Consider the following 288358-nt stretch of genomic DNA (forward strand, 5'->3'; position numbering starts at 1 on the left):
CGGCATCTTTGACTGGTATATAGAGAATCCAGATTAAAAAACTTACCAGACATTCTAGGGATCTGACTTTATACTTTTGATTGATTCGATAAAATGTAACAAAAAGAAACAGAATCGTATCAAGGTGCTTTTCTAACTAGTACGTTGGACAATTTATGGCAATGATAATAAGGCGTAGCAGGACGTCTGGTTTATAGATTTTAGGTAATCCATAAATTCTTGGTGGTACAGGTCTTGTACAAACAAACTACTCTGTTGATCTTGATTAGGTTCTTCTTGATGTTCTTGTAAGTGGTGGGAACCAAAAGGCGGGTCATCTTGTTGTTGTATTCTTTTTTCTTCATAACTACAGTAGTATTTCTTTTCTCTGGTCGTAGTGTTCTTCTATCATTAATAGTCAGATTTGATTTCGGTGACTTCGTTGATTTAAGCACTCTCGCAATATCTTGTCAGTTTTCTTCCACTTTGATCGCAAACGTTCTGCAAATAGCTGCTTCTACTTTGCAGTTAATTTCCTCTTTTGGGGATCCTCTTCAGAGCGACTGCGTAATTCAATTCTTTGCCAAGCACTGTGTTAATGGACCTCTTAATCGGTTGATGATGACCGTTTCGATTGGTAAATCATATTCGCTGTTCAAAACATAATATTTCAAGAACCAAAAGATATTTTTAAAAACGGCATATTGCATTAAAAAGCCAATTCATTTCTTTATAATACTTAAAAAAATCAAACGGATTGTTTAAAAATTCGATTTTTGGCGATTTTTTAAAAAGTAACCAAAAAATTCTTATCAAGTTTTTTGTATAAATTTCAAAACAAAATATCTCAAGAACTAAAAGATATTTTTCAAAACGGAGTTTTGCATTAAATAGCACATAGTTTCTTTTATAATTTGTAAATAAATTTAGAAGGATTCTTTAAAAAATCGATTTTTTGAAAACCAGCGAAAGAAAATATTTATCAATTCTCTTTTATAAAGTTCAAAACGTAATATCTCAAGAACTAAATGATATTTTTAAAAACGGTCTTTTTCACTAAAAAGTCGATACATTCTGTTATAATATGTAAAAAAAATTAAAAAGATGTTTTTAAAAATCGATTTTTGGCGTTTTTTTGAATTTTTAGAGTTTCAATTCTTCATCACCATATTATTAATCTCTGCTACAAATTTACCTAATGAGTTAATAATTGCTATATTTATTTTTTAAGATAGTAGACAAATCTGATTGATGTACAAGGTTTGAAAGGTGGTACAGGTGTATTTTAAAAACATTTTGGTTAACACTAACCCTTGTCCAAGCCTTTTCCCTTTCGCTCAAAAGGGTAGATCCGTAGATATTATCGGCCACCTTTCTCTCTTCATTAGTCCGATTTTGTCGGCTCCCTCTACCTGAGACGTACGGACAAAAAAGCGAAAGTGTGGAATTTTTATTGAATTGGTCAGACCGTGTTGTCTTTTGATTCGTTTGACGTCCGGGTTTTCGAGTGACGACTAATTAGTTTCCTGATCGAATTTGAATAATACCTAAATAAAATTGATAAATATTTATGTAGGTTATAAAAGTCTTATAAATGTCTTTAGGGTAGATTAAAAAACCATACTAAAGATCGATTATGATAAACGTGTGAAAGAAAACGAATGTTTCTTCCCTAATAAAAAAAACTGAAAATTGAATAATTGAGAAATAGGTTTTATCGTCCCGTATATCTATATATTCACCATTTACTGCCCGTACAATGTTTACTGTTCGACATAACTTGAAATGCACGTGTCCACGAGGTAACCACCAAGAATATGTGGGAAACGCGAACTGATGAAGCAAATAAGTTCTTTTCGAACGGAAGTTCCCACAAGTTAAGGTGGCGTCTCCATTTGAACTAATGAATATTGTATAGGGAATTAAGAAAGCACTTTAATTATTTTTGTATCGCGGGATATTTATTGCACCGGCTTCTGACGTGTTCAGAATGTGCACACTTGCTCTTTCAAACCGTTGAATAAAGGACAGGTGTTTAACTACCTCTGTTTAAATGGTAGGCGTGGATCAATTAAACCACATACGAAAATTACTCAACATTCAGATAAATTCAATTCGTTTAATTCATTCAAATTTTTTTTGAATATAAAATTCTTTTAATTTATATAATTAACTAATAGTGAAAGAGATCTGGACGAAAGAAAATTATTAATAATCAAAGAGATTGTTTTTTCGAGTGGGTTTTTTTCAGCTGTTTTCGGCGAAACGATTTGATTTAAACGATCCCGTTTAAGAAATAAGGTAATGTGTCAATTAGATTACGGAGCCCACCAGGTCGTAGACCGCCCTCCGGTGTTCGTCTTGTCAAGAAACTCGCGTGTTTTGCGAAATTATCGAAATTGCCTTAAATAGGTTAAGCGAGGCGGGGGAGCGACGCGCAAACTTCCCGACTTCCCCGCAATTTAACCAACTAAAACAGATCTCTTATCTTGGCGCAAGCCGCATACGGACAAAGAAAAATCGTACCCGGGCGTCGGCTGTCAATAATAATTACAAAAATAGAGGAGATTGGCTTCGCGATAATTGTTACGTGTCTTTTCGAAAACAATTCCCTTCAGCCATATTTATATTTATATCCTTTGGCGAAATGACCGTTCCCGTGACTTTCGCATTTTTACAGAAATGAACCAGTTTCTTCACCAGTTAAAGATACATAAATTATTCTCCTTGTTAATACGGTGAAACCTTCTTTTCCTTACTTCCAAGCAACTGCCAAATCTGTTGCAATTAACGGAAACAACCGGCCAAACTTAAAATCATCCACTTAGCGATACAACAACATGCACTCAAAAGTATAAAAAAGTTTTCATTGTCTGAAATAAGATAATTTCGGAACGAAAAACAATTTCTAGATGTTTTGGAATAAATTTTTAAGAACGTATACAGGGAGTTTCGCAACCTATACGCATAAACTTGGGGATTTATTCCTCGAGACAAATAATGGGTAATAGGTGAAAAAAGTTGTAGTAAAAGATTTTTAGTTTTATAGTTATATCCGGCGATATCTAGATGAGGTAGTTCCCGGAAGATGGACAAGTCGAGGTAACTCATAGGACTGGTCATCTCGATCGCCCGGCATCAATCTCAGTCTCTCGAAGTTAATACTGAGCAAGGATTGCAAAATCAGATACAAATTGCTGCCGACAACCCACCATATCATCGCTATCATATCATCTTCAAAGCATACAGTCTTTGCTTCCAGAAATCATCTGACACAGCAGCACCAAACGATCTCATATGTTTAGAACTGGTAGGTACTACCATACTTATTTCATCTTCTGCAAAAAAATGTTCACATATATTTGAGTGTATCGTTTGCTCACGTCACGAAAAAATTGGAAACAACTTGGAACACTTACTTTCATGTCATTTTAAAATCTTATATGTATTCTTGATTTGAAAGTAAATTTCATGGATATCTAGGAAACTAAAAAACTTTTGCTACAATTTTTTTCACCTATTACTCATTATTTATCATGAGGGATAATTCCCCAAGTTTATGCGTATACGTTGAGAATCACCCTGTATGGATTTACAAAGTTTTTCCAAGATTTCCAATTATTTCCATAAATTTGTAACTTTGACTCTCTCATTCTCCTACGAACAAATAGCAATTATAATGTACAACGATGATGACCCATGCCCGTGTGTTCTGTGGTCCGTGCCCACATGGGTTCGTTATTATTTTTTTCTGTTGTTGTTTCACCCTCGTTCGGTCACGATGCGTCGAGTCTCGCTTATGGCCAGGTGGGGTCATTGATTTGCGCACATGGCGCGATTAATTACGCGGTCTGAGACGAACTCGGGGGCCGTTTCGGCCGGGGCCGCCAATTTGATTCACCGATGGCCCTCTCTTTGTCGCTAAAACGACCCCCATTTGTATTCACACACGCGACGATGGCACCGACAACGTCATTATCCGAAAAGGATTGATTATTTTTTCTATTTTTTTAAAAAACCTTTTTTGGCTTTACACGCACCCCCGCAATCCCACGTTTCATTTTATTATTTTTTTTAAGCAGATGTTCTTTTTTTTAAACCTTTTAACCCCACGGTTTAGATTCGGTTTAAATCGGGGTTTAGATTTCCAATAGAAAGTTTATTGGTGCTGAAAGCTTTCGTTGTGTTATATATTCCCCTAATTGATAGCGATGATTTAGCATAAAAAATGTAATTGCTGAATTGAAATTATTATAATTACGATTTACCGTTGATGATGGTGAAGTTAAAGTAAAACTTTGCACCTTTTCTTGCAGCGATATTTACGATTAAAGATCTGATACGATACGGATCAGCTTAAGTAAACCTTCTGTACCGGAGTAAGAATAACGTATTGTCGATATTGTTCGTTGGGTTTAATGCATGTTAATGCAACAATAAAGAGTCGTGACAAGACCGCAGGTGCAAAATAATGTACTGCAGTCGTGCCGCGATCGGAACGGATATCCTAAAGATGTCGGATTCTATTGGTATACGTTCGCTTCAGCAGGCCCCGCATCTATTAAAACCACGGTCTAGCTCCTAGAGGTTTTATACGCGATGGAATATAAAATGGGCGAAACGGATATCGCAAGATGATATTGCAATTACTGACCGTAACATTAAAATTGCCAATGAGGTAATCGTAAAGGTTGGGATAAAATATAAATAAGTACTAAAATCAATGAAGGAAGCAGATGCGTTGTAAAGTAAGAGTGCACACACGGTTCTGTAATATGACCTTAATAAATGCTTTTTGAAATGGAATCGCAAAGAATCAAATAAACCATGTTCTTATTGAGATACTTTCTAGTTCTAGGTCTAGTGTTAGTTCTAGTTTTAATTCAATATAAATATGTAACATAAGGATCTTATGTTAACTAGCCCTACCTACCACCACACTTTAATCCACACTTTGCCGCAATGTTGTACGAAAAATCCAGGAGTACGTGGAAGAATATAAAACTGGAGTGCACCAACCAAAAGTTTTAGAAATAAGAGCCTTAAGAAACAACGAAGCTCGAGGAATTGATGACGTTCCTGCTGAAATTTTTAAACACGGAGGCGAAGAGATATAGAAAAAAGAAAGAATTCCCAGAGAGTGGGCGAATAGGGTAGGGCATCTAATAAGGATTGGTGAAGACTGTCTATCAAGAAGAGCAGTAAATATTAGGATGCAAGGAAAATGTCTAAAAAGAAAGGCAAGGAAAAGGACGCCAAGCAGCTAATGCAAATGAAAAGCTGGAAAAGAATGACAACGGAGAAGAACGAATTGAGAAATTAAGAGAGAGCAAGATCCAACAAAGGTTGTAGTGAAACACAAACGAGAAAAACAGTACTTCTTATAATATTATTATAAAATTGTATTTAGAACATTTTCAAAAAATTTTATACTATATTTAATTATCAAGGTGTTAAACTAACCCACCCCGCATGAATGTTTAGATGAGATAAAGATGTCGACGACGACAAAAAAAATGTTAAGGACAACTGGACGGTCTCGAGTTTATAATTAAGTCGTCATAAAACCGAAATGCAGACCGGTGCATTTTGGGTACCTGAGCTTAATATTTAATTAACGCCACCCTATTAAAAGACGAAAAGAAATAACTTTAATGAACGCCGGTTTTACTTCTATAAAACTTTAATAATTTCGGGTGTAAGTATTTATTATGAACGCCTCAAACGAAATGCCATCAAATAAAATTCTCTCACAAATATTACAACCCTTGTTATAAATACGTAATAAATATTCCCTCATCAGAAGCTTTATTAACAATTATCCTTCCGCGGTTAAATAATTAATTGATTGATGTTTTATTGAATTGGTTACTTAATTTTATGACTGTAGTTTATTAGGTACCCTTCGTGTTACCACCACTATTTTTTTTTAGATATTTTATTACGTGATGTTCAAAAATAAACCCCTATGATGATGCGAGTGATGTCAGGGGTTAATTTTATTTTATTGGGGTTGGGCGTCATCTGCTTTCAACGGTCTTCCATTATCGTGTTACAATCAAAAGCCGATTCGCCAAAAATTTTTTTAAAATGGAAATTCTCGTTTATTGACCCTTAAAAATCCTATTAAGACGGTATTAATTTAGTCAAAATCTTAATTTTCGAAAATTGGGAGCTGATAAATTTTGGGTTCCGTTTAATGTAAAATCGAGATTTTTAGTGTTATTTTGCAGGGACTTTACGTGGATAATTATAAGGATTAAGAGCTTTAAAGATGCTTCCGAGGACCGCTACTCGCCTCTTAATTACCAAAAGACCGATAATAAAAGGGTGTTTGGTGAATTTTCACCTTGTAAATTGGTACGTTGAACCGGATAAAATCGCCAAAATTACCCTCATTTCGAAAGGGAACAAAAATCTTTCGATATTAAATACATTAAATCTCGCGAATGTAAAACCTATCGAGCGTGTTATTACCGATTTTTTACAGGCTTAATTGCTAAATAAAGTTTGTTTGGTGACATAACTTTTGCAGCTTGGACATTTTATAGCCTACAATCATCTTTAATAAGTTGGAGTAATAAAGTTTTTTGTATAATAAAAGGATTACATTGAGCCGACTTTCTCCTCTTTTGTTAGAGGCTTTCGTTCCGCTGTCTTGCATTGCTGTTCTTCTTGCGTTGCTGTGTGTATGCCGAAAGCGTTATCAGATGGCGCTCGCATGTCCGGACGGGCGACAGATGGCGCGTGCTGCGGCTGCCTCCACGGAAGCTTGATTTACATTTCCGATTCGCCCTCCGATCATCGCGAGAGAACACCAACAGATATCCTCATTGATAAACATCAATATTTGCATAATCTCATTACTACGTTATCGACAATTTCTATTTATATTTCATTAAAATTTCTTTAACATTTTAAGAAAGGGTTTAAATTGACGTGCAATTATTAAATGTTAAGCTCACATATACATCGGTGCGGAAGTGAGCAACAAGAAAGAAAAAGAGACCATAGAAGCGGCGAAATTGGCCGCCTCCGGGTCGGGGACACGGATGAAGAATCACCGAGGTAAGAGAACGGCCGTTGAGAGAGGGCGAGACACCGCCACCGCCGCCACAGCACGTGCCGTTTACCAGATGACGCCGCCGGTGCACGACTCCCCACGTGAAGCCACTAAACTGGCACGGCTCGTTGATCTCGAAAAACGTGAGGCACGATCTGGGCGCGATCCCCTATTTTTACACATTTACGCCTTTCAAACTTTTCACATCTCTTTTCCCAAACAGGGATCAATTTTAAAAATCTTTTCTCCGAAAACCCCAAACACTAATAACTGGTATCATAACATAAGCTATATAACTAGGTAGTTCTTATTTTATTTTTTTGATTCTAAGATATTCGCTTCTAAGCATACAAATGATGATATTGTGTGGTCTTCATGGTGAGTTTGCTTCATTGGGCCGACATCATATCATCGGCATCTTTGAGTTTGTGGCGGGTCCTCGAAACCTGAAGACACACAACACAACGGGAACAACAACAACAACAACGGTCTTCTTTACGCCGACACGGACGTCGTAGAAGAAGACGACGACGACGACGACGCCCGTGCATACACACGCAGGAGGGCGGGGCACCTGCTCTACAGGTGCTTCGAATGGGGCACCTGCACTCTCTATATGTAGAGTTACACTTTCTTAACACTTACTCCCGGGGTCGCTTTTCGTGTGTGCGCTGTTTGTTTGATTATTTACAGGGAGACCGAACCAAGGCGCGCGTTGGTAATTAAACATAGACCGTTAAACGATCTACTAAAGAGCTGAACCGCTCCACGAAAAGTTTCGACACTCTTAAAAAACCGGATGGAATACCGGGTGTTTTGAAATTATTATTATTGTCCAGTTGATGGGGTTTGGGTACCAATTAAACTGTGAGTTTTCTTTGGTTCTACACTTCCGGCTTAAAGGGAGAGCTTTGTATAAGTAAGCTAAATGAACCGTTATTTGGCCCTTTAATGAAGTGAATAATTTCCAGAAAATAAAAAAAAAGCAGAAAAAAATAATTTTGTAAGTAAGTTTCTGTGAGGTTGAGTATACAAAACAGAAAAATTCAATAATGTGGAAACTATTGGACTTATTGCATCCTGCCATGTCTCAATATATAAAAAATGACTTGATTAACACGATGAATACACATGACTTAAAGTTGGCAATGGATCAAAAAAGCTAGGCTGAAAAAGTTGGTTAATCTGCATGGTGGCTAAGCACTCTGTGTGCTGTACTGGTTACAAAAAAGCCTGTATGATATGAAGACGTAGTGGTAGTAGAATGATTAACAAATTGAAATTAAGGTATAATAAGGCTGTGAAAAGATTAAGGTTAGCAAAGGTTGCGTTGAGGAGTGCCATCTATTCTAAACTACGATGCAAGGTCACTTCGATATAGAAAATGTAAACTCAGCCGTTTTTTTGTAAGTTCAAAAATGGTCTACAACTCTCTTTTTAAAGATAAACATCTCCAACTGATCACTTCATGAAGATGAGAGTAATGATTATGATGAGATACGATTTGTCGAAAATCATAAAGAGACTACGAAGCCGTATTTATTCATTTCTATTTGCCGATTAACTTCTTCCTAGAACCAAAAGTTTAAAGTCACGATTACGAGGTTGAGGTTTGGCATTGATCTCGACTACCGCTCTATTACTTGGATATCATCCTTGATTCAAAGTCAGTACATAGATTGACTTTCACTTCCAGGTCACACTGCGTAACCTTGACTTTCAGATTCCAAGAGGAGGTTCGTCAATCGTTAAATACCTACTACTAACGTTTTGGAGTCGACCCTATCTGATACAAACGCAAAGGGTTTAAGCTACAGGAGTCAGTTAAGTTCCATGGAGAAGGAGCTGCAGACGACGAAGGCGCACATAAATCAAATAGCGGATCTGCAGACTTTTTTGCCTCTATCCAAATCTTTTCCAAACGTCATAACATCACTACAATGTCAATGCTTAGATTTCTCATCTCAATCTCAAAATCTCATCTGAACTCCTTTCAAAAGTCAACTCTGGAGATATCGGGAGTTCCAGCTATGACAATGATTTACCGATTGACAAACCTCCCCCTTGAGGATCTCAAGGTTAATGTTACGAAATGATCTTTTATTTCACTTACAATTAAGTTCCTTTTGTGCATCAACTTGTCTTAGTATATTTTACGTTTGATTTCCTAAATGTGTTGTTAAATATAAAACAGATATCATGTAAATAAATCTTTTGGTTATTTGTTTTGGTTACATACATGATACATAATAAGATTTATGTTGAATAATTATATTTAAATCTTATTAGTGAATACAAAAGAATGAATAAACATTAAATTACGAAAAGAAAATAAAAAAGCAATAAGATAACTTTAATCGTAAGTAATAAATTGAAATTCAGCGATTTATTTTGACGTATTCTTCCAATATAAGGAAGCCGAAAAGAGCACTTTGGCGGTTTGTACGCACACCGTGCGAGGCTTTTAAGAAATATTGATGGACGCGAATTAAGCCCTCGCATCGCCGAAATTAGGGTTATCGGGTTTAGTTCGTATGGAGCAATCTGTTTGAATTAACGGGACGGGGCGAAGATCTGAAGAATAATCGCCGACGTCAATTTATCGGTGGCGTTATTAACGAGAGAGCGGATGATCCGGGACCGCCGTTACCCGAATCCATGAGCGTTATTTATGGGGCCTGAGGCTCTCGAAAAATGGGGCTCTTCGCTTCTGGGGGAGCGCTTCTCTTCGACGACGACGCCGCCACCGTCCTCACCGTCGCCGACACTACTCCGAGTTAATTAAAAAGCACGCGCCGCAATACCGTTTTACGAGCGCCTAACGTTCGCACCTCAATTAATCAGATGTAATGACGTCGACCGTAAAGTCTTTTTAAGAAGCCGCTTTTAAAAAAGAACTGTTGGAGTATTTGCAACAGGTGAAATCATTTTTTTTCCCCCACAAAAAAAGGAGTACACATTTATTAAATTAAATGTTGAATAAAGTGATATAATTTAATTAGCACAAATATATATTATATTAACGATATTTTGTTACCAAGCAGATGTATTCCTGATTTTTTACATCCAATTATGTATTAACGAACAACAGAGTGAATATACAATATGTTTAATTAAATTTCTTGTTACAAACTCATCCAAATTCATTTTAAAATTTTTTTTCGCTTAACCTCATCTTTATGAATATTAAAGATGGTATGAAGAGTATTGATTATATTTTAATAAATGAATTTTGATTTGGAACATCCTCTACATGTGTGTAATAGATGGCGTATACATATGTGATAAATGTACGGTTTAACTTATGTTAAATTTGTGAAAAGGTGGTCTAGAAGCTTAAGATTTACGTAGGTATAACCCGTCCGTAAGAAAATTACGATATGATTAATGACGTTAACGCAACCGAACGCTAGAATATTCTCGCTGGCATGGCGGCGAGACGGAGTCAATGACGGTTTTTTAAAATTAATTTAATCGGTGCACCTTCCCCGTCTAAACGGAAGCAGTAATCGTTACAGGTCGTCGCGTCCGTTTTTATGCGCCTTAATTAAACCAGATTGATGCTCAATTTGCATCGCTCGCACCTTGGTTGCAATTGAAACGGTTCATCAGAGATTTTCGTAATCTTTAAATTTAATAATTTAATGAAAACAAATTGAGTGTGTAAAATTTTTTCTTATAGAATATTATGTGAATATTTAAGGTCATTGAGTTTTGCGAATGTTGAGCAGCTGGATGAAATGGAGAGCGAAGACCGAGACGGGTCCATTGTCTTTTTCTTTGGGGGCTCGTGCGCCCCCGCCAAGTCTACACCGACACGATGGTGCGTTTGCCGTCTTGCGTATCCGGGGGGTTATAACAGAAAGGAAATTGAGACATTATAAAAATCGATCATCATGTGCCGAGCGCCGCACCGTCAACGATACGATCTAAATTGGAGTTGGGTGGGGAGGTGATTAGCGTTTTTGCTTTAATTTTTCGCCCACCGACCGTCTCTTCTTCTGCTTCTTCTACGTTCTTGAAACTGGCAATAAATAACGTCGATCTTAATTCGGAATTTTAATGGATACTTTTCTGTTCGCCGCATCAGGATTTATAGCGGGGTGTACCTCGGACATCAATCGGGCATAAATAATATCCCATTACCGGTATTGAACTCATAAATACCACCAAATTGGGAGGTTAAGGTACACAGATTACTTTTTTCATCAACCTGTTCTCTTGATATGAATACAAAAATTTTAAAAATTTCATACAATAATATTTCCTCTATGATTTCAGAATTATATTCTCGTTCTACTTTCTCGATTAACAGTGTCCGTTGCAAATATGGCACACAAGTCGTTCCGCCTTATTTACAATTACTTTCCCATTATCCAGAAAAAGGCATGAAGCCGTCAATGTAAACAAACGGAAGCGCCATCGTATAGGTAATAAAAGGTAAATTCACATTACGCGGCTTCATTGTACGCTTGCATCCAATAAAAATGATCGACGTGACAATTATTTTTAACCGTACATGGATTATTCGGGCGTAACTTTGAAGATACGATGTTTTTCCTCCACAGAAAATTAATTAAATTACTTAATCAGGAGGGAAATGGGTAACCGAACGGGCGAAACAGGTAAGAGGTCACCATGCGGAACACCCCGAAACAACAGTTTATATACAAAAGGGATAGCACACGTCAACCAGCTGATGCCACGAGTCGCCAATTTTACGCGCTTTGGGCACAACGAAGTCCTACGGTGACGTACAATGTGTCTGGGACAATTAAATTTTACAGTTTGCTAAATTGCCGTCGACGTTGATAGAATACCTATCTGTCTATATTCGGAAGAATCCACAAAAAGATGGAAGTGGGTTACCGGAACTATTAGGAACAACAGATGTGCGTCATATTTTTCGTTTTATATAAGGTTCATTACTCATCACCTTTATTTAATTCTGATACACAAATCTTCTTTATCATTGTTAATTCATTATAATTTATTCATTATCAATGCAAGATAACACATCAGCAACCACTTCCAGCCTCTACTGTCTTGAAACCTTTTAAATATTAATGTGTGACTCCAAATCACGGATAGACTTGCTGCTAATTACAACGGAGAGTCAGGAATGTCGTGCTTAGAAGACAGAAGTAAAAAAATGAAAAGAAACTTGCAAGTAAAGAAAAAAAGCCGTACAACGTTTGAAAATGGGTATTAGAAAAAACAAGAGGGATACTAAAAAAGACTGGAGAGGTAGGAAAAGGATTAAACAGGGAAATTAAAGACTGGAAGCAACCTGGTAATAGCGGAAGAAACTGAACAGAGACTAGAAAGATTGCAAATAGACTCCGCCAAAGGAAGAAATACTGGGAAAATCTGGTAGGTGACTTTATGACACTGAAAACACATTTATGACAAAAAAAAGTACCAGACGAAGAAAATGAAGATTGAAGGGAAAATGATAATCTAAGAAAGAGTTTGACATAGACTGGAAAGACAAAAAGGAGATCCGGTGATTAGAAAGTGAAGGAGACATTTAGAAAGAAAAGAGGGACAACGTTAGAGAGACTTGTAATTGAAGAAAACGTTGCGTCAAGATTGTGCAGAGAGGTAAGGCACTAAATGGCAAGTAGCAAACTAGATAAAGAAGAGAATCTAGTGAAGAATAATAATAAAGGCGTTTATTTTGCATATAACAATAATACAATTCAATTAACATGATTTGCTATATAGGCGAGGTTCAGTCCGAAGACTGCTCTACCACCTAACCTATAATACATTCCGAAAACCTGACAAAATTAATAATAATATTACTAGCACGCGGCGAAAGAATTACGAAATAAAGTGACCTAGCATTTATACACATACTGGCAATACTGGCAATGGTCATCCTCTCACAGAGATACGCAAAGAAAACATGAAATAAAATAAAAATATACACGGTAAATGAGACCGAAAATGGATGGGAAAGAAGGCAAGAAAATGACTGCGCAAAGATGAGGAGTACGAGTGGAAATGGACTGGTAATATGATAAAGTCACTGTGGGGAGATTACAAAGATAAGAAGATGATTGTCCAGAAAGGACAGAATCTTGGATGAAACTTTAAAAGCAAGAAAAGGACTAGACTAGAACTAGAAAGACTAGGATGAGACACTACAGGCAAAAACGGATCTAGGCAAAGCCGAGGACGACATCAACGAGGTAGGTAATAGATGAAAAATGTCAATCAGAGACTGGGAAGACAAGAAAAATAGATTGGACAGAAAAGTCATTCTTTGCCAGAAGGAATTTGACTGTTCATATTGGCCACAAAGAACTCCAATTAAAAAAATTAACATGTTCATTGAAAAGAAATTGACCAATTTCATGCAGAACATAAATTAGTAAGAAATTTATTTTTAATTTTATTTATATTTTACACAGACCTTAAATAAAAAAAATCATTTCTTGATTAAGATATAGATTATAATCTCGTTTGATGATCATTAAAATTTCTTAGTAAAACAGGTGTGTGCAATTTAAATTTTAACTCTAATCACTTACACAAACTGTTCACACCATTAACAAAGGTAATGATGCTTGTAGACATCATTATAACGATTATGTTAAAATGTAGATATTTTAATAAATATGATTGAAATGAAAAAAATGATAATCAGGATGATTCTTAAATAATACTGTGAAGATTAATTAAGTTATCGGATGTAATATTTTATTGGTGCGCTTTAACGGTCCACACCAAAAAGACATTTTCGAAACGTCGAAACTTTGTATCAGTAGTGCTGATCTAGTTGTTAACGAACCGTATTTATGGCCGGATGTGGGGGATCATGGGAATCCATCTATCCGGGGACAAATGCACAACTTCTCCACAACGTCCGTCGTCGGTTCGCGTGTGCGTTAACTTAAGGATCAGATCCACAAAACGAGCATTTACACCTGCTAAAGTGCCCTCGCTGGTTTATGATGATTGCGTTTACAGACGGAAACTACTTCTTTCTAAGTTTATGTATTTCTTTCTCCCCCAACTATTAAACTTTATTAATACAATAATTAATTAAATATCAGTTTCAAAAAATAAAATTAATGTTATACTACATTGAAGTGTATTGGAAGTGGATCATTCAAAGGCTTAAGAAGTTTGTTTGCACTATACCTCTTCTACCTGGAGTACCTTTCGGTCGTTTAATGAAGTGTGAATTTTGCCACCATGAACTGTGGTTTTTACAGTTGATGGGCGTGGTCCATTCATGAAAAATCTTGACCGCGTTAACAGCTTCGATAAATGGGCAACCATCGAGATGTAAATAGATTTTTATCCTTTGCAAACACTCCACGAGGGTTGTTTATTGACTCGAACGATGGCGCCGAAAGGTTATTTACTGGAAAACTCGATGGCGGTATTTTTACACTTGATAAATTTTTTTAATTGTTCCTCAGCTTTAAAAGAATTTTATTTTTTATTTATTTGGTTAAACCATCTGCTCCATCATCCGACTACCGCGATTGTGTACCATACACAATTCACGAGTAACAGGTGAAACCGCGTTCCATTATGACTTATTATGTCACGTGAATAGTCAGGATCTTTAATTTAAACGGTACGGGTGGGCGGAATCCAACCCATAGTGATTCAGAATAAAAAAGAATTAAAAAAAAAATATATGTATGTAATAAAATCGTTGATTTAAGATCTGATTAAAATCTTGTAATAGTTTCTAATCTAACACACTATCTAACGAACGTTTCTTAAAGTACACCTTGTCCCGTTCTTTTCTTATTCGTTAACACACCCTCATCTACGTAAGTATGTATAGGATGTTGTACTTCTTGGGGCAGATGCACCGCCACCGTAATTCCACGGACATTGCGCGTCGATCAAGTAGGCAACGGGATTCCTTTCTGTATCTCAGAACTCATTAAAGAAGAAGAGACTCAATGATATCCACCACACAGTGTGTGAGAGCCACCTGTACATGTCGCGGCGGTTTTATTGTCAATTAAAAAGAACACGTGCCGGGCAGTACGCGCATCCGTAAATAACAGGAATGAATCGACGTGGGTCGTAATTATTTTTGAAACGTTTACGATAGTTTGATAGTATCGTTAATAAACCTTTTTTTATTAGTTTTTATTAATATTTTTAGGTAGATAATATTTATCCAGTTAAAGTGGGGCGAAGGTGGGGGGCTCGAATAAGTTATGATATTATATCGTGATAAGTATTCCCACTACAGCTTGGTTAATTTTATGGGTATAGTAAAATGTGTCAAGACTTATAAATGGTTATATATTTAAGAGGTTGACTCTTTTTAATAAAATTTGTAATTGACTTGTTTTAATATTAATTTTTAAACGGTTATTTGAGATTCAAATTTTATGGGACTATAATGTATCTTGATGAGATGTATTATTTTTTTATACCATTGAATATGTCTTAAAAAGTCGTTCAATATCTTTTCTAATTAGGCTGCGACTGATACATTATTAACAAAACTGTAGTCAATTTTGTATGATGTCTGGGAATTTGATAACACTTGATTATAAATAGTATTGTAGAAGAGTGTATAAAACTCATTTATTTGCAGAAACTTCAACCTTATTTTCTAATTAGATTTGTTTTGATACAAATCTGGTTATTTTGAACGATGTTTGGCAATTTGATAACATTTGATTGTAACCAGTTCTGTAGAAGAGTGTATGAGAATAAAAGAGAGATGTAGAAGAGAGAATGTGTTTATTTGCGGAAAATTTTTCGAGAAAATTTCGCAATTGATACAAATCTGGTCAATTTATTTTATTGGCGAACATGTTGAACTTTCCGCAAATGAACGCATTCTATATATTCTTCAACAGAACATTTATAATCACTAATTTAAAAATTTAAAAAAACTGAAGATTCAAAACTTAATGTCTGTGTTTCCAACATTCCAGAATTCAGCTTGGTATTCTTGAGAAAACCCAAAATTGTTTAAGTATCCAGACTTTCACTGCCTTTGATCATCTATGATCTCATCTATGGATCCACTATCTATAGAATGCAATGCTCACATATAATGATGGAATGGATAGTGATTTTGCGAAAAGCCGGATACCGGATATTCGGTATCCCCTTCGGCCGGATATCCGGTTATCCGGCATATCTATCCGGCTATTATGGTTATAATTTCTGGTGCATTTCAGAAGTGATACCCCTACATTGCCACATTATTGCGATAATTGAATAAATATTAAATTAATAAGAAAGCTGATAAGATATGTCAACTTATTTAGATCCAAGATACAAAATGAAATTTTGTATAGTTAATAATTGGTGATATTTCCACAATGATTCTTCGAGAAATGAATTTTATAGCGAATTTTGAAAGTTATCGATGAAAATTGTAACATTGAAAATTTTATCAAAACTTCACATATTGTTTTCTCAAAAACTAAAAGTTATTTTTCAAAACGGGTTAGTTCATTGGAAAGAGGACACTTTTATTAACACTTTGGGAAATTTTCATACTCATATTCCAAGAACTGGATTTTATACGAATTTTTAAACCTTAATCGGCGAAAATTTTAAAATTCAAAAATTGTCGATTATTTCAACAATTTATTTCTCAAGAACTAAAAGTGATTTTTCAAAACGGCTTTTTGCATTAAAAAGAGGATACTATAATTAATAATTGGTGATATTTCCACAAAGATCCTTCAAGAAATAAATTTTATAGCGATTTTTGAAAGTTATCGATGAAAATTGCAACATCGAAAATTTTATCAAAACTTGAAATATTGTTTTCTCAAAAACTAAAAGTTATTTTTCAAAACGGGTTGCTTCATTGGAAAGAGGACACTCTTATTAACACTTTGGGAAACATTTTTCATACTCATATTCCAAGAATTGGATTTTATACGAATTTTTAAAACTTAATCGGCGAAAATTGCAACATTCGAAAAAATTATCGATCATTTCAAAAATGTATTTCTCAAGAACTGAAAGTGATTTTTCAAAACGGCTTTTTGCATTAAAAAGAGGATACTTTAATTAATAATCGTAAGTGATAAAAACGACAGTTCTGTTAGTAATGAACGTGATGATGATTTACAAACGAAGAGAAGAAAACTAGACGAAACTGCAACAAGAGATTTTATATATCGTATTGGGACTGTTACAATGAGGTTGCTACTGACAAACCTGATATAAATAAAGTTGTATTCAATGAAAAAAGTCCTATTGGGGTTGAACTTGATTATTATCTGCAGTGTCCAAACCTAAAAGAGATACTAATTCCTGTGAATGTTAGAGTACTAAGTAATAGATTTTTATTCGGTATTCGGCAGGATTTTAAAAAATTGCCGGATAGCCCGGATACCGGATTGTTTGCTGGATATCCGTTCCATCACTATTCACATAGAAAGTGTCCGAACCTTAGAAAAGCTTCTAAAAAGAAAATGGTTTTCTGCTTCGTTACACTTGATTAGATCAATATTTTTGTGCCAAAGAAGCTACATGTGTATCACGTCCTATGAACTGGTTAGATTTTGAGGTTTCAGAAAGTCACCTAACCACCACACCCTCCATAAAAAGATCCCACAGTAAAAAGATCGTCGCGTTTCCATAACAGTCTATTATAGAGTTGATTTCATCTGGAACGCTTTTAATTACAGCTAATAGCTAAGAGTTTTGAGCATGATTTTACGATAAAGATATTAACTTATATCAAGAGAGTGTCACATGAGATAGATCAATAGGGATTATTGACAAAGCGTTTTTTGTACTCACAAATCTCAGAAATTATCATCATGTTTTGCAATTGCTTGATCTCAGTTAGTGTCAAATTTCTGTGACCTAAGGCAATAAGGGAAAGGTGCCATATAACTAATTCAATAGTCTTCAAATCAACAATACCATTAAAGTGAGAGTCAATATACTCTTAAGAGTCTTTGTGTTGAGTTGAAATACTTTACAAGTCCGTCACAATAGGTCATTTTCGTCCCCCTCCAAGAGAATCTATTGCCAGAAACGTTACAGTTTAGCTCATTCAGTTTCATATTTATTATCTTATTAAATTTTGATCGAATTTTTTTGAATTTCGTTTACTTCTCCCAACTGTCGTTAAAAAAACACAAAATACTCCTTCTTGTTGATAACAATCAAAGAGAGAAAATTATAAATAATATAAAATTTTTTTATAATTGCCTTCAATGTTTCTGTTTGTGCCACATACAAAACGCCGAAAATCAATTAAGTTTTTTTCCGGGCAAAAGTCTCACGAAGGCAGGGCGTAATTAATTGCCAAGTTTAAGATTCACCTGCAGACTCGGTCGCGCCACGCCACGGAAAAAGTAGGCGTACGTCGTTGCGGCTTCCGTGAAATTAAGCGGGCATAAAATAAGCAACGGTCACGGGCGAAATTACTTCTGCAATTACAATTACTGTCTTCAATTTATCAAAATGCAAAAGTGTAACGCCGCTCGTGTCTGTCGCAATAATTCGCCATCGCACCCGAACACCTTGTCCCCCCAAACCCGATGGTGATCACCGTGTGCTGTGTCGCCGTTTCCTTGTCATTCTTAATGATTTAATCGTCAGATGGTCGCGCGTGCTTAAACTTATCAGTGAGGACAAAATAATTAACGAGAATTTCAAGATGTTTCATTAAAACAAATATATAAATATTTAATTTTTTTCAATACCTACTTTCACTTCTTAAAACAGAATATAACTTCTTTTAAATTATTTATTTATTTAATAAAAATCACTGTTTGAATTGATCGCGTAATTAATCGTACTCATTAAGTTGTCATTTGGCGTCGATTACCTCGTATAGTCCCGTTCGGCTTCGATCGCAAAAAGAGGCGGGCTTAATTTAATTTCAAGCAGGGAAATTGCTCAATAAAATAGATTTATCGAGGTGTTCCGTCGGCTTGGGCCGGGGGCGTCAACGCGGCCCCTTTTTCGATTTATTGAAATCAGCGTCACCGAGTCTATCTCTCACAATATTGCATAAATATCATCGCTTAACGAGCGGCCGCGAATTTAATAATCATGTTTTCCGGAACGGTTTAAGACCGTTGGCCATAAAATGACAAGTGTGCGCCCGTATGTATGGGTAGCAGTAGTCGGACGTTGAGTTATGAGTGCCATACAGGTTACTTCAAGAAAACTCGGGAGGGGATTGAACGATGTTGTTGGAAAGTTAATGAATTGCCCGCAAGTGAATTATCGTTAATCTACTTGAACAATGCATCTCTTGCCAAAAAAAAATTACACTCATCAAAATTAATTTGCTTAAATTAAAAAATGTTTTCTTTCAATTTATTTTTTTTAATATAAACAGTCATTTCGTATAACTACTGAATATATGTATATCAGAATCATTCAATTTTGATTGCAAATGAGAGTCTATACTAATAGCAGATTTGAACTTAGCAACATTACAAGACTTTCTAGAATTAAAATTAATTCTATTAAAATAATTTGAAAGTTTCGGCTTTAGTCGTGCGTCTTCAGACCCATTTGCATTATAAGCTGAGATATTTGCAGAAGAACTAAAACTAGAACTAACACTAACACTAGAACTAACACTAGATCTAGAACTAGAAACATTCGGGTTTAGCCGCGAGTCTCTTAAGACGGCTAAACCCGAATGATTCTAGTTCTAGGTCTAGTGTTAGTTCAATAAAAAATATACAACAACCTAGCGCTGAATAACAATTAAAACTAGAACTAACACTAGACCTAGAATTAGAAAGTGTTGGGTTTTACTGTGTGTCTTTGAAGAAGCTAGTCAACAAGAGATGGCGCTAATACGAAATTAGAAATTTAAATTAATAGTCCAAGCGCGTGTATTGAAAGTTTAAGAAAACTATGAATATTGTGGTGATAAACAGACGTTTAATTGTTTCTAAATTGAATAAGATTCGCAGACAAAAGTCGGATTAATTTAATTATCTTTCTTGAATAGTATAATTAAGAAAAGACGGAAATAATAAATCGATTCCCACCGTTGTATATTGCTAAAAGTGTTCGACAGAATTACGATGTTGAAAGTACCGTCTGTTGCGATAAATATTCTTTAAGATACGTGATTGGTAATTGTTAATTTGCGCGTGAAGAGTCAGTTAATGAACGTGATTTGCAAAATTCTTACTTTTACCTTTTCACTTTGATTATTTTATTATTTGTATGTTTCATTCTATTTATTATAATCTTTACATCGATGTAACAATGTAGAAAAGTTCATGCAAAATCAATATTATTTTAATTATATGTAAGGGAAGCACAGGTGCATAAAATTCCAGTTAATCTGAACTTTAAATGATTATCAGAGTGTATATTGATGCATTCGAAAAGATCTTGAAGGGTAATTAGGGCAGAAATAAATGAGAGCTTACGATGATTAACCGTAATTTGTCGGGTAGTTTGTATTGACAAAGGTTATGAGTTTGCAAAGTTGCGTGCGTGTTGCCTTCCAGCGGCGAATCAACATGTTTGGACGTGCCCGGAACCACAGACCAATTAGCAGCTTTTGAACCAATTGCAGTGCATTATGACTTGTTATTATATAGGTCACAGCTTCGGATAAATTTACCTTAAAATAACGAATATAAATTAAAAATAATTTAAATTTTTTTGAAAAATCTCCAGGTAAATTATGTTTCCGCCTATTTCCATTGAACACTAAACGTGAAAGCGACTAATTTCGTGCCTCCGACGTATTGAAAACTCGCCCCATTTTACAAAGCGGAAAAAATTACATACTTTACATGAAATTAACGCACGCCCGCGCTATTATGTTGCCGTCGGCTGTTGCTTTACCAATAATCTCGCGTTTCGTGAGAATATAGCGGGGTTGTGGGAACTCCGATTTCGACTTTCCCTAAAATTACACAGCCTACGGTACCGATGTCGTCGTCAATCGAACGCCGAATTCGTGAAAAGAATGGGCGTACCAAACACACTCCAAACCATATACACCGGACCATATACATTCGCATCGTGGTGATTTTTGCTCGAAGAAACGAATCGTTTACGCTATTGATTTCTCCGTTATTTCGAAAATTCGTCGAACTCGCGTTATTTTACGGTTATTTTAAAAGGTACACAAAGGGTATACAATTTTGCGAAAGAAACGCCATTGTTTGTTTGTCGGCGTGCAGGCGATTTAGGATTTTATCGAAAAACGTTTGTGTGTTACGTACGTTTTTGGTACGTTGAGGAATGGGCTTCGGCCGGCGGGTAGTTCCCGTCGTGGATGGATGCCCATAACTGGGGCATCCATCCACTTGGGGCACGTGCACATGTGACTCTTTAGGGTACGACATGTGGACTCCGCACGTGACTAAGTGCACAGTCCGTTGAGCACCAACGTCTTCTTGGCAATATTAGTATTTAACGACTTTTATACAGTTGACTTTTCGTTCACTTTTCACACTTCGTCTGGCACACATGTCCAAAAACTACATAGCACATGGTATTATCAAACCAACCGAGGATGAACATTATAATGTAACATCAAATTCACCCCTATTTTACATATATCAGAATCTCAAAATCATTCTGTAACTGGAAATGCCATTAACAAAACCATACCATGTCTGGTAGTAAAGAGTAATGTGAGAATAACTCAAGACAGCCATAGAATATATATTATGTAAAAAATCAATCTATTGAAAGGATAAAAGAATACAAACATCTAGGCACAACCCAAATGTTGCTAGTTCTAGGTTTAGTCTACATTTTTATTAAAATATGCAACATAGTGATATCTCGTGCTAACTAGAACTACCTAACGCAGTCACTCTCAGCTTATGATACAAATGGGTAATATTATATGGATTTAGTACAAAAAAATTAATAATAAATTTTAAATTTAATAACTTTTAACTGGCGCCATCTTTTGCCCGACGATCGTTTCTATTTAAGAAATTAATAAAACAGACTTCTGTAAAATAGATGTATGTGTCATTAACACATTGGTAATAAGTTGTAATAACACAGTGATGTCGCTTGTTATTTTAAAATTTAATAATAAGTTTCTAAATTAGTGAAAGAATAACCGTGGTATGTGGTATTTATAATATTTACACCCTAAAATTGTTACAAATCAGTTGTAACCACGCAAATCAATAATGTGAACAAATGTGAACATAGTTAACCTATTTCTGTAATTGTCAAACAGTATCTTAGTAAAGGAATACTTAAGTAATAAAGCAAGTAAAAAATAATTAAAATTTAAGCCCTTTACATCAATTCTCTATGTATAATTTTAAATAAGTCGTGTTTTAGCATCAAAAGTTGCCAAATTTTTTTAGTAACTTTTAGGGTTTTTCGTTTTATAAAGTTCTGCTAACAACTTCTAATGAGTTATAAATTGTTATTTTTACATGTTACAGCAAAAAAAGCAAAATACCGTGTAACCCTTTACTTACATCAACCACTTTGGGTCTATTTTCTACATCTGTACATGGTCGTTCTTCAGAGCTCAAAAAAAGGTAAGTCAACCAACTTTCTTACAATTTCTTCCAAAATTTAAAGTCTCAAGCGCCTCAAAACCTTCTCAATTTACTCGCTTAATTTGGAAATAATTTTTATTTTATTATATTTACTGAGATTAAAAAAAAAAATCGTTTTAAAGTGCGCCATCTATGAACCGATTACAAAAGTTTAAAATAATCTTTTATGTGTGTATCAATTTAGTGTGTTTAGGCAACATCCCTTACACATTACTATAACTCAAATATGAGGGCGCAAGTTTTGCAAAAATTTGCAATAATTTATAATGAAAAATATATTTTATGTATTTCATTGTTAAAAAAGACAACGTATTTAAAGCTGGACCTATTTATTTTACATTGGCAGTGTTTTAATATAAATGTTAATGATTTGTTGTAAAACGAATATAAGGCTAAATAAAGAAATGAAAGTTGACTGTAGAGAAAGAAAATTCTGACTAGAAATAAATTTTGAAAAGAATTGATTTACGGAAAAAGAAACATTTAAGTTTATACACGCCAAAATTGTTTGACCAAACCACTTAAGTATCAAATAAAAATTAAATTACGAATATTATAGCACCATTTATTACAAAAATTACTTTCCTTATTTATTATTCGAATAAACCACTTATAAACAAACAAATGTAACCGCATAAAAATTAAAATAATAATAATAATAAAGTGCCCTATTAAAGAAATTACTGGTAGCTACTAACAGCACTTTTTTTTAAGAAGTCGGTTATAGTAGCTACTAATAAATTTATTAATATGGCAAAAGTGTTTTTTTTGAAATTGTAAAAGGGGATAAAGTGAATAGTAAGTAGTACGACTTATCACTATATTTTACATTTTTTACATGCTTTTATTTGTAACAGTAAATAGACATGGCACGGCAGTATTAGTTATATAAAAAGCTAATTTTATACAATATTTCTTTAAAAAATACATTGTCGGTGATGCCTAGCAACCCTTCTGAACAATCTTTATCACATCGGATACTAAGCACCAACAAACGTGAAGGAACACTCAATATTTGAACACAGCAAGATGAAATAGCTTTATCACTGTACACCACCTATAGTTAATGAAGTGATACTGTGTGTATTATTATTACTAAAAACAGATATTAGATGCTCCTGAATTATGAATTTCTCATACAAACTTGACATCTGCCTACTCTGTCTCTTACGTTGCCCGCTTTTAGCGTTTGCCTTTGTGGTGTTTGGAATTGTTGATCCTCTTCGATTGTGGCCAACCAGAAACTCAATTTGTTTGCAAAGTAATGACATGTTCCTTGTGCGCCATTACATTCGATAAACGGTGATGTTCTGAAATCTTCTAAACAAGATCCCGGACTGGATAACGATTGTCCGCCACCCTCTGCACCGGCAGCTGTATGCTGTAATAAATAAATATAAATAAGCTTACATACGATTCAATTAAACGTTAAAATAATTACCATAATAAAACTGTAACCAATCCAAAGACTACTCCACCCAACCGGACAATCGGGCAGCCCTATACTTTGACTATGTACGGCAATGACGTTGGCAGGTGCCTCACAGACAACACATCTTGAAATGTGTGACTTAATTTGTTCTCCGTCTTGGGGCATCATTGGAATAGGCGTATTAGTTGATAACCAATACGATCGATCATTTCGACTGGCGTAATAACAAACATTAGAGAAATCGCAAAATAGGAATGGCATAGTTGAGAATTTTTTGACACAAGATCCCGCGTGACCTAGATCTTGGGAATGAGCTTTTTCGTTGCCTTCAACAAATAAGAGTGAATATCCTTCCCAAAGTTTCACATGACCGTCCTCGCATCGTGGAATTTTATCTGATTGACTGTGTTTGACCACTAATGTACCCGTAAGATAATCCGGTACATGTTCACATGGTTTACCAGGGAAACCAGGTTGTCCAGGAGGACCAACTTTTCCTTGTTGTCCCGGGTAACCGTCCAAACCTCTGTCGCCTTTCGATCCAGGATTTCCTGCACTACCCGGGTATCCATCAATACCATGTGGTCCTTGATCACCCTTTAATCCATGAGGACCAATTTCACCTTCCAACCCCGGCTCTCCAGGGCGACCAGGTGGGCCTTGTGGACCTGTATCTCCTTTACGACCTTCGAGTCCCGGTAATCCATCCAAACCTCGTTCTCCTTGTTCTCCTTTGTCTCCTTTCAACCCAATTAATCCTTGTAGTCCAGGAGGTCCAGGATAACCCTTCTCGCCTCGTGGTCCTACAGGTCCTTCAAGTCCAGGTGGGCCAGTAAAACCTCGGTCGCCCTTTTCTCCTCGAATACCAACAGCACCAATTAATCCGGTGTCACCTCGATCTCCTTTCTGTCCAGGGGCGCCAAGCAGTCCTGGTGGTCCACGATCTCCTTTATCTCCCGGAATTCCAGGAGCTCCTATGTGTCCTGTTAGTCCTGGTTGCCCATCTCTACCTGGAAGACCTGGTGTTCCTTGGAAACCTCTATCTCCTTTCTCTCCAGACGGTCCAATAGGACCAGGAAAACCTCTTTCTCCTGGTATACCAATTAAACCAACAAGACCTTTCTCTCCTTTTTCTCCTTGCAGTCCTGGAATTCCATTTCTACCATGTTTTCCGGGTAGTCCAGGAAGACCTTTTTCACCTTTGATTGTTAATCCAGGAGATCCAGGTGCTCCAGTGTGACCTCTGTCACCTGTACATTTAATATTAGACGTATGTTAATTACTTTTTAAATATTATCGATTTCAAATTAGAAATCTTTTTATAATAACAACGAAAACCCACATTCTCATTCAGTGATAATCTTAAAAAAGGATTTTGTGTTATTATTGTGAAGAGTTCCATTCTGAAATCGATAAATCCATATTGAACAGTACCTTTTTCACCGCTTGAGCCAATAGCTCCTATAGCTCCTCGATCACCTTCCATTCCTCTGTCACCTTTTTCTCCTGACGCTCCATTTATGCCTTCTAGACCCCGATCTCCTTTATTTCCTTTCAGTCCGGGTAAACCGTTCATTCCAGGTTCACCTTTCTCTCCTTTTACTGCTATTGCTGGACCTGGAGGACCTCGTTCACCCATATCACCTTTCTCTCCTATTAAACCTATGGGTCCTATATCACCAGGGAATCCCCTCTCTCCCTTCAGTCCTTGTAATCCGTAAGCACCTGGATGCCCAGCATCACCCTTCTCCCCAGTTAGTCCTTGAATACCGTATGGACCTGGCTCTCCTTTTTCACCAGGTAAACCATCTCTACCATCCATTCCAGGTAATCCCATTTGTCCCGGATTTCCTCGTTCACCTTTATGTCCTGGTAAACCAAAAGGTCCCATTTCTCCTTTAAATCCTTTAGTCCCCGGTAATCCATCAAGTCCTGGTAAGCCTGGTTCTCCTTTCGGACCTCTTGGACCGGGTGTACCGATTCCTGGAAATCCTTTGTCACCCTTTGGACCTTGTAAGCCATGTCCTCCAGGTTTTCCTTCAGGACCTCGAATACCTGGTAATCCAGGTTCACCTTTTTGACCTTTCTCCGATACATCTCCTGGTTCTCCTTTTAGACCTTCTATACCAACCAGTCCTCTTTCTCCTTTCACACCTGCTGGACCCATTAGACCTGGTACTCCAGGGACACCCACTGGACCTGTATCTCCCTTAGAACCCGGTAAACCAACCACACCTTGCGGTCCTGGTTGACCTGGAACTCCAAATGGCCCAGGAAGACCTCTTTCGCCTTTTTCCCCGGTAAGTCCCGGTTTTCCATCCATCCCTGGTTGACCTGGTGTCCCTGGTTGTCCTCGCATACCCGGAAAGCCTTTAGGCCCTTCATTTCCTTTAATTCCAGCAGCTCCTTTCATACCTGGGAACCCTGGCATTCCTACTCGACCGGTTTCTCCCTTCAATCCTGGTTCACCTTTAGGTCCGTCAAGACCAGGTTGTCCTGGTGGACCTGGTATACCCATTGGACCTTTAGGACCGGGTTCTCCTTTTTCGCCTAAACTGCCTGGAAGTCCAGATAACCCAGCTACTCCGATATCACCTTTTTCGCCTTCCAGGCCTGGAAGACCAGGCGATCCAGGTTGCCCTGGTTTACCAGGAGGGCCACGTAATCCTTTTTCTCCGGAAATTCCTGGCGGTCCTTGAGGTCCTTGGGGGCCTATACCTGGAATACCAGCTTCACCTTTATCTCCCTTTCGTCCGGAATCACCGGGCCATCCTCTTTCACCGGATATTCCCTTATCTCCTGGGAATCCTAATTGACCAGGTTCTCCTTTATATCCGCGAGGACCAGGCAAACCGCGTGGTCCAACAGAACCAGGTAGTCCATGCGGTCCCTGTTCTCCTGGCAAACCTGTTAATCCACGGTCTCCTTTTTCTCCTGGTGCACCATTTATTCCTTGTAAGCCAGTGTCACCCTTATCGCCGGTTGGTCCACGTTCACCTTTCTTTGATAGTATGATGTTTTCAGCCATGTTACAATTATCGCCTCTTATTCCTTGAGGGCCAGTGTCACCTTTTGTGCCGTTCCTACCCGGATAACCTCTTGGACCAGGTTCTCCTTTTAAACTTTCTCCCTTTTGTCCTTTTTCTCCATTAAATCCAGGTGTCCCATCTTGCCCGTCAATACCAGGAAAACCTCTATATCCCGGTTCTCCTTTTTCACCAGGTAATCCCTGCAATCCTGGTATACCTGGCATTCCGGTTGGACCAATATCTCCTTTAGGACCATCCCTTCCAGTATCACCTCGTGCACCTTTATCGCCCTTTTCTCCTTTAATTAAGCTAAGAGGAATTAACGCATCTTGTCCTGGAGGACCTTGAGGTCCTGGTGCTCCGCTAATACCATCTAACCCCTGAAAATATGTACATTAATAATAAAATAGAAATGTTATTTAACTGAGGATTTCGTACACGATCACCCGGTACTCCAACTGGACCCAAAATTCCATCTTCTCCAACTTCTCCTTTGATTCCCGGGGTTCCTGGAACACCTCTTTCACCTGGTTGTCCGGGAATTCCGTCTCTTCCTCTGTCTCCTTTGCTTCCATTTCTGCCTGGGAAACAAGCTTGACATCTTCCACCGATATCGCCCTTTTCACCTTGCAATCCATATGCACCAGGAACTCCAGGTCGACCAGCTTCTCCTTTATCTCCTTTATTTCCAGGTGGCCCTGTAGGACCCGGAATACCAGCGGTGTTATCTCCAGGAGCACCTCGTGAACCTGCGAATCCCCGTTCACCTTTTTGACCCTTCTCTCCATCTAGGCCTGGCATACCGTCAAATCCTTTTGCGCCCTAAGTTAAAATTATTATATTTTTACATAATAAATATATTATATTAATTGTATTACTTTAATTGAAAGGCCAGCTGGGCCTGGTTCACCCTTTTCTCCCATAGATCCTTTAAGTCCCGGAAGACCTGGTTGACCAATCATTCCAGGAAATCCGACTGTTCCCGATTCTCCTTTATCTCCTTTTTCACCAGGTGGTCCTTCATGTCCTGGTCTTCCTGGTATACCTTGTCCACCTGGGGGACCACTTGGACCTTTTTCTCCCATTGGACCATCAATACCATCTTCACCTTTTGGTCCTGGTAAACCAGGGTATCCCATAGGTCCTATAGCTCCCGGTAGACCTGGAGTACCTTTTCCGCATCCTGGTCCAGGTGGACCAACCAAACCAGACTCGCCTTTGTCGCCATCTCTACCTGGTTCTCCTTTTGCACCTGGCCTTCCAGATAATCCAGGGATACCATCTGAACCTCTATCTCCTTTTTGCCCTGCGGGACCTGGAGGGCCTGGATAACCATCGCGACCCTATAAAATATGATGTGTATAAAGTGAATTTCTTTTAAGTTAACAAAACGAACTCGAGGGCCAGGTGATCCTGGTAAACCTTTTTCGCCTTTTCCACCAAAGCTTCCTTTTTGTCCTTGGTCGCCTGGGTAACCTGTATCACCTTTCGGTCCATCACGACCTCGTACTCCTTGTGGACCTCTTTCTCCCTTTTCACCAGGCGATCCTTTTATAATTTGAGTGGTATTATATGACTGATTTTCATAGGAGATTCCTCTTGGTCCAGGTTCACCTTTTTCACCTTTTTGACCTGGATCACCACTATAACCTAATCCAGGAATACCAGTGCTTCCTTTAGCGCCAGCATTACCAGGGTATCCCTTTAATAAAGCAATTAAATAAAATGGTATTGTTTATATTGTTTATATGTACTCTTTCGCCTTTGTCCCCCATAGGCCCTTGCCTTCCATCAGGACCCGTTGGCCCAGGCGGTCCAGTTAACCCATGCACTCCATCACGACCAGGTTCACCTTTTTGTCCCTTGAGTGATATTTCACAATGAGCCGCTTCTCCTTTGTCTCCCTTTGAGCCAGGGAATCCAGGCATTCCTCTAGGACCAGGAACACCGGAGTCTCCTTTTTCACCAGGATATCCCTATAAAATTTATAATTAAGTAATTAATTTTTTATAATTGAGTTGTACTTACATCCGTGCCATTACAACCATCTAATCCAGGAATACCTGGTTCCCCAGGGGGACCCATTACTCCAGGTATTCCATGTACACCCGGGTATCCCGGAACACCACTTTTTCCTCGTTCACCTTGAGGTCCTCTTGGCCCAATCAATCCAGGTTCACCTTTGCTTCCTTTCGGTCCCATAATACCTTCACCTCCTTGGTAACCTCGTAACCCTTTTTCTCCTGGCCGACCTTGAGTACCTGGAGGACCCTACAATATTTGCAATATAATAAAGTGGTTACAACCTAATTCTAAATAAAAACTGTGGTTTTTATGTTATTTACCCGACTGCCCTTTTCCGCAAAACATTTCGGGATACATCGTTCCGTGTCGTTTTTCGGACCCAATGCGCTTCCCGGTGCTTCGAAAATATCGAAATTGGTATTGGGTGGCCTACTTCTTCTATACGGACTAGCAGCGTATGGAGAAATATTTGGCATGTAATTTCTTTGCGATCCTGATGAATATGTGTTCAACGCGGTGGGTTGGGGAGAATGAGGTGGCCTGTAGTTAGCGTTATACCCCAGAGTATCACTTCGTCCATAGAGACCAGTTCGATCATTTGAAAAGTATTGCTGAAAATACCAAATATCAGAAAATTTTAACTTGATCTGATGTATCACACTCTATATCTGTCATAAAATTAATTTTTAGACGCATAGATGGTGCTGTTTGTTAATATTTTGTTCGGCCATCTTAAAATTATGATTCATTTGTTTACGGCCATCTTGGATTTTATAAAAATAGTAATACAAAATATCTCAGGAAGTATATTGACTAAATAGGTCGTGTTTGGATTCTTTTTAAAGGATTTTTCATAAAGATGAAGAAAATTTGAAAATTATAGTCAAAATTTTTAACCGGAAGTTGAACCATCTTTGGAATGAGATGTTAACTTATTTATCACGGTGATTTATAACTGCACGGTGAGATGGGATGGAAATTCTCTTTTTATATATTTTTTTGTAAATGTGAGAAAGCAATTAAATTTTAAGAAAATTCGTGTGGATCTTTTTGTTTGTAATGGTTATATTGCAGTTGGTTCGAAGAGTTGAACGAACTGCGAAGTTATATCGCCAATTAAAACGAAATCGTACAGCGGGCCACCAGACAGGTAAATTGAGTTGTGTTCTTTCGGCCAATATTAAGAGGAGTACCGCTAAGTCCTCTCGGAGGAGAGTTTTTATTAAGTGACCCACGAATTATTATTATCGAAAAAGAAAGCGCAACAACGTATCCATCGAAGATCGCCTTCGTTCTTTCGTTACTCATACAAAGGCTATAACAATGAGCTTTGTTTCGAATACATTTATCGATAACGGATCCCATTACAACACTATAACTCTTAATATTTAAACTCTTAATAAAAAATTATTAATAGGTATTCAATGTTGCAAAATCTTTCTTACAATATTTGTTGATTATACAATTCATAGTATTCTATGAATGAATTGTGATAATATTATGTAACCTTCACGAACGAAGGCGTCGTTAAACCCACTTCGAACTAACCTATCTTTAACATTTGCACACTTTAAACTCAAATTCGTACTTAAACAAGATATAACTCATGCATCAAACGTTCTCTTGGGCATGTAAACTTGACTTGTTATTAGATAAATCATTAATGGTATTAGGTTAAGTTGATTCACTTTATAACAAACCAACACGAAATCCATTCAAGACGTGTTATTCAAATTCCATTACCGTTTTCTCTTCAACGTCGAATGAAATTCCATCTGGAAAGATTTACGATCGTTGATGCCCTCAAAGCCTATTCACCACACTAACCTGCTACACCACATATAAAAATAATAAAAAACCATAACGTCTTTACGAGATGAATGAATTCGCTTTCGTTAATATTATTTGAGGCGAAGATTAATTGTTGACATCACTATTTAGTCCTAAATAAAAACGCAGTAATACGCTTGAAATAGAATCGGCACATATAAGTAAGTTTCGTATTGTTTTCTCTATGACTTTTTACGGCTCTAAAATAAATTTTAATTGTCGCGTATAAGAAAAGAAATCGTTTTAAAATTAGAAATTATGTTTCCTTCTGATAAAAAAACGTGATTTTAATGTAGGTTGTTACTACCACGCATAAAACACAATTAGTAAAGTGTATTAACGACAAACGTACTAGTACATAATGGGGCAGATAAATGGTTACGAAAATAAAAATTAGTTGACCTCCCATGTATCGTTTTGCGTAGGCAAACGGTTATAAATGTACGAGTTGCATTGAAATGTTAATGTTTATACCGTTCATTATAAATCTAAAATTGTGTACAATACGTTTAACTAATTTAGGTCATTTTAAATTTGTCTAAATTTGTAAATAGTAGGTTAAACACCCTGCTGTTAAGGGTCGCTTCCCTTTTGGGGGTCAAAACAGGTGGTTAAAGTTACAAAGAAATGAAACTTACCGCCGATGTATAAGACGTCAACGCAATGATGGACGCCACGAACCTAGAAAAAGAAAAGAAAACGTTAAAATTTGTCGTGTTTGTGTGTACGATTTCCAAGAAGTGATGCTTTTCAATGGTGCTAGTTCAAAAAGAACGGACTAAATGTCATTCGGTTGAAACAATCACTTCTTATCAATACTCGCGTCCGGTCTTTGTATGAGTTAACTTGATGCTCATTTATTATAATAATAGAAATTATTTCAAGTTTGATGATTTAAATCGTTAATGAAATCATATTGATTTTATTTCTAGTGATTAAGTATTAATTTATCTATGAAATTAAATATGAACTGGTCTTTAATTGTTTTTCTGTCTTTTTTTGTCCTAGCGGCTAAATCCCCCATCCTTCATAATACCTTCTACCTACTTCCTATTTCTATACAATATAAATTTCCCATTTAAATTCCTCCTTCTTCATTAATTTTTAATCATATATAAATATATATTTTAATATATTTGTCATAAACTAATACATATTTTTACAAAAGTTTACCAGTAGTATGTTTATCTAATTAATTATTCAAATTTAACTAAATTTAATTGTTAATTAATTTTGTTCATTTAATGATGTTAATCTGCAAATGGCCATGATTTTTGCTTCTGTGCATAACAATTTCTGTTGCACTTGCTCATGATATTGTTTGTCTCTATAATATTGTGCATGTAAGCACGATATTTTATTTCTGACGAAAATTATTCTTCTGCACATAATGTTTTGCATCTTAGCATGACATCTTATTTCTGAACAAGATTTTGCTTCTGCACCTGTCCATGATATTGTTTCTACTCATCATATATTGAATATATAATACAGTTGAGCTGTCGGGCTGATTGCGAAGATCTTGTGGAAGATTAAAACGATTCTTCTTATAGATAGATAGATTCACAACGGAAAAAAACCCGAATAACTTAATTTTTTGTGGAAAACCGATAATCTTCGAATATTAATTTCAAAGTGATCGGGGTTTTGAATCTAAAAGCTAACGTGATGATATTCAACCTTTATGAAACCTGTAATAGCAACATTATCTCACGATTAACGTAAAATTAATCGTCGATTAGAAGTTGTTTTTGGGTAAAAACATTTTCATCATAGGACTAGAACTGGCATTAGACCTGGAACTAGAAATATTTGGGTTTAGCCGTGCGTCTCTTGAGACGGCTTCTAGTTCTAGGTCTAGTGTTAGTTCTAGTTTTAGTTCAATAAAAATATACAACAATCTAGCGCTGAATCACAATTAAAACTAGAACTAATACTATACCTAGAACTAGAATCATCTAGTTTTAATCATCTAGTTATTTCTAGTTTTACACTAGCACTGTTACTAGAACTAACACTAGACCTAGAATTAGAATCATTCGGGTTTAGCTGTCTTGAGAGACGTGCGGCTAATCCTGAATGATTCTAGTTCTAGGTCTAGTGTTAGTTCTAGTTTTAGTTCAATAAAAATATACAACAATCTAGCGCTAATAACAATTAAAACTAGAACTAACACTGTACCTAGAACTAGAATCATCTAGTTATTTCTAGTTTTACACTAGCACTGTTACTAGAACTAACACTAGACCTAGAATTAGAATCATTCGGGTTTAGCTATCTTGAGAGACGTGCGGCTAATCCTGAATGATTCTAGTTCTAGGTCTAGTGTTAGTTCTAGTTTTAGTTCAATAAAAATATACAACAGTATAGCGCTGAATAACAATTAAAACTAGAACTAACACTAGACCTAGTACTAGAAAGTTCTAGAAAGAAATTTTTCTAGTTCTAGGTCTAGTGTTAGTTCTAGTTTTAGTTAATTTTTATCTTATATTTAAAAAAATTAACGATCGATTAATGATTGATTAAAGTTAACATTGTTAATTGACGTTTATAAAAACTTTCCTAACTTAACAGGACGCTATTCGATGATTAGCGATATTAACGTTCGATGATCATTTTATGAAATAAACTTTTAAACTTGACGTCAAATTAAGCTTATTAACGTCGAGCTTCATAAAAATTAATTCTAATTAAGGTGAATAATTAATTAATGATAATGACACAAAATCGATTTTAAAAAAATGAGAAATAAACTTTTAAAGTTAATTGGGAATCCTATTTAAACTGGAAAAATCTGCATGATTTAGGTTAATTGGTTTATATTTATAATATTTAATTACGAATTTTAAGCGCTCTAATAATTTTATCTTCCAAAAATATCATAGTAAATATCCCAAAATCATTAAAAAAATACGCTATCTCATTTGACATGTCCTAAATTGATTGTATTATCGTAGGTCACACTCCAACGTTTGACACTAAATTCCAAATTATATAGCGATAAAATAATTTGCGTAATTTTTTTAAATAAAATTACATAACAATATAAAAAAGTCTTAATTATCTCGTTTTCCGTTATTATAACATTTGTGATCTTTGATCGAAAGAGTTCAATAAAACATTTTTTTTTGGTAAATAATATGGTCAAAAAAAGATTTATAATCACTAATTATACGAAGGGAAATAAACGCCTGGCTATTAAAGTACATAAATTAATTTAATCGTATCTTATAACACTCCTTCTTTCGGAAAATTATAACTAATTAATTTTTATGCGTCTCCTTATCGAAATCCGGAATTTTATAACGACCACCCGTGATGATTCGACCGAAAATAAGCATCTTTTATCGTAGATCTCCCGAAAATGTTTTAACCTTATCCTTAATAGCTCCTACTGTACACCGTTTACAAGCTCAAAACTAGTCACTCTTCCTCTTTTTCTTTTGTAGCGCTGATTGAATAAATTCCGATTATATCTTGTTTCAGTCAAGATAAACCACGTACGGTCGGCATCTTTCAGCGTTTATTCCGAAGCAAAATAATGTTTAGATTAGGAGAATAAGGAGAACAGATGCCCCTGTTATCTGTTGTAATCACTTCAGGAAGTTGGTAATTTTTAAGATTTTTTTACTAACTTATATTAAAATTTTTTTTATTGTTGTTATTAAATTAATTAAAAAAAAAAATACTTACGTAAATCCGTGGACGTTCATCGTAATGTCTGTATCCTTCCCCAAGTCGGGGAATATACAAAGTCACTGCACAATTCGTATGTGATGAAGTACACGCGTTGTTGCGCACCACTGAGAGCGCTTAAGCTAAAGTTGGCTCGCAGAAGTCTGGTCTTCATTCCGGACCCTACTTCCAAGATGCGCGACTTCGCGTACTTCTCACAAAATCTTCATTTTCTCCCAAACCATCAAAGTTATTTCAAAGAAATTTTCACAACCCCTCCACAACACCCTTCGCTACACCTCCCCTAAATTTCAACGAAATATCTTAAACGAAACCACTAAAAATACCCGTTTTTTAAGGTTGCGCTTGAAGCTTAACACTTTTATGGAGAGGGGCTCCTTACGAGAATTTCTGGCTCCTGAGGACAACATGGGGCAGTAAGCTATGCCGCTGCAACCGGGATGTTGCCCGGCAAGGCTCTTAGCCGTGGCACTGTTTGTTTCGTTTGTGGTTAGCGCAGCCGAAGCATCGGTAAGTTCATTTTATTTTTATTTCGTCTCGGTCGTGGTTCGTCTTCTTACCGCTCAGGTATCTTACCTGGAAACCGCGAACGTTCTTAATTTCTATCCCCCGTCGTATAAACCGGACGAATTGACTTTGCAAAAACGTCTTAATTCCGCAACATTTCTGCGCATGTTCAACCCCCTTTATTTATATTTAAACATTATACAACCAACAAACTATTTTTATTCGAAAGCGTTTTACGCTTCATTATAAAGATTTTATAAAACGATAAATACATCATTTTCTTTATCTAGATTGAATCTGGTAATTAGATCTTGATAAAAACTAAAAAACGCTTAAATACACGTGGCGTTAAGCTACCGCGCATCATTTATCATATCTGAGTTTCAATTTACAAATTGAATTCGTTGTTTTATAGGTTTTACAAATTACTTTAATCTTTTAAAAAATATCTTTTAATTGGTTTTATTAAGAAGCTTTTAAATCAAATTTTAAATTATCTATTAATTACATTATTAGGCATGATTATTTATTTATAAATACTGATTGATTTTCTTATTGGATTTTAAGTTATTTAGAAAATTCTTTAGAATGTTGTGTATGGGATTAAAATTTTTGCTCACCCTACCATCTTTTACCACTCCCCCCTCAACATTTCTTTTAATATCTGTTCATCATTTCTTATGTATCTCAACATCATCCTCATCTTCGAACATCTCCTACAACATCTATCGGTAATATGACGTTTATGGCATTAAAATTGTTTTTGGCATATCTCATCATAATCCCTAAACATAATCTCCTAACATTCCCAAAACTTCACCCTCAATATTGTTGTTCCTTCCTCAACAGTTTCTCCATTACCCTGGATCAACATCCTTCTAATATCCTTGGATATCGTGTCTGATACTTAACATAGTCCCTAATATTTCCAACTCTATCCTTGCCTCCCTCAATATCTTCAGCATCATCTATCAATATCGTCCTTGATATTGCTAAACAGTCCCTGATATTATTCTACAAATTCTTTACTATTACTCGTGCTGCCCGTAGTTTGGCATAGAACTCATTGCAAGTTGCACTTCTTCGGGAAATGTCCAAGATGTCTGGTTCCATGCAGTATTATACCGACATAGTCTTTCCATTCTCTTCATCTGCCGCGTGCCCATCTGACTATGTCCTGCATCCCATTGTCCCTGATGTCTTCGCTTCTTATGCGGTCTAGCAAAGAGTAACCAGCAATTGCTCGAAGGGTTGTCATCTCTGTGATTCTGGGGAGCCTTTTGATTGTGATGTTTTTCACCCCTGTTTCAATGGCATATGTCATCTCCAGTCTTATAGTTATCTTATCCTCACCTTCATCTGATCCTCACCTTACGTTTTGTTTCTATGTATTTGTTCCTCCATATTGCATCCTGGAGCACCCTGGGATTAATTTTTTGGCTATAGTTAGAGACTGCGTTTTCTTCGTGGCTATCTTCTAAAGTACTATTTTAGTTTTCTTTTACATCTTCTAATATCATCAACCAAGAGCGTACCTGACTTCGTCTGATCGTCTTTAACATCAAAATAATTTCTGACATATTTCAACATAATAGCATTGCGCAACATTATCTATGTTTGTTTCTGATATAGTCCAATATCGTCGTATCTGAATTTCCGAATATCCTTGATATCTCTTAACACTATTCTGGCATGTCTCAACGTCATGCCATCAACAGCATCCGTGGCAAGGGACGATGTTTTATCCACATCGTCCCTTGTTTTTGGTTCTGGTCCATTCATCCTCAACATCGTCTATGGCCTTTTCTTTATGATCTTCCTCAACAACTTCAAATTCGTTGAAATAGACAAAACATTTTTGGTATTGCTAAACATTTTTGCTGATATCTCTTAATTAAATCCATAATTCTAAACTAAGATGGTATAATATTCGTAGGAATCAGAAAAAGGAACAAATACATTTCCTAGTCATCCGGAACAACGATCCTAAAAATTAATTGAAAAGCTTTTATCTGGAAAAAATTTTTTGGGTCAAATAGAATTCTTTAGTGTCATAAAGAAAACCAAAAATCTTTTAATTTGATACCCAACAACATATATTTTCGGCAAAATAACAAGATAACCTCAAAAAATGACAGTTAATAGTCGCCATTTTCGATTTCATTTGTTTTTATTTATAGAGTTTTACATCTTCGAGAGCTTTTAAGATAAATTCGTGGTGTTTGGACTTAAATAATTTAATTTTTCATTTTAAATCTTACCTTAAATATATTAATCGATTTCATGAACTAAACTAACCTTTAAAGTATCATGCATATTAAGATTTAATGTAACATTAGAAGTGTTTTCTTTTTGCATTTAACTTTGTTAAATTTCGCGTAAACAACCTTCGAATAACGGGGGCATTAAAATCCAACAAATTTTCGAAATGATTTGGTCCGCATCTATTAATAGGAATTACAGGCGAACCATTTCCTGCCGTCAAACTTCAAGGAATAATGAAATGTTCGTTCAACACTTAACATTAGATTCGAATTTAGAACGTAGTAAATATTTGGTACTATATAAATTTAGCACATCTTTAATTATAAAAAATTGTTGACACCGAAATCTAAATGATAAGGTTGTTCTAATTTTCGTCATTCTTTCTAGAAGGTTTTCATTTTGACAGTTAGTTCCTATTTGGTAATTTATTTAGTACGGGGTCAGTGTCTTCATATCTGTGACACTGATATCAGCTTCCCGCCTCATTGTACCAAGAACTTTCCGCACTATGCTTCATTTTTTTCCGGTATCATTCGTGAACCGTCAAAGATTAACAAGTCAAGTAAATAATTTTTTTCTAGGACTAATGTTATTCTTAGCACGCAATCTTCTTTTTTTGACCTCTCAAAAAGAAATAACAATTTTTGTTAATAAAATTAAAAACGTTTCTCAAAAATAATCCGTAAGATGATATATGAAGATAATGTACCACCCACCCGTTAACCAATAATTACCACTTTAAGAGTCGATTCGAATACAAAAAGAGGTATCCCATCCAAAAGAAAGAGTTAACCCAACGTTGAGACCACGTGAAATCGGTAATAATTATGTCGTTACGGAACTTTTTTAATCCCATTCTCCAATAAAAGATAATTGTTCCAAGTATTAACCCGAGTTATTTCATTGTATGAAATCGATGCGCCTTCCCCGGCAATCAATTAATCAAAAATACGTAATGATGCCGCCAAAGAAAAACTTCTCAACATTATTCCTTCGACTTAAATCTCAAAGAATGACCGGCATTTCTTTTTTAGTTATGCTGATTGTTAATTATGTGGAAATCTTGTTTTTTTGTAACATAAGTTTCTGTGACAGTATTAAATTTCTGCTTTGTCGGATGAAATGATTTCGTTCACTTAATTAAAAAAAATTGCATAATAACCCGTTTGGTACAGTGTAGGAGTTTTAACTATTCTAATGCTTCCTATTATATCACACCGGATGTGATAAGCCGGACATCTATCGCATCTTCCTCCCGTTATCGAAATGGCAATGAGTTTTTTTTTCTAACGCTTAAAACTTTTGTAATACTCTCCGTAAGATAGAAAATGTATTCGTAATAAAACGCTATCGACACGAGGGTCACTTTAGATAAACTCGTAACGAATTTTATAAAGCTTTAAAGCTACATCAAACTGATTGAGATGTAATCTAAATAACCGCCAATGATTCACACTTCTTTGAAAGGAAATGCTGATTATAAAAAAAATATGGGTACTGACAGAATTTTTTTAAAAATGGATTCATCGTCAAAAATAAATAATGCCGTAAAAATCGGTTTTGTTTATTTACACTATTTAACGAGTTTTATGCACCACAAACCGCATGACGCAATACGATTAAATTGTTAATGATAAAAAAATTTAAAGAATCACAAAGATTACCACAGAAAACTATAAAGTCGCAGATTGTTATAAATTTTCCAGTGCGTAGAACGATATTCGTTTCGTGATACTACATACATATAATTTAATGGCGGTTATTATTTTAACCCAGGAAGTATGAACACAGAACTTCATGCTGTATCATCGTAAACCTAAGATATATTTAGACGTAGGTGTAAACATTCTTTAAAAGCCACTTTGGTGTTTATAACTTGTTATGATTCGCTCACAAAATAATCTTTATTTTTTTGTTCAACCCAACTTGCGTGTGAACTAAAACTAGTACTAATCTAGATCTCTAACATTGTCACTAGAACTAACACTAGATCTAGAACTATCACTAGAACTAGCGAGTTTAGCCGCACATCTCTCAAGACGGCTAAACCCGAATGATTCTAGTTCTAGGTATATTGTTAGTTCTAGTAACAGTGCTAGTGTAAAACTAGAAATAACACTAGATCTAGAACTACAAAGTTTCTAGTTTAGCAAGTTTCAAGCTTAACAACAACTTGTTTAATTTAATTTGGGCTACATCGTATTCCTTACCATCTATAGCAGCAGTTACGACAATTAAATTATTACTGTCATTTTGTACTTTTCTGGAAAATAGGTTTTTTTAGATTTATGGAAAATTTAAGGTTGATCAGAATTTCTGATTTACTTAGTTTCAACTGCATTTTATTCCCCATCATCTCTAAAGCAGAATATATAGAATAAAATACTTTTAACATTTCCCCTTTCTTAGGAAAACAAATTTTCCATGAATTCTTGGAACTTTCAAGTTCAACAGCATTTTTGGTCAAATTAATTTGAATTGCATTTATTGCAGCAAATGTGGAAATGAATTGTTTTTGATTAAATAGTTTTGTTTTTGGAATTTTATCAATTTTAGATTCAGCAGAATTTTTGGTCAATTTAAATCAAAAATATGTAATCAATATCCACATTATTTCTTGCGTACATACAGACAAATGTTATACTTCCGCGTTTATTAGTTTCATTCATTGACGTTCCAGTCACGGTTGATAATCTTTAACCTCTATTAATCACATTTAGTTGAAGTTTTTAGCACGCGTCTCAATTGCACAATAGAGTTTGTTTATAACCGTTAATAACATTGTAGCCGTTTTAAAGTGTTTTTGAACTTCTCCCAAAAAAAAATCTTAAAATCTTCTCCTCCCCTTAATTACACTTCATCGTTGTTTCTTCCGTGAATTTCCACATCAACATCTCTACGGCGTAATCTCAAACCAAAAGCAAAAAGAAAGAAAACAATCTCGGAGAGGAAGAAAGCGGCCGACAGCTTTTGACGACTTCTCTCCCTCTTGACTTTAGGATTTTCCAAGTATTGCGAAAAGCAACAAGACGGAGACGAACAGTGACCGATCTTGGTCTTGGACGAGAAGTCCAGACGAGGACAGGTAGATAATTTATGAACCCGTCCAGACTGCTGGTCACATTCCACGCGTCTTGAGCTCTCGACCCTCGTCGTGAGTCACAGCTGCAATACACACACTAAGGAAAGACTCTCCTCGGTTATATAATCCGTCGACGAGCGCGGAGGAGAAGACGTGCCGCGTTCTCGGTCAATTCGTCTGTAAAGAAAGAGACTTGTGCGAAATGTTTTGCAGCCCGGGTCTCTTCTTTGGTCGTTATTTGAACCGACTGCGTTCCAAAACGAATTGGTCAGCGGGCGTTTCAAATTAGTGTTATATGGTGATGACCAAAAGAATGATATAAAAAAAGAATTGATAATAAATAAATATTATAAAAATTAATGAGAATAATTTAAGTGAAACTCCATCGTCAAATTTGGTGGTGTGCTAAAAGTAAATTAGTCTTTTGGTATATTCGAGATCGTGCTGGTTTATCTGTTGGAGTTAATTACCCGGGCGCAATGAAAGGTCTTTTTCGTTCTCTGTCTCTCTTGAAACGAACCACCTTGTTAATACCAAGATCGCATTAATCCCGGGTTGTAAATCATCGATTTTACTTACCGGGTCCTCTCCTTAACAAGGACCGGGCGCAAGGGAATTTCGTTTCGAAAGGCAAAACGTAAATCAGCACCGCGCGTTTTTGCGTTCGCCAGATATCAGATGACCGGGTCCGATTGCACGCAAAAGCGAAATCCATTAAACCAGTCCCTGGGTAACGGGAGGACGACATGAGAAATCGCTCTCGAAAACCGAACCGTTAAGGAGATTTATTCGCCCTTAATTGTTACACGACTTGTAAATAACGTTTCTGATCCCAATCAGCAAACTTCAACTTCTCCACCCAACCCAACAACTAAGTAACCACATTTCCGCGACAAAGCACGACAACGTTGCCAAGAAAAAATCAACTAGCCAGCTGAGACATTTGCATCGAACCGAAGAGCCACACAAAGTCGTTCTCGTTGGACCGTTTCCAAGTTCAATGTTGCTCGGACGTCACGGTTAGATACCTTAAATCCTCCAAGTTCTTCCGCGACATCATTCGATTTACCGTTTACGTAGAGAAAGTTACATCACAGTTCTTGTCCGAGAGTACAGCACGTCCTCTGACGGTGGACAAATTGTATTGCGCTCACGCTGTCAATGCACTTTCAGACGGGCGAACGTGTAACCTTAAAGAAAACCGAGCTTCGGTCATAAAACCTCACTTAAAACCAACCGACATTTCTTTATATTTTTTTACCGTTCACAATGATTTTATTTTACCTCAAAAACCATCATCTAATTTAATAGAAAGTAATTAATTTTTATTTAATATCTTATTTTTAACTTGATTTAAAAAGATTCATCCATTAAAGATGTTTATCGGTTAAACGTGGCATGTTCCGTCGTTTCCGCTATGGAATTACTACAGGTTGCCTCTCTCGTGTAATTACCCCGTTCATTTCGTTTCAAAAACCATTTCGACTCACGTGAAGAGGAGGTCGACCCTACACTTCGTAAGAGGCACTTTGTGCTTTGCCCCGATTTAATTTCGTAAGATTCCGGTAACGCAACATTCCGGCGGTTCACGGAGTTTAAGCTTAAAAATACCCTCCGGCGTTTATAAATAGTTTTACGCGTGCACGCATCACATATAGGGGGTTTTTACTCGAGAGCTGACGAACGCCTCTGGAAGTTCTGGTTTCAGTGTTGTGGATGAAACGGCCGACAAAAGCCGTACTGTTCAGTGTTTATAAACAGAGATCTATAGATAGACGTTCAGAATAGAGACTCACTAGAGGACGAAGAGGCGAAAGACGACCAAGACGGTTATGTCATTCATTGTTAAAAGAAAAATGAGTTATTGTGATTTGAGGATTAGAAATTGTAGATGTAATAAAAATTATTGATGGTTGATTAAATCTCTTCTTTTATATTCTATTAAAGGATAAACCATTTTTGGTTCGGAGAGAACTATTTTTTTCATGGATTATTAAATACTTAATAATACCTTAAGAAACTTATAGTTTAGTTGAAACTTTTTATTTTGCTAAGTTTTCTTAAATTTTAATGATTAGTTAGGATGGTTGCACATATTTTAATCTTATGCAAAAAATGGTAAGTGTAGTAGGATGAATTTATGGGGTTCTTTCTAAGAACTTTTTTAGAACACTATGTTATGATTATTCTGTGAATGGAAGTAATTCCTCTTGATAGTCTGAAATCTGGTCTCTCTATCGTCTATCGCAATCGAAGATAATTACCGTGCTACTTTTTATGTTCATTCTTGCTACATGGCGAATCCATCTCAACCTTTGCACTTTGATAAATTCTTCATTCTCTTCCATGTTTCTGACATATTCTGGTCGTGTTAAGATCTTGTATAGAACTAATTTGATTTTTTTTGTAGCTTATAGCCCATGGAAACGTTTGTTGTCTTCATCAGGAATTCCTTCTTCTACCGCCAGCCTTTGCTACCATATACTTGATCTTTGTAAAATTTATTTTCTCCAACTCCCTTATCAACCTTGTAAAGGTCACCTTCACCTAGTTTTCTGTTCTCCCTGTAATATCTATGTCATCGGCGAATGCCAAGACCTTTTCCAGGGTAATATTAAAAAGTAGAGATGACGACCTATTTCCCTGTTGTAGACTTTCGTGGTTCTCAAATGTGACTTTACAGGAAACCTTTCTGAAGACTATCCAATGCCTGTATTATTAAGCTATGTTGCATTTTATGTGGTACAGGTTCAAGTGCATAGTAGTTTATATTGCCAGTTATATGATATTTTCAGTATAAATATAGGATTAAAAATTAATAATAACTTCCCTTTTTTTTCTTACCCCCTTAGAAACTTTTTTTTTAACTAAAACAAACATCGTCGTTTTCTTAGTGAAAACATTCGCTTCCTTACCACACTTAAGAAATACCGATATAGAAAAATATACAAACGAACATCCGGTGTGCAAATTTTCGTTGAGGACTTAGATGAGAAACAGGAAGTCAAGTCGTTGGCCGGAGTAATACGGGTGGGCATCGACGATGAACGACCAAAACCTCAATTTATTTACATTGTCGGATCGAGCGGTTCGGTCTTAAAGGCCGTGAATGGGGCATTTGCCATACGATACCCCGTGGCGTGATGCTAATGGTATTCTCATACATCGTTCGGGGTGATAATTAGTTACACATTCCCACAATATGTTTTCTTATGACGTATACTAAGGAAAAAATATATGGGGAAAAGATAACATGATGAGATGTAGTTTTTGAAAGTAAATAAAGTGAAACGTTAAAAAAAAAGTTAAAAAGGATAAGCTGGATTAATCGAGATGGGTTCCAGTTTTTTTATAAGGTCCACTTTCACTCAACCTTCTAAGTTGAGTAAAAAAACCTTATATTTTCATGATTCATTTTAGATTTTTAACTCAAAATCTAGGATAACGACCTAAATAGAAACAAACGAAGTAGACATAAACGAAATGGGGATAAACACGAGTTTCTTAAGAAAAGCTTCAAAAATAACTTTTCTATCGAGGTCAGAAGTTCGTTTTTTTCGTTCATCTGGATTGAAAATATTAGGCAATATCTAAATCTATCTAGCATCTCGGTGTAAAGGTGAACGAACCGTTTCTGTTGGAGAACTCATACACGTATACACAAATACATACACATGGGGGGATGGTCAGCGAATTTATGTCAGATCGGACGTCATAAAGAGAGCTTGCCTCGACTATATAAATCACCAGTGCAGAGAATAAACGTCCGCGATTTCTTTTTTTCTGTTAAGAGAGAAGGCCCCGTATGAGATATCGTCTTGAAAGTTCGTGGTGCACGCAGAGGCAACTTGATTGTGTTCAGTGTCCAGGCGAGCGATTCTCGACTTGATGCTTATTGATGTTCGATTAATACGGGCCGACGAAGGGCCCCACAAGCGAAAGAGAGAACAAGGAGATGAAGGGAAAACAAGAATTAAAAGAGAAAGGAGAAAAGGTGGAGAGCGCGCCGAGAGGGTTGTTTACGAGCGGCCAGGTTAATAACAATAAAACCGATTTCAATTTGCGGACTCACCCACGAGATGCCCTTAGCTGTGGTCGTTTTGGCCTCGTGGGTGACTGAATCTTCTCTTTCTCTTTGAATCACATTTATAAAGAATAATGCTAAGAAATAGCCGCGAGACATAGGAGTGTTACTCTTTTTTCTTTAGTTTATTCAAATCATTTGAATCTCTTGATTTAAGTTAATTATATATGCCTTAAACAAACAATCAGCACTTCCAGTTTCTAAATTAACCTCCTCTTAACAGTTTCTCTCCAGCTCCTTTGTACTAAGCTCCAACAAAAACAAATTGTTTCGGAGAATTACTTAATAGTTCTATAAACAGCGATGTACATAACTCGGTTTTCAATTTTTCTAAACCAACAAATAGTCGTCGTTCTTGGTTAGCCTTTCAGTCGTATTGCTATCAAACCAAGCGCGTGACCGTTCGTTTTGTGGATCGCGCCATCTGGAATCCTTGCAAACAACAATTTATGGAATCTTAATTTCTCAATACATCATGTGTCGAGTTTTTCCCTCGATGCAGATAATTATGACATGTCGAGAATTTCATAAATGTTAGTAAATAAAAAAGGAAAATCGTTCGAGAATTTATTTTCCCGGAAATCCTTTGGTATTAAATTTCAGGATATAACTTAATTGAAAACGTTTACATTCCGTTTAGAAACTATTTGGAATATCTGAAATTTATCGGTTTTAGCTAATAACTGTAATAAAGTTCCAGTATTAGATTTCTTCTGTAAAACTAGTTGAATCGAGTTAATAAGTAACTTTGGTTTCAATCGGTTTAATAAATTTCACGGCCTACCAGTCTTTAACGATTAACCATATAAGTACAAAGTACTTTACACGTACTGAATTATGACTCACTAACCGGCTATTTAGAACTGTTGTGTTACAAAAACCAATTAATCTTATTGAAACGGTACTTAAAAAAGAAGCAACCCGATTCAAATATATGGGTTAATACGTTTGTTTACAAAATTATTTTAAAAATTATCTTGGTTAATAAATCAGTCACAATTGAAATGATTATGTTGATTTGCTTATGCAAATAAAGAAAAGTCAATATAGAGCGTTTCATGATGTCATTCTTATTCATAATCACTAATATAAAACGAGAAACATCTGTAGCGTTTTAATAAATGCAACTCAATGAGGTTTGATATGTATCAATCATGTTGATATTATTCAATACATGAAGTGGAAATAAAATTACTTAATGTATATTTTATTCAGTTCAAATTGCTACAATTAATTACTTTGTATAATTTAGGTCAATTTTTTAAATTTATGTTGATTCCTTTTTGTATGAGAAGACATCTTCAATGTTAAACATCGCATATAGTAGCGCCTCGGCCGCAAACAACCTCTGTTTACCTAACAATAAAGAATGTATTACATCGTCGGATGAAGCTCATTAAATCAATCCAGTTAAAATCATGAAATTTTTACTAATTATACTAAAATAAATATAAATTTCAATAAAATACGTCAAATTATTATATCAATAGTGATAACGAAGTTAATACAACCTAAATATATCTTTTTGAACCTAAGCTCGTGTCTACATCCATCATTAGTATCTCCATTTCATTGAAACAAAAACATCTTTTTAAGTCATCATCAAAAAGTAGGTTGTTTATTATTGTTATATTTTTACTATGCAATGCACTTTTTTAATACGTTTGTAAACAGTCCAAGTATTACCTTTCCGCCTATTGCAGCAAACCTTTAAGGTCTTCTCACGACGCTTCGAGTTTCAGTCTGCTGGTCTTTATCGGAATGTCTTATCTTAAAGTGTTTGACCTCTTCGAGGTTATATCGCAATACTAAAACCTGATGCGAAATTAATTTAGTTTCCACCAAAACGAAAGAGAAATTCTAAAAAAAAAAAATACATCATAACATGTATTATTCAAGACGATTGCTGCGAGTGCATGGTTTATTTATATCGCTTAGCTGGGTAACATTTATTAGATTACCTTATTAACGCCCGGCAACACCTACTGGTTACAAATGTTATTTACAAGTTTTTAGTATGAGTAAGAAAAGGCGTTAAATTGTAAACATAGAACTTAAATTATAGGAAGTTATTTATTGATCAAGAATTTTGATCTTAACCATTTTAAAAAATTGCGTAGGTTAAAAATTGCATTAAAAAAATAAACTGCCTACATAACATTGTAGGATGTAAATTTTGTAGATGACGTGATCTTCCGCGGATACTTTGTGCCATTTTCGTGATTTATATTTTTTTTATCAAGACGTACCGGATGCGTAGCCGCAATCCTGCGTGATATAAAAAGTAATTATAGCAACTTTTTGACAACCGTTTCCTCCCAAAAAGGATTGATATTTTCAATTTATCTCGTCCACCCGAAAAACCTCACCGAGTTGCAAAACAAGTTGCCGAGTGAAATGCGTGGGATATATTGATATATTTGCATAAAACTCGATTATTACAACATGTATAAGACATCTGTTTGCATTGGTATGACCCATTTTTAGGCGTTGTTAAAACATACAAAGCGAAACAGTTAAGAATCAATATTACAAGAGATTATTTGAAGATTGAAAGTGACAGTTACAAGAGATGTTATCAAGACAATACGAATCATTTTTCTAAGAAATTTCTAACACCACACCATCGAAGATCTAATGATGGTCAATGTACGTTCATCACACCGATGTCAACGACACCAATACTATTTACACACAGAGCGAGTTGTTCGTAAGCGGTCGTAGGTGCCAAATGAGAAAAGACATCGTGACATAAAGTTATATTTCGTTTCGCAAGTTGGTCGGCGGAAGGAAGGACAAACATTTGCCAACAGGGCAAGTTCATGGCCTGTTTTCTTCGCTCAATTATTTTTAGTCGGTGACACGATTTAAAGAAGCCAGCATCTTGCATAATCATCCGCTTGTTCTAAATTGCGTTTGGTTTTAATGTCCGAAGAAAGAACATCTGTTCGCGGCAATGGTTATTTTCGAACTATTACATAACGCAAAACACATAAACGGACTCAAGCGACAAACATCTGTAATCGTATAGTATGCCTATGAGCGAATTATAACGGCACCCAGTTGTGTATCATCAGTTATTTTTAAGTAGCCATTGTTTTCGTTGTATTAATATACAGTGTACGCCAAAAAGTCAACAATACTCTCTTTATTTTGGTTTTATTGAATCTAAGTTTCTGAAATTTTGTTTGTATGAAATCTTGATTTTTCGATCTAAAATATTTTTAAAATGGTTACCACTTGTCCACCAAAAACTTCGTTTCAATGTTAAACAGCGCATATAGTAGCGCTTCGGCCGCAAACGACCTCGACTTATCTAACAATAAAGAACGTATTACGGATCATTACTGGATTTAAAATATACTGTATTAATTCATTCTAAACATTATCTCTTTGCTTCCAGTACTTATTAAATTTATAGGTTCAATAATTAATTAATTTATTATGTTGATCTGAATAGAGAAAAGAAACAATCTTAATTGTCTAAATAAACGTTTTCTCTTCGAACTTACACCTATAATTACAATTATCGTGGTGAGTGTAAATCGTGCAGTGCGAAGAGAGAGTAAAGCAAAAAGCGGTCTCGGTAATAGAGATCTATCGTCGAGTTAGACCCCCTAATGACGCCCTAATTAACAGCACCATTGAACGCGGTGGCGTGCGTTCATGCGAGAGATCAGGAAATCGCTCTTAAAGCGCAACGAAAACAGTTATTACGGAGTAATCGGGCTATTTAGTCCTGAATCTTTAATTCAGCACGATCTTTGATGGTTTGCGCAACTGGGCACATGTCTCCGCCGGCAATAAAAAGCTCGATGGATCGTAAACGCGATTTTTTCCGCTCGTGCTATATCCGGAGGTGATGTCACAAGCGATTCTTCGAATCACAAAGAGAACCGACATGAAAAATCTTTTAGGACAAGTTAAAGGTTAATGTGTTAATCTGTTGGCTGGAATAGATAACGACAATTGACCGAAGAAGCACTTTTAAATTAGCCGCTAATAAAAGCCATAGAAAACCATTTCGAAGTTTGTGTATATAAGAAACCCGTCCAAGGGCATAATAAAGATAAGCCATGACGATGACCCGCAGACATTTGGACATTGAGAGGTTGTGACATCGCGCGAAATTAACGCACTGTTTTTAAGACACAATGTTATGCGTGAACTTTGACAAAAATAAAATTATAATACCACACAACGCGCGTGTAATATAGATAACAAAACTGTAAATAGAATAATTACGTATTAATTAGGAAGTTATAAATAGTTTTGAAAGATATAAAATACAATGTTGAGTGTACAAAAAGTTGTGAAAGAATTGTAATAAAAAGAAGAGGAATAAAAAGTTACGTTTTGTACCGTTATAAAAAACGTGACACGCGTACGAGACATATTATTAAGTCAAGTACTCAAATGATGCTCAACGCGAAAGCAAGCAGAGATTTTACGGTACTGGTGCATTGTCGAGCTGACCCAAATGCACAAACAACCTCTTGTATATACACATACGTACGAAGTGAATCATTATATTGCTTTATTTTATGTAGTTACAGCTGTGGGGGAGAAGACAAGATTTCAACAATAAATTTATAATTAGGTTGTTACGATATTTAACAAACTTATAAATACGAAAAGTTTTATATTACATAGATACATTGTTGTTGAACTAAAACTAACACTAACACTTTTACTAGAACTAACTCTAGACCTAGAACTAGAATCATTCGGGTTTATCTGTCTTAAGAGACTTGCGGCTAATCCTGAATGTTTCTACTTCTTGTTTCTTCTCAATTCTAGTTTTAGTTCAATTTAACAAATTTTTCTTTGAAACTATTAAAAATATTTGCATTGCACGCAAGGTTAAGACCACTTTGTTACATTGTTGTATGTTGGCGTGAAAATAACCTATAATAATTGTTTAGGTAATAATCATAATATTGAAGTGTCCGTGACATTTTCTTAATAAAATATTTCTAAATATAACCCTTTTGAGAACGTTGCGATTAAATATAAATTTTAGTTCAGTAATTATTTCAAAACGGTTTATCTTGGTGAACTTAGATAAACAACCAGTTATAATATTTGTTTATCATGTGGATGTAGGAACGTTCGCTTTCGCTGAAATTCAAACGAAAATAAATAAGAACAAGGACCTTGTGGTTGAGTAACGACGATAACCAAACAATTGGGTCATCCAACTCGGAAATATTGCCGACACATTCAAAATCTTCAGTTAATTTTTTTTCAAAAATTAACCACACAAATTTATAGATCTTTGCAAAAGAAAACATCAAAACCTAACAGATGTTGTAACTTGTAATGTAACAGATGTTGGCTGGTATAGCGATTAAACATAAAAGAAGTGTCATAAACTTTTTGTATTTAACATTCAAAAGTGAATACACCATCACACGATGAGTAATTCATGCGTAATCTTCTCTTTGTATCGTCGAACTCTCGCCTGCAGATTGTTGTAATCGGAATACACAGGCAAACCGTATCAGAAACGAGCAGTTCCTAGCTCGTGGCCGATAAATACACCATTCAATGTTGTGTATCGAGCAGGATTGGCTTAAGCAATCTTTTATTTATTGTTATAATACCCAACAGATTGGCTAAAAGAAAAAATGCTTATCTTAAAAATTATCTACGGATATAAAAGTTAATCGCTTTTCTGTAAAGTAGATCGATACAACTATCGTTCACGGTCAGCTCCTCTTTGCTAGTACCAATCTTTACTGTGGTTTTAAACGTCATGTAGAAAACCACAGAATCTATTGAGTTGGAAATATTTAAGAGGAAGTTATTTTTCATTTATGGGTTGGTTTACAGTAAACTAAAAAGGAATGGAACTTTAATGTTTCTTTTTATAACATTTTTTTCTTATTAGGCAGCTTTTTTTGTATTACTTAATTTCTTTACACCATTTCTAGATTTAGGGTTAACTCCAAGCTCTTATTTAATCTTTCATCAGGGATTCATTAAACTTGCTTAGAATTGACTGTAAGTTTTGTTCAAAATTTGTGGTTAGAGAAGTGCCTAAGTAAATGCTAAATCCTGACCTGTCTATAGATCGAACGTCCTATTCTGTTATGCATTTATTCCGGTTCATTCAATGCTAAAACCCCGTGTCGGTAGCCGGTGGTTATATAAGATTCTTTTTCAAGTTTTATCCTCGTATGGAATTTTACCATTACGAGGGCGTCGATCGGCGGCGGGTAACGGGAACGGGAATCGGTGTCGTGGCAAATAGTGCGTGTTCCCATCTAATGGATCAGATAAAAGAACAATTGGATATAGGCCGAGATTTCGAAACTATCGCCAAGTCAAGGGCGTTTCGTAAAATCGAATAATCACTAATTGACGATGATAATTTAATGCGTACAGAAGCGTTTAAAGAAATTTTGCTGTTAGTGTAAACAGTCACTAACATTCCAGCCTTACAAGGAAACAGCATCGAGTCTAAAGGAACGTGTTTGAAATATTCTGCGAAATAACGAAACATCCAAATAACACTCTAGTAAACACAAAATGCATAATTTATTTTCCATATATTTTCGTGTATGTGGGCGATTCAAAAGCACCTCAAGCGTGTTGGATGCTGTTTACTTCTAAAAAATAAAAATTAACCAACAGACAATATTCAGAGTGGGTGTATCCAATTGATTTATTACGGTTCCCTCCTACATGCTAAGCCATTTTACGCCAAGGTAAACATTGAGATATGTTACACCCCAAACGCTTCTGATCCTTCCGAATACTTCAACCAAAAGGAATCCGTTTGGTAATAATATGAAATTGAGGACAGTTTACACAAACAAATCATATCGCAAAGCAACATCATCGTTGCGTTTATTTTAACGACATTTATAACTTCCTGGCGTCGCCGTGCAGTTAATCGTGTTTAAGAACGTTTAGAAAACAAGATGCATACATACCTCGGTAATGAGATTAACATCTAACTTCCTTCGAGCTTTATAATTTTGAAGTAAAAACAAACAGCCGCCTAACATAATGGAATATTACACTTAGAGCCTTTCGCTCGTCTCGCAACCCTAAAATTACCCTATCGTAAAATTTCTTAACGCCTATCGCGTACGTACTCATCATGAACGTTCTTTCCTTTAACGGGTTATATCTTGCGCCATCAAATTAGGGGATTCTTCCGACCGAAGTCTATAATTTAAGAGCGTCAATGCATATTTTCCGTTACACTTCAAAGAAACAATCACTTAAGTCATTACACGCATTAGCTTCCACGTTTTGCACACAACACCGTAATTCTGTGTAGTTTTAATATAACCCGGGGGTAATCGGAATGCTTATGTCATAAAAAAACATTAACGAGTATGATGAAAAAAACAAATTGAAAAGAATCTTATCCTATATTTGCTTTAATCAAAGTTAATATTTGAGGTTACATCATCTCCAAACTTTTTTAATATGGTGTAACTAATTCCATATACAGTGTCTGCCAAAAAGTTAACAATGTTCTTTTAGTTCCATTAAAACTACATTCCTGAAATATTGATTATATGGGATGTAATAAAGAATCTAATGTTAGCTGATAAAAAATTACTTATTCTAGAATATTATTAGACTAGATATCAACTTTTAATTATATCCAAACTGTATTTACCATTTTTTGGAAATATCTCCAAATAAATCGTGTTATAAAAAAGTGGATTTTATAACAGTTGGCCCGGATATATTGAATCATTGTTTTAAAAATAGGAGCTGTGACCAACAATTTTAACGAGACATCGTAAAGTGGGCTTTCTTGCATCGGCAATAATTGCGTGGTCTAACAAATCTGGCCCAGGCGTAAATTTCTTTGCACTCGATTCCCAAACGTTTCGCAGTAAAGCACCAACTTATTTTCGGACATTCAATATGTGTCGAGTCCCGTACAAGCGATACATTACCGATTTGTTGTGGCTATAAATACATGACGATTGTTTCGTAATGTATGTACAATCTAAAATATCAAAAAAATTTATACCATGTTTTAAAAATGTATATAAAAAGAGTTGCATGTATCATAAAGTTTCACAAAGGTGGGCGTCATGTAAAAACTGTGTACAAGATCATAAAAAAGTGAGAGACGATCCAATTAAGAAAAATATCCGAACTTTCTAAAGCGTGCGCTGTCACTTGATGGTACCTACCCAACGGTGGTTGGGTTGTTATGGTTGACAGTTACTTTTGGGTGGATTGATTGAGTTATTGTCCGGCGATGAAATTCGTTCGTGAATGGACCGAAGTAATTGTGGTATTAATTGCGAACGCATCCAACAGCATGTTTCGAAGGCGTGCTTTCACTTCGGGTCGGAATGAAATTTTTTGGGGTCCATCTGCCCATCATTTGCAAGAACGGTTTATGGTAAAGGTTGCGAACCTTATTCGGTAATTGGGTCAGTTTTGCATCGGACAATTTACTTGAAAGGTCTGCTGGAAATGGAGCGCGTCATGGAACGCCCCAATTTCGTATGCACCGATATAAACAAACGGTCAGTTATGAAACTATCGCATAAATTCGAAATTGACCGTTGAAATTGATTAATACATTTAGATCAAGGTATTAAATCTTGAACTATTTTTGTACTGAGAATTATAAGAAATATTTCGTCATTATTTGATAATCATCTACAGTAGTCAATCAAAAGAGGAACCGTGTAACTATTTCACCTGCCATATCCATATTTGTATTTCAAGATGATTAACCATGTCCATATTTAAACTTTACAACGAATTTACATAGAATCGAATGATGCCTTCGTAACGTTGTTCATTGTAGCTTTGTCGGCAGCAAAATCCTCAAAGGGCCAGTAATTTGGTGTAAACGCAACGCTATAAATGGTCAGGAAGAAGAACTATGTTCACTCTTCCATTTGTATTATGTCACACGACTTAATTGAGATTTACTGAAGCACTCGGCGAGAGGAACATTCGGTTAAATTTCACTGTATCCCAAATTCGTGCCTCCATTACATTTTTTCTTCTTTCATTTTGGTTTTATGTAGTACCGTTAATAAAGCCGCTCTCGTGTACCGGGCCCATTTTAATTTAATTTTGTAAGGCCATTTTTTACGCCCAGTAGAGTTCATGCTTCTTCCAGGAAAGGCTAATTGAAAAAAATTATTGTGTTCATGTTAACTTAAAATATTCTTTTTGGGCAAAATGAGTTTTATTTCATTTTAGATACTCAATGAATCGTTGAAATAGCTTCGCTTTTTACATCCCAAAATGATTAACAAATATGAAAAAAAAATAATAAATATTTCTTTTAAACCGGAAAGATTAAAAAAATCAAACCAGACATAATAATGTAAACGAAAGTATCGAATCGGCGCAGAATTTCGTAAACGAAACCATATGCCCCAACAAGACTCTTGCGTAACATCCCAAGATTTCGTACTTTTCATGATGCAACTGGACCACCAGACCAGAATAAAAATATACAAACGAGTTGGCCTTCCACTGCGGAGACGATAAAAAATGGAACGATCCCATTTACAAGGGAACCGTGTATAATAAATTTATACTCTCCCCCATTGATAGGATAGCAGAGTCCATATTTCGAGTTATGCCGAGAGTATGGTGATGTGATAAGTAGCCGCTTAAGCGCTTAAAATGACTTGACTTCGTATCTGGGACGAGCAAGATCTTGAATCACGGTCTGGAAGCTACGTTTCTTCTTTTTATAGAAAGCTGTTCGAGCAGTTGGTGTATTCATGTAATTTTTTTTGCCAATATCTCTTAAGAAGCATAAATCCATTAAAAGCTTTTTTAAGAAATAAAAATAAACAATGGATTATGTTGACTTAGTGAAAAGCAGAGAGAATTAAGATTATCGAAAAGTTGATTAAATATTGAAAGTGTTTTTAGTAAAATCCATTAAGCTTAAGTTATGATATAAAGATACAGGATATTGGTTTTACAGATGTTTGTCTTGTAAGATTTTTTTGCTTCTTTAAAGTTCATTACCATCTTAAGCTCAAATATTTGCGAAACGACTAAAACTAGAACTAGCCGTAAGACTGCAAAACCCAAATGTTTTTAACATTCTTTTTAACTTTCTAGTTCTAGGTCTAGTGTTAGTTCTAGTTTTACACTAGAGCTGTTACTAGAACTAACACCTCACTAGAACTAACACCCAGAATCATTCGGGTTTAGCCGTCTTGAGAGGACGTACGGCTAAACCCGAATGATTCTGGGTGTTAGTTCTAGTTTTACAGTAGAGCTGTTACTAGAACTAATAGTATACCTAGAACTAGAATCATTCGGGTTTAGCCGTCTTGAAAGACGTGCGGCTAAACCCGAAACTTACTAGGTCTAGTGTTAGTTCTAGTTTTAGTTCAATACAAATTTACAATAACATGGTGTTGATTAACAACAAGAACTAACACTAACACTGTCACTAGAACTAGATTAGACCAAGAACTAGAAACATTCGGGTTTAACCGTCTTAAGCGACACACGGCTAACCCCAAATGTTTCTAGTTCTATATCTAGTGTTAAGTTACATGGATTTAATAGAAAAAAGTAAATAATAAAATTTGTTAATTATTATTTACATCCATTTGTTTTTGACTTAAAAAAATGACACATTTTGTCAAATCATATAATAATTGGGAATACCCAAAAAATACATTTCCCAGTAAGATAGTAATTCGAAGATTACCACCAAATTTTACACTCGATTCTTTTATTAAATATGTATCGCCGTTACCTAAACATAATTATCTGCGGTTTGTTGAAAGTAATGGAAATGGAGTAAATTCTTTTTCGAGAGTTTATATAAATTTTACGAATTGGAACGAATTACTTTTGTTTAAACAAAAATATGATAATTATATATTTCTGGATGATGGTGGGATAGAACATCCGGCTGTGGTGGAATTTGCTCCATTCCAAGGAATTCCGAAAAATTCGAGAAAGAAAGATAATAAAAGCGGTACCATACAGTTTGATGAATATTATAAAGACTTCCTAAGAAAGAGGAACATAAAAACGTCAAGCACGGAGAAATTTGAATTCGAGATTCAAAAACGTGAAAACACCGCTGCGATAACGCCACTTTTAAAATTTATAAACGAAAAAAAGGGGGAAAAGAAACAACATTGCGATGATAAAAATTACATTCGAACTAAAACCGTAGATAATTGTATGGTGTTTGTAAATAGCAGGGTGAGACGAAACCAAAAATTTAAGTACAGGAGACCGAAGTATCTCGGCTCTTTGTATACAAACTCCTAAATTGGAACCAGATGTTCTTTTTTATAAAGTTTTCGGATGTTATTTTTTTAGCAACGTATAAATTTCAAAGGAAACTACCGAAAATCCAGATGCACAAATAAACTTTTAGATACATAAAATTTCCGATATCATTAGTGGGAAATATTCGTGACGATCTTAACAGAAACGTCACGTTTAGCCCCACAAAATCCCGTTGTTGCCCTTAGGGTATAATAGCGATGTAATGGATGATCTACACGCAATCGAAGAGAAGATTTATCCCCTATTAAATTCGTGATATGTGGGTGTCATTATGCAACTACAAATAACAAGTAAAGTAGTACGAAACTATAAAGATCAATGAAATTTTATATTATATTTTATTAATTTTTAATAAAAATGTTTTGTATCACATGTTTAGCGTCTCTCAAGACATTTGAAACAGCTACCCAATAAAAAACTAAAAGGTTAATTTTAATTCTTCCTTTCAGTCTTGCAAAGGATGTGCTTACGCACACAAATGCAATTGTACTGGCATTCAAGGCAAAAAAGGTGATGATGGTATACCAGGAAATATCGGTATTCCTGGTGAATATGGTGATATAGGAGAAGACGGCCCTCCAGGTCCAAAGGGAGAAAAAGGAGCCGAAGGAGAACGGGGTAACGTCGGTGACAAAGGATTTAGAGTCAGTATTTAATTACAAATTAATTCTCTTTTAACGTGATTACACTTTCAAGGGCGGTGATGGCGAGAAAGGAATGCCCGGTATGCCAGGTTTATCTGTAAGTATTTTATATTCTTATTTAACTCAATTTGTTTACATAAATTTTTTTAGGGTGTCACTGGTGCAAGAGGTTACAGAGGCCCAGTGGGTTTGGATGGTTGCAACGGTACAGATGGTAATCCGGGTGTTAAAGGTATACCTGGTGATCACGGTGCTAGAGGTGATGCTGGAGGTGAAGGTGCCACGGGTGCGAGAGGTGATCCAGGAGAAGGTGGTGGTAATTCGATCGGTATCAAAGGTGTCGCCGGTATAAGTGGAATTGATGGAATTTCTGGAAACCCAGGACCACCAGGACAAGCGGGATCTTTTGGCCCTCAAGGACCACCCGGACAACAAGTACACAAAAAGAAATTCTGTTAAAACATGATTCTAATTAAATTCGTTTTAGGGTGAACCCGGTTATGATGGACATCGAGGTCCAACTGGAGACCCAGGATTACCAAGTACTGGTCACAGAGGTGCTAAAGGACAACCTGGAGATGTAGGCGAAACTGGACCACCTGGACGAGTGCCCTGGAACTTTACCGAAAATCAAACGAACATCGAAAGCGAAAGAGGAGAGACGGGCGAACCTGGAAGTCTTGGATTCGAAGGTGAAATAGGAAGAAAAGGTGAAATGGGAGATCGTGGACCGATAGGGTTGAGGGGATTCGAAGGTGATAGAGGTTATAAAGGTGACCCTGGAGCGGACGGATCGCGAGGTAAACAAGGAAGACTTGGACCTGAAGGTCCTCCTGGTGAAAAAGGAGATAAAGGAGCCCCAGGTTATGCTGGGGAATATGGTGAAGATGGTTTTACTGGTCTTCCTGGTGAAGCAGGACGAAAAGGATCACCTGGCGCTCAAGGTCCGCCCGGCATAAAGGGAGTATGGGATCCTACACAGAATTTAGGAACTAAAGGTAGTAGAGGACGACAAGGACCTGATGGTTTTAGGGGTCTTAAGGGTTAGTAGATCAACTTAATAAATTAACGTAATATTAATAATTTTATTTTTCTATTTTTTAGGTTCAGCTGGTTTACCTGGTAAAAGAGGAATGCCTGGTCCTGTTGGATCCCCAGGTCAACCAGGTCTTCCCGGGCTTCCTGGATTACAAGGTAAAAAAGGTCTCCAAATAAAAGGAGAACGTGGTGATGACGGTTTCCCTGGTCATGATGGAAGACGAGGTGAACACGGTCTGCCGGGATTATGGGGCAACAAGGGAAAACCTGGTGAACCCGGCTACGATGTAACTGGCCCTAGAGGAGATAGTGGTATCCCTGGATTAAATGGATTTGCTGGTCCACCTGGAGACATGGGAGATGAGGGTGAGAGAGGGCCAAAAGGTTATCCTGGTACCGGAGTTCCTAAAGTGGGACCAATGGGAGATCAAGGACGTCCAGGATATCCCGGGGACGCAGGTGATCCAGGACGACCAGGTTATGATGGATTAAAAGGTTTAAAAGGACGACGCGGTGATGATTGTGGATACTGTATGCCGGGATTAGATGGCTTAAAAGGAGAAAGGGGTGATGATGGATGGGATGGCGAAATGGGGGGAATAGGTTTCCCTGGACTTACTGGAGCTAGAGGAGCAAAAGGAAACAAAGGGCGACCCGGTGTTGCGGGACCTAAAGGACAACCAGGCACGCCTGGCGGTCCTGGTATACAAGGAGCTCAAGGGCCTAAGGGTGTAACCGGAAAAATAATTATTCCTCAGAGTCAGGTGGAGGTCGGAGATAAAGGTTACAAAGGATTTGCAGGAAGAGTTGGCCCGGAAGGTGATCGTGGATTCCCTGGAGCAATAGGTTTCACAGGTTTAAAAGGTTTTAAAGGAGAAGTTGGTGTATACGGTGAAATCGGATATCCTGGAAAAGATGGTATAGATGGACTACCCGGTAGGATTGGTCAAAAAGGAGAACCAACACTAATAGCTAAAGAATATGTTCGTGGAGATAGAGGCTTTCCTGGAGAAGAGTATGTTTTTTAATATTGTATAGTTTGTTCCTTATTCTTAGTTACAAATTATTTTTGTAGTGCTCAAAAAGGAGAACGTGGTGATGCTGGACCAAAAGGTGAACCTGGATACATATCAACCTTAATTTCAGCTTTAAGAGGTAGTAAGGGGTATAAAGGACCACCTGGAGATGAAGGTTATTATTACATTTTTAAGCAGATTTTTAAATGTTATTTAATAAAATAAATATTATTTTCAGGCTTACCTGGTTTAAGAGGTATTAAAGGTATTAAAGGAGATATGGGATACACTGGTCTTCCAGGTGCACCTGGCAAAACCGGAGAAGTTATTCAAGGTCCCGAAGGTATTAAAGGTTTCCCAGGCTTAACTGGAGATCAAGGGTTACCTGGCCGCCCTGGAGAACCAGGTACTCCAGGACCAAAAGGCGAGTCTGGTAGATTTGGAGAGAAAGGTAACAGAGGAGATCATGGACTCAACATACTTAACGGGAAGATTGGAATCATGGGACCTGAAGGTGCCAAAGGCTTACCAGGTGATTTTGGATTGGATGGCTTTAAAGGACGATCCGGTATAGATGGTGTCAAAGGTTACAAGGGTGCTAAAGGTGCACCAGGTCAAATTGGACTACCCGGGCAACGTGGTAGGAAAGGTCACAGGGGAATAATGATTCCCGGATCGCAAGGGCCACAAGGCAGGCCAGGATATAGGGGTTATCCCGGAATGTATGGAGAACTTGGTGAACGTGGTGACGAAGGTGCCGTTGGTCCCGATGGTGTAAACGGTCTTAAGGGAGAACCAGGACCTTTCGGCGATAGAGGTCCAAGTGGAGATATAGGATTACCTGGATTTAATGGAAGACCTGGACCAGCTGGTATTGATGGTTGGGACGGCCCCTTAGGTGAAAAAGGAGACATGGGATATCCAGGTTACCCGGGAGAACCAGGCCCTGCGGGACTTACCGGATTGAATGGACCAAAAGGAATTATGGGAGACATAGGATTTCCAGGCAACGATGGGTTACCTGGTTTACCGGGCATTCCTGGCCTACGTGGAGATGAAGGCTGGCCTGGAAGACGGGGACCAAAAGGAGAACCTTCATTTAGTGGACCCAAAGGAGAACAAGGTGATCATGGACCCACTGGTGCACCTGGAGCTGATGGTTATGATGGATGGGATGGTGCTAAAGGAGAACCGGGAATTCCCGGTGATAGTATCTTTGGTGAACGTGGTTTAGCCGGTGAAGAAGGAAACGATGGAACAATGGGGAAACTGGGTTTTCCTGGAATGGTAGGAGATCGTGGTGATATTGGTTTTCCCGGACCAATTGGACAACGTGGTGAACCAGGTTTTGATGGAGCTGTAGGAATCTTAGGAAAAAATGGCATTCCTGGTCAAAAAGGAGAGCAAGGAGATTATGGATTTGCAGGAATAAAGGGTATTAAAGGTGAAAGAGGAATGGATGGTGATCCGGGATCTATGGGACTTCCCGGATTAATGGGTGACAAAGGTTACTCTGGTTTTTCTGGCCGACCTGGTGAGAAGGGTGCAAAAGGCAACGTTGGATATCCAGGATTTTCCAGCCACGGAACCGGGGAAAGAGGTGATTTCGGCGAACATGGAATGTTCGGATTGGGAGGGGTAAAAGGTGACGTGGGCGATGAAGGCTATCCAGGTTTACCAGGACTTAAAGGAATTAGAGGAGATAAAGGTTTTGAGGGATTACCGGGACCGGCAGGACTCCAGGGAGCGAAAGGAATGATAGGAGATATTGGTTTTACTGGTGCACCAGGTTTCCCAGGACAACATCCAGAACGAGGTGATATGGGAAAGGAAGGTTTACCGGGAAGAGAGGGCTTTCCGGGAGTAAATGGGCAGAAAGGAGCTCCTGGTGAATACGGCGAAGAAGGTTTAAAAGGCGAACGGGGTCCAACTGGCGAAATTCGAATTGGAATGAGAGGTGAACCTGGTGATACTGGACTACCAGGTACTCCTGGATTTCCTGGAAGAGCGGGAGAACTCGGGGCTATTGGAATTCAAGGAGCACCAGGACGGAAAGGTTTAATGGGAGATCCTGGATATGGAGGAAACAGTTCTAAAGGTGCAAAGGGTGATGTCGGTTTCCCTGGTAAGTAAAAATCTATATGGATAAACAGTATTGTTTAAACATTTAATTTTTAATTTAGGTTTAATTGGTGCCGCTGGCGATAAAGGTTTTATTGGTGACATTGGCCTTTCTGGTAGCATTGGAATAATTGGACAGAAAGGTTTTCAAGGCGAACCAGGAGATCAAGGTATTCCAGGTTTTCAAGGAAGAACAGGATATATCGGCGATAAGGGAATGATGGGAGAATACGGAAGAGATGGTAATCCTGGATTACCAGGACTGAGTGGTGACGCTGGATATGCTGGATTACCCGGATTATATGGATCCAAAGGAAAACGTGGTCCTCCCGGCTTCAAAGGCATTCGAGGTGATGGTGGATTACCAGGCCGAAACGGAATAGCAGGTCTTGAAGGTCCACGCGGCATGCGCGGTGACGACGGTTTCCCAGGACAAGAAGGTCGTGTCGGGTTACCTGGAGCAACTGGTTTACCAGGAACTCCAGCACCTTCTCCCCCAGGACCAAAAAGTCGAGGTTTTTATTTTGCTAGACATTCTCAATCAGAAAGAATACCGGTTTGTCCAAGAGATACTGTGAAGTTATGGGACGGATACTCATTATTGTACATACTTGCTAACGGTAAAAGCCACGGACAAGATTTGGGGTCACCCGGAAGTTGTTTGAGGCGATTTAACACTATGCCTTATTTATTCTGTAACTTGCAAAACGTTTGCGATTATGCACAAGCAAACGATTACAGTTATTGGTTATCTACAACTGAGCCAATGCCGGCAATGATGACACCTATACCAGCTGTTGAAATGAATAGATACATATCAAGGTTGGTGAATTTTTAATAATTATTCCAAATTGTTTTTAATATATTTGATTTTTTGTAGATGTTCAGTTTGCGAAGCTCCAACTAAAGTTTTAGCACTCCACAGTCAAAGTTTAAATGTCCCTACTTGTCCTAATGGATGGGATGAAATCTGGCGAGGGTGGAGTTTCTTCATGGTACTCAAATTAACTCGTTACATAAACTTATCAATTAATTTAATAATTTTTGTAGCATGTAGATGCTGGTGCTGAAGGATCAGGACAATCATTAATGTCGCCTGGTTCGTGTTTAGAAGAGTTTAGGCCAAAACCATTTATAGAATGTCAAGGTCACGGGCGTTGCAACTACTACACGACAGTTGTCTCTTATTGGTTGAGCATTATCGACGATTATGACATGTTCAAAAAACCAAAACCACAAACTATTAAAGAAGGAATGGATTTAACATCGCATATTAGTAGATGTGCGGTGTGCATAAGAAGAGTTCCGCCACCGGTACCAACCCGACATGAAGACGATGGTGTTCCCAGCACGTACAGAAAACCACAACACAGAGCTGGACAACCAAACGTATTCCAACCAAACAGAAATTTGCCGCACCGAAGACGACAAAGACCAAGAATGAGACACAGCGGTAGACCATACAATCGTGATGATCGAGTGCCATAATAAAATCAAGTTTTTTTTGTAATTTCTTTGTAGCTGTGCTAATAATAATGTATGATTAAATAGGGTGATTCATTATTTTCTTGTCAATATTGTATAATAATGTATTTTGTATAAAATAATTAGTTAAGTGCTGACGTAACAACATAAATGATTCCTATATATTAAGTTTAATTTTGATTATTATTAATTACAAATTGCTGGTGCTGCCCAAATTTATATAAAAACTGTTTGAATTAATAGCTTTGTTATTAAACCCACTGCCATACTTAATAAAACATTTTAATTAATAATAAACCGTTTTATTCTTTAAAAATTGATCAATTGCAGTTTAAAAACCACATTTTTTTTCTTTAAGCTTGTCCACCAATATAAAATATCTGACTGTAAGTGTAGATTGGAATAGGTTACTTTTGTTTATTTAGGTTAATGGCCCAAGGTAGATGTATTGGGCAAATAATTAATATAAATAATTATAGATCACAGTAGATATCATTTATTCATAAAAAATATAACAACTACAAATCTGTCCAAAAACTAAGGAATGAATTTTTTTTATTACAGTACGTATGAAATGAGATGACGTGATAAGACCAAACGTTAAACTCTTCATTATTCCAAAATTCTCTTGTATTATTACTTTTATTCAATATATCTCATATTTTGTCTTTTTGACTAACCCTCTACAAATATTTCTTTATTTTCACGATTTTACTTAGCAAAACCGCTATTTAAATCCGCCGTAAACTGCATTTGACTGTCGATAATTTGAAACAATTCCGCGGGCTGTGGAATTCTTCCTGTTTCCAATTTCGACCACACCGGAACATCGTTTAACGATATTTCAAAAGCGCCTGATTGAATCAATTGGGACTCAATTATATTTGACAAAAAGAACAACATGAGAACTGAGTACATTTTATTTTGAATGCACCATTCCCACCATGAAGGTTGAACCTGATTGATGTAATTAAAAATGTTTACACCACCAAGAATACAAACGATTACCATTAACTTTAAGACACCCTACAAAAAAATTGCAATGAATAAAGTAAGGTTATTAAAGTTAGGTTATTAAGTTACCAATAATCTTGCTAAAAACATGTTTAATCCAGGTGGATCATAGTTTCTTCCATCGATTATTATATCCGGGTATTTTTGTTGGATTATTGAGGCATATTCATCAAAAGCTTTGCGATATCCACAAGAATAACTTAAAAAAAAACCAGAAATGTCATCAAATTGCGTAATATGCAACACCTTTAATGATCCTTAACTAATTCAATTAGGCGATTGCAAGAGAACATAGGAAATACATTTGCAAAGTCATTCTGATTACATTAACATTTTAAACAAACAATTTTGTTGGTTACTAAGCAAAATACTAATTCAAAACACATTAATAAATAGAAAAATAATAATAATTAAAGCGGAAAAAGACAATTTAAGGTTGATCTTAACAAAATATCGATAAACTGTTGATAACCTTACCAATATAACACCTTCAACGTGGCGACATTCTGTGAAAACTTCGGTACCGGCACTTGATCATTTGATTCGCTATACGCTAACGCTACGCATAATACTAATACTATTGCTAAACGTATAGCCGCTATTTTGTGGTGCATTTTAAAAAAATATAGTGTTGTACTGTCAGTTCTAAATCACACCGAAAAGTGACGTTTATTTGACATGCGCTTTTCCAATAGCATGAAGTTTGATACGAATTAATTTCAATAAATTTATCAATTTAAAGTAATTTAATTAAATCAATTTTAAGATTTAAATATAAATTAAGTTATTATGTTTGATTATTAAGTTAAGAAATGAAATTAAAATTGGGTTAAAAGCGCTTTGGTGATTTTCTAAATTTTACTAAAATAAAGATTGGTAACAATGATTGTTTCCATCAAACCAGAAGCTAATTTCATGTATGTGTAGAAAATGGCCCCTCGAAAACGGTGTAGATCTGTCAAAGCGATTAATAAAGATTATAACAAATTAAGTTTAAATGACGTGTTATGCCCGATATGTAGAAACATTTTGTTGGAACCGGTATCACTTCCGTGTAACCACGGCTTTTGCTTGCCTTGTTTTGAAGGTACAGTAGCGAATTCAAACCTTACCTGTCCACTATGTAGGATAAGATTCGCCTCTTGGCATCGAATAGCCACTAAAGAGAACAAAATTGTCGACGAGAGTCTTTGGCTGGCCATCAAGAAACTCTTTCCCCATTTGATACAAAATCGAATCAATGGAGTTGACAATAACATACCACAAGGTAAGTAGCCCATTTTTCGTTAATTTCAGTACTTAAAAACGTAATTATTTTAGAAAACTTGATTAAATTAGCTGCCCCGGGAGATATTAGAAAGGAATATGAAGAAGAGAAACGAAAAGATTTATTAGAAATAGAGAAACAAAGAATCGCTGAAGTGAAAGCTAGCGAGGAACTTATAAACAAAATTTGTAAAGAGGAAGCTTTTGCAAACAATTTAAAACAAGAAACGTTACGTAAAGACGAAAAAATAGCCAGGCAGCTAAGCGAACAGTTGAATTCAAAACTTTCTCAATTAAATGTATCGAAAAAAATTAAACCAATAGAGAAATTTTTGGTTAAATCACCCACGAAAAAAGACATCATCAATTCAAGTAGTAATAAAAAGCACGTTACTAAAGTTTTATGCCAAGATAAGACTCATCCTAAATACGTAATAAGCACCAAACATAGTCACGAAGATAAACATAATAAAAACGGTTTAATTAACGTTCAAAAAGATATCGTTTTACCTTCTAATTATTATTTTCAACCAATTGAAATCATTAAAACATCTTCACATATTTCACCTATTAGAATACCAGTTAAACAACAAAGAACAAATGTGATCAAAATAGTGTAAGTTAAAATAAAAGAAATAATTTTTAAAAATAAATAAAATAATAATTTAAGTGTAAAAGATTTTACAGCCGGTATTAATCAAGTAAATTAACACTAGAACTAACATTATCTAGGTCTAATGTAGTACTAAAAACTGTAAGTGTAAAATTAGAATTACACTAGACCTAGAATTAGGAAGTTTTGGGTTTAGCTGTGTGTCTATTACAGCGCTAGTGTAAAACTAACACTAGAAGTAGAAAGCTGAAAATGAGAAATCTTTCAATTCTACAATTTCGGGTTTGCACAGTTGTCTGGAGCAAAGATGGGTTATAAACCTTGATGATAAATTATATTTAAGTTAATTTTGAATGTTTTTTGTATGAAACATTTTCTCCCATCACATTTAGTTTTTGAGATATACATTTATTTTAATGCTGAAAATGAGTAATCTTGCAATTCTAAGATTTCAGGATTGCTTATTTGTATGTATCAAAGATGGGTTATAATCGGTTATAACAAATTATGTTTTAGTTCATTTAGAATGTTTTTTATATGAAACATTTTCTCCCATCATGTTTAGTTTTTGAGATATGGCCGAAAATGAGAAATCTTTTAATACTACTATTTCGGGTTTGCGCAATTGTCTGGGACAATGATGGGTTATAAACCTTGATGATAAATTATGTTTAAGTTAATTTTCAATGTTTTTTGCATGAAACATTTTCTCCCATCACATTTACTTTTTGAGATAAAAATTAATTTTAATACTGAAAATGAGAAATCTTTCAATTCTACAATTTCGGGTTTTTGCAGTTGTTTGGATCAAAGATGGGTTATAATCGTTAATGATAAATTATATTTAAGTTAATGTTGAATGTTTTTTGTATGAAACATTTTCTCCCATCACATTTACTTTTTAAGATATACATTTATTTTAATGCAGAAAATGAGTAATTTTGCAATTCTAAGATTTTAGGTTGGGCGTCTGAGGACGCTCGGCTAATCCCGAAACTTTCTAGTTCTAGGTCTAGTGTTAATTCTAGTTTTAATTCTTATTCAAAGTTAGATTGTTGTAATTTTTGTTGAGCAAGCACTACAACTAACACTAGACCTAGAACTAGAAACATTCAGGTTTAGCTGTGCGTCTCTAAAGACGGCTAAACCCGAATGTTTCTAGTTTTAGGTCTAATGTTAGTTCTTTTGACAATACTAGTATTAGTTCTAGTTGTTAATCAAGGCTAGGTTATTGCAAAATTTTATTGAATTGAATTATTGTTTTAGAGCTCCTAAATTATCAACATCATTTACATCAAATGTAATCTCAGCTTTTGCAAAAGTTTGTGATTCACCATCAACAATAATAGAATGTCAAAGTTTGAGTAAAGAAAAAGAAGAGCAAATCAAAAAACCTTCAGGGAAAAAACGAAAATTACGTAGTGAAAGTTCATTAGAACAAGATCAAAATGTTGTACAAAAAAATGATTTGTCACCATCGAAAATAACCTGTCAAAGAAAAAGTATAAGATTGTTGGGTATGCAACCGGAATTGGAAATTCTTCCGTTTCGGGGTTTTGAAAGTACAATGAAAAATTCCAGCGAAACGAATTTGGCCAAAAATAACGCTGCCAGGATGGAACAAGAACGTAAAGATTTAGAATTTGCGAAACAATTACAAGAGGAATTGGATCAAATGAGATGGTATAGTACAAGGAGTACTATTCCGAGGAATAGCGCTTATTGTAAGAAACAAAGGCAAATTAAATTGGATGAAATTATAAAATGTAGAAGTAAGGTTAAGTAAAAAAAATAAGTTGGTGTTTCTCTATTTTTGCAATTTATTTTTTTTATTTCATTAAATTAGAACTTTCTGTATAGAATTTTTGAATAACCATATGAATATTATTAATTAATTATTAATCGTAAGATCCAAAAAAAAAAAGGTAAGGCAACTCAAAAGGAATTTTGAAAGAATTAAAGGTTACTTTTTTATTAATATTTTTTGTTGATAAAAAATAAGTAAAATAAAAATAACGGGTTGCTAATTAAATGGCACAAAAAGTGTAGGGCTGCAAATTTATTAATTTTTAACCAGCGAAAGCTTATTGTACTGATAGCTGTAATTTTTTCATTAATAATTTTAAATCAAATTGTCTCGAAAATTTTCATTTATTAGTTATTTACAGCTTTTAATACAATAATTGGCCCCATATTTGTTGGTATGTGATAAATGTACAATTGTGATGCAGAGTTTTTATTACATTTATTTAAAGAAAAAAGAAATGAAAAGGACGAAACAATGCCATAACCACTATTCACGATATAAATAATAAAAATTAAAAAAGCGGACATTTCAAATAACCCATTGCAGTTAATATTTTTGTACAGTGCTTCATAATTAATTTTAGTTTATGTATCTTTTTTTTTGTTACGTTTCAAATAAATTATAAAAGAATCCAACCTTGAAAAAAAAAAAAGATAAAACGAGTTCCTTAGCTTTTAAAAAGAAAATCTGATTGATTTAATCCTATAATCTCTCAATCAACTTTTTTCTTCTTCGTTCGTATTTTTTCTAATTCATTATTCCTTCCAAATAATTATTATACATGCAGGTGATTTTTAGAATGATTATTAAACTAAAATTTTAATAAAAGGAGTGTTTCAATCAATTTTAGTTTGGTAATCAGTCTGATTTGAATCACCTTGTATTTGTACCTATATAATAATGTATATTGTACAGAATAGTCGCTAACTACTATCTTTTTTATAATAACTAAGTGGAACAGTATTTTTTTGTAATTCATATTAAGTCTGGATGATTGTGATCTTAAGAATTGTTTGCATATAATAAAAATTTATATTAAAATCAATTAATTCATTTAACATATTTAATCCTCTTCTATTTTTGTATTTATTCAATTATTTGTAGCTGAATCCGGTTTGTTGCAAAGGAAAAGTAACAGTGACAAATACAGAAACTAATGTAATTAAATAATTCTTTTTGTCTCATTAACTTAGTCAAGGTTGCTTACAACCGAGGCGCTACAATTGATTCCACATTAATATAAAATTGTATACCAGATCCAAAATAAAGACTGTCTCGCTAGAACTAACACTAAAACTAGAAACATTCGGGTTTAGACGTCTTTAAAGACGTTCGGCTAAACTTGAACCATTCTAGGTCTAGTTTTAGTTCTAGTGATAGTGTTAGATCACTAGAATCGTTCGAGTTTAGCCGTCTTAAAAGACGTTCGGCTAAACCCATACGATTCTAGGTCTAGTATTAGTTCTGGTAATAGTGTTAGTTTTAGTGATGGTGCTAGTGTTAGCTCCAGTCTTGGTGCTAGTGTTAGATCACTAGAACTAGAATCGTTCGCGTTTAGTCGTCTTAAAAGACGTTTGGCTAAACCCGAACGATTCTAGTTCTAAAGTTTCTAATTATGTATATCAATACCAATGCTGTGATGTTGGTTGCATACTTGCAATGATGACGTCGGGTACGATAATTAATTAACACACTATAGAAAGCAAGAGTGGCAATCAACAGACTTGTGCGAGTAAAAATGACAGCAAAAAAAAGATAAAATAACAGCATACAGATGAGAGTAAATCCAATGAAGGAAGAATGTTTAGCCTATTTTAGAAAAAGGATTTTTTTTTCATTAAACATTTATATATTTATAATAATTAAATAAAAACAAATCAATTTGTTTACATTAAGAATACCAATTCAATCATCAAAAAAAATCATTCACTAAAATCAAAATACTACAATTTTTAAGCAACTATTTATTCCCGTTTAATTATTAGTCCATTTAGTAAATTATCCTGCAGTCTTTGCTTCCGTTTGTTTTACCTAAAATTAGAAATAAAAATTTATTAACTTTTTACCATCAATTAATCAACAATTACACACACAATCAAGCAAGATACAACAATAAAAGGAATATTGAGTTAGGAAGAAAGGAATTACATAAATTTAGGTTATTATTCATCACAATTAGGATCTTCATCCATGGGATTTAAACAGGTTCCAATGGGACAGTGACAATCATCATGGATAGCGCGCTCATGTAATTCATTCACAACTTCTTCACTATCGATTATTTCAGGAACTTTTTCATCAGTGTCTAAATCAAGGCTAAGAGGTTCTAAATCATCACCACATACCGAACTTTCTTTCTTGTCTCCTATAACTGAAGAATCAGAATTTTTATTAGAACTACTGGAAAATAAGTTCATAAATTCTGAAAAATTTTTTGGAATACTTGGTAAAGATGGCAATGATGGTAATTCTAATGGTGGATCATCTTTTTTAACTACAAATATATTTAAATTTAATTTTTTTTATAACTAAATAAATATTTTTTTAAGTTTACACATCTTACATACCTCCATGATAAAAGTTATATGCAATTCTAAAATATTGAATTGCCTCCTCTTTGATTTGTTCTGAGTATTCAGCAGCTTCAGTTGGATAACAAACCGCTGCCATTCCTAAAGCTCCAATTGTTGTAAAAAGGAGCTTTCTAAATTTTCCACCACGTAAACCAAGAATAAAACCGGCTAAACCACCCACAGCTATAGCACCATATCGAGGTGTTGTGTTATCTTCTTGTTGAAGGTACTCAATCACTCCTAAAAATAATAATTAATAAAATATTTAATTTGTTATGAATATAAATCGTATTTACCTTCACATTCACACCAAGCTTCTTCAACTGCATCAACAGCGTAATCTTGAATTGCTGTTAATTGACTTGACAATGAAACAATTTGTCTTCGAACATTTCCAATTTCTTGTTCTACTTTAGTTGGTGGGTCTCTCATAATTCTTTTGGGTTCTGGGGGTGGTTCACTTGTATAAATGGGTAATTCGCTGGGTTTGCAACATTTCATTTCTTTTCCTTTTTCGGAGACTAAGACAGCTGCAGGTATCAATATTTTACCGACGATCTATTAAAAATATGATTATTAACTTAAAATTGCTAATTTTTATTGTATTTTATTTAGAACTTACCTTTCTAGAAAACATTTTTAACAGATATTAAGGAATCCTAACCTTAAAATTATGTAAACTTGACAGCTGTCAGGTGAGAATAAACTGCACTCGGTTGGTAACCTTTTTACTATTAAGCCGCGAAAATTTCTGATTTTGAATACACGATAAGTTTCTTCGCCTTATTTTTTATTTTTGTTATCGATTTTTCGCTGTAAAAGACATTTTTTTGCACAGAAAATTGAATGAGTGAATGATGTTCACTTTTTGATGAAAAAAAAAACAAAATACTAAATAAATTAGACATTGATTATTTATTTATTTATATTCATTTTCACGATTGTTTCACCGACATAGACATTTTTATTTTATAATCCCAATTTATGGAAGAAAAAACTTAATGATTTTCACAAACAAAAAAACGTAACAAAACTTGTATAATTGATACCCAAAAACTATAAATAAAATTATTATGCCTTAATTTTTTTGTCTTTTTTTACTCTTATTGGGAGTCACCTCAACTACAATAACCTGAACATCGTTTTTTAGGATTTAAGCGGCAATCTCTATCTGATGGAGAAGGTTCTTCTTTCTTACAACCATCTTCGGCTTCTGGTTTTGGTGGACAAGCTGATGCTTGGGCTGCTGCTCTTCTTTTACATCGCCTTTCCCGACATGAAGGCCTTTTCTTCTTCTCGCATTTAGGTTTGTCTACTGTCCCATAACAACCTTTTTTGACGGTTTCAATTCGCGCGTAACACGGAATTAGTAATTTCTTGAAGAACTGTAACGATACAGAAACAACAATGTTAATTAATAACAATTTTAGTTATTATTAATTTTGGCGTACTGAAACGTAAGCTATTCCTCCATCAACTAAGATACTTGGTTGAAAATTCGGTGGATCCCCTACTTCCGGTACGCACTTATTTTCACCGAACGCTTTTCCTATAAATTCAAAACCACACCAACACCAGAGACTCATCAGAATTTACTATAAATTTTGCAACCCGATTTACAATAATTTTATCTTTTACATCTTTTAAAAAATTTTCATTTTGACTTTTCAATTTTGTTAGTTTTAATTTTTTTTAGCAGACGCCTCCTATTCCTTTATTTTCATTATATTATAAATTGTGCAAAGGTGGATTTAAAAAATCGTATCACAAGGATTTACAGGAGCGAGGAAATTATTTTTGGTGTGCTAAAAATAGATTAAATTTGCTACAAAATAGTTTTTGAATCATCGTGATATCTCAATTCGTTCTTGAGATACGACTTTTTAAATTCTACTTTTATCAACTTTACCTCAATAATGACAAGGTTGTATTAAAAAGTCGTATCAACGAGATTTATAGCTACGAAGAAATCATTTTTGGTGTGCTAAAACTAGATTAAATTTACTACAAAATGGTTGTTAAATCATCTTAATATCTCAATTATTTTTTGAGATATGATTTTTTCAAATTTAATGTTCATACATCCTGTCATACATCCGGAGGTGAATTTAAAAAAATCATAACGTCAATATTTATAGTAATGGAGAAATGATCTTTTATACACTAAATATCAATTAAATTTGCTTTAATTTGTTTTTTATATCATAATGATATCTCAATTTGTTCTTGAGATATGAGTTTTTAAATTATACTTTTGTCAACTTAACCTCAATAACGACAAAGTTGAATTAAAAAAATCGTATCACCGAGATTTATTAAATCGAAGAAATAATTTTTGGTGTGCTAAAACTATATGAAATTTGCTACAAAATGGTATTTAAATTATCTTAACATCTCAATTAGTTTTTAAGATAAGATTTTTTTAAATTACTTATTTATCGAATCATTTGTAGAAAATAAAGGCTTTAATTAAATAATTTTTTTTTATTAAAAATTAGAAAACATGACAATAAACATTATCTTATTCTTGAGTTGAGTGGATTAACAATTTTTCCAGCCATTAAAGCGACATGAATTTCGGCGTCCATGACGAAATACAAAAACGGATGGTCAGCTTGAAACAGTACCGGCCGAACGCTTTGCAAATTTCCTGTAAAAAAACATAAATAATAGAAAAACGCCCTCATTACATCATTACATCTAGTAAACATAAATATAGGACACGGACGTCGTTTACTCGACAACAACGACGTCGCGTTGTCTTTAACACACAATTTCTTAACGACTATTTTGTAACAAAGTAGAAGAAGTTTTTTTTTACAATTGCAGAGGAGTTACAATTATCAGGAGACAATTAGAAGAGGTACAAAGCGGGACATTAAGGTATCGTTACGAAAAAAAAGAAAGAAAAAACAGCAATGGGCTTTTGAATTGTCGTTCTTTTCATTCAAGGTTCATTAAACGAGCAAATTCAAATTAAGGAACCAGTCCCAGTATTGTTTAAACAACAAAAAAAATTGTAAATGTAAAAGGAAGAATGAGATTTTTTTATGGTAATGTAAAATGAAAAAAATGTTCAAGATTGTTATAGATAGGTAATTTCCATTTTAATTAGATCAAGTTTTTTATGCGGGGAATTAATAACAACACTTGTAAGGAATTTTAATTGGTTATATGGAATCATTACTTACGATAATTCGGTAAATTATCGGCGTTGACATAATTCCTAATTGTAACAGTAACAGCTTGTTCAATATTTGTGACATAAACATCTTTTTCGTTGGTCATTAAACTAAAATCGGTTCTTCTTGGTTCAAAAATCCTTTGAATCCCCAACTAAAACATCAATTTTATTTTACAACTCATCAAAAATGAAATCATAAAAATTTACCTTTTGTAAAGAAGGAGTTAAAACAACATATCCCTTTAACATAAAACTTGGGATTATAGCTTTAACATGAGAGTATCTCAACGACATGATGATATCTCTTAAATTCATCGTGTGAGCTAAGTTATGGATTAATTTATCGATTCCGGTTTCATCGACGGGTAAAATTAATAAGAGATAGTATTCTTTACTATCTAAAGGAAAGCTTAAAGCTATCGAATTTAATAATGGCAGAAAAGCTACTGGTAAAACTGCGTCATATTTCATAAAGTTTATATTCGGCTCTCTTATTGTGCCGTAAATTAAAAACGTTGGGTTTTCATCCGGAACGTAAAGATTATTGTTGTTAAAATGGCTAGGTTTGTATTTATTATCATAATGTCTTGCTATTATGTAATCAACAATCGATCTTGAGTTACGTTTTTTAATTTCACTCTCAGAAGCTATTTCAGTTGTAACGTTTTCATCTTCGTTTATATCATTATCTTCAGTTACATTATTATCTTCATTTAAATCATTATCCTCATTATCTTCATTTGAATCATTATCTTCATTTTCATCTAAATCAACAGATTTTTCTGTAGTTGTTACCACATTTAAAGCTTCCGTTGAAATTTGAACGGTTGTAGTTTCAATTTTTGAGGTTATTTCTGATTCAGTTATTGAATTAATTGAAGTACTAATTAATTCTGTACTTGTAATTAATTCGGTAGAACTTGGATTTGATGTAGTAAAAGTTACTTCATCATTAATAATTGAAGGAGAAGTTAAAAGTTTTGATTCATCCACATTTTCATCGATTTTAAATTCAGTTGTTGTAGGAAATAAAGTAGATGTTAATAATTCTGTTGTTAAAGCAGGGATGGTTGAAGTTTTTGGATTTGATGTAGTTTGTTCAACCAAATTAATCATTTCAGTACTTTTTAAATCCGCCGTTGTTTGAGGAATCAAAGTTGTAGTTATCATTTCCGTCGATTTCAACACAGAATCGGTACTTCTCGTTTGAATTCGAGTCGTTTTTTCAGTTGGAACTGAAGAGGTTGTTTCGGTTACAATTTCCGTTACCGAATTAACTTTTTCAGTTACCAAAGAAGTTTCGGTAGTTTCAGGTACACTCTCCGTGGATGGTTCAATAACTTGCGTTGTCCCACTTTTCTCTGTCGTGGTTGAAATAGGAGGATCACTATTCATTGTGCTTGTACTAGTTTCGGTAACGTTCATCCTCATTTCAGTGGTCGTTTCAAAAACGTCGGGGTACAAAGGAATGTTGAATGAATCCAAATCGAAACCGTAAAATCTAAGGATCTCTTTATATTCGTCATTTAATTGGACCTTTTCGTTGTTTAATGTTAATCCAGCGAGAAAACCTTCTTTTGGAATGAAATAACTCTGAAATTGAACAAATATATTTTAAATTAATTGGAAAAGACTATTTTTAGAGAAGGTCTATCAAAAAGTCAAGATATCTATAATTCCGCTTCTTCAGCATAAGACCTCAACCTAAACTTTGTCTAAAATTTCTTCCAAAATTTTTAAAGCACACCAACACTTCAGAATAAAAGCCAACACAAATTAAACTTTGTCTAAACACTTTTGTTAGCAAATTTCCATGATTTTGTGTAGAAGACTTACAACTAAATCTAATAGGTTGTGATGGTAAGCTAATAGATTCTAAATTCCAAGAAGAAGCCTGAAATTACACTGGCCAAATTGTAAATTGCAGGAAATGATGATAAAATAATACCAGTTAACTGGAAAAGGAGACGAAATGATTGTCAAAGAATACCAGTTGATCATCAAGGAAAAACAAGTGATTGCTAACGGTTATCAGTTGACTAGTAAAGAATACCAGATGATTAGCAGAGAATCCCAGGTGATAAACAAATAGTGCCAGATCAATACCAGAGAATAATTGATGATTTACGAAAGAATACCAAATGAATGCCTAAGAAGATGAGATGATTAGTAGAGAATCCCAGATGATAATATTATTCGTAATCAGTCTTCATGTACATCGCTATCAAATTGCAAAAATTAACGTAATTATTAACGGATTTCGTTTAATTATCAGCTTATACAGATTGAAGCATGAGATAGCATCACTAAAATTATCCCGATAGTATATAAAAAGTGAACGTATTGCATTTTAAAGCTGTTAATTCAAGGTCTTCAAACAATAAAGTAATTTGCAATTGTTAAAAAAAAAGCGGTAACATCCTCATCGTCCCAATTTATTCGACAAATTTTGGGCTATCGAAAGTAATAGATAATTAAGCAGGTACCGTTACCGAGTGTGAATTCTATCTATTATGCTGGTAGTAATGATATTACGTAAATAACGACAAAAAAAAATAGATCGAATTAGAAAGTTTTTTTTATTTTAAACATTTTTATGTAAATTTTTCAGCAATATATTTCAATAATTTCTTTAAATTTTTTTATTTACCTTTAAATGCCGGTGGATGTCACGCAATCCTACACGAATAACCGATACATCTTGAGGAATGCGGGCTGCTTCTTGAATTTCTTGTACAGCATATCCTCGAAGACCTTCACCAAGGGCAATAAGAACACTTGTGGCTCCATAAGGAGACAAAGCGATGTTGTTGTTATTATTTTCGTTGTGTGCCTTTAAAAAAGTTATTAAAAATTAATAACTCGAAAAATTTGTTGAAATAAAGAAGCAAAACAAGTTTCTTGGGGCGATACGTTTGGACAAAGGAAATTATTTAAATGAGTTGATGATGATATCACATCCTTCTCTTAAGACAAACCAAGCATGCGAAGATGGATTTGGATAATTGGATTAATTTCTCATGTGAAAAATGAAAGAAAAAAAGTGATGCTATTGTGCTGGTTAATTTATTCGAATCAGAATGGAAAATTATCCTTGAATTAGGGAAAAACGGATTCAAAAAAAACGATTTACTCTGATTCAATCTAATTGCAGATCACGTCAATTTTTCGTTGTTAATGAGGGATTTATGTTTTGTACGCAATAAACAAGGTCGAAATTATTGCAAAACTACATTTTTTTAATACATACTCATTTACATCTTCCTCCCATCAAAACAATATTATGCTCAAAATGATTTAATAAATACATTTTATTTCTACTTACTTCTAAGAGGGCTACTCCAAAATTATTAATAACATCAACCATTACGTCTTGTGGTAGAGCTTTTTCATAATAATATCCATTTGAATAATCATCGTAATGGCACGAAACTTTGCTCAAAACCATTAATAATAACGCAATTAAATAAAAACCGCACATGTTTAACGATTCATTGAGATAGGTTGCGGAGAGAGGACGTAAATAATCGCATCCTCTCTTCAAAAAAGAGTGCGAACCGCCGTTGGTTCTTCAGCAAATTTATACGTAAAGATATTCCCGCTGAATTACATTAAATCATATAGGCAACCCAATATACCAAAATTATTTTATTATTTTAATCTAAAAGAAAATACGTGATATAATTAAAAATTATAAAAATTAAATTTATTAAAAAAAATTATCGATTATAAATTGTAATAACGAAATCGTTAATTAAAAATTAAATTCATTTTTTTAATTTTTAAGATGACGCAACCCAAATGACACTTAATAGATGTGTTATTTTATTGATTTTAAACATAAGTAAACGCTTAATGAGAAAGTAAAAATACGATAATTTGATTTGAACTCATAAAATTGATTATTTAGAAGGCTGTTGTTGATTGGTGCGAATTTTTTTGCATAAATAAAAAATGTTTAAAAACGTGGTGCGCAAATATGGCGATCGGTTTTGATATGCGCGCGCACGTAAAATGGCGATAGGTTTGTTAATAAATCGCTGTCAGTTTTAAATCTTACGATATCAACCTGTATAAATGGCGTAAATAGTAAATCGTGTATTAATTGTAAATTGTAAATAGTCTACTGTATAGTTAGTGGTAATATTTTGTGTTTTCGCGAATGTTACGGTCGGTGGTGGAAAATTATAAATATAAGTGATCCGAGAGTATCTTGTGTTTGTATTGTGTGCGAGAGGGGAATCGTTTAGCGGAGCCGACGCCGAACGTACGGTAGACGCGGATTTCGGCGTTAATACGTTCCGTTGATGAAAAAGGATCAACGAAAATAAGTACAGGTAAGCGTAGTTATCTAAGGGACAACGCCCCGATTGATTTTCAATCGAATTTTCGTTAGTTTTCTTTGTGTACTCGTGAACTGTCAAAAACCCCCCTATAGCAGCCATTTGTTTTCGTACCGGGATTTCAAATGTCATTCAATAAACAGTTTTTGATGTTTTCGGCTTAAATCACGTTCTCAAAAGACTTAATTCGTTCTCTATTAATATCTTCACATAAACCCCTATCGATCGTACTTAATGTAATCGCGCCCGCCTTAAAAACAATCGTGGTCATTTGCATTTATTCTACTATGCTAATATCTAACCTAGAAGGTTTGGGCATATTCGATATCGATTTTGTTAATTCTTATTACCGCTTGTAATGACGTTAAAAATACGTGAGTTTATTGTTTACATTTTGGGATTTTTCATAAATCTTATGTTATCGTTTTGATTAAATAATTTTTTTTTTTTTAATTTTTAGAGACACAAATGAAGTGGTTGGGTGGCGGTGATGGCAGCGTGGTGAGCGTTGACATGGATAGGGAGCCGCAGCGCACCCAGGATGATGCCGCAGTAGGATATGAATTTCAACGACCCCCAGATCCCGAGTTTCCAGCATTTGGACAAAAACAAGCTCGATGGGCTCTTGGAGATGACAGTATTATTGAGGTTAGAAATAATCTTATTTAAGAAGTTGTATATTGTTGATTTTAAATTTTTAGTATAACATTATCTACTGGTTCCTTAGATCATTCAATAAAAAATCTGGAAATTATGAGCAATAGGAAGTTTAAATTTTTTTAATAACACTTTATCAAAGGAACAAAAATGGTTTTCTGGGTAAAGGTTAAGGTGTTGTAAACATGTTTATCTATGTGAACTATTAATCATGAAATAATCTAAGGAACCAGCTGGAAATTTTTGTACCTACTTTTTACTCTCGGTATAACCACGATATGGAAATAATTAAATTAAATTTATTTTTGTTATCTTGAATGTTTTACAAATTGATAAATGTTAACTAAGAAATGTATACTTGCATACGATATCTCAATACCTATTAGAATCTTGAACTTTTTTTTGGGTTTCCAATTTCACATAAGAATCCAAATCAGGTTTTACATCATCTTGGTATCGTAGAACAGCAATTAAGTACTCAAATAAGACACCAGATATGCTGGAATACTATCAGAAAAGCGCCAGTTATGTATGGAAATTTAGTTTCCTCTTCCACACCTTCCTCACAATGTCTAAGATTGGTGTTATCTTCATATAATTCAGTTGATCAATATCAGACAAGATACATAAACAAGGAATACTTGAACAAAACATTTTGCAACTTTTATATCACTGATATTTATTTTTATTATCTTGAATGTTTTAGAAATTGATAGATGTTAACTAAAAAAATGTAATCTTGCATACAATATCCCAATACCTATTAAAGTCGAGTTTTTTTTTGGGTTTGCAATTTCACATAACGATCCAAATCAGGTTTTACATAATCTTGGATACATTTAGTATCCTAGAACAGCAATTAAGTACTCAAATAAGACAACAGAGACTGGAATACCGTCAGACAAACGCCAGTTATGTATGGAAAGTTATCATCCAATTCCATCCATCATAATGCCTAAGATTGGTGTTATCTTCATATGATACAGTTGACCAATATCAGGCAAGAAACATAAGGAACAAGATGGTTATCTATATTAGAACAAAACGTTTTGCAACTTTGATGTCACCAATACTTAGTGTATCGTTTTTGAATGTCCTTTCTAAAGGTTCAATCTGTATAGACACATTTAAAATAATTGTTTATTCTTATAATGAAGACTAATCCATAAAGACACAACTTAATATAACTTATAGTAATGAGTCCACTATTTAAATAATTGTTTCCTCTCTAACTATCTACAATACATAATAAATTTAGCGACAATGGGCATATTAGAAAGTTTTTAACAAGTTATTTTATGATAAAAAATTATTTAGTTACTCTTAGAAAGTGAAAAAGGATGAAAACCTAATATTAATCTGTTTCAACAACAACTAAAGTTATGGTTTCAGCAAAAAATTGTTTAAAAATATCTCTACCATTCTAAGAATCGTAATTTGCACAGCTGCTACTAATTACGTTGGACATTTTTATCTGTTGCGATAAGACTAATAAAAAACTTGCATATTGTTTATATTTGTATTTACAAAAAAGAGGTTAATAGGTGAGGTTAATTAAGTAATGTTGTTTTGTTAATAAAATATTAATTTTTCCATGACTCTTAATAAATTGGATGTTTGTTTACATTTTTGATATTTTCTTTTAAACATGGTGATTATAAAAGAAATACTTCAACTTCCTTTTTCTTAGATTAACATGACTCAGTGACAAGCAGTTAAAAAAATCGAATCAAGTAATTACATTATCCCAGGACATAAAAATAGGTTTTCCGAATGGGAATAAACCGTTACACGATTAATGTTACCCAAAATTCTAAAATAAAAACCGTTTCTGTGTAAATAACATTTATTATTCATTTAAATGTATTTCCTCAAGGCTAAACAAAGAATGGTTTCATTTAAAAAATATTGCGTCGGCGTTACTTAAAAGTAAAGAATCTCTTAAGTGATTGTATATTTTCTTTTCTTGCAGAGTTACGATAAGTGGAAGTACCCTGTTAATAGCAAAATGGCAACGCCCCCGACCATGTCATATTTAGCTCCTAATCCCAATATGGGACCATATGATATGAGCCAGAGTAAAAATCTCGGCCCCGATCAACAACAAGTCATGTATTTATCGAATCACTTAGCTGGTCATATGGCCGGAAATCTTCCTATGCATCCCCAGTATATGACGCAGAATATGCAAACTCAAATTGTTCGACAAGGATCTCAGGTAAGTGTCTATAAAAAGTTTTTAATTTTTTGAATTTTTTTTTTGTAATGGTATATTTTGGCAGTTAAATTGTTTGATATAAGTACGAAGGTTTTCATGGCTGGTGTTAATTGAACTAAAAGTAAAACAGAAACTACAGCCAACACTACATTAGAGTACTATCATTAGAACTAACACTAGACATAGAACTAGAAACGTTCGGGTTTGGCCGTCTTGAGAGACGTGCGACTAAACCCGAATGATTCTACTTCTAAGTATAGTGTTAGTTCTAGTAACAGTGCTAGTGTAAAACTAGAATTAACACTAGATCTAGAAATAGAAATATTTAGGTGTAGCTGTGCGACTTCAAGACGCACGGCACTAAACCCGAAACTTTCTAGTTCTAGGTCTAGTTTTAGTTCAATAAAACTATACAACAATCTGGGGCTGAATAACAATTAGAACCAACACTAGAACTGTCATTAGAACCAACATTAGACCTAAAACTAAAAATATTCGGGTTTAGCCAAACGTCTCTCAAGACGGCTAAACCGAAATATTTCTAGTGGTAGTTCTAGTATTAATTCTAGTTTTGGTTCAATTTGATAATTTCGCTTTGGGTTGCTAATGTGTTTTGAATTGCATTTTAGGTGTGATTTCTTTATTAACACCCACTAAAAAAACTGATGACATAATTCTTGAAATAATTTATAAATAACGTTTAAACATTAAAAGCACGCAGAGAGTGAGAGAAAGCGATTTTCTGATCTTTCGTAAGTATCGGCCCATTTTTGGCTAACTAAAGAGGTTACCGAGCCAAGGTGCAAGGCCGGTGCTTCGAGTTCTACTCGACGACTTCGTTTCGCGATCGCGAGAAATCTGTTTTTACTGCTATTTATCGAATAAGTTACCAATTTAACCGTTAACCTTGGTTTTGTCATTTTGAAAACCGTGTTTGCGGGAGAAGTTTTGGGGAAGGATCGATTTCATTCCTTGAATATTTATTTCAAATTTGACCGTGAAGTAGTGTTGTATAATTCAATCGAAAATGTTAAATTTTTCGTAGTGAAATGAAATGAAACATTGGGGATCGTTAACCTCCGTGACAAGTTTTTTTTTCTGTTTAGACGAAAATATTTCCTTATTACCGAAGGTTATTATTATAAATTAACCTTGGACTTTTATGATTTCTACATACAAGTTGATTGTGTAAATGAACCGTATGGTAACAGGAATATTGATTGAAATATCGAGACCTTAATTTAACCCGATATCTAAATGGCTACTTAATAATTAATGTTATTGATGATTTGTTAACTTGGAGTTTTTTTACTTAATTAATCCTCCTAAACGAGCTCTTAAAATGTTGGTTAACATTTTGAAAAGCCACAAGAACACTGCGGTGTAATTACCTATCCAATTTTTGATCGTTTAGATTTATTACTATACCGTAATTTCTAACTCGATATATTTCCCAACATGTAATAACACTTATCGTGTTTAATTGGTCTACGATGCTTGGTTGACTTACACAAATGTTTCGGATAAGAGAATAAGAGTTATACCAGAGGGAATTCTCGTAAACCTGGCGCAGTAATTTTCTTGAGCTTCATCGACGTGATCATTACGACTTATGCAGCTTAATTCGCTAATTTATTCATGTTTGAAGTTGTTAACTTATTCATGTGAAGGCTGGTGGAAACTGGTGGTGTCACGCTGGAGAAACTTTTTGATGTCGAGGCCGATTACAAAGGAAATTATTTTAATAAAAATAAGTTTTATTAAAAAAAAGAACTATTAAAATTTACTTTCTCTGATTATCTTCGTTTACACCTAAAATTTCAAATTCAACTCAGGCTTTTATTCCCTAACAACTTTAACGTTTGTTTATTCTCAGTTTACGTTAGTACCAGGTTTCTTCTTAATGAGGTGAGTGCGAAAACTGTGTTGAAAAGACGTTTAAATACGTTTCCGCCTTAAAATATATTGAGGCATACTAAAAGGGCACATATTTTATCTTATGGCCTATATTTCCATTAAAAAGCTGTGACCCACCCTTTTCCGTAATTAGATTGAAGTTCCGTAAACGGCAGATGTGCGTTGCTGGTAAGAACATCGCTCAACTAATTTGAAAGTAATTGACACTTGGTTGCACAGAGAAAGTCTTTTGTGCTGTGAGTTAATTGAGTTTTTTCGTTTTATTCTCTCTTTTAAAGTTGGAATGAAATCACATCCAATTTTATAACGTTGCGAAATAAACTTTGATAAAATATGGATGTCGACAACCGACCCTCAACATTCTAAAAATTAACAAATCTTTAAAATTGGATCTCACCTTGACTACTTCCGATGACGGCGCCGTTTAAAATTTAAATCTCACTCCTATGACCCTGAGAATCTCTTTCAGTAAAATGTTTCATTAAGTTATAAAGTGTACCATGACGGTTACCATAACGAGTTTTATATCCCATATCGTATAAGTGGCGAAACGAAGATTGAAAACTTTCTTTTTTCTCCAATCTTCTATTGACTCTAAACACCTGCTATCAAAATGTAATCTAATCGATAATGTATATTGGTGGTTATATAACAGCTTGTAATTATCACGTCTGTAAAGTTGGTACTAAATTTTTTTTTAGTTTTTATTGTATTCTTTGATGCTGAATATTTTGGTATGGTATGTTCCATAAAGGTTTTTCAAGGTATTGATCTTCAGTTTTCAGGTTAGTTCATCCAAAACAAATTTCAAGACTTTTTACCAGGAATAAACTCGTTCACTACCTTACCAAGGTTGCGTGGATAAAATGAGGAAAGATTGGTACCAACTTGTTGACTAGTTCAGGAGCCCTAGTATCAGCAAGCCACAGTAATATTAGGCGCTGCATCCTAAATTGAGCCTTGGTTTCCTTCTTGGCTTCGCAACTATGTACTTTAACAGAGAGCAACAGATAGTTAATCTATTGCCCGATCCTCAACCTGAAGAACCAGTTTTAAAGTGCTGGAAACTTGCTTTCAGCCTCCTCCGTTGGTTGAATTACTATCATTCTGGTGTGAGCACTACATAGCCTGGGGTACACGAACGAGGATGTGGAGGCAGGATTTGTGGATGCGTCTTGAGTAGAGAAGGAGATGAGCTTCGTTTCTGAACATTGACTTTTAGCCCTGCTGCTTTTGATGCATGTTGCAGTTTTCTCAACTTTATCTCTATATCACAAAACTTTGTGAAAGTAAGCAAATGTCGTTTGCAAACTCAAGATTGTCAAGTCTATCTTGCATAAAATGTTCTTCTTCCTTCTGTAACGTTTCTCATCGCTCAATCCAATACCAGGAGGAACAGTATGTGTGACATAATACACCTTTGTCTCATCCCAGAATTTACGTAGACAAACACATTGATATATTAGATTAAAATTTCAAGTATTAAGAACAGCAATTGATGAAATGTTTTTCATTCCATTAGTTGCTGCAGTGTATGCATTTGAATGCAAAACTCACGTTTGTGTTTCTTAGAATCTCGGAATTAATGAATCAGTTGTATCCGCTTTGGTTTGCAAATATTGGCAATCTCTTCGTGGCATAAAAAATACGTGAAAGTTTGAGTGTAGGCCTCTTCAATTAATTTCTTTATGTTCTTCTATGTAGATTTTAATTAATTTGATTTCGGTATGTTGAGATTTTTTTGTTATATTTTTATTGGTTAACACAAACATCAAGTTGTTTTAATATTTACTTCAATTGAAAGTTTAATTTATCGAACCAGTTTGATTGAAACGGTTCTCGTTTTCTTCTTCGATAACAACCCACCCAATTCTAACACAACCGTTGGAAAAAAATCGTCGTCTGGGTGCCTCGACGTGGGGCTCTCCGCGTCCGCCGCCCGCCCGTTCCGTCCGTCCGTTCGGGGCCCCGTCTGCGGCGCGGCGCGTGCGCACGTTGCTCCCGGTCCTTTGTTTGGTCCCTCTTTCAGTTCGACGCCGAATGCCGCACCTACTGACATGCAAGTAGTCGTCTCGTTCGCGGTTTCTTCGCCGGCCGGCTTCTATCGTCGTAGTTGAACTCTGTAGTTGTTTTGTGGTGTGCGCCGCGTAAGCGAGTTCTTTTTGTCATCCCTGTCGTCGGTGTCCTCGCCGTCCTGGTGTCCCGTTGGTATGGTCCCGACTCCGCCCGGGATATGAGAGACATGGGACCCGACATGGTAAATATTTAGATATTCTCTCCACCATTTCTGTTATCCCCCTAAAACGTAGTGTGAATGCGCGTGTCGAGTTAACTTTGTTTGGTACGCCTCCTTACCGGCGTTTTTGTACAACCCCTAATCTATCTTATGGGGGGTGTGTTCAAGTCATTTTCAAAAAAAAATTCGTCTAGGTGACTCTATAATCTTGTTAATAATACTTGTGGTATATGTACTGAATTGTTATTGTAAAGCTCTGATAAAACAAAAAAATATATTAAGCAACAGGTTTTTTGTATCAGTCTTAATTTTGAATCTACGGAAGAAAGATGGATTGAAGAAGTATAAAAATAAAAGAAAATAGTTGTTGATCAGTGGCTTTGTTTGAATCCCAGGTAGCTGGGTTGGGAATAGTGCAGAGTAGAGAGCAACAGCAGCCATGTTCGGCGGTTCTCAGTTCCTCTCAAGGTAGGCCAGGGTGCATGGCCTGTCTTGTTTACGTATGCAGCGTAGAGAGCCGGTCGGCGGTTTGTTGTGTGGTGTATAGGCGGGTGGTCAACCGTACTTGCATCCAGCTTCACGAGCTGGTCTGCTTCGAACCGCTTCGTTGGTGCGGTGGTGCGCGCTAGAGCTTGCCGCTGACGCAACGTTGCCACGTTTCTCCGAGCTAGTCGTCGGCGCCGTTTGCCATTGTTTATGTCCGGTTGCTAGGAGGGTTGGTACTCTGGGTGTCTCTCTATTTCCCTCATCCAGGGTATATTCTCGGTGATAAAAATGTCCGTATCAAGTCTGAGATTACTTGCTTTAACGGTTAACGTTAAGATACGTGGTTGTTTTTGTTTTGATTACTGATTCTGGGAGATTTAAAAAACATTATACTCTAGTTACCTTGAATTTGACTTTAACTATAATTAAAGTTATTTAATAAAAATCTTTACTATGATTTGCACAATGGACTAAACATTTCATATTCCCCTCAGCCACGTCTAGATGGCCGCCAATACTTGAAATATAAAACGCACCATGAATTTAAAGCGACCTAAACAAGAAGAAAACAACATGACCCATTCTTTATTTTCGCTAATTTGATTTTAATCTCTTCGCGCCAACTCTATTTAATTAACAGATTTAATTGCATTGAAAAATTGGAGAAAAATGCAACAATTAAAAAAATCGTTTAAATTTGCCGCCCACTGTTGTGTTAAACGTGGATAGGTTATCGGTGACCGGTATGCAGTGTAGCGGTTTTATTGATTCAAGCTAACGTAGATGGATGAGATTTTGACACGAAACCTAAACGCCGCCACGCGAATCCAAGTATAAATAGCATATAGGCGAGCGTGCAAGCACCAATAGGTGTCCGCTTTAAATTGGCGTCGCTTTATTCCCTAATTCGTCGAAACGTTGTGTTGGGGTAATTGGTTAAGCTGAAAACCGCTTGTTTCGCTTTTTTCGGGTTGCTGATCAGACGTTTATCCCATACCTGGAATTGGTCATTTGTCAACTTGTATTGGTTTTCGGTTGTGATTTTTAACTAAAACTAACGCAATACTTAGAACTAGAATCATTCGGGTTTAGCCGTCTTGGGAAACGTGCGGCTAAATCCGAATGTTTCTAGTTTTAGGTCTAGTGACAGTTCTAATGATAGTACTGGTGTTAATTCTAGTTTTAATTTAGGAATTTACTTCTTTTGCGTTGTTTGGTTAATATTTCTGTGGGATTTCTTTCTTATACTTTCGTATTGTGTCGTACAGTTAACTATACGTCGTGTGTAAAATCGCTAAAATTAATTCCTTGTTTACTAATTTAAATGTGAAAAGTAATGTGAGTGTGTTAATTTAAAAGGATAGCTTATGTATTTATGTTACATAAATATTAGATTGTTATCTCTTCGAAATTGTTGGGTCATATAACAGTGAGCCTTTTAGCAACACACACATTTATTGTGATGATATTAAAACGACACTAGCTGCACGTTTAAGATATCTTGATAGATATGTGTTGCGCACAAGTTAACATAAATGGTTAGTCAAGTACCACGGCAAGCCTGTTTAAAACTAACTGTACAGCAGCCATTTCTCCGCTCCGATCCAAGCCTACGACTACTTTCTAATCTGAACAAGACGCCAGAGGACTCCCACGCGGAGTTATCGACGTTTCTCGTCAATTCAAAATGCAATATTTATTTAAAAAAAAACAAACAGAAACAGCTTAAAAACAGTCGACGTTGTCCGCCTTCGAAGCGATAAAAAATTGAATAAAGGTTAAAACCGATTTCGGCTTTTGGTTTTCATGGTCAAACCGAATATCGCCAATTTTATGTTACAACACAGTCCTGAGTCTCATTACTCCTGCAAACTACGCAAGTCTCAAAACATAAACGATTTACGAAACGCCAGGGCACAAGTCGAGATAAGAACTAATGGGCGATTACGTCGACTACGTTTTTGTATGACACAAATTGTGCGCGAAGTACCTTGAACACCGGCTGCTCAAATAAACATAATGAATGGAATTGTATATTGCATGTACAGTTTGGGTCAAAAGTTACCTTAAAAGAAACTAAAGCCAAATTCATAATATTAATAATTAAATCGTTTATTTTGAAGTTGAGTTCAACTTTCGAATTGAATGAAAGAGTATAATAACTTTATTTGAATTGACACGAAGAGTCTTGTGGGAGTTGAATTCGCATTTCTTCAAAAAGCAACGTTTTCCCTCTATCAATGTATTTGGCTTCGTTGTCGTATAGCCAATGGCGAATTGTTTACTCAATGGTGCAATAACAATAAACGGCTTACGCAAGAACGACGTGAAAAAAAATCCCCAACTTGGGACATCTCGACTCGGAGGTACTCGGTATTTTAAAATCAATCATATTCATGCAAACCCGTGGAGAGCTTTGGCTGGGACGTGAAAGTGGTGTTCGGGCACGTACCGGCGTGTAAAAGGAAACTTTGTCGATCGCGACGCGGGAGCAACAAATGGCGGTGCTTTTTTTCGACGGCCTCGGTTTCTTTTTCGCCCAGACGGACGGATTACATGATGCGAAGAAACGCTTCATGGGCGTAAGAACGCGATCCGACCTCATTGTTCGTCTGTGCACGCTTTAAACTGTTTTAATGGACCGCGGGTGCGGCCTCAGACTCAAAAAGTACCCGGCTATTGTGCCAGCCATGCCTCCGTTAAAACGCCCTTTTACCACGCTGATGAACCGACTCTGCGCCGAATTAATGGTCCCTTATTTCCCGTCTAAAATAAAAACGAATTTTGTAAAGCGGAAAAACGATTTATTCTGAATCATAATTGTTTTTATCGTTTCTTTCAACTCTCTATCGTTTCTTATCTCAAGGAAGGAATTTTTTTTACCTATAAGGGTGTGTTTGATTTGCTTTTCATATGAAGGAGATACAACCACCAACACATTTTGTATGGCATATATTTTGCGATTTTACTTTCTCTTGCTCGATGGGTGTGAAGAGAAAATATGGCAATGCTCCAAAAATCTCGTGTTGTCATTTTGATATATTTTAACAAATTAGGTTAGTTCGTGTAGCGTAGAAAGAGAAATGTTGTGTTGATAAATAAATTACTATAATAACATAAAAGATTTATTAAATTTATTATTTTATTTTTTAATATTTGAAACAAACAATAAATCAATATAATAATTAATTAAAATTTACATTATATTGGGAATTCCTTTCAAACTACATATTCATATTTGAATAACATACTTTTATTACCATTATAAGTACTTTTACAAGCTTCAAATTAGTAGTGAAATCATAATAAGTATCATTGTTTGTCGTTGTTATTTGAACGTTTTAAAACGAAATAGAAATATCAAACATTTTAAATTGTTTACCTTTAACAATAACTTTCGTAACATAATTAAATCTAGTAGAGCACACTTACTTCACCGAGTTTACATTATCTCATTTATGGAAAGGAATGAAAAACGAGTTAAAGCGAGTTCTTGAGACATCAGTGGTTGCTTTCTGGAAATTTCTTGCTGCACATTCGATTTTAATTCTAATCCAGTGAAGCCGTTCAACCGCGAATCTATCTGTCCCGTCGGAATAATCCGAAGCCGTACCTTAAAGGTGATTGCTCCTCGTTCAACGGTCAACCCAAACTGATATAATATCGTCGCGCGCGTGTGTTAAAAAGTCTTAACGGCTGTGGCTATAGGATACGATCATAATCTGTTTTATGCTTGTTCTTTGCCGAGATCGCCAGTCAGTCAGTCGTTTCTCGTAGTGGTCGATTTTCTAAGGCGAGAACTGGATCTGGCCGTGTAGTAAGCAGTTTTTCTTTTCTTACCGCAACAACCGGTCAAGGGCATTCGTTCGTTGTAGACGGTCAGGTTCTTTCTGCGAGACGAAGAAAGCTCTTCTTGTTCTGGTTCTACCAATCGTTTGGAATCGAGGGTGATTTCTAAGGCTTTGTTTAATATTACTTCATTGCATTAATCATCCTATATTTCTATTTTAGAAATTTAACTCCAAGATTACTTTAAAATAAGAACTGGTTCTTTCCGACATTGAATCGTTGTTAACAAAGATTTAACCAAATATTTGTTGTGGATTTATTACATCCCTGATTGTTCACTTTAGATTGAAGTCAGGTTAGAGTCAGATTAATTCAATTAAGGTCCAATTAGACTTAATATGATACACCGGATTATTACAGTTGATTACCGATCGGTTACCGTCTTAAAGACGTTTTTAAACGATTAATTTTGGATTAAAGTTAACGTAACGCTATTTGTTGTTAAACCACGCTTAACGCATAATTAACTTCATGGAGAATTAAGTTCAATTTTTGATAATATGAAATAGTATTAATATTTTTCGATTATAAAATTAATCATATCATGTTTTGAAAGATGCATTAAAAAAATTATGGATCGAAAATTATTGTGTTAATAATTACGCAAGTTTATTATTTATCGTTGCTTATTTGGGCCAAGCACTCCTGCGACATTTGTCTTGTATAACAGGTATATAATAATGGTAGAGTTATTACGTTGGAGTTGAAGAAACTTTATGGTTTCCGCCGAAGGTTGCAAAATGACATCAAAATTTCATAGCTTTAATATCAGTAGTACAAACGCCATCTCTCTCGCTAATAATAAGTTTCGTCTTAATGATAGACATTGAATTTAAAGTAACAAAATTATATTGCATCCGGTAATGTAAGACTCATAATACACAAACGATATCATAAAGTTATCAGGAACGAAATAGACTCGCATAACACACAACGTATTTTAATTTCACTTTTATCGTGTGGTTATTTTTCTCGCTGTTGTTATTTTAAATAAAATCTACGTCGTCGGCGTGCATACAAAAGTTTATTGATAACGAAGTTGCGCTCGTTCGCCTGAAAATTTGGAATGGCCGGCGTGGGAAATTTATCCCGTAAACTCTCCGAACGATTAGTTTTGATTAAATAAATGGGAGCGTCACCACCAAGAATTTATCTTGAAACGCCACTCGACCTTTGAGCAAATAAGAGCGCGTCGTTAAAAATTGAAACAAAGTTGCAGAGATTCTAGTGACACAGATCTAAATTTACTGGAAAATGCGAAGAAATTGCAAAGCACCAGAAAGGGAAAATTAAGCGATTATGGTTAATATGATATATGATAATAAAAAGAAAAATTATTAAAAAAAGTTGAGTTGTGGTTAGTGTAGTGTGTCAGTGCTAAATTAAATACGATATCGTAATGGATATTTATTTTCATTTATGTTTACTTTTTATGTGTAAAATTTCATATATAAGTATCAAAAACTCCTTACTAGTTTGAAGCATTCAAGATTAACTCTATATGGGAATGATCTAATTTGTTTTGTATGTCTGGGTCGCAGATATAGATTAAACAATATAACCGGTCATGGCCCCACTAGTAAAACGAGCCGGAATCGTTATAACATTGACGACTCGTTCTGATATTAAATTTATTGTCTAGGTCGTGAGATAGCTTACTAACAGTTTAATATTTCATTGGTTCGTCCCTTATCTTTTAACTTTGCCTATCAAATTCGAGATTATCTCATTTTTAAACAGATTTTCTCTGTATATATTTTTAAAACGCTGCAATTGGTCATTGTATTTTGTTTTTAACATGTTTACAAAATGCAATTTTATTTATAACTGATTATTATTTTAAGAACAGTCGTTGACCTAGGAGGAACAGATGTAGTCATCAAAACAATTGATAACGGTGTAATATTGCGCAAATAAAATATTTTGCATATTATAAACTTCTTGGAAAAAAGATTTAGTGTACATATTATTATTGCAAGATTAATGTATTTATCCTCGTGTTTTTAGATTAAATGAAAACATTTCGAAACATTAAATTCGTAATTTATTTGGGAAACTATTAGCTAAATTTGGTTTCTAAAACGCAGTAAATCACGAAACAAAAGCGAAATAATCAAACGAGGTCGTCCAAAGAGAGAATCCAGAGGTTCACCGAAACACAGATGTTTACAGGAAGCGTGACGGTTGTTCAAGAGCGAAAGAGACATCTATACTTATTGCGAGGAATAGGAAAGCGAGACCAAGATGCCTTGAGCGCACATGTTGGTTTTTAGCGAGGTTGCCGCTTCTACGCAACTGTCAGACACGCACCTCTACGCCGGTCCGGCTGACTTCGATCAGCTGTATGCGTGTGTTTGTGTGGGACCTGCCCAAGTACAAGACACGATAGTGTAGGCTGTAGGCAAGAGAAAATTACACTTTCTCTCTCTCTCTTTTCCTCTTTTACTACTCGAGATAGAGTTCTATGGATACCCAACAGCGGTGCGTGCATCTTTCATGAAGACCAGAAATGAAATTCTATCTGACCTGTTCAATTATTTAGTGATTTTATTCTGTTCGTTCTTTCAGGTGCCACAGAACTTTTATATGTTTGAAGTGATTTTACTTGCTTAAAGCTTTCCCAACTTAAAATTGCCGAGATGGAAAACTAAAGCGTCACCGTAAATGTTTAATTTAGAAATTGCTACTTATTTCCGACTTCGCCCGTTGTGTAGAAAGCGTGAATGAAATATTTGACGAGTTCGGATGAGTCATATTGCAATGAAGCGGAGAATTGTTGTACTATTTAATGTAGCGTAATGCGAATTCATTTGTAACGGATTATTCAAATGAATCTGTAGTATGGTCATAAAAGCATTCGCATACATTATTGAATAATAATGTGGTATTTGTATCTATTTAATGTGTGAAATCTTTCACCAACATTATTTCTGCCCTAATTGAAATGGTTTTTAACATATAAAAATAATATTGATATTTATTGCTTAAAATATTTGGAGATTATTCCAGTTTTAGCAACAGATTTTGATTGTGATTCATTCCATGTATATTTACTCAGTCTTTGTTCAATGCACATTTATTACGGAAATAAGTTAAGCTTTGAATATTTAATGATGATATAATCATTCAGCTCTTAAAAAATATTGATAATATTTCGAATAATATCTGATATAATATTAATATTTTTAATTCAGCAATTTACTCATCATTTATAATTTTCTGTATTAAAATGTCAAATACATTCCATATTTTTTAGAGAAATTTATAGCTGGTAATTCAATTCAATTAATATAAATACAATCTTGTTTTATGACGAATTTATTTAAATTAGACATTTAAATTTGAATGAGAAAAAAAAACTTTTTGAACACCTTGACATAATTTAATAATCACAAAATATGTAAATTATAATCATCTTTTTGAATTTATTATTTCTTAATACTGTTTTGGGGCTAATTTTGAAATATGCAACACAAATATTTTCTTCGTAAACGAAACGTGATAACAATAGAGTGTAACACCTGCTTTCAATCTGTTTTGTAAACATTCCAGGAAAAAATGCTAAATTCTATCGGTCGTGTTCCCAAGAAAAACTATCGAAACAATGGTTATGCTTACGGAAGCAGTTTAATCGAAATCTCAACGCGTTTACTTGCTCTTGAAGTCGGTGTGCCGTATGTTTTCCTTAGATGTTATTGTAGGCGCCGCCATCAAATTTGTTATTCCATTTGCGCACTTTTTCGTCTCGGATTCTGACGTTTTCTCTTGTACGCTGCCGCTAACGTAAACACTCTGCCGTGCTGGAGAGAACACGTTTTCTTCCTTTCGAAACGTTCCAACGGAATCAACGACCGCTACTTTACAATTACAATTTTGACATTTTCGCGATATCAATGTGTGCTTAAAGGTCTTTAAGATGACAAATAATTCATTAAATATTCTTCCTGTTACGATAATTCAAGTTACGTTATGGCTATGATTTTAATTATTTCACATTTTGATAATATCCGTTGTTAATAAACTTGGATAATGGCGAGTTTAATTATTACCACGAAATTTCAGTTCACCCCTCGACCTTTCATAATTTCCTGGTACTTTATTACTCATCATTTCAACGTATCAACATTACTTTCATGTAACCGACATTCTATTAGAGTTAATATATACAAGGACGTTTATGGATGTAATGTTACAATTTTATTATTTTACTCAGTTTTAAGATTGTATTTAAATATTATTACGCTATGATATAGTTGACCATAAAAACGAAAAATTTTCTTAACGTTATATTATAGATGTTTAATAGAGAGAAATTGCAAGTTGTTATTGAAATTGCTTGGATAAAAGTTATGAAACGATTGAATCAATACTAGAAATTCCCTGTAAATGATAGGTAATTAATTTTAATTGGTATCCAAACAAATATCATTTTCACTAACAACGTACTTGCAGAATTTTGACCGCTCAGAGCTATACAATTATAATTAGTTAACTTAGTCTCCGGATGCGAGGATATTTCTGGAATATTGCCTGGCGAAGTTTGATATTCATCTCGTAACTTATCTAATATAATAACCATCTAAATATCCAAACTTCTTCTTTGTTGGTGGGTTGTAAACAAAGTAATAACAAAACCATCTCGAAAATTTTAGTAAGTAATCCCGAGACGAAATTAACTTGTAGCGATAAATAGAATAAACTCATTAACTGCTGTATTAGGTAATAATGGTACCATAGGAAGAAAGTAACATCGGCGTTTACACGTTGTTAAGTACCGGTACGGTATCGTGGTTCGCGACCAAGAATCTCGATCGCCACCGGTTTTAGTAACGCGCAGACCACGCAGCATTCTAACCGCGTTTACAAGTTTCTTTGCCGGAAATCGAAAGTGTCTGCGACGACGACGCCAGCAAGCCGATCCACCGCTGCCGCCGTTCTGTTCCTTGGCTCGCTCGCGGATTCTGCACGTTTACGCGAGCGGGAACAGAAGAGGGGCGGTGGCGGCGGCAGCAGCAGCGACTTGGCCTTGGCAGTGGGGCATTGACACTCCATTCTGCGGTTGCCAGGCTCTCGGACTCTCTCGGGTTCTCCTGCTGCTGCCACCATCCATCGTTTAACTTGTGCACGCCTTGTCATCGCCGTCGGGGTTTCGTCTTCTCGCGTTTACACCAGCTCCAATTGTACTACAACAGATGGACGCGAATGGACGGTCCGACGATTCGCAACAAATGCCCGGGCACGTTTCTTTCGGAATCGTATGGCGAAACGAACGCTGTGCCTGCTCGTGACTTCGCGTGTGGTCTATATTTTATTTTTGATACGAACAATCTACTACACGATTATAGTTACTAATTGTTTGTTGTTAGCTTTGTAACTTCTAAATATATTTCATTTACCTTTGACTTTAAACAGAATTAGTAAGTTAATTTATGAAAATGAGTGAGACTAATTGTAAGTTAATAATAATTACTCGCTCGGAACAATCTTGTATTGACCTTCAGATTTAGTTGTTGTCACGAGGACAAAAAGAACATTAATTATCCAAGCACACAAGCAAAACCTGAATTTGTTGCGTAATTAAGCATCTTTTATCACTTAATACATCTAAGTTAGTTTGATATAAGTTTGAAGAAGAAATACCGTTGGTGTTAAATTGTACTAATAGCTCACTAAATTAGTTTAAAATTCATTTAAATTAAGATTAGTTAGGCGTATGTATTACGTAAGTGCTCATAATGGTCATTTATGAAAATAATTTACACCGTCAGGGGAATGAACTTCTTACTTTAGCAACTAACTGCAATAATGTTAGGGAGTGCTTTTATGCAAAAAGTAAACCTTTTAACTTAATGGTTTTTAAGAGATGTAACACACTGATCATAGAAGATATCTATTTTCTCTCAAGAGGTTTTGTTAGAAATTTACAAGGTATCTTTCGTTTCGTGTTGGTATATTTACCAATTTGATATTGTTTATTTAGTTGAGTTGAGCCTTAAAAAATATCTAGCATTGAGTTGCACCACAACTTGCTTTATTCTAGGGATCATTGTCTGCGTGCCGCTTGGCTTAACTCCGACATTTCCAATGTTATATGAGAATTTTTTTGCTCGAGTTAGATCTTAGGAAAAGTATTAAAAACTTAGTTAAAGTTAAATAATATCCATGACTAATAGATATTCATTTTCGTAAATATTTTCATATTTAATATTCCCCGTGGGATATAAAATGTCCAGATGGGTTTGTACGTAATCAACGAGGGTTCTTACGTTTGAACGTTACAGAGGGAGATTTCTATGAGTCACCCCAGTAAGGGATGACCGGCTTGGATTTACCCCGATAGTCGATGGCGCCACTTTTAGCTTCTTTTTATGTAACGCATTCAATAACTTGTTCGGTATATCGTGACTGTCACAGCTGTAATTTAAGGTCAAAGCATTAACACGTGGAGCAACTCTGATCAATAGATTTCGAAATGTATATACATACATTTAAAATGTTAATTTCTACTCTGATTCAATCTCGGAATTTGATTGAGGATGTTGCGGTTTATCATGCTAAGTCGATGGTGTAATTCAATATTAACGCGTCGCCTGTAGGTAATGATGAATTTCCTTGGAAATCATGGGATAACGCGATGTGTTGAATATTGGTGCAATTTGTGTTGGGATTGAAGGCTAATCAAGTGCGGGCAGAATAAAATAATTCGCACAGGTGGCAACGAACATATAAGGTTATCTATCCAATGTGGGCTGGAATAAGTTATTGAATGTCACGTTTCTAATTAGCTACATGATATACAGTGCTTATATTATATACTTAGGTACAGTTCTTGTGGCTATGGTTCCTTATGTGAGAATATATCTGGTTGTGACGTAAACTAAACGGCGACCTAACCTTGGAAGTAAATTTCTCTCGTTTATAAATAGTCGTCGAATACTTTTATTTCTATAAATAGAAGATAAATAGTCTTCTAAAGAACATTTGCGTTGTCTGTGAAATGTGGAAGCGTCGAAGATATTTAAATCCCATCTTATATATACATTATTTATGATTGTAACTGCAGAGGAAACAGATCTTCATACCGGAACAAATAAATTCTCTACTGAATGAATAATTCACAATGTTTGAAATTGTCTAATTTTTAGTTACTGTTAATTATTACTTTTCGTTTTTTATTTGGAACAAATTTATTTTCTCTTAGATTAAGAATTATTATATTTGTTCGTTATTGGAAAAACATTTCTCACTTCAAAAGAGACAAACGACCGATCCGGGGATATCCCATACTTCTTTTTATACGTCTAATCCGTCAAGTTAGCCCGCATTGCACGTTAAACCGACAAAGATAGAACCATTCGTCGTCGTATTTCCGCTCAATACGCTTTCAATGCGACATATATCTATATAATGCTAGCTCTGTTTATGTAGACTCGATTACTGTACACAGGGTTATACTGATTTGTTTGCTAGGATTTCATTGACTATTTGTGAAATTAACAAATTTGTTTAAAATCTTGATGTTGGGGATGATCTTTATGTTGACTTTCCCTACTCAATATAAAATATGAGTGGACGCAAACAACCTCTTCGAAAGTATGCGGCGAAGAGAGTAGTTGGGATGGAATCTTTTGAACAACCCTCCCAATTACGAACAAATCGACCGACGACCCCAACTGAATTCAGCCGGCCTCTAAAAATTCAGTGAAAACGGGAACCGAGCATTCTTGCCCAGTTACCGACGATGAACTTTCCGCGCATAAACTACAAAGTTTTGTCGGTTATTGGAGTAGTTGGTGGCGCGCAGTGCGACTTTTCTTGCCTCCTCCACCGGTTCTAGGGCGGGTAAAACGCCACCACCACCACCGTATGCTGCCTTTCGTTCGTTCGTCGTTCGGTGGGGGTTGGACGACCGCATTGGCGGCAGCGGCGGTTGTGGCAGTGAGGCACGGTGGAGTGCGGCTCCAGCTCGCTTATCGACCGCTGTCTAGCGGGGTCTAGGCCAAAGACCTGCGGGTCGCGACCTCGCCGCCGCCACCACCACTAACGTCAGCGTCCAAACGTTCAGTGGATACATCACGCCTATAGCCAGTTATCACATCCCTCTTGTCATATTCTCACTCTAAAACCAGAAAAGAATCTAAAACACGTACATATAAATTGAAACCTATTACAAACTCAAACATATTTATTATTGTCGTACATTAATTGGCAGATTTTAACACGTTACCTTATAAATGGCGAGAACTTTTGCAATTGAAAACGAAGATAGAAACACAATAGTGTTAACATTTAGCAAATAGCAGCGAAATTGACAACAATATTTTACGGGTGACCGAATGTAGAAAGGGCACTGCTTTATGGTATACACAATAGATGTCATCCAAGGATTTGTGTAGGTTGTATGTGTTTTTTATTGTAGAAAATTCCAAAGAATCTTGTAAAGCTACGTTTAGAAAGCGATGATCTTATGCAATAAGAATAAATATCATTGGAAATTAACTATTAAACACACACTTGGTTCTATTATAAGAATTTTAAGCGACCTATGACTTAATTTATTAATATAGTAGTATTATAATAAACTAAAACTAGAATTGGCACTACTATTAACACTACAACTAACACTAGAAGTAGAAACAGAGTTAGAAAGCTTCTTTAGTCGCAACTCTCTCAAGACGGCTATTCCCGAATGATTCTGGCTCTAGATATAGTGTTAATTACAGTGACAGTGCAAGTCTAAAACTAGAACTAACACTATATAGACCTAGAAAGTTTTGGGTTTAGCCGTGCTTCTTCAGACACACATTCATTTGTCGACATTTCATCATATAGATAATCATAATTATATAATTGAATTGAGTAGTGTAGTTAATTACAACCATCACAATAATTTATTTGTGGAAACGCTACGGCGCTTTTTGCATTTTTTATTCGCACTACATTACTCGAACTGCTACCGGAACTAGCAAAGAAAACTAGTGGGAATTCCCCCACTTTCAACGCGACCAACCAATAAACCCGTCACGGTATATGTAATACAATAGCGACCCTTCGTAACTTGCAACCCCCCAAAGCATCTGTCAAAAATTCTTTTAGTGCTTGTCTTTTCGTCGCGTGATGTAGGCCGTAGTTTTTAAGTTATACATATTGTACAGTTTGTAGTTTTAAGAAATTGTACTATAATTTGTAAATATGGTAATTATTTTTATAAATTTCTAATATAGATAATACATTTTCTTTTTTATTTAATTACAGATTGCTTCATCAACGAAGAAGCTGTGGGGCCTGGAAGGAGGGAAAGACGGTAAAGGGCTTGCCCTTCACCATCTCAACCACGTGGAAGGTGTATGGAGAGATCCAACATGGGCAGCACCAGGTGAACAAAAGTTTATTTTTATCTTTTTGGTTATTAGTAAATTGTAGTATGTTAAGCGGTAGTGTTTTGCTGGCGGTAATTTGTCGTATGCAAGTGACGTGGGAAGCAAAGCTTTTCTCTCCCCTACGTGAGTGTAGTGGTTCTCTCCGTCTCATCTATGTTATACCCAGGGGGCGTTGTACTTCGTCTCGTATTTAGGTCAAAGTTGATGCAGGGTTCTGGCATCCTGCGCTCATCACGGCAGCGGTTGCACCGTCCTATTTTTGCTTAAACAAAGGAGACTAGTTAAATCTCAATTGCAAGTGGATGGTATCGTTAACTATAATCCTGTAAACTTTAAATTATTTTTAAATATTATTTTTCAGTATGATTAAAATCAAATTTTATTGATGATTGATTTCGCTTAAACAATATTTTCTTTTAAAAACAGACTTTCAAGCTTAATCCTAACTTAGTCCAACGTTTTCCGTGAATACCCTCGAGGCTTTTTGGGTTATTTTTTGTTTAAAATTACCATTGTTTCAAACAATTGAAATTCTACCGACGTTCTCACTATAACGCATTACTTTTACTTTCGATAATTTCTCCTTTTGTTGGCAATTTAAAAGACGTTGTGTATAAAACGTTCCTTGAGAAAACCCTCTTCGATAATATCGGATGAAAAAGCTTATCTCCGCCGAGATGCACTCGAACGTTTTCTCGACAGATTGTGCTGCGGCGATAGTCTCCAAAATAAGCTTAACGAAGCCACCGGAAACAGACGTAGTGCTTGTTTTGTACGAGTGCGCGAATCGGTTCTAATGCGATCTTTATCTTACCAATTCCGGTGAACGCGCAAATCGAATAGCGTTTAAAACAAACTTATCACATGAATCAAATTTAAAGTCTTTTTAACTTTTTGATTATGTAAACTGTTAAAGAGAGGGTGTAAATGATGATTATGTGTATGTGTTTGCGCCTTTGGAAGTTTGTAAGCACGTCCCGGTTAACCGCTTGCGTCAATGAGAATTATTATGGCAGGACGTAGTCGGCCAACGATAGTAAGTCCGTGTTTACGCTCGGGTTTGTTTATAATTTCACTTACACTATTTGAGTGGTTTTGAAGCGTTTCAAGCATTCGCTTTGGAGCGCGTTGAATAAAACTCAACGGATTTTCATTGAAGTTTTTACGTCATCATCAACAACGACCAACCTTCATGGAGCGCCTTGTCGGGGCACGACTCTATTTTTCGAGCTTAAAATATTGGCCCGAGCTCAACTTGACGGTTATAATAAAGTAGTGAGAACATTCACCTGAAAGCTCCGTCCGCCGCCGCTCTATAAAATGATGATCCGGTTACGAGAAGGGGCGGAAACGTTTTAAAGGATATTACATCGTCGTCTCGGTTGAGAAAAGATTTTGAATTCCGATTTTTTTCTTAGATGTTTTTTTTAAAGAAAATGAATTCAAAATCTTAATTTTAGATCATTTCAATTTGGCAAAGTTATTTATTTCTAATAGTTCCCTGGTAATGATAGAGGTTATTCGGTTGTATTCCTGGAACCACGAAGAGCAGCCGTTGATTGAATTCCCATCGGCTCGTCCGGGAGCCAGTTGCCCAGGCGACAGACGCCGGCGTGTCCATGGAGACCGGTGCCGACGCCCCGGCACGCCCGTCCGTCACACAGACGCAAAGCGTCGCGACGCCGGCGTTTTCCACCGCACCCCGCCCTATGGACCGACGACACTGTCTACCACGCAAAATATTCAAAGAAATAAAGCAAAAATTACGACTTTTTAAGTAATCTTGCGATGTAAAACAAATTGCACAGTTAATCTTAAAATACTATTTTATACGTGTTTACGGTTTTCAGAAACAATCACGAACAATTTTATGATTTAGATATTATATTATTATTATTGTGCTTTTTTGATTCACCTTTTTGTTTTATAGAATTTATAATCTTATGAAATAAAGATTACATCATTAGGGTGAGGATAACTCTTAATATTATTAACAAGGTCGATTACGGTAGTAGTTTCAAGGTTGTTGCTATAATGTATTGTAATTGGTTTAGAATATATAATTTTCGAACTACCACTTAGAGATCAGAATCGAATTGACCTATATTTACTATTATATAAAATTTATAAATTGTCACAAACAACCCGTGTAGTAAACTAATAAACTTGCGTTAAATTTTTACGACTTTATCGATCGGCACCTACATATATTTGACAAGGTTTCCGTGAGGTTTCCACTTTGTCAAAAAAAAAAAAATAGCTGTTACAGGATTTCTCGCGTCATTATTTACCGAATAAACAAACAATAGCGTAAAGGGGGACAAATAAATTTCATTTACAATAGCTTGGTGGCAGCAACGTCGACAAACTTTTTGTGTGACATTAGAAGATTAACCGATCTAACGTATCGCATTTTACACTTACACATTTCAAGATTTGCATGCATAATAGCCCGAGATTATACTTAACGCTGCTGGGGCGAATCATTAAATTGAATTATGAGGGAGCTTACGATTTCCAACGAAAGCCATTTATCGTTTTCTTGGTGTATGGTAACTCGGTTAATATACTTTTCATATAACAATTTCATATTTTTCTTTAGAGCCCCAATATTAATCAGATTTCTTCAACTAATTATATTGCTGATGATCCATTATCTGTATTCCTATTTAACGTTTGGCTTAATCCGAATATTTCTAGTTCTAGGTCTAATGTTAATTCTTGTGATAGTGCTAGTGTTAAGTTCTAGTTTTAGTTCAATTTATCTTCCAATTTGTCAAGTGTAGTGTAGTGTGGATAATTTGTTTCCAAAGATATTCTTAGTTACAAATATCACGTTTCGATATTTTCAAGTGTAACAACGAATATTATTTTTACGTGTACCCTACATGATACTATTTACACGATCTTGGTCTACAGAGTAGGGTAAAGATAAGATAGCGTTCAATGTTTGTAAATAACATTCGGATTAAAAGTACCTTCATGTCATATACCTACGACTTCCCAGTTACAGTGCACGACGTAATTTTTTTGAAATGATAAAAGTTGGTGTTTTAATTTTTTGTGTGGAACTTTAGTTCAATTAGGTATTTTTTCTATTTTTTTTTTAGTGGAACATCCTGTATCCGCCCCTTTAACGATGGGACGCAGGGGCGGCTTTGCCGGCGGAGACACGGGCAACATCCTGTCTCCAAGGGGTTCCGATACCGGCGGTCTAGGGGTCAAAATGGTTGAATACGTTCTTGGAAGTTCACCTACGAACAAAGACAATATGGGTTTGGAACCAAGAATACGCGCCCTTCACCTCGACGACAAGGACAAGGATAAACCGCAAAGTCCCAAGGAGGAGGTGAACGGGCAAGCGGTTGTACAAAATGGACAAGTTTCTGATGATGACAAGAGTTTCAAGTAAGTAAATAATGCAATAAAATTAATCATAGATGTATGTATATATATATCTCAAACTATTCAACTGCATAATCTAATTACATGTGTATTGGATATCTAATTAATATTGATTGGTTAAATTAATTCACTCCGAACATTAAATCGTAAATATTCTATTAAGTAGTGATTAAGTTACAAAATTCAAATATTAAATTAATCTCACGCTAAAGAATAAGATCACACCTTTGACCTTATCGTTATTCTCACCACTATAACAAAACCCACTTTTTACAACTCTTTGTCACGCAACCTCCTGTCAATATCTCGAAGAAAATGATCGTCACCTTTAAAACAGTCTGCCTCGATATTCCTTAATTGCCCAATTAAAATAAAACCAGTCCCTCTACGATTTATAAGTCCCCTTCATAAAAACCGTATAAAAACATAAAAACCCTTTTGTTTTACTACAACAAAACAACACGGGGTTATATCCTTTATGTAGGAGTGGAGATGAATGGAAACGAGGTGGTGCTAATTTGCAAATGTACGACCGAAAGACCGTTTATATTCCGGCGCTTTTCACTCCGTGGTATATTTAAAACGGTCTGGTAAACCTTCTGTTTTACCATTTAGTACAGAAACAGAACGATTTGGAAGGGATTCGTTTGGTCTTGAAGTTTACTAGATCAGACGACGTTCTCTCTCAAGGTCCTGAGTCTACCTTGGGTCGTGTCAATGACATGTGCACGCCAAGGTGACGGTATCCCTCCCACCAAGTTAGTCTATGACGCTGTGCCATCACCTTGGGAACTTCGCTTTATTGAACGGTGGCTCCACCTAGCGGTGAGAAGCGGAATTTCGTAGCCGAGTTCAGAACCTTTATTGAATCAACATCTATTTTACAGTTTATTCCCACCTTAGCTTTTATTATTATTAAATATTATTATTTAATTTAATTATGTTGTGGGTGGTTTAATGCAATGTTACTTTCAATTAATGTAATTATTTGTAGTCGGTAATACAGGAAGGTTTTCTATAGATTGTAGGTTTAGCCTTTCATCGTTAGATGGCGTTATCTGTATGTAACCAAGTAAATATTTTCGTTTGATCTTGTGCTTTTTAAAAAATACTAACTAAAACGTTGAGTCTATTTGAATGTTGATAACCGTGGCTCTAAGCTCAAAGGTGTGTTTGTTCAGGTTGGATGCCTTACTGGAAAGTTGTAGTATTAAAAATCGTTAATAAAATAATCTCGGTTCCGTTGATTTCGTTTTAGTTTAAATCTTTCATGCGTAAAATATTTAACTAGTTTAGCGGGCACGCTTTTTTTGGTGGTTTAAAATAACACGGCGAAAGGAAAAAAATAGTAACGTATGGTGGTTCCTAATGAATTGAAAATGGGTGTGTGTATGTAACCGGGAAGTAAATATACACTTCACCCGATAAGGCAAAAGACACGCGCCAATAAATATTCAATTTAGCGTACCAAAGAAAATTTCGAACATGTCCGGCGAACGTTTTAGTACAGATAATTGTCTCGAATCTATAATTGGTCTCGTGTGCAAGTACGGGCTACCGATTTTCCCTCCTTACAATTTGCATAAGCGATCAAATCAGATAATAAATCGTTTCCAGTTACATAATGGTTATCGTGAATGAATAATAAACGGCTGCGTGGTTTGATATTGTGAATTTTCTTGTTTTTGCCCAAGAAATACGAGATTGTCGTAAATAGGAAACGTGTAAATATAATTTGATCATTACGCGATATAAGTTAACCTTTTTGTATAATATCTGGTATTAATCAACCTATTATGCAAATGTAAATAAAAGAAGGTACCGAAAAAATTATTATAATTCTTACTCTAAATGAATTCCCGTTACGTTATTATGAGTAAATAAACATTTAACTGGTTATTTGCGTAACTGTTTTCGGCTGTTTTCTCAAACACTCATCTGAAGAGTGTTAACTACATGATCAAGTATGGTGAGGTTCTTCATCTCAAACTTTGTTTAAAATAGAATATCGATTTATTCATCTAATATTTCATACCCTTTTCGTATTCATCTTCTAAAAGTTAACTGTTCAGAACTCCAATTGTAGCACTACTTTAATATTTAAATCTCTAAACTGAAGTCGAGCAAAGTTATAAGGACGAAGCGTCGTACTGAGGAAGTTCATACAACTTTCAGCGTACAATTTTAAATTAATGAATGCCGATAGTTAAAAGCTTTAAAGTTTATTTCAAAGATGATTTATTAAATTTGAATTTTTATTTATTTATGTATTATGTAATTATTTATTTTAGTCGTACTCCGGGTAGTAGACAGCCGTCTCCTGCCGAGGAAGATCTCCCCAAAAATGGCTTGCTGGAACCCAGCGTGGTCATAATGAAACCATCTCAAGAGCCATTGCCTCCTCACCTGCAGCAGCATCTTCAACCCCATTTGGGACCTCATCTCGGAGTAACTCTCGCCGATTCCGTTAATCAACAATTCGAGCATTTCGCCGAACAGCCACCGCCTGGCGGACCTTACGATCAACAACACCAATATCCTCCTCCTCCCCCACAACCTCACCAAGTGGACAGCGCAGTTCTTCAACAGCAGCAACATAACTTCGATGTACAGGTAAGAAATATATTTTTTAAATTTTTATACCGATCCAATTTTATATTGAATTGGGTATTTTTGACATTTGAATTAATGAAGCTAACGTTGATTACCGGGTTTGAGAGAAAAACATTTATTGCAAAAGTTTAATCAGCTTAAATGGAGATTAATTCCGGAAACAAAGCAGGTTGTTGCTTCGAGCAAATGGAGTTTTGTAAAGTTTGTTGATGGTGGTTTATACGATAAATTCTATTATCTGGTGGTCTAAAAGGTTGATAAAGCGATGTTGGTTACGCGGAAATATTTTAGTAAAATTTAGTTGCACATTGATTCTTGCTTTCGTTTTATAGTACAGTTGATTTCATAAAAATCGAGTACACCTAATAAGATACTTTAAACATCTAATTCCGTTAAATTAATCGTAAGATAAATGATGTTTTAATTATGATAGTTTTGGGTGGTCGGTTAACATTACGATTTTCTTTCTTGCAATATAATTAATTTATTATTGTATGCTCTTTGCTGTTTTCCATAGATCCTTATCATTTGATTCAATTAATTGTCCTATTAGATGGCGCTATTACAGATTACATTGATTAACATTCTCTATGATATTACCTGGTTTTCTTTGTATTTAATACAACAAAGAAACATTTACGTTTATAAAAAATACAAAGCACTTATTTTTTTAAATATTATCGATCAGAATGAAATTTATTGTATATGTGGTTAATTAGTGAAGAGATAAGCTTGACCACATCCTCAGCGTTATTTGGTAGTTTTTAAATGATTCATTTTAATTAAATTAAGTCCTCTTTTTAAGTTGTTAAATTACAAAAAACCATTGGTGTACAATTATCTTTATTTGCACTGATATTAATTACTCTACAAATAATACAATCATATTTACAAATTTTATTTTATGAAATTGAATCCCTCTAGTTGTTCTATGTAATTAGATTTATTTCACTTTACCACGTTTAACGTAAATTACCTTCCGGGAGTTCCAAATACATTTTGAATTACTTTCTAGTGTTATTCAAGACTAATTTGTAATTATAAAAAAAGTTCTTGAAAAATTAGGGTTACGTATCTTTCGTAATACACAAGGAATTTACACTATTAAGGCGAATAGGTATCAAATAAAATGAGTTCGAATAAAAGTAAATAAGGAAGTGTTTTAAAATTCGTTACAAATGGTAATTTCGTTACGAACGTAGTAAATACCAAAACCGAAACGGTTCGTATTGTTTATTTATACGCGAATAAATCGAACTTTCAAACAATAACTTCGAAATAAATTGTAAAGACTCGGTTTAAATGTAGAATGTGGCATAAGAATGTTTTGCGTGGGTCTTTTAACAAGAAGAAATATCTGTAATCGAATCGTAATCGCTTGCCCCTAGATTGTTATCTCGAAACGAGAAATTATCGCGGTTTTTGTAGTTGCAGCCGCACCGAGTTATTGTTGTGAATTGTCGAAGCGTGCCGAGGGAACAAAAAGGTAAAAACTTAACACAATTGTATAACGACCTTACTACGTACGGTGTACCCGGTGGAAAATTGAGAAATTCAAGAGAAAAAGGAACGCAGCGACCTAAGTGTACCCTTTTTCCAATTAATTAGTTCAGAAAGGAAATCGTGAATGGTGCTGCTGAACCAGTCAATTAGTGCAAGGATCCTTAGAAAATGAGCTGCCGGCTGGGGCAGTGTTATTTCGTTTTTTCAACGCTAATTAGAATTCCTCTGAGAGTTTGTTTACGCAGTGGTGCCACTAAGAAAAGCTGTGCTGTCATTGTTAGCAAAGAATTTCTTTTTCTAAATTGAATTATTGTATTATTCAAATAAAAACATAATTCTTTAAACTTCATTATAAGTTAATGTGTTTTAATAATAATTATTTGAACGTCTTACACCGTTAAACCAACATCAAGCTTAAATCTGACCTACTAAAAAGCTTCGACGGCGCTTAGAGCGGCGCGATAAAGCTTTTGACGGCCAATAAAAAGAGCGACAATCAATATTTTTCGCACACAATAAAAAATTTACACCCCATCTAAACGGGGACCGGGGACTATAAAAAGGTGCGGGTGTGGAATAACCGCCCTTATCGCGATATAACCGTCGGGCCATGATGGGTCCGGGAATGGCTTTTCCTCTAATAATTTATCGAATCGTTAAAACGGGACTCAAGTTCATTTTTAGAAGGCCATTAATCGATTAACGGTAATCGATGGTCGACTAGGACGTTCACACCTTTTCATTAAAGCGAGTTGATTTAAGAAAGGGGGTATTAAAAGGGGCTATATTAATCTTTGCTTATTTTATAACCTTTTCATTTTAACACCCTTTAGTATTTTTCAGTAAGTCGATTTCTAAATGCACTTCATGACTAAGGCGCGTGTTGAATTTGAAGTGAAATGAACAATTTGAATTACACGTGTGTTAAATTGAATTTATTACAAACATAACTCTTGACTTTCTTTACGTGACACTAAAAAAATTTTGTATAATTGAAAATTATTTATCTTGCGTGTCGTTTTCATTGTCGCGACTTTCGATATCGTTTACATGGTGTATAATATAATGTGTTATAGGCTGTCTTTATCACGTTCATGAATTATTATGATACATTCCTGGCATATACAGACTTCCACTTGAGAAAGGATCAAGGATTAGGAAACTTTTCTCGTTCGGTCGCCGTCGCCACCGACGCCGACTTGGTCGCATTTGCATAATACTTTCGGTTCGGTCCGCTTAGGAGTTAGTCTTTTATCCCTGGGCGAAGATATTTATCGTTCTTACGTGTTTTCACCAAAAGGAAGGGAGCAGGCGTGAAAATTCAATTAAAAATCCGCATCGGTCGCATGTAAATGTACCTCTTCAGACTTGGAGAAGAGGAGGACTAGTAGAGAATGTCGCCCCTGCGACCTTCCCCCGACGAAAATGACATTGGGCCCTCCCGGGAAAATCAATTTCTCGCGGCATCGTCGATGGATGGCGCCGTTGTAGGCCTCGGGAAAACCGAATTGCCAGGCGGTGATTGCGCCTCTAATTGGTTTTCCCGGCACTGAAAATGACTTACTTTTATAGAAGAAAAGGGGTGGGTGAGAAGTGGATTTACTGGGAACCTGGTTCGATGAAACAAAATTAATTTCAATGTAATACTTATTCGTTAATTTTAAACCGATTATCACAGCTAGTTCAATGAATAAATTAAGTTTTACCTTCGAACAAAACCCTCACTTGAACCTTATAATGTTTTTTTTAACAACTTTCTTGTGTTTAGTTCTTCAAATAACCTACCGTTGTAATTATAGCTATCGCATTAAAACGGTAATTAGCTTTCGTTGTGGTGATTTTTAAAAAGAGTTGTAGGTAACAATGTGGGAAACATTTCAGACGCAATAGTAGGTCAATCGCATAATCAATATTCATTGGAAAGCGTGTACAGTTATTTCTATTCCTCCCGCTTGCCAAACTCGGCTTATATTGTTTTTGTGATCGGCTTCCAGCATCTGTATTCATATTTAAATATGAATCTATTTAAGATTTATGTTATAATAAATATTTTTTATTAATATAATACGTTTTAAAGGAATAATATGTATTCTAATAAATCCTAAATAATTGAATTTCGTATTTTTCAATTTAATATGAAATTTTAATTCTTATCTTTCCATATAAATATTGGATTTCTTTAGAGTTATTTAATCGCAAACAACTTTACTACCTTTTATTTCGGGTAAATAGCACGAGGGCGCGCCAGGCGCACCCTATATTAATTAAGTCTCCCTCAATGTTGCTGAAGTGAGTAAACCGAACATGAAACATCGCGTGACCGACAGACTGCACCTAGGGGCGGGCTCGATCACCGCCCCCGTCTAAGGGTGTGTTTATTGCGGAATCATTCCACCCCCGTAAGGCGCCTACCACGACATCTATACCGTTGACGACTACGACCACCACCGTTCTTCACGTGAATAATTAAAAAAGCCATTTGCTCACGAAGTTTCTGAATAAACAAATTTGCCGTACTGTAATTTTGGTGAAGTAATTAATTAAAGCAATAGTGTCACGTATTTGATAAGAATCTATTTTTTAAATTTAAATTTAATGGGTATTACAAAATGAAAATAAAAAATATTAAAATGTTCGTCTCTTAATAGGCTAGGTAGGTTAGTTGGCTACCACTTTATAATCCTTTTGTGCCACGTAAAAGGGAAGACTACCTTTCATGCCAATTTTTTTACAAAACGGTTCCTCTTAAGCTTCTTATCTCTTGCATAGACTAAAAAGACAAGGTTTTGTCAAAGATTGAGTAATGTTACCAATGACCATAAATTTACCTATACCTCTAATTACGTTTGAATTAACATACAGGTCAGGAGCTTGAGTAATTTTCGGACTGCAATTAACCTTTATTTGCCAGTGTCTTAAGCGCCATTCACTTTCTTTCCGTTTCCATAAAATACACACAAGTAACAATCTCGAACTGGTCAGTATTTACTCCGCAATTTGCAAATCAAGAATTTATTTCATCATTCATCTTTTGGGATTTGTTGAACAAATAAGTAATCTCTTTTTTGTCTGTTATTAACGTTTATTTAAAGAATCTAGGTTTAGAGTGCACGGTTTATTGTAGAAACGGTATTTCTAACGCTTTGTAAATAATTCATTCAATAGAAATTGTGCACAAGAATATCGGAATGCACAACTGTCTTATTATTTAAGTTAGAGAAACTATCTTTTATTAGCTGACCTGATTTGGAAACGCTAAGTTTAATATGATCCATCTGGTGTTTTGATTGAGTTTAGCAAAGTCCTTTAATACATTGAATTTGGAACAGTGAGCTTAAATAATAGACTTTTTTGTTTGATTTTGATTTCCAATAATTGTAATAACTCTAAAAATAGGTCGAGGTTATTTAAATACTAATTACATTTTTTTGAAATAATCAATTATCAATTTGAAAATACGAGCAATCTGCCGATCTAAACATCGATTGAGTTTTTGTTAACTCTGCAATCATCACCATTGCAAATCGAGGCATTAATAATTGTAAAGTAAGTTTAAATTTTGCATTAATAGAGAATAAGCACTAATTTAAATTGCTTAATAGAATTTGCGAGGTTTGTAAAAATTTTATGATTTTGCTGTCCAAAACAACTAACTTGAGGATGTATTACTACGTACATGGTACGATGTGTTAAATAAAAAATGCGATGAAATATCAGCACAGATGGCTAGCAGACCAAACAGTGGCATCGTTTATACCACGGTAGCCTTCTACATCATTCATCCCAAGATCATCTTAATGCGATGATGATGATGTTCTCACACTTGGAGTAGCGGGTTTGATATTTGAGTATTATGCGTGCACATCTGGTGTCACATAGTTCTCTCGTTAAGTATAATAAGCTCTTCTTTGAATACAGTGTTAATAACGATATAATTGATATGAAAAGAAAAAAAAGAGGGAAAGCGTGAACTTTCTCTTTTTGAGATTATTTTGGATTAGATAAATTGTTCTATACAATGATGCTGCATCATCATTGGTCGGTATTTGTCGCCTGGTTTATTCGAAAACTGTTAGCTCGAGGGTTGTGCAACTAAGGTTTTTATTCTTAGTGAAAGTTTCGTTTACAAAGATCTGCATTTACCGGGTAATAATTACTAAATTACACGGTATTAAGAGTTGGGTCACCAAGAGGAGGGCATTTTTCTCGCAATAATTAGCATCCATTTTAGTCCGGAGCCTCTAATTGTGGGTCGCCGTCAAGGGAAATCCTATTTTTCCGGCTATTTCCGTCTAAATGCATCGCGTGACGCCGAGCAATACGTCTTCCGCTTTTTTCACCATTTTTTCCCTTATACTTTAGGGTGTACCCTATTCCATCAGTGGCGAACAAGTGATTTTTTTTCAGGACCTCGTTTCAGGTTTAAGAGGTCACGTATTCCTCGTTGTGGAACGATCTAAAATCTTTGTGTTATCAGCAGAAATTTAATACCGGCATTTCCCACTTATTTTTGTAATTTCATTTTTAACACCTTTTTTTTTATTTTTGTCCATACAGATATTCATTTTTATATCAACATAAAGTGCATTGCATATTTTTTTTTCAGTTGAGTGGTTATCGATTTCAATAGTCCGGAGGTTTTCATATATTTCCAGTGGGATTTGTAAAATGCACTAGTAATTTTTGGGGGGCAGATAAAAGTTAAAAGTCGGCGTTTTCCCATCTTGAAAGTTTCAGTTCTTTGTGCGCTTTATGGGTTTTATCGGCAATATTTCAGGTGTATCAGTTTTCCTTTTGGTTTGAAACACGACCTTCCGATTCGTAGTAGAGATGATGGGGTCCCGAAATAGATTTTCGTTATTATTCAGTTTCAAGCTCCAACTCGGTGTATGTGAAAAATGGTCACCAGTAGGGATACCCCGCCCTATGAAAAACCTTTAACAAGGGAAAAACGCCGCCATCGTTTGCCTACAGCCGGCGGTTTTCCCTCCTCTATATTTTTTTATTTTGTCTGTGTATCGATTATTGGACTCTTTTGTTAGTACCTTGCACCCAATTTCGCCAGATATACGTGTTAAACGAGGCGCCTGTTGTAGTTGGCAGTGGGCACATTAAACCATCAGTTCAACGACAAAACCTTTTTGAAGGCATTGTTCTCGTCAACCTAGACAGAAACACGATCGTGTTAGTTTGGAAAGCGATTTTAAAATTTAATATGGAACTAGGCTTTGTTCTCTATACCATATTATTTTGTTGGTGGAATTTGATATCATATTTTGACGCCAATTTTGTTTTCAAACGAGTTCTTTTCATTAGCAGAGGGACGAACACATAATAGTCGTCTCTGGTTATTAATAACGTGAAGACATAACCCGGTAACAGAAAGGCCATTAACCGAATGCCATCGTTATTGACATTCCGAAGCAATATATTTTTCCAGAAACAAATTAATTTCACCCTGAAATTCCGCCACTGTTATTTATTGATATATTATAATCACTCTTCTTGGAACAAAATGGATTGTTCGAGATTTTGTTTTATTGTCAAGGGAATCTTGATCTTTTTTTCACAAACCGCAAGGAGGAAATTTAAGGCGTAAATAAAGTTGGTAGAATTGCAAATAATTGCTTAAGCAAAATTTAGATTGAATTGACAATTCGTTGAAATCGATTCGTTTTAGCCCGTACAACCATTTGAATTATACCGGATTTTTGACTTTATAATCTGAAAAGGGCATTTTTTATGCAGACGAGAACCATTATGCACTCTTAAAGCTTTAATCCGTAATTTATGGTTTAACAAGGCGAGTTTTGTAACCCGCCGAGAAGGATTTTGGTTGCGTAATAATTTCAAATTACTACAGATTATGCCCGCACGATCTGTCATGTTTATCGGTTATACTCGAATTAAGCAAGATATTCCTCCTCCTCAAATATTTAACATTTCAACATGATGTGTAAGCTTTATTGGTACAGTTGCATTTTCAATATCTTTAACAATTTGACCTTGCTGAGTCACAAGTTATATCTTCTTCTATATCCCAATGAATATTAAAACATCTCTATCAAAGTTAATGGAATTGAAGATAATTGTAAAAGTTTCAAGTTTCCGTAAAAGCGACACTAACAGCTTTAAAACTTTTAATGAGACATATTTTCAAACGCATCCTACCGTAAACCTGGAAGAAAAAAAAAAGTCGGTTCCAGTACAAACAACCCCATAATCTTCTCGACTTGGAGAACGTGGACAAACAGACGTCCCTCAAAGGTAAATATTTGCCGCGACGGTACGACAGTTTAAACCGGAGCGCAGCAGCTTCTATATTGTCCGGACGTACGGGAACGGACGAACTTTGGAGTCGTCCAATTGCGGCAGATGTTCGGAATTATTATTAGTTGGCCCCAGAACGGGTCATAGCCCGAATCACTTCGTAATTGAACTTTCGAATCCCAATTGCCGTTGTCGAAACGTCATCAATTCAAATCGGAATTAAACGCGGGTCAACATGGGTTTCAACGGAACGTGAAACTCTGCGTAACGGCTGTGTTCAACAAGAACGATCCCATCCTTTTTATTACCAACTTACCCGTTTAAGACAAATATGCGACGAAGAATGCCGCTTATTACCGTAAAGAATGTCGCGTATCGCGATAGAATTTGTCTTGGAAAAAAACTTGTATTCGTTGGAAATTGAGTTAACATGGTGTGTTTTTTAAATAGGTTCATTATACGTGTTTCCTTTTTTCTTAGTAAAAGCACATAATAATATGACCTGGTTCTCTACAAAAGATTTTTTGTTTGGAATCTTCTTTTGTGTTGTTTTTCTTAAATGGGTTTCGAGCGTATGTAATCATTGATTTTCCACTGAATTTGCACTTGGCCGGATTCCAGGGTCTCTGTATATTGAGTATTCGCGGTCTTGCTCTAACTTATTTTGATTTTATCTTTCGCTTTGTGATATATTTTTGAAATACTATCTATGCGAATGAATCATTTCCAATTTCTTTGAAAACAACGAATTTAGTAGATAAGTTTTTGCGAAACACAGTATCAACAATGCCTCGACCTTGGCTTAATAACACCACATCGTACTTACTACTAATGGTAATAATGACAAATGTTGCACCTCGGCCGCAAGCGACCTCGGCGTAACTTACCACACAAAGCTTTATTCTATAATCCTAACATAAGGCCTCGGCTTAATAACACTACATCGTGCTTTTCCGTCCTATTTAAGCTGAGGCACTGCAATTTGTGTTCGTTAATATTGTCTGGTGATAATAACAGATGTAGCGCCTCGGTCGGAAGCGACCTCTGCGTAAATTAAAAGCTTCAAAAATTAGACTACTAAATATTCATCTCTCATGTAACATACGAAAAAAACATGCAAATACACAACTTCAACATCAGATTTGAGATTCTAATCTTTATTTTCACTATAATGTATCAAAATGTTTTGCAGTATTCCAATTCGAGAGGTGGATTTACGACGCGGCAATAAAAGACGTTAATAGTAGTTTTAGGGGTAGGATAGGCAACTAAAGTCATAAATAAGCGGAAGTTTAGGAACAGCATTAGCAAGAGTAGTGCTTTGTTCAATAATTAAACTTAAACCCCGAATGTTAAATGAGCAACGTTTGAATTAGATAAGTTTATTTATAAAATTACATTGGATTTATAAAATTAATAATTAGAGCGTAGAATGTTGCGGATGTAACTTGTATCTATTGTTACCAATCTTACAATATGTTTTCTTTCTGTTATTTTTTACGTTACACAATCGTTTAGGAATCGGTGCATCACGGTGAAATAAATCATAACAATCTGATCCAATTTTACGTCATATTCATCAAGTAGAAAGATTTCGTGAAAAGGATTCTATGCTAATTCCGTTATTACATTCTTCATTTATGAAATTCATCATTGTCACATCAACTGAAACTGGTTTTTACTTGCGACAAGGAATGTAGCGCAAACTAACTTCTCTACGTGATCCGAAAGGTGATCTCGTAAAGATTTATTACCACGCTAAGATTACATTGTATGTTTGTATGTTCAAAAGCTTAGTAATAACTAAGTTAACATGTATGTCATCGCGGATGTTATTTTATGTCAACTTGTTACAAAGACTATATACTTAAGATAAAGTTGAGAAGTTTTTGTGTCTGTGAGAACTTTTTATCTTGTCCAATTTAATTTAACTTGGTTATCATGTAAAATCTGTGTTGGAATAATTGTAGGTTCCGGATAATTTCGCGGATACACGTAGGGTTTTTGCGGATTCCACCAGGTGGTCACCGGCAACAACAAAGATGTGACCACGGAAGCGTGGCCAACACACGCACGCGGGGAGTCAAAAGTGCGGTGACCGCGGTACTTCTTGCGCTTCTTCAGCGCGCCGCAGAGGGCGCCGCCGTGGTGGGGCGGCTCTAAGCCACCGGACGTCTACGACGCTTTTCAGTCGCTCGCCGAACCGCGGTGCTTACGGTTGATGCGGGATGAAATCGCCCAACACGATTCACTTGCACGTTACAAGTAACACGATACATGTACTTTGACAAGACGAGTGCTTTTAATTTTGCTCTCTTCCATGTGAAAAATTATTTATTGTGGTGATTCGTGCTGAACACGTCTACTTCTGGATTTGTTTGTATTTTTTTTTTCAAACGGATTTTTTGAATCCTCCATAGGTTTGTGTTTGAATTAAAAGAAAATTTATTAATTAATTTTGATTGTTTTATGTCAATATTTTTATTGTAACTAGCTTCAATTACTTTAGAAAGTAGGAAACGATTGTATTGTAGAGGTTCCGTTTTGTATTCAGTCAAACGCACACGAATAAAATATACAGTTACGTCGTCGCGAGCACATGTAGTTTCCATTAAAACTTAAGACATTATTGAGTCAAGGTTAAATAATTTCCGATTTGCTGCTGCCTTATATTCCCAGAAAATGAAGCCTTACGTGCCAAAGTGTAATTTCATATCGTGGGGCCCTGTCAAAATCAACCCCCAAAACTACTCGAATTTCCCGTCTGGTTTAATGAACTTTTCCCATTTCGACACCATCTTCTATTTGTGATCGTTATCCTTAGCTGGTTATCAATCTTGCGTCTGGAAGGATCCCCGATAATCGGTATCGAATTTTAGGGACTTACCAGCACGATATTCAACAGTCTAGTCATCTTGTGAAATTTAATACGAAGCTATAGAATTTCACTGTTGAAATGTGGTTGAAGTCTATGAAAACTAAATAAAGGAAAATTTGTCATTCATAAAAGGAATCCTTTTAAAACCTTTTTAATTCAAATTTTAATAAAATTGCGTTTCCATGTTGACTTTGTTAATGTTATCATTTTTAAAATTAAAATTTAATTTCGTGGAAGTTTCTACGTGTTTGCGGTGTGGATGTGGTTTTTGTTTATTGATTAAAAAATTTCTTATCACAAATTTAAAGAAAAACCATCCAAGAATTTTAATCAATAAATTTAATAATTTAATCCTATTTAATTTTCAGTAACATTTACTGTTTTTATACTCATTAAAATAGATTAGATAGAATCGTTTAGTTCATTTATTGTCTCGTTAGAGTGTTTTAAAATTTTGCCTATCAAAATAACAAGATTTATAGCGTTCTCGCGAAAATACTGCTTGTCAACGCTTCACTATAATTTTATTTGCATCTTAAGTGGTTTTTATAAATAAATTATGTCTTTGAGTTTTTAACACGTGATTGTAATAGTTGCCAGTCACGTTGTTTTAAAGACTACTTTTATATTAATCTCACGTTGTATTCATTCTATTTTGATATGATGAAACATTCTTTAAAATTTTTAATATGAAACTAGAACTAACACTGAAACTAAGACTAAACCTAGAACTAGAATCATTCGGGTTTAGCCGTCTTGAGAGACGTTTGACTAAAGATGCTTTTTAACTCTGGGTCTAGTGTTAGTTATTACAAAAACATTGTTTCTGAGTATTCGCGTAAATACACCCTTTAAATAAAATTTATTATTTAATAAAGTGATAATTGCAAAGTCAACATGCGGGGTATAAATTTCTAATATGTCAGAAATGTGGGTTTTATCAAAGTGCTGTCAAAATCTTCTCCAAGGGTTCTCTCGGTTGTCTGGGATAACGAACCCTTCTCAGCTTCTGTACACCGGCTCTTAAGGGTACTGACACTTACACTTCACTGGTTTAGTTGTTTTTGGCAGGGTGTTATGATGTGGGATGTAGCATTGAACTAGAAATAAAATAAAAATATTGACATAAAAACAATTTTTTAAATTTACATACACGAGAAAGCTCAATTGAGGACATAAATTCGGATTAAATTTAATTAAGTTGTAAACTTGAAATATTCAAGGTGTTTCCACGTGAACTTAAATAAAAGATTTAATTTATAACATTATAATTTTTGGCTAGCACTGATGGTTTGTTTGTTTTAACTCATACCCAATTATGATTAATCGAATTGCCGTTCCACACTAGCGGTCTATTAATAGAGAAAGACCTGGCTTTCAACTCTTAGTTAGTAGGAAGTAGGTTATGAACTAAACTTGACAACGCCGGCTAAAGCAAACGCACAGATAATTTTAACGGTCTCTTAATTGGTTTTGCGGACGCGAAACGTCTACGTGTTTTCGTCTCGGTGGTTGTTGTTTTACGTACGTAAAATGTGTTCCATGAAGCTAAAAATAAACATGCATACACAGACGTATATTGTACCGAAAGCTTTAAAAAAAATCACCTGCTGCTTTAGCTCCTTCACAGGCGTATGATATAACTTGGTGATAAACTTTGTATTTTAAACTGGAAAAAGCCGCTAGATATGTAAATTGGGGACATAATTCAATGACTACGTAATACTCGACGCTACTTTCTTCTAGAGTCATAAAATCGTGTTTTCTTATGGAGCTTGTAAAATATTTTTTGATATTTTGACACTAATTGTTTTGGTCATCGATTTTCTTTTGATTTATTGTTGATTATGATTACTAATGGTTCTTCATTTACAATTCGAATAGATTTTAATTAGTCTAATGCCATGAGGATTGTGTTAGACATTAATCTATATGATAGAACAGGTTAGGTACATTATAGAATATTGGCTATACGCCAATTATTTGATATGATCTCGTCATTAGATGTTTTAGGGTAATGGTGATTTATCGAGTTATGTGTTGTACACAGCTGTTTAACAACCTTCAACGATCTTTAGTAAAAGATAACACATTTTCTGAATCTCTATAGTCCTTAATTACATTATTAACTGAATACTGCTTTGATGTCTATTTAAAATAAAGGCGTTGTTTACAATCATCCAGTGAAGCTCCCATTTTTTGTATCTAATTGGACAATTTTACCTCGCTTTGATGTTTCTTTCAATATTATTCATTTTCCAGTCACAGTTTCTAGTTCAACCATTTTAAATTGTTTTTAACTAGAACAATGTGTTCTTTGTTAGATTGATTACCATCAACAATGGGTGCTATTGTAGTGTGGAGTGTTATTGGGAACATCGTATTATACTTTTTTTTTTGCTTAAATTAACTAATCCTATAACTTAACTTATCCAGTTTACTATTATGAAATTTTAAGTGTTAAACTAGTTTCCTAATTGGCAAGAACGTGTCCTCTTGAATATTCTCACTGGAATAGATCTTATAGAGCTGAGCATTGTTCACAGTTGAAGTCCCGTCCAAGTTCGAAGCGTTACCGTGTTGTAGCTGAATGCCTTGAGGTGCCGGCAAAACTTTTCGCAACTTTCCAGGGTCGATGACAAATACCACACGAGGCGCGAGCAAGCAAATCGTGTTCGCGGTAACAACTTTCGAGTGAAATGTCTTGTATTCCGTTCCATTTAGTTTTCCCTTTGCGGAAACTTTTCCAATTGGGAAACTCGCGGGTTAAAGTGAAATTTTCTCATGTTAACTATTATTTTTTCTAAAGTATTTTCTATAAATAAAAGTGTTAATTGCTTTGAATCATCTTGCCGAATTCTCATTTTTCTTGAATACACATTAAGAATGGAAAACTCCAGGGTAACATTTCTCGTAGAAGAGAATTTCCGGGGGCCAATTTATCAAGTTCACCATTTCCTTGACAAAAGGGTTTTGCTGTTGGCAGCTGGTCGATTTAAGAAAGTTCCACGACTTCATTGTGTATACGGCAACTGACGAAAAGCTTTCAGGATCATTAAACTTTTTCACTGTCTCATGGTTTTAATTACTTAATGTAATAATGTGACGAAACTTTGTAATAAGAAATATGGATTTTTAAACTGTTTCAGTGTTGATGTTTAATTATCCGTTTAATGAACAATTACTCTATTACGGCCTACAATTATGTGTGTTATAGAACGTCCAAATGGAATGGTAAGAAAACATTCGTATGACCTTCTTTTCGAGAGAAAGGTTTTAAGACACATTCCATAAAGAATGTTACATTACATGATTGTACAATACGAATATCGTGCACAACAATAATCTGCGTGGACGTTATAATTGTTGTTGGAACCTCTTGTTACTATTAAAGTGAGATAGTTAACAATTGCTTACACTATGGTTAAATCTTAATTAGAATCTGTATGTAATGGAATAGTTTTTACAATTTCCGTTCGAATTAAAGTTCACTTATTTTCAATTACTTTGCTCTTGGATCCGTTGTTTGATAACACTTGGTCTTTCTTTATAACGACCATCCGATAATTCCTAGAAAGCTCATTGTTCCCTTAATGCATCTACCTAGCGCAAAATACATAAGCAAACACCAGTTTTATGTCGAGGGAAATCGTCGGTCCGATTCTAATAAAGCGCTTTCTACGGTTTAACGAGGTCCGTCGGTTCATTTTCCAGCTGAAGAGCTCGTGCGGCATCAAGAGAAGAAGAGAAATGCGATATTATCTTGCGCGCAACATGTACACGTACGTATCGTTGTCGATTAACGACGGAAAATTGCATCACGTCCAGTGAAGCCCTCTTTTAATTAGCGTAATGGAAGGTTCGCCGTTGTTATTTTCCGTTTTTTTTTAACGCGGGAACGTAGCTTATCGACTTGGCGAAGCGCGTGGAAACGTCAAAATTGCAGACAGTTTTCCCGTGAACAACTACCGATTGTTCGCGAACCGGATGTCCTCAACGGCGGCTTTCTACGTGTGTGTGTGTGTGTAAGCTCGCGTTAAGCTCCTTTTTGTAAAAAGCTTTTCTACTTGTATTCCTCAGGTACGCCAGTGTACAACTTTTAAACGCACATATCTGTGATACATACAAAAAAATAAAAGGAAATAAATGAAAAACTTATTAGTGCCTTGTCTCATCCTCTATAAGACTAAACTATTTCGTGACCAAACCAAAGATTAACTGATCTCTTCGATACAATTTTTTTTTTCATTACCAAATGAGTGTGAACAGTTCCGTGACGTCATAGCGACGCATTAACAATAATTTAGCAATAAATCGGGACTAAAATTTTAAAAACAATGGTGGTTCTACAAGAAAGTGGTTCACCTATACAAGCCCCAGCGGCTTTATTGGACACTTTGGAATATAGACAGGCTCCGACGTGCATGAAGATGTTACCGAAGAGGTTCATCAATTTACATCAGTGGCTTGGCCCGGTTTGTCCGAAAGAACTAAAGGCGCAACTTGTAAGTTTATTAAATCATTTTAATTCTTATAAGTACGAAGACTTTTACGACCGTTGTTCATTCAACTAAAACTAACACTAGACTAAAGAGCTACTAAAAGCATTCCGTCTTTAAAAAAAAAGCCGTTTTAATACACGTTCGGCTAAACACGATGATTCTAGATCTAGGTCTAGTGTTAGTTTTAATGATAGTGCTAGTATTAGTTCTAGTTTTAGTTGACATTTTATTTTTTAAACCACGATTCGATGTATTGATCGTTTAAATGTTTGTACTTACTTCTGCTTTGTGTTATAAAACCGTCAATCTCTGTTATGTTGTCTATATTTGGATAGTTATATTACATTTTCATTCATCAATTCTTATTAAAATATTTTAGACGAAGTGTTTACGCGATATCATCCAGATTTGACGCTTAGTTATAAAAGTAATGAAAATGAGATAATCAATATTGCGGGTTTTCCGTCTTCGAGCGTGTTAACATAACACGATCGTTTGTGAAAACGTCGACATCGAAAAGCAAGCCAACTGATTTATCCAGTACGTTTAAGAATTTACCGATGGAATAATCACTTCCCGCGACGTATACGGTATTTCATTCCGAAAATAGAAGCTTCACGATTCCAAAATTGTACGCGGAACGAAATACGCGGACGTCGCGGAGACGAGGAGTATGTTCTCCGCATCGCTAGCGTTGTTCAATAACGCTCAAAATCGGTGCGCTACGAAAGTTGTATTACACCGAGAGTAGCAACTCGGCGCCGATGCCATTTCCTGTAGAAAATCGCCTCCGCCGCCGTGCCAACCGTACGCCTGGCGAAAATGGATGATATGCGCTTTTCACGCGAGCTTATCGACCAATCGTCACCTCTTCTCTTCCTCCGCCCGTGACGTTCATCGTTTCGCGCCGTCGGACGCGCCTCCGCCCTAATTGAATTTTCTTCGCTAGGACAATAATTGTAATGTGTTTGGGGAGCACTTCAAAAAGGACTTTAATAAGGGCAGCCATTTGTCGTCACGGCAGCTCGGCCACAGAGCAAACTGCGATAATGAAAAGCTCACAAAGATAACGTTCTAACGGAAAGCCGAAGGCAAACAAACCCACAAAGTGGATAACGATCACCACTTTATACCCTGCCCCAATAATGTTGGTTTTATTTACAAATTTATGTCTGTTTTAATATTACGTAAATGTAATCATTTTTGTTTTTCATAATATATTTCTAAACATGCTTTGTTTTTCCGTCACTAAGGAAAAAGAGCCTTTTCCTCAATTTTTCAAGTAAATACTGCAAAGCCCATGAGTTGAAAGGGTCTTTCAGAATCTCGAATGCGAAATCCACGGTGCCGCGCTAGGGCAGCCTCCGAATCCCAGAAAACCCCCTGTTTAAAACAAAACCGTAAACCGAAAACACAACGCGCTTACGTTAACTTCTTCCTTAAAAAAATTAAATGGTTTAGGCGGGTTTTCGTGTAAAGAATTCATATTTTTCTTTCCGAGGAGAAAAAGAGTTAAGGAATTACATTGGTGAGCTTAAACATTATTAAATGTAGCGATCGAGAAAAATCGTAAAAAGATCAACGATAAAGGAATTGGAATAGACGTCATTTCCATTTTATGCCCTGCATTTGAGTTGACGCTACGTGTCGTGCCGGCAATAATTGCATGAAAAGGAGTTGCTTTTCAGCGGGATTGTATTGCTTGACGCGCTTTAAGCAATTCTCCTTTTTGCGATTCAACTTTTTTTGAATCTACTTTTTTCGAACCTGTTTCCTGCAAACGCTTTCGTGACAGCAATTCGTATCTGACCATTCGATTCCATTTCTGCTGATTATTACGATCCAACGTTACGGAGAACCGTTAATTAAGGTTCATTCAACTTTTTAAAATCAAATTTATTTGAACTAAAAATGTATCTAATACTGGAAGCTTTCGGGTTTACCCGTCTTCTAATTCCTTTCTAATTCTAAGTCAAATGTTACTTCTAATGATATTACTAGTGTTGGTTTTAGTTTTTTAGTTCAATTAATACCGGTCATAGAAGTCTTCGTATTTATATCAAATTTATTTAATTTTTTGGATAAAACTGGTACGTGTTGGGATTTATTTTAATATTCAATGTGATTAAACAAATGGCAAAATGAATAAATTATGTGCATCGAACGAGAGTTGTATAAACAAGAGAAAACCACAACGTTTGCATTAAATATCTGCGAAATTAGAAATTATTTACGCAGCGTTAAATACTTTGTTTCTATATTAACAATGGAAAAACTGGATATCGTTTGTTCGAAAGGGTATCATTTGACACGCAGCACCCCTTCAATTAAAAACTTTGCAGGCGCGTTCGTGTTCGAACTGATTGTATCGACGTTTGGTGTTCGCACAAAACGTATGCTAGTGGAAAAATAACGGCGCGTTAATTTTTTCCGTTTCCAATTGTTACACAAGTTTTCGCTGCGTTGGTATTTTAAAAGCTATGCGAGCGTTATGCACAATTTGTGTAGTTTGCATAATCTACTACAAGTTGCTTTAAAAAATGTTGTAATACAAAGATCAAATTCTTTTGTTCGGCTCATCTATCACTTATTTAGGTCGTCTATTACGTTCATCGATTTTCTTATCAACCTAAAAATTGAGTGTTGCTCCCTAGGGAAAATCTAAATGTCAAGCGGTTCGAGATAACCTTCAAAGGTCGTTTTAGGGCTTGAATACTCATTTCCATGTAGTATTCAGTCAGAAATGGCGATAGTAAATGTCAATAGCATTATTTATCTTATAGACTTAGAGTTTAAATTGCAGAATTTTGCATGAATTTTATAAGCCTTTTCTGTCATAAAGAGAAGATCGTAAAAATATCCAATGTTCTAGATAATTTAACAAGGCGTAATAACGTGCGTAATAAAAATGGGTATACGATTTTATGTACCCAGCAGATAAATGGCTTATAATGTGAATGGGTCGTAATATTACTCTTTTATCGTTTCACTGCTGCATTTGTTCATCTGAGGGGCGTTCAATACTCTTAAGGATTCATTACATTTTTTTAGGTAATATTTTATGCTTTTCCCTTTCATAACTATAAAGTATATAAACGTTCTTATCAAACCAACACTCATAATACGGCTTGCAACACTGTTAAAGCTTAAATTGAATAGGTTTTCCTGCCATTTATGTTCGTGCAGTTTCCTTTGAATAGTAGACGTTCGTATACACGTTTGCTAAATATACCGATACAAATCAAGCGCAATTAGTTTAAGGCATAAGGCCTCCGTCGTCGCAGTCCCCGAAGTTCATTCCTTTGAATTGCTCTTAAAATCGGGTCAATTAAGGTTAACTTATCATGAATGATCTAAATCGCTGAACCTTTAGGTTCGAAACTGTACCACGATGTTGTTGTTTTCACTCTCAAGATGGCTAAATCTGATGAACTAACATTAGACCTAGAACTGGAAACGTTCGGGTTTAGCCGTACGCCTTTCAAGGCGGCTAAACAAGAATGTTTCTAGTTCCCGGTCTGATGTTAGTTCTAGTGACAGTGTTAGTGTTAGTTCTAGTTATTATTTACCACCAGGTTTCGGGTTTAGCCGTGCGTCTTTTGACACGTCTAAACCCGAAACTTTCTGGTTTTAAGTTTAGTTCTAGTTTTAAATGTTATTTAGCACTGGATTGTTGTATATTTTTATTGAACTAAAAGCGGAACTAACAATCTAGTACTAGAAACATTCAGGTTTAACCGTCTAAAGAGACACACGACTAAACTCGAATCTTTCTCGAAATGTGTTAATTCTAAGCTTAACTTGAATAGGTTTTCCTACCATTTCATGTTTGTGCGGTTTACTTTGAATATTAGACGTTCGTATACACGTTGGCTAAATATACCGATACAAATCAAGCGATTGGCGCACAATTAGTTTAAAGCATAAGGCCACCGTTGTCGCAGCCGTTGAAGTTCATTCCTTTGAATTGCTTTTAAAATCGGGTCAATTAAGGTTAACTAATCGTGAAAGATCTAAATCGCTGAACGTTTCGATTGTATAACTATATCACGATATTGTTGTTTTCACGTCAATAATTCCAAATTGAAGTTTATTACTGGAATACTCTAATAACAAATTATATTACGCTCGACGTTAATTAAATTCGTATCATTTATTTAGTGATGCAAACCCATAAATGGTGATTTACGGATACTCTCTGTTTATATCGGCGAAACTATGCGATTGACTCAATGAAGTTTGAATTTGACGATAATATTCGGTCTATTTTTAATGTGTCCTATTGTTTAAGCTCTTTTCTGTGTAAACTATGCAAAACCGAAAAGCAAACAAAGCTTTGATGAATATTTGTTTGTTTTTTTGGAATGCGATAAATACGTTCTAAGCATTTTTCTTTGTAAATCAATCCAAATCCATATGCAGTTTATAAACAAATATTGCAACGGACACAGATCGAATATATTTAGATTTAAAAATGTGTGTGATTTCAATTGCGAAAAGGAATATTTATCAAATAAGATATTTCTTGTGTACATATTTATTTTGTTCGTGTTGATTTTTGTAGTTTATCATAGTGAAGTACGCGGAAGTTGTAAATTCAAGCAAGCGTAGATAAAATGCGAATTGAAAAATTCCCCATTCACGCAATTAACTAAAGGCGTGCAAGATGCCTTTGGACACTGTCCTTACCGGTTTCGTCGGCTATGAAATTAACGTCGACGGCTGCAATAAGTCCGTTTTGTCTTTACCCCACCGGATCTTTTCAAGTCTTTTCATTTTGTATCCCTGCGAAAGCCCAAAAGCTGCCGGTGGAAACGAAAGTTTCCAGTTGAACTTATAAATTCGAGGCGATATTTATCGCCGTTCATTTCGCCACGTTGATTTAAAAGCCTGATTGTTCTAAATAGCTCCCCCGTCTGTCGTTAATACCTCACTTCGTTTAACGTATTTGAATTGATTCCGACAAAGTTCTGGACCAAACTACTACGAGAACGGGGCGACGGGCGCGTTGAACTCTTTGAGTGCGGTAGCGTTTCAATTTACATCGCCTATGAATTATGCACGAGGACCTTACGTAAGACCCCTTCGTAAGCACCACGTACACGCGACAGTGCGGCTCGGGGCGATTTTGGTTTTGCCGCCGGAGAAGCTGAGGATTTTGAAAGTTTTTAACTGCAACTAGGCGCTATTCATACGCTAAATGCAAGGCGTTTCGTCGACAGACTTCATAGAAATTCAGAAGCTGTCTGAAGCGTTCGGGAAAGCGTCTTGCTAAACGGCTTAATGTTCGGAGCCTCTTTATTGTGCGCGAAATTGCGTTCTTCCTAAAGTGGATGGCTATTTAACTTTTTGGTCTTTGTTTATGTACACGACATCGTTGAAATATTGCTACATCAGAAATAAAATGTACAAACATTAATTCCCTTTACGTTTCGTACAACGTAATATATCATGTATTTTAATGTTAACATTGGCAGCGGATATCTAAATGGGATATATGATGTAGTACTTTTTGGGGCATATCGAACAAAACAGTTTTTCAAAATACATATTTTAAATGAATTTCGTTTAAAATTAATTAAAAACGATGTACATAACAAGTTCATGATTAAGAAAATGTATATTTCAAACAATATTTTTAAAGAGAACAACTTTCGAATTGCTGGACGTAATTGCAGTTTCAAAACTGTCCTGGTGGCTATAATTGCATTACTCAAATCGTTATTAAAACGAATTACTAAAACTTGTGCACGCGCATAAAATAATTCAATTTGATATAATCATTAAATAATTTTTTTATTATAATTTTAAGTGGCGAAATTAATACAATAATACTAAAATGGTCAATCAATTCCAATAGAACACAAGTTAATCAACTACATTGTTGACTTTGTTAATTACTGCGTCGGTAATTAAGTTGGGTATAAATAATTTTGCTTGTCAACAAACTTTAGCATTTACCGTATAAACTTAGCATTTTTGATATATTTTAATAGTATAAGTTTAATAAAACACAGGTTTGTAAAAGAATCAAGGATTTCTCTTAATAATACCTTTGGAGAAGGTCAAAAAATGCAACTAAATAAACTCTTTTGGATTCCCATCACAGAAGTTTTGTATAAAACAAGTTATCGAATCAATTTTCGTCGTCTATTATTAAGAATATAAAAAATATTAGTGTGGTAAGACTCTAAATTTATCTTTTAAAATAAATTACCTGAATGTGAATTTTAATGTGAAGGTTTTTATTTTGGCATTTATGAGAAAATGTTTGTTGGGTTTCATTTTGTTAATGCTGTTTACATCATCTGAGTGAACTCTCGGGAACATAAATAACTTCTTAGATTATTCACAGGATAGCTAAATAACGAGTGGTATGAATATCGGTACGCGGTCTGATTAAGAATAATTATTTAGGAAGGAAATGGACTAACTAAACCTTGGCATATGAGGTATGCGTTACACCGTACCACTTATGTTCGTTTAAAACGGTATGCATAGTAAAGTGATTCATTTCTAAATGACTTGCAGTAACAACCTAATCAAATACGTATCGTTTCTCTTGATGTTATCCTCCACAATTACCTCTCGTTTATTATGCAAGAATAAAATTCTGTATAAACATTGTTACTCAACAATATTGCACTGATTGCGGATGACTGCCGCTTGCGCAAAATTACCGGTAAAAGTGAGACGTTTGCAAAACAAGGAAGCAGGTTGTGCTTCCTTTTGAGAATTCTTAGATGAAAATAATAAAAAAAGTCCTTTCCTCCAGGAGACACTTTCCGACGTTCTAATTTCCTTTTATTTTCCACCCTGATGAAAGAGCAGGAAAATTCAACTTTTTCCAGGCAATATAGCGTCACCCCAAAGGGGACCCTCTCATAGAGGCGACGTCTTCAATTCATCCACGTCCTACTTTTGCAGGAGGCACCTGGGGTGTCGCCTAAGGTTCGACACACCTTTCCCTCAATGTCCGCGTCCTTCATCCTACAGTTCAAACGTTAACTAGCTCCACAAGCTACGGACGTGCCTAATCTCGAAAAACCCTATATCGGTCAAGTATTTCTTTTCGACATCTTTAATGAGCGTAGCGTATCCAGTTGGCACCCAGGATGACATCACAGCTCGTTTATTTCTCTGTTGGACAAAGTTTGACGCAAAGTGACCACCTAAATCACGCAAAGCTGTTGCTGCATCTCCCCGATCTGGGTTAATAATTGTTTGGGGCTCGTTAACCTGTCGCCTCGCTTAATAAACGTGACTTACGGTACGAGTCGACACGGCGTAATTGGACGGGAATGGACGCCACGGTATTGCCTTTTAAGCGAGCAAAATCCCACACGAGACTCCGAAAAACAACGAAACGTGGGTAGTGAAAAAAATTTATGGGGAAGCTCCAAAATCCGGCTGGTTTGGAATAAATTGGCCCGCAAGGGAACACAAGCGGTTATAATGTATCATTGTCTTCTCGAACCATTTTTTAACTGGCATACACACATACCTCTCAGATTGTTACGACACCAAACTAATGAGTTGGACATGTGCTCGAAATGATGACTCGAATATACGAACGTTTTCATTTCAAATAATATATTTGCATACGGTATTTGTAAATGTATTTCATATAATGATCGCCGATGCATGTAATAGGTGGGGAATATCGAATTTCATTAAAATTGAAGCTGCTTAAAGCATGCCCAATAACGGACTAGCGAATTAATTACGTTCGCGGTCGTTTATTTTCGATGTTAAATTGTAGTAACTATTCAATTTCAATTTTCGATGTTTTGTTAAAAATGAAAATATTTCCATTTAAATGAATTTACCCACCTAAAAGCGGTGCAATTTTAATGACAATTTGATTAAAGTACAATAAATATTTCGTTAACTTTTTGATAAATTGTTATTTGTTTATTCCCCTCAATCATCATTCGAAATTTGAGGATCACTAATGTTTTGTTTGACTGCCGATTGTTTTTGTTAAGTTTTATTTTTAATAAAATAACGTTAAAAAAACAAAATAACGTTAACGAATGTTTTAGTTTTATATCCCGCGGCTCAAATTGTTTTATATAATGCTGGATATAGCATTTAAAAATATAGCAACAAGATTATATCTCAAGTTGTGCTAAATCTGATGAAATAATATTAGACCAAGAACTAGAATCATTAGGGTTTAGCCGTCTTAAGAGACGTACAGCTAAACCCAAACGTTTTTAGTTCTAATGACAGTGCAAGTGTAAAACTAGAACTAACACTATACCTAGAACTAGAATCAGTCGGGTTTAGCTGTCTTTAGAGACGTGCGGCTAAACCCAAATGATACTAGTTCTAGGTATAGTGTTAGTTCTACATAGTAACAGTACCAGTGTAAAACTAAAAGTAACACTGGACCTAGAACTAGAAACATTCTAAACAAGACCAACTTTCTAGTTGTAGGTATACTGTTAGTTCTAATTTTAAATGTTATTCAGCGCTGGATGCGTCTTCAGACGAACGACTAAACCCGAATCTTTCGAAAGTTGAGAAAACCATCTTTGATACTTCTTTTATTCAATTATTCAGTTTCTATCACAACTTTAGTTTTCCAGTTATTACTTCACGTTTCATATTAACGTTCTTATGCTGTGTGGTTTTATTACATTTCGGCCAGATGTTTGTTGTTTTAGGAGAACGCGACGTGATTCTTTGCCAGTTTGGAACTTTTATATAACGATATTTTTTTCCTACATGATTGATTGTTCACACCCTTTTTTAATGTTATTTTCGAAGGTTTCGATTATTTCTTGTTTATAATAATAAATTAAACAACATGTTGAGTGGATTAATTAATCGTTAGCTGTCATTTCAGGATCGTATCCAATCGATTAATTGTAACTAATTTTGGATGTCAGTTCTGATTCAACTGATTCCGAAACACGTTTTATTCCTAATTTATTCCATTGTATTTTAGTGATATTTTTAAATCGTTGTTTTCTTGGGAAAGGAAATCTCATCGTGACGGTTCTCGAATGTTAATAAAATACGATTCTGGAAAAGGGTTAGAAGTCGTAGAAAGCGTAATCAATATTCTAAAACTTGTTGATTTATTCAAGAGAATTACAAATCCGTTTTCTGGGTGACGTGAAACGTTCGTTAACATAGTAAAATAATATTTAAAATGTACTTTTGCATAATTAAAATATCCTACAAAGTTAATGAAGTAGACTAATTTTGTCGTAATGAATTTTAAATACAAGAACAAAATTCATTTTTTAAGTAAATATTAAAATGTATTCCTAGAGTTTATACATTATGGTGAATAAAAAGAAAGAGAATCATTCAAAATTTGAAATTCACCCGTCAGATTCAGCGACGCCCCATCAAATATGTAACGACTCGGACGATTTGAAAAACACCATCAGCATCCAGCTTGGGGGGATATATCCATCCGTTGAACGTGTGCTGTTGCTCCTACTATTGCTCGTTGGTGATGATATTCAAGCGCATTCGGATACAACGGTGCGATTTGAAGGTTATATTCCAGACGCTTTATTACACTGTAATATCGAAGTAACACTATCTCTCTCGTTTTTCCGTTCTCCCTCCCTCTTTTTTCCCTAGCTGGTCGTCACCCCCGTGTCAGACCAGCCACCCTTTTATCGATCCGATTCATATAGGGGGGCGGGCGCAGGCAGTTTGCGTTACCTAAGCATGAGCGCACGATACGTTCACGTTCGTGTACTTTTTCATACGGAAATTACACGCGCTCAATAAAGCACGTAACTACAGCGAGAAGAATTACGCTACTTATTGCCACTTATTGTACCGGTTTTAGCTTGCAAACTACCGACGGAAAAGGGATTACGATCTTTTTGAACGTTTGTTTTGCGTAAACTCTCACTTGTTGTTTTTGGGAGTTTTCCGATCGCGTCGTTCTCTACATCACCCTCCCACTCGGTGTTCAAGACGTTTGGTTCTGACGGTTTGATTATTTTCTGGGTGAATCTTCATTTTTTTTGTAGCGAAGGTAATTCAAAGCCGGTAAAGAGTGAAATCGATCTCGTCACTTCCATTCAATAGAAACAAAAAAAAAATGACAATTAAGTGGAGAAAAGTAAGAAGTGCTAAAGGCAGTTTATTAAGTTGAAAGTACTTTCATCTAATTATCGTAATTGATTTGCGATTGTTAATAAATTTTCAATTAATTAAATTAACAACTTATTTATTATGATGTATGAATTGAAGTAACAATAAATTAGGAGGAGGACTACGTTAATAATATATAAATCTTCAAGTCACAAATTGTTATTTACGCTTGAATAATTTTACAGTTATCTTCTATCCAAGCTATACCAGACGGACAATTTGTTCAAAGAATAGACGATAAGGAAGGAAACGTGCGCGATGGTCAAATAAAAAAAGGAACGGTTCCCACAATCACACGAATTCTCAATGATCATCAGCGTTAAATAGACGTAATTTTCTGTAGACTTGTACGGCACGGTTCTCGAACATTATGTTGCATAATACGCATTTATTACGTCTTGGCGCTCGCGTCTGATCGCGAATTTATGCTGTCGTGATATCCACCATATGCCGTTGACATTATTAACTACCTCTCATGTAAATAACTGACCGCGCTGTTCTCGGTTCCATGGGCATTAGGGAGACTCTCCACGCTACATAGTAACTGTTCATCGATCGTCGTCGTGAGCGCGTTCAAGAGAAGGGAAGCAACACGTGCCAGAAAGCTCCTGTGCTCTGACAGTAATACCAAGTAACAGTAAATCAGTGGAGAAAGGAACCGAGAGGGGGAGGCTGGTTAGCTGGTTACGCTTATCTTTCTTGAAGGCGATGCTTCCAGATAACGTTGAGTTCCGTACCGCAGGACCTTTCCTCTAAGGCAGGCGTTAAACCGTTAGCCGTCACCTGCAATTAGCGTAACAAGCGGTTATGTACGGTGACGATGGTGCGACCCAATGAGCCGCGAGATGGTAAAACTTTAAACTTAGTTGTATCGCGGTTTCGTGGGATCTCAAGGAAACTCTGGTGTTGAGTTGATTTCCTGGTATTGGTCACGGTATCACAATACCGTTATCTAGACAGAAATTCCGTCTTTGTTGACTAAATAGGAAGTCTGAACCACAAACAAACAATTTTATCACTAGATACGTATAAAAAAGATAATCCAAACTTTTTTAACTTCTTAATAATAGTACTTTTATTACATTATTTTTCATTCACGCCAATAAATCATGTAATAAACAAACTATAAAGCAATGAATTATATATTTTAAGCAATTTATACTGAAAAAAATAACCTATTATACTAATTTTTAACGAGTGGGTATAAGATAGTAAATTTAGACCGCACCTGGAAGTCCTCAAAAATAAGGTTATAAATAATAATTTAGGTCCTAACTTTCGCGCAAAAGTGACTAAACTGTTTACATCGAACAATATATAAACTCGCCAAAAAAAAAACCTCTAATAGTGTTTATGTAACGTTTCGGGTACGCCGAAGTAATAACCAATTTGTTTTCCGTAAAAATAACTCTAATTATAATTAATAGTTAGGGCCTCTGTTCCTTTGACGACATTCGGTTGCTCACTAAACGTCTAAAAATAACATGAACAAATTGCGCAGATGTTCTCACATTTTTTATAAACTTTTAATGTTACTCGGTAACTTTTTCTAAATGTCGAGGTTTATCTAACCTATGACCTTATATCGTTATATCCAATAATACCCGGATAACTTTTTAATAAGAATAGTATCGATTGTAGCAATAGGTAGTATTCGTTATTGTTTAGGTCGCAAAATCAAGAAGCTTCATATTATTTCATTTTGGCGTAAATTTAAAGTGACTAATAGGAGTAAAACAAGGAAAAGATAATATCACGTGTTGTTGATTAATTGGAATGTGTGCAATACATTCACGCTTTTATAACATTCGAGCCGCCTTTTGTAATAGAGAAAATTAATGAAAGGTAATTGTGCATTACGTCTAACGCTGCATGCACAGGTCGGATGCTCGAAGACTAGTGATTGTTAATTTGTTTACTAATGACCCGAGATCAACTGAATGGACATTTTAGCTCGTTAAGTTTGTGAAGGTGGCTTGTGAAGGTTTTCACATTAGAAAGTATCAAACTTTGTCTGTAGCGATCAACTTTCATTCTATTTCTTCATTTACTTGGTTAAATCTAGCTCTAAATCGTCAATGACGATACTGTGCAAATATTGTTAATTAATTAATTTTATTCTATAATTAAATGTAGCTAGATTAAAATGTAGCTTCGACTGCTCATACCCCGAACTTTGCCTATATGAACTTACCAGGAACTTAGAAGTCTATAATCCCCTCTACCACCTGACACTCACAACTTCCAGAAAGCGCTATTAATCCTAAAATAATTCAATTTCCCTAACTTTGTTTTACTTCATCTTGAATACGTTAGGTAGTAAACGTTCGTATTCGCCGGTATCTCAAGTTTCCCTGCGTGCCTGAGTGAACCTCCCGTTCAATTGATTTATAATCTATAAACTCTAGGAACAAAATGCCTTGACAAAGATAAATGGTGACGGGTCAGCGATGCGCGAAACATACGGGAATTGTAGTTGTATGTTTTGAATTTCAAAGAGAAATGTTAAGTGGCGGAACCAATTTTTTGAACGATTTTTAAACGTCAACCGGGAATCTCACATTACATGAATATTTAGTGGCTCACTCAGCTATTACTTTATCTCCATCGGTCATGTTTTGGTTGCACATGATTTGTTCATCTTTATTTTTATAAAATTAGAAATTCAACAAAATAAGAAGAAACTGTTGAATGTAGTAGAATCTTATTTATATATATAGAGGAAAGTTATATTAAGAATTTATGTTGTTAACATGAACGAAATGTAGAAAAATTGACTTCAAATAAGCGCATTTACGTGTCCATGTCTTTCGGGGAGTGGGATTTAGGTCGATCGAGGTAGAAACGGCCATTCAGTATAAAGGAGGCCCGCAGAAGCACGAGACATAGAATCCTTTTAGGACTAGGAACATATAAAGATGATGCTCAATAGAAAACCAAGTTGATTTATAAACCGTTAACAAAAAGATCAAAGGACCTCATAGATAATGAATTACTTTAAAAACGTAATCAAACTAAGAGATATTTTATATGGATTACTTATCTCTACTGTGCCCTGATTTGAACTTTTCTTCAAGATTAATTTACCTAGAACTGTTTATCATATTGTGCCGCCTCGGCCGCAAGTGGCTTTATCAAATGGCTTACTCATTGATATTTTGTCAACCTGAAATTGTTGTAACACATACCTCGGCTTTATCAGGTGATGTAAGAGAGCTTTTGTCTAGTTAAAGTTGAGGTTGGTCAGTGAAACCTGAAACTATTCATCAAATTGTGGTGAAATTGTGTTGCCGACTTTTTACAGAACACTGTAGATTTTTGATTAATTACATTTTTATGTTTTATTTCTTTCTGACTTTATAAGATAACTAATTTTACATGTTAGTACTTGTAAAAAAAGAAACAAACTCGTATTTGTAACTTTACAAACATTGCTAAACTCCATGTAATAAAATAGATAGTCTGTCTAAGAATGGATTTGAGATTATCCCAAAAGCAGCAAAAGTTTACGGTATCTTGACTTAGTATTCTGGACACGCGACCAAATTACAAGACGAAAGCTCGAGTCTCGAGCCTACTTGGCTTTTGATTGGGTCGTACTATTTGAGTAGAATGTAAATTCTGGTCGATTGTCGCCGGCGAGCTATTACGACGAAACGACGGCACGCATACTGACAACTGAGTTTGCCCGCCAAACGATGGCCACTTAGCCCGAATACGAAGTTCCGTGAAGTTTCCCCACCCCCTAAGTAATTGAATAGCTCTCTACTGTAAGTGGGGAACGTTTCATTATCACTATTTTATTATGGTCCTCTTTTCCCTCAATTCCAATCTAGCGCGTTTGCTTGGAACCCGATCGCGAACGGACTTTGCACAATTTAATCTTGAAGTTTTAGGCACTATAAAATCCAGTCTCTTTCGTTTACTGCGCCATTACTGGAAAAGCTTCGTAACTAAATCTATGCTATGCATTAATGAGTTTTAATTTAAATTTGATGCAAGGTGACATTGAAAAAGTTTGTTTTTTCTATAAATACCATGACTTATACGAAATGAACCGTGGACGTAATAACGACAACATTAATAGCATAACACTTGAATCAACGAAATATAACGTCTGTAATTCGTTTAATTAATTGCAATGTTTGTCCCCAAAATATCCTAATAAATCTTTCTACCTGAAAATTTATGTTGACTTTTTGTCAAAATGGATTGCTTTTTAATTTACAACCTAGCACAATGTTGTGTAACGCAGATGCTTTACGCGAATCATTTATTACATTTATACACGTTTATTTTAAAATAAATAGCTCGCCTAGTAATTAATGTTAATTAGAATGTGTTATCTTATTACTGGTGTGGATTAAATTTTCCTATTTTCCACCAAACTGACATTTTATTTTACCTTGTATTACGCTAGTATACCCTATAATTCTGGACAGTTTATGGTTTGTCATAAACCTACATCCATATATTACAGAAGTCTTTTACGGTTACATACACGGTTGCCTTTGTAAATGCGTTGTTCGGGAATGCGTAACGCTGTTATAATCACGGCATGCGAGTAACTTATTAACCCCAGTATATAAATTATTCCCCGCATTAACGCTAACACATATAAGCACGATTAGATTACGCTTTCATGAAAATTTGTTAATGAGACTTTTTCGTGATTTAGTTACAACATAACACTTTACGTTTAAATAGATTTGTAAAACATATTTGTAAAACGTTATTTAACTTTTATATTATATATAGCTGTAAATTTGGTGATTAAGTTAATAAAGATAACTTCCGAGGAGAAACCTTTGATGTTGAGTTTGAAGAGAATTTTCGAAAATATTCGTTGCCAAGCGAAGCTTAAAATAAATCTTGATAAGACCAATCTGTTCGAAAGGGAAAGGTGCGTGCTAAATAAAGCGTATAAGAAAAAAGTGTACACGAAGGAATCGTAAAAGGAAACGTAAAATAAATAAAGAAAAATAATGGATGAGATCTTTTCGAGAATTTAAATGACCTAAAATAATTAATTAACATTAATAGATAGTATCTTTATAACGAGACAAAGAGTAATGTTGTTAATTTACGGTATTTGTGTTAATATCCATATAGCGTTGCTATCACGCAATACCATAAAAATTACCTTTATCGGTAAAACGTGACGGCGGAAGGGTATAGGACCGTAAGGGTGCGGCAACGATGATAACGCCCGCGGAAAAGGGAGCGGCGGCTCCCGGTCACGTGATCGCGAAAACCACTCCGTCCCACTAATGGACTGACAAACAAACAGCGAAAAGTTCCATCGCGGACAACTTTTCAAAGGAAAAATGCCGCCCAGTCTCCGAGTATTGGAAACGTGAGAAATTTTCACAAGAACGCCCCCTCTCTCGTAACCGATCCGCGTGACAATGCTGTAAGTGCCTCCGTTATTGGGTAAACGTAAAGCGTTTTGTTACATTAGGGGAAACTACACTGACGCGTTAAGTTTTTGTACGTTTCGATAGGTCGTATCTTTTATTGCGTCATCATTTACATTAGAAAACATACAGGAAAAGGAAATTTATCACTTGAAAAATATTGACTCGACTGGGTAAACGAAAGAATTTTATTTAAAAAGTTTTTATACGTCATAAATTTAAATTTTGCGCGTAACTCGTTGGTGTGTTTATTGCACGCTTCATTAACATTCGACTTTTTTGACAGCTATTACCTTATGAAATCAGTTTATCTACTGCATGATCAATATAACCGATTATAAATTTCATCCACTAACTAGAACACAAGAATAAGTAGAGCATTAATGCATTGATTTATTCGATAATTGGCTTATGTAATAACCAAAAACACGAACCACAATTATTCTTAATACTACAGTTCGGCGAAAATGGCCTGAAAAAATCTGAGCTTATGATGCAAATGGGTTAAAGTAGCTTCTTTTTTTTGTTCAATAATCAGTTCTGTTAAAACAATATTTACCCGTTGTAATGTATTAAAAGTTGGTGCTTTCAACGAGGTGTAAAACGGACAGTTTCGACACTAAACGAGCTAAAACCCCTCCATAAATGGGAAATTTAACCAGATTTACACACGGGCTATAAATATAAAAGCGACCGTTGTGTGTATAGTGCCACAGGCCTTTGATCGATGGAACGAATCGGTAACGAGAAAGGGTACAACGTTTTGTGGAAAATTATTGCGCAAAATGATGCGCGGCTCCATAGGAGTTTGCGAAATTATGGTTTAAAAAGAGGGAAAGCTTTCAAAAATTTAGGGCAAACTCTATGGCGCCTTCACGGCAATCCATTTACTTTGCTTTTAAACAATATTGCCTCCTCCTTTTTATACCGTTGACCAAGATAGTAAATGGCGCAATGTCGATGTTATTTAATAGGGATGGCAAAAAATTCTTGAACAATTAGACCGAGTATAATTATAATTGACGGTGAAGCATAAAGGTTGAAAGATTTTACATTTATTATTTTTATTGCAAAGTTTAATTTTTGCGATTTCAAATAAATGTTTTCATTTAAATTTCCTGAAACGGGAGTGACTTGTTTAATGCGTTTTATTAAATAGAGGTGACCTTAATGAGAATATGAAATTTCCCTACGGTTTACCGGGTTATATTAATATTGTCTTTTAATTATCCCTTTTCCCTCAGCTCTAATTAACGTAAAACTAATTATTACGGTAATATGCACTAATTTACAACGAGGGATTACAATGGTGTATTGGTTTTAAAATATCAAATTAAATTGATTACGTTATAAATTCGATTTTTTTTCGAGTTTCGAACTAAACTTTTAGACGAACTCCAACTTTGAAAAGGTACTCGAATAAATCAGTCCGCAACTTTGAGTTATACTTATAAAATTGATATATTTTCTTGATTCGAACGAATTGATCGAACTTGCAATGATGGTGGATGTGGATAGTAATCATCGTTGGCCAGCCGAATTATTGTTTGCAGGGTAAAGTTCGTTCAAAGGAGGATTTACGAGGCTATCCGTCCGTCGTTCGTACGGCGTCGTGACGCTGTAATATTCCGGTTATGTGACAGCTTAAGCGCCAATAACCAGGGACAATCTCGTCTCGACCGTAAATTCTAACGGAACTCCCAATCCCCCCTTAGCCAACGAACGGAACAAGGGCGTCTAGTCATACCGTCCCCATGGGGCATGATCGTGGCCATCTTGAACGCGACAAATACACATTTCCTCCATTATCGGTAATGAGTGCAAGCGAGGCGGAGTATTTTATGGGAAAATCAATCCGAAAGAAGGAGTCTTCAGGATTGATGTAGAGCTGGATGGAATAATGCGTGAAAGTTACATCTACAGGATCTACAATAATAATTGTGGTGTATTCAAGATTCATCGGTTATGATGAATTTTCTTTCTTTGGTTGGTTTATTGAACCGACGACATTTATCTATCGAATGCCAATCTTTCAAAAATCAATATCTCAAATCGTCTCAGCGGTATTGAATAGACCGACGTCTTATCAAAAGGTACGAATCTCGCACACAGATGCACTCAACACAATAGACGTGTTCTTCTTCCTGGTCGCGAGCTTGAAGGGGATAGCGGTTTTCGATCGATGAACGCCAACATAGAGACGATAATCATCGTTTTCAGCAAGACATAAATTTCGTATGGTTATTATTGTCCAGTTGCGAATCGCTCGCATAATACTACCGCCTTTAAAACCAGCGGCCCGAAGACTCGCGCAAATGACATTCCTATGTTTTATAGCCGGTACTGAACCCATGCTCCATCGTCCTGCTGTCCATCCTGCTATTACGTTATGCCCTTGCATATTACTTCCTTATAACCGTACCATTTCTACCGTGAACTTGCCTGTTATGGAGTGCGTCCGTATTATTGTCCTCCTTGACCTTTTAAAGCCGCCCGCGGATGCGAAGCCAATTACATCATGTACAATTTTTATGGCGAGATGCTTCAGTGAGGTGTGAAATAAATGGGCGTTGTTGATTGTTAGATATAAGATTAACTATAAAAATGATTTTAATAACTCTACCATAATATATCGTGCAAATATTCAATAATCGAGCTCTCCCCTCGGCGGAATTACTCTAGCGCAATCAGAAACTAATTACTTCATAATTGATGTAATTGTGGACAATAACATATTATACGTAATTCAAATCATCCCAACATTGTTTAATGTTCAAAAATAATTTAATATGATTTATCTTAAAATTTCAACGGTAATTTTACATCGCTTTCTAATTACAATATAATTATCTGCGCTTTATCGATTTTACTAGCGGTGGTGTACAATGTAATTAACGATTGCGATGGTTCAAAATCCCTTTTTGACGTTTTGTAAAAGTCGTGGATGAGGTTTAATCTCTTTTCAAAGACTTTCTAGTTATCGCGTTACAGCATATTTTAATACTGAGTAAACATCGCTCCATTTAGCGCTTAATGTACCATAAGCTTTTGAACTATAACGAACTTTGAATCCGATAGTTACGATGAACTTAACGCATATACAAATTAAGCGACCAAGCTTGCACGATAGAACAGAACCTATTTGCAAAGAACAACCAGTTAGACCATAAAACCACGTATTAGCTTCATTAAAAAAAATTAAGATTTTGTATTCATTGTGAATTAATTTTCTTTCTTTTTGTTCTAGGTAAGTCCACGTTTAAACCTTGAGTCTATTTAAGGAACAGGTAACTTTTAAATATTTCTTTGAAAAAATTGATCCAACTTTATTTGCTCAACGTTTTATTAACTTTATGTGCAACGGACATATACGCGTACATTTATTTGCGTGTTCTAATTACGTTTCAACTTCTGTCGGAAAGTTTGATTAATTCCTACACAAATTTGCAACCCCCTACTGCCACAGGGCTTTTAAATTTCAATTTCGTTCCGAAATCATATGGAAAACACTTGGGTACCCGCACCGATGTTGAGACCCTTTCGCAATTTAATATGAAAAAAAAAAATGTCAGGGGAAGTACAGCTGGTGCGCCAACCCTACATTTAATATTAAAATTTAAACGTATACGAAAATAATGAAGTGTGATATTTCAATATTTTTGTACTTATTTTGTATTGAAAGTAAAAGTGGTTATCGCGTTTTGTATTTGCGGCGAATTTCATCGCCTCTCCTTCCGGAAAGGAACATAAAAAAAAGACTATTTACACGAAACCATACCTCGACGGAGTGAATGTGCCCGATGAATATAAAAACGAGCATAGATTCTAAATGTAGACAAAAAACGACGCACGTACTTTCGTTATAACCAAGAATAAAGTTAATTGGATATCCGTCGATACTCTACGGTGCAATTTGCGTAGAGATATGCAAAAACAAGAATCCAACTATTTGGCCAATTATGTAAAACGATAAAACGAGGGGAAGTGTACGCTAGAACAAGCAGACTTGTTCGAAGTTTCCTATAGAATTGCGGAACGTCTTAATTCGCTCCGGCCTTCTAGTTACTCTTGAGAAACGCTTTAGTGGTGCTACTTCTGGCATGAGCCGGAAGGGATATAAATTTGAAAGGAGGTTGTATTAGATCTTTTTTTTAAAATATTTATATTTCTTCTTTTTGCTTGCTAGAGACACAAATATTTCCTCAATTCTGAAAATTTTTGCGATCTTTGATGGCCCTTAAAAATCGTTAGAAATTTTCAGAAAATTCTTGGAAATCTTGGAAAAGGACTAACATATCTAAATATAATCTCAAATTGTGCTATAAAAATAAAATAGTATGAATTTGTAGTTTCTAAAAGAGAAACATAACTTCACTAACGTTGTGGAAAAGGAAATGTTAAGAATCATTAAAAATTAAGAAAGGAAATGGCAAATTCTTTTGTTTGGTATTTTACTTCCAGTAACACTAATGAAGTTACGAACAAACTTCTGAAATTTTCGCAATTTGCGTTTCCCTTTTCTCTCGGTTCCGCCAATGGCGTCGGATTAATCAGCAATTTTAGGATCGCGCAAACAAACGTCTATCCGTCGAGGTCCATCTACGCCGGAAATGGGAGCTCGGCTTCCCCAATTAACACCTTGCGGTTTTATTTTGATGAATTCTCTTCTATACTTCCTCCCAAAATCGTGGTCATATGTAACGAAACTGATTCGAGAAAGACGAGCACGGACGAATTTTTAACATTTCACGAAAATACCGGTGAATTGCCGCTCCAGTGATTCACAGAGCGGTGTGCTATCCGGGAATCTAATTCCACGGAGCAGGGCTCAAACTGAATAAAAGATCAGATAGTCCGTTTCGCTGATGTTTTCTTTCTAATGGTTGCCACCCCGGGGGCACTTCGTACTGTTTTACTGATGCAGCTTCTTCTTTCCTTTAACAAGAGAGGCTTCAAATAATCGCTGGAATATTTTGTTTTTAAAAAATACATTGCATACACCGCATTGCGTTTGCTCGACTAGTTCAAGGTTGGGTTAATAAATTTTTCAGTACGACGGTATTTCTTGTGTGCATAGCCATCATGTTTCATTAAGTAAATAATTCGACTCTTTTCCTCGATTATCGGTTATATTTATAGTTTCAAAAGGAAAAAGTGTCGATAAAGTTTTCTTTAGTTTAGATATTTGTGGTAAAGGAGTGAATTGAATGTTATTCTTTCACGTCAACATAAATACAGGGGCACTTTCACTGATGGATTATATAGATTAGGATGTGGATTGTGTTCGTTCTCTCAATCGATATATAAATTATGAATCTGTCGATAGTCCTTCACACTATGAAAAACAAATCTAATCACTTTTCAAGTTTAATTGAGTAACATTATGTGATTATCAATCTATAGTAAGTAAATAGGAAGGCTTTCAGGGTTGGTAATAATTGAACTAAAGCTAACACTAGACCTAGAACTAGAAAGCTTCGGATTTAGCCTAGTTTTAGTGTTAGTTCTAATGATAGCTTAAGTGTTTTACGTAGTGATTTGCAATAAAATAGTGTAATAATTTGTAAATACAGGGAATTTATTGCATTAGATATAAATATGCAAATTATTCAACTATTAAACCTGCTCGCAAGTATTATGATTTAATATCTAATATTGATACGCCCCAATAACATAATTTACAAACAGTTCTCATACAATTTGTATTATTAACCACAAGGGGGTCGTAATGGTAACCTTTTCGTGTTCAAGTTAAGACCGTAGCAATTGAAAATTTAATAGATTGTGTTTACGACTTTTCTAAAGGTAAAACATTTTCATTTCGTATTCAATCAAGCAATGAATGCTGCCATCATAGTAAAATGCACTACATATATTCACACTTCCCCCTCAATTTAATTCTCATTTTCACATTACCGGGCTCTAAGAGCATAATGAGACGTGCAATCTAAGCGCTCACGTTTAAAATTATCATTAATGACTCTATTATCTTTCACCAACACAATTTCCTAGCATTTCACTCAGCTGTGTTGACACGCAACGTTCTGAATTAATTTTATTTATTTCTGCCGATAAGTATTTAGATTAAATGCCGTTACGTGATTTCTTTATAGATTTACTAAATAGGTTTTGAGTGTTTTTAAAGTAACCTTAAATGAATAAATATTTTATTTCTGGTGATTTTTCTTATTTGCGTAATAGTTTTCATCATAGGCAATTGTCCACGTGTGTACATTTTTTGTGTATTATTGCAATATCCTAAAGGGTAACCATCTTGCAATCTAACTAATGAATAATTCCTAGAATATCTAAAGTCGAAAACCTGCAATTCCGCTTATTAGCGATGCTATTCTGATAGAGATTGGATTCATTATTCATCATATTACTGAACAGGCCTGTTATTACCTGCTCGCAACTCGGCGTTATTTCGTCGACGGCATTAATGTAAACAGGGAACGTTTCCATAAAAAATATTTTTCGATTTGAAAGCGGAGCTTTCCCGGTTATGACTCTATTATCAGTGGCTATCAGCTCATTATACCGACAACGCTATAAAAGGTTCGTAAATCCTTTCAGTCCCAAAAATAAATTATTATCTCTCGGTGGCGGGACATAAAAAAAGATCACAATAGGTCCAACTAAAAACGTCGCTTATCTAGGATTCGTTATCCTGCACCCTTTCTACTGGAAAACTATACACAGCATCCATTTTCGGAAACAATGAACTGCCACAATGGGTTGGTGTATTTTCAGGGGGGCCCTTCAGAGTACGACGACACTGGGTGGCTCAGGTAAAGCGTTTATTGTGTTTACCGGTGATTTTAATTGAATAATTAATTTCCAAGCAGTATACGGGGAAGATCGATAAAGGTTCCTAGAGCCGCACGCCAAACTAAATATTTGCGTTGGGATTATTAGAGTGATGCGCAGGAATATCGGGTGTGATGAAACATGCCGACGAAACTGTGTTATGCGACCAGGATTAATTCATCTGAATCTCGACAGAGTATATTTACAACTATGGATTATTTATTGGAAAAGCGACGCGTTTCCTTTTAGCACAGATTTAGAAACACCTTAGAAATTTGAACCATCAACGTTTCAGAACTAATTTCTATTCAGTAGTTTCAACTTCTAGTCGAGTAGTATTCATTTACAATCTCATTATTAATTATTTATATATATTTTGTTTTTTAGGTTGAAATTATTATGAGATTTTTTTTTAAATACTAAAAATGTATTTGCAAATGCAAAAGAATGTTTGAACGTGCGTGTTTTGCTTTGCAATTCTTGAAGATAAAAATCTACGCAAAATATTTTTAGTGTTTCACAGTTTTTCATAACATACTCACTACGTAGGAGATAACGAAACTATTTAAAACCGATAGTTTCTAGCTTACGTAAAACTCGTAACTTATTGAGAAAATTCCAAATAAAATCAAAATTGTAGTTTAATCAAAGAAACGGAAATAGTTCAACAAAGGATTAAAGGGGTTGTTGTGGTTCGTTAAACGTGATCTTTTTATGAGTGAGATTTCCTAAGTCGGTGAATGCTGCCTGCATAACATTCGCTTCTCGTTTCCGCAACCGCTTCCTCCGCGGGGCTAATAACGTACTCGCTTTTGCTGAAACTCTTTGTCCGGTCGTTAAAACATCAAGACTTGGCCGTTGCGTAGCAAATCGTCCGAGAACAAATCCGATCCGTTTCTCACGATCCACTTCATTTCCCATTGACGAACACCGACGTAACCTGTTTTCTTTAGCCGACGGGAGGCGGCAGCCGTGTTCTATCGGAAGCAATCGCAAAGCCACCGACTCTGCAACCCACTTACAGGTTATTTAACCGGACACCGTAACACACTTCTTCGTCGATTTACAGTTTGCGAATATGCATTCCACGTGTTTATTCGGGTTGTTCATAATAACACCATTCAGTTCGTCTTTTTAGTTTCTGTATTTGTTAAAAATGTAAAATAGTTGGACGTAGAGAAGAGATGGTGTATTGCGAGTGTGTATTATTGAGCAAGAGCGAGGTTCACCAACATCTGTTCAGGAAACAATGGCCTTGTCATATGCTTTAGTCCATTGTTGTACGCCCATTTCGAGGCGTTTGCATTTATAATGGACCGAGCTGCGGGTGCCATGTCGTATGACGGTTATGGAGTTTCCCGATATCGTTGCTAAACTAACGAACGCTAATTCACTAGAGACCGAGATTCATGGCTGAATAACCGTCTTCTATAATTAAACTTAAAGTACTTCGACTTGGACTTAATAATTCTTAACATAAGTTCTCTACAAAACTTGGCATAAAGAAGCAATTTCTGAAAACCAAATATTTGTAGGCAATATTTAAATTTCAAATCTGTTTCTATTGTGTTTTTGGCAACTGAAGAATTTATGTTAAATCGTATTTTTACTAAAATAGATTTAATGTTGTAGATAATATTTCATAATTTTTATTTTTGTTATAACTGTAATATAAACTAAAAATTTGGTTAAATTCTTCATTTTCATTATCGAAATGAATGTTCGAATATTTCCAAATAATGTTAAATTTGTTTAATTGAATATTAAAATTTGGTCTCTTTTGCGCCATAAATTCCAGTCATTTTCATTTCACGGCAAAAAATGCCCACCAGCGAATTCGGGTTCGCTTTACTCGGCTTTCAAAACAGCGATTTCAAATGGAAGCGATTAAAAATTCACTCTCAAATTGGTCGCGGCAAATTGAGTTACATTTCTCTCTGGTGTGTGTTCTTGTATCCGCTTTAATCCGGGCCGTGTTAAAGATCGATATTTATTTTTAGTTTCGTTTCAATTGTCCCTCCACGGACTTATTGTGCTGATATGCAATTATAACCCGGATGATATTTAACACTTGCAGCAATTCTGAGTACCGTTAATTGGGATGAGATCATGTATAACGGTACATCTAGTGTCAATTAAATCGATGTCCGCGGTCGTTCGTAACGAGCTTTAAAGCTTTTTAAGCTTTTCAAGTCGACGCGATTGAAATTTCTATTTCTGTATTAGCGAGGGTACAATATAACAGTTCGGATCTGGGTGGAGTATTGTGCTTTCTTGCTGGGACGTGACTGCCAGGTGTAATTGCAGTTGGCACATTTTAATTAGAGGTGTTGTTGCCTGACTGAAAACAATGCGGACGCAAATAGACTTGGTTTGCGTACCTTTGCCATCGTCAGTAATTGTCTGGGCGTCCAGACGTGCATTGTGGTCACGTAGTTCCGAAAGCATGGGGGTTATTAGAGCTCCCCTGGGGTGCTGTCAGCCATTTTCAGAACAGGTCAGCAAATTGTAGCGTTCAGTGTTGTTGGCTCTGAAAAGAGTCCACTTCGTGGTAACGAGCCGTTTCCAGGTAATTGTCTATCTGGCACACCGCAACGAATGTCGATTTTTCTGAATGATTCAATTATTCCACAAAATTTTATTATCAATTATTATTAGATCAATGGAAAGTTCAACAAAAACGAAAAAGTACTTATGAATATTTAACTTGCTTTCATATTCTATTAATGGATTTAAACAAATAAAATAATTGTTGAAATATGCAGTATTCATGAACTTTCCAATTCGAAGTGGAAAGATTTTTGATTTCAAAATGTGTTCTAATATTATTTTACATATTTTAGGTATTTCAAAATGTTATTATTTCAATGAATATTTACTATGTACTACCGTTTGAAAGAAAATATCGAATAACGGTAAAAGTCATCTGCAATAAAATTTTTAGCTCGATACAAAACTTTAATTGCGAGACAGAGTACGTTATTATTTTCTTATTGACGACTGAGGCCCACGCCAGTTTCGCTTACGGCAGTAATAAAGAGCTAAGGTGAGGTAGCAAACGTATCATAATTGAAAATCAACGGTACTATCACTGACATTCGACATTACAACTCCCGTCGAAGTTGGCAACCGGTCATTACTGGTTGCGGATTTCGGCTTCGTCACGGACATATTAAAATAAACCTGTGGTATTGTACCGTAGTGGTAAAAGGCGAAAGGCGGCAAGCCGTTTCGTGACCTCTCGAATGCCCGGTCTATTACGGGAAAGTTAGCGATATCAATCATGTGAGGCGACGCAATGCGACGGTTTTTTTACCACCGACGCGTATAATGAATGACTAAACTCGTATAACACCACATCGGCGCGGCGTCTAATTTTCTTTCAGATTTTACGACCAAACGTTTGACTGATTTGTTTGATATTGGTAAACAACGTTTCATATCGAAATCCGTATTACTCACTTTCCTCCTACTCTAACTAACACGACCACGTTTTGTGTACAATCCAATTCAAACCATCCATATTCATAACTATAAACAAAACGTTTATATTCCCGTTTTCAGGCACGTACACTACGCTGATCGCGTATATTCAGGAAGCATGTACTAACAGTACGCAATTTGACAGGTACTCTGCATCCATTTTACGCGATACAAATCGACCGCATTACGTATGCGTCGACTTTCCAATTATGAAAATCAGTTTTGTAATGGTCGTAGAGAAAAGCTCTTGCGGCTGTGTACGTTGCAAATTGTCTACAAGCGTTAAAAATCGATTCTTTCAACCCAATTTCCATCTCGTTGAGTTTCTACTTTAAATTTATCGTGATATCCACCCATTTATATTTAATGTTAAATACTCCTCTTCAATCGTATCGAGTGGTCAGCCAATTTCCTCAAGTTATCCGCACATCTTATCGGTATCTTCTTCGTGCTCTTTACCCCTTATTAATTCCTGTACAACAAGGTTTTCCATTCTGTCGAGTTTACCTCGCTAGGTTTCCAAATTGAGGTATGATCTATTAACCATGTTGATCAACCTGTCTTTTATCATTAATTCGTTTTATCAATATGGAAACATGGTGCTTGACTATCTGAGAGACTGAGGAGGTTGAGGTGGGTGGAGTTGGAGGTTGTTAGGAAGATGGTAGTGGGATGCCCCTAAGGCTCGATCTTGGCCCAAGGTTCTGGAACTTGGTTTTCAACGAGGTACTTGTGGGATATGATAAAAGGGGATAGCAGAACGCAGCGCGTATTATTTCACATAAAATTAGAAAACTCTTGACAGTTTCATCAATTATTTTTGATGTTACAAAATATGTCCTATTGTATGCTCGATAAACATTTTATTATTGTTTACGTTGCGTAAATTTTGTAATTATTCTCTTTACAAAATAAAACCCTATCTAAACAAGATTCTTTATTTATCTTTGAAAGTGTTATAAGCGTTTAATAGTTAATACAACGCAGGTACTTGTTATGTTTAGCTTTTGTAATCGTTACTCGACCTTCTTCAAGTTCTCTTAACAATACCAGCAACTGGGCAAAGAACTGTCGGTGCCGTGAACTCCGTTGAACCCATGAATCCACGGCCGAAGACCGGAGTAACGACCTCCTCAGGTCCGTTAGTCGATCGTGATGTGCCCCACTTCAGAACAGGGTCGTACTTCTTTTCCTGCGAATCGTGTTGCTGCTGCTTGCTTCCTACCTACCTACGTAGACATTCCTGCGACGAGGTAACAGGCGAAAATACCGAGGGGGATACCGGTACTTAATTAAAAAGTTTTTACAGCGTTATTTTTCCGGTAAAATACACCGACCCTTTCTGTCATAATTACTTGGTTAAATGAAGTGTATTAATGGTGGTAAACTCGCGCAGAATGTGGGGCAAACTTTTAATTTTACGTCATTATACTTACGGGAGGGACACGTCGTTTTTTTAACGTCCTCGTAAACAACAACCATTATTCATCAATCTCGAATTAAACTTTTTTAATCGAAATTTCGCTGTAAAACCATTTACTACACCATCTATTATCTCAACAAAATCAACTACTATCTTAGATCTTAGATCCGCTTTCCTTTGTAAGAACAAAGCGACAAAGGAAGTGAAATCGCATTCCCAAGAATTTCCTAGTTTTCCTTGTTCTAACGGGACTTGACGTTGTTGTGGTAGTATGATCGTTTAATTCAATAATAGTCCATTACCTGCAACGAACTGACCACTATTTCTAATAGCCCGGTAATAGTGCGTTAATGGAAAACTGAAATTGTCTACATTGTAAAGAGTGAGCGATTGTGTTGTGAGAGGTCTAAAACGTAGAGAAGTGTAGCTTTCGAAAAAGTAAACGTTCGTCGAGAAGAAGTGGTGTTACGTAATAGAAAATATTTGGATCGCCAAGGCAGACAACAGCATTTGCATATAACTTTGTGGGCGTGATATATACATTTGGCCTACGAAAAATAATACCAAGGTTGCCGCTATAAACGGCCGTTGGCACAATTTCTTCGTCTATGTTAATGGTGTATTGTAAATTACAATGTACAACGAGAAAGTTCATTGCGCTATTATTTTAACATTATGCATGCGAAGGTGGTGGAGGTCCGTAATAAATTCTGATAGTAATTCGTTTTCGCCTTGATTCCTAAACCATTTACGTTCGATCAATACAACAATGGAAACTAATCGAAAACCGTGTATCATTAGTCTTAGATTATACTGATAATGCCGTGGGCAGCGAAATGAATTTTATGATTATACGGATTTACCTTGAAGCAATACACAAAAACCTAACAATGTAATGGATATCATTTATGAAATCGCGGTTCTATGGATTTTATTGTATTCAATTTAAATAAATTTCAATTTTTTCTTGGTAATACTTCAACATCCTAAAGTAATGAAGGGTTAGTTTATTCCTATAACAATTTCATTTATCTCGCTCTATTTAACTTAGTATTAACCTACACTTACCAAAGAATTCTAACAAATGTTTCTCGCAATAACGTGTAATCTTGTAATCTTGTAAATGTTGTAAGTTTAAAGCTCAAGCAGATTTGTTTCAATTCAATTTCTTTAATTACTTTTATGTAGTACTTATTTTAGCAAAGATAGATAATAACAATAACAGATTTTATAATTATTTTTTGTGATAACTATATTTATTATATAATTTTACAATTCGATTTCTCTTTTGTAACCTTTACAATTTATGATGTGTTAATTAAAAATTTTGCTATTTCTTGAGTGATCTTATCTAACTTTGTAGTTTATTGCTATTTCCTTCTTCATATCTTCTCAACGCTATTTTGGCCGTTACTAAAAGCTTTTTTTTTTTTCATTATCGAAGAGCCTAGTATTCTGGACAACCATTTTCTTAAGGGTGCCACTGCTTTTTCGGCATACCAGTAGTTATCGTCTAGTCATCTGCATATGCCAGCAAATCCAGGTCTCTCCTGTGTAGATATAAAAGCTCGTCATATGGTACTAACCAATAAAGGAGCACACTAAACTCTATGGAAGAAATGTCCAAATATTTGATAAGAGAAGGAATAGTAACGCAAAATGCAGCTATTTGGACAGTTTGTATGAATTTATAGTTTTGCTTTGATTACTCGAAGAAACGAAGCGATGTTGTGCAAGTTTGCAAAATTCCGTTTGTGAATGTCTGTTAATTGTTTCATTTGCATTTCCATAGTATGTTTTGACCGTGCACTGCACTTCCATCTCAGTAAAGGCAAGCCGTTAATCAATACTGTCAATACAATCAAGTGTAATGGCATGTTAGATATAAAAAATTCAAACTATACACACATTCACAAATGGGTCATTTTAGGAATGAATGTTTTCAACCAGATTGTTTATGCACTATACTAATTGGATAATACACTACAATACATGTTAAGGAAATGAAGATGAGGATTGCATTGGAGTCATGGTTGTTTTTTTGTCTTTTATGGCCTTGGGGTTGCCTTCGTTAAGTAATCTATTAACTATCCTAACAGAACTATTCTCCGAATCTTTCAGTTCCTCTTCTAAGTTTTGATTTGATCTACTCCGTTGTTTAAATTAACAAGATTCTTAATTATCCGAGCAAAGATGAATATATATGATATTGAATGAAATTAAATTAAGTTCTATTAATATATAAATTCTCAAAGATAATTTTACTCAAATCTAATCAAAAGTAATTGTCTATAAGTAACAACGTTTCTTACATAATTACTAGTGACACACACCAACAATTCCTCGACTCTATCCATCTATTACCTGTTGCTAAATTCACAATCGGCGTGATAATTGTAGTTTAGCCATGGATGTAGAATAATTACTGTTGTAATTACAGGTACCATCTGGCTTATCGATTTTCGTGTAGTTTACAATGTAACGAACAACATCGTTTCATCTTTCAATGAACTCAAACTGCTTTTGACGTATTCGCTTTTTGTTTACTGAATTGAAATAATTAAGCTTAACAATGTGATTTTTAATGAATTTTTAATTACAAAGACGTGACTCACTTTTCCCTACTTTGCTTGGTCCTAATTACCATAGACGGGGAAAACGTGTACTCTGAAATGTAATGTACTCATTACACGAGTTACTCTTTGATGCACTTTTGTTTATGCGTTTACACCGTAAGATCTTTATGAAACAGTTAATGACGTTTTCTGTTAATGTTCCTCGTTTCATTCCGATACCACGATTGCTTTTAAGATTTCCGTAACTCGTAAAGTAGTTTACTCCCATACGTACTAAAATTATATCACGATCTTGTGTAACACGATTTTCTCGAGTTTATCTAGGGGCCTTTTATCGAAAACGCCACTCGTAAACCGTTCGTAACGGCACTTGAAAAGCTCGTGTTTTAGATAAATTGTGAGTTATTCGGAGCTTTACTGACAAATTGTACCGTTATTAAGTTTTCAAGTTATTTTCAAATCATGGTAGATAGATACACCTATCTGCCCACATATCACCACATAACCACTGTAATCGTGTAACTACCAGCATGTGTATTGTACATCGCACGATAATGCGAACTACATTATTTATGCAAGAATTGTTCAATCGATAAAGGACACTTACCACTCACACATCGACTTGTGTAGAAGTATCATCCATCAATCCTAATCACGCTATTCCTTTTCGAAGTTACACGTCTAAACATTTTTTGTAGTTCAAAAGAAAGAAGATTGATTACGGCCGTTGATGGAAGTTATTACAAGAACAATATTTTCTCTTTTACTGTAATACAATTTATTTATTATTAAATCGATTGAGCTGCAAACATTATTGGATAAAGTTCTAAGCGTACACTTTAGTAAGGTTTCCGCGTAAAGGGCATTCAATATCGTTGGTGTGTAAATATAAAATCAATTTTATTAAATTAGAATAAGAGATAACGTGTTTTTTGCGCATTGTTATTTCATACTTTCTTTTTTAATATGAATCAAATACATTTTTTTCTTCATAGTAAAAAAAATATTTATCATAATTAAATTAAAATTCACTTATTAATTTCTCTTTAAATAGTTTAAATGCGGAACAATTATTTTAATAACTGCGGCGTTTTCTCCTTCTCACGAAATCATCGATATCGCTGCGGTTTTCTGTTCTAATTATTTGTATTTTGTGTACAAACAGTAAAATAAAAAGTCCCGTTATATCAATCTTTGGTTTTTACGATAGCCTAGATAAAAAAGACCGCAATACAATATTCATTATTTTTTTTGAACTACAATAGGAGTAAGATTGAGCATTCTTTCTCTTTGAGTTGAATTTACCGACTTTTTTCGCTGCAAATTATACTTGCAAAAACGGTTAATCGGTCTGGGCCACCCGACTGATGAATTAATTTGGATATCTCGTCCGGGTCGTCGAAAAAGAACGAAAACGATTGCATGGAATGTTAACATTTATTCACTTACTTATTATTCTCATTCCTATTATTCTCTTTCTTCGTCGTCTCTCCATCACGGGTTTTTTTATAATACTAATTTATGTAAGTCAAGAATCAAGTTTGGGCATGTTCGATTTTTTCGGGTGACTTTGAAAAGTCCCACACACAGAGAGTGCTCCACTTTTTCGAACTTCTGATGGAGTTTAAATTGGCACCTCCTGAGCGCCAAACTCACGAACAAGCGCTACTTTTCCACTCGGACTTTCTTTCGTTTCGTGTCTGACTCTTAAATTAGTTTGAAGGGAAATCGATTAGAATCATTGCGAAATCTTGTAATTACCGGCCGTTGTAATTACTGGAATGAATCTGTCGTTGTTTCTTGTTTCCACACACTTAATGGGTTTGGATTGCTTAGAATTGTTCGTCCCGACAATCACACCGATTTCCGCAAACCCCATAAACTGGTAATTGAATTTGAATGTTTCCCGCAATTTATTGTTTGCCGTGTAGTAAAATTGAAAATAATCTATGTCAATTTGCATATTGGCGTATTTTACAAACGTGATCGTAATAAATTATTCAATGCTTTGTTTCAAACCTGATATGCGTGGAATTCGCAATATTGGGCTTTGGGCGAAAAGGGTAGGGGGGTTCAATTAATGGCCTTTATAGGCCGGCGCTGATAATTATAATGTGCCGAAATACACAGTGGTGTAATAAAGCGAGCACAAAGTAAAGATAATTTTGTACAAAACGGTTCCAGCAGGAGTGTGACGTTTACATTGTATCGATAAAATTATTAATAACAACAACTCCATTTACTTTTATCTTTAGTTAGGTTTAAAAATATTTTTAACAGTATTTTTAACGACACCTATTTTTAGAAATAAATTTTCCAAGAAAATAATTTTCTATTTTTTGTTTCGGATAATAAAAAAGGTACTTAAACCTGTACTTTTTATACTTTACTGCCACATTATGTCATCTACGTTAAAAAGGGTCATTGTCTCGTGTAGCAGAATAAACGCTACTTGCTTTGTTACTGTGTTTAAGAACCCGGAAATAACGACGTTTTAAAAACCACTTCTAAAGTTCGTCTTTTCACGTCCCGTTGATATCTCCAAACAAGAAAAACTCTTCACCGTTTATGTACATTGTCGCGGGATTCGTTACCTGTTTCTTAAGTATCAAAATCGCTTCATTAAAGGAGTAAAATTGATTAATATTGTTTTATTACTTTTTCAGCAATTATTCCGTTCTCAACAGACCCAGGCAGCCGCGGCATCGAATAACGCCGCTCAACTGCAGTTATTACAACAACAGCAACAGTATTTGCAACAACAGCAAGCGGCTTTTCCGCAGACGCCGTACGTGCTGAACCCGCAGCAGGAGCAATACTTAATTCCTGCAGGGGTCCATCAATATTACGGGGTTGGTCCCTGGGTTTACCCGGCTCCGGCTAATTTGATACAGCAGGGAGCCAGTAATGGAGCACGCAGACCGCTTACTCCCAACGGCACAGAAGCCCAACAACAAGTCCAGGTAGTAGTCTTTCCATCTTTTAACTTTTTTATCGTTTTTGACGATGTCGTCCCTTTCTTTCTGTCTATACTCGTAGGAGATACTTACGTGACACTCATACATAAATAACGCATTCTCGAAAACCATATTTGGCGACGGCGTCTAACTATTAAATCATTCGATGTGTAACATTGTCGAATCGACGCTGTCTCCGGACAGTTTGTATAAACTTGTAAATTTCGATTCGACTGTACAGAATGTAATTTATAGTTGTTGGAATATTTACAACAGAAAATTTACTGGAAACATTCCTTAAAATTCCAAAGTACCGTTAAGTTGCTTCGTTAAAAATGAAAGACCGGTTTTTTATTCGTCCAGTAAATGACATCATTACAACTTCTTTTAAAAAGATACCTTCGAACATTCATTTTAATGTTCTTATTTTTGTACATTTGTAATAAGAAATATATTATTTCGTGTAAATATAGTAAATAAACAAATCAAACAAATTGAATCTTAATCCAACATAGGTTATTTGATATTGTATAATTAACAACTCACGTACATTTCGTTACATAATCGTATGTTCTCGTTAAATGTATCATATCAAGCGTATTATTGCAAACTCCACAATTTGGTTTCTATTGGATAATCTCTTTGACTCTATTGTCGTGTGGTTTCATAACTCACAGAAATTTCAATTTACTACAAAAAGCTGCCTCAGCTAATGTTATGTATCTTCGATGAGTATGATAAATAATATCTTGCGATCGAGAAGTTAGATTTTACCAAGTTTTTGTCTTCTAAAAGCAAATAATATGAACTAAGGAATATTTAGATTGAATGTGAGATTTGATAAATTTTAAATCAGATGCAAAGAATTTGAGCAAAATCACAAAATCATAAAAAGTTGTGATTTGTGTGGATTTTCCTTTATTTAACTTAACTAAAAATCTAATATAATGTAAATAAAATGTACAAAAAACTAAACAAGGGTTGTTTTTGGGGAATTCTACAGCCTCAAGTACCCGGTGGTTACATCGTCCCATACTACGACCAGAATACGCCGATACTTATGGCCCAGGGAGCCGCCATGAGAAATGGCACCCCGATGCGTCTCGTCAGTCCTGCTCCCGTTTTGGTCCAACCGCAAGCGTCACGACAAACGCCCGCAGGGGCTTCCCTCTATTCGAGCACCCCGCAAAGTCTCTACGGCGCCAACGTCAATACTTCGGTCAATGGAACCACCCTTAGCGGTAAGTAAACGTCGTTAACACATTAACGTAATCACCTCCCTTACTCTCCACAATTCTCATTTAATGCTGAGTTATTCCTTTGATATAAATAGACACGATGAAGTTGGTAAAGCTCTCTCTTGTCTATCTATATCAATTTAATTAATATTTTTACTTGATAGAAAGTTTTTTTTTGTTTGCCACAATTACTTTTACTTTTTGACGTTAAATAGAAAGGATCGAATGTAACAAATTGTTATTTTCCAAATAAGTTTGGTTATAAATTTGTTTCAATCGATAGAATAGAAGATTATTAATAGTTGAGAACGAATGGAATAACTCAGTATTTATGACAAGAAATCCCGATTAACATAGGTGTTGAAACGCGCCACAGCGTGATAGTATATTGAAATCGCTGTAATCGTATTTTGCCACGCTAGCTCCCATTTCAAATCATTAATAACATTTGCGGACATAAATTTACGGCGCCTATTTACCATCACTGATGAATGATTGATTAAATTTTTCACACCTATGTTTAATTTACTTCTCGCAACACCGTCTCTTAATTAGTGAGCACATTATTTTTGATTCACCTCAAAAAAATCTCTCACATTTCCATATGTATAACGTTCTAATTAAGATTCATAACATTCCATGTATATAGTGCAACTTAAATTGGCACTCGCTCATCCTTAAATCTGTGTGCTTTGTAGATAAAAATGTTGTCTTCCTTTCTGATTATTTATGCAACCACTCTAGTACGGTTTATATTTTGTATAATTTATGTTTCAATCATTTTAGATAATTTCCACATTTTTTTAACCACGAAGGTCAAGATTAAATTCTGATGTCATTTAAAATTAGTCATTGTAAACAAAACGCCAAACAATATTTCAGTGAACATTCTCAAGCGTACAATGAGTAATAACTTTCAAACACGTAAAGCCAAATAAGTACTTATCAAATGTTTTACGTAACTAATCCTTCAAACACATCTGAAACAAAATATGAGCAATAAAATGAATAGCGGTAATTTGAGCCATTCACAATTTAAAATCAGGTTGAAATTCTTTCGATGCCACCGTCTCACTTCCGTACCGTTATTTTCTGTATAAATTTGTAACCTAGAGAGTCGTGAAGAACGGTGCGTCCTACATATCGTACGTGAGAAATGTACCGTTGTGTCCACTTCTTTATGCTAAAACCTTGCGGGCTCTTTTGTAACGTTATATAATAATCGGCGTTAAGTGGTTTTTGTTTTGGTTTAGAAACAAAGATACATTTATACGTTAATTATAAACATTTGATACCTTTGTATATAAATTGAATTATTATTTTTTGTTTTAAACTGTATTTTATTTTGTAAATATCATTTTATCGATTGCAACAAATTGAGCATGGAGCAATTTTTAAATTTATCTTATGTTTGTAAAAATGTATGTTTTTTTTTATGGGAAATTTATAACATTTCCATTTGTTTTCCATTAAATTGTAAATATGAAATCTAAATTTAAAAACTTTATGTTTATGTTAGGTTTATGTTTGCGTTAGGCAAAGTTAAGAGTCATCTGAAAGAAAATGTAGTCTTTTACAAGCAGTATCTAGTCTTGTGCCAACAGGATTTGGCCTTCAGTAGGAAGTTCTAGTCTTTTTCAACAGTATTTGGTATTCTGCAGGAAGTATATAGTCTTCTACAAGTAGTAACTAGTTACTGCCAACAGTATTTGGTCTTCTGTATGATGTATCTAGTCTTCATCACAAGGTCGTAGTCATTTAAAAGCAATATCTAGTCGTCATTTACCAGTATCTAGTTTTCCATTACCGGTATCTCGACTTACTTAGCTTTATCTAGCCCTCTACAGGTGTATCAACTCATCTATAAGCAGCATCTAGTTTTGGGTCAGAGACAATTTTCTGCTTATATTTTGGACAAGTTACCTTACAATACAGAAGCAACCTAGTGTTTCTAAGCATTTCTGAATTAATAGATTCAATCAGGTTGCAAAATTTAGGTTTCTTCGAACAAAAAAGCACCTTTTTTAGTACCTTGCAAAAGGTTTGACTGATATCCAATGAAGTAACAACAATTTAATGTTTTCTTTTTTAAAAGTTAGAATTTATAGTTACTTAGTTGGTAGTGATTTAATATGAAAAAAGATTCATATATATTTTATACAACATTGATTTTTAATTTAATGTTTCAGTGACTCATACCACGCTATAAATTAGAAAGTTATTGTTTTAAAAAACTGTTGATAGAACTTATTTGGCTCTCACTTTTTTTCACGCATTTAAGAAAAAACGTCACATTTTTCTTACAGTTTTTGGTAAAAATTTGAAAGTTATTGTCAATGTTACATTTTGATCGATTTAAAAGTTGTTTTAGCACACCTATTTTAGATTTGCTCGTTTTTCATCAGAATTTATGAACCAATTAACGGGAAAAGTAGTACGTCTGGCAGTAATTGACTTTAAATAGCCATCGGTTCTAAACACCTTCAAATCCGCACCGAATGTTTACGTATTTTGATGGAAAATCTTTCGCCGACACGGTTAAGTGAGAAGCAGATGTATATATCATTTGCAATTTACGGCGAAAGCAAATGCTATAAATAACTAAAGGTCACTTTTAATAATAATTTAACATTTCACAATTTACAATAGACTTGAATGAGAATAGTTGTTAAATGTCCAACTTTCACCAAATCATCTTTTTTTTAATACGACTAATTTATGTAAAATAATATCATGTGCATTTTTGTTCTTTTTTACTAACTGTGTTGTTTGTGGTGTGTGGGATGTACAGGTGTAGCACAAGGGGTTGGTTCAGGTTTATTCCCGACGCTTCACGCACCCCCTTCAGCCCCCTTTGGCAGCTCTTCGCTTGGAAACATTGGTTCATCAGCCACAACAACATCTTTACACGCAGGTATGGATCCTACACTCTCATTATCATCATTTTTTTGTGTATAAAATGTACCTATTTATTTATTTTAATTGTAAATTTTAATCCTTTTTTAAACTAATACTAGTACTATCACTAGAACTAATTAGTCCTAGAACTAGAAGCATTTGGATTTAGCCGTCTGGAAAGACGGTTTATGGTTAGTTCTAGTGATAGTGCCGGTTTTAGTTCTAGTTTTATTTCAATTAACACTAATCATAAAAACGTTCGTACTTACAATTAATTCTTTTGTCTAAATAATTTGTAAATATAACTAAATCGTGTAATAGATGACAGAAAATATGCAAAGTGAAAACGATTTCCCCATTAATAACTCGTTCTAACGAAGCTTTTATATAAACTACCTGGTATGCATTAATTCGTGTTTATTTGACGGGATAACTTTCAAATTTGCCACTTTTGAAAGCCATTTTATGTTACGCAAACGAGCTATTGCTGTAAATCGCTGTAAGGAATGATATGGTTAATGTTAACAATTAAGAATTTAAAGTTTGAGGAAACTCGTAAATTAATAAGAAAAATCTTGATGATTCCTTCAGTAATAATGTGTACAGTTAATTAATATATAATTACATTGTTTATTAAGTTACAAATTCCCAGAGAGTAAATGAGATAATTAATAATATCAGATAATGGAATAAGTAATGATAATAATAAGTAGTTTTTGTCAAAATCCATTAAGTTAATTGATTTTTTTTTCACCCTTTACTTAGAATCTCTTGTTAATATAGCGAATTAACACCATGGCCAATATTAAATTAATTCTTAACGAGAAATAAACAATTCACCCCCGATAAAAAAATAATCATTAACGGAGAATTCTATTTGTCTCGAAGGATTTCCTTGAAGTTAAAATTAATAAGAAATTCCAACGACTATTTTTTGATTACAATTTAAATTCTTTCTTAGTCATAGATTGTTGGCAAATATTTCCTATCGAAAGTGTGACCGAATGTTGTCACGTTTTATCGCTCAAGTAATAAAGTTTTTACGCCAATATCATGTAATATGTCGCGTGTTTTACGTTCGTAATTCCAACAACTAAGACTTAAGATCTCGTGTAAACGTTTAGTCGAACCATTTGTCTCAATCGCCACGTCGCCCAACCTCTTGTTGGTTACTTAGAAAGTGTACAAACGCTGTTTTTGGTCGAACGACAGCATAGATTCGACGACCACTCTCTTAACCCACTACATCTACTTCTAACTACTACTAACACTGATACTACTTACCGCTCATAATTTCCTTTTCACGCTACGCTTACTTACGTCCATGGTGGGCGTATCAAATATGGCAAAAATCGTCTGGTCTCGGTTCACTAACATTTTTTTTGCTGTTAACCGTTGCTGTTTTAAACTCGCGCACACTCGCGTTCGCCTAATTAAAAGCCGGTCTGGCATTTTGAAAGTTAACATCGCGTACCATGCGGTTTATTTGGTTGAAAAAATTTCATTAATTAGAATTTTTTAAACCACCACTTCTACTATTACCTTTAAAATATTACCATTAAAACATTACTTATTGGTTTACTTTAAAGGTTTTATTACTGTTACGATTTTATTAGATATTATAGTTATGAAATTATCGTTAGAATACCTTTTTCTAAATACTACATTTTATTGAAGACTAGATTAACATTCAGGTTATTACCCGTCTTGAAAGTCGCTCGGTAAAACCCGAATGTTTCTAGTTCTAGGTCATATATTAGAACTAGTGATAGTTTTAGTACAATAAATATAGAGATATTCAAGAAAATTGATACATTGGTGTTAAACTAAAACTAGAACTAACACTAGAGCTAGAACCAGAAAGTATCGGGTTTTTAATTCAATAAATATTCATGAAAAGTGACAAATTGTTATTGAACTAAAACTAACAATGTAAATATTAATTTTCTATTATATATTTTACGTTTTTAACGTAGAGTTGTTAATACTTTTGACATTTTTGCATAAGAAATTATGCAACTAAAATACTTTGATATTTAAAAAAAAATCACATCTCGATAATTCACACTTTTTAATTATTATTTATTTATGTATATTTAGGTCTTGGATTAACAACATCATCAACTGGTAGAAGAGATTCTTTTGATAGAAACACATCGGCATTTTCACCATCGTTAGATTACAGGCCGAAATGGCCGGCATCGTACGGATTGGGAGGAAGTCCAAGTCCGTTAACAGCGAGTTTAACGCCGCCCCCGACGGCTGCTCCGTTACAATTGGGAAATTTGGTGACGTCGAGGGTGTTGTCGGCAGCGCCGGGAGCGGAGGCGAAATACCGGAACTCGGTGACGGCGGGTAGTCTCTCTGCGAATACGATGTTCGGCTCGACGAACTCAATCTTCAATAAGATCAACTCACTGACGACCGCCGCCGTCTCCAACAGCTTGGACAAAGGCCCGCAGGGCAGATCTCGCTTATTAGAAGACTTCCGCAACAACCGTTTCCCCAATTTGCAATTGAGGGATCTGGCTAATCATATTGTAGAGTTCTCGCAGGATCAGCACGGCTCTAGGTTTATCCAACAGAAATTGGAGAGGGCGACGGCCGCCGAAAAACAAATGGTTTTCAACGAAATATTATCGGCCGCTTACAATTTAATGACGGACGTGTTCGGGAATTACGTTATCCAAAAGTTCTTTGAATTTGGTACGCCCGAACAGAAGACCACTTTAGCACAGAAAGTGCGCGGGCACGTTTTGCCGCTGGCCTTGCAAATGTACGGGTGTCGCGTTATTCAGAAAGCTTTGGAATCTATTCCAGCCGAACAACAACAGGAAATTGTTAGGGAACTCGACGGACACGTTTTAAAATGTGTCAAGGATCAAAATGGAAATCATGTTGTGCAGAAATGTATTGAATGTGTTGATCCAAATGCTTTACAGGTACATATTATTAAATTTCTCACTAACGTATTTATCATTGGATTTCAAAACAGAAAGTTTGTTTCACTTGTACTAGAAAGTTTTGTTGACTAGATTCAGTATGCTGGTACATGCAGGTTTTTTTTTTTAATTTTTCATGAAAATATTGAAATATATTTATATTAAAAAAAAATTGAATATTTCAGTTTATAATAGCATCATTCGCTGGGCAAGTTTATACCTTATCAACCCACCCTTATGGTTGCCGAGTAATCCAGCGAATTCTCGAGCATTGCACTCCCGAACAAACGGCCCCAATCTTAGCTGAACTTCACGCCCACACAGATCAGCTTATTCAGGATCAGTTTGGTAACTACGTTATTCAGCACGTTCTTGGTAAGTACAAAAACTTTAAATCATATATATATATATATATATTTCTAAATTCAATTTTTTATTAAGATCAGATTGGGTTTTGATATGTTTTTATATGATTAATAATTCACAATATAACGGTGGTGTCATATAATTAAATTGATAACAATTGGCTCACACAATTGTTTTTTTTTATATTTATCATAAGATAAGCTCAATATTAATAAAGAGAGCGCACGCAAATATGAATAAGCATTTTATCTACTTCAATATCTAAATATATCAATTTTAATAACAAATATGTCGACTACTTATTAATTATTTTGATTATTTCACTTTCTATTTGCATGTTCAAGATATTTTGATGTCATCTAGAAGCATTTACATTTGCAACAGCAGTTATTCAGAGTTCTAAACATGAATGTTAATCAAATTTTAAAAGTTTGACCTGATTATAAAAAGAAATACTTTCTTATTAATAAATCTTTGTATTTTAATTACTAGTCATAATAATAATAATATTAAGATTTAATTGTTAAGAGTATTAATTTATGTTTTTGCTTTAGAACATGGAAAACCAGAAGACAAATCTAAACTAATAAACAGCGTACGTGGAAAGGTGCTTGGCCTCAGTCAGCACAAGTTCGCAAGTAACGTTGTAGAGAAGTGTGTCACTCATGCAACTAGAGCAGAAAGAGCGCTGCTTATCGAAGAGGTTTGTGGATTTAACGACAAGTAAGTCCTTTTTATTCTTCCAATATTTTCTAAATGAGGTTAATTAATTCAATAATTTCTCTAATACTCATTTTCAAAAACGAAATTAAAACTTGACAAATAAATGCTTATTTATTTACATAATTGATTAATTATTATTTAATTTTTAGTGCTTTGCATGTGATGATGAAGGATCAATACGCGAATTATGTTGTTCAAAAGATGATCGACGTGAGCGAACCGACACAACGGAAGGTGTTGATGCATAAGATTCGACCCCATTTAAATTCGTTGCGCAAATACACCTACGGAAAACACATAATCGCCAAGTTGGAAAAGTTTTTCATAAAATCGCCGGGGTCGATGGGCTCTATCGGAGGGGAGCTGGGACCAATTGGGCCTCCGACAAACGGAGTGCTCTAAACGTCTCCTAAACGACGACAAAAGAAGCAGTAGCAACAAGAAGAATAAGAAGTAAAAAAAATAAGAAGCGAGAAACCGCGTTTACGTTTCAAGTTTTGACCAAATTGTGTGATTTTTTTTAATTACTATTGGTATCAATTAATCATGCAAAACACACTTTTCCAGTATTTTCTTTAATTTTTCATTTATTTTCCCGTTTCTCATTTATTTTATTTTATCACGTTTTTTTTTAATTAATTAGGTTTACGATTATTAGAGTTTAGTGAGTTCTTTTTTGTATCATCCATGCACACTTACATATTTTTATTTTATAATTTCTTTTCTGTATTATAGTTGTATTTATGTACTTTACATTTCATTGCAATCCATCATAATTATTATTAATTAATTACTCGTTGGTTGGTGTTGACTTTTGTTTTATGACGATGCGACAAATGTAATGATTTAGCGTTTAGTTTTATTTTTTATAATTAATTAGCTTGTTTTTGCGTATTAATTAAGTTTGAGTTTCTCTTATTTTGAATGGCATAAAACAAAAGACAGACCGCGTTGTAACACGTCGTTTTTTGGAGTAATGGTTTAAAAAAAGGATGCATGTGTATTATCATAAAAAACTACTGTTAATTAATTAATTAATGATTCATTTGTACAATTTTTCATCAACGGATTGATTTTTTCGTGTAAATTTACTTTTTTTGTGTTCTTGACCAAGTGAATCTCTTTAGTTCCGTCATCGCGTCAAAAAATAATAAGAGGTAAAGTAATAATTTGAGAGAAAGTGATTCCACTTTGATGAAAATGAAATGAGCAAGCGAAACATGAAACAAAAAAATGAAAAATGAAAATCATTGTGTACATAGATATTTTAAAAATAATAAAACGGCCACCGACGTTTGATTATAAACAATTGATTCAGACAGAGCGTGTTTTTAATATTGTGATATAGTCCTCAGGAAATAGATCTGAAAAAAACACAACATCATTGAATTTCCATTTGTGAATCAAAATTTTCGTAGCGAACTTCATTGAGAACTAACTATTACTATTACCACAATACAGACGATTAAAACAAAATAATGAAAAATACATGCACATCTTACACTCACATTTTAGAAAGAAACAACACCATTTAAACTAAAAATAATAAAATCCACAAACACGTGAGAAAACTATTTAATTAATGAAAGCGTTTTTTCACTCTTTTTCTTTTTATTAATTTTTTAGCACAAGTTTCAACAAAAATTCAAGTAACAAAGAAAAAGTTTCAAATCCAAAATAAAACGAAGCATTTATTACTTAACACTTTCTTGCATTTAAGAATTTTACCTTTGATATACCTTTGACCTACGATGAACCGCTCTCCTTTAACCATTAAAACGTTCATTTTCATTCGGTTATAACAAAAAATTAAAAAAAAAATAGTTGGGTAGAAAGCAGATAATTATTTAGGTTTTAGTAAAGAAAAAAATAATTAAAATATTTAAGACATTCAAAGAAGTCAAATCGCTTCGAAATTAGATTAGTTCGATTTTTAAGCCTTTGTGGGGCTACATTATTTCAAAAAATATTAAAAAACATTTTACACACACATTAATAATCCCTTTAAAGAGAATTAAAAGTACACTATATCTTTATTAGAATATTGAACGTAAAAGTACATAGTTCTTTAAAGAAAACAACTTTGAATTTAGGGATAAAACACGTAGACGAAAACGTTTTTAAAAATTATTACAATAAGAGTTGATTATTTTAATTTTATTAAGAGTAATTAATCTATTTAAAATGATCATGTAAAGTACAAAGAAATATATTTGTTTCGTTAAGGTTTAAAAAAGGTCTTCTTAGAGGATTACAATTTGTATTTTAATTTGAAAGATATGTGTTTGTAAATAAATTTTGTTTTAGCAAAGTTTGGAAATTCTTGGAGGTTCTTAAAAAGAATATTTATGTTCTTAAACGTTGCTAAGACAAAATTTATGTCTAAAATTTTTTGTAAAACATAAATGACTAATTAATTTCCCCATGGAAAATCAGATAAAACTGCAAAAGAAAGTGATTCGTCGTCTAGCAACGCCTAAAACATCATATTGTGGAGAAAAAAATATATATTGAGGTTGCTATGATGATTGAAGAAGATGTAGAAGAATTGATAATTGTGGAAAAAAAGACCAATCTCAATCTACAGCATATTTCGAAAAATATCTTTAGGTGAAGAAATTTGAAAAAATGTCATCTTGAAGCAACTATAATGATTAATGGAGGTTGTAAAACAACAAAGTGAAGTCCAGAAATACTTGAAACATCATATTGTGGAGATTTTCTTTTATATGTATATAACATCAATAGAACTAAAAAATATATATATCATATTGAGGTTGCTATGGTGATTGAATAAGATGTTGAGGATGTAGAAGAATTGATAAAGGTGGAAAAGATGACGAAAAGCTGGTGATTGCAGAAGATGGCGAACCTCAATTTACAGCAGCATTTCGAGAAATATGTTTAGGTGAAGATCAAGGCGAAGAAATTGGAAGAAATGTTATCTTGAAGTAACTATAATGATTAATGGAGGTTGTAAAACTATAAAGTGAAGTCAAGAAACAGTTAAAACATCATATTGTGGCGATTTTTTGTATATATAACATCAATATAACTGAAAAACGATATACATCATGTTGAGAAGGAACCAAGAAAATGGGTTTTTTGATGAAGATGATGATGCGGAAGAAATAGCAAGACTTCAACAAATCCACAAGTAGTCCACAAGGAATAGACAAAAGTGTTTATCATCATGAAGCAACAAAAATGATTAATGGAGGTAGTGAAACTACGAAGGAAAATGAAGCTTAACTCCTAGCAATGTCCAAAGAATCATGTAATGAAGATTTTTTTATATATGAATTAAATACAATCAGAGGAAAAGTATATATCATGCTAAGATAGCTCCGCGATGGTGAAGATGTAGGAAAAAGCGAGAAAATTGATTTTTGAAGAAACAAATGTAGAATCTAAATCTACATCACTTCATAAACCACCTCTAAAGGAAGATGAAGAAGAAGTGAAAGAAATTGATCTCAAATATTACTCAGATAGATTGAAAAAAATGTTCCAAAAATCATACACATAGAATGTTGGATATAAAAGAAGATTAATGATATATTATGATTTTTATGGATTAAAAACAAATTGCTAGAAGAACTTCAAAGTTATTAAAACTCCCAATAATATGATAATATGAAAGATTAATTCAGGTTTGTCAATTTATTTTTAGAAGAAATCTATTTCAAATCTTAAAGTTTCATACTCTAACTTCACTTTTCTTTCAAAGGGCTTAAAAAATCTGTGAGTAGACCCCAACATTGGCTCCAATGCGATGAGTTATCAGAGTTGGAAAGATAACCTCATTGTTGTTTCCATCCAAATGTTCCCCCATCTCTTCCAAAACCGCTTTTACACCTACCATGTCAATCAAGGTAAGTCCTTAATTCCTATTTATTTCCATTTCTTTATTATCCTTAATCATCCTTAATTTCCCAATCGAGATATCTTTAAATAATCCAACTTTAGGTCTACTTGCTACAACATTCATTTAGTAACGTTTACAATTACAAATTGATACAATTCAATGAAAATAAAATAAAAAGATTAATTACTTTTGATAAATTTTAATCAAACCATTTATTTTTAAAAACGTTTTTTCTCATTTATTTAGTTTATTTTCCAAGCACGATCTTAAACGATATAATATACAAAAAAAATACATCATATACATATATATAAAGTGTAGTTTTTGAGAAATTGTAAAATGTAAATGTAAATGTACAGTTATTTGCGTAAACTCCACGTTTTTGATTTCGATTAAATTAAATTCACTCTCTCGATGTTCATTTTTCGATGTAATTTAATAACACTGAAACTATCGCGACTAATAATTTCGGGGGATTTAAACCTTTTTAAATTTTTCGTTGTACAATCACACCAAGTTAAAGTAAATAAGCTTGTATATTTATTTAAGGATTTTGTAAAATCGATGTAAATACTTTTGAAAAATTAACGTGTAAAAATAATTGTAATAATAAACTTTTTGTATTTTCGAACAAAAACAATTAATTGAAAACTTTTTTTTTTGATTTATCATCCAAAATTGATTATATTTCATCGTAACGAAACTTGGTGTAAAAATTTAAAAATTTAATCACCCTGAATTTAACACATTACACATTACACGCACTTGCATTTATTATATTAACCAATTTAGCTGTGACAAAAAAATTAAATTATGAGATGAAGAAATTAAAAGTTTTATGTCGGTTCATATTTGATGATTGATTTAGGGAATAAATTTGGTTGTGTATGAAAAGACATAAAATGAGGGGTTTAAAATTTTTTTATCACTTTGTTTTTTTTTGGAATATAAGCTATTATTATCCGGTATGTGTACATAGGGTCCCGTTTTTTGTATTATATGTAATATAGTTTCGTTAACATTTCCAAACAGCCACACAACGGTAGCATTGTACACTTATTAGGGATCACTATGGGGTTTTATTGGATACCATCGTAACTCCCCACTAAAATATAAAGCAAATAAAATAAGATTATGTACAATAAGGATAATAACAAATTATTTTTTAGGATTACAAAGAAATCAAAAGATAATTTAATCGATTTTAATTTTTTTTTAAATACAAATCGGGGTTTAAATACAAAAAGATTAACAATTTCGATTTAAATGAGGGAAAAAGTAATCACCATAATCTTTATGTGACTTATGTAAAATTATTGTGTGTAAATAGCTTGTAACATATAAGTACTAAGGCTTTCATGGCCGATGTTAATTGAATTAAAACTAGAACTAACACTAGAAGTAAGATTTAGAATTAGAAATTTTCGAGTTAAGTTAAAGTGTTTGACGTTTCAAATTCTAAAATATATAAAATGTACAATATTTTTTTAATAACTTAGAACTAGAATCGTTCAGGTTTAGCTGTGAGCCTTAAAAGACGGCTAAACCCGAATGATTCTAGTTTTAGGTCTAATTAGTTCTGGTAATAGTGTTTGTGTTGGTTCTAATTGGTAGAATTAACACTTGAATTAAAATTAGAACTAACACTAGTCGTAGAACTAGAAATATAGTGTTAGTTCTAATTTTAGTTCAATAAAAATATGCAACCTTGGGCTGAATAACAACTAAAACTAGAAGCAACATTAAACCTAGAACTAGAATCTATCGGGTTTAGCCGTTCGTCTTAAAAGACGGCTAAAGGCGAAGGATTCTAGTTTTAGGTCTAATTAGTTCTGGTGATAGAGTTAGTGTTGATTTTAATAGCTGGAATTAACACTTGGATTAAAATTAGAACTAACACTAGACCTAGAACTAGAATCATTCGTGTTTAACCGTTCGTCTTAAAAAACGGCTAAACCCGAATAATTCTAGTTCTAAGTCTAATTAGTTCTAGTGATAGTGCTAGTGTTAATTCTAATAGCTAGAATTAATACTTGTCTTATCATTAGAACTAACTAATGATGGTATTTGTTCTAGTTTTAGATCAATAATAATATTCAACAACCTAACCAGCGCTGAATAACAACTAAATTTAGAACTAACACTATCACTAGAACTATCATTAGACCTAGAACTAAAAACATTCGGGTTTAGCCGTACGTCGTTTTTGACGGCTAAACCCGAATCTTTCTAGTACTAGGTGTAGTGTTCGTTCTAGTACTAGGTCTAATATTAGGTCTAGTGTTAGTTCTAATCTTAGTTAAAACTAAAACTTGAATTGCTAATTATTACAATAAAGCATCCAAAATATCAAACACTTTAATATAACCCAAAAGTTTCAAGTTCTAAATCTAATTCTTAATTCTAGTGATAGTAACAAGTGTTAGTTTTAGTTTTAATTCAGCTTGTAACATATGTTTTATAATAGTTAATTTATTCTCAAATTAAATGTGATAAACAACAAAAATGGGGTATGGTTTGAACGTGTAAAAAAAAATCTATTCGAGCTGATTAAATAAAAGAAGGTATCCGAATTCAAATGGTACTAATTGTAATTATATATATATATAGATATTTTTAACAAAAAAAAAAGAGGAGTCCTGTATTTATTTGTATATTTTTAATGACGAAGCTTTATTAATTAAATTGTATAAAGATGAATATTTTTATAATAACCCGACGATTTGTATTTAAAAAAAAATTATTTTCGGTTAATTTATTAATTAAATTAATCAACAAAAAAATTTAATTTAAACGTGGGGAGTTAATCGTGAAAGAAAAAATACTAACTAAAAAAAATGGAACTGCCAATATATGCAATTGGTGAAAGCGTGGCCTGAGACTGATGTAAAGTTAAACCTTAATAAAAAAAAATAAAAACGATTTAAAAATAATTTTAAAAGATGCTGTAAAGTGTAAATTCATATTTGGTTAAACTGTATATTACACGTGTAAAGTACCTTTGTAAAATTAAGCCGTTTGGAAATACATACATATATAATTATTGTGTAATAAGATTAAAAAAAAAAAGTAAGAAGGAACGATGAGAATAAAAAAAAATTGTGTAAACTATATATTCTAAATTTGAGCGATCTGGCTATTTATAGAGTAATTTAATTATTTTGGGGGTTTTGAATCACCCTCTGGGTAGCTGGGCGGGGGATCACTCGTTTTTAAACGTCGTACGCAAAACTACTTTTTGTTAGTGTAGTGTTGTCGTTTCTATCAATTTATATGTGTAAAAAAAATCAAATCGTATTTATTTAATTACTTAATAACCCTAAATATCAAGTAACACATTCAAGTAACACATTTAAGTATCACATTCAATAAAATTGTACATTTTAATATAATAATAATAACACATTTTCCCACATTTCCATTTTATTTTTTTACACATATCTATTGAAAGAAAATTGTATGCCTATATTATAAAATATTGTTTTGTGTATAGAAAAAAAAGTATAATATAAATATATATAAATATATCGCTCTCTCTCTCTCTCTATCTTTCTCTCTATCTCTCTCTCTTAATGTGGATCCACGGCTGTATATTACGTTAATAATTTATGGATATGCGATGATCTATTCTATGTATATGTAAACATTACTGAATGCATGTTAGTTTAAAACGACAAAAAAGAAAGCAGTAGCATTAAAAAAACCCTATATATATTATATAAATATTTCTCGTTATGTATATTAAATGTAACTCTCGATTTTATTATTTTTTACCACAGTAGTAAATAAATAATAACTTGAAAAAAAATAATTTTTTTTTAATTTTTTGCGCGCGCTTTTTGCTTATTACTTATTACGTTTATGATAATACGATTAATTTTTTTTGGTAAGATTGTACACAAAAACTACTTTATATTTAATAAGTTTATAAAAGATATGTTTATAAATAATAGATTTATAAATTGATAGACTTTTAAATGATAGGTTTTTAAATGATACGATAAACGCGAAGGCTGATTTATAGTTTCTCTTAATAATAATAAATCAAATTGATAGTTTATTAAAAATAATAATTCGTTATGAAAATGATATTAAACTATCACTTTGGTGCGGTGTTCCTTTTTGATTTAATCTTTTCTAAATGTATTACCTCCAAAAATAAAATTTAAAAGCGCTTCTTTAAAATTAGTTGGTTTAAGTAGAATCTTATAAATATGTTATCAGAGGAAATGTAAAACATTGACATTTCAATGAATCTCAACTTAATTACTTATTTACATCATAATATCATTTACAATCTAATTTATTGGGATTAATTGAGGTTCAGTTATAAATTTTCTATATATATTTTTTTGGTATATAAATTACGACTAAAACTAGAACAAAAAATTAGCACTATCACTAAAACTAACATTAAACCTAGAACTAAAAACATTCGGGTTTAGCCATTCGTCTTGTAAGACGGCTAAACTCGAATGCTTCTAGTTCTAGGACTAATTAGTTCTGGTGATAGTGCTAATGTTAGTTTTAATGCTACAATTAACACTTGAACTATCACCAGAACTATTTAGCCCTAGAACTAGAAACATTCGGGTTTAGCCATTCGTCTTACAAGACGGCTAAACTCGAATGCTTCTAGTTCTAGGGCTAAATAGTTCTGGTGATAGTGCTGGAGTTAGTTTTAATGCTAGAATTAACACTATTAAAACTAACACTAGACCTAGAACTAGAAGCATTCAGGTTTAGCCGCACGTCTCTAAAGACGGCTAAACCTGAATGTTTCTAGTTCTAGGTCTAATTAGTTCTAGTGATAGTGCTGGTGTTAGTTCTAATTGCTAGATTTAACACTTCTGTTATCATTAGAACTAACACTAGACCTAGAACTAGAAACATTCGGGTTTAGCCATTCGTCTTATAAGACGGCTAAACCCAAATGCTTCTAGTTCTAGGTCTAATTAGTTCTGGTGATAGTGCTGGTGTTCGTAAAGTTTTAATGGTAGAATTAACACTTAAACTATCATTAAAACTAACACTAGACCTAGAACTAGAAATATTCGGGTTTGAAACCTGAAACTTTCTAGTTCTAAGTCTAGTGTTAGTTCTAATGATAATATTAGTTCTAGGTTTAGTTCAATAAAAATAATCAACAACCTAATACTAAATAACAACAATTTTCTCAGTTCAAGTTCCACATCCAGTTGTTTATTATATTATGCCCAAAAGATATTAGTCCTAAATGTAAAGTTTGACTTTCAATACATATTGCATCCAAAAGACATTCGATGCAGCACGATCTCGGTGTCTATCTCTCTAGAGAACTATAAATGAATCTTTTGAGCAAGATCATGAATTATTATTATACTTACACCATTATATATCAAAACTTTGATATTTGCTTATAAAGTGATTCATCAAAATTATGGCCGAGTTTTTTAATATAAACAAAAAGAAATAAAATAACATTTTATATTGTATAAACAATATGTAATTTACAAAATATGTCAATGTTTAACATTCTACTGATAACAATACAACTGATACTCTCTATATCTATATTAAAATTGAATTGGAAAAATTTTTTCAACAAAGGCAAAAAAAAAAAGAAACTCGTCCTACGAAAAACAAAAATTTCTCTACTTTTTAAAAGTACATCTTTCTAAGATAATTTTATATTTTTGATACAGTGCGGATAGTAGTCTATCGGAGAAAAATGCTTTAGGTGTTTAATTTACATAATTAGGATTAAGAATAGCGAAAGACAAAAAGATCATGATTTTTTTCGCAGGACGAGTAACCGTTAATATCTCTATACTAATAGTAACAGAAAACAATCAATGTGTAGACCATTTTTTCGAAAATAATAAATTAAATAATTTTAAATAAAACGCAGTTAGTGAAAAATAAAAGCAAACCTTACATTTTAACAAAAAAAATTCGTTCTTTAAAAAAATAAATAAATAAAAATAATATTTTAGAAATTAGGAATTCTTGTATATTGATATAAATATATATAAATATATCATAGCTGTACAAAAAGCGGCGCCCTAAAGGTGCCATGTTTGTAATTTACTTCGTAATAATAATAAAAGAATTTAAAAAAATAATCACAATAATATAATTCAATAAAAAAAACGAATCCTATATTAATATATATTCTGGTTAAATTTTTTTTTTCACATAAAGTGAATTCTATTTATTTTAAACGTTATTTTTGACTCCTATTTTTTTCTTTCTATTTTGACATATTTTTATTGAATATGTTCCATAATTTTGCCGCGCACTGTACTCAACCCATCTATATATGCATATACAGCCAGTTAAGTGTTAATACACCATAGTGATCAACATATTATTCAATATTAATTATTTCTTCATCTCAGATATACAGGTATGTACATGTATGTTTGAGATACTTGATCAACAATTTATTTATCCATCATCATTATTTATCCTGTTATTTTGTGGTTATGTTAGCTTGCTTTGCAGGTGGTAACTTTAAGAATAATCATGTCTCAATCATGTGATAATCTATGTTTGTGATGGGATTGATATATTTTGTAGATGTGTTACAATGAAGTTGGGTTGCTTTGTTGATGAGTTGATTTAAGATTGTTTTAGTTTTGGGATCGAATCAGTTTTAAAATGGGTATGGCTTACTTTAAAGTTGGGTTACCTTGTAGTTGGGTTATAGTTTATTTTTTGTACTAGGTTGACATTTGTTAGCTTGCCACTAGGTTGACTTCCTTCAAGGTTTGGCTACTTTGTGGTTAGCTTTATTTGAAGTTGGTTTGCTTTGGACTTTGGTAGATTAGAGTTAGGTAGGCTTGGCTTTATTTGGAGTTAGTTTTCTATTTAAATAAATTGCTTCGAGTTGGGTTAGCATGCTTTTGACTTAGTTTGCTTTGCAGTTAGTTTGGGTTGCGTTAAATTTAGGTTGGGTTGGGCTTATTTGGAACTGGGTTAACTTTGTGAATAAGTTGTTTTGAGTTGGGTTGGCATGCTTTTGGTTTGGTATACTTTGGAGATAGCTTGGCTTACTTTGGAGCTGAGTTTACTTTGTGAATAAATTGTTTTGAGTTGGGTTGGCATGCTTTTGGAGTTACGTTAAGTTGCGTTGGGCTTACTTTAGAGCTGGGTTTACTTTATGAACTAATTGCTTTCAGTTGGGTTGGCACGCTTTTGGACTGGTTTATTTTAGAGTTAGGTTGGGTTAGGCTTACTTTGGGGCTGGGTGTTATAATAACTTAGTGTTTAAGTTCGATTAGCATGTTTTTGAAGTAGGTTGCTTTAACAACACGAACAAAGCAATCCAAAGCTTTCATTTCTTTCTGGCTTCTTCATAACATCACTATCGTTTATTTAGTCTATGATGTCTTCTTTCTTTCTAGCATAGTTCGTGTTGCTTTCAACTTCCTTAATATTAACTCTTTCTTTCTCTTTATTATTTTTTATTTCTTCGCTTTTTTGACTTCATTTTAACTAATACGGTTTCAGAATCGCTTAGGCAGACTTCCACTGCATCAACCATAGTCTTTAACTGAATAAATTTGACCACTATGGCGTTACTTCATATTCTAAAAGATGACCTTTTAATATTAATTTTTGAAAAATTATTTTTAGATTTTCTTAAATACAGTTATATCATTTCCGGTGTAAATAACAACTCCGTTTTCCCACATCTATTTGCCAAATAAAAATAAATCCGGCAATAACCAAAAAAGTTAAAGCTTGGGCTTTGAGCCGTTTTTTCCTTCCCCTTAAAGTTTTTTTTTTAACGCCACGTTCTTTTTAACGATGACATAAGAAAAGGTGCCCCGGAGTTCGTTCAACGGCGCTACACCATCTGCGTCTACCATGTTTGTTTACATCTGTTATCTCTCTCCTGTCACGAAGGTTAGGACATTTAAATGGCCAACTCGACCGTTCATTTGTTTCGATTGTTTCAAAACAATAAAAATCATGAAGCTTTTGATGTATGAATGTTAATAAATCAGTAATGATGAATTTAATAAGGCGATTTGAGGTTTTAGGTGATTTTGAAAGTGAGAAAACGATTTGAATGGGAGGGAATTTTTGAATTTTGGTGTGGATGTAAAAAAATTCATGGATCATCTGTAAGGAAACTATGAGCGCATGCGTAGAGCTTCGCGCCAAGTGCCGGGTACAGATGGCAGATGTTTTGTAACTTATTCCCTACGAAGTGCACACACGCCGTAACCGTTCGACTCAACGAAATTTTCAATAATTTTTTCCGGGCTTAATAGATTAGGTAGAATAATAAAATTGACGTCATGTGAAAGGGAATAGTTTCGTTAATCTAGAATCGTTTTTTAATCGCGAATAGGTTAATTCGTTCGCGTGTCAGAGGTCGGTTTTTACGAACAGTACACGGCAGCCAGTATTAAGTGGCTTGGCGACCATTTTCTCGATATTCCGGAACATGTAGCGTTTTTCAGGCGTGTTAACGGTTCAGTTTTTAAAGTTCAATTATTATTACGAGTATCCCCAACGTTTCTCGTTTTTCCTTTGTCCTCGGTAAGTATCAAATACGTTTTATTTTAACGGTATTTTTCCTCTTTTACATGGCGGTTAATCTTTTCTTCATAGAAAAAAGGAGGGTGGTTATTGTATTTATACCGGTTATTTTTTTATCTATCCACACAAATTCTTTAAAGTAAACAATCCCCGAAAAAAAATGTTTATATCATTAAAGAAAAAAAAAGCTTTATTTATTTATTTTAACCTCATCTTTAAAAACACGTTTTTTTGTTTCAGTGTTTCATTTTTTTTCGATTCTCACTTTTTTCGATGTTCACTTTTTTCGATTCATTTTTATTTTTAATTCCACTTATTGCAAACATAATAAAATCACTTTTTCTTTAGAGAATCCAAAAAAACCCCAACCCAACCTCTAAGAATGGATCATTAAAACAAATAAAAAGAAGAAATCGCTCCTTTTTATTTCTAAACGGAAGAAAAAACCTTCCACTTCTCCAAGAAATAAAAAAAAATCCTTTGAAATGCGTCGCCGTGGTAAGCAAGTGTTGGAAAGCCCCAGGGGGTCCTCAACTCCCGATATGATGACTATTAAAACCGAATTAACGCCGAGTCCGCATTTATTGGATCACGGTTATGGGGCCACACCGCAAAACCAACTCACTTCTGGAACTCCTACACAACCCCCGGCTGTTAAAAGAAAACTTAACATGGATTCGCAACACATCATTGTACCAATTAAACAAGAATTTAAACCCCCACAACCTAAAAAACCAAAAAGAGCCTCACCAACGAAAAAAAATACGAGATACGACACCTCACTTGGTCTATTAACGAAAAAATTCACAGCATTACTAGAAAAATCACCAAGTGGTGTTGTTGATTTAAACAAAGCATCCCAAGATATGGATGTTCCAAAGCGACGTATTTATGATATCACCAACGTTTTAGAGGGTATTGGAATTTTAGAGAAGAAATCGAAAAATAATATTCAATGGAAAGGTGGGAATTTGAGCGGGTATAAATTAACGGCTCTTCGAAACGAATTGAAATCGTTGGAGGATCAAGAAAACACCTTAAATGAACTGATTAATATTGCTACGAATGATTTGCAAAGTTTAAATAGTAGCAAACATGGGTATATTACTTATCATGATTTAAGATCGATACCTGATTATAAAAATAAAACCGTGATGGCCATAAAAGCACCTCCTAATACTAAACTACAAGTACCTAAGCAACCGAACGGCGAAGGTAGTACTATGTATCTTAAAAGTGAAACGAAAGAAGAGATTGAAGTATTTTTGTGCCCTGAGCACGTTTCGCCACCTAAAAGTCATAAAAATATACCTGTTATGGACGTTTTACTTAAAGATTTTCCTAGTAGTCCTGAAAGACTTACTACTCCTCCTGTGCCTCAATTTGACAGTCCATTAACTGATCATAAACCTATATCATCACAGGTAAATCAAAGAATTTGTTATACCACTTTATTTTATAACTCAAATTTTTAGACTTGCAGAAAATTATCTTTTGTACGGGATTTAAGAGATCCAGTGATGGAAAGTACACCTCCGATTATAACAACAGTTAAGCAACCACATAAGTCATCGGATAGCCTTTTGAACTTTGTTAATTCCATGAACACTTCTCCCTTAACGAATATCCTCGACCAGGAATCAGAGCAAGTTGTTTCTATCATGAACGAAAGTTTTTATGGATTGGATAAGTTGCCATTTAAAACGGAAGAGCTGGACTCTCCAGGTCTGTAAAATTCTTTTTTTTATTATTATTTTCTTTATTATCTAATTTAGAAGAAAGAAACGAAACAAATTGTGAGGTTAAAACATTCTAATTCAAAAGTTACAAAATTACGGTAGAAAAATAAAATAACATTTTAAAAACAAACGTTTATTAAAAAATAAATTGTTTAAATAATGAGGATTAAATAAATAATATAAATAAATTTAATTGAGGTTAAGAATGACTTTGACAGTTGTGAAGTTAGTTACAATATCTTCCACGTTGGGGTGCGTTCAGATTTAAATAAATTGATTTTTAAATGTCACTTAATTTGAAAATCAATTTTATTTTTTAATGATTATTTTGTATATTAAGATAGAATTTATATCTCAAATTAACGCAAAAGATTATGTTTAGATGAGATTAAAAAAAAGTATAGGGTATGACAACTTTTTAAAGATAAAACAGGTAGATTGTAAAATTAGGTTATGTTTATATTACCATTAATATTACATTTTAACAACATTAATAACACTAACATCCGATATATGCAGGACGAGCCAGTATATGATGCAAATTTCGTTAAAATTGATTGAGAAAAGAATGAATTTGACATTTGTGACGTTAATCGATATGAATTTTTAAATGTCACTTTGACATATGGACTAAAAAACTTAAAAAAATTATAATTTTATCAATTTTTATTTTGTAACGCTTTTCATGAAACCCGAATGTTTCTAGGTCTAGTGTTAGTTCAATAAAAATATGCAACAACCTGGCGCTGATTATTAACTAGAACTAACACTAGCACTGTCACTGGAACTAACGTTAGAACTAGAACTAGAAACATTCGGGTTTAGTCGCACGTCTCTAAGGACTGCTAAACCTGAATGTTTCTAGTTGTTAGTTCTAGTGACAGTGTTAGTGTAAAACTAGAAAGTTACAACTAGTTTTCAGAAGATTTCTAGTTCTAGGTCTAGAGTTAGTTCTAGTTTTAGTTCAATAAAAATATGCAACAACTTGGCGTTAATTAACAACTAGAACCAACATTAGTGCTGCCACTAGAACCAACACTAGACCTAGAACTAAAAACATTCGGATTTAGCCGCACGTCTTGCACGACGCGCGATGGTTAAACCCGAATGTTTGTAGTTTTAGGTCTAGTATTAGTTCAATAAAAATATACAACAACCTGGCGTTGATTAATAACTAGAACTAACACTAGCACTGTGACTGGAACTAACGTTAGGCCTAGAACTAGTAGCACTGTTACTAGAACGAACACTATATCTAGAACTAGAATCGTTCCAGTTTAGCCGGGCGTCTCTAAAGACGGCTAAACTCGAACGATTCTAGTTCTCGATATAGTGTTAGTTCTAGTAACACTGCTAGTGTAAAACTAGAACTAACACTAACACTGCCACTACAACTAGCATTAGATCTACAACTAGAAACATTCTGGTTTAACCTCACGTCTCTAAAGACGGCTAAATCCGAATGTTTCTAGGTCTAGTGTTAGTTCTAGTGACAGTGTTAGTGTAAAACTAGAACCAACATTAGAACTAGAAGACATTCGGATTTAACCATGCGTCTTTAAAGACGGCTAAACCCGAATGATTCTAGTTCTAGATATAGTGTTCGTTCTAGTAACAGTGCTAGTGTCAAACGAACACTAGACCTAGAACTAGAAACGGACGGGTTTAGCCATACATCTTTCAAGACGGTTAAACTCGAATGCTTCTAGTTCTAATTCTAATTAGTTCTAGTGATAATGAATCAAATAAATTTAATTGAGGTTAGGAATGACTTTGACACCTGTGAAGTGAAGTTAGTTACAATAAATTAATTTTTAAATGTCACTTTGACATAAAATGTCATATTCTTCCTAATTTGAAAATCAGTTTTATTTTTTCATGTTTATTTCGTATATTAAGATAGAATTTCTATCTCAATTTAAATAAAAAAGATTATCTTTAGATGAGATTAAAAAAATATAGGGTATGATAACTTTTTAAAGATAAAAAACCAGGTAGATTGTAAAATTAGGTTATGTTTATATTACCATTAATATTACATTTTCTTTAAAACAACATTAATAACACCATCCAATACATGCAGGAGGAGCCAGTATGTGATTCAAATTTCCCTAAAATTGATTAAGAAAAGAATGAATTTATTTGTGACTTTTTAAATGTCACTTTGACATAGATATCTTGAAATGGCATGTTTTAGAAGGTATAAAAAAAACTTTAAAAAATTATAATTTAATCAATTCTTATTTTGTAACGCTTTTTATGAAACATTTTAAGAAAAAACAAGGTTAAAACGAAGGTCATTTATGCCACCGAATGTTCTAATTGAGATTGAGAAAAGATTGTGAAAAGAAATGATGAAATTCATAACAATTTTATTTTCCTAGAAAAGTTTAACTCGAATCAGCAAAAGTGTTTAAAACATAAAATCATTTTTAACCAATTATTTACAGTTTAATATTTAAAAAGATCTTATCTATTTTTAAACGATATTACTAAACAACAAATACATCATAGCATTATTCATAGTGGGACTCTGTCTGTGACTTGTGTTTTTTATATGTAAGTCACATCACAGGCAGAGTTCTAACTTTGAGTATGCAAAAATCACCACTTCAATTGGAACGATAAGGTAAATGTTTAGAACTAATAACATTTTTGAAATTGATGAATATAAAACTCAACGGAAAAATGATCAGGATTTTTAGAAAAATAAACCAAATCAAGATTGATTACAATAAAAAATTTTGATTTTTTAATTTTCTTTTAGTTTTGTGTTTTAAAAATCAACTGTTCAGTCTTTAAATCGTCATAAGTTAATTAAGCTTTACATTAACCCCTTATTTCCCGTTTTTTCTTATTACAATAAATGTGTGTAAATATACATACAACGCACTGAAGAAGCCGAGATTTCATCCGGTGTTCCTGTTGGTTCTTTTTGGAAAGGGGCAGACGTTTCACCAAGATCTCATCTGGCATCTTCAGTGCGTTGTCGTAATCTCCTGTCGACAAACTGACGATACCAGGAGACTACGACAACACACTGAAGATGCTAGGTGAGATCTTGGCGACACTACTAACAGGAAGCACTAATGAAAACTCGAAACGATCACAACACTACATACTTCTCCATCTAATATTTTTTCACCGGAATGAATCACATTTCAAAAGAAAACTGACCTATCCCAACATTCCTTCACTGTATAATTGACTTTTGTAAATACAACTAACCTTACCCAACAGTTTCTTGGGACGATTGACATTTTTAAATAAAACTAACCTATATGACTAGGGTTATATGATGTTATCCAGTGCTTATAGAGCTTTAAGTGAAAATTAACTTATTGTCAGATAATCTTTTATCATATATCAGCTTTCTTTATTGGTAGATTGGTTAGATATTGGTTGGTAGAGAATTAAACAAACATAAGTTTTAATTTCATATCTCCTGAGGAATTTGCACCAAGAAGAAGTTTTACCAGAACAATCCGGTTTTGTTATGTTGTCGATTTCTCCATTTTGGTATAAGATTTGGGTTATCCTTCCGAAATTTCTAAGCTGGAATTTCTGCAAATGTATATTTCCCTTTTTTCACATCTAGTTGTGGTTGTCATGGTCTTCCATATATTTAATGTGTTGAAATAGTGCAGGTGTCGATCATTTTCAGCGTTCCACTTGATATATGTCTCCAAAAGTTTACATTCTTCATTTTCAAGACACTCATTGTAACTATATTTTTACCATAAAAGGTGTTTGTATCCATCTGAAAAACTAGCCTCTCATATCTTTGAGTACATTATCACGAATTGTACCAGATAGTCTTACAACCATCAATAATATCAAGAATAAGAACCTTGTGGTCAATTTTTTCCAAACACACAACATGACGTTTTGTCTAGCAATTTGTAACAATTTTTTTTGTTAATATTTAGCGGTGTAAGGGGTTAAGCTTTAAGTTTAAATAAATTTGTTATATGGTGCATGATTGATTTCTATGCTATAATAAGCTTTTAACTGTGCGTGCATTTTTAATTTCAACATCTATGTTTAACCCGCTTGGATTTTTTGTTAACTAAACCACGCTTTTAGGTTTGTGCGGTGAGCTGAATTTTGTGGGTGCTCTTGCAACAATCATGGCCACAGCACCATGGGATTCAGCTCATTGACGAGCCTCCACTCTAACCTTCAACAGAACCAATGTAAATACTTCATTAATAAAAAAAAAACATTTGTGTCTGTATATGCTTATTAATGTTATTAGTTCTTTTAATAGTTTAAAAATAAAATATTTTATTGATAAATTGTGGTTATAATAATCATAATAATTGATTAGGATGTGGTTTTAATAAATTGTTTCTAATTAATAGTTAATATAAATAATATCTTGAGTTTAAAATTTTTTTGTTCCAGATTTTTTGGATCCTATATTCAGCGAGTCATCGTTAATATCATTGGAACCACTTTTAAATTCAGAGTACAATTACAGTATGGATATGGGTGAAGGTTTGATGGATCTTTATCAGGTCTGATCTGTACTTTAAAAGAATCGCTCGTTATTAGTTCGCTCATGTACAAAAGAAAGTAAAAAAAAAATAATATTATGAACCGAAAAAAAAATTTTTTTAAATATAAATATCGATATATGAACGTCTACAAAGGGTTTTTTGTTTATTGTGTTGTTAAAGGTTTACAATTTCTTTGTTTAATTTTTTTTTATGAGATAAATAGGAATTCGAAATAAAATTCTCATTCGGTATTGAATTAAAAATTTTCATCACATTATTAAGATAAAAAAAGATTTAAATAGGAGAGACGTTTCTGACTGTAATTTTTTAAAACAAATTTTTCGACCAAAGTGCCTGTTGTTTGGTCTCTAATTGAACAAAAAAATTTTTATTAAAAAGTCCACGAATTCTCAAAACGATGTTTATTAATTAATTTGCTCAGAACGTTTTTTTAAAAATATATTCTTTTAATTTCTCAATTTTAGCCAGAAAGCAATTTAGTTGCGACAAGAAACCAAATTAAATTAATTAATTTTTATAATAATCACATATCACAACAGATTAAGATAAATTTGCGTCTTCTTATATTGCCGATTAAAAATAATTAACAAAAAAAATCATTTGTCGCAACTTTAGTAATATCTAGGTGTCAAGTTATATATTTTCATATACCGAGTGTGTAAAAAAATTATAAATTGGAATCATACGGTGCCATTCATAATAAGATTAAAATTCAGAAGATAACGAATCTTGAAAAGAAAAAAAATGTAAATAAGACGTATTTATGTTTATTGCTTAAACATTAAAAAAAAGATGAAAAAAGAATTACTGATGTTATTTATCAGTTTTTTTCTTTGCGTTTATTGTCCTCAGTTAGATTTTTTTATATCTATTATTCCCAATTTTTTAAATTTTATCATACAGGTGACTAAAATTTTCTTTGCTTAATTTTAGGAAATACTACACCTAAAATGTTTGAGAATAATTTCTTTTAAATATTATTATTTATTATAAATACTGGAATTTACACTAATTGTACACAGAAATAATGTTTTTAAAATGACCATCGTTTTTATGTAATTACTCAATAACTATAAGTATTAGAAGGCTTTCACTAAAACTAGAACTAACACTAGTATCATTACTAGAAAAACATTAGATCTAGAAGTAGAAATATTCGAGTTTAGCTGTACGTCTAAAAAGACGGCTAAACCCGAGTGCTTCTAGTTTTAGGTCTAATTAGGTGATAAATAGTGCTGGTGTTAGTTTTAATTGTTAGAATTAACACTTGTACTATCATTAGAACTAACACTAGAACTAGAATTATTTGGATTTAGCCGTCTTGAGAGACGTTCGGCTAAACCCGAATGTTCTAGTTCGAGGTCTAGTGTTAGTTATAGTGACAGTGTTAGTGTAAAACTAGAACTAACATTATATCTAGAATCATTCGGATTTAGCCGTCTTAAGAGACTTTCGGCTAAATCCGAATGATTCTAGATATAGTGTTAGTTCTAGTAACAGTGCTAGTGTAAAACTAGAACTAACAACGTCTGAAGAGGCACGGCTAAACCCGAATGTTTCTAGTTCTAGGTATAGTGTTAGTTCTAGTGTTAGTTCAATAAAAATATGCAACAACCTGGCGCTGATTAACAACTAAAACTAGCACTATCACTACAACTAACATTAGATCTAGAACTAGAAACATTCGGGTTTAGCCGCACGTCTCAAAGACGGCTAAACTCGAATGATTCTAGTTCTAGATATAGTGTTAGTTGTAGTAACAGTGCTAGTGTACAACTAGAATTACCTCTAGAACTAGTAACATTTTTGTTTAGCCATACGTCTTTCAAGACGGTGTAATTCTTCTAATTTTACTTCTAATTAGTTCTAATATCTAGAATTATTTAAGTCAAATTATATAAATCATATTTTCGTGTACATTTAAAATTTATTAATAAAAATCCTTAAATATTTAAATAATATATTTAAGGATTAGGTATGTTTCATAACATTATTATTAAATTTAAAATTGTATTATGATCTAAATTTAAGCAAAGAAATGTTTCAACATCTGTAAACGCGTTTTACTTCGTTTCGTGTTCAAGTTTTTTTTTTCGTTTTTGTACATTCGTTTTCACACCCACTGGTAGCACAATTTTAATTACTATTAATATTATGCCTTACGTCGTATGATATTGCAATATAGATGTACTAGTCTTATAATCAATTTTTGAACCAATTTCCTTAAAGCACGTTTTTCGTTTCCTCTTTTTTTTTTTGAATTTTAATTCAATAAATCCCTTCGATTTTCTTCGTTTTATTTAATTAACTAATGAGTTGAGATGAATTAATTTTTAGGTGACTATTATTATCTTATTGTTAGGAAAACTAAGAAGAATTTTTGTTATTTTGTTAATGGTTTTTCTTTATGTTATACTTAAAATTTATTATTATTATTATTACCCAATCGAATTTTTGTTTCGCCTCATTTACGTTTTCATCTCTTCCCTCCCCCCCAGTATTAGTGAATCATTTCGAGCTTCTTTATCTTAATTCCTATCGAAGCAACAACCAACAACAACGATAATAATTTCGGATGAAATGAAGAAAGTGGGTGTTACTTTAAGTACAATTTTATTTTTCAAAACAATATAGTTTAATAGATAGTTTAATATATTATTATATAAATATTTTCTTTTTTTTTGTAAATAATTTATTTTACAACTCCTTGAATGTCCCAGCCAATAGAGGCCTTAAAAAAACTTTGAAAATCTATTTAAATTCTTGTGTAGACATCACGTTTCTACGTTGTACATATATATTTAACAAACTTAATACTACAATAAAAAGAAATGATTAGATGCAACAAATTACGTTGGGGTTTTATTTTAATCCTTATCCTTTAAAAAAAAAAAAAAATCCGGCGCATCCACCAAAAATCAAATCTAATTTTAGCTATTTCAAAAAACAACATCTTTTTTGTGAACACTCCCGTGGTGACAGTAATTGCTCTGACAGAGATTAATAAAGGTGCGGTAATGTTTATCACACGAGTATCGTGTTACCAGCTCGCTAATAGACATTATCGTCATCATCATCATTGTTGGACATCGCGCTACGTTCCCGTTCCTAGCAGTGTACGCTAATGTAATTGCTCGAAATTAAGTACAATTAATTAGCAGGAACGTAGAGCGACGTGTCTAATAGGAGAGAGTGAGAGGAAAAGAGGCGAGAGTGTGGCTTTGGAAACGTTATCGCATTTAGCCTTTTTAATTAGCAAAATAGCGTCCATACCGCAACACTCGCTTTGGTTCCCTTTTGGGGAGGCCCTTTTCGTTGATCGCAGCGGAAACAAAAGCGACGTCGGCAGCGGCTCTAAAAATAACGCACCCTCATTACGCGCCGGCAATTTCAGACGGGCGCTTAATTGATTCCAGAAACTTGCCTCTGAACTTTTTTTTGTCTCAAAATAAAAGGTCGCCGTATAGATAGGGATGTATGTGATGTTTTTACGAAACCCTTTATGGATTAGTTTGGCGACAATGTTTTTCATAAAGTTAAAACAACGAGGATGTGTATGCAATGGTGAGCTTGGAAATAAAAGAAAAATCATATATATGGCTATATTTAGGTGGCGTCCGTTCGAACGGTACGTGCACCACATCCTTATTATATCCTCAGGATATATAGTTTGTGCGCAGTTGTTCGATTTAAAGTTTTTGGAACGTTGTAAATTATGTATAAACTCAAACTCAGATTTATATTTAACTCATCGACGTGGATACAAACTGCCACATCTTTTTTTAATACTTTTTTTATGAACGTGAATTATTCGTTTCCAATAAAAGACCCTCTTATTTTTTATTCAACCCCAAATCGTAAATATTTTAATACTATTTAATATCTCTTTTTTCCTATCATATAGAACGCCATAAAAAAATAAAAAGATTATAATAAGAAGAAAATTTAGAGTTTAGTTTAAAAAATCATAATAAAGAGGTTTATGGAAAATTTATTTATGGTACATTAAATCTTCTTTAAAACTCCTTGAAAATGTTTCTTATTTCATTATAATATCTCAATTTGTTCTTGAGATACAGTTTTCTAATCTTACATTTTTTTTAACAAGAAAAGTTGCAGGGTTGTGTTTAATAAACCATAACAACGAGATTTATGGGGAATAAGAAATTATTTATGGCACATTCAATCTTTATAAGATATCCTTTAAAATGTTTTTTATTTCATCATCATATCTCAATTCGTTCTTGAGATACACTTGTCTAAACTTTCAATGTTTTTGATAAGTAAAGGTGCAGAGTTGGGTTAAAAAATTCATAACAACGATGTTTATGGAAAACAAGAAATTATTTACGGCACATTAAATCTTAATTAAATCTCCTTTAAAATGTTTCTTATTTCATCATAATATCTCAATTTGTTCTTGAGATACAGCTTTCCAAACTAACATTTTTTTTAATAGATAAAGTTGCAAGGTTCGGTTTAAAAAATCATAACAACGAGATTTATGGAGAATAAGAAATTATTTATGGCACATTAAATCTTAATTAAATCTCCTTTAAAATGTTTCTCATTTCATCATCATATCTTAATTCGTTCTTGAGGTATTGTTCTCTAAACGTTCATTTTTTTGGTAAGTAAACATGCACAAACAGAGTTGGGTTAAAAAATCCATAACAACGAAGATTGTGGAAATAACACTAATTCTTCATTAAATTTCCTTTAAAATGTTTCTTATTTCATCGTCATATCTCAATTCGTTGTTGAGATACACTTTTCTAAACATACATCGTTTTTTTAATAGATAAAGTTGCAGAGTTGTGTTTAAAAAATCATAACAACGAGATTTATGGGGAATAAGAAATTATTTATGGCACATTAAATCTTTATAAGATATCCTTTAAAATGTTTCTTATTTCAACATAATATCTCAATTCGTTCTTGAGATACAGTTTTCTAAACATACATCTTTTTTTTTAATAGATAAAGTTGTAGAGTTGTATTTAAAAAATCATAACAACGAGATTTATAGGGAATAAGAAATTATTTATGGCACACTAAATCTTTAATATGTTTCTTATTTCATCACAATATCTCAATTTATTCTTAAGATATTCTTTTGTGAAAAAAAAAACTCACGTACTTAATTCAACATCTATTTTTATGTTTGTAGGAAAAGGAAATTAAAGTATATTGTATTATATGTTCCGACGGAAAAATTCTTCGTGGAAATTTGATGTTTACGACAGTTTACAACACTAAAGTAAGCTCCTTGTAAGCTTGCAAAACTCAAGGTTCCGGAACTCGCCTTTTGCTGGGATTTCGATTTCGCGTTCGTTTTTTGACGTTTTTACAAGAGCGCACGCGAGGACTTGGGTGTGTATTTGTCACAACACCTGTTGGATCCCATGTTCGTCGACGTTTGTGCAACATGAAAAGCTGTTACGGTTCGAGGTCGAAGCGGGGGTGGCAACGGACCCGGTACGAATCCCACGTGTAAAGGCTGCACACATATAAACTGAGATGATCGAATGCAGTGGATGACTCATAAATAACTGAGCGGATCCTCTCCCAGACAGACCTGGGCTTATCCGAACACAAGGTTTTGGCAAGAACCCTGCGGATATTTATTGTGTATCCGATTCGTACCGACATCACTACGATCTGTGGAAAAGAGTGGCGCGGAAAAAGTAATTGGATACGTGGGTAAAAGTTGCATTAAGATCGGTATCGATTGATGGTTGGAAATAAGTCAAGTCGTCGGAAGTGAAGGATCGAAAGCGATCCGAACGTTTCGATTTCGAATAAGCTATGTTTTTACTGCTTTTATTTTGAACTAGATTTCAAGATCTATTTTCTTTTCACTGCTGCGGGTAAATTGATGAAGGTTTAACTTTTAATCGTATAATTTAAGTTGTAATTTAACACATCGTGATAGTTTAATATTGGATTGGAAAGAAAAAGCTTTTACGTGATGAACTCGGCACAAAAAAAATTCTGCGTTTGCATAATAAAACCACTATGTAATATTAAAAAATGATAAATAGAAGGGAAATATAACAGATATCTCAGTAATCATATCATACGTTGTCACAAAAGTTTGTACCACACAAAAAGTTTCGGAGTAAAAAATATTTCCTATTAAAAAAGAGTCCAGTATACACTATATGATGTAGCCTCAGGGGAAAAGGAGATGCAGCACAAAGAGGTAAAAAATGGCCCCTTAACTCCGCAATGCGACACAACAAGGGAAAGTTGTAAATAAAAAAGGAAAGATAGCGGAGAGCCGTAACGACGTCCCAGTTATAAACGTCAGGGGTTTCGCCGTTTTTATAACCACTCGTAAAAACTATCCAAAAATATCGCGCTTGAACGACGTTGCGTCAGTACTCTTTCTATTCTTTTACCACGCGCGGAAAGAGCGCTAGAATTTCACCCCCCCCGGTTAATAAATTGTGCGGAAAGCAGGAAACTAAAAATGGCGCGACACCTGTTGCCGACCATTTGCGATCGATTTCTCCCCAGACTACCGTTTGCCTTTCTACGCTTCCATACGCACCTACTGAATAACTCATTTTTTTTACTCTTCCTTATGGGAGGGTAGAATGGTTATTAAATAATGTTGAAATATGTACGATTTGGGGTTGTTGAAACAAAAAATAAGGGAGTGTATAAGAGGCTAACCAGTTTACATCTTTGAATTTACATTTTTAGATCACTAGAACTTGTTGGGAATCTTACCTGAAATTATTTATTTCAAACATCAAGAATTTGTAAGAAGTTTAGAGAAAGAAATACTTTTTTCTCTTATCAATCTTTCTTGAGCCTCTTTCTCTTATTAGCAGTCTTTTTTCAACTGTACATTTCTCTTCCCAATTTCTTTTTTCTCTTTTTGCTCCCTTCTCAGTCCCTTTCTTCCATTACCAATCTCTTTTTAGTCTTTCACGTCTTCGTCTAGTCCCCATCTTACTTTTACAGCTTTTTTCCAGTCTTCCTCCCTTCTGGCCTTCTCTTTCTATTATCTATTCTGTCACGTTCTAACTTTTTTTTCTTTCTGCTCTCTCTGTTTTTCACCTTTCCACTCTCTATTCAGTCTTTTTCATCTGTTACTAGTCTGTTTCCAAATTTCCTCCCTTCTGCCCAGCTTCATTCTTGTTTTGACAGTGTTTATTGAGTTATTTGCTTACTTATTTCATTTTTTATAAAAATCATGTGTAGTTTAAGTAATTTTTTTCTTTATAGGTAATTTTTTCAATGATTGCGGTAGTCGTTTGTTGAAGCGGATAGTGACGGTGCGGCGTCAAAGTTGGGGTGCGTAAGCGAGTCGAACGGTACAGACGAAGAAGAAGTAGGAGTGAGTGAGTAGGTGAGTAGTACGTAGCGGCGCTGCGGACGTCAGCCCGGACTTTATCTCCAGTCCGGGCGCACAGATAGAGCTGCTGCTGGAGGCTGGAGCGTGCGCGCCGCGACGCCAGCCGCCGCCGCCGCCGCCGCAGTGGAAACCAGACAGCTGCCAGGGTCGCTGCCTTGCCGGACCCGCGCCCCCTTACCCGTGTATAATTGCAACGTTCATGAATACATAAATTTATTCACTGTCTTATATTTTTTTCTTCTAAATCAAAATTTTATTAAACGGTTTTTCTTCGCCGAAGTGATGTCTTCGCGAGACGTCGCAGTCTTCTCGTCAGTGGTGGCAGAGTGTGTGTGAGGGAAAGTGCGCGGCGGCAAGAGAGGTGGAGGAGGAGGGTGCGAGAGCGCCGGGTTAACAGGTTATTGCGGATTTCTGACACGTTTCTGCCGCCCTCGCTGTACTGGTACTTTGGCGATTTTTTCGCCACACCGGCAAGTTTTGACATGAAGAACGTTTTCTGCACATTCCGATTCGGATCGAGTCGGATGGAAAGTTCTTTGGACAACGGCACGTGCGATGCTCAATAGCAATGACCGAACAGGGCAGGTAAATATAACGCAAACGATAACTCGAATATATTTTGAAAGTTTTCAAAGTAACATAAACTCGTTTTATGGTGAGGGTGTATCAGTAGAAAATTAATGTGCAATTTGCTGACCCTTCAATGCTTTAGGTTCGATTGCATTGGCTGATTTAACGACCAATTTACTAGAAATGTGGCTTCCGTCCCGCATGCAGTTACAAATTACTACTGGCATAAGATTACTTCCTAAAATATATGGATCATTTCCGCATATAACGACCCGTGGAGTATGTATTAACTTTTGAGTTATAAGTTCAAGTGGGATTCGAGCAAACCCCGAATTCCGGAAACCATTGACGCCTATTTTGAATGATTTCTCGTTGCGATCGAATAGGAATTCCATCTAAAACGGATTATTAATTAGTGTATTAATTATATAAGGGTTAAGTGGCGAGAGAGAAGGAACACTGTATAGACACATTTAATTAATCATTATCGAACATCATGAATTATCACGTGTTTGTGTGCTGTAATCTATCATAGAACGAGAGCAACCCACGATCGCTATTGCCTTTGATACCCGAAATTTGCTAGACAAGCTTACGAAATTTGTACCATGTCAAATTAATAATTAATTACGTATTTAATGAATAAAAAATTTATTTTGAGGAATTTCCAGATGATTTTTCGATACTTGGCAGTAAAAATTTATGCGAAGATGGGATACTCGATCCTCCACCATTAAAGACTTAGAGATTTATGGTCAATTTTACGAGAACTAGATGTTTTCGTCGACCGACTACCGCGCGAAATCCTCTGGAAATTGCCATCATACTATCCCTTTCATTTATGACGGATTTCGAGCGCGCATAATTTCCGTTTTATTTTCCTACGATTATCCGTTTTTATGACGCTCCAAAATAATCCTGTCAGAAGTGACAAGGTTTAATATAAAGAGGGAGAAGGCATTGAACGGCAACGGGTTCATAAACCCGATGAATAAAAGCGCTAAAAACCAAATTACCTTCTCGTGTTCAGCTGGAGAATTTCTTGACGTCACGTTCCACAGAGGGTGGTCTGAAAGCTTTACGTTGACGAGTTGTCGTGAAAAAATTATATCGCTATATACCCGTTATGCATCGGCAAGCTGAAATGAGAAAATTTTTAAACGTCTATTAGAAAAAATTAAAAAATTTATCTTTTTTAATAACTACGTTTCTTATTAATACTTTGCAATGTTGTATTCAAGAGCTCAATTTTTACGAATTTAATTAATTTTAGAATCAATAAGATCCAAATAAACAAAAAGTTACAACTGCGAGATTTATGCAAACTAAGAAATAATTTTAGGTGCACTAAAAATAGATTAAATTCCCTTTAAAACTTTTATTTCATTATATTATGATATCTCAATTAGTTATTGAGATACGATTTTTTATATACCCCTCATTTTCAATACAACCTCAATAAGTGTCGAAGCATTACAATAACGAGACTTATGGGAATTAAGAAATAATTTAAGGCACACTAAAAATAGATAACATTTTCTTTAAAATGGTTGTTATTTCATTATGATGTCTCAATTAGTTAGTAAGATACGCTTTTTTAAATATCTCTCATATTCAGTATAACCTCAATAAGCGCAATTTTGTGATCAAATCATTACAACAACGAGATTTATGAAAACTAAGAAATAATTTACGGCATACTAATAGTAGATTAAATTCCCTTTAAAACGATTTTTATTTCATTATGATATCTCAATTAGTTATTGAGATACGATTTCTTAAATATTCCTCATTTTCAACACAACCTCAATAACTGTCAAAGCACTACAACAACGAGGTTTATGGGAATTAAGAAATAATTTAAGGCACACTAAAAATAGATTAAATTTTCTTTAAAATGGTTATTATTTCATTAAGATGTCTCAATTAGTTAGTAAGATACGCTTTTTTAAATATCTCTCATATTCAGTATAATCTCAATAAGCGCAATTTTGTGATCAAATCATTACAACAACGAGATTTATGAGAACTAAGAAATAATTTAAGGCATACTAATAGTAGATTAAATTCCCTTTAAAACGATTTTTATTTCATTACGATATCTCAATTAGTTATTGAGATACGATTTCTTAAATATTCCTCATTTTCAACACAACCTCAATAACTGTCAAAGCACTACAACAACGAGGTTTATGGGAATTAAGAAATAATTTAAGGCACACTAAAAATAGATTAAATTTTCTTTAAAATGGTTGTTATTTCATTAAGATGTCTCAATTAGTTAGTGAGATACGCTTTTTTAAATATCTCTGATTTTCAGTATAACCTCAATAAGCGTCCAATGTGCAATAATGTGATCAAATCGTTACAACAATGAGATTTATGAGAACTAAGAAATAATTTAAGGCATACTAATAGTAGATTAAATTCCCTTTAAAACGATTTTTATTTCATTATGATATCTCAATTAGTTATTGAGATACGATTTCTTAAATATTCCTCATTTTCAACACAACTTCAATAACTGTCAAAGCACTACAACAACGAGGTTTATGGGAATTAAGAAATAATTTAAGGCACACTAAAAATAGATTAAATTTTCTTTAAAATGGTTGTTATTTCATTAAGATGTCTCAATTAGTTAGTGAGATACGCTTTTTTAAATATCTCTGATTTTCAGTATAACCTCAATAAGCGTCCAATGTGCAATAATGTGATCAAATCGTTACAACAATGAGATTTATGAGAACTAAGAAATAATTTAAGGCATACTAATAGTAGATTAAATTCCCTTTAAAACGATTTTTATTTCATTATGATATCTCAATTAGTTATTGAGATACGATTTCTTAAATATTCCTCATTTTCAACACAACTTCAATAACTGTCAAAGCACTACAACAACGAGGTTTATGGGAATTAAGAAATAATTTAAGGCACACTAAAAATAGATTAAATTTTCTTTAAAATGGTTGTTATTTCATTATGATATCTCAATTAGTTATTGAGATACGATTTTTTAAATATCTCTCATTTTCGGTATAACCTCAATAAGCGTCCAATGTGCAATATTATGATCAAATCGTTACAACAATGAGATTTATGAGAACTAAGAAATAATTTAAGGCATACTAATATTAGATTAAATTCCCTTTAAAACGGCTCTTATTTCATTCAGATATCTCAATTCGTTATTGAAATAAGATTTTTTAAATACTCCTCATTTTCAATACAACCTCAATAACTGTCAATTTGTGATCAAATCGTTACAACAACGAGATTTATGGGAATTAAGAAATAATTTAAGGCACACTAAAAATAGATTAAATTTTCTTTAAAATGGTTGTTATTTCATTGTGATATCTCAATTAGTTATTAAGATACGATTTTTTAAATATCCCTCATATTCAGTATAACCTCAATAAGCGCCAAATCTGCAATTTTGTGATCAAATCATTACAACAACGAGATTTATGAGAACTAAGAAATAATTTAAGGCATACTAATAGTAGATCAAATTCCCTATAAAACTGTTTCTATTTCATTATGATATCTCAATTAGTTATTGAGATACGATTTCTCAAATAACCGTCATTTTCAACATAAACCCAATAACTTAAACGTGCAAATTTGTGATGAAAGTATTACAATAACCAGATTTATGAGAACTAAGAAATAATTTAAGGCATACTAATAGTAGATTAAATTCCCTTTAAAACGGCTCTTATTTCATTAAGATATCTCAATTCGTTATTGAAATAAGATTTTTTAAATACTCCTCATTTTCAATACAACCTCAATAACTGTCAATTTGTGATCAAATCGTTACAACAACGAGATTTATGGGAATTAAGAAATAATTTAATGCACACTAAAAAAGATTAAATTTTCTTTAAAATGGTTGTTATTTCATTGTGATATCTCAATTAGTTATTAAGATACGATTTTTTAAATATCTCTCATATTCAGTATAACCTCAATAAGCGCCAAATCTGCAATTTTGTGATCAAATCATTACAACAACGAGATTTATGAGAACTAAGAAATAATTTAAGGCATACTAATAGTAGATCAAATTCCCTTTAAAACTGTTTCTATTTCATTATGATATCTCAATTAGTTATTGAGATACGATTTCTCAAATAACCTAAACGTGCAAATTTGTGATCAAAGTATTACAATAACCAGATTTATGGGAATTAAGAAATAAGTTATGGCAAACTAAAAATAGATTAAATTCCCTTTAAAACAGCTTTTGTTTCATTACAATATCTCAATTAGTTATTGAGATATCTCAAAATCTGTTAATTTTGCAATACTGTGTTAAAAACATTACAATCGCGAGATTTATTATTAGAAATCGTTTATCTTACTTATAAAATTTTCTTTAAAATAGTTTTTATCTCATTATAATATCTCATTTACTTTGTGAGATACGATTATTAAGCTTGCTTAAGTTTTAAAAGATCTCAGGTAAGTTCCATTGAAACGTAATGTCGCACAATGAACCTCAACTAATAGAATTTTGGTGAAACGTTATCGATATTTCCTAATCCGTTAGTTATAGATCGCAGGATTTGAACCTAAACTCGTGCGCTCGACATTTCAGACCACGAAATGCGATTAAATTGAATGCATTTCAATCTTTAAGTGAAATCGGACCGAGATTAATCGTTTCGAAGATAGATGTGATTTTTTTTGCGTTATATTATGCTACATTATTAGTGAGGTTCATTTTAAGATCGTTTAGAATAAAAGTGGGTGTAAAAGAAAAATATTAACTTTGAGGACAATGGAACTTACTTTTACGTTGTCTTTGTCGGCACAATAACTTAAAAGTTGAGAACGTAAGGTTGGCTCGTAAAAACCGTTAAATATAGTTTCGCCGTGAGTTTACAATCCGAAACCTTAAATTAACAGGGGTTTTATACGAAAATGGGAACTGAAATTGTGTCCACATTGTATTCCTTTGGTTTACTGCGTTTGGAATTTCAAACCAAATTTTATGGTTATTAGTTATAAAACTAAACAGTTAGGATTTAATTTTTCCTCCTCGAGTACGTACTTAATCCCCGCGTTTTAATGGCTCGGTTATTTTTCTGCTTTATTACCTCTTGCAGCTAATTAAAGGAAGGCAAATATCTCCCTCGAGACTATTTCCGGTTTACAATCAGATTTTTTTTTGAAATTTTTCGCCCAATTAAGACCAGAAAAGCGAACTGTGAAGGACGGATTAATTAAAACTTTTTTCGGGTCGCCAAAATGAAACCACCCTTTTCTATGTGTGTGTTGGTCTTTTCACGTATATGTGCAGGTGTCGGGTTGCGGTATTGCGGCAGTAGGTGGAGCCAGGTGTCGAACACGTAAAAATCGGGATACCAAAGGCTGTGACGAAATCGTTTCCGACCTCATTCTCTACCCGCAAAATTACTACCGCTTCTCTGTGAAATTCACCCTTTTTTTTTAACGTGACTTTCTAACAGGTCGTTGTAAACTTTGAGTTAGCTGTTCAAAAATTGCGATTCGTGCATATGGAAATGCGATTTTCCAGCGAATGGGTATGAAAAGTAAGCTCAATTGAATTTGTTAAGTAGAATTTCAATGTAAAAGTGATATTCGATTTTTTTTGTTACATTGAATTTATATATTTAATTAAAATCCGATGGTAAATTGTGTTTTAATTGGTACAGCTAAATTAGTTTTTTTTAATGATGAGTTAATTTAAAGTTTGTAATATTTTGTAACATCAATAATTTCGGATCGAAATTTACATTTCCAATTCACGTTGATTATTTAAGCGCCAGCTAGCACATTCCCTAAAATTGATTATAACATAGCCAGTAGTGGATTGTCAAAATATATAGGAATAATTTTCAAATCGGAATTTATAACTTCGCTAGTGAACTAATTATTGAAGGTGGAGTTATTAACAATTTTCGGAACGTGTGGTTTTCAGTTGACACGTTGCTCGAAACTGGCGGGATTGCCACATAATGACACCGTTAATAATTCGTCACATTTGAGGCTATTTGCACGGCTATGCAGGGGTTGAATAGAGGACCATCAACTGTTGGTATAAACCCCTCGGTTTATCCGTCAAACCAGCGGATCCATTATCTTGTCAGCTCATGGCATTTACGTTATGAATAAGTTGTATTAATTAAACTCCTTTCTGCAAAAGCTCTGTAAATTAATTAGTAGCTTTTTCAAAGTTTCAAACATTATAATGAAAATTATATTTTGGGATTATATATTCAAATTTATTAACTTCCAATGTTTATTTAATCAACCTCAATTGTAGGTTGAGTGAATTTAAGAATTTTTTTCAACGAAACTAATAATCCCATAAAGTTGTAATTATAGCCAAAGTAAAGACGAATTTTCCTTTTATAACCTCTAAAAGTTTAATTCGTTAACATCCAATGTGCATTTAGAAAAGAATTTTTAAAACCAATTATGTCGAAAAATCTCGATTTTAAGTAATGGTGAGTTTATGATTTTTTTCCAAAAAAAGTGATAATCCCACAAACTTGTAATTATGATCAAAATAAAGACGAATTTTCCTTTTATAACCTCAAAAAGTTTCATTCCTTAACTTCCAATATTTATTTAGAAAAGAATTTTTAAAATCTTATCAAAAATATAACCTCAATTTTAGGTTGAATGAATTTAGGAATTTTTTTCAACGAAACTAATAATCCCATAAAGTTGTAATTATAGCCAAAGTAAAGACGAATTTTCCTTTTATAACCTCAAAAAGTTTCATGCGTTAACTTCCAATATGTATTTAGAAAAAAATTTTTAAAAGCAATTATGTCGAAAAATCTCGATTTTAAGTAATGGTGAGTTTATGATTTTTTTCTAAAGGAAGTAATAATCTCACAAACTTGTAATTATGATCAAAATAAAGACGAATTTTCCTTTTATAACCTCAAAAAGTTTCATTCGTTAACTTCCAATATGCATTTAGAAAAGAATTTTTAAAACCACTTATGTCGAAAAATCTCGATCTTAAGTAATGATGAGTTTATGATTTTTTTTCAGAGGAAGTAATAATCCCACAAACTTGTAATTATGACCAAAATAAAGACGAATTTTCCTTTTATAACCTCAAAAAGTTTCATTCCTTAACTTCCAATATTTATTTAGAAAAGAATTTTTAAAATCTTATCAAAAATATAACCTCAATTTTAGGTTGAGTGAATTTAGGAATTTTTTTCAATGAAACTAATAATCCCATAAAGTTGTAATTATAGCCAAAGTAAAGACGAATTTTCCTTTTATAACCTCAAAAAGTTTAATTCGTTAACATCCAATATGCATTTATAAAAGAATTTTTAAAACCAATTATGTCGAAAAATCTCGATTTTAAGTAATGATGAGTTTATGATTTTTTTTTCAGAGGAAGTAATAATCCCACAAACTTGTAATTATGACTAAAATAAAGACGAATTTTCCTTTTATAACCTCAAAAAGTTTCATTCCTTAACTTCCAATATTTATTTAGAAAAGAATTTTTAAAATCTTATCAAAAATATAACCTCAATTTTAGGTTGAGTGAATTTTGGAATTTTTTTCAACGAAACTAATAATCCCATAAAGTTGTAGTTATAGCCAAAATAAAGACGAAGTTTCTTTTTATAACCTCAAAAAGTTTAATTCGTTAACTTCCAATATTTATTTAGAAAAGAATTTTTAAAACCAATTATGTCGAAAAATCTCGATTTTAAGTAATGGTGAGTTTATGATTTTTTTCTAAAGGAAGTAATAATCTCACAAACTTGTAATTATGATCAAAATAAAGACGAATTTTCCTTTTATAACCTCAAAAAGTTTAATTCGTTAACTTCTAATATTTATTTAGAAAAGAATTTTTAAAATTACATCAAAAATATAACCTCTATTTTAGGTTAAGTGAATTTAGGATTTTTTTTCAACGAAACTAATAATCCCATAAAGTTGTAATTATAGCCAAAATAAAGACGAATTTTCCTTTTATAACCTCAAAAAGTTTCATTCGTTAACTTCTAATATTTATTTAGAAAAGAATTTTTAAAATCAATCTTGTGAAAAACATCTCGATTTTAAGTAATGGTGAATTTATGATTTTTTCAAAGAAACTCATTATTTTAAAATTATAACTAAACTGGAGACATACTAGCAAACTTAAAGTAATTAGATCTTACACAACTTTCGCGTTAAAACTCGACTTTCTTTGTTATTTTTCAATTTGCAGTTACTTTCGATTGTAACATGGTTGTTATTGGTTTACGTATTTGTCGATCTTAAAATTATTCCGGTACGTCAAGGAGGAACCGCCATGAAGTTCGAAACTTTACGAACAAGTTTTGACAGTACGGGACGGTAATAGTAGTAATAGCAAGTGAATAATGTATCCATCCCTGAAGTCGCCTACTTTACCGAATCCATTTAAACTTGTCGGAAGAGTTGTTGGTAATCCGACGGAGTTTAACCCAACCTCTCTTCTCCCCCTTCAGTCGAAAAACGGAAAGAGTTCTCTTTATCGAGGGCAGTTTTCTTAAAAGAACTAAAATAAAAATCGTAGACGTCTTCTCGTTCCAGAAGATCGTTCACTTTTTATGAAGTGTCGATGACCTAGAATTATTGCTAATAGAACCAAGGAACTAAATGTTTGGGTTGGTTACATACTGAGATAGGTGATGATGATGATATTCTCCTAAAAGTTAACGGAATGAATTTAAGATGTAGGTAGTCAACGTGGAATTTCGCGTACCAAAAGCATAATCGATTAAGTTTCCTGGAGAGACGTCTACCGGGCGTCGTGACGCGCTTTATGAACATTATTGAGAACGATGACATGTAAAGCCGTGTCCACATCGTAGAGACCATCGTAACTTTATATATACACGTCTCCGTTATGACTTGAATTCTAACAGTTTGGAAGCTTTCGAAACTTCCGAACGCTCAAACTTTATCACCAACAACGTTGAAATTTGTTGTATGGTTTCTTATATGGTTTATAGTATCGCTTACAACATTAATATTTGAACTAAACTTAGAACTAACACTAGCACTATTATTACAATACATAACCCGAATGTTTCTAATTCTAGGTCTAGTGTTAGTTCTAGTGACTAGTCCTACTTTTAGTTCAATTAATCCACAACTAATAAATAAATTTTAATATAATAATATGAATAGGAAATTTGATGATATCATTTAATAGATAGATTTCATCCAGTTTTAGTTGAGCTTACTTCTATCGTGTTTACTAGACACGCGATTCCATTCCATTATATTTGAATAAGTTATCAAATCTGTAAGATAACGTCTATTTGATCCAATAGATGGAAAATCGATAATTTGTGGGATGAAACCGTTGCTGTGATTATTAGCGCGTTGTTATTTTTGAAAGAGGACAACCGTCCTGGTTTATGGCCTGTAAATTTTCGGAATATATAGACGGGGTCGAGGTGCAGCATGGTTTTGATAAAAGCAGAAAAGTTTCATCGCACGCCGTCGCCTCAACGTGCGCATTATACCGTTCTGCGAAGAGCGCGCCCGGGAGGCAGACAGAATTTTTAAAGACCTCATATCGATTGGGATGCGGATACAAACCGGTACTTTAGAATCTTTATGCGACTAACAAGCAATAACCGCTTTGTAAAAATTTTAAACGTTGCACCAGATAAATAAGCAAACAACTTTCGAAGTATTCAAGTATTCCAAGTAATCCAACGTTTTTATTTTAATATTTGGAGTTTATTGGAGTGTTATTGAATAGATTTGGGAACTGTGGTGCGGTAAATGTTAAACCAAAATATTTTGTATTGCGGATATGTTGATGAATTTCATATTTGTCAGTCATATTTGTCGCCAATATTTAAAGATAATTAAATTATTTTAACTCTATAATGTGGTCATCAATTTGCAAAATCACAAAACAATGATTAATTGATAAACGGGGTATTGCAAATAATATTTTTAACCCAATCCTTTTATAATTCTCTATTTAATAGAACAAAGCAAAATCATAAATTACTCAAAGGTTGAGATGTAATCGCTTACGGATAACATTTGATTGATTCAATGCAAACAATTTTTATCCAAATACTTCAATTAAGAGGATTGGAACGAATCCGTTTATGGATTACGTTTTTGCATTTTATTACAAACAATTTTTATGAATACCATTTTAATCTACAGATTTTAATTTTTGAGTTAAAAATCATTTTGTTGTTAAATGTAAAATTTGAAATGTTTGGAATTTTAAGTCTGTTAGGTTGATAATAAATACAATTAGGGTATAATCGGTTATACATAACGATTTGTTGGTTTATTAAGAACAATTTTTATCCACAATATCATCTCCTACCATTTTTACTTTAAAAGTTATAATTAAAAATGTATTAAAAAACGTCAATTAAAAGATTTTAGGATTTAATGGTTTTTAACTAAAAATATGAAATAATTGGAACAAATCCGTTTATGGATTACGTTTTTGCGCTTTATTACAAACATTTTTTATTAATATCATTTTCATCCACTATTTTTTATTTTTGAATTAAAAATCATTTTGTTGTTAAATGTCAAATTTGAAATGTTTGGGATTTTAAGTCTGTTAGGTTGGTAATACATACAGTTGGGGTATAATTGGTTATACATAACGAGTTGTTTGTTTATTCCGAACAATTTTTATGAACAACATTACCTCATAGCATTTTTACTTTGGAAGTTATAACAAAAAAATGTATCAAAAACGTCAATTAAAAGATTTTAGGATTTAATGGTTTTTAACTAAAAATCCGAAATAATTGGAACGAATCCGTTTATGGATTACGTTTTTGCGCTTTATTACAAACATTTTTTATTAATATCATTTTCATCCAGTTTTTAATTTTTGAGTTAAAAATCATATTGTTAAAAAATTTGAATCGAAATTCGATAAATTTGAAGCGTTTAGCATTTTAAGTCTGTTAGGTTGGTAATAAATACAATTAGGATGTAATCGCTTACACATAACGATTTGTTGGTTTATTACGAACAAATTTTAACCACAATATTATTTTCTAGCATTTTTACTTTAAATCTTATAATCAAAAATGTATTCAAAAACTTCAATTAAGAGAATTTAGGATTTAATAGTTTATAGCAAAACATCCGAAATAATTGGAACGAATCCGTTTATGGATTACGTTTTTGTGTTTTATTATAAACAAATTTTATTAATACCATTTTAATCCAGTTTTTAATTTTTGAGTTACAAATCATTATGTTGTTAAATGTCAAATTTGAAACGATTGTGACTTTAAGTTTGTTATGTTGGTAATAATTTTAACTGATTTCTATTTTAACAGAGTATAAAAGCAATATCTTCTTTAAATAGAATTTTTATTATACTCCATTAAAATTTATTCTACATTATACCGTAGGACATAAAGATTTTAACTTTTAAATTAAGGGTCATTAATAGCAACTTTGTTACTTTTATTACACACTTAACTCGTGATGTATTTCTCAACGTGCTAATTCCAACAAACCCCCCTCGATCAATACTTACTTCCGGAAGCGGTCTTTACCAGACAAAATACGAATCCAACAGCATCAATATCACGTTCTGTAAATATTATGCGAACCGTTTTGTTTGATTTCAACTAGAAAGGTTAAACTATCTAGATTCATAGATCATAAAGGATTCTATGCATTAGTTTAATTTTTTTAAATTTATTATTTATAACGATAAATTATTTGATTTATTTGTTAACACTTTTAATTACTTATTTCGAGGAACTACAGTAATAAAGATACAAAGAGCTTCCGGATTTATACGACAGTCGAACAAATAACACAAAAAGCTCTTTGGTCGAAACTTTTCTTGACGTTTTTGTTTTGTTTTCTTTTGACGTAAAGTTAGTCGGTCGAAAAAAGAAGTAAAGGCAGTCGGTCAACTCGAGTTCAGGCAACTTCACTTTAGTTAAACTTATTTATAAACACCACTGGGACAAAGGATATCGAGTGGACTAACGTGTTGGGGATATTGCGGTTTTGCCACAAGCTCGTCCGCACGCCAGAGACCGCTGATCACAGCACGGTTTACTTGATTCGGGTCACGATTTCCTTCAGATGGACCCCATAAGTTCCTGTCGATACAACCCCATTTCACACCCAACTCTCAATACTCACCTGCTACAACTTTATTTCGTGCATGTTTCTACTATTGGCACCTTTACTTCCTGTGATGTCCAACAAATCTGTACAGATTTGCACAAACAAGAATTCTTAAGTATTTCCTATTTGATTTGTTGCAGTTTTCGCTGGAAATACATTAATAAGTCGGATAAGTCAAAAAGAGTCGGGAGGAGGTTTGCGGGACATGCAGAAAATTACGAATCGTGGTATTCGCGATTTGGTGGTGATGACAACCGTTTGTAGGTGTTCGTTTAAAGGCCGGTTCGTCGGCAACGAGAGGGTGTGATGGCGTGATGACCACCGCGAAACGTCTCCTTGGGTGGAGGAGCCGAAAGCAGTCGCACGACGACAGCTCCGCGGCGGGCCGGCTCGTCACAGGATCTGCGTACGGAACTGGCGGAGGAGTCACTGTCGCTACCCACGGTGGTGGCGTCCACGATCCTCACGAACTCGACGAAATTGCCATTGTATCCAGCAACGCAGACCCATTACACGTCAAGTACGGAAGTGGACCGTTAAACACCATCAATGGACCGAGATTGGTACCAGGTAAGAAATCTTTTTTATATAACATTATTAAAAAAAGTCTTCGATACAGTGTTAGGCAACATGAACATCCTCTTTGTATGTCAAGTGCAGTATTGAACTTGTTAACATGATCAATGGGGTATATGCTAGTGCAAGGTAAGCGAATTTGCTTTCTCGGACGTGTACGAACGTGCTTCGAACACGTCTGTCGTGCTACCGTCCGGTCACTATGATTAAATTTAATTCAAACCAAGGATGCAACTCAGAGAATTCTATTTTCGAGAGGAAGTGGAGATATATAATACTACTCTATACAATTAATCTATTGAAATTGAAAATTAAAAGACAAATTTATATTGATATATAAAGCTAAATAACAACTAAAACTAAAACTAACACTAGAACATTTCACATTCGGGTCTAATGTTAGTTTTAGTTTTACACTAGCACTGTTACTAGAACTAACACTTTATCAAAAACTAAAATCATTCGAGGCGGATCATGGGGCCATCAATAGGGGGTTTAGAGAAGGAGAAATATGAATAAAAAAAGTTGTTTTAATTGTTTAGGATTTAACAGCTTGTGGTATGCTAAACGCACGGCTAAACCCGAATGTTTCTAAAAAATTAAAACAACTTTATTTATTCATATTTCTCCTTCTCTAAACCCCCTATTAATGGCCTCATGATCCGTACTATAATAACGATTTAAGAAAAGATTTTTAAGTCAATAAAACTAATTACTCACCTAAAAGTGACCAAAAAGTAACTAATCGTCGAGAAATAAACACAATAAAGCACTTATTAATTGTTTAAATTGTAAGACATTATTTAAAACTTGACAACGCAAAGCGTTTCTGTCATAATATATCAGAGGAAGGGCTACCAACCTCGTTTTTTTTTAAATTTAATCTTGCTAAATTCAATAAAATTAAAATTGTTTATAAGAAATGTTAGGAAAGTTAGTCTACTTTAAAACAATAAATTGATTGAATCATTAATCAACGCAAAAATCTCCAAGTTAATATTTGCAAAATTAGAAAAGTTACAAAGATTATAAAAAAAAGAATTTTAAATCTGTAAAACTAATTACTCACCTAATAGTGACCAAAAAGTAACTAATCGTTGAGAAATGAACGCAATAAAAAAACTTAATAATTACTAAAATTATAAATTATTTAAAACTTGAAAACGAAACCGTTTCTGTCAAAATATTGATATGAAAGGAATGGCTACCAACCTATTTTTTTTTATGATTTAAGAAAATAATTTTAAGTCAATAAAGCAAATTACTCATCTAGAGGTAACCAAAAATGAAATCAACCTTGAATAATAAACACAATAAAATACTTAATTATTAAAATTATAATAAATAAAATGATAAATCTAAATTAATAAACGTCAAATCAAAAATTGAAATTAACACCACAATGAAATCAGAGATGGAGCTAACTTACTTTAAAACTGTAAATTGGATAAAATAACAAGCTTTTTGATATTTATTTATTACCGGTAATTGCAAGTATTACTTAGATTTAAAAACAGCAAATTAATAAATCTAAACGGCAATCAAAACAAATTTCGTAACACAATTTCAGAAATAAAAATGTTTGAGGTTACGTCGCGTGAAGACGCACGGCTAAACCCGAAACTTTTTAATTCTAGTTTTACACTAGCACTGTTACTAGAACTAACACTCTATCTAGAACTAGAATCATTCGAGTTTAGCCGTCTTGAGAGACGTGCGGCTAAACCCGAATGTTTCTAGTTCTAGTGTTGGTGCCAGTTTTACACTATCACTGTTACTAGAACTAACACTGGAACTAGAAACATTCAGGTGTAGCCGTCTTTAGAGACGTGTGGCTAAACCCGAATGTTTCTAGTTCTAGATCTAAAGTTAGTTGTAGTGACAGTGCTAGTGTTAGTTCTAGTTATTAATCACAGCCAGGTTGTTGCATATTTTTATTGAGTCTAATATTGTTGTTTATTGGTCTAATGTTAGTTCTACTTTTCGTTCAATAAAAACAACAAAGATATACAATAACCTAGCGCTGTCTAACAACTAAAACTAGAACTAACACTAGACCTAGAACTAGAAAGTTTCTAGATTCTACGGAATCTACAAATAGTCTGCGCGCGAGTGTTGAAACGTTGATCATATTATTTTATATTTTTTAATAAAATCTCTATTCCATGACATATACATAATTAGAATATGCAACTTTCACAAATAATTGTATCCCAAACAGAGTTTGGTATTAAACAGATCCAGAATTTATCCATGCGTTACGACTTGTTCTCATCCCCGATAACTTCTCATACCGAAACGGACGCGGTTTAGATGATCGCCAGAACTTTCGTGATTGTGTTAATTTAAGCGATACGTTAGCTAGCCGTGTATGTGGTAAACTTTAATGAGTTAGATGGGATTGTTAACCAATGCAAAATTGGAAATACCAACTGAAACGTTTCATACTAACCATCTAACGAATTTAGTGTTAAGTTGCGATAATATTTGAAAATAAAACAAAAGTGGCTTATGTAAAATTTTTGTTCTCGTTGAGTTTCATTGTAGAAATTCGTTTATTACAATCAGCTTGATACAGTGATGTAGAAACGGGGTGGAAGAATGGAAAAAGGCTGAATTCAGGTGGCGGATTCGCCGGAAAGATTTGGAGGAGCCGAATATCTCGGAGCCGCCAAGCCGGAATTAAATTTCTTAAGTCTATACAATTCCGTTTCTCGCAAAAGAGGACCGCGCGTTCGTTACACTTTTCTTCCGCTCGCCGCATTTTACTCGGCCCCCTTATTCAATTACGACAACCGCGCCGCGAGATTTTTCCCAAAGCACTACCCCGGAGGGCAAAAATTTTAATAACGATATGCGGCGGTGCTTTTTTAATCGGATAGCGATTAAGGAACCCGTTGTTCCCTTTTTGTTTCAAAATGCCGCGGGTCTCTATGGAAACATGTCGAAACCGCGGAAACGGGCGTAATTAGGGAAAGTTTTAATGGTCGCAAATTACCACAGAGTCTGACGTAATTTTGCATGAGCTTGGGGGACAATTTAGTTCGAACAGGTCGCAACGGGAGAGCTAATTGCGTGGATTATCTATGATTTTTAGGGAAGTTCGAGCAAGACCCGGTTTTGTAGCTTTGGTTATCTCGTTAGTTTTTATTGTGAACGAACTAAGGGTAACGTTTATGAACTTTTACCTCTTACGCGGAAGCTACGAAGTGAACTAAAACTTTTGTTCTGATATGATAGAACTTCACTTCAAATATTTAAATGGATTTTAGGTAGGGTTTTCGACGAGAATTTCAAAATAGTTAAACTACTATTTGCATACTATGTAAATTTGGAGTTTAATAGAACCCATTTGAAACAATGTATTCTATAGATTATTAAAACTTTTAATCTCTCATAAATCGTATATTAAAAGCGAGATGTCAAAACAATTCGATAACGGAGGAAATCCTTTGCCTGTAAAATTAATCTAAAAAGCTCCATCGATTGTTGTTTGAAAAACGTACATCGACGTAATAAGCACACACATGCACTCAAATTCCCATATCAAACACGAATCCCCGCGTGCCATACAAATCTGGGCAATATGCAAATTCCACGTTGTATCGGTATGTAAAGGAGCACACTGTGAATACACTTTCATATCAACACACCTCAAAATGGACAAAACGAACTGGGCAATAACTTTTCCTTTTACTGAATAACACAGATTTAGCCAATAAGTTTATGTAAACAAATACAGGATCTCTTATAAAATCGGAGAATGGTAATTTAATCAAAGCAGTTCGCTTCGGTTACTGAAATTGACGTGCTGCTCTCGATATCGTGTTCATACGTATACAGATGCCCTTAATACGTAGCATATACACACAAGGTGGATTTAGTCCAATGGATCCATTCAGATAACCATTGGTCTACCTCAAATGCAGGAAATACATTGGCTGGCTATATTGTGGTGTTGCAAACGTATCGAGCAATGTCATTTGCTAACACTAAGATCAATTGATATAATAGCCTCAATATAGTTTCTGTACTTTCTTTACAAAATTCTCGATATATCAAAATGACATTAAGATGTTTAAAAAAATCACTAAAAGTATCACAGTTATTTTAGTAATTTGGGTTGGTAACAATTTTTATTATGTTTAATTGGTTATCTTTCGTTTTTAAATTTGAATTTAACAAATTTGATTTTTGAAAATGTTCTAAAAATGTTGTAATCAATTTTCTATCCTAACTTTCTTTCTACTCAACTCCGAGACATTTTATATGACAGCACTGTATGTCACATTTCAAATATGTCTAACGACTTTTAAGTGAGGTCGTGTTTTTCTCAAAGCTGAGCTTATGATATAAATTGGTAAAGTGATATGGACTTTATAATTAATAACTTTGAGAATTTAAATTTGTTTAATCTATTCCAGGGAAAATTGTACTGAAATATTCATTAGTTTATAAAGTGAAATGTTTATTTTTCAACGAAACTACCCGTTTTACATAATTACTGAAGTTGTATGAAGTTTATCTGAATTTGTAAACTTTTTCAATAAATACGAATATATTTACGAGAAATTGATTTCTTGGACTAGAAGTAACACTAGATCTAGATCTAGAAACATTCGGATTTAGCCACACGTCTCTCAACACGGCTAAACCCGAATGATTCTAGTTCTAGGTCTTGTGTTAGTTCTAGTTCTAGTGATAGTGTAAAACTAGAACTAGCACTAGACCTAAGAAGTATAGGGTTTAACCATGCGTTTTCAGACATGTATTGATATGGAAATATATTTTTGTATATTGCATCTTGTGTGAAATTCACTGTATACGTTAGTTTTCGTGACTCTCTAAGATATTTATTTTATTTCCAAATTCCATTACAGTTTAAAACAGTAAAATTACTTATTTTAAACGTCATTTTTAAACATAATAAAACTTTTTTTCGCGTATATATAAAAGCTAATATACACACTTTACCTTTTCGAAGGGTGTAAAGGCGGTTGGTCGTTCGCCATACTAACGAACTGGGGTCTGTGTACACACGTATATGCGTCGAGTGTGTATGGTGTTTGGGTTGAGTTTATATTCAAACGCTATTATCGCTTACAGTTGTTCGTGTGACGGTGGTCGTAGCGATGGCGAGTGTGTGTACTTTTGTCCATTTTGCAAATAGAAAATTTAATTAAAAACGAATAGTTAGTGAACAACGCCGCCGACGACGCCTGGGGTTTTGCGTTTTAGTTTGCAACCGCAAACGTTATTTTTAAATGCCGAGTATAGCTCGTGATTGTTTGGACGCTTTGCGACCGAGTATAATTTTCAAGAACTAATTAAATGCTGTGTCGCTAAAATAATTCAGAGACAAATTTTGTTTATGATTATTAAAACCATAATTTCTCTTAATTCTAGCTTTTTTTTTAATAATTACATGGTCATTTTAACTACAACATTAATTTCGAGGGGATTATCCGTTATTTGTAAAAGTTTTTACTCTAGTTTTATAAGGATCAACTTTAACGAGGATAAGAGCACTCCAGCTGTATACCGTACTTACTAAACTTTCTAGACTTTAATAACATCCATGAAAATCGCTTACATACTCCTTACACAATTCGTTTACCCACTAAAATCTTTAATAAACCAAAATTATAATAATCATCTTTTATGTCAATATTTACCTGAATTAAATCATCAAATAAACACGAGTTGTTACATTTATAAAGGAATTAATTTAAATTGCACTCAAACTTAACAAAGTGTATTTCGTTGAACTCCCTATTACCAGCGTTTCACATCAAAGGAATGGGGAAAGGATTCATGACCCGATGTTGATCCTCGTTGAAGTAAATCGAGTATCAAGAGAAACAGAGAAAGACAACGTAGGACGAAGAAAATTTATGCAAAATCGACTTTGTCTCGAGCTCGTGGGAAATATTTTATAAAACAGGTCGTGTATCGAACAAATATCCTCGTCCCCCTATGAATAACTTAGAGATTTATACGCTTTACGCGGACGAAAATCTTTACGTTAAAATACTAAAGTATCGCCAAGTTAGCGAAATTAAAACGACATGGTTACCAGCGAATCTGGTTTTGGGGTTCGTGATCAGTTTCTGGCCCTATTTCTTATTCAACAGGTGCCGGAGGGTGAGTCTACCTGAGTGAGCTTGAAACAAATGCTCGCCCGTGGAATTTATTCCAGATTTAACACTGTTGAATTTTTGAATTTTAATGAAAGTTTCATGTCGTCATTCTTGAGTTTTAAATCATTTCATAGCCGACTTTAAATCGATCAAATCCCTACTTGTCAAATAACTTTCTAGCTGGAAAGGTGTTAAAAATCTGAATACAACCTCAAAGGAAAGAGTTTGTTGCTTAATACCTGCTACTAGAGCTAAATCGAATGCAGCTTTTGTGTTGGAAGAACTGGTATCAGTGCAATCGTTGGAGAGTTTTCCGATAAACCTGATAAGCGAAGTGGCGTTAGGCAAAATAGCCTCTTCAATAAAATGGGTCCTTGATCACTCCGAGTGAAGGACGCGTTAAAAAACAGCAATCCATTATCACATCAACCGTTACATTAAAACAAAAACTTTGACAAAGATACAAAGATTTGTGAGATATTTCTTTTGAGATGAATAAAGCTTTGTTTTGAGCCAACTGTTGCAAATTGCCAAGATGAATAAGTTATAGCTGTAGAACGAGATGGCGTCGTCATGACGGTGACGCGTCGGTGCTTTGATTAGACCCGTGTGATGCCTGGTGGCGAAGGCGTCGAACCGCGATGAAAGTTCAAAGCTCGCCTAATGTAACATGCGAACTTCGCGCGGTAATCCACTTGAGCGCGTGAAGAGGGAGGGAAGTGACATTAGACGCGTTTTATGGCTGACGATTTCCAAGTTTAAATTTGCCGCGAGATTACGTGACGGCGAAGAAGACTGCAAACGTGGTACCTGGGGCACGATCGTAATGACAATAAATTTAGTGAGAGAATGTCTTCCAAGTTCTCATCTTTAAAATTATGAATTTTCATTATTTTTGATAAAGTTCGTGAAAGTACATTTCATATAATCACACAGACTTGTTCAAATCTCGGAGTTTATAATAAGTTATGTTATTGTTTTTATAATTATCGATCATGTCAATTCTTATTAACAATAATTTTTAAGATATTTAATTTTAATTTCTGACATAAAAGAGTTATTTTGAGATTATCTTAACAATTAACTTAAAAACTTAATTTTTTTCTGAGTAATATTTGTTTAAAACTAAATAACAAACAACTTTTATTAATAACATTTTTCAAAATAACATCATATTAATTTCCCACTGAAAAATATGTTGCATATTATAGCAAATTGTGTCAATTCAATGCACACCGAAGCATTTAATTGTTTTTATAGAAATATGTTTTGTGTAATATTTGTTTAAAATGTTATTTATAATTGTTTATTTGATTAATAAAAATTGATATCTCTACCAGATAGCCGTGAATGTTGGAATAGAAATAAAAATTTTTGAGGTTTCATAAATATATCTACCTTTATTATTATTGTACTGTATCATATCTCAATAACTAATTGAGATATCCGCTTAAAATAAAAAGCATTTGAAAGCTAATTTAATTTATATTGAATATGTTTGAGGTCATTTTTTGAAATCATTTCATTTCGAGGTTATGATTTTTAAAATGCAACCATAGCATAGACATGGGTTGGAAAGCTTTAATAATCTTTAAGGTGTCATATCTCACAAACTAATTGAGATATCCGCTTAAGATAAAAAGCATTTGAAAGCTAATTTAATATATATTTATTATCTTCAAGATCATTTTTTCAAATCATTACATATAGAGGTTATGATTTTGAAAATGCAACCACAACATAGATTTAGGTTGAAAAACTTTAACAATGTTTAAGGTGTCATATCTCACAAACTAATTGAGATATCCGCTTAAGATAAAAAGCATTTGAAAGTTAATTTAATATATATTTATTATCTTCAAGGTCAGATTTTGAAATCATCACGTTTAGAGGTTATGATTTTTAAAATGTAACTATAACATAGATTTAGGTTGAAAAACTTTAATAATGTTTAAAGTGTCATATCTCAAAAACTAATTGGGATATCCGCTTAAAATAAAAATCATTTGAAAGTTAATTTAATTTATATTTAATATTTTCAAGATCATTTTTTCAAATCATTACGTTTAGAGGTTATGATTTTTAAAATGCAACCATAACATAGATTTAGGTTGAAAAACTTTAACAATGTTTAAGGTGTCATATCTCAAAAACTAATTGAGATATCCGTTTAAGATAAAAAGCTTTTGAAAGCTAATTTAATATATATTTGATATGTTTAAGATCATTTTTTCAAATCATTTCAATTTGAGGCTATGATTATTAGAATGCAACCATAATCATGGATTTAGGTTGAAAAACTTTACGGTATCATATCTCAAGAACAAATTGTGATATCTGCTTGAGATAAAAAGCATTTAAAAGGTAATTCTAAACATAGATACCAATCATAGATATTAAATAATTTAAGGATTAATATAATAATAGTGATTGTTTACGTTACATAAAGCAATGTTAGGAATGTATCTTTTGATAATAATTCATCAATGTACCTCCAAACAATGACATTTCTAGTAATAGGAGATTCAAGTAAAATATGCGTTTGGCAATAACGAAAACGGCCGTTAATTCCGAGTCTGAAAGCCGTTTAACTCTGGATATCGGGTGCGGAGTTATGTGAGCACTTTGTTTCGGTATTAGTGGGAGGTTTACCGGAAGTGTGCGGGCGCGCTGGTTTCCACGCAATTACTAGTACAGAGTATTCTCCCTCTGCTAAAATTAACATCGAAGGGTAGTTTTGCCGTTCTGTTTTGCGGTGTGGCGCAGACGATATCGACAAGACAAACTATTTGCAACCGAGTAATTGGTAATTAATTTCACATAACTAATTGGTCAAATATTCGAGTGTTAATTAATTTCGACGTTTGAGCGTGTGGTGGTGCACCTGGGAAAACGTTTTTGTCTTTACTATCGATGAATACTCGATTGGTAATGAATTGCGTCCCGAATGAACGGTTCGTTGTTGGTGGTTGAATTTGTCATTTTTAATTGTTTGCGATGCGAAAGAGAATCGCTTCATTATTTACCTTCAATCGATTTTCCACTTTGAAATTCAAATGTAACCAACCAATAAAATGATAATCTATATCGGCAAATTTTCCGCAATAATATCGTGCCAATTTCCTCACGGGTTATGATATGTTTGCGTGCAAGAGGCGTCTCTGCGTTTAGATTTTCACCTTATAGTTTCCTTTGGCGATAAAGTTGGAAATTTCGCCTGTGTAGAATGTGTTGCGGTCTTGCGGGTACCTAGAGGTCGTAACTTCGCAAATACCCGGAGACGTGCTCGATCCGGCGACGCGCGAAATATGCAAATGCATTCGCCACCTGCAATATTTCAAGCTCTAACAAAATTTTAACGTTATATGCGCGATCCCGATGCAGATTCATCTTAATGCTGATATACGAAAATATGCCAATGGAATTTCTTCCTGAGAGGCCACATTTTCAAATAAGATCTAAAACACCGTACAAAATTTGATGATAAAAATCAAAAAGTTGTATTACTTTAAAAGTTGTAGAAGGTGGTGTAAGTTTTTCCCTTATCGTCGGCATCCGCGTCAATTTCCCGTTTTATCCCTGGTAAGAGACTGATTTTACCCAATTTGTCACCGCCGCACGTCGTGGAACTCTCTTTCTCCTTCCTTCTACGTGGATGTAGGACCGTATGTATCGTCATCGTCTCCCCTCGTCGAGAAGTTTAATGAACTAAGATTGCCAAGAGATAAATTGGAAACGCGACGAACAAAAGAGCAATGGCTAAACAAAAACGCAACGGGAAACAACAAAAACGTAACGCGAACCGTATTTCTTTGCCATTGTCTTGAACGCGCGGAGCTATTAACGAAAGCTCTTCTTGGCCATTTACCGTGATAATGAGTGTTTCTAAATTATACTTACCGTTAAAGAAAACGTCGAGAATTCTCTTTTACTATTAACAGAAGAAGAAAAGAAACGAAAACATAAATAAAAGACTGATGAACTTGATTTAACTTAAACTAGAAGTTTTGGTTAAGTGTCGGTTTTGTTGTGGGTGTATTCGACCGGAATGCTTTTAATTGTTGCATCCCATTGACCTAATAAGACGACCGTTATGGTATTGTTATGCTAATGATTTAGGGAATTTACTAATTGAGTCGATATGCATTCATGAGATGAAACTTTAACTAATAAAATTTGATTATTATTGATTCCTCTAATTACTCCTTTTATATAAGTACGAAGGTTTCACGGTTATTGAAATAAAACTAGAATTTAAAATTGAAAGATTAATCAAGGTTGAGTTATTTATATCACGACCATACAAAGGCTGAAAGTTCAGCTTCTTTCTGATAAGAATGGGGGTGGGTTATAAATCAGTCGTTGATGTGCATTATGAAATCCGTATAATGCAAAAGTCGTCGTCGTAAAATATTTAAAATGTCTAAAAAGGAACCCCGAAGACGTCGTTTAAAGGCTTTTCAGAGAAACCGTTTCAGCGAACAAAGAATAATCTTCGGCGGAGAGCATCATGATTTCAAAGCGATCCTTTGGGAATACAATAATTATCAATACTTCTCCTGCGTCTGAATAATGCTCGTTATGTTTTTTTCTTTCAACATTTTCTTTGTATTTTCTGTATTTTTTCAATGCACCTCCTAACAGCGCGGTCTTTATTTCTGTTAGAAAGGTGAATTTGGAGCGGCAAAACCGGGTTTATTAGCTTTTGAATTTTCCTTCCTTTGAATTACTGGTTTTACGAGTTTCATTGGTATTCAAGGGTCGTGCGAGTTCTATGCTATTTCCGCTATTCCTTTCAGCTGTTTTATCGGCACTTTTCCAAATAAATAATATGTAAATTTATAAGATTTCTTGGGGTTTATGAGTATGTTAATATGAAAAATATTGATGGGTCCTTGAAATAACGATTTTAAAATTTACAAATTTAAGCTTTAGGGTTAGTTATATGTATATTGAGGTTTGTTGCATAATCTTGTTCAATTCCACTCCATTCTAACCAGCAATCACATTAACAAGCAATTTCAACAACTCCTTCTCCAGTTGGTTTAGTCACTCCAAAGGGATTGAATATTGTTTCCATCCAACAATGTTTCAATATTTATTCTCAGTATCTCCTGGATACCGCAAAATGCATAGGCGGCATGGAAACAAGTTACAAGATACATATAAACCCATATGAAATTACATCCACATCATTTGATTCAATACAAATAAGATTTCAAAAATTTTTATACCCACATCTTACATTCTAGTTGTCAGGGAGATCACATTCTTAACTTTAAAACCTTTCAAGTCACGTACCACTCGAAACACAGAGCGTTGAGACGTGTAGCAAAGCCCTACAATCTTACGCGACCATCATATTTTCTCAGAACCAATCAAATTTACAAACAATCGTCTTTTAAAACGATTCAATTTGAAGATTGAATAGGGCAGCGATTATTATTGCAATTATTAGAAATTGTAATTATGGGTGATTGTAATTATTAAAGATTATTGGTATTGAGATTGGCGCGGTACTCAAGTTAGTATTATTATTGTACGAAACGGCATAATGGGTTACTAGACCGAAAATGGAAGGGGTTGGATTTTAGTTGAATGTCTGCAGCTCCAGATAATACTGTTTGACTGCAGCTATTCATGCGTCGCGTACTTCCTATGATATTGAGAATTTAATCCCGTTTTCGTACCTCTGTATAATAATTACAATCCTGAATATTGCGTTCGGCACGTATGCTTTGAAACGGTCTCAATAGGCATTTACTACAACCTCGTGTGGATTACCCAATTATACTTTATAGTATTGAAGGTGCCATTTATTGTAGCTTAATTAAGTTGAATTGTAATAGTTTAATTTTAACATATCTGACTTATAGGAGACTTTGCATCTTTATCAATATAAATGAGGACGATTTCGCCTCAAATCGTCGAAGTCGATTACGGGCGAGGCGGTGGATTTGATATCAGTAGATAGAGTCATAGCTCTAGGTGACTTTAACATTAATCTTATGGTCGATAGGCCTTTGGCAAATTCTCTTCTAGCTAACTTGAGTCAGGTAATTGAACAACCTACAAGAATATTGGATAACTCTGAGACACTCATTGATATAATTATTACATCCAATGAATTAACAGTAACTGTAACACTGCAGACATGGGGTTTTCCACATGTAATCGTTAACTTTGGGAGATTCTAGTGTCTCGCCCGCAAGCGACCTCAGCGATTTGAGGATAAACATTTTCTTATAAGAGATTATGTATCTTTATCAAAATATATAAGGAACGATTTTACCTCAATTCGTCAAGGTCGCTCGCTGGCGAGGCGCTAGATACTTCCAAATTAACCATTACATGTGGATATATCAAATTTATCGCCTCGCCCGCAAGCGACCTCAGCGATTTGAGGTAAAATCGTTCTTTATATATTTTGAAAAAGATGCATAGTCTCTTATAAGAAGACGATTATTCTCAAATCGCCGAGGTCGCTTGCGGGCGAGGCGATCGACTCGATATATCCACATGTAATCGTTAACTTTCTAAGATTGAACTGGAATTCAAACAATATTAATCTCAATCAATGCAGTAGCAGTGTAACTCTGAAGCATGACAACAATTTTTAATCACCAATTCCTGAAATACTCATGCCATATCTGTTCGATAGTTAATCCACGTGCGTCCGGCTGGCTGTATACCATTATCAACCGCAATAATACGCGGGGTAAATTCCAATAGTTAACCCCAATTGCAATCAATAAGTTACGTCTACGGTCATTTAACGATGATTACCTGGATAAACACCGTCCCAGGAATACGGAGGGGAAGCTATTGAGCACCATTTCCTTTTAAGGTTGACCGCACATTTAGTCGCACACTACATATCAACGCAATTGAATACGTAGGGAGGTTCGATTACAGGAGATCCGGTCTAGTTAAACCAAAAATCTCCGCACTAATCTATGTCCGATGTACAATTTAAACCGCAACAGATCAAAGCCATCAACACGGAATACGAGCTGTTATCAATGGAACGATTCCCACTGTTAATTAACGTTACCAGGCCATCCGATGAATAGGCGATATTTCGGCTAGGAGGGACAATGGTAGCTATGTAATACGGTTTTATTGTTGTCATGTTTGATCAAGCCGTGACAACGAACTAATAGAATTTTTCCATCCCAACCTGATCCGATACGCCTAATCAATACACATTTTCATCAACATAGGATTACAAAAAAAATTTAATGTTAAACAAGATTAGCATATTAATAACACTTTATGTGTGCACTTATAATTGAATTTCTTATCGTTCAGAACCAGTTTCTTTCATAAATCTCAGGTCACTACACTTCTTGCCTCAAAAGTTTCATTTCCCATTCCATTTGTTTCTCTTCTTCTACTCTTATCACTCTCATTCAGGACCTCTTTGATTATCCGATGCTTTATTTCACCCCTCAGGATTCTATTACCCCGAAGGAAAAAGAATCGATAAATCCCAACTAAAACCGTCGAAAGAATAAGAAAGAGGTTGTTGTGTTTTTATTTCGTTAGTTAATTAAATGATACACTAATTAAGATTAAATTAAAAAAAAGTTGACAGGAACACGTGTTCTATAATTATTCCCTTGAGGGTGACGACCCTTCAACTAGAAGGTCATTAAACCTCAATTTGCCATTAAGTCTGCGGGGAGGTTTATCATAAAGTGAAATTCGAAGTGAATATCGCGTAAATTACCACGTAAGTTTACAAATTATGTTTGTTATTAATTGTGACATCAAAACTAATAGTATCAAGCGTTAAATTTTCTATTAGGTGATAAATTATCCACGTCAGTTTTCGTTGAAAACCCATCAAAATGAACGTGACGTGGGAATTTTCCACCTGGTCACTTATTCTTTTAAGCGAGTGTTTAACATTTTCAGAAATTAAATGATAAATTGAACTAAAACTAGAATTTACACAATTACTAGAACTAACGTTAAACATTCGGGTTTAGTTGTACATCCCTCAAGAGGGTTTTTGTACTTATAGATGTTAAAGTTGGGTACTAATTGATCGATCGTTGGTTGTAAAGTTGAAAGAATGATGGCAAAGGTAATTGCATCGTAAATTACAAGAAAGTTTCACTGTTACAGGAGCATTTCGTAATTTGCATTCTCATGTAAAATTCTTTAAACTTTTTGAATGAAATTCTTTACAATTAGTTTATTTATTTCTAAATAAATGAGGGTAAAAGATAATCTGTCATTTACAATAATAGAGTCTATTAAACGAAGTAAATTGAAAACTGCCACGGCGGTGGATGTTAGTTCCACACGAATAGAACAGAAGAAGAGGTTCAATCGAACTGAAGGTGTCATTGTTTCATTGTAGCTCCCGCCAGAATCCAATTAAAGAGATAGGAATGGATCAAGACTGAAACGACAGTGAATGGAAATTCTCTGATTGAGGTAATCGATTTTGTCTTTAAACATAAGTTAACACAAATTTTTGTGTTAAAAAAGGGTATTTTTTAATAGATTTTTTTATGGTGGTGAATTTACATAATATATTTACAATTTTGGTGGATAAATATTGTTATAAGGTTAAACGGGGTGGAAAGGCGGCTGAAAAACGTCAATCACCAAGTAATCCGTTTAAAACAAACCATCAGTCAACCAGAGAGGTACGGATTTTTGGACACCCCTCCTTCGACATACATCACGGAACGAGATGCGTCGTTGGTGTTTTGCTTTTTTTTTTATTACGGGGAAAACGTAACTCCGGCACCGTCGGTGCGGAGCTTAAATGGAGCACGTCGGGTAACTACCGGAAATAATTTATCATATGCCCGGGACTCGGGGCCGGGATTTAATAAAAGGATCACGGAATGTTACTGACACGGGGGCGTTAATTGTCTAAAGGTCTGAAAACGTACAAACGTTTTGCAAATCCTCCGGTCGTGTGCACCAAAGCATTAACTTTACTTTAATGAATCGAAACCGGCTAATTCCAAGCACCACCTTTTCCGGGGATCGAGACCAAACTTGTACCTATCCAGTAGGGGAAATGGAGTTCCTTAGATCTAAAGATCTAAATCACCTTATACAAGTGGTCATTTACTGGGGAACTGCAACTACTGTCGCAGTTACAAGCTGCAATGGATTCATTAAGCTTTTAGTACTTGCGAGTTGTGGCAGGGGAATTTTGTTACGTTAGCTTTACCTCTTGATTGTTCTACTAAACTTGATTAAACTTGAAATAATTAATAGAAAAATAAATTTATTTTAGTGCACTCGTATATAAAATGCAAAACTTGTATATAGATGCAAGTACAATCATACAAAAGCAATATCGACTGTTTGAGGGTAATTTTTATCAAAACATTATCGTCTCAAATCGCTGAGGTCGCTTGATTGTAGCGCCTCGCCCGCAAGCGACCTCGGCGGTTTGAGGGTAAATATCGTCTTATAAGAGACTTTGTATTTTTACCAAGATATATAAGGAACTTTGAAAGACTCTAGTGCTGTAACATAACTTCAACGAAAAATAAGCTTATGTAAAGCCAAATTTGTAATAAAGCAAAAATGGATATATATTTAACATGTATATATTATCGCATAAACAAGTTATTTATAACTTAATAATAATTATTAATCGATTAGTTACTCACCCTCGAAATCGTTCATTAATCGTACAAATCCCACTTCAAAAGCAACGTGGTCATATTATCCCTTGTAATTTAGTTTGATGTAGTAAATTATTATTTTTAATTAATTATATTAATTATGTTTTAAGAGAATAAATGAATAATATATTTTCCTTCTTTCTTTCACGAATTACAACCAACAACTGAACCTTAAACAAGGTAAACGTGTTTCAACATAATGAGTTTTTATGTTGTTTGTTTTGGGTTGATACTTTTTATTTAAAAATGGCATTTTAAATAAAAATCCTTTCTCATCAACAAAATATAATAATACTAATAATTTTTTACTTAATGTAATTACAACACGAACTCAACCACACCTCGCTCCCTTGACTATTAAACTCTCGGAATTTTCATTTCACCCGTCCGTAAGAATCTTCCAGTCCAGAAATCGATAAGGACCCGCTCGGATTCGTTTTTTTCAAAGTCGTAATTCGCAATCACGTTTTCAACACAGAAAAAAAACCGTATCTAATATAAAACTTTATTAAACACGTTCATAATAAAAGAAAAAGGGAACGAGATGAGAAAAAAAATAAATTTAAGCGATGTATTATCAGAGTTCGATGGTTATCCGAACGAAATCTCCCCCTTTGGCGATTGTTCAGTATTTAACGACGACAGAATAGCTATATTTTCAAATAACGTGCCGCAACCGCTACCTCCGAATGCCGAATTTCCCACAGGATCTCCGGCGATACATAACGATTTAGATTGTTAGGTAGATGCGGGTTCCGCTTATTTCACTTTCATCACTCCCCAAAATAGAAAACAGTATCTCCCCGCGGATGGTTGCGGGGAAAGCCATTCCCCAACGAACCACATTATAAATTATCTCGTTTTCTCCCCGCTCATCCTCAAGCGATGTACGAACGCGATCTTTACTTGAGAACAGAACATCTGTAAAGCAGTGTGTTATATTCAATGACTACTTTTTTAAAGTGAAACAATAATAATCACGATAATGTCGATAAGAGATTTTATATTGATTTTGGTGTTAGTTCAATGAAAAATTTATTACAATCTAACGCTGAATAACAATTAAAACTAGAACTAACACTAGACCTAGAACTAGAAAGTTCTAGTTTTAGTTCAATAAAAATATGCAACAACCTGGTGCTGATTAACAACTAGAACAACACCAGCACTCCCACTACAAGGCACTCTGCACGATTTCGGGTTTAGCCACATGTCTCTAAAGACGGCTAAACCTATGTATATGTTTCTAAATCTAGTGTTAGTTCTAGTAATAGTGCTAGTGTAAAACTAGAACCAACACTGGAACTAGAAACATTCAGGTTTAGTCGTCTTTAGAGACGTGCGGCTAAACCCGAATGTTTCTAGTTTCAGTGTTGGTTCTAGTAACAGTAATAGTGTAAAACTAGAACTAACACTAATCTAAAACTAGAAAAATTCAGGTTTAGCCACACGTCTCTAAAGACGGCTAAACCTGAATGATTTTAGTTCTAGGTCATTTAATTCATTAAAAATATGCAACAATTTACCAACAAGAACCGTATTACATCATATAATTCAAAATAAGTTTCTTTGTTGATAAAATGATATTCCTTTAGGGATCAATTTTAGGGGGTCTCTGTAAATCTACCACCGAAACTATCCCGTCATGTGCAATGACAATGGGTTCGCCGCGGTGAACTTTAATTGCATTTTCCGGCATTCAGAAAGGAGACCCTTTAATCTCATCCATATTCCCGAAACGGTTTTATAACAAAGAGATGCGATGGCGCCGTCGGAAGATAACATTTTATAACGGTCGATTTCGGCCATTAGGATAATAGGTTAATATTAGGTCTAGCTAAAACTAGACGGTTCGAATAGGATTGGAGCTGTCATTGTTTTAGTGTACGGTCGAAGACCTTGTAGCGATCCCCTAGGATCCCAATTAAAAAGATAAGAATGGATTAGGACCGGTAACGGGGTAGTTCCTATAAAGCCTTTTCGTAATTAACGAGATCTGTCATTGTTGGATTTATCCATTTATATCCTTCGTTCGGAAGCGATCGATAAGATCTCGTCTCTTCAGTACTCTACTTATAAATATAATTACGAAGAAAAATTTTGTATTCAACACTTTTTTATTTTTATCCTAACAAAGAGTGACTTGAGAAGCTTGTAACTAACAAAAAAATCGATTTATATTCAAAGCTTGTCTCCGGGACGATTTTATTAGAGCTTCTATAATCGAATACAATATTGGCATATTGAACGATTCCAAACTTACCCGAGCTTCGAGTTTATCTGACCTGTTATGACCTTACAATATTTTCTCGTATTTCATTCCTTTTAGAAAAATATTCTTGTTTATTCTGCATGATAGGAGCGACGTGGACCAGTTTTGTGACAAGTCACTTATTGTTACACGCAATGCAGTATTCTACCCGAACACCTGGTGATTGTTGAGAAATTAAGAGTTAATAGCCTAAAAGTCTTTGCAGAAGCTCTCCAGAAGGCGACCAAAATCCCTCTTTGTCGAAATTTTATTTTTGGTGAGTAATGGAAACATTAGCCGAGGCAGCTCAATTAAGAATTTTTATAACAAGAATATTCTTGTTTATGCCGCATGAAAGGAGGGGGATTGACCATTTCTGTGACAAGTCTCTTAGGCGCATTGCAGTATTCGACCCGAACACCCCCGGGTGGTTGTTGAGGAATTAAGCGTTAATTATTGGAGGGGATGTGAGCCCCAAATGTCCATCCTTTGCAGCCGGTGGCGGGGTCACCTCCCTCGAGAAGGCGACGAATGGTCCCTTGGCGACCAAAGTCCCTCTTTTATAGATTTGCGGTCACCAGCTATCTCTAAAGTCGACCCAAGCAAAATCCTCGATTAACTGTTATGAATACCCTTATATTTAGAGGGGGAGTGTATTTTTAAGAAAATATAAATTCTAAATAAGATAAATTTCGTGGCAGGATTAATAATAATAGTGTATAATGATGATACTTTGAGGTTTACATGTTTATAACAGACGTATTATGTTCGTCGCTGAAACTTTATGGTCTAGAGACTTGAAGTTCAAAGGATTTACGTCCTGGAAGTGTCTGCTTTATGTCCGGGTTGGATAAGCTGCAGTATTCATTGTCCTTATTAACACAAATACGATGGCGTAAAATAATCTTATCTTAATAAATATTCACGACTCTAAAATACTTTGTTACCATAATGTTCTGCGAAAAATTAGTTTTTGGGTATACAAAATATCAAAGTTCAGAAATTTTAGAGGCATATTAAGTCCCTTGCGTGTAGAACATGTACCTGTGTTGTGCATGTTAATAGTAAATTGGCTTTCGCTTTACTAACCAAGGTGCAAAGGAGCCCATTAATGTGGAATAATTATCCCTTGTAGCAGATCGTGTTATAGGCAAACATTGCAATCTGAAGTTTTGCACTTCCTTTGAGAATTTTAAAGGACCTTGTTAACTTAACTTTGGCGTCATTACTAAATAGACACATTACCTTAAGTATCTTCCATAATAAAAATGGCTACTAATGGCAATCTCTTCACAGCACATTTTCGAAGTAATTTCGACTAAAACATCATAAACTTTTTTACGATGTTATAATGGAATTTACAAATAGCTTATTCTTCAATATACCAGGTTATATAAAGTTATTTACTACCTTTCGCTACTAATTAATGTTTATATTAGAAACTTTCATGAAGGTTATAAAAATGTTTAATACAGTTTAATAGCAACGATGATTTCCTAATTGCTAGTGTTATCTAGGTTTGCGAAATCGATCTGATATCCGGTTGTTGTCTAATTTAATTACAGCTTTAGACATGAACCTCCTCAATTGGGCATCAAATTGGCCCCTGTACGTTTGCATTACACTGCTTGTCTGTATACAAGCATCCATCTAAGAGAGGGTTGTCATCGGGAGCTTGAGAAAGTGCATTAACGTAATTAGGGCATTATTCATAGTGTATTACACCTACGTGACACGCCAACATGTACCATATACCTAAAGCCGGATGAGCTTTCTACCTAAATTAACTTGGATTTGATCGTATTATGCACAAAATTTACGCTAGCACAAAATCAATTTTAAACTTTAATTTTTTATGGTGGTTTTTGATGTTGAATTTCGGTCAATATGACATGTAATATAAAACGCAGGAAACGTTAACGTAAAAACGATTTATTTGTCATAAAATACACTTGACGATGAAATCGATACTCAATCAGTGTTGGCTGTATGTAATTTTTGAATGATTACGCAACAGTGTTTACGATAAAAGGCAACTTTAAATTGCCCGATCATGTAGCAGGTTGGTTTACGAGTCGATGAAATCGCGGCTATTTTTCAAGTATCTATGACAGTTTTCTAATAACTAGCTGTATGTGTTAACTATGCAAAATAAAATAAAATAAAACATACCTAATCTCTAGAAATATAGATTCGTAGAAATTCCCATCGCAAAGAATACTTCAATTCAGTCCAATTATGAATATCTATACTGATATAAATAGATATTGTGTACTGAGGCAATGATATTTTATTTTTTTGAAATTTGGGAAATTAATTAAAATAAATTTTAGGTTTCGTAGAATAGTTTCTATAGTAACTTCTCAAATAGAACGTGCCTCTGTGGTGTAATAAAACGGCCAATTATTCTTCGTCGAATTGAGCGCTAGGTACGCGATTTGCATTTCAAGTATTTCAAGAGAGAGATTTACGAAGGAACTACGTGAAGGTGAAATTTATTAATTTCGCAATTCGAAGTGAAACTTTCTTATTTTGTGTGTAAAACTCACTTATCATCAGGTGGTTGAGAAATGTACCACTCCAAGCAGGAAATGTCGCGAGTAAAGTTTCTGTAAGAGTTTTTACGCTCGGGGTGGGACAAGTTTTTAACGTCCAACTCGGTGTATCAATACTACAAGGTGAAATTGCAATGAAACTTTTAATCCAGTTATGTTTCCAAGTTTCGGAGTAATTTTTTTCCTCTAATTAATTTGATTTAAACTTTAAATGATATTGTTACTTTTATATGAGAACGTTATAAATAGAATTGTCAAAGATATCGTGATACCAAAACGTGTTGCTAAAGAAAGAACGTCTCTCAAATAACCGGGAGTAATTCGATCTTCGATCGTTCAGCCCTTAAGACCGCTAGAACCCACCCCACTGACCCGAATTGCTCTCTCCCTCAGTAGGAAGCGAATGTCCCATTAATCACCGGGATATTTTGGGATAAACGGCTTGTTAATTCAATTGCTAGCACAGCTAGAAATTAAGTGCAATATCCGCGCGTCTCCAGGTCCTTGCATTTTTCGTTGAAAGGGCACCCTGCAGGTTTAGCTAAAACGGTAGAGTGCTTTTCCAACGCATAAATCCCGACGGGATACCTCTTAGATGGCAGACCTCTACTAACCAAATTAAAGTAAATTAATATAGTGCGGAAAGTGTTGAGTTTTCCGCCGACGCAGAAAGGCTCGGAAATTTTCGAGAAAAGTTTTGCAATTACCTCAAGGATCATCTCCAACCATATAAAAGAAAAAAATTTAATCAATTATAATAAAAAAAAAACATAATTCATTTCTTATGGCTATAGACACACACCCTTTAAGTCTTCCAGGATGATATATCAGGGATGATTATGATGAACGACTTCATAATCTTTTTGAAACGTCGCTATCAAGGTTCATAACTTCAGCATATTTATACATAGATCAATATCCATCAGGAAATATGAAATTTTTGAGAATATACGTCATCTTATCTTTATTATAATAATACAATAATAAAAAATAAATCAAGCCATTAACACAAAATTTATAATAATTTAATAAACTATTCGGGTTTAGCCATCTTGAGAGACGCACGGCTAAACCCGAATTTTAGTTAGCTAGTTAGTTCTAGTGACAGTGCTAGGTAGCATTAGATATCCTAAGTCTGAAGACACGCGTGCAAAACTAGAACTAACACTAGATCTAGAACTAGAAACATTCGGGTTTAGCCGTCTTGAGAGACGTGCGGCTAAATCCGAATGTTTCTAGCCTAGATTTAGAAATGTTTCTAGTGCTAGGTCTAGTGTTAGTTCCAGCTTTAATTGTTATTTAGCATATAAAGATTCAACAAAATTGATACATTGTTATTGAACTAAAAGTAAGTGTTCATTCTAGTTTTAGTTCAATCAATACTAGTGGTGGAAGCTTTAGTATTTATATTTTAAATCATAAAAGAAGATATTGTTGTTGATGTGGGTGTAAAACCTGAAAACGATCACCTACAATATACGACGGACTGCAAATGCATTATAAATACAAATTTCAACAAACGAAATTGGATCGAATAAAGAGCTTACCGGGCTTATATTTGTATGTCGCCTTTCCATAAATATAATTGAATCGCCCTGTTGAAACAAACAAACGATCCTGTCGTTTCCCAATGCGCCACCGTTCAACGGAAACGGGCAAATTGCTTTCGCCGTATCCAATCGCGAAAGTATCACGAAACCGGCCGAGTTGCAACAAACCTTTCTTCTATCCGCCACAATATGTAAATGAACATGTTCCGATTTCGGGAAATGACGAAAACTTTTACTAATTGGATTTAAAAAAAGAACATAATTGCTATATTTAAAGATAAATAGTTTAAATCGACTCTATTTATCAAAAAAGAACGAAACTTTAATTATACTTCCTTAATCACTCGTGTCCGAAAAAAAAACATTTAAAGTTTTCCCCTAAAATCGTTCCTGCATTGTGTAGATATACAATGGGTATACTTTTTCGAATCCGGGGATTTCATTGAGTCCGCTTCGTGACAGTAGGAGGGGAAATGCTGTCAAGGAAACGAAGTAGACTTCGGTATCGTTCGAGAAGAGAGCAAGAAGGAACTTTTCACTTTGGACCATCGAGGGGAAACGAGACTACATCTTTTTAGTTTCGCCTCAATTCCGATCCCTCTTTAATCCGAACGAATTGTTCCCGCTACCTGGATAATAATTAAAGAAGGTCTTCTCTATTACTGCTACAGAGAACGTTGTCACTTGGGCAAAATTGTGTTATCAAAGAAAGTTTCATTAACAGTTTAAAAAAAAAATACTAAACTATCAAATTCAATTTAAAAGATGTTATTCTGTAAGATTTACTACATATTCTATATTACATTCTCAAGAAAGAATTGTTGAAGATTTTTTTAAGAAACTCTTTTAGTAATAATTAATCTATGAAATTTGAGATATTAATCAAAAAATATTGAAAAATATATTTAATAACTGATTGGCTGACTACAGATGTAACACTTAACTTTTTACGACAACTTAACGGCCAGGTTATGGAGCAATATCGCGGAGGAAAATTGGTTTTCGCGCTGTTCAGCTGGTTAGATTAAAAAGTTAACGTCCGGCAAGAAGAATAAAAATAAAATTTAACGACTTGTAAGTCAGTGCATGTGAGACCTATCTTAAACCCGTCCTCTTTCATTTCCACTCTTCGATATGCTAAAAAGATAGTAAAAGTAAGAAAAAAGTTTCTCATTTATTTTTCTCTCTTATTAAAATCGATATCGCGACAGTCGATTCGAGAAAAGTTACGAAACGGAATCAACTCGATACTGAAAACTCGTAAGTACGATACGCTTGGGTTAGTAATAATATTGGAGAAGCTATCGGTTTGGGACAAATACTTGACATAGTTTAGAAAAGGAGGTAGAAAAATAACCCGAATACGTGAGGCAAAACGGAGGAGTTTCACATTAAAAGCTCTAAAACAATGGGTTTCTTTCACGAGAAACAATTGTGAGTGACATTGTGAGCGTAAAGAGCTGCTCGCAACAGGTACAACAACTACAAGAAAATTTCATCGTTTCAAACAACTGCTTTGTTAATTGATAAGGACCACGATTATTTTATGTTTTGGACGTTGTAAATATCGACGAAACCTCGCCCAGTAATAAATAGCCCTAAGTTGCAAGCACTAAGCACCGTAATTTATCATTTGGAAACGCACTTCGTTTTAAACCTACACATCATAATTTATCTGCCGGTGGATTTCAGACAGGGCTCAAAACCGTCCTTGGTAATAATAAGCGAGACGTCAGTGTTGAAATATCGACACGCCATTTAGCTCCTGTTTCAAACCTTCCTTATTCTCGTCAAGAGAAAAAATCCGATTCGTCATTCTTCACTAGAACTTTCATTTAACCAACATTTAATTGAAGTATTTAAACAACTTTATTTAACTTTAATTATCTACAAATCGCTAAACGAAAGCGTAAAGTGGACGGTAGTAAAAAAAAATGGAAAGCAAGCCAAACAATTTACCGAGCCGGGGGCGTTTTTACCCCTAATGCCCCCCTGTGGAGTAAGCAATTTGCCTTTCCTGTTTCGTGGAAGTTTCCTTTTCAGGCGATGCAGTTTCTCCCATAGGGATGAATGGTAGAAAAACACGAGAGATTTTTTTTCCTCTCAAAATTGGATCTCGAGCTTGGGGAAAAAATTAAATTGCGTTTACACCTTAACGATTTATCATGTTACATGATTAAAGCATAAATTTAGTACGAAAGTCTTTTAATAATGTCGTCAATCAAAACAGTTTTATTCGAAAATTCATTTTGACATCCGCACAAAATCGCGTTATTAATTGGTTTGCATAATGGGTGGCTATAAAATACCTGAAATTTATCGGGAAATTTAGCTTCGATTATATTCATAAATACACGAATTGTAAGTATTTATCGGGTTCCCTATAAAATATGCTCTGATAGGTGAGTATAATTATTTTATAATGTGTTGTAGCACGGCTTATGATAGAATAAACCTTTTAATGCACTTGTTCATTTCATTTAATTTAATCAAACACAAACATTTTTATTTTAATTAATACATTTGCGAAATATTTGGCAATTTGAGGCCAAATCATACTTTATATATCTTGTTAAAGATACAAAGGCTCCTATAAGAAAGCGTTTACTCTCAAATCGCCGAGGTTGCTTGCGGGCGAGGCGCTGGAATCTTTCAAAGTTAACGATTTCATGCTGATTTAACAAATCTAGCGCCTCGCCCCCAAGCGACCTTGGCGAATTTTGTGTTGATACATCAAATGTAGCGCCTCGCCCGCAAGCGACCTCGGCGATATCGTTTTTTCACATCTTTGTAAAGATACAAAATCTTTTATAAGAAACCATTTGCTCTCAAACCGCTGAGGTCGATTGCGGGCGAGACGCTAAAATCTTTCAAAGTAAGCAGTTTGTGTTGATATATCAAATCTAGCGCCTCGCCCGCAAGCGACCTCGGCGATTTGAGGCAAAATCGATCTTTATACATATTTCTAAAGATACGAAGTCTCTTATAAGAAAACGTTTACCCTCAACCGCTGATATACATATCAAAATCACGTATCACAAAAATACATATCATTAAATTACCTTGTTTTTGAAGAATCTAAGTTGACGTCAACACTTACTTTATCTATTCCCAAAGAGAGTTAAGCAAAGTTTGCGTCTGGGATTTTGTTTTATCCTTTTCGAACACCAAACTGACTTTCCCCCTGAATTTTGTATTGCATCCATCCGTATGAAACTTATATCCTCTATACGTCCGTTGCAATTTGGATCTACGTATAGGGAAGCTTCCAATATTCCAAGTGAAAAACTATCGTACTTTAAAATTCGCGTCTGGATCGATAGGTTTAAACGGGGCGTATTGAGAGCGGACGCTCTTCCGGTTTCTATTATTAAATTGGACAGCCGAAGCCTGATAGATGTCGAACACGGTTGCAAGGAAAAGACGTCTTAAGTACATCGTCAAAACCCATCGATCAACGAAATGTTGGCTACTTTGTGAACTATCAACTTATTTTTTGGATAATTTTCAATTCAATTTACTTTTTGATTAGTTTTTATGGAGTCTATAAAATATAAATTTCCGCAGAATGTGCCATTTTGGTGAATGTGAAAAGCTGACTCTACAAAAAAGACTCGCTTCACCGAGAAATAGAATAAATTACATTTTAACAGTAACAAGAGAATTTAAATGTAATGCAACCAAGTTTTTTTAAAACAAAAAAGAAACCAAATTAAAACTCCGAAAAGAAATCAGAGTGAAGTTGGAAATAGCAAATCGATTTAAGCGCTTAATTGAACCGGGCGACCTTTTGCAAGGAGACCGAAATTGTTCCGCATATGGAAAGAGTCTCGTCTCTTCCCAACACACAAAAACACATTTGGCAAGATACACAAAGCAACGGGGGCAGCTTTCCGGGCGCTAGCCGCCGCCGACGACTCCCAGACTTTTCAAATTGCTTTTTATCAACCAAAGAGATTTTGCCCGCAAATATTGACATTCACTTCGGCGAAGGATGGAAAAAAGGAATGAGGAATCTACGTGGTAAAGACGGTTGTGCATGTGAGGGTGTGAGATAGTAGTTCGATAAAACGGTCTTCCACTTTTATCATATTCTCCCTCTTTTTCTACCCACAAACTCAAAGCTTCCCCATTAGTTACGTCAAATTAAGAGGTGACTCTAAGCTTTTTACCGATAAAATTTTAACGGTTATGTCAGATTACGGCGGTCTGTATCAGTGCTCGTTCCTTTTTTTCTGATGAATATTCATGGGTTGTAGTATCCATATTAATGAGTTCTGTGAAAGAAAAAAATCGGTGATTTTCGTGTTTTTCTTTTATTCTATAAATTATATCACATCCATCATATCAATAAAGAACAAAAAACAAGATTTTAAGTTTATTTTTGAGTTTTATATAGATAGATAAAATTCTTAATGGGAAAAAACTGGCAATGAAATAAAAAGTGGAAAAAGAGACTATGTCAGGAGAAGGATGTAAAGGTTGGAAAAGATCTCAGATGGAGACGATAAAGGGTCAGGAAAGCGACTGCTTATAAAGAAAGTGAGAAGTCTGGAAGGATACTGAGCACAAATAAGGAAGTCTGGAAAGAGACTGTAAATCTAAAGAAGGAATTCAGAAAGAGATGACAAAGTCTGGAAATTTAGATGATTCTGCAGAAAAGTAGGAGACTGGAAAAGCAAGAAAAGGAATTGATAGCAATGAAGGAGACTGGCAATAAAAATCAGAACTGAGAAGATAAGAAAGAAAGAGAAGAGAAAGAATGAGAAAGATGCTGAACGGAGACTGGAAAGAAACTGGGCAGAGAGGAACGAGGATAAAAAGGGGCTGGTAATAAAAGAAAGACAATGAATAACGAAGATGTAGCCTGGTAAAGAAGAAGCACACCGAGGAGAGCAGAAGGAGACTGTTAGTAGTAGAAAAATGCTGCATGGAGATTGGAAAGAGATTAAGCAGAGATGAAGGTAACTACAAAGAGACTGGTAATAGAAGAAAGACACTGAACGAGAGGTGTGGTAATAATACAAAGAACTGAATAGAGAAGAAGGTAATTGAGAGTAGACGAAAAATACTGCATAGAGACTAGAAGAAACTGGATGAAGAGGAATAAGGTGTCTGAAGGAAGACTGGCAATAAAAGAAAGACACCAAATAGAGAAAAAGTAGATTAGTAGTATATATTACAGTTTGCAATATATAAGTTACTAAAAATGTAAAAATTGGAATTAAAGTTTAAGTAAATAGAAAATTTAGATTCACACATCTGAAACAACTTTTTTTTTAATTTAAAATCCTGTGTTATAAACGATAATATTTGTTTTGCCATTTTTTTGCATTGTTTTACGTTACCAATAAGTAATTAATTTTAGATTTAAACAGAAAAATAAATAAATATTTTGCATTTTCAATAATAGAGAGAGAACAATCTTTATTGGTTTTCAACCCTATGGCTATTTTGAAATTATTTTATGTTGTAAAGAATTAATTATTTGTGAACTAGCACGGAAAATATCATCACAAAGTCCGTTTTAATAAATTTAACGAAATCAATTAACACGAAAATTAAATTTTGAAACGAAAATTTTTGTGAATAAAAAGAATCACGATTTCTTGATTTCGGTTTATTATGGAATAATAGCTGTAACGAAGCTTGGTCGGTCGCAATTAGAAGCATATACGCAAATTAAAAATGTTGTAAAAGTTTCAAGTGGAAATATTTTTCAGTGCATTAAGAGAATTACGTAAAAAATTACACATTAGTTTTGTAGAAGCCCTAGTCGTATATTCTCCTCCTTTGTACCTCGTATTTCGAAAAAGCCATAGAAAATCCGGATTGCTACGGTTTAAAAGTTTCATCTTGTACAATTGAACATACGGTTGTGTAACGGTGTTGAATGGAGGAAATAACGGCGCCTGAATTTCAGTGACAACGACGCTATTCGAATGGCGCTTCGCCTTCAGGCCATGCCATGTTTCATCGTTAGCGTTGAAATAAGAAGGTCGCGGCGTCGGCAGTCGTTGGTTGCGGCGAATTAACGCCGCCGCGGTTGCCCCATGAAACCTCCCGGCGAGGTGGTTGTAAAAGTGCTCTTTATCTACCGTGGTTGCCCTGGATTTACCGTCGCCCAACTAAATTGTAACTCGAATCTGTGCCCGGATCCACCTCCAATCTTCGCCCCAACTCCTTTTCCAACCTTAACGAGTCCCATTATAAACGCCTTTGCAACCATTTACAATAGCATTGTATTAATAAATACCACATTTTGTTATATTCCACGAATATTATCGAAATATCAACATTTCAAACTTGTTTTTGAAGGTAAAGATTTGTTGGAAATCTAAATCATTACACATGTACCTATTTGAGATGTTGGTAATTAAATACAAACAACGTAGGCAAATACAACCGTGTTTACGCCACGATTCTATTTGAACTAGTTCGAAAATAGTGAAACGTTGCGCAACGATCTTTTAATTTATTAACACTTTGTTGAAACAGTTAAAATAACTGAGTTGATAAAATGAGTATGTCACTAAATAAAATAGTAAAAATAGTATTAGATATGGATACAAAAGTATCTGTTATTTTTTTTTGTTTCAGGTATTATCACCAGTGGTGGTGGTCGTATAATAGGTGATAGATTAGGAGGAAGCGGAACGATTTGTTCATCATTAGCACCAGCGGTAGGTGGTGCTAAATCCAGCACTGAAAGTGTTCATAGGGCTCTTAAGTCTGTTTCAAGACAGAGCCTTTTAGGTAAGCCACCCTATTACGCTTCAATTTGATCGAAGAACAAAAGGTTCGTTCCAGAGTTAGTAACCTGTAAGTTAGGTATGTCAAGGAGTCGTCAACAGCATCTATACTCGTCATCGCATGACAGCATCCCAACACCTTGCGTGACCCGTCCTACAAACGTCGTTAGTTCGGCAGCCAGCGAGTTGGATTTATCCAGAAAAACAAGGAGAAGAGATTTACGAGGAAGACTCAAATTACCCGCGAGCGTAGCGTTGGCAAGTTCCGGGGAAGCTCCTTTATTGGGTGGTTGGAGGACTACTCCGGGATCTACCTCCGGGACAAATCCACCATCTTCAAATCATCTCAATTCAACCAGCAGTTGTAACGGAACGGAGAGGTAAGACTCATTCATTATTAACACATTAATTAGAACACAGTACGTTTGTGTTGAGGAATATAAATTTAATCAAAACGATTAATAACAATATACGTTGTAATAATTCATATGGTTTGCGTAATTAGTTGCGTACATTATTTAAGGTGGGAATACACGAACATGTTATGCAAAATTTATATCATAAATAAATTATAAGATGCATTTAGTACTCTATTAGATAGAAAGCTTTTTGCTATATTAGATTACGTTTTAATATTGATTTTTTTAAATAAAACTTAAAAGTTTATTATTAAAGCTAAAATTTTGGGTTTAGACATTTTGAGAGACGCACAGCTCTAGATTTAGTTGTTATTCAGCGTCAGATTGTAATAATTTTTGTTCAACAAACAGTACAACTAATACTAGACCTAGAACTAGAAACATTTGGGTTTAGTCATGCGTCTCTTACGACGGCTAAATCCGAATGTTTCTAGTTTTAGTTCTAGTGTTAGTTTTAGTGATAGTGTTAGTTCTAGTTTTACTTCAATTAACATCTGCCGTAAAAGCCATCTTAGTTACAGTATTGATTTATTTAATTTTTAATTATTGATGTGTTTATGGTAGGTACTTTAAGTTTATAAATTAGGGAGGAAACAATCTTATTTATTTAGCGGGTGTCTCGAGAATCGGATTATCTTGACAATGTAGAAGCGGGGGCAGTCAGATTCAAGCTTTATTTATGCATGGTTCCCCGCAAGGTAACAAGCACCGCCTAAGCAAGGCCATACAGTTTTAAAAGTGTTCCATAAAATATTAAAAGTTGAGCTGCTCGGTTAAATCCGGCTTTTTCTAATTATAAATAAATCTAAGCACATCATTACTTAATCTCATTACTTTTCATGATCAATCCTTTAACTAAAACTCACGAGACGTAAGAAGATTTACCTTGAAAGATTTTACAAGATTTATTCTGTTAAGTTATCTTTTTCTTCTTTTTCAGTCGATACGGGTTTCGAAGGGTTGACTCATATACAGCAAGACTCAGACCTGGTGGCATCGGTTGGTCCTTTGTATTCGACCCCGCGGGGAGGCTGTGCTATTACTGGTCAATGATAGTCTCCTTCGCGTTCCTATACAATTTTTGGGTCATAATATACCGCTTCGCCTTTCAAGAAATAAACAGTAAGTATACTGATATTGCGTTTCGGGTACGCCGAAGAATAAATAACGACCGAAAGGTAAATTCGACCCTAATATTAAAGAGTTTTCCTTCGCCCCGGTAAATATCGTGTTTGTTCGTCCCTCTCTCGAATTGAATTTCATTTTACAACGAAATTTTCCAACTAAACTTTTCACCAACAAAATCTACGGCTTGTTATTTCGATATAACCGTACTGGTAATAAACATGTTTTATGTCAAATAAAATGAAATGATATCAAATTTACTGAACCGTTTAACGACGATTTAGTGCGAGATATAAAACTTACGATTAGATAATTAAACTTTATTACATTCACTATTTAACAGTTTATATATATTACACAGTTATTAACTTCATGCATTAGTAAATATTTATTTAAAAAATTAAATATTATTGAGCATATATAAATTGAATACAAATTCATTTTCATATTTATGAAATGGTTCATATTGTATTTGTTGTAATATTTAAATTACAAATAATTCTCATTATTATCAATTAATCTGCTTAATAGTATTGTCAACGATATAATTATGAATCATGTTAAGTATTGATGAACGACATAAAGAATTTAATTACTAATGTCATAAACAGCGTAATTGTGCACGAATTTTTTTCGTCTTTTAATTTAAATTAATTAAATTGTTAACAACACGGACTGGTCGTAAACAATGGGTGTTTGGCGAATATTCTAACCACATGTGTTAAAATACAGTGGCACATGTTGTGCGACACAAACAACGCGTATAACAATATTGTAAATTTAGTAAAGTGTGTTGATTTGAATAAGTATGTAATTATTCTAGAATTTAGTATTAAGTGAAATTCTGGCCTTTCCGTTGGCATATTCATATTATTTCAATATAAAAATTTTATAGATCATTCCAATAGCTCTCGTATGTATTCTAATAAAACGGATTTGCTGCCGACGACAGCCCTACTTCTAACACATATTTTACGATGATAATAAAATTTAATTTATATTTTTCCGGTATGGATTTATTAAAATCTCCGCCATCGAATGCGACGTGTGGAATAAATCTTTTTATTAAAATTTATTTATTTTGTACTATTGCAATATGGATGATAACGAAATACGATCATTTTATGGATATGCCTTCAAATTAAATTCGATTCTGGATGAGTTCTTTAATAACTTTTAAAGTATGTGATAAAAAGTTTCATACGTATCTCTACAAATGATGCTCTTACAAAAGCTTTTATTGTCTTTGTTAGCTTCAATGAAAAGAAGCGCAAGAGGTGATTGAAGATGTGCCATCACATATGATTCTTTGATTTTGTCTGCTTGCGTTTTATCAACGATATCAAATTTGCAAGAAAATATTTAAAAAGAGCGAAAGAGACTGACGAAGATGCTTCAATATCCCCACAGTCCTTAATTGAACAAAACAAACCTATCAAAGTGAAAACGTTTAAAGCCGAGGTTCAGTGATTAATGATTAATATCATATTAACCTGAAAATGATCATGATACTTGCTATATGTCTGAAGGTCTAGTGTTAGTTCTAATATTAATTCAACAGAATTCGTCTGCTAGATATCATAACAGATATACATATTATATTGTAATATCGCTTCTGAGACAAGTTTTACCTGAGAAAGAAACATAACCTCAATTCAGTTGACAGTTAATTTTTAGTTGCTCATAATTTTCTTAAAACTGTTAATATCCTTTCTAAACGATCCAAAACGGGAAGATCAGTGTCAGCTACATCTAATTTATTAAATTCCTGAAGATTCTGAACGATTTTGACCTTGAAACTTGGACTTAAATTTGTAAAATTCAAACTTAATTTGTGGTTGGAGAATCTTGAAACCTCCAATGGACGGCTGGAATAGAAAAATATATGTATCAAATACGAAGTTTCATCGAGATTAGTGAAGAATTAAAGAAGATATGAATAAAGTAAGTTTTGGAATTTTGAGTAGTTCGAAAGAAATCCGCTAGATGGCTAGAAAGATTTGAAATTATTTTAAGGGAAGAAATGGCGCGAAACCCATCAGCCATGTAGAAGCGAGGGTTAAAAATAGAAGGAAGAAAATTTTCTGGAGAAGGGGAAAAGGGTATATAAGAAGACGAAAAAGTTAAACTGAGACAGTCCAATTTAGTAAGACCAAGAATAGGGTTCACTTTTGATAAAAAAAATCTAACCTATAAAAGTCAAAAGTAGTTTCCTAACCTTAAATTGGTTCTCCAATTCAAAAAGTTTTTCCTCGATAATTCAATCCAAATTTAACGCCGAATCAAAATTTTAACATAACCTATAGAAGAAAAATTTAATAAATTTAAACCGAGGAGAAATTACCTGTGTTCCTGAAAAAATTCCAAAGGTAGTTACCACACACCAGATCCAAAAAAGTCCGATTGAAGAATAATTATCCGAACCGAAGCTTTCCGGGTGCCTGTCCATTTTCCATTCCTAAGAGGGACCTTCCAATCCAATAGAGACCTTCGATCGAATTGAGTTACAACATAACCTAAAAGTTATTTATCAGATAAGTTGGAATTTTGCTTGTTAATTTTCATGTCAATAATTCAAGATACCTAACTTACGAGTCAGTTGAAGAATTAAAATTACGCGATAACACTTTCATTTTAATTGAGAATCTATCGATTATTTTCGACCGACTTAAATCTTTAGTAGTTTATTAACGTATGACAAGCATGTGTTGCTATTGTCGGTCCGAGATTTCATCCGTTCTTCCTGTTGGTTCCATTTAGAAAGGGGCAGAGCTTTCGCTAAGATCTCACCTGGCATCTTCAGTGTGTTGTCGTAGTCTCCTGTCGGCAGACTGTCCCTTTCCAAAAGGAACCAACAGGAAGAACGGATGTAATCTTGGACCGACCACAGCAACACATTACATATATTCCATTTAAGTTATATTTTATATATTTATTGTAATTTAAATTAATTATATATATTTTCTTTTAATTTTATAGGGGAAACGATACTAGTGTGGTTTTGTTTGGACTACTTCGCAGATTTTATATATTTAGTGGATATAATGTTCCACTTTAGGACGGGCTACCTCGAAGACGGTGTACTGCAGACGGATTCGACGAAACTGCGTCACCATTACATGAACTCAACGACGTTTTACATAGACTGTTTGTGCCTACTGCCACTAGACTTTCTCTACTTGTCAATAGGGTTCAATTCGATATTGCGCTCGTTTCGACTGGTGAAAATCTATCGGTTTTGGGCGTTCATGGACCGAACAGAACGCCACACGAACTACCCGAATTTATTTCGCTCGACCAGTCTCATCCATTACTTGCTGGTGATATTTCATTGGAACGGTTGTTTGTTTCATATAATTCATAAAAATAACGGGTTCGGTTCTAAAAATTGGGTGTACAGTGATTCGGAAAGTACGGATGTTGTTAAACAGTATTTACAAAGTTATTATTGGTGCACGCTCGCATTGACCACCATTGGTGATTTGCCGAGGCCTAGGAACAAAGGTGAATATCTCTTCGTTATCATTCAACTTTTGTTCGGGTTGATGCTTTTTGCTACGGTGCTGGGCCACGTCGCCAACATCGTAACTTCGGTATCGGCGGCTAGAAAAGAATTTCAAGGTGAGTCCATTTTTTAATTTCATTTAATTTTATTATTAATTATGTGTTGTTTATCTTAAAATATTATGCATTCCTATTCCATGCTTAACTAAAATAAAACAACATAAAAAGAAACACGGCACATTTTCATATCCGGGGGAACATATCTGTTTTATAAAAATTATTCTATGTAGCGATATTTGGCACGTAAGATTTATTGTTAGAAGACGCTATTTGTGGTTGTTCGCAAAAATAGCTAAAGGGCATTTTTAACCTGTCAGAATAAACTCAAGATTTATTTCTCTTTTATACTAACACAAACAGAGCCCATATTTCTTTCCGGTTGAAATAAAATCGGACATCAAACTAAAATATGTAAGATCATAATAACGTTTCGCGGAAATGCAAATGTGCTCAGTGTCAATCTTTTAAGGACCATTGGTTAAAAAGATCTAAATCCACATCGAGATCATAAATTATTCCAACAGCTGTAACACGCAAGTCAAACATTTATGCCATGACAGAATCAAAGTGATTACCACCATCCATTATTTATGCACGTATACACTGGCTACTGGTGAATGCTATGCAGATCACATACTATTTCGTATACGCCACATACACAAATTTCGGCCGTAGATTACCACATATCGCGACAGTGATAGACAGAATATGTCGTTACGTTATCTGAACGTTAAATTTTAACCAATCGTCCGAAGAAACATGTTTTTTGTATACACCCTCTTTTAGTCCCTTTATAACGTCCACAAACTCGAAACGAAAAATCGATTCCGAAATGGTTGTGGTAGTTATGGAGGCTTGAAAAGGGATGACTGCCAACTAAAAATATAAACACCTTTACGTCCCGCTTACCAACCGAAGCACTCCGAAGCACCGTTTGGCTGGTATTTCCACACTGAAATAACAAACATAGAGACGAGACGGAGTACCCAACGTACGGTACATATATGATCGGTTAAATATTTACTCACGCGTAAACAAACAGATGGTGTCTAGTCTAGCTGAAAATATTGTAGAGTGCGAAAATTTCCCCCCTCACATTGTTTATTTACTACTTTATTCAACAAGATAAAAGCTTTATTTTCATTTGCATCATAATAAATAAATTCATTACTCTCATTCTCTGGTAATTAGTATAAGTATTACAAGAAAAACTAGATTTAAAATACAATAGATATATCTCAAAACATTTAAATGTAACGATTTTCAACACATTATTTTGAAAGCGTAGAGGAAATGGGATTAGCAAATGCAGTTTGAGCAACCATCAGGGAAGTTCGGCTGTATGGGTAGTGATTCCATTTTGTTAAAACTCAGATACTGCACCAAACAGTCACTTTTGAGATGTGCAGTGACTGCTAGGGTTAAGATAACCTAGTGGCCAACTAGCTATTTGGCTTCTTTTTAGGCCAAGACTCAAGAGAGCTAAAGCCAAGAATGACAGTTCTATTTCATTAAGATAAAAATGAGCTTCATTACTCATTGTGATGGTTAAATCCTCATTTTCATTAAACATCGTTGAAGTGGAATCCTGCTCATTCCACTGTTGAATCAATTTTATACGGGTGATCCTATGTCTATGTAATATTCACTGTACAGAGTTTTGAGTTAATCGTAAAACTTCGCATTATTGCTTCTTTTACACCATCCGCATTCCCTGGTATTCTGGTGATTTTGACAGATCCGGGTGTTTTTCTTTTCAATACGTATTGCTAGGGATATCATCATCGTGAAAATTTGTGGTGTTCTCAACTCCACAACGGATACTAAAATGGTAACTCGAAGAGAGTTAAAAGCCATTGTTACTACCTGGTGCTGAATAACAACTAAAACTACAATTAACACTATCACTGGAACTAACACTAGACCTAGAACTAGAAACATATGGGTTTAGCCGTCTTGAGAGACGCGTAGCTAAACCCGAATATTTCTAATTCTAAATCTAGTGTTAGTTTTAGTTCTAGTTTTATTTTAATTATTTACCTTTATTGAAATTTAGTTTCTATAAACAATGAGAGCGTGTTTGTAACATTACTTGGAAGGAAGTTAACTATAGGGGAAACGCTGAGGTCATGAAACTGCTCAAACTGGTAACTTTATAACATTATTAAAGTTATCGACGGTGTGTCTAAGAACATGGCAAAGATCAATAATAGAGGAACGGTGTTTGTACCTACGACAATTTCAAAGCTATTGTCTTCAATTACCTTTAATGCAAATATCAAAAAAAATTTTTTAAATACCTGTGTATTTTCAGTATTCATTTCGTTAAAATAGTGAATTTAAATTTTAAATGGTTTTGTTTATTTTAAAATAATCAACATCGTGTTTTTGTGTGTTTTGATCACAGCAGTTTTTGTTATTATTTTTACAATCAATATCAATGATGTTACAAGCAAAATGTTTTTGTTCGAACTTTTCTAAGATTATGTACGTGAAGAAGTCATTAGTAAACTATTGGCAATTTACCAAAAGTAGTAATTCTTAAATAATTAAATCCCAAATGTTCGGACGCGAAAAGTTAAGAGTAATTGAATTCCCATTGGTACACAAAACTTTCCTAAACTAATCATAATTTCTCCAAGTTTATTAATTTAACAATTACAGAAACTATTAAATAAGAATTAAACGCGTTGAAAGATGAATTGGGGATGTCTCTATGTTTGTTAGAGTATGTGTTAAACTCGGGATACGAATACCAGCCTACGCACATGTTTTAATTAAATTAAGAATTTGCTCTCAAAAGATATTTGATATAAATAAAAAAGTTCTTTTAAGAGCAATACCTTGTAAAAGTGATAATTCATCACGATTTTTGTTGTTTAACTTTCACAGATAACTCGGCCGTATGTGAGTAGGCAAAATGCATTTAAAATTCGTTTCCCGATATTTTTAATATTTCCCTTTTCTTTCGTTTTGTGTCCACGTCTAGATTTTTTTTAACTTAATAAAACGTAAAAAAATATATTCTAGTTGATTTGTACTGGCTTGTAGAGATGTCTCCCACATTATTGAAGACATAAATTTGAAATTTTCGTTTCATCTTGAATCAACTTAATCATTTTAAAAAGAACGAAAAATTCAAATTTGATAAACCGCTTTTATATTGATTAAATATTTTACGTATATGTTGCACCCCCTTGAAAATATGCTTCGTATTCGTCGACGGAGATGATTTATGTCTTCTGAATCCAGCATGATATGACACTCTTGAAATATAAAGCCCCTAAAAATAAAACTGTTGACTCTGTGTCAACCTTAAAATATTTACCATCCTAATTTTGAGATTTGATTCCGGCCGAAACGCCTCGGGTTATTTGTTTAAAAGATTACTTTTTCTTGGCCTTATAGGGGTCACCTATAAGGTGTTTGCACAATACAAAGCAATCCGAAACTCGACAAAATTGATCTACGTAAAGTAAAACACTCTTCCGTCACCTTTCTCCACTTATTTCTTTGGCGAGCTTTTCCGTATTCAAAATTAAAATAGCCGCAATATAACTTCGTTTGGAATTTCCTTTAGAGACGCCACCGTCGCGGTTTAATAATGCAACTGAAATTAGTTTTAAACGTAACTTTCAGCTAAATTTAAAATGAGTTTTAGTTTTAGAGATTTAAGTCTATACAACTACGATCGATAAAGCTTTAGCGTCTAACACTTTAAACAACTATCTTCAATCTCGCAAAATACATAAAAGATACATTTTAATCTGTTGCGTGTATAAAATGAAAGTTTATGCTAATCTAACCGTAATTAACCTGCCAATGGTTGAGGTAATCACTTTACATTAAAACGTTTTGCAATTTTAATGGTAACAAACTAATTTCTGCGAATTTCATGATTCTATATATGTAATTAACAAACAGGAAAATTAACCTCGGTGGAATTTATCGGGTTTGTTTTGCCACAACAAATTTAACAAATTTAGTGGTTCATATCTATCCCTCATTAATTAAATAATTATTTTCAATATTAACTCATCATTTTATCGAAAATCTTAAAAGATTTGAAATATTTGAGAAAATCGCAGACATATTTTTCAAAATCGTGTCGACCTTATTTTTGAGAATTAAGAAATCATTTTTATATCAAATGAAAGATAAAATTGTGGGCTTTAATATGATATACTCAATTCAAAAATCCATTAGATAATTTTGAAGAAAAATGTTAAAATGTAAGACTCCACATTTGGGATTTTTATTTATTAAATTGTAAAATATTCTTGGAATTTAAATAAATCGTACTGATCTTATTTTTGAAAACTAAGAAATGATTTTTATATCACGTTAAAAATCAAATTGTGGTCTTTTAGGAGTGTTTCAGAGTCCTCGACTTCGTCTCAGACAATAATATTATTTCTAGTAACTATCGACATCTTCCATATCACTCAATGTCATCTCTGATTAATTCAATCCAACACAGCATCCAGGACAGCTCTCAACATCTCAGTATCATGCCTATCTCTAAATATGTAAAAAAAACAATATTTTGATTTCAGATATCTTAAAAATGAATCAATGTTTTTAGGATTAGATATGTAGCAGTTAATATCGTAGAGATTGAAGTGGAAACCTGTTAATGAGTGGTAAAAGTAATTGTGATAGAACATTAACTGGAAAGTTTACGGACTTTACACACAAAGCTTCGGTACGTAGAGCTTTGGTAGCGGCAGGGTAATTACAGGTTCTTCGTACTCGAAGAACATTCATTGAAACTATTAAGTTGGAATAAGATTAAAAGCCTGACGAAGCTTCACCGAAGTTTCAACGATAAATATTTAGAAAAACAATTTATTTTGCGATAATAAAATGTGTTGTTTAATTGCCTTATTTTAATACAAACACCACAAAGGAAGTTTAATAACAAAACATCAAATGAGAATCATATTAACCGCTGAAACGGACACGGAATATCACGTAAATTTGAGGTAGGCAGATAATTAAGTTAATTAAAACTTTGCTTCGCTATACACAAACAATACCAACCATCATTTTATAAAACAATACGAGTTTATATTTAAAAGCTTATTTACAAAATTATAACAGATGTAATATTTAATTGAAATAGGAAGAAAATTATAATGAATAATGTTAAAACTGAAGCTTGGAAACATTATCCGAGCTATCAGTGAGATTTTGACGTGGACTAAAAAAGCACAACGTAGAATCAACAACGATGCTGTGTGCCAACAACTTAAGCTTTAAAGGATAAACAGCTCCACAGAGAACTCATCGATAAAACCGACCCCCAAAGTGCAGTAAAAGTGGAGTTTAAAGTCACCCAATAAACGGCTGTGCTTGGATGGTTGGAAGGTAAGCATCGATTTAACCGAGGATGGTTTAATACAAAAGAATGCAAAACGAAAGAAATCCCCAATTCTCTTTTGAAATGGACTAAACGTTTAATCATGACTAAGGGGTATATTAAGGAAAACAATTTATCAAACACAGGCGACGATGAAGATCAAAAACCGCGCTTTTTTGTCGAGTCGAGCTTTTTTAGTCAACTCGCGAATCGGTGCTCTCCGCTTTTCTCGCCACATTAATCCATCTCGCTAACGAACCACAGCTCGGGTTTTAATTTATGGGAGTTGGTGTTCATATATTTTAAAGTTTAGTTGACTTTTATTTGGTTAAAAAAAATGATTAAGCGCAAATAAATAACGACGCTTAAAGTTACATTTAAATTGCGATGCGTCGTTAATCAAAAAGTACTTTTGAAAATATTTTAAGTGCTTATTACATTGTTCTCTTTGTGGGCGCACCTTAACAATTTCTTTTCAGCGTTATTTGAAATTCCATCGTACGAAATTTCCGTGGAAAATTAATATTTGGACAATAGAGCGCAGCTGGCGACCTTTGTGACAGTTCCCCAAGAAGGACAATCCATCAAAGGGATGCCATCCTCAGGAGACGTAAGGCATCTTTCAAGGATAAGGCTCCCCAGGCTTCTTAGCTTCTATCGTTGACACCCGAAACCCGATGGCCAAATTCTACCGCCCATTCCACTTATTTCGACCAAAATAGTTTGCGGGCCAGAAAATCGATTCAAGATTCATGAATTTACATTAAAAAAATTAAATTTATAATAAATAAGTCCTTTAATTATAAACCAGACGGTACAAAATTAGAAATAGTTTGCAAACTGTACCGCAACCTCCCACCATGTACAAGTTAGAGGGAACTTTGTCATTGTCATAAGTTTTCTATGATGCAGCCTGCTTCCATGCAACTCGAAGCATAGAATGGATGCGCAAACGCGAGCTCCACATCATTTCCGGAGCATTGCCTCCTTGTGTAATACAGCGCAAGTTAATTGTTGTGGAAATCGTTGATAAAAGTCTTTTGTGGCACTATTCAGTGTTACACGAAATTCTACGTCATCATCGCGTGATACATAAAGGTGTTTAAAACATCTTTTGTTAAAAATTCATATTATTTATTATTTAAAATTTATTCAACATGATATATGTAAATGTGTTTACGTACAATTGGTAAATCAATATTGATTTATCAACTATGAGTACCACGCACAACGTCTACACATCCAGGTCTTTGTGACCCAAATTAGCATATTAATTAAATTCTGCTCTCAACCGGTTTGTTTCCTGGTGTTGCCAAAGAGCTCCGGGCGATTTTCGTCCATTCCTAATCGCATTTAAACCTCTGCCGGAGAGCTTTACAATACCCAGTTTTACCTTATGAGATGAAATTTAATTGAAGTTTGTTTTGTATGTTATAATAGATGGAAAATCTTTTAGTTGGAGAATTAATAGCAAAATACTATATAACATCTTAATGTTTTCCCCTTCAGTTATCTGATAAAGTCATTTGATGTCAACATTATTTCTTATTTTCCATAATTCTGATTCACCTTTCAATGCTTTTTCACTTCATTTCCCGATGGAGTTTTGATTTGAATACATTATCGCAGGGAACACAATTTTAGCTTTAATTTGATACGTTGATAAATTGTCAGAAAAAATCTTAGAAATCCGAATTATTTAGGACTATGTTGAGCACTGCCTGGGATGATATTAAAGGAAGTCTGAAAAGATATCGTAAAGTCTTCAAGCGATACTCGAAGATATCTGGAGTACCACGGATGATGACACTCATATGATTAACATTCATTATGGGCAAAAAATAGTAGTGAAAAATTAAATAATGAAGTTTTAAAGATTAATTTTTGTAGTGGAATGTTGTTGATGAGATAATGTGGTAAGAAGAGATGTTAACTATTTTGAAGTTAGACAAATTTAACAGCTATCATAAATCGTTAAACGCGGTCTTAATTATTCAACGTCACCGGAAATTCTTGCGGTTATGTAATAACCGGTTTAATTAAAACTTGCTGTGTAGCAATAATAATTATTTGTTGGTTAAGAATGTGATGATATAAATCTTAATCTTGCTGTACAAGATGAGTTTTTTAATAATGATTTTTTATCTCAATATTTTATCATACAAGAATTCACGTCGATTAAAGGATCAGATGGAAGCTGTATCTCCCCATAGACATGTAAATTGCGTGGATCCCTTTTCAGCATTGCGGTACATACATCAGCGTTGTCTCGGTGGCTATAGTCGCAAGGATTCAATCCCCGGACTTAATATGTATTAGTCGTTGCAGGTTGATGCCATCAGGTTGCACACCGGCGACGTCAACGCTCAATCGGCGTCGGCGTCGACGGAGGCGGTGGAGGGACGCAAAGTCCTGAAATAGCTTCCCAACCCCCTGCGCACCTCGATCGATGCCACCCTGACGCTAAAAATAACTTCACGTGCCCTACATACTCTCTCCCCTCGTATTCTGCATACTACAAACTCCCGGTTATCCATCCGCCCACCGGACCTCTCTCTACCTTTCAAAATCACCACGACCAATTTTTTTAATATCACTTCCTTCTTAAAAATTAAATTTCCCATATCATCTTAACACCAGCAGATAGTGTTGAAATTTAGTAAATTTATTTAACACTTGTCGTAGTGACGTTAATCCAAAAATCCAACAGAGACTATCTTGTACAACGTGAGTTAGCCCAGAAACAGAGTAGTTAATGCCAGGTATTAGTGTAACCGTTGTCTATGTAACATTAAATTTGATAAAACGAAAATTCAGTAAACGTGTTGGAAAATGTTGCGGGAAAATGCGGGGTCCGTTTAGAGCCCACGGGGTAATAAATTTCAACTTGTTACGCTAATGTTTTACGAGATTGCGTAAAATACGGGGATGCAAATCCGTATTACCAATTAACCGAACGTCTATTTTAACAAAACTTATACGTCGGCTCTAAATTAATGTCCCACCGGAACGGGGCAACCGTAAAAGTGCCATTTTGAAAAACCGACGCCACCTTTAATGCCTTTTACACCTTTAAATTGAGATTATCTAAACCATTTCCTACGGGCTAACGCTCACATCCGGGATTTATACCGAAGCCTCCCGTATACGATGGAGTTTACGGGTGCTGCTCACGCTGAGGATAATTTTATTCCTCCGATAAATCATCGCTTCAAAACTTTCGATCGTAAATCCGCATAACTGGGCTAATGTACTTTTGGTTATTGTCGTACGAATGCTCCATCTACCTGCCGAGAAGTATGGAGAAAACTTTTTAAAGTATCCAAAGTCTTATGATTATTATTCTATGAACCAGTCGAATTCTTTGAGCTGTTATTACCAGAGGTGCTTTTAATCTGTCTAAAGAAAAGATATCTCTCCCAATTGGTTAGAGCTCAGTATAGATGGAGTATCAGAATTCACGGCCATTAATACAAATCCATTGATTTTGGTGACCTGGATACATTCCTGGATTTATTTAACTCCCTGGATACACCACTCTTTATCGAAGCATAACGGTGGATTGATCATGCCTTGATAATTCAAACAATATTAATAAGAAGAACAACCAAAAACACTTAGTTCATCAGTACTCAAAACTCTCGCTGTTTTAATTGAACTTAAAAAATGTTGATTCACGGCTAAACCCGAAACTTTCTAGAACTAGTGTTAATTCTAGTTTTAATTGTTATGCTGCGCTAGACCAAGAACTAGAATCATTCGGGTTTAGCCGTCTTAAGGGACGTACGGCTAAACCCAAATGTTTCTAGTTCTAGGTCTAATGATAGTTCTAGTAACAGTGCAAGTGTGAAACTAGAACTAACACTATACCTAGAACTAGAATCATTTGGGTTTAGCCACACGTCTCTAAAGACGGCTAAACCCGAATGATTCTAGTTCCAGTGTTGGTTCTAGTTTTACACTAGCACTGTTACTAGAACTAGAGACGTGCGGCTAAACCTGAATGTTTCTAGTTCCAATGTTGGTTCTAGTAACAATGATAGTGTAAAACTAGAACTAACACTAACCTAGAACTAGACACATTCAGGTTTAGCCACACGTCTCTAAAGACGGCTAAACCTGAATGATTCTAGTTCTAGGTCTTGTGTTAGTTCTAGTGATAGTGCTAGTGTAAAACTAGAACTAACACTAGACCTAGAACTAGAATCATTCAGGTTTAGCCGTCTTTAGAGACGTGTGGCTAAACCTGAATGTGTCTAGTTCTAGGTTAGTGTTAGTTCTAGTTTTACATGCCGTATTGAGAGACGTGCGGCTAAACCCTAATATTTCTAGTTTCTAGTTCTAGTTACAGTACAAGTACACAGTAGTTTTGTAACGATAGTTACTGCATTCATATATTACGAGTTATATAAAATTCCCGATATTACATTAATACAAAAAGCGCTAATATAGTAGAACAATACAATGTATAAGTAAACTTAGTGTAGTAATAAGAAATGGTAAATTGGTGCCATAAAGAAGCACGCCGATAGAACTAATGGGGTAATTTGTTTTGATTAATTTGGGAACACCCGCACGTCGTACGATGATGAATTCTAAGTATCCCAACCACATTTTTCATCTGCTTTATTAGTTAGCTCGGTCCCCTTAAATCCAGTCGACTTTTTGTCACCCAAAAAGGTGCCGGTGCTATTCTGGGAAGTTAAATTAACCCCAAGCGGAAACCTGAAATTTAGCAATTAAAATTCGAGGAAGAGTAGTAACTTAGCAATTTACCGAGTTTTTAATTGGATGTACCTTAAAGTACTCGATACGACCCGATCAATTTAATGGGATACTAAAAATGGAAAGCCCTCGGATTAAAAAGAAAATTTTATCGTAATTTTTAAAATGGTCAATTTAAAGTGTTGGATGTAATATTTTTTGGTAAAGTAAACACCTACCAGAAATAAATCTTATCCCATTTTGATCTCGATTTGATACGGTTCGAGTGGTTTCGACGGAAACACATGTTGATAGAACGCGAGGGCGATCTGTCGATTCGTCCGTTGAAGAAACGGGCCAGCGAAAATTGACAATAACTCGCGTGAGATTGAAACTTTTCGCACTACCAGACGCCCTCATCGTTTCGAGCACTCCTTTGACTTCGAGGACGATCACGGAAAATTGCACCCCCTAGGGTACTTTCTAGAATCCCGGTCGAAAGCCAATATTCACCGTTCGTTGCAGTACGGAACGGGACCCTTATGCAAATACTTGGTTTAAACATCGAATATCCCCCGCGGCCGATATTAGTCCCTTATCTTTGAGAGAATCTCCCCCAACGAAGTTTATTTTTCACCCGGAAAGGATGTCTCCTTTTCCAACCTATAATGACATTTCGTTATCGTTTCCAACAACTTATCCGATAATGATGAAATAAACAAGGTGTATCAAAAAAACATTTATACAAAATGTATTTAGATTACCTGTTTGAACAAGTTCTCTCTCAAACGTCACTTTTAAATAATTCAAGTGCTTTCAGAGCAACATGTGAGCGTTCGGGGAATAACACCGGCCAGTTTTGTGAAATGTACATTTTAAAATTCAATTACGTTGGTCACTAGCTGGCAACTCCCAATTAGGCAGACATTTATGGTTCGGCTTCTCTAAAAAAAGATGATAAAAATGATTGTTTCGAAGTTTTTATTTGTTTCATTTTTCGACAAACTTTAAAAATCGCGTTAGCCAATTTATTTCACCAATAAATTACGAAACATCAATGTTTGAATTTTACCCAACTATTTGAAGTTGATGTTATTTGAATTTTTTGGTGTATCGTCTGGGGTGACATTTAATTCGTCCGGTTATACAATTTTTTTTTATTGATTTGTGGTATTTTTAAATTGAAAAATAAATTTATAAAATCATTTAAATACTAATTATAATATCTATTAAAATCCGTTACAAAAAAAGTCATTCAATAGGAGTAAAGATAGCATTTAATTTCGTTTTTTACTTTGTGCTAATGTATCAAATGTAGCGCTTCGCCCGCAAGTGACCTTGACGGAGTGAGAATAAATGCTTTTTTATAAGATTGTTGAACATTTTGTAAAAAATATATAAGGAATGATTTTGCTTCAAACCGCCGAGGTCGCTTGCGGGCGAGGCGGTAGCATCTTATAAAGTTGACAACTTCGTGTTGATATATCAAATCTACAGCCTCGCACACAAGCGACCTCGGCGGAGTGAGACTATATGTTTCCTTATAACACTGTTGATGATGTTGCCTTAAAATTGCCAAAATCCTACATAGCTGATGATTTCGTGTTGATATATCGAAATATAGTTAGGGTTTTAAGAAAAAATAGAATGACAGCGAGATGGAAATAGTTAAAAAGTGATAATTAATTAAAATTAAGTCGCTTTATAAACATCATTTTCAGATGTGTCTGTTTCCTCCTAGTATCGTAAAAATAAACTTTAGAAGCTTGTATGTTAGTAATTTTCGGAAAGCCAAGTTGGATAACTTTTAAACAAGTTGAAAAATTGAATTTCGAGACGAGTAAAAAATCGTGGAAAACTTTTAAGGGTGGGAAATTATTCGCGGTTTCTGTTTCCTGACAAAATTCAGGCCCTTTCAATTCAATTGCGCAACATTGCAAAGGAAACACAAGGACTAAATCGTTACTATGACGAGGCTCATTGTGCGACTACACGTTGTTCAGGATAAAGAAAAGGGTGAGTAGAAGTGTTCGTTAGTGGCGAGCATATCAGGGCGTATTCTACCTGGTGTGTTTTTCTTCCGTTAGCAGATAACAACCTCAATTAGTGAGGTGGATTTTGCGCTGGGTATTTTCCAAGAACTTTTTACTAAACACGAGTAATTGGTTGATTCTATCTTTTAATTGGAATTTATTGAAATAGTTAATATTAATATTGTTTTTTAAACCCTTTATTTTTTTTTATTTTATTTTACACGGCATCAACAGGTCCATGGTACATCCGCCTCAGGGTAATAATTCAAAAGCTTTAAAAGGCGCTTGTTTCATTATTCCGACAAAACGTGAAATTTAAAAGGGTGCTTTTATTCATTGTTTTTATGCCCACTGCACCTCTCATCTAACACAAACATACATGTTGCTGCCTTTAAAAATTTTTGAAATAAAAAGATAAAATTGGATAGGCACGCTTAAAATCTGGTCATAAAACGTAGTCAATACAGGTAGAGTATTCGAGACGTAGTCAAGTATCATCATAAAACGGCGCTTCCTCTTCCTCGGCTCAAAATTTCCGTTAGTATACAGCGGGTCATAAATCCCTCTCGACGACGAAGTGAATAATTCGTTTGATAACATTCGCATTTGCAGTTTCAGCGAATCACCGGCGATTTTCGGGACGTTAGTAATAGAGCGTCGACGATTTTTATTTCAGAACTCGACGAATTTCATCGCTCGGCGTACGATTAGGCGAATGTTGCGCGCTTTATGGCTCCGGGTTTACGATATGAATCGGCCCTTTTATGACGGCGATCGTAAAATTTTGGCGATTTTGTTTCAGAAAAATTTACTTTGTACTGATTGGATTAAGTATCTATCCAGTATACAGACCATTAAATATTAAATTAAACGGTTTTTCATATAAGTTAATGGTTCAGAAGAAGTTTTAAAACAAAAAGATTTTTCCTATCGATATGATCTATATGATCTCAAAGTTTTGTACATATCATACAGTGAATTTCACTTAAGATGCAATATACAAAAATATCCATAAAGTGCAATATACAGGGTGACTTATAAGTTCACCATCAAACTTTGTAATGCCCAGATATGTTCATTATGGTAATTATTTATACCATCTCGTGTAAAACATGATTGTTGTTGCTGATTATCTCCTAGCTGTAGAGCTTGAACATTCTGTTTACAATACGGATGAAGGAATTCGCGGTTCAATACGCGCCATGCAAAATTTTGACTTACATGTATGCTGTGTGCTATTCTTCGAGTGCTGATGGAAGGATTATCAATGACAGCATTAATTACTTCTCGAAGTCTTCTGAAAGAATCGCTAAAAACTGAATAATATGGCAAATGCCGCAGTGGAAATCTTTCTTGATAATCTCGTACTGATTGTCGAGAATTTCCATTGCAAAAACAATACACGAAAATTATATCAACATACTCTTCAGTGCTATTAGCGTACATTTTAAGTTTCTTGTTGTATGTAATAATTAAACCACACAGCAAACTAACATATTACAATGACAATAATTGAAATAGGACATATGTTCATTAACATTTTTATTTTTGGTAATTGAATTAGCTATCATATGTCAAAGTTTGATGGTGAGCTAATAAATCACCCTTTATATAATTTACCTCATGTTTTGTTTATGACAAATGTTTTTAACTTCGTTGAGATACAATTTATGTTTCACTCCGTAAAAGATCTCCACCCTGTATATAATAAAGCGTGGTCTTAAAATTATATATTTGAATATTATTTTTTTAATAAATTTTTCAATTCTCATTGTGTTCAGTGTGGAAAATGTAGGCCGATTCCAACACTTCGTTATTCGATTAACCCTTTTTTGGAGTACGGCTGCAAGAGACGCCTTTGAACTAACCGTTCCATCAAAAATGACAGCAGCGCCGCTCGCCGGTAGCCGTTGAAACGCGAACCGCACGGAAATCTGTTAATTCCGCGCCGATTCGGCCGACATCGGAAACTCATTCACTATGCGCGCAGCCAACTCGATTTTGACCGTCTATATATAGATGCGATTTCCAATACCACCGTGTATTTTCCACAAAAAGAATTATTAATTTTAATCCAAACCCGAATTTTTCAAATTTTTTTCTTTGATTTATTTTATAAATAATTCAATTAATAATAATATAATTAAAAATAATAATTTAATTATAAAATCTTGAATTTAAAGTACTTTTCGTGATATACATTTTGATAAAAAGAATCGTTAATTTGAATTGGACCGTTTATACTAGAAATTCCAAACGGGCAGCGGAAAAATTAATTTTGTGCCGATAACGAACTCGGGCACGTTATTGCCTTCGTTTTACCGGTATTTTTAGTGATTAAAAACGACGAGAATAAGCTTAACAACGCTTAATTAAAAATGTTAGTGGATGTGCACTCGTACGATTGAACCATTTTTTTGCTCACCTTTTGATTTAATAACGAGAGGTAGCTACGAGCTGGTATAATATTCTAAAGAGTCCGCATCCACCGCTTAATTAAAATTATGCTAAAAATGACTAATTTAGTACAAGCACACATGTCTTTTCTTATTACTGCTTGTAGTTTTAACCCATTTGCATCATTCAGAAAGGAATTATAAAGTGACCTACATATCAATAATTTTTTTTTTCTGTAGAACTATCTTTTCTCTATCTAGAACTAAAAACATTCAAGTTTAACCGTTTTGAAAGACGCACGGCTAAACCCGAATGTTTCTAGGTCTAGGTGTTTTAGTTCTCTATTTAAATTACTAGAAATATGCAACAACCGTGAATGACCACTAAGACTGAAGCTATCACTAGAACTAACAGCTCCAGTCTTAATGCTAGTGTTAGATCACTAGAACTAATACTAGACCTAGAACTAGAATCGTTCAGATTTAGCCGAACGTCTTTTAAGACGGCTAAACCCGAACGATTCTAGTTCTAAGTCTAGCGTTGGTTCCAGTGATCTAACACTAGTACTAAAACTGGAGCTGACTCTAGCACTATCACTAGAACTAACACTAGACCTAGAACTAGAATCGTTCCGGTTTAGCAGAACGTCTTTTAAGACGGCTAAACCCGAACGATTCTAGTTCTAAGTCTAGTATTGGTTCTAGTGATCTAACACTTACACTAACATTCAAGACGCACTGCTAAATCCAAAAGTTTCTAGGTCTAGTGTTAGTTCTTATTCTAGTATTAGCTCTAGTTTTGGTTGTTATTAAGCACGGCTAAACCCGAATATTTCTAGTTCTAAATCTAGTGTTAGTTCTAGTTTTATTATAATACATTAAACAATAATAATGGTATAAATAATATCAATTTTGGTCCCTATTGTAAGCGTATGTATACAATGGTGATAATGGTCAAGAAAAATTCGTTAAATTAAATACAACTTATGATGCAAATGTGTTAACATAAATATTCCCATTCCACTTTTAAATTAGCATCCAAAAACTTTAGATTTTTTTTAACTCTCTTCAATATTTTAAATAAATCTTTCAACTTATTCTATTATAGTTTTTTTTTTGTCTCCGTGCCTAATGTTTCTTAGTAAAAGCCAATCAAAATGTACTTTACTTTCGCCCGTTTCCAATGATTTTTGTTCCAGCCAAATTGGACGGCGTGAAAACGTACATGCGCATGAGGAGAGTCCCCAATCATCTACAAGTCAAAGTGATCAAATGGTTCGACTATTTATGGCTCACTCAAAAGTGTTCCGATGAGGAGAGAGCCGTTTCTTGTCTTCCAGATAAATTAAAAGCGGAAATAGCCATCAACGTTCACTTAGACACCTTGAAACGGGTCGAAATATTTCAAAATACTGAAGCTGGATTCCTCTGCGAGTTGGTGCTTAGGCTTAGACCGGTTCTTTTCTCACCAGGTGACTACATTTGTAGAAAAGGTAAAATCTAAATAATAAGTTGATGTGAATTAGATTATTATTTTTTTATTTTAAACGTAGGTGAAGTAGGTAAAGAAATGTATATAGTGAATCGAGGTAGACTTCAAGTGGTTGCTGATAATGGTAGAACTGTGTTGGCAACGTTGAAAGCTGGGAGTTATTTTGGAGAAATTTCTATATTAAACATGGGAACGGCAGGTAAACACCTTGGTAAATATCAGGCAGGCCCATTTTATTGGTGGTTGGAATTAATACTACTACAACCCCTTTTTGGTATTGCTATCCAATAGCATGGTGCTTTTGTGGCTTGATCTGTTTAATATTTTTCATTTTTTTATGTAAAAGTAACGTTATCAGCAATTTTTTTTATTATAATATCTAAATTTATTTTTGAAAGGCATAAAATAGCCTTAATGATTGAAACATCAAAGGACAACCACAATTTAATTTCCTTTTCTAATTAGTGTTTGATGTAGCTACTCCCATTTGTTGATTGCATCTATTCACAAAAGGCTTAACTATTTATACCAATAAGAAACTACTTGTACCTTAGTTTACAGTGTGTATGTATTTGTCTGTTTCACGGAGGGAACTCAAATTGGAATTACTGTTTGCGGACAATCAGTTAGAATTTGCATGTTGCCAGGGGGAGGATTTGAAGAGAAACTTGTATTTGCATTAACCTTTTACTAATAGTAATTCGATTAAGGGACGAAAAGGATGAATTTTGTTTAAAGAAAATTGCTGGTAACCTGTTACTCCGTTCATCTAATATTCTTCGTTCACCTCGCCGAGAGCATATGCAACCTTCGTTTCGCGATTCAATGCACATCATCAGTATCAATCAGTCTGAATCCCGTAGGCGCGATAACAAATCCGGCGTAAAAGCCGAATTGTCAAGATCCGTATCTATATTGAATCGGCGGCCAACAACGCGCCTCCAAACTCACCCCCGATTTTAACCCTCCCCAACGGCTCACGTTGCTGCCGGTTTGTTTGCTCCTTTTTGCCTGCGCTGCACATCTAATGCGAGTTTGTGGCATGAAGCCAAACACGTTAGTGTCAACCCCGCAATTCCATACGTACGCCCCGAGCTACCACAATATTTTACCAGGAAATTCAGGGCGGCTATGATAAATGGATTAGCGCGTAATGGCGGACCTCTATTTTCGGGTTTGAGGTTATTTCGGTGAAAATGATCCCCAGAAGTGCGATAAGTAACACAACATAAACTTAAACTAGATATGAATGTATAATATATGATAGAAAATATATATTCTCTCTCGTTTCCATGGCAAAGTCTCCAAAAATAGATGACCCAATGTAATTAAAAAATAGATGACGTTTAAGATGACCTCGCATTTATTACTACGCTTACTACAAGAGTTTTGAATCTATTAAAAGTCTTAAATGGGGATATACAGTGAATTTCACTTAAAATACAATATACAAAAATATAGTTCTATAGAAATCAGGGCCACATAAAAAACAACATTTCTGAATGTTTCTAGTTCTAGATCTAATGTTAGTTCTAGTGACAGTGGTAGGTAGCGCTAGTTAATATAAGATATCAGTTACGTCTGAAGACGCACGGCTAAACCCGAATGTTTCTATTTCTAGGTCTAGTGTTAGTTCTAGTTTTACACTAGCACCTATCACTAGAACTAACACAAGACCTAGAACTAGAATCATTCGGGTTTAGCCGTCTTGAGAGACGTGCGGCTAAATCCGAATGTTACTAGTTCTCGGTCTAGTGTTAGTACTAGTATTACACTATCACTAGAAACATCATAAGACCTAGAACTAGAATTATTCGGGTTTGTCTTAGCTGCCCTCGATACCTTACATTTTTAAATGCTTCCAATTACTCCGAATACCTCCAAATAGCACGCAATGTCTTTATCTTTTACTGGCGTTAAGTTGTTGCTGATATTTTTAGCTATTAAATGCTCGAAATGTTTGTCAAAGGTTTTTAATTACTCCGAATGACTCCCAATGGTTCTCACTGACTCCAAAAAGCTTTTAATATCGTTCGTAATTACAACACACACAAAAAGTGTTGTTTTTTAAAGGCTCTCAGTGCATTAATATCGCTAATTAACTCTGAATTGATTAACTGTGAGCTGACCTCGATACTTTACACTTATAAATGCGAATACCTCCAAATCCTTTAGTGGCGCCAAGCTGTTCCTACGCGTTGTTCCTGATACTTTTAGGTATTAAAGGTTGAAGAATAATGAGAATGACTCCTCATCCCTTAGTAATTCTGTATCCCAATTTAAATTCTTCTCACTGACTCCCAATAGCTTCTAATATCTTTCGTTGTTACTGAGCCTAGTTGCTTACAAAAAGTGTTGGTTTAAAAAGCTATCAAACAGTACATCAATATCTCTAATTAATTCTGAATTTACTAGCTCTTAGCTGCCCTCGATACCTTACACTTTTGAATGTCGCAATATCTTTATCTTTTAGTGGCGTTAGTTGCTCCTAATACCTTTTGCTAAAAGCTCGAAATACCTCTTTCAATTACTCCGAATAACTCCTAATGGTTTTCAGCATCTCTCAAACTCCGAATAGCTTCTACTATCTTGCGTTGTTACACGACCTAGTTGCTTCCATAAAGTATTTGCTTATCAATATCTATCGTAGATTCTGAACATACAGCTCTTAGCTGCCGTTGATACCGTACATTTTGTTCCGAATATCTCCAAGTAGCTGGCTGGCTGGCTTTAAATACCTCTCATTAGATTTCAATTACTCAGAATGAGTCCCAATGGCTTTGGATATCTCAAGATCTCTCAGTAATTCTTAATTGCTCTTAATGCTCAAGATTTACACTTAAATCGCCGAGGTCGCTTGCGGGCGAAACGCTTGAATTCTTGAAATTTGATGATTGCATCTGGATATATTTTCTAGCTTATTTACCATTAAGCTCAAAACTTGTGAAGGAGAGTCGTTGCGTGGCTAAACCCATTATTTTATTAATATCTTTGCATAACATTCCATTCACAATAGAGATAAATTCAAAAATAAATGAAAAGCCATAATATTTATGATATAATAAATTTGAAGAATTTATTTTTTAATTTAACTTATTTAATGGAACATCAATAACCTCGTTATTTCAATACTTTGTGGGGTAGCACAGTGATGTAATCCTCTTAACGATAATGTAACAAGAAGAACACAAGTAACAAAGGAAAATTTAATTCTCTTTTGGCTAACATTTTCCTAAAAAATTTATGTTCTAAGGTTTATTGTAATATGACATATTTTAATGATAAATTATACTTGACATTTTATTAAAAATCTAATTTTCACAAACACATTTTTCCCAAAAAGAAAATAAATTAAATCCTTATTGGTACAATTTAGATATATCATTTTGATATCGACGTTTGCAGATGCTACAGCAGTATCCTTAAGGAAATTGGAAATGTGACAGTAACAAACACAAACAAGTTAGATTCGACTTATTTATTTAGTCGAGAAACATTTTTATGGAAATATTTTCCAAAATTAAATAATTTCTCGGAATGTAATGTAATAGGCATGCCACAATTGGAGATCTAATCCAATTGAAGAGTAGGTTTTTAATCACATTAATGCTTCACAGCACGTCACCACATTGCACGTTCTCCATAAATTTAGTTCGAATCGTTTCAATTATTCCGCAATTTCAATGTTATTTAGTAAGCCCTCGTATATTTAATTGATAGGAAACAGGAGGACAGCTAGCGTTCGATCGGTTGGTTATAGCGATCTTTTCGTTTTGAGTAAAAAGGATATGTGGGATGTTTTAAAAGAGTATCCAGCGGCGAGGGTACGTCTGGAAGCGATTGCTGTGAAGAGATTAGAAAAGTATAAAAGGGCGCCGTTGGAGAAAGGTCAGTATTGCGGGTCAAATCAAACCAAATTTGATCCTCGATTATGCAAACAGATGTGCGTGATGTACTCACTATTCGGATATTAATTGGATTTGTAACTAGCAAACGCTGATAGATTAACACCGATTCCATTTGGATTTGTTTTAATTATGAAATTCATAAATCGGGGGAGTGCTCCGTATTATTAAATTGCTATTTGTACGCGCCCCAAATTTCAATAAAATCGGTATTTATTTAAAAAATTTGTTTCGGCCGAAATTAATTTTCTGTTATATAAAAAAAGAGAATGATACATTTTTAAAACAACATAAATAAACAGTTTGTTTGAAAATTATTTTTTTAGCTGCAATGGGTCGAAGTCAATCGACTCCCGGCCTCGTGGAATCAAGGGGGAAAATCCCTTTAGAAGAAATGTGGGTTCCACCGGGTTTGGTGGGCTTAACTCCTGTCTATCAGAGATCCTTGTTAGGTTCACCACCGAGGCCGCCACCGGATAGCCCTGGATCTACAAGCAGCGGGAGAAGTCGACATCATACTCCAGCTTCCCAAGCTAGATCAGGTATATCTATTATTAAATTTTATAATAATTCAATTTCTTTCTTTAAACTATAAATATATTAAAAAAGATTTTTTTATGTATCCTACTACAATTTATAACTTTACAATATTAAAAAAACCCAAAAGTTTGAAATATTTAGATTGCTCAGCTTAAGTAATGTTGAAAGAACACACGATGACATCACGTTAAGAAGCAATACATGATAGGCAAAAAGAAAATATCTTTGGCAGAAACAAATTACTATGAGAAAAAGCAAAAAAATATAGCGACAAGTTATATCAAAGACTTGTGGAGAAAAAAGTATCATGTGCAGAAGCGAAATATCAAAAGTTCAAGCAAAATATGTTTATAGCTTAAATAACAAAGACAAGAAACCATGTGCAGAAACATTTATCAAAAGAAAAAGCAAAAAATTTGTGCCATAGACTTATGCAGAAATTATAACAAAATCCTTAATGTTCCCCCAAAAAAAAGAAATCACAGATCTAATTTTTGGTATAATTTATCAAGAATAATAAAAATTAATAATTTGCATTAAATTTTACAATAATTTTACAATATTAATTATTTTATAATTGAATAAAGCACCATTTGGTTCCATGGAGAATAATTTTGGTGAAATCGTGCGTGATTTGTTCTCAGAGCAATTTCCCGGGTGTCCTATTCCAAAGTGCAACTACTATTTCAAACATAATCAAGAGTTTTGCGAAAGTGCAAAGTCAAAAAGTTATACGAAAACCTCCTTCTCCTTTTACCGTAATTTTCTTGTGTTTTTATTTATTTTGTTTGTTGTAATACAATACTGTATACATAAAGCGAAAATGTAACGCTATCGATTTCGTCGTTATCGAGAAAAAGAGAAGTTATATTTTAGTTTCCTTCGCAGGCACAACGTTACAGTGTGACAGTATGACACAGTTAGTGTCAGGAGCTGCAACGCCACTCCTGGGATCTCACGAAGCCCTAGAAACGGAGATCAAACGTCTGAGGGAAAGGCTACAAACTGTGGAATCGGAAAATGCTGCGATGAGCGTCAAATTGTGTCAACAGCAGTGGGAATTGGAAAATCGTCTGGCCGACATCGAAATGCAAATTTGTGGTTCGCGATCGACTTCCAGCTTAGAAGACAACGAGAGGAACCGCGAGAGCATTATTTAACAACAAAATGTGCTGCCTTACAATATATTACAGACGCATTCCCACGCGTTCGTACAATATATTGTATAATGGTGGCAAAAATTTGCGCTAAATAACTTTAAATTAGTTTGTATGAGGTGGAGCGGACGTTAATACGTGAAATTAAAGCAACAAAAGAAACAAACAAACGAATTTAACTCATAAGCGCGTGTCTTTCTAAATAAATTAATTAATGAGGAAAAAATTCATTAATGTTGTTGAGGTAAAAAACAGTGAGAATTATTGTAATAATGATAAAATGATGAAAAATGATGAAACCGAGTATTTATTTCAACGTTGACAGAAAACTGCCAATCCCGTGTTTGTACCCCAAAGTTTCATAATAATTAATTATTTCTTTCTTAGCTCGGTACCTTGTAAATACGTTATTAGGAAAATTGGAAAGAAAATGCGATAACCAAATCAGCACGAAATAAAATTTTGTGGAGACAAAACCCCCGTAAGTGTTATTAATGTCGTTTTGCTTCAGGTATTCGCCAATATCAATGTATGAAACTCCTTGCAATGAGTTAAAAAATAAAATACAAATTCCTATAATAACATGCAGGGTTCATTTTCATTTCAATTTTACACCAAATTTTTTATTAAACACTGCATTTTAATATAAAAATTAGTATTTATTTGTATTTCAAATTGCAGGAGTTTTGTTACAATTACTTTTAATTCTGCAATTTGAAATACATAAAATCAGTAGTAATAAAAAAAAACGAAGGATGTTAGTGTGCTGGGACCAAACAAACGAATTCAATATAGAACAAAAAAATGAAACGTTCACATCCGTGTGTCCTGATGCTTCCCACTTTGCTGAATCGGTCTGTTAACCCTTATCACTCCTAACACACTTTAAAGGAGTCACAACTGCCAAGTTTTAAAACTTTCATCATCGTATAGAAAAAAAAAATGATCCTAAAGATCTTAAAGGTCCTAAAGATCCTAAAGCGCTGTACCCCATATAGAATAGCGACGAAGAAAAAAAAATAATTAAAAAGAACATGATAATCCATAGACATTTTTTCTCTCTTAGGGCGATTACTTAGTAAATAGAAATGAAAACGTTATATTTATCTTTGTGTTTGTTTAAATTTATCAAATAATGAGAAGGAGAATTAAATAATTACAAACAAAAAAAAGGAAATGAAAAGAAAATGTTAAAGAGACCAAATATTATTAAGGAGTTTCACGAATAAATTTTGCTTCCTTAGTCGAATTAATAAAATAATTGCTACTGTGCAGGGTGAGTACAGCTTGGCAAATCTATCTTGGCTAGCTGCGCAAAAGAAGGAAAAAACTTAGAACATTCATTTTAATATTACAGCTTCTCAGAAACACAATCTCCAACATCAAATGAAGACTATTTACTGCTTCCAAAACACGAGATACTGATGGAAAATATTGCTATGTATTTGGAAAGACGAGATACTGCTTCTAAAAGACTACTTACTGCTTTCAGAAGACTAGATACTCCTAGCAAAAGGCTAATAGTTGCTTGAAAAGAGAAGATATTATAATGCTTCCAGAACGTTAGATATTGCTGGAAAAGATTTCTGTCCACTTGGAAAGGCTTCCAAAAACTATTTTCTGTTTTCAGAAGACTAGATACTGCTTGAAAAAAAAAAAGATATTGTTTCCAAAAGGCTACTTACTGCTTCTAGAACGCTGAATACTGCTGGGGAAGATTTCTATCTACTTGGAGCTATTTCGAAAACGGCCGTGGTTACTCTTTTCATCCATTTCAAGCAAGATGACAAATGACAGCCAACAAATCCTTGAAGAAAAGGTCTTCAAACATGTTTTCTAGATGTTTCCTAATATCATCGTACCAGCGCAAAATGGGACTTCCTGAGTTTCTTTTCTCTTCTCACTGTTTTCATTTATTGTCGCAATATCCCATACGAAATCCATACACGAATACATTCACAAGCTAAGATAGATTTACCAAGCTATAGAAAATATTCGATTATATTATCAAAGTTATTACAACTCACCTTGTATAGTGTAAATTTCTAGCTTCTAAATAATTTTATGTTAATGCCTGTATTGTTCACATCAAGTGTTAAGACGTCGTATAAAAAGAGATTGAGAAAAAAAACTATACTGACTGCCACTAACATTAAGATTGTATATTTAAAAGAAATAAAAACCCAGAAATAAAAGAAAAACTTTACGGGACTGTTTTGTAATTGTACGGATTAAATTAAAAAGGAAATATGGTGAGGTGTTAAATAAAAAGGATATAAATAAAAAAAAATTAAAATAAAATATTTGTTGCTAAATCGTTACGATTATATTGAGATGTAATTTATATTATTGTCATTAATATTGTATGTAAATGTTACGTTTTCCACCGAGCATGCGAGAAATCTTATGACAACCATGATAACACACTGTTACACACTCATATCATGTGGGATGTAAATTCATTAAATCGAATGTCACCGGGAAAGATCGGTAAAACATGCGTAAGGGCGAATAATCAATGACACAAATTAATAAAAAAGAAACTAATAAATAAATAAAATAATAAAGCGAAATAACATGAAAAAAATTACTGTACATTTTGTTCGAATTGTACAGATAGACTGTAAACGGTTCTTTGCAATTTTGTCCCCCTTAGCTAATTCCATAATTGTATGATCACCGTTTTGTCATGTTATTCCTAACATTTAATATAATTAAATAACAATTAAATAATTTAAATATAATGTTTCGTTTTATTTTATACCTAAAACAATTATTATTTTGACCTAGAACTAGAAACATTCGGGTTTAGCCATCACTTGAGAAGGCTAATGTTTATAACAACGTCACTATAAAGTGGCGAAAAGGACATACCAGAAATAAATTCCACAGTCGCAGTCCGGGCTATCTCTTTGTCCAGTCTTGTACAGATATGATTCAGTTGTAGCCTGTACGCTTCTCAGCCTATTAATCAAAATGTAAACATATGGAATTCTCTCAAACCAGGCAGGTTTTTCAAAGCTTAGCTCCATCTCAGCATACCATCTTGCTTTGTACAATATTGTTTCTCGCCAATCAACCACCCACTCCTCATTTATTCTATGTCGGAGACAAGGATATGTGTCCATGACGTCAATACACAGTCGCCGCGGAGTTAGCTTGACATCCTCACGAGCCAAACGGTCTGGTGTCTCATTACCATGTATTCTGCAATGGGATGGTACTCAACATAACTTAACCTCTAGTCCCTTACTAACAATTAGACTCAGTTTCTTCATAACGGAGACAAGTAAGTAATGAACCAATCTAAAATTTTGGAATAATTCAAGAATAGCAGGGTCGTCTAAAAATCGACGATTTTTTTTTATCGATAGGAAATGACCCAAAAAGACATTAATATAAAAGAAAAAAGTGCGGAAAAGTGTAGAATATACCGAAAAATCACTTTAAAGTTTCGATGTGACGTCACGTTCTAGGTTCGTGTTAAAGAGAGCCGTCGGTAAAGATGAATGCGAAGCCGTTCCATCTGCCTTCCACATATTCCATAAACACGTTATTAGCTCCAGCCACCCCTTAATAATGCTCTTGTAAATAAGGAAATCTAAGACGAGTCCAAATGTTCGGCAATATACCTCATATGGGACTGTAAAACTGATATGCTTTATGTCCTGCTCAAGACATTTTTAAAATTTACTATACGAAATGTCAATATGACATATCTTGTTCTCTAAACATGAAATAACAAAATTCCCTGTTAATGTTACCAACTGTTGTTATAAGAAAAGTTTATTGTTTACTTAACGTTACTTACTTTAGTTTACTTTAAATCAAATATTAAAATTTAATAAAATGGTTACGAATAATAAAAAGATTAATTAATTTAAATTTGATTGATAAAAAAATAAAAAAAAAAAGATTGTCAGAAGTGGGATTCGAACCCACGCCCTCAGAGAGGACCAGAACGCTCGAAACCCGAACTATTCGGGTAAGGTTAACCTTGAGTCTGGCGCCTTAGACCGCTCGGCCATCCTGACATATACCAATAGTACCTTGTTCAAACATATTAATTAACCTTTTTGCTAAATCACACGATGTTTTAAAAATAAATTATATTAAATAAAAATATAAAAAAGATAATCGAAATATTGTTTTAATATTTATAAAACGATAAAAAACCATATTAATTAAAGATATTTAATTTATTGTAATTAATATTTTGCTCTGCAACGTTCTGTAATGTATGGGACGTATATTAGGTTGCCTATCTTTCATATATGTTGTTTCCTTAATAATTTTCGTCAAAATCTTATTTCAATATAAAAATATTAATAAAATACAAATACTTAAAAAAATAATTAAATTAAATTTATTACTTTCAGTTATAGTAATCCTTAGCCCGCAATGTATAATATATTACCGTTGACTATTTTATACCAGACTGCTAACCGCTACGTAAAAATTGGTAACGCGTAAAGTGTTATTTTTGATTTGTCCGCTATGGGGGATTTTATAATAATAATGGATATGATTAAGAGATGGCAGCACTATTTTTGATTTATATTCCCCCTCATATCTTCTTGTACTAATAATAAAAATTGTTTAGTATTTCTTTTTTAATTAATAAATAAAATTTTATTGTATGAAAACATTATACGTTATCCGTAAAAACCGGTTGTTTCTACCAGTTTATTTTCATTAAAAAATAATATTAATTTTTAGAGAAATTTTTTCAATACTTTGAACAATTTTAAGAGTTGTTCTATCTGGTTTTAAGTTAAGTACTTGGGGAAATCCCGAGATAACTGACAGGTTGTTTCCACCAGTTTCTACAGAAAAAGTTGGTAAAGGCGGGCTTAACGTCGCAGGCGGAGTTTATTTTAGTTTATTTGCTTTAAATATCTATAATTTTATTATTATTTAAAACTAGTTATTAAACCTAAAATTATTGGTCTTTAATTGTAAACAAGCTTTATCTTTTATTAATATTTTGAAATAATATAGTAATTAGACAAGGGGTTAAAAGGCACGGAAACAAAATATATTAAAAGGTCGAGCTTGAGCGGAAAGTAGAGGATTTCCATTAAAGTCCATCCTAAATAAAACATTGAAACATTTATTATAGTACTTGAGGTAGAGGTACTTCAGATAGTGATACTTGAGGTAGTGATAGAGGTACTTGAGATAGAGATAGAGGTACTTGAGGTTCAATGAACTGGCGAACCAGTTCGCGTATCGTGTAGATCTAGCTTTATACAAGCATATGTTGTTTCTTCTAAGAAGAAAACCTTTCGGAAGAAGAGCTAGAAGTCGAGCTAGAGAAATAAAGATAAATAAATAAATAAACAAACAAAGATAAAATTATTCTTAATTTTTAAAATGTTATTTTCTTTGAAAAAAGAAATCCAATTCAACGAGGCCTGCATTTTTGTCTCCCATGGTAACAATACGATTTTCTATTTTAATTTTATGTTTCAGATTTTTAATGATGAAAGATTTTATGTTGACGTTCTCATTCCCACTCGTTTTCCCTCACTCTTTCACCTTTATCATCTGGCGAACGTTCCTTATGACCTTCAGTCCAATTTCATCCCTCATCATGTTGACTCAAGTTATTTAATTTTAAAGGAAATTTTAACGTGTTAATTGTAAGTTTAAAAATTTTCTTTCTTTTTTGATTTCTTATATTTAGTTATTATGGTTCTTTCTCTACAGGTTTGGTAATTTGTTTTGTCGTTAATTTTTAACATTTATTTTTAAACACTTTGAAAAACGAGATTTACGATGAATAGAAAAACGCCATTTTAATTTTTTGGATTTTTCAATTTACTCTTCACGTTTTTTTTACATTTGAATTTTTCGTAAACGGAATCTTTTTGAAGAAATACTCTGAAACAATACTCTCTTCACTCTCAATGCTCCTACACCGACGGTAATTATAATATATTTTTTATCTGTGTTTTTGTTATATCTGAATGTTCCTTAGTCCTGCCTGAAGAAGAACGATAATCGTTCGAAATCTTCGAAGATAGCACCGAAATAAAATATTTTCATCGTTTATACGACTTTTAATTTTTTTTAGCAGCAAAAAACCATACAACTTACCTGGAAAAAAACCACCAAATCGATAATAGAGGCATCTCCAATAGGCCCCGAGATCAAGAAAACCTTAATCCCTCGGGAAAAATCAAGCAGGTGCCCCAAACTCTATGGTCTGCCCAAAATCCCCTCCCTCAGGAAGGCTGCTCCGGATCGGGGACGATGTAGGACCGTTTTCCAAGTGGCTGACAAGTGCAGGGCGTCATCTCTCTTGTTGAAGGTACCGTTCTTCTCTATTTCGATGGACTCGCGGATGAGTTTGGTGCTCCAATGTGGAACGTTGGCTATTTCCATATCTGAAGCTGCTAGTTTTCCATATATACATATACATAGAATAATCATGCAAAATAATTTGATATTAAAATAGTATTATTTAAGTGTTTGCCTAACCTATCCTTTGATATGGACCCCCTCAGCTGATAGAATGAGAGTCATTCGGCTTGCGCATACTACATATCAATCCTTTTATTCCACGTGGAAAATAACCATGATCCTCTGATCTCAATGAGAGTTAGTACTTTCATGGAGGCATTGTCGTTAGTGAGGCTTACAAACCCTCCAGCATGCCTATGAAGTGGGTATATTTGCATCATGGTTATTTTCCACGTGGAATAATAGGATTGATATGCTGTATGCCCAAGCTGAATGACTCTCATTCTGTCAGCGGAAGGAATCGATATCAAAGGATAGGTTCGGCAAACACTTAAATAATACTATTTTAATATTCAATTATTTTGCACTAATTTTCTATTTATATGTACATATGGTACACTGGCTCAAGATATAGAAGTATTCAATAAATTTTCCACGAGGAATTATAATAAAAATTGCATATATACGTATAACTAAAATATTCGTGCAAAATACTTTAATATTAAAATACTATTATTTAAGTGTTTGCCTAACCTACCATTTAAATGACTCCACGTATCTACCGACTGGAAGTCTGGCCCCTAGTTAGAAAAAAAATAATTTCGATTAAATTCGCTTTAACTAAAGAACGGTTTGACCGATTTCAATGTTCTATATCTCAAACGAAAGCTTGCGTCTGGCTCAATAATTATGTGTAAAGCATATTGAACACTTCCATATCTGAAGCTGCTAGTTTTCCATATGTATATGTAAATAGAATAATCATGCAAAATAATTTGATATTAAAATAGTATTATTTAAGTGTTTGCCTAACCTATCCTTTGATATGGACTCCCCCGCTGATAGAATGAGAGACATTCAGCTTACGCATACTACATACCAATCCTATTATTCCACGTGGAAAATAACCATGATGCTCTGATCTCAATGAGAGTTAGTACTTTCATGGAGGCATTGTCGTTAGCGAGGCTTCCAAACCCTCCAGCATGCCTATGAAGTGGGTATAGTTGCATCATGGTTATTTTCCACGTGGAATAATAGGATTGATATGCTGTATGCCCAAGCCGAATGACTCTCATTGTGTCAGCGGAAGGAGTCGATATCAAAGGATAGGTTCGGCAAACACTTAAATAATACTATTTTAATATTAAGTTATTTTGCACGAATTTTCTATTTATATGTACATATGGTACACTGGCTCAAGATATAGAATTATTCAATATATTTTCCACGAGGAATTATACTAAAAATTGCATGTATACGTATAACTAAAATATTCGTACAAAATAATTTGATATTAAAATACTATTATTTAAGTGTTTGCCTAACCTACCATTTAAATGACTCCACGTATCTACCGACTGGAAGTCTGGCCCCTTTAGAAAAAAAATAATTTTGATTAAATTCGCTATGACTAAAGAACGGTTTGACCGATTTCAATGTTCTATATCTCAAACGAAAGCTTGCGTCTGGCTGAATAATTATGTGTAAAGCATATTGAACACTTCCATATCTGAAGCTGCTAGTTTTCCATATGTATATGTAAATAGAATAATCATGCAAAATAATTTGATATTAAAATAGTATTATTTAAGTGTTTGCCTAACCTATCCTTTGATATGGACTCCCCCGCTGATAGAATGAGAGACATTCAGCTTGCGCATACTACATATCAATCCTATTATTCCACGTGGAAAATAACCATGATGCTCTGATCTCAATGAGAGTTAGTACTTTCACGGAGGCATTGTCGTTAGCGAGGCTTACAAACCCTCCAGCATGCCTATGAAGTGGGTATATCTAAATCATGATTATTTTCCACGTGGAATAATAGGATTGATATGTAGTATGCGCAAGCCAAATGACTCTCATTCTGTCAGCGGGAGGAGTCGATATCAAAGGATAGGTTCGGCAAACACTTAAATAATACTATTTTAATATTAAATAATGTTGCACGAATGTTCTATTCATATGTATATATGGTACACTAGCTCAAGATATGGAAGTATTCAATATATTTTCCACAAGGAATAATATTTTTAATATTTTAATAATAATATTTATTAAATTATTAAATTGACGCATAGAGTGCGTCAATTTAACAATAATTACATTGTGATATAATACAAATTGAATTCAAACATTAAATTGGAAAAACATGTCAATGGTATATATCGGATTTTCCGTGACAATAGCTTTCAGTCTCCTCCGGAATCTTGGAACTGGCAGATTCTTTAAACATGATTCTTCTCTCGTTTGTGCCCATAGTTTAAGCTAGATTTACGCTAAGTTTTCTTTATTTATTCTCGTTTTCCTCACCATTTTATTTTTATTTTAGTACCTAAATTAGTTTATGTAAGTAGTCGTTATTAGAGTATATGCGATAAGATAATTTATAATAATTAGTATTGTAGCGTCTATGTTCGAATATATGCCTTAAATATTGTATTTTTTCTTTAATTTATTTAAATAGATTATATTTATTTATTTCTTTCATAATTTGTTTCAATAGTTGATCCCACGGTTAGGCACGGAGGCCCTAGCGTTTGCTTTACATAACTTTTATTTTATTTAATTTTTTTTTCTTTAATAGATGCGTGCGCCAATTCACGCCATCAAATCACTAAACAAGTTACACTAAAAGACATTTCCACATTTAAAGATTGTTATTATTTCCTTCAGTAAAATGTTTATTAGTCCTACTTCATTTTGGTGCGTTTTTAAGATTCTTTCTAAGGAGAATTTTAAATAGTAACGATTGTATCTGAACTTTATGTATTAATTGTTAGCTATCGACCCTTAAACATTAAACCCTTGAGCAAAGTGAAAGCATTTTATTCCTCGGATAATGAGAGAGATGAAGAAAACTTTTTCAGATGCTATTTCTTTGATGTCATTTAGATACAGTGTATATATATATATATATATATATATATAGGTGACGTCCTTTGAGGTCGGGGCTAATTGATCGTCTCTTTACTTATTATGACTCTATCTCACTTATCTACAATTATTCTATTTTTGAGAATAAACAGTACGTGATGCAACCCAACATATACAGTTGCCGACCATATGTATAAAATATGGTTAGCAATCTGGAGTAGTATAATCAATGATATTACCTGGAATACTTGTTTACCATTATTATGATAAATGACCAATAACCTTAACTATATAATAACTATATAATATCCGTTGTCTCTTTCAGTACTATTCATTACCTTAAACGATAAATATCAAAAATGTTACAATTCCAGCAAAAATTTCTAATTTTCGTAACTTTTGCTATAATTATTAAAACGAATTCTTCACATGAAATTAAAAGTTGCATTTCCAAAAACTTACAAGGAAATACTATGATTCTTAACGGTTACATAGAACCACCAAACAAATCGATTTATTTATATAATTGGAAAAATATTTCAACACTCACCCATATTAACTTCAACAATTACATCATTAAATTTAAAAATATTCAGGAATTAAACTCAACTATAAATGCAATTAAATCAATTTCATTTAAGTATTGCGATTCGATATTTATTGTGTACATTGAAGATGATGAATTTCCCGATGCAATCTTAAACTTGCTTAAATTTCACGATGTTTATAAAGGAATGGTGATCTCTGATGATAAATTATATAGAATTAACCCAAATGAGTTGTCTGCCTTGCCAGAAGAAATTAAATGTATTGATTTTAGATTAAATTGGGATTTTAGAAATTTATTGGTAAAATTATCTTGGGATATTCGACCACCTTACGCTATAAATGATAATAAAAATTCAACACCAGGAATTTTAATAAGTATTATTACAACGATTTCTAAAAAATACAATTTCACCATTTACTTTAACAAACCTTCAAAGATTTATATTGATGAATTTACGCGGGATGGAGCTTTTACAACGATCGGTTACGAGTTTAAAAATAAAATAACTGATTTAGCAGCGCATGGGGCAAGAGCTTTAACGTTTCCGCACAACCTTTACTCGTTTGATACGGTTTTTGTAGTCGAAGATGGAATCGAAATTTTATTCCCAAACCCCGATGAAATCGAAGGGTGGAAAAAGTTCGTTTCAATTTTACCACCAAAGTATTGGTGCTTGGTTTTGTTGATACACATCGTTTGTATCGTTTTATTCGTTTTGGTTAAATTTAAAGAGAACGAAATGAAGAAAAGCGATTTTATTAATATCTTTTTAATGATATTTAGTTGGAATTTAAGTTTATCTTCGAACCTTCAAACGAAACGAAACGCATTGATCCCAATAATCTTATTTTATAGCTTAATTTTGAACGTTTACATCCAAGGAAAGTTTTATAGCACATCAACAGTTCCCGCTTTTGAAAAACCAATTAATACGTTTAAAGAATTATTTTTATCTAAATACAAAATAAAAACGTCTAATATGTTTTATAAAATGATTAATATTTATAACATAACCACGAATTATGTTGAAACGAATGATCCCCTTCAACTTGTAATCGATGAATTTTTTAAAACGCGGAATTTTATAACACTCGGACAAAACGTTTTCACACAATTTTACCCTCAGTACAAAGGGATGTATAGAAAAATGGGATTGAGTCGTTTTTATTGCGCGATGCAAATAAGACCTTCCTTGCCGATACTAAATCAAATGAATAACAACATTTATTTGATGCACCAAAGTGGATTAATCGAAAAATGGCAATCGGATATTCGATGGGATCATATCATAAAATCCGAATTTTTTAGCGAAAAAACCGGACCAAAACAATTATCCATTACAAGCGTTGAAATCGCATTTTTCATTATCATATGTGGATTGATTTTATCAATTATAACATTTTTTATAGAAATAATGAAAGGAAAATTGAAGTTACACATTTAATAACGGCTTTTTATTTGGACAAATAAGTTAAGAGGAGTATTTACATACATTCGTAAATGCAAAGATGGATTAGAAGGAAATATATTAAATTTATTTAATACAAAGTGTTTCATACCTTATTTATAACACGAAACACTCTATATGAATACTTTTTTCTTAAATCATTTGTCTTATTTTCTAATTTATTTACTTAAAACATTTACAATATTCTTATAACACTGTCGTAAACATTAAGCATTAATAGATCGAGTTTCATTCATTTTCGTTTAAGCTGCACTATGCGATCAATGCAGAAAGTAAAATACAAAAATATTTTCTTAAATAAAATATCAACTATACATATACATAATGGAGATATTTATATTTATAGATATGGAGATAAAAAGTTGTAAGCCTTTTTATTAACACATTCACAGAGAGCTTTAGGCGACTCCGACTCGGAATATAATTGAATGTGTTAATAATTCTTAATATATCCAAGCCGTAATCGATAATTGCAATTTTTACAGTTTATTTCACTTGATCGTAGCATTTACCGTTCCCAAGTTTAATGGGTTGATATCTGAAACACCCTACACTTTAATTAAAAAAAACATTAATGATTTACTAGTGAAAGAATAATTTTCAATTTGCACCTGCAAAGTGGGTAGTTGTTCATAATTGTCTCTTGGCTACCAGATCCTATTCTCCGATTGCGGGGCCCGCATTACACCGACGCCACCACCTAACCTCCTATAATTCATTGCGCCACATAATCGCCACTGATTTTGTTCCGTATCGTACACCTCGATAGTTTTTAAATAAGCTGTACCATCAAATCCGCCAACGGCGTATAATTGTCCATTTACTACAGCTAATCCCACCTAAATTCAAAAATAAATAAAAATTATTATTATGAAATATCAATTTGATTTTAACCCTTTGGCGAGCGCGTCTCATAGGATTATAGGGGCGCCAAGAGAAAAATGGCAAATTAAGTGATAAAATAAAAGTTTTTTGATAACAAAACATCAGCTAAAACAAAAACAAAATGGAATAATAGAAAAATATGTCTTCTGCCATTTGCTAAACATTTATTAACAACAAAACATTAAACATTTTTGCAAAAACGTGTACCACATCAAAATGGAAAAACCGACACAAAGTGTCGCTGCGCGCTCGCCAGAGGTTTAATCAAACTTACCCCACTTCTTCGAGACGTCATCGCAACAATCGGGCTCCAACTATTTGTGAGTGGATTATATCTCTCCGCACTAGATAATTCCATGCAATCATCTCTGCCACCAACGGCGTATATTAAATTATTAAAAACAGCGCAACCCAAATGTTTTCTTCTCGTGGACATCGGCGTCACTTGAGCCCACTTATTAATTCTTGGATCGTATTTTTCCACTGTATTCAACGGCGATTGCCCATCTGAACCTCCAATCGCGTATAAATAACCACCGAGTACCGCAACTGCGACTCCTAAACGTCTCGTTGTCATTGGGGATACTTTACTCCATTTATTTTCTTTTGGATCGTATCTAAAAATCAAATTTAATTTTATTGTGGAGGAGTTACTTACAGTGATATCAAAAACTATTCGCTCACCATGCGTATTCCCACTATTAGTTTGATAAAAATAAAGTAAATTACAATAGAAAAGAGTTATTATAATACAAACAGACGTTGTAATGTAAGAAATTATAAGAAACTAGCAAGAAAAAATTGTACTAACAATTTCACAATAACAATAAAAAATATAGATTTATATATCATTTATCTATATCCGTAAATACCATTCGTAACATCCTGTATGAAGCTGGTTATCATGGGCGAATTGTCAGAAAGAAACCAGAAAATTATTCGCTAAAACCTATAAAAATAGTAGAAATGAGTTCTGGGACAAAGTAATATTCACGGATGAGAGTAAGTTTAACATTTATAGATCCGACGGTCGACGATATATATCGCAATAATGTGGCAATGTAGGGTATCACTTCAGAAATGTACAAGAAATTATAACACCATAATGGCCAGATAGATGTGCCGGTTGAAGAATCAAGACACATTTTTCGCAAAAAATTGAAGAAAGGAAATCATCACAATTCTTGAGATATCTCTGATCGTAGGCTAGTTCGTTACACTAGATGATATTTCATAGCTTCATAGTCGTTACGGTCGATGTGAAACCCCGATCGCATAGAACAGAAACATGATGTTACAACAGTAGTCAACCAGATTTCAAAAGTGTTTGACAGAAAATAACTGATTGTGTTGGTATTGGTTGCATTACATGACCAATCGTATCTAGGAAACCAGTGGTGCAAATTTGTGCGTAAATAAATCCTCGGTTTTAGTTTCTGTCAGGGTTATATTTGGCATTGTGTTGTAGAATGTCAATGTAATGCACATTAGTACAGTAATTGAAATGTGCAACTATAAGAAAGCTTCGGCGTCTCATTGGAGCATTCAACATCTGCTGTTTACAACTGTAGAGAACGATCTACTGCAAAAAAATCAAATTAAAGAACAGCTTTGTTCCACGAAGTCGGCACTTCAGTTTTTAGAAAATGGCAAGGAAGCCCTGACCCAAACAACCTGTTGGCCTACTCAATGCCTAATGATCCACTTTTAATTTCATGCAACGCTTGAGACTCCGTAATCGGTGTAGTCTTGGAACAACAAATTGATCATCCCACAATCATCCCTAGATCTTAGGTTGGGCGGTGGCTCAGCGGTCAAACTCTCGGGTTGAGACGAAGACGTTCGGGGTTCGAGCCACGGTGTAAACATTTTCACCAAACCGCCCACCCATCCTTCGGAAGGGACGTTAAGCCGTCGGTCCCGGCAACCAGTCGTTATCACCCATATGTGTAAGAGGTCTGACCACATGGCTGAATGCGCGTTAGCGCCCTTGATGCTACACCTCGTGGGAGCGTACCCGGATCAAGGGTTGATGAGCAGCTTTGCTCCACCTTGGTTCGAGGGTGTCAACGAGTGAGTGGTATCATTGAGCGGCACCTGACAGGGGCGAATCCGCACTGGGCCTGTGCACAAGCGCGCCCGGTGAGAGGGGGGTCGAACAGGAAGCGGAATCAGCCATTTCAGACCTCTTAGAGGGTGGATGTACAAGGGGCCCGTTGAGGCCTAGGTGCCGCGTATAGAATACGCACTTCCCGTACCATACATACACAATCATCCCTAATTCCATAGTGTTTAGCAATATCATCCTTGTCTGGTATCCAATATAACGAGGAGTGTATCCCGATTTTCCCCTACATTAATAATCGTCTTTCAAAATCACTATCTATTCCATCATTAGTGACCACCATTCGTCACACGGCACACTTCAAGTCGATAACCCAATTCTTTCTAAATGTTGATTAGTGTTCGTTGTGTAATTGTTGCAACAGCTGCCGCAATCCTGTTTCTTAGGTCGGGTAGGTGATGTTTAATGTGGATTCATTACTAAAAACAACATGATCCAAAAAATCGTCGTGCAACAACATTGGTCGTCCCGTACTCTTCCCTTTACAAAAGCAGTTGGTATTTTCAAACTGAACTTAATTTGGAACGCACGTTGCACAGTAACTACAGACTCGGACTTTGCAAATGGCAGAACACAAAAAGCTTTCTGTTCTCTAGTCGCCATTTTGGTACTACCACTTTTAAAACGCATGCGCAGAGGCGTTCTAGCGCATGCGCATGCATACAAACAGAACTGTTTGAGTTGCTGTTTTATTTCATATATTAATTATGAGTTTAAGTTTCATGTAATAAATACCACAAAGTGTTAAAACCCTGTTTTATAATAAATCTTTTCTATTGCAATTTATTTTATTTTTATTAAACTAACAGTGTGAATACGCATGGTGAGTGAATAGTTGTATACCATGGACTGTATTTTCTGTACCTTTCAACATGATTCAAACATTGCACCCCATCTTGTCCCCCAACAGCATACAACAAATTATCTAAAACAGCCACACCAACACTAGTACGACAAGAAGTTGTAGGGGCAACATCACAACACCACTGATCAGTTTGCGGATCATATCTTTCAATGCTATTAAGATAACTTTGCCCATCATGACCCCCAACAGCATATAATAAATCGTTTAAAACGGCGACTCCAACTCCACAACGTCGTTTACTCATTGGCGCGACCATTTTCCACTCCATCGTTTGTGGATCAAATTTTTCAACTGATGCTATTGCGTCGCCACTGCACCATCCGCCTACAGCGAATAAGACTTCTCCTCGTCGAGTTGGTTTGCGAGGTCTCGTTCGAGGTCCTTGCATTAACGGTCTTTCTTGCGGGAGAAGTAAATAATTTTTGGCTTCATCGACGAGATCGCGACATGATTCATCCGATCGAACTAACAAATCGGATCCTACGGTTCCCACTAAAAATTTGGGGGTTAAAAGTGGTAATCGGACGTGTTGGAGAACTTGAGGTAAGTGTTGGCGTCGTTCCGAAACGTTATATTTAACCCAAGACATAACCGCGTTAAAAACTTGCTCTTCTGTGCGAACATTCAATTCGTCGCTTGAAATAATATCGACTAATTGACTTACGGGTAATAATAAAAATTCTTCGCTTTCCATAACCTCTTGAAAGTTATGTTGAGTGAATTTATCGGCAATTCTTAATAATTCCCGGCATGAATGTGTGTCAGCAAAAGCCCTGATTCCCAAACAATTCGATGGATCTAATTGACGTTTTAAAAATTCGCAACAAATATCTTGAATTTCGGTTAATTGTAATAAACAAGCGGCGGGTAAAAGAGTTTGAACGTTTGATTCTTCCACCACAATATGAGATGTATAACAAAAATCTATTAACAAATCCATCGCTACTTCATCGATATCTCGAATTGTTACTTCTGTTTGTCGTGATTCTGCTAATTCTCCTGTGAACATTGCTCGAAAATAGGGACTGCAAGCGCTTAATATTACCCGGTGAGCAAAAATCTTTCTCGTACCAACATTAAGGACGACATCGCAAAGTTCACGATGCCTCCTAAGTAACGTTAATTCGGTTAGGGTGTTTTTTGGATGTTTATCTGATGTGTGGGATAGACGAGCTGGGGATGGAGGCCGATCACCCACAGCCATATCCCCCATTCTACATGATCCGCGTAACTGAGAGGCCAGTTGTAGGCGTAAGGGCGGTGACGCCCAACCCCACACCGAGTCTATCTGCAAAATGAAACGTTTTTTATACCATCAAAACTTCAACATCAAATAACTTACCTTTACGTTGGATAAAATCAACAAAAAAATTAAATCACACTCTGCTAACACTGAAGTACTCGCCTTCCTTAAGCCAAAGTTTATTCACAACATAGGTAGTCACTTTTAGTATAATTAATAGGCGGAAAATGATATTTTTAAACGTGAAATGAAATTAGTACGTGTAGAATGTTAAGAAACGAGTTTCGAGGAGGATTTTTCTTTTAATGTACGTGTGTAGGCAGTTGGTTATGAAAAGCAATAAAAACAGTGGAATAACAGAACGTCTGTCTGTCGAAAACTGAACTGTCAAATTAATTTCGGTTTAGGGGAATTTATTTATTTTATGTTTTGATGGTCTTGTTACGGTATTTATTAATATAATAAATAAGTTATTTGTTTAATATAATAATTAATAAAATTTTTTTAAATTGTTTGTGATATCTACAACAATTAAAATTAAATTAATATTTTGGTTAGTTTAAGTTAGGTTTGGTTAATTAGGTTGGTATTAGGTGTCAATAAAGGCGCGAAAATTTTAATTTAAATGTCAAGTATATATTTTGCTAATATTGAATGTAATATCAAATGGAAAAAAACATAAAAAAATAATAAATATATGCTATTTTCCACGTAATTTTATTTCATTAACACATTAGTATAATAAAATTATAAATAGTGTTAATAATTTGTACTTTATCATACCAAACTAACTTTTTTTATTGTTTCCTAATTAAGTTAAATACTTTACAGAATTAATTAAAAGTTTGTTACACTAAAAAGGAGAAAAAAATAAAAAATGTTACTCCTTGGGTTCTTGCACTTTCGATTCGTTTTCTTGCCTAAGTTTCTTCTTTGCCTTAATATCCGCCATGGTTTGTTCAATAGATCGGATGTCTTTTTTATTTTCACTAGGAACTAAGACAGTATATTAAAACTAGAATTAACACTTGCCCTATATATTATTAGATCTAAAAGATTCTAGAAACTTTGTAGTTTTAGATCTAGTGTTCAGCGCTAGGTTGTTGAATATCTTTGTTGTTTTTATTGAAGGAAAAGTAGAACTAACATTAGACCCAGAATCATTCGGGTTTAGCCATAAGTCTCTTAAGACGGTTCAACAAAAATATGCAGCAACCTGGCGCTGATTAATAACTAGAACTAACACTAGCACTGTCACTACAACTAACATTAGATCTAGAACTAGAAACATTCGGGTTTAGCCGCACGTCTCTCAAGACGGCTCAACTCGAAATATTTTAGTTCTAGGTAGAGTGTTAGTTCTAGTAACAATGCTAATGTAAAACTAGAACTAATACTAAACCTAGAACTAGGAACGTTCGGGTTTAGCCGTCTTGAAAGACGAATGGCTAAACCCCAACATTCCTAGTTTTAGCTCTAGTGTGAGTTGCAATTTTAATTCAGGAATGTTTCAATTTTCTTTCAAATCTTTTCAAAGCCTTTATATTTATGTACTTGTATACAGAGTGATTCTAAATTGATGCGAAAGATTTCAAGGGGTGATTTTTCACCAAAAATTAAAGGGTTTTCATATAACTTTTTGTTCAAAACCCCTTCTCCTCCAAGTTATCTCTCCCTCTAAAGTTTCTCTCGACATTTTAAAACTAACAAGTTCTTAGTTTGATCACAAAAAATAAAATAATGCCTAGATCAATTTGACATTACTTCATTTCTTTGATTAATAATAAACAATCTCTGAATTAATTCACTAGAGCCTGTGTATTATTTTATTTTTTTGTGATCAAACTAACAATTTTAGGAGAAAATGTCTAGAGACAAAAAAGTTGCGTATTGAATGCCTCTATTTAAATCAAGTTTTTAAATAGAAAAATCTAGACGCATTAAAAAGTTCTAATGCAAAGTATTATAGGGGTTCATCTTTTCAGCCCTTTTTAATACCATTTTTGAGTTATAAAAATCGTCAGTGTCATTTTATTAGCAACAGGTATCTGCCAAATTCCATTCTAAATTCCTCCATGGACTTATTAAATAAAAACAATTTTTTCTCCTTACTTTAGAATGCTATAACTCGGTGGGGAAGAAGCTTTGAACAAAAAGTTATATGAATCAATTTAGAAACACCTGTATATATTTGCAAAATTACCAAATCCATAAGTTTTATTTGTTTCTGTTTTCCTTGCCATTTCAATAGATGATATTTCCCCAATCAAATGAACATATTTGTCTTCATAGTTCGTATTGGGCACAAATTTCTTAGTCGGTTTTTTATTTAATTCTTCGGATTCCAATTGATCAAGTTTTCTCTTAAAAACATGTAACATTGCTTTCGACTCACTCAGCGATTAATTATAATACCTTCTCAATCATTTTTTTCTTGATGTCATCGTTCCAGGGATCACCCCGTTTTCTTGCCAACAATTCATCTTCACACGGGGGATTCGCTTTTCTGTAAACCCGTACGTATCTATCAACGTCTTCGATTCCAAACGAAAAAGATATTAAATCTAACGATTCTGCCACTTCATGTCTATAACAATATATTTAAAATAATAAATAAAATGAATTATTTCATTTTTAATCTTACACAATGCTTCGGTATATTTGATTCATCGGTGTAAACTTCATGTTGATATTTTCATCGTTTTCAAAAAATACTTTCATTTTTGTTTCGGTGTATTCTTTGAATTTACGTAAGTTTTCCTTTTCAATCGCTTGTCTTCGATCCATTTCTTCTTTTCTTTCTGAATGGTGTTATTAGAGGTTGTTCAAAAAATAACGCATTTTTACTTACTTTTGATTATGTTTTTTTCTTTTTCACTTAAAGACGGCGGTTTATCCATTGAATTCATAATTGATCCTAACAAGTCCATGTTTTAATTAATTTGTGTAAATTTATTTTAGTTGATTTTGGGATTTTATTAAATGACAATGACAATTAAATGACAGGTCCGTAAACAAAACGTTTGGAAATGTTCGTATATTACGGTGGATACGTTCTGAAATTTGTTATAACTTTTTCATCCAAAATTCATTAAATAAAAACAAAATTATTTAATTTCTTAACGTTTTTTTAGTAATAAAATATTTTTGCATGTCTTCTAATTGATTCTAGTTTTAATTCAATAAGAGATAAATTCAAGAAAATTGAGAACGTTTTTAATTTTATATTTAAATATTTCTTTTCTTTCTGCCAAATGTATTAATTTTTAGAATTGGGAATAATAATAAGTATTGTAACAATATCTTTTTATTTTCACAATACAATTTTTTTTTAATACCATATTTTTAAAGTTTAAACTTAATATAAGAAACAAAATTTGAGCATAATACAAGGATGTAAAAAGTAAAGAGACAAAAAGACTTCTTATTTAGTAACTGTATGCATGGCATGTGCTAAGTATTCCACATTCTTTGAAGTAACCCCCGCCATCGATATTCTACCATCTTTGGTTAAATATACACTAAAATCTTTAGTTATCTTCTCCACCTAAAAAAATTATGAATTAAAGTTAAAAAGTACACCATTTATTAAACTTACTTGTTGTGGCTTCATTCCTGTGAAACAAAACATTCCAATTTGATCAGTAATGTGTTGCCAATTCAAACTAGATCCTTCCTTTTTCAAATTTTCCCTCAATTTAGCCCGTACAGAAATAATTCGATCAGCCATAACTTTCACTTCTTGAAGCCACTCAGCGCGTAATTCTTTGTCGCTCAAAATCTCAGTGACGATTCTCGCTCCATTCATGGGTGGATTAGAATACATCGGACGGACCAAAATTTTCAATTGAGACAAAACCTTATCCGCCTCATCCTTGGACGCGGTTGTAATAGTGAAAGCCCCAGCTCGTTCACCATATAAACCCATGTTTTTCGCGAAACTTTGCGCCAAACCAATTTGATGACCGTCTTTTACAAAGAGGCGTACAGCAAAAGCGTCCTTATCAATATTTCCAGAAGCAAAACCTTGATATGCCATGTCCAAATAGGGGAAAAGGTTGCGTTTTTTGATTAATTGGGATAATTCCGCCCATTGTTGTGGGTTTGGATCTACACCGGTTGGGTTGTGAGCACAGGCATGTAGAAGAATTATTGATTTTTCAGGAATTTTCTATAAAAAAAAATTATCAGATTAAAAGGATCAAAGTTACTGACCTAATACATAAAGATAACAATGATAAATCAGGTCTTAAGTTTTTGATAAAAAATAAACAATGAGTTAGCAAATTATAAATAATACTTACAGAAATATCATCCATAGCACCTTTAAAATCAAACCCACAAGTTTTTGGGTCATAAAATGTGTATGTTTTCACATCTAAACCGGAATGTTTAAAAATAGGAGTATGATTACCCCATGTGGGTATTGGAATATAAACCGTTTTATTTCCTGGGAAAAATGACTTCAAAAAAGCAGCTCCAATTCTTAAAGAACCCGTGCCAGATATCCCTTGTACAGTTGCATTTAAACCATTAGAAACCACAGGATTATTATCTCCAAGAGCCAAGTTAATACTATGTTTACAAAAATCAGCTGTTCCAGAAATTGGGAGATATTCTTTGTCTAAAGACTTTTCCAACAAACGTTTTTCTGCTTTTCTAACACAAGAAAGTACATAAGGTTTTCCATTATCATCACGATAGGCTCCAACACCTAAATTAACTTTTTTTGGATTTGTATCACGTTTAAATGCTTCAGTTACACCTAGAATAGCATCTGGTGGGCCCATTGCCACATTGGCCCAAAAAGAACTGCAAAGAGTTTTTTTTAATTAAAATGTTACATACTATATTATGATTAAATCGTTTTACTTACTTTGAGCGTTTGCATACTTGATTAAAAGTGTTGTATTTAATTAAACCAGCTTTAAAAGACATTTCCTTGCTGAGTAATTATCGAGTAAATGAGTTAACTGTTCACAAGGCAATAGGAACTTGACGAAACACAAGTGTCGTGTTGCAATAGGGGGGGTACGATCAATTTAGGTTTAATAAGTACTTGTATAAGGCTTAGTAAAGGTTATCTTAGTTGTTTTTTTCGTTATCAGCACATTGTCGCATATGTGGTAATCACGTTTTTAAATGCGGATCGTCTATATAATTTCTTATTAGTTTTTAATTTGAACGAAAACGTTATCTAAAGTACCATTCGATTTCTAGTTGAAAACTGGGATATTTTTCGTGTAACCTTGAAACTTAATATTGTGACCTCAAGGAATTCGGCGCCAACTTATTTACGTAAATTTTAAAAGTTCCATCCGATTTTAACGTAAATTTCCATTCTAACTGTTAATTTTCCATTCGCGATTCAATATCAGATATTTAATAATCATTTTGATTTATTAAATTTTGAATTTCGAAAAATTAACCTTATTGTTTCGTGTCAAATATTTAAACCCAATTCAAAGTTAACAAGTTTCATCAAGTGTATTGTAGCGAAGCTTTGGCGCCTTTTTTAAACAACAAATTTATAAATAAAGGAAATAATTGCTTTGTTCCAACAAGCGGTCGGACTCGTCCGTTATTCGTCAAATGCAATCGCACATGTCAATTAATGTCGTCACATTTCAGCGGATTTCATTGCATTATTTAACTGTGTGATTGCATTCGACGAGTCAAACCGCTACTTGGAACAAAGCACAATGTTCTCAAGTTTTATTTTCTTCTTTCCTTTCAGTACATACTTGTTTCCATGTTTCATATTGGGCATAATAAACAAATTTTCTTACAAAACGATATTTATTATTATTCACAATCTAAAAATTAATCAATACATTCGGCAGAAAGAAAAGAAATATTTGAACATAAAATTAAAAACGTCCTCTCGAAGGTCCTCCTCTAGGGGCGCCGCCTCGTGGTCCCGGCATACGGGGATTCCAATTGTTCTGTTTACCGCCAAACCCGCGATTACCCCTAAGGCCCCTAAATCCGCCCCTTCCGCGGAAAGCACCATCCGGGGGACCATTCCACCCGGGATTCTCTTGATACATCCCAAACGGTGGCGGAACATTCGGACGAAAATTTCTATTAAAATTAACCGGCGGAGGGGGTGGCATCTCCTGGTAACCTCTCCCAAATTTTTGCCCATTCCTCCAACCCCGATTATCCTCATAATAACCATCATAATCATCCTCTTTATTATAATCTTGATAATTATTATCATCCCGAAAGCCTTGATTACAATAATCATCATCTTGATTTCCACCTTGATTAAAATTAACCGATCTGTGTTGATTTTGTTGGTTTTGTTGATTTTGTTGATTTTGGCGATAATCGACATCTTGCTGACGCATATCAATATCTTTATTTTCCCAATTTGAACCGTTATTTATATTATTATGACTTGTTTCGTTGCTTGTTTCATCATTATCATCGTCGTCGTCGTCATCTAAATACGCTTGATTGAGGTAATCATGCTCATCATCATGCGGCATGACATCATGAAGTTCTTCTATATCACCAGAATCAATGTAACGTTGTAATGCTTCGGGGCCTTCCGCAAAAGCTGCTTCTAATTTAGAACCCGCTAAAACAAAAATAATTAAAATAATAATAATTTTATTTAGTTTTATTTAACTTACGTTCAACGGGAATTAATTTTCCATAAATTATAATGGCATTTGGTGCAATTTTTTGTAACGGAACGACGCCGGGTGTATTTTCAACGATTTGGCTGATAACCTCGGTCAAATTCGATTCTTCCTCGCCCGTTTCGTTCCATTGAGCTTGGAAGTTTCTTGGAATTGGTTTACTGTAAGGAACCTTTTTTACTTTCACTTTATCGTCTGCGTTATTTCCTAACGGATCTAAATCTAATCCGGGAATCGTTGCGTTATCGTCGGGGAAAAGATTTACGTCGACTTTATCTTCTGGACCCATTCCTGGTATCACAGCCGGTTCATCAGCTAAAAAAATTAATACGTTTTCACGGATTATTAATTGAACTAACACTAGAATTATCACTATAACTAGAATCTAGTTCTAGGTCTGATGTTAGTTCTAATGATAGTGTTAATTCTAACAATTAGAACTAACACCAAAACTATTTATCACCTAATTAGACCTAGAACTAGAAGCATTCATGTCTTTTTAGACGCACAGCTAAACTGGAATGTTTGTAGTTCTAGATCTAGTTTTTTTAACGTTTTAAATTGAAGGGTGATTTAACATTATAAATATCCTTTTACCTATATCAACATCATCTAATCCAGCAATTCCAGCAGGTAAAGTGTTCAAATTATATTTATCTCTCATTAAATCGCCTGGTCGATTCCTTGTCCAAAATTTACTGGTATGATCATTCGAACCAGAACATAAAATGTGCCCAAGAGGATGCCAAGCTAAAGTCCACACGATACTATCATGAGCTTGCTCGATAGCTCCTACTTCTTTGTCGGCCCTATCGAATTAAATAATATAAATGAATCGGATTTTTTATTTCTTTTAATTATTACCCAACGTGCCAAAACATGATAGATCCATCTGAGCCACCACTACAGAATAAGCCTTCATGATGCGGGTGCCAAGCAACGCTGGAGGCTTCTTTTTTATGTCCTCGAAACGTTTGGATTTCTTGGCTAAGGTTGCGGAGGTCGAAAAGTTTTAATAAGTGATCTCTAGAGGCGGTTATTAACCAATTTCCGTTTTCGTTCCATTTTAAATCCATCACCGTTGATTTATGAGCGTGTCTAAAAAACAATACAAGTATTTTTTTTATTAATACGGTGATAAATCTGACCCAACCCAACCCAACATTAATATTAACAGAACAAATTTAGCGCCTCATTCGCAAGCAACCTCGTCGGAGTAAGGTGAAATACGAGATATATAAGAAACGATTTCGCCTCAAATCGCCGAGGTCGCTTACGGGCGAGGTACTAGAATCTTCCAAACCTGACGATTTCGTGTTGATACTTAAATCTGGCGCCTCACTCGCAAGCGACCTCGACTGAGTGAGAGTAAATGTCTTCTTATAAGAGACTTTGTATCTTTACCAAGATATATAAGAAGCGATCTCGCCTCAAATCGCCGAGGTCGCTTGCGGACGAGGCGCTAGAATCTTCCAAAGCTGACGATTTTGTCTTGATGTATTAAATCCAGCGCCTCGCCCGCAAGCGACCTCGGCGATTTGAGACGATATCGTTCCTTTCACATCTGTGTAAAGACATAAAGTCTCTTATAAGACGATATTTACCCTCAAACCGCCGAGGTCGCTTGCGGGCGAGGCGCTAGAATCTTCCAAAGCTGACGATTTTATGTTGATGTATTAAATGTAGCGCCTCGCCCGCAAGCGACCTCGGCGATTTCAAGCGATATCGTTCCTTTAACATCTGTGTAAAGTCACAAAGTCTCCTAGAAAACGATATTTATCCCCAAACCGCCGAGGTCGCTTGCGGGCGAGGCGCTAGAATCTTCCAAAGCTGACGATTTTGTGTTGATGTATTAAATGCAGCGCCTCGCCCGCAAGCGACCTCGGCGATTTCAAGCAATATCGTTCCTTTAACATCTGTGAAAAGTCACAAAGTCTCTTAGAAGACGATATTTATCCCCAAACCGCCGAGGTCGCTTGCGGGCGAGGCGCTAGAATCTTCCAAAGCTGACGATTTTATGTTGATGTATTAAATGTAGCGCCTCGCCCGCAAGCGACTTCGGCGATTTCAAGCGATATCGTTCCTTTAACATCTGTGTAAAGTCACAAAGTCTCTTAGAAGACGATATTTATCCTCAAACCGCCGAGGTCGCTTGCGGGTGAGGCGCTAGAATCTTCCAAAACTGACGATTTTATGTTGATGTATTAAATGCAGCGCCTCGCCCGCAAGCGACCTCGGCGATTTCAAGCAATATCGTTCCTTTAACATCTGTGTAAAGTCACAAAGTCTCTTAGATGACGATATTTATTCTCAAATCGCCGAGGTCGCTTGCGGGCGAGGCGCTAGAATCTTCCAAAGCTGACGATTTTGTGTTGATGTTTAAATGCAGCACCTCGCCCGCAAGCGACCTCGGCGATTTCAAGCGATATCGTTCCTTTAACATCTGTGTAAAGTCACAAAGTCTCTTAGAAGACGATATTTATGGTCAAACCGCCGAGGTCGCTTGCGGGCGAGGCGTTAGGATCTTCCAAAGCTGACGATTTTGTGTTGATGTATTAAATGTAGCGCCTCGCCCGCAAGCGACCTCGGCGATATCGTTCCTTTAACATCTGTGTAAAGTCACAAAGTCTCTTAGAAGACGATATTTATCCTCAAAGCGTCGAGGTCGCTTGCGGGCGAGGCGCTAGAATCTTCCAAAGCTGACGATTTTATGTTGATGTATTAAATGTAGCGCCTCGCCCGCAAGCGACCTCGGCGATATCGTTCCTTTAACATCTGTGTAAAGTCACAAAGTCTCTTAGAAGACGATATTTATCCTCAAAGCGTCGAGGTCGCTTGCGGGCGAGGCGCCAGAATCTTCCAAAGCTGACGATTTTATGTCGATGTATTAAATGTAGCGCCTCGCCCGCAAGCGACCTCGGCGATATCGTTCCTTTAACATCTGTGTAAAGTCACAAAGTCTCTTAGAAGACGATATTTATCCTCAAAGCGTCGAGGTCGCTTGCGGGCGAGGCGCTAGAATCTTCCAAAGCTGACGATTTTATGTTGATGTATTAAATGTAGCGCCTCGCCCGCAAGCGACCTCGGCGATATCGTTCCTTTAACATCTGTGTAAAGTCACAAAGTCTCTTAGAAGACGATATTTATCCTCAAAGCGTCGAGGTCGCTTGCGGGCGAGGCGCTAGAATCTTCCAAAGCTGACGATTTTATGTTGATGTATTAAATGTAGCGCCTCGCCCGCAAGCGACCTCGGCGATATCGTTCCTTTAACATCTGTGTAGTCACAAAGTCTCTTAGAAGACGATATTTATCCTCAAACCGCCGAGGTCGCTTGCGGGCGAGGCGCTAAAATCTTCCAAAGCTGACGATTTTATGTTGATGTATTAAATGTAGCGCCTCGCCCGCAAGCGACCTCGGCGATATCGTTCCTTTAACATCTGTGTAAAGTTACAGTCTCTTAGAAGACGATATTTATCCTCAAAGCGTCGAGGTCGCTTGCGGGCGAGGCGCTAGAATCTTCCAAAGCTGACGATTTTATCTTGATGTAGACAAAAGGGAGGTGGTAGAATCATTCAAAGCTGTTGATATATCAAATCCAATTAAACTTACAAAGTTGCTAAAGATTGTCCAGTTTTTGGATCCCATAACTTAATCGGTTGTTGATTATCTTTACTTCCAGATATGACTAAGGCTTTCTGCGGATGCCAGTGTACGCATTTTACATCGGCACCATGACCTAATATATATTATTAATTAATATTTCCAATATGAAATGAATAAAATATAATAATTTAACCCTCTAATACACAAATTAATTATAAATGATATGAATTGGAGGATTAAATAGAAATAAAATTAAACTTACCTCGTAAAACTTTTTCTTCTGTATAACGAAAAAAATCCCATATTCGAAGTGTTCCATCGTCTGAACAGGTGACGAATTTACTATCGGATGGGCTGAAGCTGTTTAGACAAAAAGATAAACAACAAATTTTCTATCAATCATTTTTATTTAAATACTCATCGCGATTATGGCACAATAATAAAGAAATGTTGGGAACAAAAAAATTATTTTCGCATTTATTTTCCATAAATTATAGAAAAACATAATCAAATAAAACAACTTGGTTTTTATTTTCCTTTATTTACATAGAAAAAATCCTCCTGTTTGTCTCACGTCGTTTGAAAATAAGGTAAAAATAAAAACAGTCTTCCAAATTTCCAACCAGACGATAAAATTACGTAAAAGTTACGTGGAATCGCCTAGAAAAAAATTTGGAACGACATTCCGTGTATTTCCTCTTTTTGCACGCAATTTATTGTTTCAATTAATAAAAAAATCAACCTGTACATTGTACAAAACCAACTATTTTATTAATATTATTAATTATTACATTCTTAAAATGTCACAAATCTCCGGATTGAGAGAATAAATAAGTCGAAATTATTTATTTACTTTGGATCGCGTCTTTATTATCAATTAAATAGTTCTAACCGAATCGAAAATGAATCAATCAATCTTCGCAAGCAAAATTTTTACGTACATTGTTCGCAAGAGGATTAGGAAGGTGCCATTTATTAAGTATACTATTAGATATACAGTATCGAGTACGTAGTGAAGTTGTAGTAGATACCTTATTCCACGAAGAGCCTCTTTATGCGCCTGGAACATCTTCACGTTGTTCATGTTTGACTGCCAGTACTTCACGTAACCGGCATGGTCTCCAGTCACCATCCAACTATCGTTATGCGACCAAACCATCGTTCTCACCGGACTATCATGTGCCTATAGATAAAACATAAACAAAAATTAACTCAAATAAACAGTGGATCTAAATGTTATTAATAAACTTTAAGAGATTTCATCAACTTCAATGATAGATTTTAAATATTAAAAGATATGATACTAACTTGCAAAATTGTTTCAAAATTAAAAGTTAACCCATTCCAAAGTGTAAACTCCCCAGAACTCGCCCCCGTGACTAATCGACGTCCTTCCGGCGTCCAAGCCATACAAAATATGGGACACCGCATCTTATTAGTTGCTGTTTTAACAAATCTAGTCGTCACACAATTGATTGGATTGTCTGGATAACTCGGTGGTGGCATCATGTCGGGGTAATACATCACATCTGGTTGGAGAGCGCGTCTATCTCGATAATCTCTTTGCCAAACTCTCGTCTATAATAAAAGAATTAAATAAATTAATTATTTAATAAATTATTTCAATCATTACTTGTAATTCTTTAATAATAGACGAATTATAATCGACGGTTTTTCTCATAACAGATTTTCTTAATCGTTTCCCATCGAAATCCTCCAAAGTCATGTTTCCCAACGGTCCTGGTAACGGTCTATTTGCGCTTAAAAACGGTCTAAATTGTGGTCTAGAGTATCCTAAATAAAAAAAAAAATATTTATTAATACACCAAAAGTAATCACTTATAACCTCAATTGATATTTAAGTTTACCTTGGCCACCCATACCGGGTGGTGGAAGAGACATGTTAGGCATACCGTGGCCTTGCGGACTCGGCGCAAATTCCATACTTTAAATGTTTTATTAACCACTATTCTATATTTTTTTAGTAAAAACTTATAAACACTACCACTTTCATATTTACTACTGTCACCTTCAAACACACGACAGCTTCTCTTTTTTTCTTGCTTGTTGCACGCACAGAAATGTAATTACGGCACTGATTGGTTTATTAGAAATTGTAATAAATAGATATTTAAGGTGAAATATGTAATCTATTTGCGAATTTGATCCGAATTAATCTTATAAACGGTGTAAGTTTGTTGAGATTGGCGTGATGTAGTAAACTTCATTAAATTCAGTACGTTGAGTTTCTAATGCGCATGTGCGGATATAGATGGCTGTCATGTTGAAATTAAATTTTTGACTTCATTTTTAATTTTAATGAAATAATACTTTGATTTTAAATTTTTTCTTGTATAAAACATAATAATAATCATTTCTTTTAAAATTACTTTTTTATATTTCCGATTAATTCAATTAAAATTTTATAAATAAATAAATTTTATTTTTGTTGGTTGGTACTTATTTTGTGTTACAAATCTAACCTCAAAATATATTTATAGTAATAAATAAATAATTTGAGATGTACAAAACGTAATATTTCTTTAATTAATTAATAACAATAAATGTAAATCATAAATGTTTTTTTTAGCGAAATTGTATTAGAACTACCTGAAAAGAATTACTTGGAAATTATACATCAAGTTTTAAGAGTCGATAAAGAACCAAAAGCTACAGTTTCGAAATGTTTTAATTTAGAAGAAAATAAATTAACGATGTAAAGTTTTTAATATGAACATCAAATTTTTTTATTAATATTGATTTTTTAGAACATTTTCGAGTGTTTCAATAAAAAGTTTACGAATAGCTGTCAATGGGTTTTTCGAAAATCTCAATTTAATAACAGAAACAATAAACAAATTTAATTAAGATGCCAGAACATGCTCCTGCTCCAACAGCCAGTCGGGCTGTTTACGGATTTGCTTTACTCCTAATGATGCAATTATTTAAAATAATTTATATAACATGGGCGGTTGTGCCATTGGAATGGTTTGAAAGTGTTGGAATTTCATGCTTACCTGATAAATATTGGGCAGTGGCCGTACCTCTGTTATTATTGACAGTTTTTGCATGCAGTTTCATCATATACTTTTCCTTCGGATTATTAATGACTCCCAATTGGAATGATGCAAATACCGTTAAAGATAAATTTTCTATTGATTGTAAATCAAACGATAATATAAGTCTGAATTTTTTATCTTGTCCTTGTAAAGTAGCAAATAATTGTAAAATTAATTTTTATAAAGGATGTAAAATCATTGAAAGTAATATTCCTATATTAAAAGAACTAGATGTTGTAGAGGTTTCTAAGGAATTGTATTGGAATAGTAATAAATAATAAAGGGGATTAGTTCTATAACATTTAATTTATTACTTTGTGATCAAATAAATCAAAAATTGATAAATAAATGTTTATTGAATCAATGCGTAAACAAACAAATACAAAACTGATTAAATTATGAATAGTTTCAAATCAAAAGTTCTGCCTTTTAAAGGCTTAGAAAATCAAATAAACTTAAATTTAACAAAATCAACATGTTCAATCAACGCGATTCATGTGAAACTTACAAATACAACAATATTATTATTAATTAAATATTTATTTCTTATCAATAGGATAAAATTGATAAATAAATATTTATTGAATCAAACAAATACGAAACTGACTAAATTATGAATAGTTTTACATCAAAATCAAAAATTCTTCCTTTTTAAAGGTTTAGAAAATCAAATAAACTTAAATTTAACAAAATCAACATGTTCAATCAACACAATTCATGTGAAACTTACAAATACAATAATATTATTATAAATTAAATATTTAATTCCTATCAATACCATTAATTTCTTCTCGACGTTCAAACGGGGAAGGTTTAGCTCGTAATTCTGGATGCTTTTCCAATATCGCTGGCAACTAAAATCCCAAAAAAAAATTTATAAAAACTTTAAATTATTAAAGTTTTTATATCAACTAACCTTTTCTCGAGCCCATTTTTCAAAGTATTCCTCATCATTAAGTATTTTTTCTTTTGGTTTGAAATCAGATAAATAAATTGGTTTAGATAATAACTTTGGGGGATCATCAATAGCATAAGAAAAAGCACTTTTATACTCCCCATCTTTCAAACTTTTAACCATATAAACTCCTTCTAATTCGTAACCTAACTTCCTGTAATAATTCCTAGTTCCAACGCCGGAAATAACGGCGATTTTAGTAGCTCTATGTTCGTGTATGGCGATTCTCTCCGCTTGCTCCATTAAAGTAAAACCAAGACCTTTATGTTGGAACTTTCCCAAATCGCGTTCGCTTACAGAAACAACACTACCATAAACGTGTAACTCCCTAACAATTGACACGTTCCCTTTTAATTCCGGTCGGAAAACTCGATTACCACACCTTCTCAATCGACAAAAACCGATTAAAATATCTTGCTCGGGATCTTCGTAACTTAAAAAGCTTTCCCACCCTCCGTTAGCCGCATAATCACGACGAACAAATTCGATATGTTCCGGACGTTTCTTCTTGTGAATTTCGGTGATTCCAACCTCTCGGGTGCGAATATCGCGGCATTTCAGACCTAATTCTTCCATTCTAGCCAAAGCTAATTCCCTTAAATTTCCGTGTTCAACCCCCGAACTAACCAAAGGCATCGGAATATCACGCTGAACTCTATATACTCTTGTATATGCAGGAATTATGGATAAAATTTGTGCGATTAAATCCACTAAAACGGAAGGAGGGTAACTTTTATAACGACCAGTTTTCCAAAGTTCATAAAGACCAGTTCCACGAATTACTAAAGTTGGGTATATTTTAAGACCATCTGGTCTAAATTCATGACATACAAAAAGATCCTAAAACAAATAATGTTATTATTGGGATTAGCCATTCGTCTCTTAAGGGTCCATTCTGGTTAGTTAAATAAAAAAAATCGAAAAATATATTTTACGCTGGTTTTTTCTGCTCTCTCTAATATTTGTAAATGTAAAACATGTAATGGATAGGTTTTCAACTCAATATAAAATGTAAATGCGGAAACACTTTTATTTATTGTTGTGAAAAGACTCTGTTGTCGACAATATATTCGTGTCTGCAAGTGGTCGCCAGGAAAATGAAAAAAAAATAAAACAGGTGGAAATGAAGAAAATGTATCAGGAGATGGAACATGGAGCAAACGTGGTTTTTCTTCCCCCTTTAGTGTGGTAACTGTGATTGGACGTTACACTAGTAAATTAAATGAAACAGAATGATAGTCTTGCAAACCACACAGGAAGTGCTGGAGTTATGGAAGTTCAAGGCATGTTGGAAATATTTGCAAAAGCTGAAGAACTACACGGCGCGAAATATAAAAAGTATATTGGAAATGGCGTTACGAAAGCTCAATTGCAACAGGACGCAGAAGTAGAGAAAAAAGAATATTTAAACCATGTGCAAAGAAGGATGGGTTCTAGACTTCGTAACGCAAAAAAAACACAAAAACATCAGAAAATTGACAGACAGATTGATAAATGAATTAACTATTTATTATGGACTCGGAATAAGAAAAAATGGTTATCAATGTATGGGCTACTTTTGAACATAAAATATCAACGCTATCCAAACGGATCAGATTCATGGTGTAAGTGGTAACAAGCTAAAGCCCTCTCGACTTCTAGGTACAGGAAGTAATTCGACCAATTTATAACGATTTGTCGTCGCATGATTTGTTGACTTGGTGAATAATGAGAGCTTCAATAGAATTATTGGCAATTTGTACCTAAACATGTTTTTTGCGGCTACAATATCCAAATAGCCGCATTTTTAGCCACCTGTATTTTTAACGAGGGTTTCAAACCTATTTTAAAAATTATGGAAACTATGGGCATCACTATCAGTCCATATACAGACATATTTGCCACCAAGCGTCGCGCAAAGCGCATAAAAGATGCAGAACGACTAACAACATAATATCAATCTGTGGAGCAAAGAATGGCTCGGTGTAACAAGAAATTGAATATATTACGCAATTTTAAAGAAACAGAAAAGAATAGCCGATTAATTGTAAGCATTCACTTAAAATTTAAATTAACGAAAACATAACACAAAACTTTAAACGCATTTTCCTAACAAACATATATGTTGGCTTAGCGGAAATAATAACACAATTTTAAATACAGGCGAAAGATTTTAAGGAATGATTCTTCAGCAAAAAGTAAGGGGTGTATAATTTTTTGTTCAAAACCCCTTCTCCTCTAAGTTATTGCCCTCTAAAGTTAAGGGACAAAATATGCAACTTTTTTATCTCTTGACATTGTACAACTAACAAATTGTTAGTTTGATCACAAAAAATAAAATAATGCTGAGATCAATTTGAAATCTCTGAATTAATTCACTTGAGCCTGTATATTATTTTATTTTTTTGTGATGCAAGAAAATGTTAAGAGACATCATAAACTTTGCCTAAAATTTGATTTAACAAACCAGAATGGATCCTTAAGATGGCTAAACCTCAATGTTTCTAGTTTTAGTGTTAATTCTAGATTTAGTTCAATAAAAGATACTAATAGAATTAATACTAGACCTAGGTGATGATGATTAATTACAACATACTTTAAATTGTCTCAGATCTCTTTCATAATCAACATTTGGTAAATTTGGCATCATATGAGCCACAATTTTAAAACCACAATCTTTAGCTAATTCAAATGTATCGCAAACTGCTTTAACAGTATGACCACGATTTGTATCTCGAGCAACATCTTCATAAACAGATTGAAGTCCTACAAAAAAATCAATCATTAAATTAATAAAATAAAATATTTCATAAAATTTAGTACCAATTTCTAAACGAGTACATCCATATCGTAACATATCAGACAAATGCTTTTCCAAGCAAAAATCAGGACGAGTTTCAATAGTAATCCCCACGCATTTCGAACTAG

General features: G+C 34.3%; 16 protein-coding genes, 4 long non-coding RNA genes and 1 other non-coding gene across 29 annotated transcripts in view; 7 read left to right on the forward strand and 14 right to left on the reverse strand.

Moving 5' to 3' along the window:
• Window positions 1-22854: 22854 nt before the first annotated feature.
• LOC111428021 (Collagen type IV alpha 1) lies at window positions 22855-34643 on the reverse strand. Its single transcript, XM_023063418.2, has 11 exons — window positions 34552-34643; window positions 31497-31539; window positions 29349-29639; window positions 29032-29274; window positions 28758-28979; window positions 28400-28705; window positions 27882-28346; window positions 27442-27825; window positions 25409-27383; window positions 23984-25224; window positions 22855-23923 (listed from the first exon to the last, which is right to left on the reverse strand). The coding sequence occupies exons 1-11, from the start codon at window positions 34569-34571 to the stop codon at window positions 23666-23668; spliced, it is 5448 nt and encodes a 1815-aa protein (XP_022919186.2). The 5' UTR covers window positions 34572-34643; the 3' UTR covers window positions 22855-23665.
• Window positions 34644-34977: 334 nt separating this feature from the next.
• LOC111428022 (collagen alpha-1(IV) chain-like) lies at window positions 34978-62376 on the forward strand. The gene is made up of 11 exons (XM_023063419.2): window positions 34978-35064; window positions 56225-56419; window positions 56472-56516; window positions 56570-56854; window positions 56907-57462; window positions 57524-58472; window positions 58533-58648; window positions 58712-60598; window positions 60657-61416; window positions 61475-61589; window positions 61645-62376. Exons 1-11 carry the CDS (start codon window positions 34978-34980, stop codon window positions 62080-62082), a joined length of 5433 nt encoding a protein of 1810 aa, XP_022919187.2. The 3' UTR covers window positions 62083-62376.
• A 176-nt stretch (window positions 62377-62552) lies between these two features.
• On the reverse strand, window positions 62553-63781 carry LOC111428023 (selenoprotein T). The gene is made up of 3 exons (XM_023063420.2): window positions 63571-63781; window positions 63163-63292; window positions 62553-63105 (listed from the first exon to the last, which is right to left on the reverse strand). Exons 1-3 carry the CDS (start codon window positions 63705-63707, stop codon window positions 62791-62793), a joined length of 582 nt encoding a protein of 193 aa, XP_022919188.2. The 5' UTR covers window positions 63708-63781; the 3' UTR covers window positions 62553-62790.
• A 192-nt stretch (window positions 63782-63973) lies between these two features.
• On the forward strand, window positions 63974-67824 carry LOC111427932 (E3 ubiquitin-protein ligase rnf168-like). Its single transcript, XM_023063295.2, has 3 exons — window positions 63974-64360; window positions 64414-64975; window positions 66239-67824. Exons 1-3 carry the CDS (start codon window positions 64024-64026, stop codon window positions 66756-66758), a joined length of 1419 nt encoding a protein of 472 aa, XP_022919063.1. The 5' UTR covers window positions 63974-64023; the 3' UTR covers window positions 66759-67824.
• LOC111427802 (MICOS subunit 26/27) lies at window positions 67201-70221 on the reverse strand. Of its 2 annotated transcripts, none has more exons than XM_071196412.1 (5): window positions 69975-70221; window positions 69649-69910; window positions 69347-69592; window positions 69125-69150; window positions 67201-68810 (listed from the first exon to the last, which is right to left on the reverse strand). In XM_071196412.1, the coding sequence occupies exons 1-5, from the start codon at window positions 69987-69989 to the stop codon at window positions 68778-68780; spliced, it is 582 nt and encodes a 193-aa protein (XP_071052513.1). In that variant the 5' UTR covers window positions 69990-70221; the 3' UTR covers window positions 67201-68777. The 2 variants fall into 2 exon arrangements, with proteins under 2 accessions (XP_071052513.1, XP_022918875.2); XM_023063107.2 differs by having other exon boundaries at window positions 69125-69273.
• A 27-nt stretch (window positions 70222-70248) lies between these two features.
• LOC111428043 (uncharacterized) lies at window positions 70249-71035 on the reverse strand. Its single transcript, XM_023063443.2, has 2 exons — window positions 70804-71035; window positions 70249-70737 (listed from the first exon to the last, which is right to left on the reverse strand). The coding sequence occupies exons 1-2, from the start codon at window positions 70936-70938 to the stop codon at window positions 70471-70473; spliced, it is 402 nt and encodes a 133-aa protein (XP_022919211.1). The 5' UTR covers window positions 70939-71035; the 3' UTR covers window positions 70249-70470.
• Window positions 71036-71821: 786 nt separating this feature from the next.
• LOC111427862 (Serpin 85F) lies at window positions 71822-76082 on the reverse strand. The gene is made up of 5 exons (XM_023063206.2): window positions 75862-76082; window positions 75187-75369; window positions 72744-74129; window positions 72544-72688; window positions 71822-72002 (listed from the first exon to the last, which is right to left on the reverse strand). The coding sequence occupies exons 1-5, from the start codon at window positions 76015-76017 to the stop codon at window positions 71869-71871; spliced, it is 2004 nt and encodes a 667-aa protein (XP_022918974.2). The 5' UTR covers window positions 76018-76082; the 3' UTR covers window positions 71822-71868.
• Window positions 76083-76534: 452 nt separating this feature from the next.
• On the forward strand, window positions 76535-167441 carry LOC111427820 (maternal protein pumilio). Of its 4 annotated transcripts, none has more exons than XM_023063140.2 (13): window positions 76535-76873; window positions 77340-77527; window positions 79509-79754; window positions 97498-97618; window positions 100733-101030; window positions 103319-103640; window positions 151300-151596; window positions 152594-152831; window positions 155620-155742; window positions 157827-158668; window positions 158854-159043; window positions 159589-159757; window positions 159907-167441. In XM_023063140.2, exons 2-13 carry the CDS (start codon window positions 77348-77350, stop codon window positions 160157-160159), a joined length of 3279 nt encoding a protein of 1092 aa, XP_022918908.1. In that variant the 5' UTR covers window positions 76535-76873; window positions 77340-77347; the 3' UTR covers window positions 160160-167441. The 4 variants fall into 4 exon arrangements, with proteins under 4 accessions (XP_022918908.1, XP_022918909.1, XP_022918907.1 ...); XM_023063139.2 differs by lacking the exon at window positions 76535-76873 and adding an exon at window positions 77060-77253; XM_023063141.2 differs by lacking the exons at window positions 76535-76873; window positions 155620-155742 and adding an exon at window positions 77059-77253.
• A 4357-nt stretch (window positions 167442-171798) lies between these two features.
• On the forward strand, window positions 171799-181274 carry LOC111427678 (E2F transcription factor 1). 2 transcript variants are annotated; one of them, XM_071196411.1, is made up of 4 exons: window positions 171799-171894; window positions 172509-173584; window positions 173636-173885; window positions 178307-181274. In XM_071196411.1, the coding sequence occupies exons 2-4, from the start codon at window positions 172646-172648 to the stop codon at window positions 178423-178425; spliced, it is 1308 nt and encodes a 435-aa protein (XP_071052512.1). In that variant the 5' UTR covers window positions 171799-171894; window positions 172509-172645; the 3' UTR covers window positions 178426-181274. The 2 variants fall into 2 exon arrangements, with proteins under 2 accessions (XP_071052512.1, XP_022918677.2); XM_023062909.2 differs by having other exon boundaries at window positions 171802-172160.
• LOC139429947 (uncharacterized) lies at window positions 175895-214973 on the reverse strand. Its single transcript, XR_011640544.1, has 3 exons — window positions 214878-214973; window positions 187378-187500; window positions 175895-178079 (listed from the first exon to the last, which is right to left on the reverse strand). It is a non-coding gene; the product is annotated as an uncharacterized lncRNA (long non-coding RNA).
• On the forward strand, window positions 185936-257441 carry LOC111427677 (cyclic nucleotide-gated channel rod photoreceptor subunit alpha). Of its 2 annotated transcripts, none has more exons than XM_071196410.1 (12): window positions 185936-186376; window positions 198652-199081; window positions 227849-228004; window positions 228059-228380; window positions 229360-229541; window positions 232524-233165; window positions 236001-236015; window positions 248803-249096; window positions 249157-249306; window positions 252816-252983; window positions 253327-253542; window positions 254417-257441. In XM_071196410.1, exons 2-12 carry the CDS (start codon window positions 198826-198828, stop codon window positions 254698-254700), a joined length of 2685 nt encoding a protein of 894 aa, XP_071052511.1. In that variant the 5' UTR covers window positions 185936-186376; window positions 198652-198825; the 3' UTR covers window positions 254701-257441. The 2 variants fall into 2 exon arrangements, with proteins under 2 accessions (XP_071052511.1, XP_022918672.1); XM_023062904.2 differs by having other exon boundaries at window positions 254429-257441.
• LOC139429944 (uncharacterized) lies at window positions 230604-232919 on the reverse strand. Its single transcript, XR_011640541.1, has 3 exons — window positions 232137-232919; window positions 231763-232060; window positions 230604-231412 (listed from the first exon to the last, which is right to left on the reverse strand). It is a non-coding gene; the product is annotated as an uncharacterized lncRNA (long non-coding RNA).
• A 1173-nt stretch (window positions 257442-258614) lies between the features above and the next one.
• On the reverse strand, window positions 258615-258731 carry TRNAL-CAA (transfer RNA leucine (anticodon CAA)). Its single transcript has 2 exons — window positions 258694-258731; window positions 258615-258659 (listed from the first exon to the last, which is right to left on the reverse strand). It is a non-coding gene; the product is annotated as a tRNA-Leu (tRNA).
• Window positions 258732-260214: 1483 nt separating this feature from the next.
• Window positions 260215-260757, forward strand: LOC139429945 (uncharacterized). Its single transcript, XR_011640542.1, has 3 exons — window positions 260215-260342; window positions 260410-260626; window positions 260681-260757. It is a non-coding gene; the product is annotated as an uncharacterized lncRNA (long non-coding RNA).
• Window positions 260758-261036: 279 nt separating this feature from the next.
• On the reverse strand, window positions 261037-262542 carry LOC139429946 (uncharacterized). Its single transcript, XR_011640543.1, has 3 exons — window positions 262499-262542; window positions 261704-261746; window positions 261037-261098 (listed from the first exon to the last, which is right to left on the reverse strand). It is a non-coding gene; the product is annotated as an uncharacterized lncRNA (long non-coding RNA).
• A 3488-nt stretch (window positions 262543-266030) lies between these two features.
• On the reverse strand, window positions 266031-271562 carry LOC111427800 (Kelch-like protein diablo). Of its 3 annotated transcripts, none has more exons than XM_023063106.2 (5): window positions 271284-271562; window positions 269941-271229; window positions 267226-267568; window positions 266678-266905; window positions 266031-266604 (listed from the first exon to the last, which is right to left on the reverse strand). In XM_023063106.2, exons 2-4 carry the CDS (start codon window positions 271152-271154, stop codon window positions 266714-266716), a joined length of 1749 nt encoding a protein of 582 aa, XP_022918874.1. In that variant the 5' UTR covers window positions 271155-271229; window positions 271284-271562; the 3' UTR covers window positions 266031-266604; window positions 266678-266713. The 3 variants fall into 3 exon arrangements, with proteins under 3 accessions (XP_022918874.1, XP_022918873.1, XP_022918872.1); XM_023063105.2 differs by having other exon boundaries at window positions 266031-266614; XM_023063104.2 differs by having other exon boundaries at window positions 266031-266619.
• Window positions 271563-271884: 322 nt separating this feature from the next.
• Window positions 271885-274219, reverse strand: LOC111427819 (sperm-associated antigen 7). Its single transcript, XM_023063138.2, has 5 exons — window positions 274036-274219; window positions 273829-273985; window positions 273600-273771; window positions 273388-273547; window positions 271885-272180 (listed from the first exon to the last, which is right to left on the reverse strand). The coding sequence occupies exons 1-5, from the start codon at window positions 274112-274114 to the stop codon at window positions 272065-272067; spliced, it is 684 nt and encodes a 227-aa protein (XP_022918906.1). The 5' UTR covers window positions 274115-274219; the 3' UTR covers window positions 271885-272064.
• Window positions 274220-274475: 256 nt separating this feature from the next.
• Window positions 274476-276579, reverse strand: LOC111427818 (glutamate oxaloacetate transaminase 2). The gene is made up of 4 exons (XM_023063137.2): window positions 276061-276579; window positions 275489-275996; window positions 274783-275355; window positions 274476-274731 (listed from the first exon to the last, which is right to left on the reverse strand). The coding sequence occupies exons 1-4, from the start codon at window positions 276120-276122 to the stop codon at window positions 274609-274611; spliced, it is 1266 nt and encodes a 421-aa protein (XP_022918905.1). The 5' UTR covers window positions 276123-276579; the 3' UTR covers window positions 274476-274608.
• A 385-nt stretch (window positions 276580-276964) lies between these two features.
• LOC111427815 (WD repeat domain 33) lies at window positions 276965-283688 on the reverse strand. The gene is made up of 10 exons (XM_023063133.2): window positions 283306-283688; window positions 283071-283231; window positions 282746-283015; window positions 282469-282620; window positions 281700-281797; window positions 281444-281570; window positions 278699-278932; window positions 278432-278643; window positions 277826-278149; window positions 276965-277770 (listed from the first exon to the last, which is right to left on the reverse strand). Exons 1-10 carry the CDS (start codon window positions 283379-283381, stop codon window positions 277055-277057), a joined length of 2370 nt encoding a protein of 789 aa, XP_022918901.1. The 5' UTR covers window positions 283382-283688; the 3' UTR covers window positions 276965-277054.
• Window positions 283689-284213: 525 nt separating this feature from the next.
• On the forward strand, window positions 284214-284795 carry PIG- (phosphatidylinositol glycan anchor biosynthesis class P). The gene has a single exon (XM_071196413.1). It carries the CDS (start codon window positions 284307-284309, stop codon window positions 284772-284774), a length of 468 nt encoding a protein of 155 aa, XP_071052514.1. The 5' UTR covers window positions 284214-284306; the 3' UTR covers window positions 284775-284795.
• A 38-nt stretch (window positions 284796-284833) lies between these two features.
• LOC111427817 (elongator complex protein 3) overlaps window positions 284834-288358 on the reverse strand; it is a 4371-nt gene continuing 846 nt past the window's right edge. The window contains exons 3-6 of the mRNA XM_023063135.2: window positions 288254-288358; window positions 288027-288196; window positions 285413-286291; window positions 284834-285350 (exon numbers count right to left, since the gene is read on the reverse strand). The exon at window positions 288254-288358 is cut by the window's right edge and continues 169 nt beyond it. Coding sequence (XP_022918903.1) covers window positions 285258-285350; window positions 285413-286291; window positions 288027-288196; window positions 288254-288358 — 1247 coding nt within the window. The 3' untranslated portion in view covers window positions 284834-285257. The remainder of the gene's footprint in view (window positions 285351-285412; window positions 286292-288026; window positions 288197-288253) is intronic.

This window comes from Onthophagus taurus, chromosome 6, assembly GCF_036711975.1.
Source record: "Onthophagus taurus isolate NC chromosome 6, IU_Otau_3.0, whole genome shotgun sequence".
NCBI classification, from domain to species: domain Eukaryota; kingdom Metazoa; phylum Arthropoda; class Insecta; order Coleoptera; family Scarabaeidae; genus Onthophagus; species Onthophagus taurus.

Excerpts from the sequence above, each read along its gene's own strand:
- LOC111427819 (XM_023063138.2), bottom strand. The coding sequence starts at position 274,114 with ATGGACTTGTTAGGATCAATTATGAATTCAATGGATAAACCGCCGTCT. Across the intron at positions 273,986-274,035 it reads AGAAAAAAACATAATCAAAA|AAAGAAAAGAAGAAATGGAT; the intron begins GTAAGTAAAAAT and ends AACACCATTCAG. Across the intron at positions 272,181-273,387 it reads AAATAAAACTTATGGATTTG|TTCCTAGTGAAAATAAAAAA; the intron begins GTAATTTTGCAA and ends ATACTGTCTTAG.
- LOC111427818 (XM_023063137.2), bottom strand. The coding sequence starts at position 276,122 with ATGTCTTTTAAAGCTGGTTTAATTAAATACAACACTTTTAATCAAGTA. Across the intron at positions 275,997-276,060 it reads CAAGTATGCAAACGCTCAAA|TTCTTTTTGGGCCAATGTGG; the intron begins GTAAGTAAAACG and ends AACTCTTTGCAG. Across the intron at positions 275,356-275,488 it reads GTGCTATGGATGATATTTCT|AAAATTCCTGAAAAATCAAT; the intron begins GTAAGTATTATT and ends TTTTTTTTATAG.
- LOC111427815 (XM_023063133.2), bottom strand. The coding sequence starts at position 283,381 with ATGGAATTTGCGCCGAGTCCGCAAGGCCACGGTATGCCTAACATGTCT. Across the intron at positions 283,016-283,070 it reads CTATTATTAAAGAATTACAA|ACGAGAGTTTGGCAAAGAGA; the intron begins GTAATGATTGAA and ends CTTTTATTATAG. Across the intron at positions 278,933-281,443 it reads GGACAATCTTTAGCAACTTT|ACACGCTCATAAATCAACGG; the intron begins GTAAGTTTAATT and ends ATTGTTTTTTAG.
- LOC111427802 (XM_023063107.2), bottom strand. Across the intron at positions 69,593-69,648 it reads AGCTTGGTGTGAATGTGAAG|GAGTGATTGAGTACCTTCAA; the intron begins GTAAATACGATT and ends TATTATTTTTAG. Across the intron at positions 69,274-69,346 it reads ATATAACTTTTATCATGGAG|TTAAAAAAGATGATCCACCA; the intron begins GTATGTAAGATG and ends ATATATTTGTAG.
- LOC111427800 (XM_023063106.2), bottom strand. The coding sequence starts at position 271,154 with ATGGGGGATATGGCTGTGGGTGATCGGCCTCCATCCCCAGCTCGTCTA. Across the intron at positions 267,569-269,940 it reads TGTTTGAATCATGTTGAAAG|ATACGATCCAAAAGAAAATA; the intron begins GTACAGAAAATA and ends TTTGATTTTTAG. Across the intron at positions 266,906-267,225 it reads TGACGTCTCGAAGAAGTGGG|GTGGGATTAGCTGTAGTAAA; the intron begins GTAAGTTTGATT and ends TTTTGAATTTAG.
- LOC111428022 (XM_023063419.2), top strand. The coding sequence starts at position 34,978 with ATGCCGCTGCAACCGGGATGTTGCCCGGCAAGGCTCTTAGCCGTGGCA. Across the intron at positions 58,473-58,532 it reads AGAGGCTTTCCTGGAGAAGA|TGCTCAAAAAGGAGAACGTG; the intron begins GTATGTTTTTTA and ends TTATTTTTGTAG. Across the intron at positions 60,599-60,656 it reads GGGTGATGTCGGTTTCCCTG|GTTTAATTGGTGCCGCTGGC; the intron begins GTAAGTAAAAAT and ends TTTTTAATTTAG.
- LOC111427820 (XM_023063139.2), top strand. Across the intron at positions 79,755-97,497 it reads TTGTTCGACAAGGATCTCAG|ATTGCTTCATCAACGAAGAA; the intron begins GTAAGTGTCTAT and ends ATTTAATTACAG. Across the intron at positions 155,743-157,826 it reads AACAACATCTTTACACGCAG|GTCTTGGATTAACAACATCA; the intron begins GTATGGATCCTA and ends ATGTATATTTAG.
- LOC111428023 (XM_023063420.2), bottom strand. The coding sequence starts at position 63,707 with ATGCACCACAAAATAGCGGCTATACGTTTAGCAATAGTATTAGTATTA. Across the intron at positions 63,293-63,570 it reads ACGTTGAAGGTGTTATATTG|TTATTCTTGTGGATATCGCA; the intron begins GTAAGGTTATCA and ends TTTTTTTTTAAG. Across the intron at positions 63,106-63,162 it reads TGTTTTTAGCAAGATTATTG|GGTGTCTTAAAGTTAATGGT; the intron begins GTAACTTAATAA and ends ATTTTTTTGTAG.
- PIG- (XM_071196413.1), top strand. The coding sequence starts at position 284,307 with ATGCCAGAACATGCTCCTGCTCCAACAGCCAGTCGGGCTGTTTACGGA.
- LOC111428043 (XM_023063443.2), bottom strand. The coding sequence starts at position 70,938 with ATGAGTCTCTGGTGTTGGTGTGGTTTTGAATTTATAGGAAAAGCGTTC. Across the intron at positions 70,738-70,803 it reads GAGGAATAGCTTACGTTTCA|TTCTTCAAGAAATTACTAAT; the intron begins GTACGCCAAAAT and ends GTATCGTTACAG.
- LOC111427677 (XM_071196410.1), top strand. The coding sequence starts at position 198,826 with ATGACCACCGCGAAACGTCTCCTTGGGTGGAGGAGCCGAAAGCAGTCG. Across the intron at positions 199,082-227,848 it reads TGGACCGAGATTGGTACCAG|GTATTATCACCAGTGGTGGT; the intron begins GTAAGAAATCTT and ends TTTTTGTTTCAG. Across the intron at positions 249,097-249,156 it reads TGACTACATTTGTAGAAAAG|GTGAAGTAGGTAAAGAAATG; the intron begins GTAAAATCTAAA and ends TTTTAAACGTAG.
- LOC111427932 (XM_023063295.2), top strand. The coding sequence starts at position 64,024 with ATGGCCCCTCGAAAACGGTGTAGATCTGTCAAAGCGATTAATAAAGAT. Across the intron at positions 64,361-64,413 it reads TGACAATAACATACCACAAG|AAAACTTGATTAAATTAGCT; the intron begins GTAAGTAGCCCA and ends TAATTATTTTAG. Across the intron at positions 64,976-66,238 it reads ACAAATGTGATCAAAATAGT|AGCTCCTAAATTATCAACAT; the intron begins GTAAGTTAAAAT and ends TTATTGTTTTAG.
- LOC111428021 (XM_023063418.2), bottom strand. The coding sequence starts at position 34,571 with ATGAACGTCCACGGATTTAC. Across the intron at positions 29,275-29,348 it reads TTGCGGAAAAGGGCAGTCGG|GGTCCTCCAGGTACTCAAGG; the intron begins GTAAATAACATA and ends CAAATATTGTAG. Across the intron at positions 28,980-29,031 it reads ATGGTTGTAATGGCACGGAT|GGATATCCTGGTGAAAAAGG; the intron begins GTAAGTACAACT and ends TAAATTTTATAG.
- LOC111427678 (XM_071196411.1), top strand. The coding sequence starts at position 172,646 with ATGCGTCGCCGTGGTAAGCAAGTGTTGGAAAGCCCCAGGGGGTCCTCA. Across the intron at positions 173,585-173,635 it reads ATAAACCTATATCATCACAG|ACTTGCAGAAAATTATCTTT; the intron begins GTAAATCAAAGA and ends TCAAATTTTTAG. Across the intron at positions 173,886-178,306 it reads GGAAGAGCTGGACTCTCCAG|ATTTTTTGGATCCTATATTC; the intron begins GTCTGTAAAATT and ends TTTTTGTTCCAG.
- LOC111427862 (XM_023063206.2), bottom strand. The coding sequence starts at position 76,017 with ATGTGCGGTTTTTATTTAATTGCGTTATTATTAATGGTTTTGAGCAAA. Across the intron at positions 74,130-75,186 it reads ACATCCACCGGCATTTAAAG|AGTTATTTCATTCCAAAAGA; the intron begins GTAAATAAAAAA and ends GTTCAATTTCAG. Across the intron at positions 72,003-72,543 it reads CGATAATTTACCGAATTATC|GAAATTTGCAAAGCGTTCGG; the intron begins GTAAGTAATGAT and ends GTTTTTTTACAG.